The 288358-nt window shown below is 38.5% G+C and overlaps 5 protein-coding genes and 1 pseudogene across 7 annotated transcripts; 3 read left to right on the forward strand and 3 right to left on the reverse strand.

Annotated features, from left to right (window-relative positions):
- Positions 1 to 88832: 88832 nt before the first annotated feature.
- MED21 (mediator complex subunit 21) lies at positions 88833 to 96065 on the reverse strand. Its single transcript, XM_036760415.1, has 4 exons — positions 95997 to 96065; positions 91923 to 92037; positions 90131 to 90231; positions 88833 to 89374 (listed from the first exon to the last, which is right to left on the reverse strand). Exons 1-4 carry the CDS (start codon positions 96036 to 96038, stop codon positions 89198 to 89200), a joined length of 435 nt encoding a protein of 144 aa, XP_036616310.1. The 5' UTR covers positions 96039 to 96065; the 3' UTR covers positions 88833 to 89197.
- Positions 96066 to 122581: 26516 nt separating this feature from the next.
- On the forward strand, positions 122582 to 157382 carry TM7SF3 (transmembrane 7 superfamily member 3). The gene is made up of 12 exons (XM_036761103.1): positions 122582 to 122881; positions 136646 to 136800; positions 137587 to 137737; positions 138255 to 138375; positions 141248 to 141419; positions 143266 to 143443; positions 147525 to 147611; positions 149052 to 149132; positions 150267 to 150419; positions 151881 to 151978; positions 153313 to 153475; positions 155279 to 157382. Exons 1-12 carry the CDS (start codon positions 122791 to 122793, stop codon positions 155539 to 155541), a joined length of 1713 nt encoding a protein of 570 aa, XP_036616998.1. The 5' UTR covers positions 122582 to 122790; the 3' UTR covers positions 155542 to 157382.
- Positions 157383 to 159010: 1628 nt separating this feature from the next.
- FGFR1OP2 (FGFR1 oncogene partner 2) lies at positions 159011 to 197858 on the reverse strand. Of its 3 annotated transcripts, none has more exons than XM_036758961.1 (7): positions 197399 to 197795; positions 178786 to 178922; positions 174887 to 175004; positions 171090 to 171232; positions 164666 to 164779; positions 162095 to 162208; positions 159011 to 161132 (listed from the first exon to the last, which is right to left on the reverse strand). In XM_036758961.1, the coding sequence occupies exons 2-7, from the start codon at positions 178918 to 178920 to the stop codon at positions 160995 to 160997; spliced, it is 762 nt and encodes a 253-aa protein (XP_036614856.1). In that variant the 5' UTR covers positions 178921 to 178922; positions 197399 to 197795; the 3' UTR covers positions 159011 to 160994. The 3 variants fall into 3 exon arrangements, with proteins under 3 accessions (XP_036614856.1, XP_036614857.1, XP_036614858.1); XM_036758962.1 differs by lacking the exon at positions 197399 to 197795 and adding an exon at positions 194651 to 194680; XM_036758963.1 differs by lacking the exon at positions 164666 to 164779 and having other exon boundaries at positions 197399 to 197858.
- On the forward strand, positions 197791 to 229051 carry INTS13 (integrator complex subunit 13). Its single transcript, XM_036758960.1, has 17 exons — positions 197791 to 198448; positions 200032 to 200268; positions 201680 to 201754; positions 205094 to 205296; positions 205652 to 205732; positions 206516 to 206606; positions 209233 to 209361; positions 211651 to 211735; positions 216872 to 216961; positions 217160 to 217249; positions 219326 to 219504; positions 220200 to 220370; positions 221359 to 221513; positions 221770 to 222000; positions 223987 to 224126; positions 226912 to 227047; positions 228678 to 229051. The coding sequence occupies exons 2-17, from the start codon at positions 200044 to 200046 to the stop codon at positions 228715 to 228717; spliced, it is 2121 nt and encodes a 706-aa protein (XP_036614855.1). The 5' UTR covers positions 197791 to 198448; positions 200032 to 200043; the 3' UTR covers positions 228718 to 229051.
- A 45300-nt stretch (positions 229052 to 274351) lies between these two features.
- On the forward strand, positions 274352 to 274492 carry LOC118852495 (annotated as a pseudogene).
- Positions 274493 to 279260: 4768 nt separating this feature from the next.
- On the reverse strand, positions 279261 to 279690 carry LOC118851794 (thymosin beta-4-like). Its single transcript, XM_036761338.1, has one exon. It carries the CDS (start codon positions 279635 to 279637, stop codon positions 279506 to 279508), a length of 132 nt encoding a protein of 43 aa, XP_036617233.1. The 5' UTR covers positions 279638 to 279690; the 3' UTR covers positions 279261 to 279505.
- Positions 279691 to 288358: the final 8668 nt, after the last annotated feature.

The raw sequence follows: 288358 nt of genomic DNA on the forward strand, positions 1-288358 counted from the left end.
ACAACCTCTCTCAGATGTGTCTCCTTCTGTCCACTAACACAGCCACACTCCAGTTCAGGCTCTTTTCCCCTCTTGCCTGGACTATTACAACAGCCTTCTCAGTGGTCTCACTGCCTCAAGTCTTCCCATTCTAATCTCTTCCATATAGCTGTCGATGTGGTTTTCCTAAAAGATGGGTCTGGCCACGTTGCCCCTTCAGTAAACTCCAGCGGCTCTGTATTGCCTCTAGGATCAAATATAAACTCCACTGTTCAGCTTTTAAAGCACTTTACAACCTGTCCCTAACCTAGCCTTCCAGTCTTCTGTATTATTCCCCTCCACCCAGCACTCTACAAAGCAGCCAGATGGGCCTCTCTCATTTCCATATCACTGTACTGGCTTTCCCCCATGCCTCGAATTCTCTTCCTCTTCACTTCCACCTCTTAGAGCCTCTCATTTTGCCCTCATGGCTCAGCTCAAATTCCACCACCTGTAGGAGGCTTTTCCTGGTCTGCCCACCCTTACTGATTTCAGTTCTTGAGGGTAGGGACTGTATTTATCTTTCTTTGTATCTCCTCCAGCACTTAGCACAATGTCTAATACACAGTAAACCATTAATAAATGCTTATTGATTGGTCTGTGCTAGCTAAGGACTCTTTTGACTTCTTACACCTACTAAAATTTAAAACACTTAAAATAGGTATCAACACTAAGAGCCAAAATTACCTCTTATTGAAGATCTGGTAGAATAAGACCTTACCCTGTTTTTTTTTTTCAAGAACTTGCTTTTAATCATTTTAACTGAAAAACGAAAGCTTTCCAGATATGAGTTTGTATCTTCTATGAGTCACATCAGGCCAAATCTAACTACCTACCTTTACATTTAAACAACATTTAGTATATCACTTGAGCACTCTGATATTATGCCTTTTTTAAGAGTCAAATACCCCAGAAAAGAAAATGAAACCTAAAGTCAAGGTTGCTTAGGACCCATTCACTATTGTGTTCTGTCTGCCATTTAGGGGCTACCAATGCCAAAACTGGTGGTAGCATAGCACAGTAAATATAGCACAATAAAATGCTATGTAACAGTATATAATACTGTATATATTAACATAGCATAATAAAATGCTATGTCATAAAAGTCTGGCATAATAGAACTCTAGATTTCAAATGATGAAGACCTAAGTTCAAATTCTGCCTCTGACAATTATTAGCTTTTTGATCGTAGAAAAGTCTCTTCAATCTCACCAAATCTCAGTTTCATTATCTGTAAAACGGAGATAATATGAGCTACAGTTGTGACACTCAAATGAGGTAATGCATGTAAAGTACTCTGTAGACTTTAAAGTACTGTATTAATGTCAGCTATTATTTTTTGACATGAGAGAGATGGAGGCATTTTAGACTCAGCTCAGTAACTTCTTATTGAGTGCCTTGAATATCCTCAGATTTATTTTTAAGAGTAATCATTTATCTTCTAGTACAAAATTCTATGGCCATCTACGTAACCATATGGCCAGGTCTCCTTTAGCTTCCTGGAGAAATAATTTACTAAATGTTACCCTGGAAGAATTAATTTCCCTTCAATGAGAGGGCTGTTTATTCACAAGAATAGTTCATGTATCCTGATGATCTCTGAGGTTCTGACCTGATGAGTCTGCAGTGAAAATCCAGCTGACAAAGTAGCTGAGGGTGCATCTTCAGACCGGAGCACAACACGTTATTAGGTGTTAAGAGGAAAAACTGGTTTGTCAGTAAAGCAAAAAGAGAAATTCTAAGACACCAGCTAATCGATAGCTCAGTAAGCAAGTACTTTTAAAAAAAATCTTTCTTAATTAGCCACCACCCTGATGTGGACCATGAGGCTACAGCTAGGAAAAAACAGATACTATGTCAGACACAGAAAAGAATTGTAATGTATTGGTTAGAGGAAATGTAAAGATGGTCGGGAACTGATAATTCTCTTCTTTTTAGAATAGATAAGGGCAACTGATGAAAACCATGTGGAACAGGAATCCCCCCAAAAGAGCTATTACCAAAAATCTGACAGAAGGTAGACATATGCAGAATGATGTCATCCTGGCTCCTTGGATGCTATCACTTTGTTCTACGGATGTTTACCCCAGACTTCGTGAGTCAATGTCTATATTTGGACATAGGGAGACCTACCTTTTATGCTACATGCCAATTCTGTAATCTGAGGTTGGCTCCCTTGAGCAACTGAAGTTTATGAGCTCATCAAGAGCTCACTCATCATAGGTAATCTGTTTGATATTCCACAGACTAAATTCTAACAGTCGCATTTTTGCTCAATGTCATCATAATTGGGGAAAACTTCTACTACATTTAGAAGACAAAATCAATTCATTTTTCAAGTAGATCCATTCATTTCTTTAAAAAAGTATAATATTGATATTAGAAAGGGATGTTAGGAAGGTAGTCAGGACAAGATTTGGCATCTGTTCATAGTCTTCGATTTGGAAAGGATCTTAGAGGTCACCTCATTCAACCCCACAATCTTCCAGATGTGGAATCAGAGTCTGAGAGAAGTGAAGAGATTTCCCAAAGCCCACAGCTGTCACAGCTATCAGCTGGTATCATAGCATGTAAGTTTTGTGTGTAGAAATTGTTTCATTCTTTATATTTGTGTCTCAATACCCAGCACAGTGCCTGGTACATCGTAAGTGCTTAAGAAATGTCTATAGATTGATTAGAAAGACACAGCTAGTGAGCTCATTTATGTATTACAGCTGTTGAGGGCAGTGATGAGGAGAAAGTCCAATACAGTGGAAAGACTGTGAATTAAGGAGACCTCGATTCAAATCTCAGCTGTGCTACTTAGTACCAGTGTGACCTTGGGTAAGTCACTTATGGTTATCTCATCAGCAAAATGTCGCAACATATCCTATTTAAAATTTTTCCTTCTAATATTCAGTCAAGTATTTTAAGGATCTGTGATTTCATTGTCCTGGGATCTCCCTTGACCAGTGTGGATGGCAAACCCAACACACCCTCATAGATACTCTTGATGTGTGGCTGTGACCCAAAAACATCAGTTGGTATTTAACATTCTAATATTGAACTTCTCTGAACTTTCTTTTATCTGGAACTCAGGAGACAGGCTACTACTCACTGGGACTATATTGGAAGCTTTTTCAACTTGGTAGGACCTGAAAGAACTACCCCCTACTAGCACAGCCTTCAGGAACCCAGCCTGATCGAAATGTGGGGAAGACTCCATCAGTCTGTTGTTCAGTTTTCAGCCATGGCAACTCTTCCTGACCCCATGGACCATAACATACCAGTCTCTTCTCTCTTTCCTTATCTCTCAAAGTTGGTCCAAGTTCATCAGAGCCTCTTATAAATACCCGATGAATATTTCATTGTGCACTCCCCTGTGTATGAGCTATTTTTATATGGTACATGTAGAGCTGTATTGCTTTAAAGTAAATTTATACTGGTTGTTATGGAAGGTAGAATTCCAACCTGAGATATGTCATTTATATTGAAATATTATACTGAATACTGTGACCATGTGCAGATAACATATATATCTTCACTACTGATAAATGTTTAAAAATTAAGAACAGTTTTTTAAAAATGTGTGGAAATTGCTTGCCTTCTCAATGGGGTGGGGTAAAAAGAGAGGGAGAGAATTTGGAGCTCAATTTTAAAAATGGATGTTGAAGATTATTTTTACAAGTAATTGGAGAAAAATAAAATACTAAATTTTTAAAAAGTGTGACTATGCTGGACATAACTTTAAAATGTATATAGAATGTCTAAAATAATTATAAATGGTTATGATTTATGTTATTATAACCTAGATTTTCAACAAAGTCTGGAGCATTTTACATAAGACTCCTAACTGGTAGACAGAATGATTACTTCATGACTGCATGAGCAGTAGAGTTGAAGTGAGAGTTTTGCAAAGGATGGACATTGTTTTCTTTTCTTTTCTTTCTACAGTGAGACATAAATCTCTTTGGGGAGAGACCTGCGGAGAGAGAGAAAGGATTTTAGAATAGGGGAAGTAGTAGAGGGGAAGCAGGGCAGCTAGGTGGTGTAGTGGATAGAGCACTGGACCTGGAGTCAGGAAGACCTGAGTTCGAATCTAGCCTCAGATACTTACTAGCTGTGTGACCCTAGGCAAGTCATGTAACCCTGTTTGCCTCAGTTTCCTCATCTGTAAAATGAGCTGGAGAAGGAAATGGAAAACTGCTCCAGTATCTTTGCCAAGAAAACTCCAAATGGTGTCATGAAGAGTCAAACACAACCAAACAAGAACAAGGGGGAAGCCAGCATTTTCACAGATGCCTGATTTCCAGTTTCCCTCCCTAGAGATGTGCAGGAATTTCCCCTTGGGTGAGATTAGGGCCTCTCTCTGATGAATCCATATCTCATCTTGCTCCCATCTAAGAGCTCACTGACATTATAGGTTTCCTGGTACCTTCTAATCTGTAGAATTTTTCTGATCTCTCTTTTCTTTCTCCTTGGAGAAATAGGTTCACTCACTACTTACTGTTTGTGTTGGACTTTCAGAGTCAACTGGCCAAGCCAGTGTGTATAAGCTTGAAGTATCCACCTCTCCTGCCCCGGCAGCCCACCCCACCCAGGGATAGTCACTGGGGAAACTAGCAGCTTGTTTGCTTTTTGAACTGAAAAAAAAATGCCCCTAGACCAATAGTATTTAGGAGACAGATAGATATAATTATAATTTGGTTTCTCCTGTCTCAGAGGAGAACAGAACAGCCAAACATTTAGCCTTTTTCTCTTGCTCCCCTTCAGGCAGGAATCACTGTTTCCTTTGGAGAGAAGGGGGCTAAGATTCCAGAGCTATCTATTCATGCTTCCCTCAAGCCAAATGTCTATACAGCTAGGCATCTCATGTGGAGATATACATCTTACCTGGCCTGCACACATCCTACATTATTTATATCCAAATGGTTTGTTTTAGGCAACTAGGTTTTAAAGCATCATCATTAATGATAGCAGTGGAGCATTTAGTGAATCATTATTGATCTTTATAGAGTTCAGGGGGAGGGAAGGGCTAACAGGGCTTACTCAATCCCCACAATATGCTGCTGTCAGGTCTTTGAGAATTTCACCTACTATTATGGTGTTAACACTGGGTGGTTGTTGGGAAACTTGATTAGCCCAGACACAACACAAAAACTCTGAGTGATTGAAATATTCACAGATTGTTAAAACTAAAAGCGATAGGAACTAGACCTATGATCTCATTGACAGAAGAAGAATCTCTAAAGGCTAGGCTATAAACAAGGTAATGACCATTTGCCCAATAAATACCAATCAGCTCTGAGGTTCAGCATTACCCAGTTTTCAAATCCTAAGTCTTATTTGGCCACATAATGAGAAGATGGGATTCACTGGAAAAGATCCTTTATTATGTAGGTTTTCATGAAATGGAAATTTATTGTTTTATATTGAATCCTTTCTTATGTTCTTCTCTGTATATGGAAAATGTTCTTTTTTTTTTCTTTTCTCATTTTGTATTTAAGTTTAAAACGAATAAAATCATTTTTTAAAAAAAGAAAAGACCCTGATGTTGGAAAGATTGAAGGCAGAAGGAAAGAGGACAGCAGAAAATGAGATGGATACGTATGTATGTATGTGTGTGTATGTATGTATGTGTGTGTATGTATGTATGTGTAGATTGCGTCATGGAAACAATGAACATGAACTTGGACAGACTTCGAGAGATAGTGGATGATAGAAGGGCCTGGTGTACTATGGTTCATGGGGTCCAGAATGACTGAAAAACCCCAGAAGTCTCATTTGTTCTCTCATGTAAACAAAGGGGCAGAGAAATAGATCAAAGGAACAAGCTAAGTCTAGCATGCAAGGTCATTTTTTCTTCTACCAGTCCAACAACATTTCTGACTTTTCCAAACCCAAAGTTTGGAAGGAATGCTCCCTTACATTTCTACCTAATTCCTCATGGGTTCATACTTACTATATAGAGATCACAACTTGTTATTAGACTATAAACTTGACAATGAGACTAAGACTTTTTTCAAATCATATTTGTATTCCCAGCACCTCCCACAATGACTTACATTCAAAAGGCAGTTTAAAAATATTTGTTGAACCGAGTGGAAAAGAGCAAAATATATTTTTAGTCTTCTCCGAATGGTTCTCTATGTCTGGATACAATTTACTATTATTAGTTATTAAAATTAATTTTAACGTATGAAAAGTTGCTGAGACATTTCTCCTTTTGAGAATTTTAGGGCCTAACTGGAGTCCTTTGTCCCTGCCCCTGCCCCCTCACCCCTCTCGTACCCCTCCTCTCCACAGACTTCAGTAGCTCCTCAGTAAACCTCCTGACCAAAATCAAGTGCCCCTATATTTTGTCCTGATAATGTAAAATTTCAAGTAAAATCCTCAGTCCTATAACTTTGATAAAATAGAAAAGGTCTAATCAAAATTCTCCACAAGTAAAGTATAAATTTAATGAAGCCCTAACTTGACAACTGCTTTTATTGTTCTTCCTTAGAAGAACTAATCCCTGTCCCTGAGAATCTGTGTCACTCACTCCTAGGAAACAGAGTATTCTGTTCTTGAGTTTTTTCTTCAGTTACTGCCAACACATCGGTCCAAGTTTACCAGTTCTTTGGCTCCTTCCACTGCTTTGGTGCTGCTTGCAGTAAAAGGATTAGCTTATTAAGTTTGCAAATATTGTGATGTCTGAAAATCAGTTTTTGATACACAATAACATTTAAGGAAAACACTAAAACTCCTCTGAAGAAATAGCAGTGCTGAGCATATATATTTTAAACTATTAACTGTAAAGATCTGTTGGGGATATAGTAGATGAGTTTGGTTGTGCAAAGATAAACAAATTCTGCATGACCAAGATGTCATAATCAAACTTAAAAGAAAGATAATCAATCAGGAAAAATTCTGCAGCAACTATAATAGATAGGTGTAACTCTCTGTGATCCCAGGCAAATCATTTAACGTCTCTCGGACTCAGTTTCCTCATCTTTAAAATGGGGATAATGACAGCACCTACCTCATAGGGCTGCTGTAAGGTTTAAACTAGAGTGGATATATAAGGCACTTTATAAATATTATTATTATTATAACAATGGAGAATTCTGTCCTCTTCCTGTGGCATGTATATAAGACAGAGCTGAACCTTCTAAGATTTGTCCACATAGTATTGTCAAAGAAGATAAAGAATTGGACAAAAGACTGAAAACTATGGGCACAGCAGTAGGGTATTTAACATTGCTACTTCCTCTGTCCCTGCACCCTTTTTCTCCATTTTAAGGAAAAGCCCAGGCCAGCCATGTTCACTCATTCTGCTCTGGGCTCCCCTCCTGACTCTATTCTTCTTTCTCCAACGTGCTCAGGAAGCCTTGCTACCCTCTAAGATTCCCTTGGGATGATGCTCCGGACTCTCTCATCCTGGAAGATCCTTCTGCCCCTGAAGCCTTTTCCTCTATTTGGAAAGCTTCTCACAGAACCTCCATTTTCAGGAAAGCCCAGACCAGCCACATTCACTCCTTCATTCTTGGGCTTTGCTCTTAACCCTCTGGGCTCTCTCCACCCTGTCCCAACATGGATCCCTTCTCTCCCATCCCCTTCCTCCTTTTCAGTTTCCTTTTTCTGGGTCGTCTTCCCCTGTTAGAATGTAAGATCCTTGAGGGCAGGGACTGTCTTTGTATTTTTATCTATTTGTATTCCCCGAACTTAGAGTGCCTGGCACAGAGTAAGCATTTAATAAATTTTAGATGATTTGTTGACTTGCTATCCAATGAAGGCATTTATTAATTACCTCCTATTATGTGCTGCTGTGCTAAGTGTCTCACAACTATTATCTACTTTGATTCTCATAACAACCCTGGGAGGTAAGTGCTAATTATGATTATCACCACTTTACAGTTGAAGAAATTGAGGTGAACAGAAGTTAAATGACTAGTCCAGGGTCACACAGCTAGGAAGTATTTAAGGCCAGATTTGAACTTGGGTCTTCGGATTTGAACTCCAGGTCCAGTTCTCTCTCTACCGCAGGGCAACCAAAGACACCCACTCTTTTAGAGTATAAATTCATTTTCAAAACATTGTGGTAGAAAATGGTGGCAGATTGTGAGCAATAGCATCTCACAAAATAGCAAAGAGTAGAAGAAGGGAAAATAAGTTTGAATAAAGCTTGGTATGAGACACAACTAAGATAGATCACCCCAAGGATATTTATAGATTAAACTGGAAAGGAGACAACAGATACACACCAAAAAAATGTAGCAAATCTGCCAGTATTTCTATAAAAATTATTTTTATCAACGATGGTAGAAACACTATATTTGGACTCTTAACACCTCAGTCCCCAGTGTACTTATATGAGGAAAGGAAAATGAAATAAAAGAAGACGATGACAGCATAAGCAGCTGGATCAGACCAAGAATGCACAGAAAAATCTTCGCTGAAGGTGACACAGTTTTGAAAGTATTCAGGGATTGATTCACAAGATATCTGGAACAGGAGAAAACACTGAATGATTATTAATAATCATGGAAGGTATTATCATCTAAAATGGCTATTGAGGGGTCATACAAAACCATTGAACCACATGACTACTTTCTTATCACTACAAAATCAGTATAAGAAGGATCTGCACATTTACGCAAGATAACCATGAAGAAAATATGAGAAAGGAACAGGAGGGCCCAACAAAGAATCCATACAGAAGAAGTATACCCGTAGATGGTAAGGACCTAAGGTAGCTCCTTTTAGTAGACAATGTTGTGATGATGGTATCAGGCCCCAGAATACAACAGGGCCTCTTTGATGAGATCCATAACCACTCAAAAAAGGTTGGACTAATAATTCACCAAGTTAAAACAAAGTGGGTGGAGAATGCTTATTATCTAAGCTATGTTGGGATTTGCATTGAGCTTATCCATTCAGGTGCAGAAGAATGGACAATGCAATGGGGTGGTGAGGAAGGGAACAAGGAACAAAGCACCTACTATGTGATGGGTACTGTACTAAGTATTCATTGGTTATTCCCATTTTACAGCTGAGGAAATTGAGGCAGATCAAGATTGAATGACTTCCCCAGGGTCATAGAGCTGGTAAGTATCTGCGGCTAGATTCAGGTCTTCCTGTATCCAGGCTCAGTGCTCTACTCACTATGCCACCCACCTGCCTTGGTGGGCCCAGAATATCTGAATAACAAGAAGAAAGTGATCTGGGAAATTAGGAATTTTTGGGAAACTTTAAATTATATCAAGCTGGCACAGTGCTCCTTGACCTTAAAACCCATCTTTTTCAAACAAAATTTTATTGAAATCTTTTGTTTCTCCAATCACCTACATTTTCCAATATGCCCCTATTCTCTTGCTCTCCCAGAGATCCATCCTTTATAAGAAAGAATAAAAAGGTGAGGGGGAAGCTCAGCCAAACTAAGCAACGTATTGAAAAAGTCCAGCACAAGCAGTGTTCCATAATCATGGTCCCCCACCTTTGCAAAGATGCAGAGGGATTTCTTTGGGGTTTTAAAATATCTCTTCTTTGGGACATTTGGTCATTGTAGTTTCAGAATTCAGTTAAATTGTTTTGTCATTCTTTCTACTTAAGTCATTGTGTAGTTTGTTTCCCCGGTTCTGCTTACTTCACTTTGTATCAGTTTATACATCTTCCCGTGCTTCTCTGTATTAACCATTTCCACACTTTCTTAAAACACAATAATATTCCATTATATTGAGGTACTACAATTTTAAACCATTTACCAATCATTGAAAAGCTCAGCTTTTTAACACTAATTTTCTCCTGGTAATATTGCATGACTACACATCATAAAATACCACAATCTCCGAAGAGTCAAAATAGCAGGTGAACTAAGGGGCAATAGAGAGACATATGGTGGACCTAAGTAGATGTCAGGATGTTACCAACAGTGATGTGGTCACCAGAAGAGGCAAAAAAGTGGCATAATCCAGAAATATCATTAGAAAGGGAGATGGGATGTTGCATAATAAGAGCAAGGGCTGACAGACAGACAGTCTGAGTGCTATACTGGTTATCTATACAACCTCAAAAGACCTAGAAGAAAGCTTCTTATATTTTGGTAGATCCTTGTTGGGGAAGACACAGAAAAGAATCACACAAGATGAGAAAGCATAAATGCTTGTACCCTGCACCAGTGGAGGAAGTATTCACATGGATGAGACTATAAATCCATTAAAATATACAGTTGAGGAATGTATTCTATAATTAAATAAAAAATCTATTTTTTTCCCAGTGATTGAGAGTTTGAAAGGAAAATTATCCCCATACTGTGCAGCAATTGAATCCAAGAGCTCATAACAATACCACGAGAGGATAAAATTTATGGACATAGAATTGTTCAGAAAAGGGTTTTGATTCTTGGTACTACCATAATGATCAGCAATGAAGCATTTGTCACCTTATTCCTGATCTGTATGAAAGGTCATATGAACCTGAAACTGCCAGGAATCAACAAGGCATCATCATCATCTGGTTTCTTCTCACTTGCTAATAAATTTTCTTATTGATACACATCCTTTGTTCTAACCTAGTATGAAAAGCACTGATCCTAGCCCTCCTTTGCCTAGAATTTCTCTTGCCAAGTATATTCTGGCTTGCCTCACCCAACCTTTGAATTGATCAACTGAATTAATTGATGCTGTTTTTGAAAATCTGGTCTCTCTAGACCAGAAGGGAAATTCAGTTTTCTGAAAAGTAGCCCACACAGGCCTTTGTATAAAAATAAATAAATAAATTTAAGTGACAGTTTTTCTTTTCTAAACCTGAAAGATTCATATCTCATTAATCTCAATGGAGAAGATGCTGATTGCTCCTTATAAATCCACAACATAAATAATAGCTACATAATTGCAAAAAAAATAGAAATTTCTATTCTCCTGGTAGAAATCTTGAGGAAAAATAATTATTTATAGCATATTCCTTTCTTGTAAAATATAGCCAAGATTTAGATAAATCCCTATCATTTACCAATGAGAATCTCTTTAGCCTATTTTCTTAAGGCATAGAATCAAAGGAAAATTGAAATTTATTTCAAAAAATATTTTATTCATGAATTGGGTGTTTGGTCTCATGTCTGCATAGGGAAATTATTTTAAGGTTGATTCAAAACTCAGCTCAAATGCCACCTTCTGTGGGAGGCCTTTCCCAGTTTCCCCAGCTGCTAGTAGTAGCTATTTATATGTTGTTGTTGCTCAGTCATTTCAGTCTTGTCTGACTCTTCATGACCCCTTTTGGGTTTGGATTTTTTTTTTGGCAAAGATACAGGAGTGGTTTGCCACTTCCTTCTCCAGCTCATTTTACAGGTGAGGAAACTGAGGCAAACAAGATTAAGTGACTTGTCCGGGGTCACTGACCTATAAGTGTCTGAGGCCAGATTTGAACTCACAAAAATGAGTTTTCCTGACTCCAGACCTGGCACTCTACCTACTGTGCCACCTAACAGCCCCATTTACATGTTCTCTCTCCCTTTAGAAAGTAAGCTTCTTGGGGGCAGGGATGGTTTTTGCTTTTACTTTGTATCTCCAGTGCTTAGCACAGTTCTTGACACATTATAAGCATTTAATTAAATGTTAGTTGATATATTTGTTTTCTGGGAGTAACTGAATGTTTTTTTTAAATTTATAACATTATAAGTAGGAGCTAAGGGAGATGTTCTGTGAGGAAAAATAAATTTTAAAATTGATTTCCTCACAAGCTTAGCCCCAAGGAAGAGATATAAGAAGGTACCTACCCCACCTCTTTCATAGAGAGGAGGTGGTAGTTCATAGATGTGGGACATTGCATACAATGTCAGATTTTTTTCCATGTATTGATTAGTTTTGATGAATTTCTCTTTCTCTTCTTTTTCTTTTTGAAAAAAAAAATAATTTGGGAGGGAAAAAAGGAAGGATATGAGAAGAGCTCTATGTAGGTAAGAAGACACTTACCTCACTTCCTTTACAGAGATGGGGTGGTAGTTCATGGGTGTGGGACATTGCATATAATGACAGATTTTCTCCATAAATTGATTTTGTGGTTGTATTGTTTCAGTTGTTTCTGACTCTGTCACTCCATTTGGGTTTTGTTGGTTTTTTCTTTTTTTGCAAAGATACTGGAGTAGTTTGCCATTTCTTTTTCCAGATGATTTTACAGATGAGGAAACTGAGGCAAATGGATTAAGCGACTTGCCCAGGGTCACACCACTAGTGTCTGAGGCGGATTTGAACTCACACCTTTCTGAGTCCCGGACCAGTGCTCCATCCACTGGGCCACCTAGCTACCATCTATGTATTGATTAGCTTTGATGAATTTTTTTCTTTCTCTTCCTTTTCTCTTTAAAAAAAAATAATTTGAGAGAGAGAAAGAGGAAGGATATGAGAAGAGCTCTACCTAGGTGACTTATACAAACAAAAGATATCAATAAAAGCTATTCAAATTTTTTAAAAATCCATGTCCTCTCTTCTAGGGAAAAACAGTTATAAAGGGACTATATCTTAAGTCAAGGTATTCATATACTCATTTCATGTCAGTAAATTTTTCCAGGTTGCATTGTAGATAGAACTCAGTGAAATCTCCCCACATAGTAAGAGTAAAATGCCATGAATACTTTCCTCTCAATCTATATTTCCTTTTGTCAGCACATCTTGATTCTGCTCAAATGTTACCTGAGATCCTATATGAAAGCTATTTGGTGAGATACCTGAGTGAGACACTAGGGAAGTGGTGGCCACTGCTGCTGCTGTTTCCCTCACTGTCTTCCATCTTATGTTCTTCCCTGCGCAGCTAGGTGCCATAATGGAGAGACTGCCAGGCCTAGAGTCAGGGAGAATGCTCTTCCTGAGTTTAAATACAGCCTCGGACACTTAGTGGCTGTGTGATCCTGGGCAAGTCACTTAACCCTGTCTGCCTCAGTTTTCTCATCTATAAAATGAGCTGGAGAAGGAAATGGCAAACCACGGCAGTATCTTTGCCAAGAAAACCCCAAATGGGGTATGACGGTCTACTCAGGTCTTCTGGAGTTTTCTCTAAGCTCTCTCCTTTTATCTTCCTCACCATCTTGAAGCCTTATAGTCTCTTTCTGGATTGGTTGAGGAAACTTGGTCACGTCCTATGGTCACCAATAAAATAGCAGATCAGTTTGGAACCTAAGGATTTTGAGCATCTAATAACTTAGTGGTTGAAGCTTCCAGCCAAGCCTCTGAGAAGGAATTCCTTGGCGAGGGAGGAAAGTACCTTGGCCTCAGCCTCAGTCTCTTCCTTTCCTCTCTTGACAAGGGGAAGACTTTGTAAACTTCAGAAAGTTGAAGGATCCCCAGGAATGTAATGGATGGTGTCAGTGTCTAAAGCAAGAGCCAAGGACAGATTAAGCAGTCTGAGGAAGGGCAAACCGAAGGCTCTATAAAGAGCCCAGTGAAAAGCTACGTCCTATCTTGGGGAAACATCTTGAGCACTCCAGAAAAAAAGGTTTTCCAGGATCTGTGTGCCACTCCCCCTTGACTACAGGTGCTCTAAGCTTAAGCCCATTTCCCACTGAACTCTGTACATACTTGAGGGAGAGAGTAAATCACAGGCTTCATACTTTGGGGGGAATGTTTTGAACCAAGTATACCACCATAGTAATAACTCATTTCTAAAAACTACTTAGGACTGGCTGACTGGTTGATATCAACTGATAATCATGGGGAGGAAACACACCTGTGGGGACTCATGAGCCATAGTACAAAAAAGATCCTACCCTCCCAACCCCTCAGGGCTAACCCTCAGAATCCTGGGAGAATGATGTAGCAGTAGTCTTTCAGGAACCCAGTCTGCCAGTTTAACTGGATAGGTGGGAGAGTATCCCTAGAACATGTGTTACATTTATAATGTGCCAAAAGGAATTGGGGAAACTTCTCTATCATCATGCAAGGAATGATTATGGATAAATATACAAGAGGGACATTGCTTCATTATAAGATGAACTATATGAGCCAAGAAGGGCAAACATAACATATTGTGAAGATCTGGAGGCAGTAGATTATATAAGACAGAGATACTGAGAAAAACATAGATCTAAAGAGAAGCCCAGATTGAAGGCTTCTGCATCCATGTGGCCCCAAGGAGAGATAGAGACTTGATGAGAGAAAGAGACAAGAAAAATAGATTCAAAATGAAGTCAGTGTGTCAGGACACTGAGATGAGAGGCAGAGATATGAGAGAGAAAAAGAGATAAAGACAGAGTTAGAGAGACAAAGACAGTCAGAAGGACAGACAAAGATAAAGACATAGAGGGGAGAGAGACAGAGAGAGACAAAGAGACAGACAGACAGATAGACAGACAGACAGACTACTTCAGGGAGCCATATGTACCAAAGAACAGCAAAACTCAGGCCTCTAGGTAGATATAGAAACCTGTATGTCTTGTCCTTTTTCTGATACTATGAATCATATCACACAAGGAAAAGCCCCACCTTGGCAATTTTGTTGACTTTTAAGAAAATCTTTTCTATATTTAATAATTTATTGTCTTACTACTTGCAAGGTAACTGAGGGACTTTTCGAGAAGAGTAAAACCATCCAGAGACTGAAGTTTCCAGGATTTTCCTAGATGGGGGGAAAAAAACAGAAAAAAAATTTGTATAAGGCAGATACTGACATTCTTAGGGTTTTGCTGGATGGGATCATAAAGCAAAAAGATTTTGTATATGAGATTCCTGGCCCCTCCTGCCAAAAAGTCCACCATACCTGCCTGCCATTTCTCTCTATCACGGTTGCTACCAAGTTTACCTGACTCGTTGGCCAGGCTCAAAGTACCCCTAATTGAACCATGTGGAAATCCCCATTATAATTTGTCTTTTGAGTAGGTATTTTATCACTTCTCTCCTGACTGTTCTCTCCTCATTGCCTAGTCAGGCCTCTTCCCTGTCCTCCCCATATCGATTCCCTATTTTTTCTTACAATTGACAGAACCAATCCCTCCTCATATTCCTGACTTAGACTTCCCTTGTAATTTCGGTATCTACAGACATGAAGGCTTTTTTGTTGTTTCAGAAAAGAAGTCAATCCCAGTGTTTCCAGTCATATGAGGTCATATAATTTTCCTACTGACAATGGGGTGATTCACATCTCTCCTACCTTAATAGGGAAAAGTTGGTACGCATTCAGATTGCAATTAAAGTGGAATTTTCTTTTCTCCCTAAGGATAAGAAAGCAGACTATCATGTCAGATTTCCTGCTTAGAAACTCTCACTCTTACAACAATGATACTTTTGTTTTCTCCTGTTAGCCTAAAGTTTCCACTTCTAGGTTTTTCTTATTGACCTGTACAGGTAGTTATTTTAAATGGATTTAGAGTCCTTTTTCCTCCTCTGCTTTAGTTTTGCTTCCTTTGAACCAAGTGTTCACTTCAGCTGCCATCTCTCAGCTACCTTAAGTTTCCACTGTCAAGTTATGTGGTTTCTTTTTTTTTCTTTCCTTTTTTCTTTCTTTATAAAGTGCTCCTCCATCTTCCCTTTTATAGGTCAGTTTCTGCTAGTCATGAGTTCCCTCACAAGAAGTCTCAGGAATACATGCAGGTGTATATTTACCTTTTTAGGCTAATTGAGCTAATTATGGTTCCAAACTAACTTCCATGGAAAGCTCAACAAAGAGTTCCTAGGTTCCCTTATGTTATTCTTTTTTGATGCCATAGATTCTGTCCTCAGAAACATGTGTTTTTGCAGATCCTAGAGTACAGGATGTTTTCTTTCCTTCCCATTTTTCCAATTAAAATTCAGTCTACATGTTGGGAAATCCTTTAGTACATTTTCCAGGTAATTTCACTTATATAACATGGATGGCCCTTAAGAGTAAGAGTGGGCCCATGATTTTCATTGCTCTCCCTACATGGAATGTCTTTCCAAATATTTCCATTTTTCCTATGAAACAACAGGGTGGAGCCCTCCAGTATTATTCCTGACCTTTCCCTCTGCTATGAATTATAGAAACTCTAAACATTGTTTTCTGTCAGAATCCATAGAAACAGTATGGATTCTTTATTCCTTTAATCCACAGCGTACCTAACATTGCCAGAGACCAGCATAAGACATTTTCTCCTTATGGAAAAATGGGGAAATGTCTTCTTTAATTTTTCTTCATTTCATTTTTTATTCAAGTTTTCTAGAGTTTTATACCCATAGTTTTATGTCCATGTGCCTATCTCTAGTTTTCTATCACAAAGTTTTGAAGATAATGTAAGGCTTTAAAAGTTTTTATTTTTCCTATTCTCCCTTCATGGATTCATGAGGCTCCCCCAGTGCTAGCTCTCTGCTGTTCCCAGTGGACTGGGACTTTGTAGAGGCCATAGCCAGCATTCGCGCACAAAGGATCACAATTCCTGAAGCTACTGCTGTTCTCAGGGGATTGTCTTTCTGTCTCAGTTTGCATGTGCTTCCTCTAAGGCACTGCTACCAACTGTGACTGTTAGTGGGATCTCTGAGACCAAACTCATTGGTCACCTGGGCACTCCCATCTCAATATACCTAGTCAACTAAAATCGGGGGAGATTATCCATAAAAGTCACAGAGATACCATAAATTTATGGTGACTGGGTGGGACACAGGGCAGCTGCCCTTCCCCCATCTAGAACTTCAAAGCAGCCCTCCTCTCTCAAAACAGAAGAGATTGAAAGTCTGTCTACTCAATCTTTCTGTATGTTCATTCAATTCCAGCTCAGCCCCCTCCTTCAATCTCTGATGCTGATTTGGAGATTTTTCATTATCATATAGTACTAAGCCATTCAGTCACTCATGGACAAAAACTGGTTTCCGTATATTTTATCGGAACCAGGAAGAGAATATTCACACATATTTTAAGTCTTGTTCCCTCATTAAACATCCTTTCATGCAACAGAATTCCCCCTTATTATTTCTTCCACCTTTTGAAGGATTAAATTATCATTAAGACATGCCAAGAAATTGTTGGTACTCTGCTCTTGGCCAAGAAAGAGCTCCAGCAGATGTCTGGGTAGTTGAAGCTCCCCATCACTATTATATATCATGCTTCTCTGCCAGGTTTGTGATCTATTGTCAAATTTCTCATGTATTTCTTTGTTCTGTCCAGACTATAGATTTGGTAGATTGTAGGATATACTCCCATGACAAAATAGCTCCTATTTTCCCTTCCGTTTGTCTTCACCTAAATGCCCTCCACCTGGCTTCCCCTAAGCAGTTCTTAGATCTCTGGGCCTAAGTAGACATTCTTAACATTCAATGATGCCTCATATCTCCCTGTTTATATCTGTCCTGTTGATTTCAAATAAGGTGTACCTAGCCAAATTCACATTCCAATTATGAGTCTCATCCTATCAAAACTTAGTGATATCTAGGTCAAATGTGACTCCTTGCATGAGGACTTTAAGTCTATCTGCCTTGTCACTTAAACTTTGGACTTTTGCATAGACATTTGAAGTCATGGGTTTTACTATTGACTTCTCTCTTGGATTTTTATCTTCTATGAGCTTCTGAATGTCTTAACAGCAATTCTTCTTATACAAGTGCTCCTCTCTATGGTATGGGTTATTAGTCTTTTTTAATGTGATGGACCCCATTGGCAGTATGGGGAAACGTATGGGACCCCCTTCCAGTATAATTTTTAAATGCATAAAATAAAATACATAGGATTGCAAAATAAACCAATTATGTTGAAATACAGTTATCAAAATATTTTTAAAAACAAATTTATAGAAGCCAAGTTAAGAACATTCCTGCTGGATGGTTTCAGAAAAAAACCTTGGGAGAAACCTTATATGAAATGATGCAAAATGGAGTGAGCAGAATGTAATGGCAATCAACATGGGTTTGAGTGACATGTTTGTGACGTCAGAGGCTTTTAGACCACGTGGGTTTAAGTCGCATTTTTGTGAAAATTTTAGGTCAAGTGGGTGAGTCGCATGTGTGACTCACCTTTGACCCTGAACAAGATATATAAAACCAGGGGTTGGCTTTCTTTTTTTTGGAGCTCTGAGCTGCAGCAGTAGTGACGCGTGACTCTGAGCCAGCTGTTGTCGAGCTCCCGGCTGCTCAGATGTTGGTAACTATGACTTGTATTTGGTCCGTTTATAAATGTATGTTTGTAATTTGTATTTGCTCTGAAGTTCAGGGTGCTGGCTTTTTCCCCTGAACTAAGTGAATGATATTTGTATGCTGGATTAAAATGAGATTGTTAACCCTTAACATTGCTTTCCTTAGTAAAGCAAATCAAAAGGACCTGGGTTTGCAGCGTTCTGTGAGCCGGTTGTTGTTGGTTTTACACCCCCACAGCAGTTGCTAGCCGGATTGTTGAAACACAGAACCAGGAAAACATTGTACACTGTAGCAGCAATATTGTAATAATGATCAACTGTGAAAGATTTAGCTATTCTGATTGATAAAATGTTCCAAGACAATTCCAAAGGACTCATGATGAAAGAGAACTGGTGAACTCTGAGTGCAGATTTTCACTTTTTTATTTTTCTTGCTTCTTTATTTTTGCAGCACAGTCAATATGGAAATATATTTTGTATGATTTCATATGTATAATGAGTAGCATGTTGTTTCTTCTCTCAATGGGTAGGGGAGGGGGAGAATTTGGAACTCAAAATTTAAAAAAATGAATGTTAAAAATTAATTAATTTTCTAAAAAAAGTAATCCCCTGCTCTATAGCGTCTAACTTTGCTGATTTTCTTAGGCAGCTTCCTTTTCCTCTTTTTTCATTTAAAAGTTTTTTTTTTTTAATTAGCTTTTCAAGACATCAAGTAAAACATTCTTACTAGCTTTTGTTAAATGTGTTTCATCCCTAGTCAGGACTCTCTCATTCTCCTGCCCTGGTCAAATTACAACCGGAGTATTGTGTTCAGTTCTGGACTTTTTAGGAAGAACATTGATGATCTGGATAGCATATAAAGAAAATCTTCCCAATAATTATTTGTCTCTAATTAGAATGAGCTCACTTGGGAAGTACTGGTTTTTTTCTTACCAGATATCTTCATATATTATTGGAAAGGCAATTCTTGTTTAGGTGCAAGTTAGACTAGACCTGGGGTCCCTTCCAACTATGATTTTGGATAAGAAAACAGCAGAGCCTTAACTTGACTGGGGCAACCAGGGCTTTACCCAGGGCACCAAAATTTACAGGATGCCAACCACACTTACATTCTTTCAGTTTAAAAAAAATTAAGCTCATCACCTAGTTAGCAAGAATAATTAGCCCAAACAGAATATTACCATATGATATACTTCTCCCTCTCTCAAGTGAGCTCCTCTTCAGCCTGGCTTTGGCCTACTTCCCAACCCTCTACTAATACTGGCCTCCTCATTCTCCCAGGTTCCTTATCTCTCCATCTGTCCATGGGTCTTTTCCCCACATACGACCTTGTATCCTAGGGTGTTTCCCCCAGCTTGATTTGTCTTTAAAAGTTGATATGAGGGTATCAATGGTTGCCCTGGGTATGCTCTATGAAAAGGACCTCAGACATCAAAAATACTAGCAATGGCTCTGATAGACAGTATAGAAATTGAAAAAGAAGTAGAATTGCTAAAAACATGCAAACAAACAAAAAAACATTAAATTTGAATAGTAGAAAAAGATTGTCTCAATACTAAACATTTTAGTCTTTTCTCCAGCCCTTCCCCTCTCTTTGTGTTTTTTTTTTTTTTGGTTTTGGTTTTCTTAATTTAATGAGTACTTCAGATTGATAACCTTGGTCAAAGTTTATCACCAATCAGGAGCATAATTGGAGTACCTACCTTAACCAGTGCATTTCAACTAGCCTTGAGGAAAGAGGAATCCTCCCCACTGCTTCTGAATTCCTGGGGCCCCAAGACATCTGTCCTGGCCAAAAGCAAATAGGAAACCTAAGATGCCCATCCTGCCCAGGAGTAAATATTGCCCCTGCCGCGTGGCTGTTGTGTAATATTGGCCAAATTGCTTTACCCCTCTGGGTCTTAGTGGCCTCAAATATAAAATGAAAGGGTCAGACTAAAGGATCTTAATGTTGATTGTGCTATTATTTTAATGACAGAAAAATGGAATAATGCCAGTGCCGACCGACAATGGATTTATTATATGAATGACTTACAATTGTAAAGCTCTCCAAACTCCTTAAATGACAGTTGTTTCAATTCGATTTAACAACTGTATGTTTAATTCTTACTAAGTACAAGGCACAGCACTGGACAGTGAAACCACAAAGAAGAAAACTGACCTGGTCCCCATACTCAAAGTTCTTTTGTTTTGTTGGGTAGGAACTGAGAATTACATATGCATATAATACAATATAAAAATATGATAAGGACAAAGGAGATATATAGACAGTGTTCTAAGAAACTCTGAGAAGAGAGCGAACACTTTGAGCTGGCACAAGGCAAAGGAGAAAGGGAAAAGATTAGAGAAGGTTTCACGGTGAAGGTAATACCTGAGTTGAGCCTGGAAGGAAGAGGATTTTAACAGGCAGAGAGGAGAGAGTGCATCCCAGGCAATAGGAATGGCCTGTGTGAATGCCATTGAGAATGGAGAAAGCGCGTTGAGCTCAGGTAACTCAAACTAGTAATCTAGTTTGTCTGGAACGTGGGGTGTATGAAGGGGTGTGATGCAAAATAAATGCCGGTTAGAGTCAGATTATGAAGGGTCTTAAATGCCAGGCTAAGGAGTTTTCTCTTGTGTACTATCAGCAAATAGGTCATTACTGAAGGTTTCTGAGTGGGGGAAATGACATGATCATACCTGTAGTTTAGGGAGATTGTTTGGGCAGCTGTATGGAGGATGGATTGGAAAGGGAAGAGGCTAGAGGTAGGCAGGCTAGGTGGGAAATTGTTATAATAAACTAGAAGAGAGGTAATGACAGACTGAACTTGGGTCAGGAGGACCCAAAAAGCAGCCATTAAGTGGAGCTTGGGCAGGGACCTATTGTGGTCCAATCAGCTTCAGAGTGAACTGGGTTTAAGGTTTTGGGAAGGAAGGTAGGAGGGAAGGAAGAAACAAAGGAAGGAAGGAAGAAACAAAGGAAGGAAGGAAGGAATCTAGCCAGTAAACCCCAAATTAAGTGAAGACCCCTTCAAAGAAACAGGAGAATGAAAGGCAGGGTGGGGGGATGCAGAATAGAGACGGCGGGGGGGAGGAAGAGAAGGATAAAGGTAGAAGAAAGGGAAAGGAACTGGAAGAGAGGGAAAGAAGGGAAGCCTCAGCTTCTTCATCCACAAAATAAGGATAATAATAGAATTTACTTCATAGGGTTGTTCTGAGGATCCTATTACATAATGTTTGTAAAACAAGGTCTGCCAGCTTTAAAGTGCTATACAAAAATCAGCTTTTATTATTATTTCATGTGATTAATAAATGTTTCTTAAGATTAATAATGCAATCTCCCAAAGAGGGCAGGAAGGAATGAGATCAAAGTCACAATACTAAAGCCCTGGCATGGAATTTGTGTCCTTGTCCTAAAAAAAAAATTTTTTTTTTAAAAAAAGGTCTTTCACAGGGCCCTATGTATGGGTGACCCAAAGGACTCAAGCCCACAAAATAGAAACCACCAACCATTTAGAGTAGAATTCCTCCAAGTACTACACCCTTAGGGATGAAAGCATCATTTGCAAAAGTATCCAAAATAAACTTTTGTCTAAAGCAGGATGCCATGTCAATGTAGTCAGTGTCTACGATGTCAGTGTTGTGCCATATCATCCTCTTCCAGGATGACAGTTTATATTTAATCTGTCCCTGGACTGTGTTCCTTAGAAAAAACTCTTCTTTAAATAAATAATTTGATCCTTATGTGTCAACAAAACAAATTACAAAATTGTGTTTATCAGAGTACCTTATGACCATGGTGCCAAAGCATTTTGCCAAGTTTTTAGCACTAGAAATCAAGGACTTCAGTTAGAAGATTTTATTTTATCTAAAGCTGGTTAGATTATACTTGAGGATAGTGGTTGTTTTTTGTCTTTTATATCCTCAGTGCCTGGCACATAGTAGTTTAACAAATTTTTATTAATTCATTAACAGACAAATTAGAGGATCTGAGAGGAGAAGACAATCCGGATAGTTGAGATTAGGAAATGCTTCCCTTCACATACACTTACCAAACCATAATCTTACCAGAGTTTCCTGTGAAACCCTAACATAATGTGAAAATTGGCTTTACTCCCTACTTCATTTTTGCCTATATAATCAGGGAACCTTAGTCTTCTGAAGCCAAGCTCACGGAAATCCCTGTGACATGCCAGACCTCCTAGTAAGGAAGCTTTGATAATATATCAGTGAGTGGGATTAACCACACCTATAACCTCTAAGGGAATAGTTTAGTATAGTTACAGCCGAAAGAAGAAAGCTCTTCTTCTTCGTTATTTTTTAAAATCCAAATCTGAAAGGTTTTGTCACAGATAACTGTCCTCATTTTCCCTGTCTTGAAATAAGAATCAGCACAGCTAGAGTGGAGCACATACTGACTGTTTGATCCTAATGGTCAGGGTTCCCAGGCAACTTTCTAAGACAATAAATCACAGAGGCTGCTGATCTGAAATGGTCGAGTTCCCTCACCAGAAGCTCCCTCTATCAATGACATCACAAGTTGGAACCAAAACTCTTGAAATAAACAAGAATGAATGTCTTGCAATTTTACTTCATCACTTGGAAAACGGTCTTGAAGAAACAGCTTACAACCAAGGATTTACTTTCTTTTTTCTAAAAATGTAGAATATCTTTTATATTCTCTGAGGGGTCAGAGGCTTTGATATGTGGGTAGGTAGCAGTGGGAGGGGAAAAGGAATGGAGTTTGATCCTCATACAGCTAAAATGACTTCCCCAAGGAGTGACGGTCTAGGTAATAGCCCCAATTCCATTGCTAGTCTTTCTTTTGCTTCCTTTTTGGAAATGCTCAGATAAATTTAACAATAAATTAACCTGGCTAGTAAACAGAATTATAAAACCTTGTTCTCATGAAAAATTTACAGACATAGTTTCATAGGTACAGAAAGTTTGGATAATGCAATTATTTAAACTTGAACTTAGACATTTTTGCATATATAATATATATAGTTCATTTATTATATTTATTCACTACTTAGTGTGTGAGAATATATATGTACATATACACATTTTAACCTTGCATATGTCTGCACATGAAAATCGTCTTTGATAAAAGCTGTACATTAGGCATCTGGGGGCACAGTGTTTACAATGCTGGACCTAGAGTCAGGAGGTTCAAATCCAGTCTCAGACATATACTAGCAGTATGACTCTGGACAAGTTGTTTAACCTCTGACTCAGTTTCCTCAATTGTAAAGCAGGGATAATACTAATAATATCATCTACCTCCCAGGATTCCATGAGAATAACATGGGAATGCTTGTAAAGCATTGTGTGAGCCTTAAAATGCTAGCTATTATTATTTTTAATTTCGAGGTTTTATTGGGCAAAAACTGTCTCTGTTTCTAGAGAAACAGTATCAATCAATAAGTCAACAAGTATTCATTAAAAACTTTCTATGTGCCTAGCACAGTGCTGGACACTGAAGATTTTTAAATGCTACAATATCTTGGTGATCTCATCAACTTGGGAGTTCCCTCCAATGATGTTGATCACAACTTGCGCAAATTTAAATGTGATACCTATTCTATATAACGCTTATCTTCCCTAAGTTTTCCACAGGGAGTTCACCCAACGTACTAGAGACCATCTTCTCTTCCTCCTAACATTGAGAGGCTGCCAGATGACCAAATATCCCATGAAATAATGTTTCCTGTTGCTTAGGGATTAAGCCGATTCTACTAAACCCTTTTTTGACTCCCCCAAGAAGTATCTGTTACCTATCCGTCTATTTAGCTGCAAAATCTTCTTTCTTCTCATTTTGTTTATTGCAAAAATGCCAAGACTGATATAATTCACTCCTCTGGTAGTATGTCCACTCATTTGTCATTGGACAAGGATCTTACCATTCAGAGTACCAATAATCAAACCGCAGTTTATAGAGAACTGAAAAACTGTGATTCTTCACACCCTCTGCTCATTTTTTCTGCCCCTCTATCATGTCACCACGGAAGCAAAAGGAACCATGTGGGATTGAAGGTCATTTTATTTTTCAATGTTTCATGGGTTTCCATGACCAAAGAATTCATCACCAAATGTCCAAACTACTGGTAATGAGCCACCCTGGACTTAGGTGTACTGGTCCTCAGAAAGCAGTCTTCTGCAAGGCAACTCTTAAAGCCTTTATAGGCTTTGGATAAAGCCTTCCAGAACGGACATTCTTGTGGCATATAGCCTTTAATAACCCAAAGCCATCCACATACCATGTTAAGGCACGGGAGTAAAATTTTGTGGAAAAGGCACTGGGAATACAAAGAGAAAAATTAGAGAGCCTCTCCCTTCAAGGACTTTCCATTCTACTGGAGAGATAACATGTACCTATGGAAGACTATGAATATGTCAAGGAGATTTTCTTCTGAAGAAGAGGATATGTATACATAGAGGAACATGGTATATATGTTTATATACATACATGTATGTGTAGGTTTTTTACCAGCTGTGATTGCATCAAAATAAGGAACTTTCTCTACTAGCATATGTTGGCATCTTCTCTGGCATCATAGGCCCAGAGCAGATAAGTAAATGTGGCAGCCCATATTTGCAAAATAAATTCAATACAATTTTGTAGAAGAGGCTAAGTATTGTGGGAAAGTGTAGGGGAAAGAACAGGTAAGGCCTCATGTGGAAGTGAGCTTTGAATGAAACTAGGGATTTTATAAGACAGAAGTGATGAATGAGTGCATTTCAGGCATGGAGAGCAGCCTATGCAAAAGTATGGAGTTGGAATATGGATTGTCATGGATGAGGATCAGCAAGAAAGCCAGTTTGGTTTGACAGTATAGGAAGGGGAGAAGAAGAGGAGGGGAGGAAGAAGGAGAAGGAAGAGGAGAAGGAGGAGGAGAAGTAGGAGGAGGAGAAGTAGAAGAAGAAGGAGGAGGAAGAAGAGGAGGAAGGAAGAAAGAAAAAGGAGGAAGAAAGGAAAGCTAGGTGGAGCCAGATTGTGGAGGGCTTTAAGTGCCAAGCAGAGGGGTTTATATTTGTTCCTGGAAGCAATGGAGGGCTACTAGAGATTTTTTGAACAGGAGAATGACACAGTCAAACCTGGATTTAGCAATATCATTTTGGTATCTGTGTGGAAGACGGAATGGGGAGGGGAGTAACTTGAGGCAAAGAAGCCAATTAGGAAGCTATTACAATAGTTCAGGGAAGAGATGTGAGGATATGAATTAGGGTGGTGGCTATGTGAGTGGAGAGAAGAGGATGGAGAAGGAATAATAGATTGTTATGTATAAAGGGGTGCTTAATAAAGGCTGTTGTGATATTTTATCCCACAGAGTTATATTACTACAGGGAAGATGGAAACTTGATGCTCCCCATAAAAAGCCTTTTTGCTTGCTTTAGAAAAACATGGGTTTCCTAGCACTGATAGAATTAGTCATCTATGTTTACCTTCCAGACTAGGTATGGGAGAGGCTGAAAGCTTTGCTCCTTTACTATGAAGCAAAATTTCACAGGAAACAACTGGTTCTGGCTTGTTGACTTTTATTACATGAAAAAAATATATATAATATACATTAAACAAAGAAATTCATTTTCAACAAATTATTTGATAACTCAGATTTGTATGTTTAGGAGCATTTGCTCAAACTCTTCACTCCTGGTTTGTCTTTCTCAGGAAACTTCACAAAGGATCTAAGACTTCATTAATAATTAACTCTAATCTCCTATATAAAGAATGGGCTGTGCTCTAGGAACTATGAAACCTAACTGCTCTTCCCTACTTTTAGCGCTTGCTGGCTCTATCTGTCTGTCTCTCTTTCTGTCCCTCCCTCCGTCTCTCCTCTTTCTCTTCTTCTCCTCTTCTCTCCCCATTCATTCGAAACTTCTACACAAATTTGCCTTCAGTCTCTTCTCTTTGAACTTCACAATATCTTCTCTTGGCTGACCTGGGTTTGTTTTTAGGTAAATGACATCTCTTTATCTGACTGATCATATTGATCTGCCACTGCAAAGGACCTCTGGTTGTTTCTAAAATTGTTTGGTTTCCAGAGACTCTAGAAATATTCAAATAGATTCTGTCCCAGAATTCACTGATTTAGCCACACTTTTGAACTTGGCTTTGAGGTATTTAAGAAGAAGAAGAAGAGAAGAAAAGAATCATGACATGTTTGACATAAAAGAAGAGTGAATAATAGAAGAAGCCATTCCTCCTCTTAAAGTCTACTAAATAGATTGCTTAGTGGTCAATATTGTTCTTAACCTGAGATCCATGAATTTTTCTTATTTTGTATTTTATCTTATGCATTTGAAGACATTATTTTGGGGATGGGTCCATGGGGTTCACCAGACTGACAATGAAGTTAAAAGACATCTGAGTATATAAGTATATAAGCAAATGGAAAATAAGGGACAGGATCAGGAATTGGCAAGGTTTTTCCATTTTTATTTGTGTGTGAATTTTGAACATAAATGTGAGGACATAAAACATTAAGCAGTCCAGATAAATGTTTCTGCAAATGTTTCAACAATTCACCTTATGAATGTAACCCTTGGCTCAAAGGGTTAGTTATATATGACTCTCTCTTCATTGGTAGAGATTGATCACTCAATGGCCCACACCTGTGTGAGAGTGGGCTAGAGTTGGTGAGAGCTGGAGAGAAAAGAAATCCTGGTTCTTCTGGCTTCCAGTTTCATGATATCCATAAATTTAAAAGAAAGTTAAAAAAAGAGAGAGATGGCCACTCCACCCTTCCTTAAGGTCACTAAAGGAAGAGAAAGACTCTGAGAAGCCAACATGTAGAACTTTATTATGTCCCAGTTTCCAGTTTGCTATACTAGAAATCAGAGAATTTCCTCTTGGGTGAGATCTGGGACTATTTCTCTGTCTTGGTTGGACTGGGTTATCTCATTCTCCCAAAGGGAGAACTCATTTATTCTGTATTGTCTGGCATATATTCTCCTATGTATACTTTCTCTGATTCCTGTGTTTTGCTATCATCTTGGATAAATTAGTTTATTTGCTATTTGCTATGTGTGTTCATTACAGAACTGACATCTGGTAGGTAGGTTGAGCCTTGAATATAAAGCTTAGGGCCCTCCTTTCCCATCAAGGAATAATGATCAGGAGGTTAGTTTGAACCTAAAAGGTACTTCTCCTAGACTAATGATACTTAAGGATGCAGATATACATAATTCTAGCTCAGTACCTTCTTTCTGAGGTGAGCAGAGGCAGCTAGCCTCTGACCCCAACTTCCCAGTTCCCCTACTGTAAAGAATCAAAGTCTCCCTTGAGGAGATTCTAGAGCTATCTAACCTTGTCTCCCTTGGAGCCATATCTAGACAGAACCATGTGGACATGCATAACCTATATGGGCAAAAATAAAGCAGCACCACATCATCCCCCTTGGGGATGATGCTCCTGTAGGCTACAGTCTTAAATTCCAAGTCTAAAACCAACCTTCATGTTCTATACCCTGGCTTTTCAGGGCTTCCCTGCTAGATTGGCTGGATGCAACATCTCACCTGGAGTCTTGGCTCCTAGGTTGCCATGACTCAAATTCCCACTCTGGTGGAGATCACTGCTGGCTAGGACCTGAAACTGAGGACAAATGACCCAAAACAGAAACAAACATTCCCAGGATAAAAGAAACCTCAGAGCCAATGGGTAAGAGGGAGAGCTGGGGAAAGAAATCCTTCCCCACTCACAGGTTCAGCTCATGGCACCCGTGCTATGGGAGAACTATGATCTTTACCCACTGGATACAGCAGGAAAGAATTTGCAGGAAAAAAAATGATTGTCTCTGTCTGATCATTTTAAAAAATACAGCCTATTCTGATCTCTTCCAGCTCTGCAGTCAACCAAAGGAGGCTACACCCACCCATGTTGTATGGGACACAAGATGCCTCCAAGTTAGGCAATGTTCCAAAGGCTATCAATTATAATTAAAGCCAATAAATTTTCCTGGGGCAGCTAGATGGCACAGTGGACAGAGTGCCTGGACTCAATTTCCTGAGTTCAAATCTGACCCCAGACACTTACTAGTTCTATGACCCTGGGCAAGTCACTTAACCCTGTTTGCCTCAGTTTCCTTATCTATAAAGTCAGCTGGAGAAGGAAATGGCAACCCACTCCAGTATCTTTGCCAAGAAAATTCTAGATGGGGTCACAAAGAGTTCCATATAATGGAACAACAACAAAAAATTTTCCCAGCATATGGATTTTTTTAACAGGACAATTTCTTATTGACAGTAACTAAATGGTGTTTGTAGTGTTTTTGATCATACAGTTGATTTCATCCACTCATTAGACTTTTCTGAGTTGTTCTATATGCAAGAGGGAAAAAAAATCTGACATTGAGAATTACCAAATATGTCCCATTATAACAGAGTTTAAGCATGTTCTAGAGGGCTATTATTTAGCATGATACTGACACATCTGTCATAAATAGCTCATGGGTGTGAATGACACAAAATAGGTTAAGAACCCTTGTTCTGTGTCATGGCAAGAGATCAAGCATCACTTGACCTTCAGCAAGATGCCAAGATACTTGTGCTGGAAAGTGGCCCAATCATGAGGCCACCATAAAGGTTGGAGGGGCATGCTCAACTTCAGAGGAAGTACCCCCCACCCAGAGCAGATGGAATAGGGTATGGGGGGCTGCCTCCCTTGATTCCCTCCATTTCACTTCAGCTAATTCTGTTTGCCCAGTCCATCGGCAAAGCTATATAACTGCCATTTGCTAGAAATGGGTTAGGGAAGATCACAGAAACAAAGATCTTGAACTGGAAGAGACCTCAGAAAGTCACGTAAAACATCACCAAGTTCACCCCTCATTTTACAGAGAAGTGAAGAAATTAAGGCCACAGAGCTTAAATGACTTGCCACAGTCATACAGGTAGTAAGTAGAAGAACCAGGATTCAAAAACAGGTCCCATGTCTCCAAATTCAATACTATTTCCATTGTACTGGGTTACTTTCCAAACTCCTTCTTACCAGCTGAAAGTAAAGAGAAAGGTTGTAAAAATGTATCATCCAAACACATTTAGATCTTTAGTTTAATACGTGACCACTTAGTTACTGCATAGGGCCATTAATATTAGATGTTTTTATTATGAATACATCATCATCATCATCACTGAAAACATTAATTTGTATATCTAACCTCTACTTGGTTCTCATGTATGTGTGGCTGTTATGATGTAGAAAACTCATAGGAGGTACCTATAGTATCTCAAAGGGTCCATTTGCATGGATTCATTTTCTCTCAAGTTCCTAAAGAATTTAGAACTGTCCAACTCCATCCTCTTTTTTTTTTTAATTTCTTTATTTATTTTTAGTTTACCACACACGGTTCTACATAGTTTTGAGTTCCAGTTTTTCTCCCCTCCCTCCCCCCTCCCTCCCCAAGACGGCATGGAGTCTCATATAACTGTCATGTATAACTCCATCCTCTTTTAAATATGAGGGAATTAGCTTTCACAAATACTCAACACTAACTCATTCACTGTAGCGTAACTAACAAACCAAAGCAGAAGAACAAGTGCTAGCTCCGCAGCCAATGATCTTAATTACATTTGAAGGATCTAACATAGCCAAGGGCATCCAAGTACCAGGTTAGGACTACAAAGTAGAACCAGAGTCTGTTGAACATTCTGTTATTCTAATGTTCTGGTAAAACTGAGCTTGTCCATTTGGGCAAGGTCAAATACCACGAATTAAGCTATAACGACACTGGTGTAAAAAGCCACATATGATCTCCAGGCCCCGGGAGGCCTGAGAATTTCTGATTTGGATGCTTGCAGTAAGGAATACAACACTCTGTGACCTGGCAAACAAAGAAGCCAGGAGGAAGCTAAAAAAAATAAAATAAAATCTGAATCTTCCTGTCTAAGACCACCAATAACCTCCCAAATCTGCCAACTAGCCATGATGGTTACTTAGCACAGTGCCTGACACACAGTAGGTGCTTAATAAATGCTTATAGACTTGACTTGAGCCTTGGGTCACTTTAGAGTCATTATTTCAGCTGCCAACCTATTCATTCTCTAGAATAGCTAATAGTTCTTTGGGTCTTGACTCCTGATTAAAACTTGGGAGTACATTTATTCTATCTCCCTGATTTGAGATGGGGCCATATCTGGACCCTGACCTTTGAAATTCCTTGCTCAAAATGTAATCTCCTGACCACCTTTCTTACTCCCTTATAACTCCCATAGGTATTTTTTTCCTTTCATCAACACCTACAATTCTTTGATTTCCCCCTGTTGTCCCCATCAACATTGTTTTGGTTTCATTTTGTCTCCTGTGCTTAAATTTCCCAAAGCATAGATCTGGAAATGAAGGTAACAGATACCACCTTGCTTTGTGTATGACCATCCTGGAATCCTTGAAAAGGAGGAAGTATGTCTGACCCAAGTCAGAGATGGGACTTTGCACAAAAAATTAAAGCTGTTAAGCCATCTTTGATGCTGCCACACACTCCCATACTGGGAAAATGCTTCACCATCAACCCAATCTGGATGCAAATTTCTAGGCTCACAGCATCCTACTCCAATCTCCAGTTGTCTTTAAAGGATACTTTTTAAAAATTATTTTTTGGTTTATTTTTTCAATTAACAAACATACCCCATGAAAAAGAAAGGAAAAACAAAATCCTTGTAACAAATATGCATAGAGAAACAAAACAAATTCCCCACTGGCCATACCTCAACCCCAAAATGCACATTTTATCCTGCATCCATCAGCTCTCTTGTCAGGAGGTGGGTAGCACTGATACTCTGGAATCCTGGCTGGTCGTTTTCTTGATCGATGTTAAAGAATACCTTCTATCTCCTTTGCACCTATAGGTCTTGTGCATGGGGTTCCTTTTCCACTCCCTAGTACAGATGTTGTGTTACCATATAATCACTCATTTGGAGGAAGATCTAATGCTAAATGAAAGAATGGGGAGGGGAAAGAGAAACTCAACAAGTCTCCTCATTTTTTAACTCAAACTCAAGGAGCCCTCATTCCAACTGCTACATAGAGAATCCCTAACATATCCAGTCTTTGTGCTTTTCTTTAAGTTATTCCTTGTGTCTGGAAAGGGTCCCTTCCCTTCTTTGATTGTTAACATCCCTCCCTTCCTTTAGGGTCCAACTCAGGTAATCCTTCCTCTCTGATGAGTTTCTCATAAGACTATGCCTGGACCTCTCCCTTGCACATAGCATATTTCCTCTTGAATCACAATTATTGTCTTTCCCTTTCTATTAGATTGTAAACCCCTTGGGGGAGATTGGCTATCTGTCCCCAGACTTAGCTTGTTTGTTCACAATAGGTCCTAGCTAATTGATGCTTATTAAATTGAATTCATTGCCCCGGGCACTTGAGTATGTATCCTAACCAATTTTTTAAAACCTATCTAAAGAAAGAAGTCTCTCTCTCTGTCTCTCTCTCTGTCTCTCTCTCTCTGTCTCTTTCTCTCTCTCTCTCTCTCTCTCCCCCCCTCCTCTCTCCACACACACACACACACACACTTCCAGAGTTTAATCATGTTTTTTGTAAAAAAAAATTTTTTCTTATCCATCATCTAATTCCTCTCTGCTACAATGAAGTCCACATCCATTCGTTCTGGCCTCACTCCAAAGGCCAAAATGAGAGAGAGTAGAGAGAACAATTGGCAGCATACTTGGTATAATAACATACCATATACTATCATTAAAAAAATCTTTCAGCCTTCTTCCTCCAGGTTAAACTATTCAAATTCTTTTCATCTGCCCTTCCAGGTCCCCTATGCCAACCCTTTCATCATCTTTATTATACAGGAGCAGCATGACCTGAGGCAAAGAAATGGTCCTGCCCTTTATAGCTTCCTAGTCCACCATCAGGCATTTAAAGCACATTGTCTTCTACCACATCACAGTCCCTGCCTTTACAGGCTGTCAAACCCTTACTGGCTTAGATTCTTAGAAAACAATGAGCTATTTACTTAGCATTTCTTAGCTAGGAGTATTTCTGAGCCTGGGTATTTCCACTGGAGAAAAATCTATTTCTACAGGGAAAATTTACATATTTTGCCCAATTGATTGTTTTTAAAGTCTGCTGAGAACTCTCTAAATCCCCAGAGGGTAGGTTATCCCTAGTCCACTAATCAAAAAAGTAACAGCTCTTGTGGCATTTGTCCAAACTGACCAAAGGACTTCCTTTGGTGTGAGACTGAGGAAATATTTTGAAGTCATTCTGAAGCCATGGGAAAAAAAACAACACGGATCAGCTTTTTTCTTTTTTTTTTCCTGTATCATCTCAATTTAGAACTTAATATTCTGATGAGCTCAGAAAAGGCAGCCAAAGAAGGAAGATACTGGCCCATCTCATACAAATATTATGATGTCCCTGAGTGTCATGACAGCCAGGGTTTGGCATGGCAAGACAGAATGGCTCCTAGTTATACAGGACAACTCCACCAAGGTCCAGATGTAGGAGCAGGCCATGTAAGTGGAAAGAGACTGATTAGCAGACAATCCACCACAGAACCTGGGGAAAAGACAAGCAAAAGGTGTAGTTACCAAGAGTCATCTGGAGGAAACAGGCAGAATCAATTGAAGAGACTCAACCAGGATCAACAAAGGCCAGTATCAGATAACATTGTTGGAACATGGGTGCTGTCACCTGGGATTGTGTTTTTGAGGCACCATCAAGTTGGTAAGAATTACGAAAGGTCAGGGTACTTCTGAAAATATTATTAGAATGAGGCTGGAAAGGACCTAGTCAGGGGGATCTTTACCACAAGAATTTGGGCATGTAATATCTGGGCATGTAATATCTGGAACTCTTTAGCACTCTTCTAAAGTGATAGGACAGTCTCAGTAGATTCTCATGCTTGTTGATACCATAAAAAGATGTCAGTAGAGATTCAGGACTGAAGTTGAATGGCTCAAAGAGTAGTAATTAATGATTCTAATGTCAATTTGGAGGCAGTCTAATGTAATAACCTAGGGGTCACTCCTTGGCCCTGTAACATTTAATATTTTTTTATCAGCGACTTGGATTAAGGGGAAAATGACATATTTATCAAATTTAAGAGTAATACGCATGTATAACCTATATCAAATTGCTTGCCTCTCAACGAGGGGGAAGGGATAGAGGGAGGGAGGGAATTTGGAACTAAATTTTTTTTAAAAAGAATGTTAAAAATTTTTATATGTAATTGGAAAAAATAAAATGTTTTAAATAATTTTTTAAAATTGAGATTGATACCCCAGTTATAAAGGGGCTCCTTTTTGGTAGGAATATTGATAATAGCAAGAAGTGACAACAAAATGTAACATAATATAAAAAGCATGCAGAGTAACTGGAAAAAAAGCATTACTATTTAATTAAAGATAAATAATCCTGCAAACCTCAGTGATTCTGCTGATATTCTTCCTCTAATCCCAGTACAGTACAATAATAATTGATTTGCATAATTATTACCCTAAGTCAAAAAAAGGGTTAAGTATACTCTATTTAAGAGGTTGGGAAAATAAGAGATACAGTTAGAGAAAGACTTCTATCTAAAACAGTTACATTTTTCAAATTGATATTTTGCATGGTGAGCTTGAGTTATCCAGAAAATTAACATGTGAGAAACTTTATTTCTCTGAGACTGAATAAATGAAGTATATAGTGTAATTTTTAAAAATTTTAAGTCCTATACTGCATTTGTCCATTTAACAAGGATAGTCCTTTTGATGAGATATTTTAGCATTTGTTTTTGAATAGCTGTTAAATTGAATACCAATAAAATTTACTTCTTTCAAAAAAAAATTGGGATAGCTCAAGTTTAAGAGGACAATCAGGACCCAAAAACATTCCATCATGCTGGAGCATTGGGCTAACTATAACATGTTAAAATTTATAGAAAGGTTGGAAGCTGGATTGTAAGGGGTTAAGAAGAGATTGAGAGACAAGAAGATGGAGGCATTTGCTGTAGATGCCTTCTCAAGGAGTTTAGCCACAAAAAGCAGAAGAGACACAATAATGGAGATGGAAGGCTCAAGTGAGGGGTTTTTTGAGATTGGGAGAAGACAGGGGCATGATTGTAGGCAGTAGGGAAGAAGCCAGTAGACAGAAAGAGACTGAAGATAAGTGATAGAGCGGCAGTGACAGAGTGGGCAATCTATTGGAGAAGATGAGATAGAAGTGATCTCCTGTGCAGGTAGAAGAATTTATCTTGGTAAGAATTAAGGCCACCTCTCCATGTGAGATGGGTGAAGGAAGAGATAGTGGCAAAAGGCATCTGAGTGGTATGAGATGGGGAAGAGGAGAAAAGAGGGAGTTCAAGGTAAATGCTCTCAATTTTTTCTGTAAAATGTGAAGTAAGGTTCTCAGCTGAGAAGATGGGAGGAAGAGAGGCCAGAGGAGGTTTGAGGAGGGATGAAAAAGTTTGGAATATCCTCTAGGGAGAGTAGAATAGTGAATGTATAAGAGAGGTGTAGAAGTATGGCCTGGTAGCAGTAAGGAAGCAGTAAGTTGAGGTTATGTGACATAAATTTGAAATGGACCCATTCAAAATGATTTTCTCCACCTCTGTTCAGTAACACATATGTAGGAGTGAAGACAGTAGATGGTGGAAGTGATCCAAGTCTCAGACTTGGCAGGGTACAATAGGTGATATCATAAGGGGGCCAGACACTCAAGAGAAGACAACAGTAGAGAGTTGAACTAATTTACCAAGTGGTCAAGATGGGGAAAAATGGAAGGAGTAGCTAGTGCAGGGGTGATGGCCTGGGAGAGAAATGAGGGGCTGAGAAACTGAGGGTCACAGCAAGGACAAAGTAGGGTTTGTAAGGGAAGGCAGAGGGAGAGGTGGAAAGCCAAGAGACTGTTGCTGGACAAAGGGATTTCAGTCGTGTTGAACATGGAAGTGGTATATTTGTGAGCAATGGCAAGATCGGGGTGTAACTATTTTTGCATGTTGCTCAGGTGGAGTGAAGGAATAGGTCATGGGAAGTGAGTAGACTATGAAAGAGAATGGTTAGTATGTTTGGGGGAAAGTCAATATACATGTTGAAGTCCCCTAGTATGAGGGCAGGAATTGGGGAGGAAAGAAAAATTGTGATTCAGGTACTAAACTTGTTGAGGAAGGAAGTGACGCCAAGGTCTATATGCAATACCTCCCAGGATTTTGATCGGGTTGTAGATATGGATTGCATGAACCTCAAAGAAGGAGAGACTACTGAGTGGTGGAGGCAGGGGGAGAACCTGGCAGTGGCAATGGGGAACAAGGAGTTTTCTGACTCCTTTGCCTCTACCAGTGAGCTAAGGGGAATGAGTGAAGGTGTAGCCATTACTGGAAAGAGTGGCCAGGGAGGCTGTGCCATTGAGGGGAGCCAGATCTCCACGATTCTAAAAGATGGAAGGAGTGGGAAAGGAAAAAAATTTAGGATGAAGAAAAGTTTGTTGCCTTTGTCTTTCCAGAGAGCACAATGGAAGGGGTAGGGAGTACTTGGTTGAGACTTTGGGGAGAGAGTTGAAGGGAATGGGAATAAGGAATTTGGGGGTTGGGGAAGGGAAATGGGGTTTTGGATGATGACTGATTTAGGATCACTGGTATGTTTAAGGTATGACCAGGTGTGAATATGTTTATTTGCTGAGTGGACGATGACACTCCTCTTTCCAAAGGAGGATGGTGATCAGGCAGGAGAAAAGTCAGAACAAGATGGAAGCCCATTTCATTCCTCCTCTTAGCCCTAAGGTTATAGATTAGGCAGGAAACAGCAGATGGAACTCCTGCTCCCAACCCACTTTCCTCTTCTTCCCTCAGGAAACAGGCTCACCAGGAGATGGAAGGCCTGTGATCTAAGGGAAAGTCTTTCCTCTTTGCCCCAGAGATTCTTCACATCTTGGGGTAAGAAATAAGGCTGTCTGGTGCAACAGGAGTTGGAAGTGACCCAGCCTCTAGTGGTCTTCCCTCAGGTGACACACAGCAGCAGGAAGTGGAAGGCTCATGATCAAAGGAAGTCCTCACTCCACCACAGACCTCTATCACAGATCAACCAGTCCTTTCCCACCTTCCCTCAGGGGTCATGGGCAGAAGGAAATGGAAGATGAGTCTTCAGAGGAAGGTCTTCCTTCTCCAGTCCTGTGTATTTTATTTTACGTATTTCAAAAAATTACTCCATAACCTATATGGAATTGTTTGCCTTCTCAATGAGGTGGGGTGGGGAGGGAAGAAGGGAGAAAATTTGGAACTCAAAGTTTTAAAAACAAATGAACTGGGGAAAAATTGAATACTAAATAAAAAAACTTTATTCTGAAGGATCCACAGGCTTCACCAGAGTGCAAAGGGGTCCATGACACCAAAAAAGGTTAAGAGCCCCCACTCTAAGACCATAAATTGCAGAACAGTTGCCAATTTACATTGGCAGAGGATGTTTCCTCATCCAGTGTTCCCTGAACCAATAAAATCATGAGTCTAGACCAAAAATAAACTAACAAAGCCCTTAACTACTGTGTCCTTTTCGGTTGTCTATAAACATACCCAGATATCTCTCATTCTTAAAAAAACAAAACAAAACCTTTCAATTGACCGTGCTATATCCTATTTCTCTCTTTATCTCATCCTATATCTCTCTTCTTTCTCACAAACTCCTAAAAAATTTTTTTCCACTAATTGCCTCCAGTTTCTTCCCCTCCCATTCACTTTTCAATCCCTTGAAATCCAGCTTCTGTCCTACTGCTCAACAAAAACTTCTCTCTCCAAGGTTACTACCTCCAAGATCATTTCTAAATCCAATGTCTCTTTTTCCTTCCTCATCCTTCTGGACCTCTGAAGGACTTGGCCCTCCTGACAGGATTTGTCTCCTTCCTTCTAGATAATCTCTCCTCCCTGGATTTCCATGTCACTGTTCCATGACAACCACCATTCTTCTAGCTGGCATCCTCACTTCTTCATCTTCATTTTTTTTGGGGTGGGGGGAGAGACAATCAGGGTTAAGTAACTTGCTCAAGGTCACACAGCTAGTAAGCGTCTAAGGCGGCATTTGAACTCAGAGCCTCCTGACTTTAGGGCTGGTGCTCTATTCCACTAAGCCTCCTAGCTGCCCCACCTCTTCAATTTCACTCACACCCCACCCCTACCATCCAACCAGTTGTAGATTCTTGTCAATTCTACCTCCATATTTTACATTCATGGCTTCCCTCCATTCATACGACAACCAGCCTAGTTCAAGTTGTCATCACTTCTCTCTGGTACTACTGGAGTAACTTCCTATTTGGTCCCCCAGAATGAAAGTTCTCCCCCATCCAATTCATCACCAACATAGATGGCAAATCTAAAGTACAGGTAAGATCAACATACTCCTCTGCTGGAGAAGTTTTATTCACTCCACTTCAGATTAACTGCAGTATGAGCATAGTACTGATACTTGCATAGAGAAATGAAGGGCTGAATTAATATTTATTAGATAAACATCTCTGGATGGAATTGACTGGGTGACTGCTCATTATAAGCATGTGTTGAATCATTTCAGTTGTGTCCAATTCTTTGTGACCCCATTTGGGGGTTTTCTTGGCAAAGATACTGGAGTAGCTGGCCATATCCCTCTCCAGCTCATTTTACAGTTGAGGAATTGAGGCAAAGAAGGTTATGTCACTTGCCCAAGATCACAGAGCTGGTGTATGAGGACAGATCTGAACTTGTGAAGAGGAGCCTTCCTGACTCCAAGCCCAGTATTCTATCCACTGTGCCATGCTAATTACATAGATATCCAGAAAAAGTAGGTCTTGGGCAGGCAGATCCTCGTGTGCCAGTATCGGAAGCGCTGCAAATTCTTTCAAAACATCTCATACTTACGGATGTGTGGAATACTTAATTGGGAACTTGTTTGTCTTAGCAATGAAACTATATCTAGTAGAGTGTTAATGCAAATGTGACCATAGTGAAAGCCACAGCAGGCATCATGCCCTATTTTTCAATTGAAATGTAACAGAAGGGGACATTTGGTCAACTTTGATGAATAAAGAAACAAACAAGTGTCTCAAAATGGATTAAGAGTCAGCAAACCCAAGTTCACGCTTTGCCACAGTCACTGCCTAGCTGTGTGATTTTGGGAAAGTCACTTAACCTGAGTCTTCCTCCAGCACAAGTCCATAGTTTTTCCCTTTTTCTGACACCTCGAACACAAGCAATTTTCTGGTAAGCACACACTGTATTTTAAGACTTCAACAAATTCTGAGGCATTCAATTCAACAAATATTGATTCAAGTGCCCATCATGTGCCAGGCACCGTGATAGATACTAGGGATAGAAAGACAAAAGGAAACAATCCCTGCCCTCAGGCAGATTACATTCTAAAGGGAGGGACAAAGCATGTATATATGGGTCATTTTAAAAGGTCCCTTAAGGATGAAGGAAGCATTAACAACCGGTGGGATCTGGATGCTCTGTTGAGAAAGTGCCATTTAATCTGAGCCTTGAAGGAAGACAAGGTTTGTGACAGACCAAGATGAGAGAGTGCATTCCAGGTGCACATGTGTGAACGTGTCATTTCAAGGTCAGGGAAAAACTGGTCTCTAGTTTGGCTAAAATGTAGAGTATATGATGAGGAAGGTGGTAAAATAATGATAGAAATGTCATTGTGAAAGGGCTCAAAAGCTAGGCTGAGGCATTTCTATTTTATTCTAGGGGCTTTAGAGAGCTATTGAAGGTTTCTGAGCAGGAGAGTGATATGGTCAGATCTATAGCTCATTAAGATTTTTTTGGCCATGGTTAGAGTATGGATTAGAGAGGGAGAGAATTGAAAGAAGAAAGACCAGTCAGAAGGTATTACCGTAGTCCAGACAAAGGCAAGAAGGGCAAAACCAGGGTGGCCCTGTGAGGAGAGAAAAGAGGGAAGAGCAGAGAAGGGAAGGGATGCGAAAGGCAGCATATTGAATTTGAAGTGGATGTGCTATGGATATTTGTCAACCAATTGTAGGACTGGGATCTCAGGAGAGAAAAGAGGGCTAAATGTATAGTTATCCCTTCATATTGCAGGAATTAAGGGTGCAGTGCCCCAGCAATCTGGAAAATCTGAGTAAAAATTTTTGGCCCTTCCTCGTTACCAGAGAAGTCTGAATCATTATGGTATTAAAAGATAAAATATGTTGATATTATACAATATTACAGTATTTTATGCATTTCTGAGTTTCTAAATTTTTCTGTGTCATCTTCTGGCCTTCGTGTGTCATCTCCAGCTTCCACAAAACTCCCCCAAAATTCCCATTTAATTTTTTTTATAACAACCCATGATATCTCAAAACCATGATGGGGAAAGTTGAGATGTGGAAGGGATAACTGTATACTGGAAGTCATCTACATAGAAATGATCACCTGAGAGCCAATGAGATCATAAAGAGAATAGGTGTAAAGAGAGACAAAAAGAAGGCTCAGAATAGGTCCTTCAAGGGTCGTCCACACTTAGGGGGCAAATGACTCATGATGAACAAGCAAAGAATCCTGACAAGAAATAATAAGGCAGTGGGAAAAACTATGAGAACTAAAAACCCCAAGGGAGAAGAGGCTGTTCAGAAAGAGGAGGTGGACAGCTGTGTCAAAAGCTGCAGAAAGGTCAAGGAGGCTGAGGACTCAGAAATGACCATTAGGTTTATTTTTTCCTCTCAGGCAATTAGAGTTAAGTGACTTGCCCAGGGTCACACAGCTAGTAAGTGTCTGATTCTGGATTTGAATTCGGGTTCTCCTGATTCCAGGGCTGGTGCTTTATCTACTGCACCACCTAGCTGCCCGACAACCATTTGATTTAGCATAGTGTATCACAGAACAAGTGAACGATGGGTTTAGAGCTGGACAGGTTCTCAGAGACCCAAGGTTACCCAGGTAGTAAGCATCAGAAGTAGGATTTGAACCTAGATCCTTTAACTTTAGAGTAAGTGCTCTTTCCACATTGGTACTCCTGGAGAGACTAATTTCAGTCAAGTAGTAAGGCATTGTGGGCTAAGCCTAACTATGACTTAGTCCAGCAGGTCTGAGTTTTATTCTTTAAAAAAAAAGCAACAGGAATTTGTTCATAATAAAATATAACTTTAATAATTGAAGCATAAAATGTATACTTAATGAATAAAAATAATATAAAATAAAACTCCCCTTCCTCACTGAGTCAGGAATTGGAGGAAGCAACCTACAGGCAGTGGGAACTCAGGAAAAGATTTCTTACAGTCTTCTTAGTCCCTGAAGCTAATCATTTCGGTTGCCTCTACAGAATCAACTCCTGAATGAGGGTCTTTCAAAGAGAAGGAGAAAGACACTGGTCAAGACTTGAACCTGTAGTAGGCCACCAGGAGACTCACATCACAACCAGCCTAGGTCAAGTTGTCATCACTTTTCTTTAGTATTGCTAAAATATCCAGCTAGTTGATTTCCTAGCACAGAAGCAAGGTATTATGGCAAAAAATGGAACCTAATATCAGTCATACCACCCATATCAGCAATACCAGTGGTATCTACATCACAAAGGGGACAGGACCAAACAAAGCCTACGGTACCCATTCAGTAATGGCAGAGAGGATTGGTCCAAACACAAAATTCCAATCCAAAAACTGAGGCATCAAATATGAGTAAACACAAGACACCAAACACAGTAAAGAAATACAATGTTATAAAGGCAGGGGTGTCAAACAGGAAACCCCAGTCAACACTCCCCAGTGCTGAACCAGATTAAAATATAATTGGGAAATATTTAACAAAATAAATAAAAATACAATAGAATATAGATAATGTTAATATGTGGTTTTCTAAGTCAATATGAGCCCCTTATGGGGCTGAATTTGACACCATTGATATAAGAGAAGCCTGTGAAGAGAAGAGAGTAACCTTAAACTACCATAAGCAGAGCCTCAGAAGAAAAAAAATGGCCTGGCCACAAGGACTTAAATAGAATCTGGAAGAAATGAAACAAGATAAAAACTGAAAACCATGACCAAACACAAAACCTGAACCCCATAGTCTAAGAAATCTTAATTTATGAAATCTATACTTCCCAGTAGGACTGACATAAAATTAATTAAAATTGTGGTACTTCCCCCACTACTTATTATTAAATGATCTCCAATGTCCTACTCTGTTGCCTCTTTGTAGCACTGAGATGTCACTGAGTCCTCAAAAGCTATGCCACCAAAAGTCAAACTCAGACAAGTCCTACCAAACTGGAAAGTTCTGAGTTTGAGTCTGTTGACAGGGATCATTCTGTCATTCAAAGATCAGCCTAGCTAAATTCAGAGAGTTTCCATTAATAGAATAGCCACAGGGGGATGAATTTTTCAGCCACAGCAATTCTAGAAGGCCTCCTAACAGGTTAGAGAAGATCAATCTAGAGGTAGGATCTACATGGTTGAAATCACAAATTTTTAAAATATTGACATTACCAAATTTCAATTATCCAGATATATGTGTGTGTGTATATATGTATATATATGCATATATATATATATATATATACATATATGTATTAGCATAGGTCAGTTTTTTCCTACTATCAAGAAAACTTCAGGGTTCTGTTAACTAACCAAGATGATATATGCTCAGGGATTTAAAGATAATTTTTATATGATAATTTTGTCTCCTCTTCCCCCAAAAAGTAGTGTATTCTAAAAGTCAAAAATATTTCTGTATTATGAAATCCATTTCTGGGATTATTCATCCCTCTTTCAATATGAATAATACAGAAGATACTCTATTTGCGAGTATGTCATATGTAAAATCCTCAAATAAAGACATTTTCCAGTCCTTTATTTGGATGTGGAGGTGGCCTTGGGTTCTTGAAGACTTTGCTAGTAGAATGAACCTTAATAGGCCCTACTAAGCAGGAATGAGTAGTATGGAGTAATGGAAAGGGGACTGGCTAGAGTCGGAGGACCTGGATTCAAATCTCACCTCTAATTCTTACTATGTGACCTTGGACAGGTCACATAACTTCCAATTGTCCTCATCTGTAAAATGAAGAGATTGGGCTAGATGGACTCTGAGCTTCTAAACATAGGTGTTTCAGCTTCCAGCTCTAAGCTCCTATGAAGTATGAGCCTAGTAAATTTTTTTTTCAACCACAGCAATTTAGGAAATTGCTAAACTATTTTGGAGTTATAGTCTACATTAGCAGAGACATGGAAGTAGGAGTATCAACATGGACTGAAACCATAGATCTTCTGAAGCCACAGTAATATACTAAATAAACTCATGAGTGAGCTCTAAGAGCGAAGCCAGAAATATAGCATCCATTTTATATATGTATGTTGATTGGACAATTGCAGATGGGGTAGTGACTAATACAGGATATGGACAGAGGAGACCAAAAAGATAAATTATAGAGTAGGGCGTCTCCATAAAGATTAGGAATCTCTGTTCTATCTAGTTTTCCTTTGCCTTTCAAAGCTTGATTACGTAGGCATTTAAACTTTTCCACTTACTTAAAAATACCACTTCTTCTATTATCCTACTCTGATGACTCATCCTAGAATTGGAGTGACCCAGGGCTCTTGAAGGCTGTGCCCGATGGAGTGCAGACTCTGTCAGGTCCTGCCGCACTTGAAAAAACTTAAGTATAGTTCTGGTGACAGTCTGTGCAGCTGTGATCCGGGAACCAACCCTAGCTAAGCACGGATATGTTTATCACCAGAAAGGTGGTCATCAATCACTAGCGTAGGCCCCGTGGATAGGTACTGTGGGGGATGGGTTGTATAGGACACATCAAGGCAGCCAGTTTGGCTGGATCGTGGAGTACTTGGAAAGACGTGATGTGTGACAAGGCTGGAAAGGTAAACTGGGATTTGGTTGTGAAGAGCTATAAATGCCAAACAGAAGGGTTTCTGTTTGCTCCTAGAAGCGTCGGGGAGCCACTGGAGTTTATTGAGGAGGAGTGATTGTGTTCAATACTGGAATGAAACAAGACAACTTTAGTTCATTCAGCACACAAAAGGAGATTTACTTAAGCATAGCAGCAGAGGGATATTAAAAAACAATAATAATAACTAAAATCTACCTAGTGCCTACTGTGATCCAGGCACTATACTATATAATAGTATATATAATAGATATATTCTGCATAATTACATAATCATGTATATAACAAATATAAAATTATATGTAGTACGCAATGCAATTATATATAGTATATACATGTTATATATATCATATATGATATACATAACATATAATACATATAATATATGATATAATAATACAACACAATACAATATATATAATATTATCATTATTATCTCATTTGATCTTCATAACAAACCTGGGAGGTAGGTTATTATTATCCCCATTTTACAGATGAGGAAACTAAGGCAGATAGTGGTTAAATGACTTGTCCAGAGTCGCACAGCTAGTAAGTATCTGAATCTGGATTTGAACTCAGGTCTTCCTAACTCCTGGCCTGGCCCTCTATCTGCTGCACCTCTAGTTGTTGATAGTACATTAAGTACACCCGAGTTGATTCACTTGAGCAAAGTTTCTCTGCTTCAGAGGCGCCCCTCATGATCCATCAGCCAAGCTTCTGAGAGAGACCAAGTTCCTTGTGACTGTTTTATATTCAGGCAACCAGTAAGTAACATCAAAGGCCCAAATCCTTAGTCCCCTGAGACAATAAAATATCAAGGACACTTTCCATACCTTTTAAGGAAAGCTAAGCTAATTGCACGGGGTATAGAGTTGGAGGAGGACTGTGGAATATATCCCAGTAAGGTCTTTGATAGAACCTTCCAGCCTTTAAATGACTTTAGGGCTAATTCTGGTCAGCGCTAACCTTGGAGATATAGAAGCCTGACATAAGCATCTCTGAAAGAGGACAAGAAAAACTAAGAAAGAAAGATAACAACAATATAATAGCACCCTAAAGGAGAGACTGAATATAGGAAAATGAAGACCAGGAATTCCAAACTCCCTCCCAGTACACACAGATATACACCTTGGAAGGACCGAGTTCTGGACTGAAATGATTTGGTCCATGTGGTAGGTGATGCCAGATCATTGTGGTTCACTGTGGGTAGGGGTGAGATCAGGAACATCAGGACTACTCTGAAGATGATGACACTTCCTGCTTAGACACTGATCTTCATTATGAGTCATCGAGAGCCGCCCTCTACCATTGCTTCATTCAGTGTTCCCTGGTCCACTGGTCAGGTCCTCTCTAGCCTTGGGATGCCTATGACGGTGGGGGTAGGGATAATAACACATCTTTGAGAGACTACCACCATCTTTCTTCGGTGAGGGCTAGGTGGCATTTTCACTTAAGTTTGTTGCCAGAAAGCAAGTCCCCTCCCAAAAATGGCAGCCCCTGGTCCTCCCAGGGTGTGGTAGTGACAGCAATGTGGGAGGGTTCTATTAGTTCTAAATTTCAGTAAGGAAAGAGCTACAGTAAGCTTGCTTTTGCCACTGCCCATGCCCCACCCACTCTGTTGGGGCCCACAAATCTATCTTTCCAGCTGCTGCTACTGAGGCTAGTGCCACTGTCCACTTCCACTGCCACTGCCACCGTGGCCCACAGCCGCTGCTCACTCTGCCAAGGTCAACTAATAACCCCTGGTCTAGAGCCTGAGCACTGTCACGGGCAGGATAACTGCATTTCTGGGACCTGACTTTGGGCCTCTTGACCAGAGCCTAACTCAGCCTCCTTCTGTCAAGGCAGGGCATCACTACAGGCCTGTACAGCCACTACTGGGGCCTGACCATCCCCCACCCCATGCCATGGGCCTGACTCTGCTCCTCTCTACCATAAGCCTGCATTTCCACTGAGTCCCTCTGCTTAGGCAGGAGTACAAAGGGTGCTGCTGCTGCTGGGGTTTGACTCTAGAACTCCCATTGCCCCCCTGCCCTTTCCACCCAGGGCAGAGACACAAAAACAAGGCAGGGATTCCTCTGGGCCACTGTGTGTGCTATATCTGACATACATAAGCAGGAATATTTCTGTCAGTGTAGAGAAGGATGCTGGTGGGCTGAGCTCTGCAGTGGCCCTCAATGAAGAGAAGGAAGGGAGAGAAAGGAGAAAGGGAGAGGGGAAGGTAGGAGGGGGAGAGAGAGACAGAGAGACAGAGACAGAGAGAGAGACAGTGAGAGAGAGACAGACAGACACAGAGAGGGAGACAGAGAGACACAGAGAGAGACACAGAGACACACACAGACAGACAGAGACAGAGAGGGAGACAGAGAGACACAGAGAGAGAGAGAGAGAGAGAGAGAGGGAGGGAGGGAGAAAGGGAGGGATGGAGAGAAAGGGAAAGTAAGAGAAGGAGAGAGGGAGGGGAAGGGGGAGAGAAAGGGAGAGAGGGAGAGAGGGACAAGGAGTAGGAGGAGGACGAAAAAGAGTCACAGACACACATGTAGAGCTGCATTTCATAGTTCACTGTATGAGTGGAAATAGTCTTGCCTTTTAAATCTTTTAAACTGATGAGGCTTCCTCACCCCCAACAAATAAACTGAGGTACAATTGGCACATTTGTCCATATCCCAATTTCAGAAAAATCACTGGGTTCCTTTAGGGAAAATGAAGCAATTTCCTTTCAAGTACTTTTTAACAGGACAACTAGGTGGCACAGTGGATAGAGTGCTGGGCTTGAAGTCAGGAAGACATCTTTCTGAGCTCAAATCCAGCCTCAGACACTTAGTAGCTGTAGGACCCGGGGCAAATCACTTATCCTTGTCTTCCTCAGTTCTTCGTCTGTAAAATGAGCTGGAGAAGGAAATGACAAACCACTCCAGTATTTCTGCCATGAAAAGCCCAAAATGGAGTCATGAAGAGTCAGACACAACTGAACAACAATAACATTTCAACAAAGTCCACGTGACACAACTCCCAATGACCACCAAAATGTTACATAAAAAGTCTCAAGCAGTTGATTAGGTACAGTTTTTAAGACTATTCCAAAATTAAAGTCTAAGGAGATGGAGAAAATGGGGCCTGACTCAGGTCCAAGGCTACAAGGTGGTGATTCTGGAGAACACTATCAACCCCAAATACGAGAAATTATACAAAGTTAACCACCAGTGGTTGGCTGCAATTTTTTTCAAGATAGAGTTTTCAGGACACAACATATTCACATCAATCTCTCCTTAAATGGCATTCCAACAATTTACTCTCTAATGGTTCAGGGGTGGGGGATACCTCATAGTCAGTAACCATCATCTCTAAAATCACCAAAAGCACCACCAGAAGCATGGAACCCAATTTGGCTCCACCTTCCTTTGCATTGTCCATCACCTATAACAAGAAGATCATTCAATTCTAATCCTACTGACCGCAAATTGTTCTGGGAAATATTTTAACAACCAGCTCTCAAAAAAATGTATATACTTTTATGTTTAATCACTCCCTTTCCTTCTCCTCACTATGCATAATATCCCATAGTTTATGTTTAATACTGGAATGATATGAGACATATATTGGCCAGTTAACCAAAGGAGATTTACTTAACCATAGCCAGAGAAGTATGTTCCACAAATATAAGCATCAGAGAGGAAAAACTAGCCTGACATATCAGTTGGATGAGTTAAGATATTGTTCCCACCACATGGTCAAAAATGTACTTTAGGAATGAATTAATAAGCTTTGCAAACCTTAACGTGTTATATAAATGTCAGCCATTATTATTATTCATTTTTAATTAAAGTTCTTTTAGGTTTGGCCTATTTCTTCTTTTTTTAACTAGATCTGTTATGTCATCAGTATATTGAGCTACTGGTGAGGAACTTCCTCTACCAATACAAATTAGCACATCCTCTGTAATTTCCTGGGGCCTTGAAAACTTAAAAGATTACCCGCACAGTCAGTGTTTTAGACACTGGACTTGAACATATCTTCCTGGTTCTGAGCCCAGCTCTCAATGCCTGTTCCCCTACACCATGCTACTTTTGGTCTATGGCCTCAGTAGTTGATTTGAATGGCTAATGTAAGCATTGCAATGTAGTAGTTCTGTTAACGGAGAAATGGAACAGATGCAAGAGATGTTGTAGGTTTAAAATTGACAGGACTTAGCAACTGATTAGAAATGGGGAGTATGTAGTTGTGAGAATTGCTGGGGAGCTGTTGTTCAGTTGCATCCAACTCTTTGTGACCCCTTTTAGGGACTTTTCTTGGCAAAGATACTGGCTGTGAGTTGCCATTTCCTTCTCCAGCTTATTTTATAGATGAGGAAACTGAGGCAAACAGAGTTAAGTGACTGGTCCAGGGTCACACATCTAGTAAGTGTCTGAGGCTGGTTTTGAACTCAGAAAGATGAGTCTTCCTGATTCCAAGCCCAGTGCTCTTCCCTGCTGTACCACTTTGCTGCCTAGGGAGAGTGTAGAGTAGAGCACAACTCTTAGGTTGTATCCTCCACAGAGATATTTGCTGACTGACTACATAAGAAATGACAAGATTTGGCAATGGACTAGATAGGTGTCATTAATGAAAGTGAGGAGATGAGGATGAAACTAAGGGTACAAAAATGGGACTATGATATCCTTGACCATAATATGGATGTTAAGAATAAGTATGGATTCAAGGGAACATATAATGATTTCTGTTTTGAACATGTTGCAGTTGAGATACCTATGGGACATTCAGTTGGAAATTGCCAATAGCAGTTGATAATGTGGGACAGGAGAGAGGCAAAGGCTAGCTATACAGATCTAGAAATCATCTGCGTAGAGATGATAATTGAATCAGTGGGAAGTAATGAAATCACCAAGTGAGAAAAGAGAAGAGGGTCCAGGACAGAATTTTGGAAAACACCCACAATTGGTAAGCATGGATGAAGATCTGACAAAGGAGCCCGAGAGAATGGTCAGATAGATAAAAGGAGAACCAAGGGGGAGCAGTGTCACAAAAACCAAGAGAGGAGAGATGATCCAGAGGGAGCAATAGCAAATGCTGCAGAGAGATCGGGAATGATGCTTGAAAAAAGGCCATTAGATTTTATAATTAAGAAATCACTATCAATAACTTTGGAAAGAGTAGTTTTGGTTGATGATGAGGTTGGAAGCCAGACTAAAGAGGGAATATAAGCTTCTTGAGGGTTTCATATTTGTGCCCTCATGGATTAACACAGTGTTTGGCACAAAGTAAACACTAAATTTTCTTTCATTAATTCATCTAGTTCACTGACTTACAATTCAAAGAAACCACTTTCCTCCTCTTTTGGAAAACCAGAATATTTGCCTATCTCCAATTTCTATTTCCCACAATTCCTCAATCCCATTCACAAAATTTTTCAACATACTGAAATGTAATTTGTTTGGGCTGAGACTTGAATTAATTGAGGATATCTGGAGGCTCTCTTTCTATCTCCTTACTCTAATTTGCTTTCAATTTCTAATTCTTTCTGTTTTTCCTTTCCAGATCTTAGGTCATTATTCCATGGCAGATAGGGAGGCTAAAAGTCTGAAAATTCTAGAGGACCTGGGAAACTTTAAAGTACTTTGTCAGCAGTGCCCCTAGAGCAACAATGGTAGAAGATTCTGTATCTGAGAGGATGGCCTCCAACAAAAGGGCTGGCACAAACTTGTCCCATGTTACCAGGACACAAATGCCAGGAATAGTTGGACCATGCGATGCCAAGGCGAAATATGGAATTCCTAAGCATCAGTCTTGAAAAATTGTCTGAGTACGTGCAAAGAAAAGTGAATGCCCCTGCCCCCATGGGATCATCTGAGTGGTCTCTCAAAGCTAGGCATATAATACTATGATTTTAAAGAAAGGGAGTACCAAAGTGGCCTTGAGTGTTTGGATACAGCCTTGTGAAGCAGGTAGGACTTTATAGATAGGGGAATATTTGAATACTGGAGAGGATTTCAGTTGGGAAAACCGTAGGAGTCGGGAATCAATAAAGATAGTTTAGGGAATGGTGAAAAAAAATTACAGAGTAGTCTTATTAGGAAGTAAAGCTGATGGACAAAGTGGGGCCAAATGATAACCTGGTTTTGGATGCTAGGCTAAAGAGTTTTAACCTTATCCTGTAGACAATGGAGAATCATTGAAAGATTTTGAGCAGTGCAACAAAACACTGAAATCTGGATTTCAGAAAGATTAACCTGGTAACTGAATGCCGCTTGGATTTCAGAGGTAAGGGAGAAATTAGTATAAAGGAGACCTGCTTCAGTAGTTTAGCTATGTGGAGAATACTATGGAAATAGTATTTGATTTGAAGTCAGGAGACTTAAGTTATGCCATTTACTGGGTGACTTTGGAGCAAGTCATTTTGTTCCTAGAAGTCTCAGTTTTCTTGTCTAGGAAGAGAAGATAAGAACTCCCCTGCCTTTCTCACAGGGTTATTGTGAGAACCAAATGGGATAACTAAATAACAAAGCACTTTGTAGCTTATAAGACATTACACAAATATAATTTGTAGCTATTAACATAATGAAAACCTAAACTAAGATGGTGCCAGAAGGAATGGAGAAATAGGGACATATAGAAGAGATTTTTGAAGAAAGAATTAGTTTGAGAAGTAGGCATTTGCTTCCCTAAAATACTAGCCTAGCAGTTTGCCTAGGTCAGATACACTATGCTAGGTCATAAATATTCATATTTTTCTTTTTTACTTTTAAGCAGACCTAGAATTCTTGCCTTATTTGTAGGGATATATGTTAAACACTGATAGGGATTAGTATTTAAATCCATTTCTTGGAAGTCTCATCCTCATTCAAGGCTCATTTGATCTTGTTTCTATTGTGACTAACTGAGCTTATTGTCCAGTTATTAGATAGGTCTGGAATTTTAATAAAAGTGTCCTTGCACTAGCAGAGATTCATTGGGGGAAATTTCCTGTGTTCTTTGCAATAGGGACCTTGGAAATTTGCCTAAATTACAAAGGGGATTATGTATGGTACAAAGACTCAAATTGAAATTTTGGTATGCCCTGTGTAGAAAAGAACACCTAGAAAATTTTGTCCAGACCACAGTAGGGATGGTCTTATGAACTGGTAGAATTGTGAGATAGTTTTCATTCCAAATAGTCTGGTTTCTCATCAGTGGATAAGAGGATAACTTCCAAAAGATCTCAGGTCCCTAATTCCTGGTATGATTAGTTATTGGAACTAAGCTTTTCTTCTGGGACAGAAATAGTGATTTTCTTTTCCTTTTGGGGGTACTTGATGATTAAACCCCACTCTGTGGGTCCATAGAAGATGGTGGCCCTTAGTGGAAGAGGGAGACAGCAAATTTCACCACCATTCCCACTCAGATCTGGTTTGTGAGCACCAAGACATATCCATTTATCTTCTTAATTAAGGATGAGGGGGTGATTGCCAGTTAACCCCAGGTCCTAAATCCCTTTGGGGAAAGCCCCATGTGGTCTGAGAAGCTCTCGTAGGGATCAGATTTCCTTCTGAGATAGTGGATCCCCAAAACTTAGGTCTCCAACCTAAAGTATACAGTCCTGGGTGGAGAATTTCTCCAGAGGATCCCAGCAAATGTGAAGTGTTCAGTTTTTATTCTGGATACTTCCTGGCACATGCTAAGCACTTAATACTTAATAAATCTCTCTCTCTCTCTCTATCTCTCTCTCTCTCTCTCTCTCTCTCTCTCTCTCTCTCTCTCTCTCTCTCTCTCTCTCTCTCTCTCTCATCTTTCTTTCTTGTTTCTCTCTGTCTCTCTGCATCAAATTGACTGAGGCATATCTTTCTATCTCCTAAAGGAGAAAAACCACATGAATTCTTTACTGTTCCTTTATGCTGGCCCATCAAAGTCTGAAAAGGAGGGAACCCCTTTCGGGGTGTAAATATGCTGCTCAGGATTTGAACCATTCAAGGATTCACATACCCTTTACAAGCTGTGAATGAAACCACTTAAGAATCTGAAGGAAACAAGACCTTAACACTTCCTACTTTCTGTTACCTGTTTGGAAGGACCAGATTAATCAGGGATACCCTAATCAACTTCTGCTACACTAAAGGCACCCTGTTTGGCACTGCACCTCACACCACACCAATCTTTTTTTTTTTTTTAAGATTCTAGCTACTTCCTTTCAGTTCTCTGGTTAATAATGTGTGTGGTATGCAGTTTTGAACAGGACCCAGAGAAATATGAAGACCGTTTCCACCTATATAACTAAGCATTATATAAGTTATTGACCCCTTGACTTCAAGGATCTCACTACCAGGTGAAAAACAGTAAGATTAATATCAAGAGAAAATGTGTGATATCAGCTTCTCCTACTTTCTCTATTCCCTGCCACCCCTCCCTTCCCATCTACAGAGACAGTACCAAGGGCTTAGCATAACTTTGTTGTGACAAAAGAAAAATAGTTGTGTTGGTACTTCTAGTAGACAGTGTTAATTGAATGTTATTTTAGTACATTCTTTAAGTACAGAGTTAAAGGAATGGGAAGATAGGACATTCTTAAGTTCCTGGGGTGGGGGGAGGGGGAAATGATATACTGCTGCTGTGCTGTAGTCCAAAAATAGAAAAGCAATATGTCAGAAAGGACGTAAATGGTAGTGTTCTGAGATCACCCACTTAACAGTGTTGACTTAGAAGAACTAGCCAGATCATGCTGGAAAATTCCATTCCAGTATTTAAATGAGACTCAGTTGATTCTGGAACTGGCTTTTCAGACGCTGAGAAGCTAGCCAGGGAACTTCTGTGGGGAGTTACTTCAAAACTGAGCATAGCCATCTTTTTGTCAGGATGAATGTATGGGATGCTTTAAAGCAGGGGTTCTCAACCTTTTTCTGTGTCGTGGAGAAGTCTGGTGAAGCCTATGGACCCCTTCTCAGAATAATATTTTTAATGAATTAAATTAAAATACAAAGGAAACCAATTATGTTCAAACACAGGTAATAATTTAGAAAACAAAAACAAGTTCACAGACCCAAGGTTAAGAATCTCTGCTATAGGATGGTAGGGCACAAAAGTTGAGGGGATGACAAAAGTATAGAGCTCTTACTTTACCCTTTTATCCCATAAAACCTTTTGTTTAGAAATTTCCTTTCCCCCTCTCCCCCTCACCTGCCCTCTAGTGGAGACAGATGATAAGGAGACATGAAATGGTCAAAGACAAAGAGCCAAAGAAAGAAGCCAACAGACAATCTTGGAAAGTCGGTAATTGGTCTATAATTTTTTAAATTGCTTTTACTATATTACTGGGATAGATTATAAACTCTCAGGAATCTGAGATGCTAAAAGCTGTAAAATTTCATGACTGTCTGCAAGTATGGACCAATGAAAGGAACCAAGGTAGATAATTCAGCCTAACAGTGATCTCATGGCTCTGAAATCCCCAAAGACAAAGGCTGTAACATGGAAATTTGGCTGCCAGTTTATTTATGTTTGTCTTATTATTATGTTAATTAATACCTTATTCTTCAAGATGTAAACCTCAAGAAAAACATCCACCAAAATGATACCAGCCTCAAATCCAAAAGTTATTAGAACCAAATGGAATGACTAATATGGAAATGTTTAACATGATTATATACATATAACCTACATTGAATTGCTTACAGTCTTAGGGGTGGAGAAGGCAAAGAAGGAAGGGAGAAAATTTGGAACTCCAAATTTTTTTTAAAAAGTTAAAATTTGTCTCTACATGTAATTGAGAAGAATAAAATACAATTAAAAAAAAAGAACCAAATGGAAAACTGCGAGATCATAGCAATTGCAAACAATCTTTTTGCAAATTTCTAGTCATCTTGATCTATATCTTACCACTGGACACAGATAGCTCTAGGAAAGTGAGGCTGGTGACTTTGCACAGTCCTCCCTCACTTAAATCCAATTCACTTACATGTCATGGCATCACCTCCCTGATGTCATGGCCCTCTTCAAAGAAGGAAGGACAAACAACAACAGATGACTTTTGAGATGCGCTACCATTACGGAAGAAATTCCTGGGGTCATAAGTGCTTATACAGCTGCTCTATGAGGACTCCAATGAAACAACATGAAGATGAAAACACTTAGAAAACCATACTGAGGGCTAGGTTATAAATGTCCCTATACCCTATGTATTGAGTTATGGCCAGGCCAACACCTTCTTGAATAGCTTATTTTCAAAATATTGACCCTGATCAAGAGTCTTAGCAGAGGAGTAAAAAAGAAATAATTCTCCTGTAGTGCCTTTGGTACTATGCAAACTTTTTGTTTCCTAGGTAGATAGGACTATATATCATTACTGGAATGATTTGTCAGCATGTATAAGGGACACCTGATTGGCTAACGAGACCTCTAAGCCCTGTGAAACTGCATGGACATAAGGAGTACAGAAGGGAGATGTGACTTCAGTGACTTTGAGACAACCAAGCACTGAAAATCAGGGACACAGTGAGACCCTACTTCTCCACATGTTTATGGCTCCAGGGAGATACCCATTCTTCCATGCAAAAGTCCTTACTTGTCTCATTTTGCCTTTGTCAAAATCTGAAGTCACACCTCCTCAGGTACCACTCAGAAATCTCTCAGCCAATGAGTTGTCACATGCCCTTAAGAGTGTGGCAATTCAGCAAACAGTCAGAGGCTTGTCCTTCAGGGAACCACCCAATTTGAGTAGGCAGAGGTGTTACAGTAATATGTTGCTTATAATGTTTTTATCCTCAGGCAGAAACAAGAAGCTTATCCTTATCATCTCCAAAGGCTCATTGCTGCTTATGCTCTCCAGGTAAGCAGTTTCCTTTGCACAATTGAGCACAGGTCTCACACTTCTTGCATACATCTGCTGCTGTCTAAAGCCAGCAGAACCTCACCCATAGCAGATCCAAAATTTTCTCTTGGCCCAGATGTCTAATGTCATCATCGAGTACTTTTATCACCATAGAATAGAAGGCTTTAGGCTGTGCTAGCTGCATTTTTATACACTGTGTAGGATTCACTATATCCCAATGCTATGAGACAGAATTCTAACTTCTGACATTTTTTCAACAGGAGATCTAAGCCTGATTGCCTGATCATTCTACCCTTCCCCAAACACATACACTTTTTTTTTTAACATACATCATTTTATTCTATGGCTGAGTTCACTGTCAATCATCCATTGACAATCAGGGCAAAGATGTCTAAAACTCCAAAAGGAGTTTCTCAGGTTAATGTTCCCAAGTCCCTTGCTGTAGATGCAACAGATTTGTGGCAATCAGCACTTTACTGGCACAAAACTTTAGGATAGTCAATGGGTTTTCCTTGTTCATCTAAAGCTATTGCTGGTGACTATGTGAAAGAAGTAAACCAAATCCTCTTAAGACCTGCTTACATTTCCTGTCCCAACAACCTCAAAAGATGCCATCAGGCTGATTTGCCCCTTCTGGTTATGGTTCTCAAACTACAAATGAAGTCATTGAAAAGATTTGTAATGATGGCATAGTTCTTAATAAATCTCCAGTAATAGCCACAAACTCCAGAACTGTCTTCAGATCTTGATAATCCTCAAATGTGGCCAATTGACAAGTATTTCTGTTTTTCCCCTCTCCCCCATGAGGCATATAACTTTGACAGAGTGCTGCTGGACCAGTAGGAGACACTGCATCCAGTGGGGAACAGAGATAACACATTCTAAACAGACTCAGATACAGGAGAGGCAGTTTCAAGGACCTCGTTTATCAAGAGTCAAGCTGTGGAGAGGAGACCCTGCGAGCCCAGCTGAGCACCCCACCGAGCAGAGATGCTGTACACAAAAGAAGCTGTGTGAGAAGTCTACAAAGAAAGAAAGTGTATCCAGACCATGAAGGACTAGGAGTTGCAGATTGTCTTTGCAACAGGTAGCTAGGTAGAGTAGTCAATAGAGTTCTGGGTCTGGAGTTAAGAAGACCTGAGTTTAAATCTAGTCTTAGGCACTTACATGTGTGACTTTGGGCAAGTCACTTGACAGCTCTGCCTCAGTTTCCCCCAACTGTAAAATGTAAATAATAACAGCACCTCTCAAGGTTGTTGTGAAAATCAAATAAGATAGTATTTGTAAAGTTCTTAGCACAGTGCCTGGCATATAGTAGGTACTACATAAATATGCTTATTCCCTTCCCTTCTCCCAACTTTGTCCTATACGTATCCTACAGATGCACCTCATTACCACTAGAGTCTATAAATGTGATTCATTCCAATCATAGTCTACACATGTTCCTCATTACCATTAGAGTCTAAGTTTGAGCCAGTTATTCCTATGGACACTATGTATATTTGTGTACAAGGGGGCAGCCAGGTAGTACAAGGTATGATAGAGTGCCTTGCCTGGAATCAGGAAGACTCATCTTCCTGAGTTCAAGTCTGGTAGCTGGGTGACATCTAGCAAGTCACTTAACCCAGTTTGCTTCCATTTTCTCATCTATAAAATGAGCCAGAAAAGGCAATGGCAAACCATTCCAGTATCTTTGCCAAGAAAACCCTAAGTGGGGTCATGAAGAGTCAGACACAACTGAATAACAATAAAAATGCCCTAGGTTTACGGGCAGGATGTTTTATAACTAACATTATAGCTATGTTTATCTAAATAAATGCTTTTGCCAGGAGCTACTAGTGCAGGGGTGGGGAACCTTTTCATGCTGGAAGGCTATGTATTAATATTTAGCAGTAATCAAATAAAGCTGCATTCAAGAAACTTCAATTAGATATACTTAAAAACATTCATTATTTGGTAAAAATAACTATTATGTACTTAATAATTTCAAAAACATGAAAGTTATTTATTAATTTTAAAGTTAACTAACCTTTTAATGACTTTGTTGTGTCTGTTTTTTGTTGGAAAGCATTTGAATATTTGGTTGCAGCATGGAGGTCCACAGTTTCAGCTGATTCTCTAGATGGGTATCCATCAGTCATTTGTGACTTTAAGGCCATCTTGATTTGGATTAGGTAGAAGAATTTAGATTGCAGCAATAAGTGGTTGAAAAGCAAGAAAACATGTTTTCGGCATGTTGCTAAAGGTGTGGGTATTCTACTGCGTTTTTCCTTTCTTAGCCTCAAATAATGACTTTAAAATGTCATCTACTGAGAGCTTAATCAATTGCATCTGTAGTTCTTTGGGTGCCTTGGTGATATCAACCAGGTGAGGTTGAAATGCTAATTTGAGTGTGATGTCATGATTCTCAAAGTCAGTGAACCTTTTTTTGTATTCTCCAATTAATAGGTCTGTAACAGCTGTGAATTCTTCAAATGATTCACATATATCATCTTGCTCACCAATGACCTTTGCTAACTGGGGAAAATGTTCATCTGAAATTTCCTTTTGAAGAAGTGTTTTGAAAGAAAGACAGCTTTTTTTGAAATACTTGGATTTTTTGCCACATATCATATATAGACTTACTTTACTAGCAAAGAAATTTTTAAGTCTTTTTGATTTGACACGGTATCACACAGAAATGTAGCATTCTTATAGAAATCTTCTTTCAATAATTCACATTGCTGATTCTGTTCTTCATAAAATTTAACTATCTGTTCTCGCAGAGATAAAATTTTGGCTAACACCCGTCCCTACAACAGCCAACACACCTTAGAATGATACGGCAAATCCACACTGAATAGCTCATCATTCAAGTTAAGCGTGTTACAAAGTGGCAATACAATGTTGCATTTGCACAAATATAATTAACAATACCTATCACTTGCCGCAAAATGTCTCTTGAAATAGTAGCTTTAGCATAGAGATTTTGCTGATGCAAGATACAATGAAAACAAATGAGAGCATCTGGACCTGTTAATACTTTTATCTGTGGAATAAACCTTTCATGTTTCTCTGTCATGGAAGGTGTACCATCTGTACACACATTCACTAAATTTACCAATTTCACAACATTTATCTTGAAAGTTGTTGAAGACATCTATTCCCCATGTTCTGTTTGCAAGTGCTCAAAGCGAATAACTATTTGTAGCAAAGAAAATCTTCTGTTATGACCCAAATGAAGTATAAAACCTGTGCTGAGTCAGTAGTATCAGCTGATTCATCCAAAGCAACTGAATAATATATATTTTCCTTTCAAAGTATTGCATGAAGTTGTTCAGTTAAGTTGAAGGCTAATTCATGCTGTTGATTAGTTATGGTTCTCCTTGAAAGAGGCAGTTATTTGTACTTTGAAACGTTATTGGGATCTAAACATCCTACAACTTCTATAATGTATTCTTTCACAATTTCTGCAACACTGAATGGCTTATCTTTTTTCCCAAGTATATAAGCTACTTTATAAGTTGCTTCAGTGGCATTGTTTCCAAGTCTTATTACTGCTTGAAAGAACTGTCTTCGCTTTTGCTTTTCATCTTTTAATTTCTACAATATGACCTATTGTGCCTCTCCCTCTAATTTAAAATATCTGTGATCCTTATGAATGTTATAACGCTGATGAGCATTGAATTTCTTTAATGTTGACACTGCAGCATCACAAAGCAAGCAAATCATCTTATCTTCAGCAGAAACAAGAAAATACTGCAATTCCCAATCCTCATTAAAAAATTGTTTTCTTCCTTTGGAGTTTTCTTGGTGTTCTTTGACATGATGGGCTGTTAAGAAGGCAAAATTTAAAAATACTGTCAAGCTGAGCAAGTATTCACAAATTCCACTTCAAAAAGAAACACAGTGCATCATTGTCAAAAGCTGATAATGGACTAGCATACTCGACCCCCATAAACTCTCACCAACCAGCTTTGTACAGTAGTGGTGCCCATCAGGTGGGGGAGGTTACAACTAAATAATGAGTGTAGCAGCTGTCAACTTAGCCCTTATGGCTTACTAATGTTCTAATTGTGCCAGTCAGTCTGAGAGGTTCATTTCATTGAAAATTATTTTATTCTTTGGTATTTTAAAATATATTCATTAAAAAAAAACAAAATAAAAATATAAAAGATGAACAAAAATGTGTTAATTAAAAAAAAAAGGATTTGTTTTGTAAAATTTGGATTCAGTCACAAGACTGCACTTAAGGACCTAGAAGATCATATGTGGCCTCAAGGCCATAGGTTCCCCACTCTTTGTACTAGTGTCTACTGACTGACTGTTAACAGGAAGCCCACTGGTAGGAGACTTGTGAACTACAGTAATAAGAGTATTTACCAATAAAGCTACTCCTAGAACCCAAGGCAGAAACTTCATTCTGGCTAACCACCCCAGGAATACAAATTGGGGAAATATCCAGAAGAGTGCCACACAATTATCCATTGTAGAACTATTGATAAATTAGCTATTATGGAACTTAATCAATAAATACACTTTTATTACACTCTTACCATGTGCCAGGCACTATGCTAAGTACTAGTTCTTCTAGAGATAGAAGGAATCTTGGGAGACATGCCCCTGATACCACATATTCATACAGATGCTAGTCTAATAGGTTCCTGCAGACATCCAGAGAAAGAGACTATGTGGTTTCCTTGCTTATTGGTTAATAAAAATAAGACGCTGGGGTGGGGGGAGGAAATGTTGCTTTCTCACGCACAGGAAAATCTTCTTTATATCAATCCTAAATTGATCATTTGTTTCAGATCAGACCTGAGATTTCATTGGTACAGGTTACTCCCAGATAGGAAATTCCTTCTTCCAATACAGATTGGCATCTATTTTGTAATGTATAACTTTAAACAGTCATCTTTGGGTACTGGGAAATTGTATGATGTGTCCAGGGTCAAAAAGCCACTATGTGTCCAAGGCGAATCTTCTTGACTCCAAGGCCAATTTTGTAACCACTATTCCATGCTGCCTCTAGTCCATAGTTTAATCCTATTTCCTTTTGTTGTGGAACCAAGGAGAAAAAGAGCCTATGACTGATACACCAAGGTAGGTCCAAAATCTCAGCTCAATCCAGAATTTCTAGTCTTCAACCGAGTCTTCTTTAGAGAGAACTCAATTGTCAGGACTGGTGTCACCCTGAGGGATATCTATATTGAGTCCTCTCGTTCATGAATTCATAAAAATAACATTCAGGTGTTTCTAGTGCCAAAAATATTAACTTCCTAGCACTACCAACAAAAAAATAGGTTCAATTAATTCTTGCTTTGTCACAGGAAAACAATGTAATGCTAAGCCCTAGCAATTTTCCTTCTGGTCCTCCAGATCTGGGAGGGAATAAAAGTACTGGAGAATGGATGGTTGAAGAAGAAGAGAAGCTGACACATTATAGATGTTCTCCTGCTAGCAATATTAGAGGTTTTTTCATCTGAGAATAGTGCCTTGGTTTTGCTTTTTCTTCTTTTTTTGAGGCAATTGGGATTAAGAGACTTGCTCAGGGTCACACAGAAAATAAGTGTCACTTAGCCACCCCAGTTTTGCCTATTCTTGAGGTCCTTCTAGGTCAAAATATTTCCCTTCAGGCCACTTTCTAATACAGAACCATGTATCTCATTTACTCTTCTCTTGTCTAATTTTCTCAGCCAAACAGCCTAGAGTATCAGGGGCTTCTTTGGCGATGCCCTTTTAGCAGATGCTCTGTCATAGAGTCAGCGACATAATGAAGCTCTCCAGCTATCCATAGGCTACCTGGAATTCTGGCCATTTCTTTTAGCTGCTGCTTAGCATGACCTGGACTAAAATATCAGAGTCCTCGGACTAGGGAGAAGAGAAAAAGAGCAGGGGTAGGCAAATGACTGATGAACTTGCTAAAGCAATATTTGTAACTGGGAGTCTGTTTTTCTGTAGTACATGGGCAAAGTCATGTGGATGGAGGAAGTTGCCACAGTACCTGCCAACAATGTGTGTCACTGCTAAAAGCAATCTTGGCTTCTGATGAAGATATAAAGTCTACAGCAATAATAGAGGAATTAATAGGATTATGGCTTTAAAGGTACACTGCCTAACACACACACACACACACACACACACACACACACACACACTGACACAGCTGATTGCATTAGAAGCATGACTTTCCATTCCCTAATTCCCTCATTATCTATTTGCTGTCTTTTTATTTTCCTTTTTTTTCTTTCTCCCTCCTACTCACTTTCTCTAATCTTAAAACTATTCCCACACCAATAAAGCATGCATAATTCTAAATCTTCTATAATGGGAAATCGAGTTGTTTTTTGAAGACAGCTGAATAATGAAATAAAAATTAGACCAATTTATGTTCCTTGGGCCCATATTCCTTAATGAAAATCCTGCAGACAAGATGTAGCTGTGAAGGGTCTAGAGTGGGTGCCAGCTACATCACTGAGACATCCATTGAGAAGTTCTGTGGTGAATGTTACAAGTGCCCCAAAATATAATTCCTCTAACAGAAATAAAAGTTAATTAATAAGTATGGGCAGGCTGCTTTATGGCAACCAACTCATTCAATTTAATTCAACAAGCCTTTATTAAGCACCATGTGTGTGTTTATATAACATATATATCATTGCAATATTCAATTAGGCCATTGGAAGAATCCTACTCAAGTATTTCCTGCTACTTCTTTCCCTCACCATCTACCAGTCAGTCAGATGACTGACCTCCTAGGGACAAACTCCATCCAATCAAGAGGGGAGGAAGAAGCAGGGAAATATTTGAGTAGGATTCCTCCAGTGGCCAGATTGAATAGTTGAATGTTTTAACTGCTGTAGCAGCAGAATATAAATGACAAGAAATGAGTAGGTTATGTGAGGCACCTCGGTGGCAACTAAGGAACCTAGGTGGCACAATGGATAGAGTGCCTGACCTTACATCAGGAAGACTTGAGTTCAGATCCAGCCTCAGATACTAACTGTACATCCCTGGGCAAATCACTTAACCCTGTTTGCCTCATTTCCTCCTCTGTAAAATGAGCTGGAGAAGGAAATGGTGAACCAGCCTACTGTCTCTGCCAAGAAAACCTCAGTGGAGTTACGAAGAGTCAGACAGGACTGAACAACGACAACAACAGTAACAACCCTGTACAAATAGTCAGATGTGACTGAAATAACTGAACAACATCTAATATAGATGGCCATTCTTAGACAGGATGCTCCCTCTCTCTCTCTCTCTCTCTCTCTCTCTCTCTCTCTCTCTCTATATATATATATATATATATATATATATATATATATATATATATATATATATATATATACATATCTATATGCATAATATACACACATACATATGTGTGTATAAATACGCTAAACATAAATACATCACTGAATAACATCTAATATAGATGGCCATTTGTGAGTAGAGTGCTCTCTTCTCTCTTTCTATATGTATGTGTGTGTGTACAAATGTAATTGTTTTCCTCCTTACCACAGAAAACTATAAATCCTCTGCTGTACAACTCCATCAAAATATACTCTTTGCTTATCATTTCATAGAGATATAGATAAAGATACATAGCTATACAGAGATATTTTACAGCAGTACTTGCACATACGCAAACAAGGCAGAGGGAACCATGAAGTTTCCAAGGTGACTCAGGTCCTTTGAATGTCCAGAAAAAGCTTCCGACTCAAGAGTCACACTTAACCAAGAAAGACTCTCCTTCACTTTGGAAATGAGACGAAAAGAAAAATAAATAAGTTAGAAAATGGGAGAGATATATACAGAAGGAGCAGCTAAAACAGGAAGGGGAGACAATGTAGAAATGATGGGGATAGCATAGAGAAGTGAAAGGAACGATAACCAAAGGGTGTACTTTGATGGAGTCTTGCAGTAGAGGATGTATAGTTTTCTGTGGTAGGAAGTAAAACAGGCACAGAAATTAAGAGGAAGGAATAGGTCAGAGACAGTTAAACTGGTTTGAGTTGCAACAGATGCTCATTTCGATACTAAATATAGACAATAGTGGTAGGTCCAGGTTCATCCTTATGCAAAACTGTAAAGAAAATGAATTTATTTTAACCACCCTCTCTAGTATCCTCACTTTCTAAGCCATTCCCCCCCTCGTAGGACTCCTATCTCCACCTTCAGGTATCTAGTATTTTTATATCATCTTCCTTTTTCCCATCATATAAGCCAGGTCCCAAGAATGGAGAGAAACTTGCATGAATGTGTATATTATAGACAAGACATTGTTTTCTGACTCCCCAGTTCATTTGCACTTTAACAAATGACAAGCTATATGCCAAAGTAATGAATTTCTAATTGTGGAAATTCTTGCACTAGTCATCCAGTTGGAGAAATATATTGGTAGCTAAGTGGTACAGTAGATAGAGCACCAGGCCTGGAGTCAGGAAGATTTATTATCCTGAGTTCAAATCTGGCCTCAGACACTTATTAGCTGTTGACCCTGGGCAAGTCACTTAACCCTGCATGACTCAGGTTCCTCATCTATAAAATGAGCTGGAGAAGGAAATGGCAAACCACTCCAGTATCTCTGCCAAGAAAACCCCAGATGGGGTCATGAAGAGTCAGACACGACTGTTCAGACATCCTTAGGGTGATTAAGGGATAGTATCAGTTAATATTCCGTTTGGTAGTAATAATTTTCTGTCACCTCTTTGAGCCTCAGTGTCCACATCAGCAAAATGGGGTTAATAACAGCACTTACCTCTAAGGATTATAGTGAGAATCAAATGGGATACATATAAAATGATTCGCAAACCTAAAAATGCAGTACAAATTCTAGCTATGATCATTTTAAACTCTGAAATTACCCTCTCTTAGGACCATTCCCTGTACTTCCACTTCTTCTACTTGCCTTTCCTCAATTATTTCCACAACTTTGTATTGTAAGATAATGGTGGTTGCTTCCCAGGCAGCAGCAAAGTATGTGGCTGTCAGTCTTTGGTATCCCAAGCGTGCTTTGGTTTGCCGCTAAAGCCTCTATTTACAGAGCCCTGCCTGGTTTGACCTAGTCTCTTTGTCTTACAATCTTTAGTGCCTTTGTTTAAAGAGTTCAGTCTTGGTACACCAACCAGTTTGGGGTAAGTGAGGCAAGTGAAAAGCTCAGGGCTTATTACCAGCCCCCTCCCCAAACAAACAAAAAATGGCAACAAGAGAACATCAACCACCACTGACTATTTTTCCGGCAGCCCGGGAGTACGCCCTAGGTTTTGCCGTTGGCAATCTTGCAGTTTCGTCTTAGCCCACAGCTGCTCTGACTGTAGCTGAGTAGGGATGAGGGCATCATTAAAAAATGATGCCGATCTTTTGTATAATTCTATTTATAAACCTGGACTTGTGTTTTCCAACCCTGCCCAGGATCTCTGGTGGAACTCCTCCTGTCTTTGAACTTTGAACTGCGATTACTCCTAGTTTAAATGTCTGTTTCTTCCAGCAGGCTTTGAATCACACCCTGCTTTATTTCCCTAGGATTGTTGATTCTTTTATATCCTGGCTTATTAGCATACTTGGCTAATCGCCCGGCCCAGCTCTCACAGCTCAACTTTTCCCAAAAGAGATATGCAGGAGCTGCCATTGTGCAGAGGCTGCAGGGACATTTCCCAAGTCCCAGGAAGTTCCCCTTCTATTCCCTGCAACCCACCCCTCCGCCAAGTACTTCCTCCACCTAAACCTATGATGACTTGTGATCTTCAGAACTTCATCCCTTTAACCTGAATTCTTTCTAAAATGTAAATGCTCCAGTGGAGAGGTGACAACTTAGGTTGACATCCATCTTACACTTCAGTGTTAATGTATTTACAATTTTTTTTTTCCAAAAATGGGTTTTAAAAGAGAAAACCAAGAAAGTATTGAATTCCCAATGAGGGGAAGGAGAAACCACAAAGTAAAGGAGAGAGAAAGAAAGAAATGAGTGAGAGAGAGAGACAGAGAGACAGACACAGACAAGGAGACAGAGACAGAGAGAAGAAGAAGAAGAGGAAGAGAAGAAGAAGAAGAAGAAGAAGAAGAAGAAGAAGAAGAAGAAGAAGAAGAAGAAGAAGAAGAAGAAGAAGAAGAAGAAGAAGAAGAAGAAGACGAAAGTAAAAAAAAACATCAAGAAAAACTGTAGGTGTGGAATCAGCCAAAAAAAATCAACAAGCACTGATTGAGCACCTACTACGTGCTAGGCATTGTGCTAGGTATTGAGGATACAAATAAAAAAATACAATAGATCTTATGATTGAGAACCTTCCCTTATCCTGGAGGGGATACAACATGTTCAATGAAAGGGAATATAGAGAACATAGCAGCCAATGGAGGCAGCCAAGTGGCACAGTGGATAAAGCACTGGCCCTGAAGTCAGAAAGACCTGAGGTTCAAGTGTGTCCCCAGACACTTACTAGCTGTGTGACCCTGGGCAAGTCTCTGTTTGCCTTAATCCACTGGAGAAGGAAACGGCAAACCACTCCACTGTCTTTGCAAGAAAACCCTATGGTCAGTATGGTCCATGGGCTCACCAAGAGTCAGATAGGAGTGCACAACAATGCCGATAAATACAGAATAAACTGAGGTGCATCGATAACTCGAAAGGTCTCTTACAGTAGGAAACATCACTTGAGCTGCGCTTTGAGGAGAGCTGAGTGTTCTAAGAGGTATAGGAGATCCGAGAGTATTCCAGGCATGCGGAATGTTTGGTTTTTTTTTACTTTAATTAACTTTTTGCTATGTAAAATCTGTCAGCTGGAGATTGAATGTTATAAAAGAAAAAGAAACTGGTAGGCCAGGTGGACCAAAAGGGGGGGGAGGAGGAGGGGAGAAGTAATGAAATTAGTCTGAAAAGATAAATGGGAGCTATGTTGGGAAGAGTTTGCATTTAATCCTCGAAGTAATAGGGTAGTGCTAATGCTTCTTGATCAGTTTAAATTTAAATGACAGATACTTTGATACTGAGTGACTTTAATACAAAAATATGTGAAGATGATGAAAAATATGTAGGAAAATTAGATCATGAATAAGGAATGAGGTCAGAGCCACATAGACTAAACAGAAACCTCATGCTTCTATATCATGAATGCCTTAACAAAGGAATTAGAAGGTATCAAATATGGTATTGAACAGCATCACAAAAAATTAAATTGATTGCATTGTAATAGACAGGAAATGATTCATCACTGATGGAAGTCATTTCTGAATCAGCTGTCTGTGACCATCGACTTATGGCTGAAATTAAAACAAAGACAGGAGGAAGAATAAAAATGAGAAAAAGAAATGGAATGCAATTAAAACTCCAACTCACCTTATTTTTTTTAAGCCATTGATAGCCAAAAATGGAATCTAGACAGATGAATGAACTTAGACATCAATTACAATAATTTCTTATTAAAGTTTGATCTTTGTAAATTAAATATCAAAAATGAGAAAAACAAAGACTTCACTCCTGACCCTCCACAGGACTTTGTCTGTCTTGCCATAGAAACCTCTTCATCCTGGAAGTTCACATTACTCCAAGACTATTTCTTACACTGTACCCATCTGGCCTCTCTCTCTGATTCGCTGGTTTCTCCCAATACTTCATTTTAAGGAGCAGGTCCAGGCCAACCCAGAATTGCACTCCCGACTCTCCACTCACAGCTCCTCCACCCAGTTTTCAGTTCCCTTTTTTCAATGCCTTATCTTCCACCACTGGAATGTAAACCCCAAACTTGCATCCACAGACCTCAGTTTAAAAAATGCTTGCATTGAGCTATCTGGGCTAAATTTAGCCAATGCCTTTTTGATCTTGAGTGAACTTTCTTAGATTTGCTTCTGAGTAAAATCCCAGAACATAATTATTTTATTAATTTTAAAGATTGACTTGTATATGTGCTCAATTAGGAAGAAAGAAAAAACTAAAAGCTTTTTGACATTTAATAAGTACAAAGCATGAATGTTTTCAATAACTGTCATTTATTGTGGACTTACTAGTATTACTATTAACTTCAGACACAACTACACCCTACTCAAAATTATAAACAGTAGAGCTTACTTTAGGAGGTAGGATCTCTTGGGCTGTCATTTTTATGTTCTTAGTCTGGATTCAAGTAAAATTGTTTAAACAAACTTTAAGTCGGTAGTCTACCTTTCAAAGGAAAATGCCAACAGCTACTCACAGAAAGAGCTCCTTTTACATTCGCCAATGCAAAAGGCAGTCAGCCACAAGGGTGTGCTAGAGCCGATTCAAACCCAGACTCCAGAGCAGATTGTTAAATTTTCAGTGTGAGTATTTACTTGGAAACTGGCAAATGCTAAAATTCAAACCTTGAATGATTGTTTTGTTGATTGTCTAGACTTAAAAAAAACCCAAGGGGAAAGTGTTAATGTAAATAATGCAAATTAAAAGTGTGGCGTGCTCCCAATCCACCCCCTCCCCAAAGCTATTTGTTAAACATTTACTAGCACATCCTCACAAATGGATATAGATTGCTGAGAAGGCTGAGAGGATCACCTTACAAAGATGATGGCAGGGTACTCTTGATTCAGTTTCCCCATCAGTTTTCCCCATTGTGCTAATTCCTCTCTAAGCAGGAAAGTTGCCCACCTGTTAGATCAGGGACCTGGCTATGAGATCCCTTGAGTATGTGAAGTTCTGATACAAGAATTGGCCAATCCAAAAGATAGCTATGACATTTACTTGAAACTAAACAGAACTGAGGGATTTTTGTCTCACTACACCTATGATAGGTCAGTGTGTGATTTTTTTTTTTAGGCCTAGACGGACAGAGCATTATTATAACCATGTGCTTTCTCCTCTTTTCATAGAAAATTCCTCTGACCGTGACAGGAGAACCATAAATGTTTTCTGACGAATCTTACTGTTACAATCATCAGGTATCCCTGAATTCACAAAGATGGTGGGGCAGGGATCGAAAATCCTACTACTTATATTTTTTTCTGAAATTTATATATTATTTGAGGAACTCTGCTATCCATCCTGGACAACTGAGGCCCATTAGAACACCTTTGTTTAGTCAGGTGATCCTCATATCTGTCCTGAACCAGAGACACTCATGGAGGTGGTGGAGAATACTAGATAATGATGAAAAAGGTGGTGATGAACAGCAAGGAAGTCAGTGTGCATGTACAAGGAATAGGAATTAGGCCACTGTCTATGCTAGATCATAGAGAAAGCAGGGGGAAATTAAGGTATAAGAAGACTGGAAACCTAGAAAGGAGCTGGATTATGGAGGGCTTTTAATATTTAATGGAAGATTCTATATTTGATCTGAGAATCTATTACACCGAAGCATAATAGAGACCTGTAAAGGCGGGACAAGGTACTGAACCCCCTCCAGAAGACCCATTGTCCTGTATTCTGTCAAATGGATTAAGGCATGTAGAATGTAGGCATGTAGAACAGCTACTGTTTTAGGAGCCCCAAAGAAACTTTTAAGTCATGTTTTTCCTGTTTGGAGACTCCTCCTTCATCTGACAGAAGGATTCATTTTTTTACAAGGTCATGTGCTACGAGTTGCAGTGATCCTTGGGTTCTTAGCCTCCCTCCCACAATCAGATGACCCTTCAGATGCAGTGAGCTAACAGCCCTTACTGTCCAAGAGACAAGGGATTCTCTTGTTTTGGACAAAAGGGATAGAACAAAGGAAGGGGAACAAAGATAATTACTGTATCTTGGAGGAGTGAAAAACTGTGAATAAGGAACCACGGTTGGCAAGTATACTCTGACAAAAGCACAAGGATACTCATGAGGCAAACTGCTTAGAATGTAAACCCAGAAATCACAGAAAGCCACAAGAGCCTTGAATTTTCCCCCCACTGTCGCTTAACAGATTTCTTCCATTTAACTGACATCCCTATCAGAAACTTATAAAAGGGTGCAGCTGTGCATGAATGTAATGAGAACAGGACTCACAGCACTCTGGACCTGTTTTCCCTTGTTTAACCAGTATAATCTCTTTAGGCTTATGTGACCTGATCTCAGTCTGGTTCTTTGACAGTAAGGTGAACTTTATGAAGATCCCATGAAACATGGGTAACTTTGCTGCTAGGCTCCTTGTAAAGTTTCTCTCTCTCTCTCCCCTCTCTCACTCGGTCTCTTTAATTCTCAAGGAAACGATTTAATTCATCCAACCTTCTTATTAAGGAATCTTCAAGGAAACAAAAGGAACTAAAAATCCTACTCAATCAAGATTCTCATTCAAAAACTGAGACAACAAAATGTACTAGAAAAAAATGGCAGTGGAGATTTGTTGTCAAATAATATAAAAAAGATAGGCAGTTCCAGATGGTCTCCCTTTAAGTACAATATTTTGCCAAGTTAACGTCACAGCCTTTGAACTCTACTTTATGTGGATGCTTTAGCTAATCAGAAAGACTGACAGTTACAAAAAATAAATGGAGGGAGTGAACCCTAGGGAATTTAGGTAAAGTTGTAGCCTACTGAGAGACCTCAACATACATAGGCCACAAAGCTTCTTTGAGACATGAAAACTATTGAGAGGAGCTCAGCTTCCTGCTGTTGAATTATAACAGCTCAAAAACCATCCTGGGAACAGTCTTCACCAGGTAGTTTCAGAGAACCTCATCAGTTCCTGTGGTTTCTGCTCATGTTCCAAAAGGATCCAGGAAAGACTGCTTCATGACTGCACCAGGCAATGAAGGTGATAGTTTCAGGTCTACCCCTCTGGGTGAACTCTCACAGTTATTGTCTTGGGCCCAGTGGAGTTTAATCATCTGACCCAGAACCAGAGGCATGTAATTTAAGCAGAAGAGAGCAGGCACTACCAAGCTGTCTTTCAGCCCTCACACACATCTGTGATTCCTTCAGAGATATCCCACTTCTAAACATCAAACATTAATATTTATTGGGCACAGTAACCTTCCACCTGTTACCACTACTTCCTGGCTTTAGAGGACATCTAGGAAAAATAAAATCAAATACTAACAAGGGGGTGGGGTGGGAAGGAAGGGAACAAGCATTTATTAAGTACCTACTATGTGCCAGGCACTGCGTGCTAAGTGCTTTACAAATATTCATTTGAGTTTGTAGTTTCTGATTTAAAAAAATAAACTATCTCAAGACAGTCCTCTAAGGAAAATGTGGTGGCTCTATCTTCTAGTTCAATTTCTCTGCTCCTTTAGGAGGAATTAAATTGTCAGCAGCTTCAACTTGATTCAGTGAGATTTGGTGAAATTCAGGCAGATCGGTAAAGTACGGGTTGGGGGAAGAAGGTGTTAGGGGCCACAGAGGAGGTCCCATTGGCCCAGTGTGTAATAACAATAAGACAGAGGCAGTCTATTCCAAACCCATAAAATAGAACCTGAGACTATAGAACTCTGCCTCCACCGCACAGCCCAAAAGGATGTTGAACCGAAAAAGAGCTTGGAATCCAAGATGACTGGCCACTTAGGAAGAACAGTGTCATTTGCTCATGGGCTCAGAACTGGCAGCTCACTTCCAGGTGGAAGCTCCCCCCACCACTGGGACATAGTCATTTAGCACAGCCTCAAAGTCCCGCCTGAACTTCTTAGTCATTTAAGCCTGGAATTTCTTTGCCATCTGCCTCAGTGTCTTATCAACAGTGGTTTGACCTACAGCCCAGGGCAGCTAGGGTGTTGCAATAGATAAAGCCAATAGATAAAGCCCTCAGCCTGGAGCCAGGAAGACCCAACCCGACCTCACTTAGCTGTGTGACCTTGGGCAAGTTACTTAACCCCTATTTGGCTCAGTTCCTCATCTGTAAAAACGGGAAAAGGAAATGACAAACTCCTTCAGTATCTTTGCTAGGAAAACTCCATGGCCCTTGGGGTCACTTGGACTCGACTTAACCACAACAGAAGTGGTCAAAGCAAACCTGCAAGGTGCTGGTTAAGAAGTTGTCCTGACAATTCCAAAGGACCCAAGATGAAAAATGTTATTCACCTCCAGAGAGAGAACTGATAAACTCAGAGTATCAATCAAAGCATAGTTTTTTCACTTTACTTTTCTTGCCTTTTTTTTTTTGGCAACATAACTAATATGGAAATAGCTTTTGCAAGAAAGTACTTGTCTTCTCAAAAGGTGGGGGAAATGTTAAAAATGAATAATAAAAATTTTTAAAAAAGAAGTCCTGATAGATGTTCCCAAAGAAGTCACCTGGAATTTCATTGAACCGATGGTAGAAGATGGAAATGAAGTTTTAGTATCGGTTTTTAGTGTGCAGTAATCTCTGTCTGTGTCGCCCTGTCAGGGTAAGTCAGCTTGTAGTGGTATGACGAACAGCTTCCTTGGGACCTAGTCCCAGCTTTGTTCCTTATCCAAGGCAGGCTGGCTGGGTCCCTCCAGGTAGATCCAGCACTACGTGCCTCGCGGGCACCGCGGGCAGCACCTCGAGGAAGGCGAAAGACCTGTCCTTTCTCTCTGAGGCATTTGTACTGGAGAGTCCCACTTCTAACGCCTATCCTGGCGTAGGGTACAGGAAGCACTGCAGCTACTCCAGGTGAGCGCTGGCTGCCTCCTGATGCTTCTCCGGCTGTGGAGGGTCGCGCGTCCCAGAGCCCGGCGCGCCGCAGGTTCACGAAGAGAAAAGCCGGTGCTGGGCCAGTGCTGTTGGCCTCGCGGAGCACGAAGTAGAGGCTGGACGAGATCGTCTCGACACCGCGAGCCCACCTTGCAGTAGATGCAGGTGATGCCCTCGGGCACATCCAACACCACTGCCGCAAAGCCCTAAAGAGGTTCCCCCTCCAGCTGTGGAGATGCCCCGCGGACCAGCTCGGGCGAGACTGCCCTGGCCTTTCTGGTCCGGCCAGAGGACCCGCAACAGAGGCCGAGACCCCCAAGGATTCACTCCTCCCCATACAAGGAAGTGCAATCCTTATAGAATCTTAAAGCTAATTTTCCTCATAGTTTCAATTTGTCCTAATAAAGCCACTAATGACGATAAGATGCTAATAAAAATTTCCAAATCCTCTGCCTTATTAAATTCACAAGGTCCTGGGTGGGGAGGGGGAGGCGGAGAAACGAACCGAAGAACAATTATTAAGAGCAATCATTTCCTTCCCTCCTCTCTCCTCCCCAAGTTATTCCCTTTCCGGGGACAGGCTAGGATGTCTCTAACCTTTCAAATGCAGGACACTCAAATCAGCTGGAAAGCAAACTAGCTTGTTGATTTTATACAAAATCTACAAGACCCGACCACACGTTCTCTCAACTAATTCCAACTGCATCTAGCTAAAATGTCTTTGGACTGACTGATTTAGTGGAGATGTCTAAGCTTCGTTCACACCTAATTCTATCTCGCCGCCTAAAATGAGATAAATTCTCTCCTGATAAAGGTATCATATCATAGCATCTTGTTGGTTACTCGTTGCTCCTGATAAAGGTATCATATCATAGCATCTTGTTGGTTACTCGTTGTAGTGGAAATGATTGATTTATTCAGTTAAAGACCACCTTCACATAATCGAAGTCATCCTAGTGACATTTAAGGGTAAAACCGAAAGGAGAACAACAAACTGAAGAAAAATGAGAAAGATCTGTAAAGAATTTTTTTCATCATCAGAACAGTGGAGCCATCACAACTAGAATCTAACATCACAGTCCCAAATGTGCTCAGAGAAAAGGTAAAAATGGAACTAAGAACAAAAATTGGAAAGATAGATAGATTAGATAAAATATAAATAGAAGGGGTCCGTGAAGATGAAGATAATTGTGAGGACTTTGAGGGATGAATTTACAAGGTAGCCAAAACAAGATAAAGAAGAGAACATTTGCAACTACCAACCTATATGTTTACTTTCCCAAATATATAAACATTTTATGAGAATTATCTACAAATGCACTGAGAACATACTTGATGAGGGTATTAGTAGAGACCAGGCAAGCTTTTGCAAAGGCTGGTCCACAATATGCCACATCAAGGGATAGTGTACAATATGCCATATCTTCACCATCAGATAATTGACTAAAAGATGTAGAGAATACCCACTGTATTTATTGTTTACTTGTCTATTAAACTACTCAATCTTCTTTCCTAAATGCTCATTCTCTTTCCTCCCATCCCCCTTCCAACAATGTATTTATTCCCACAAATAAATATTTCAAAATATGTAAGATTCCTTGAAAGACACAGCAACAAAGACAACCTTGTATGACAACCCTCCAATCAATAATATTGAGCAAGAAATAAAACAAGAAATATGGGGAAGGGAATAAGCATTTATATAACAGTTAGTGTATACCAGACACTGTGCTGTGTGTTCTGACAAATATTATCTTATTTGACTCTTATAATAACCTGCAAGGTAGGTGCTATTATCCCCATTTTACAATTGAGGAAACTGAGGCTGAGATTACTTAAGCGACTTGCCCAGAATCAGTGTTTGAGACTGGATTTGAACTCTGGTCTCCTGACTTCAGGGCCAGCACTGTATCCACTTGCACCACCAGTTGCCTCTCATGTGCTCTTAAGTATGATGGGGGAGATCTCAAAGTCCATTGTCTATAGATGTTGAGTTCTTTCATATGCTCCTGATTATGAATGACATTGCCTTGGCTGTTTGAAGTTTCCAGAACTTTTCAGAACCTCCAAGATGAGATTTACAGGAAATTAGCCTAAGTGAATAAAGTCAAGTGAATAAAGAATGCTTATTTGCTGCTGAGTACGCTTGAGTCAGTTCAAGAGCACCTACATGCAGATGGACAGTGAGCTGGGCCCAGAGTTGAACAAAAGGAGAAAATCAGTCTGGATCACAGGTGGGAAATTCTGGAACACTATCAGTGATTCCAAGCTGTTCTTTGCCACATAGAACTGAAGACTCAATCTTATCTCATTTATGACATATAGCTGTGAATCATGTAATGTGAGAAGATCAAAATTGTACTGATAACACAATGCATTACAAAATTGTGATATGAAGAATAATGCAATCCTCGTCATTGGAAGGAGAATCCACAAAACAACAACACCACAGATCCATCCAAGAAGTTCATTAAATTCTATTCCAAGTTTTCTCAATAGGATAACAACAAAGCTTCTCTGTAGCTCTCAGAATGTATTTATGATGAATAATTCTCTTATTTCAGAACCTTGGTTACATTGTAAAATAGGCATTGTATTAGGCATTTTTGGAATGCTAAAGTTCAACAAGAGACTGTGCTCTCATATCATACTGGTCTATGCTATGACAAAGTTTTGGTGAGATGTCTCAAGTAGTGATATTTTGCTTTTAATCACAAATATATTAGTGATAGGGGTGGCTAGGTATCAAAGTGGATAAAGTGCTGGTCTGGAGTCAGGAAGACTCATCTGCCTGAGTTCAAATCTGGACTCAGATGCTTACTAGCTATCTGACCCTGGGCAAGTCACTTAACCCTGTTTGCCTCAGTTTCCTCAGCTGTAAAATGAACTAAAGAAGGAAATGGCAACCCACTCAAATATCTTAGCCAAGAAAACCCCAAATGGGGTCACCAAAGTCAGATAAGACTGAAAAAAAATGACTAAAGAATAAGAAAACATTAATGACAGACTTTGGATAGGAATATGCTCAATATCACTTTTTAAAAGTTTGCTTTGCCTTGTGTCCCCTTCTTTCCACTCACATGGTTAGATGGTCCTCTTCAATACTGAAGGACAAAACACACACACACACACACACACACACACACACACACACAGAGTATCCATCCTACTTCAGACTCTAATCACCTATTACCTGAACTCTTACAATAGCCTTATAATTGGTTTCGGTTCCTCAATCTGATCCAACCTCCAACTCAACTGCCAAAATGATCTTCGTGAAGTGCAGCTATGACCGTGTCACCACATCTCAGCCCCATTCAGTAAATTCCAAAGACTCTCAATTACTTCTAAGGTCCTCAGTTTGGTATTTAAAGCCCTTTCATCCCTATCCCTTCTTCCTATTCTTCTTATACTTTCCTCCCCTCCACACACCACAATTCAGCTACTGTCTGAATTGCAGGCCTTTACAGAGGGACACTCTATCTTCTATCTCTGTGTCTTTGCTCTGACTGTGCTCTATACCTGGAATTCTTTATCTCCTCACCTAAACCTCTTAGTTTCCCTGGCTTCCTTAGAGATTCAACACAGATCCCACTCTCGAATCTGTAGAAGGCCTTTCCCAGTCCCTGCCCCAGCTGCTAGTGCCTTCCCCTCAGGAGATTACCTTCCATCTGCTCTGTATTTAACTTGTATGCACCTAGTTATTATTTCCATGTTATTTTCCCCATTAGAATGTGAGTTCTTTGAGGTCAAGGACTAATTTTACCCATCTCTGCATCCCACTTAGCCCAGTGCCTAGCATGTGCTAAGCCTTTACTCAATAAATGCTTTAATGACTGACTAACTGGTTAAAGGGGCTCTTCTTCTTCTTTTTGGTAAATTTTTAAATTTTAAACTTAAATACAAAATGAGAAAAGAAAAAAACATTGACATGTACATAGCAGAACTTAAGAGATGATTCAATATAAAACAATATAAAACAAAATAAATTTCCATTTCTAGAAAACCCACATAATAAATACTACGTATTACTTTCAAAGCTGCCCGGCTTTGCTTCTTTGTTGGTTTTCTTTTGTTCTCTGCTGTGTACTTTTTAAAAAATAATCCCCAGTTACATGTCAAGAAAATTTTTAGCATTTATTTTTACAAGATTTTACGTTCCAAATTTTTCTCCTTCCCTATCCTCCCCTCTTCTGAAAATGGTAGGCAGTTTGATATAGTTTATACATGTGCTATCATGTAAAAATATTTCCACATCAGTCACACAGCTGTGGAAGAAAAGAACAGATCAAATGGCCAAAAAAAAAAAACCAGGAGAAAGAATAAAGTAAATGAAAGAAATATGCTTCAATCTGCATTGGATGTGGATAGAATTTTTCTTTGTGAGTTCTTTATACTCATCTTGGATCACTGTGTTGCTGAGAAGAGCTAAGTCTATCAAAGTTGATCATCACACAATGTTACTGATACTGTGTACAGTGTTTTCCTGGTTCTGTTCATTTTACTTTGCATCAGTTCTTACAAGTCTTTACAGGTTTTTCTAAATCAACCAGCTCATCATTTCCTATACCACTGCAATATTCCAACCCAATTATATCCTGTCTGAGAGATTGTCTATGAAAGTCTTTCCCCCAATTTTCTGCATTCCTTCTATTTTTGGCTACATAGGCTTTATTTATACAAGAAAATTTCTAATTTAAAATAATTGAAATTATGCTTTTTACACTTCAACAATGCTCTCACCTTCTAGTATAGTTTAAGGTCTGAGATGGCTGAATCTATTTCTTTTACATCTTTTTTCTCTGGTTTCTTTGAAGTTTCTGAACTTTTGTTCTTCCAAAGGAACTTTGCTATTATTTTTTTCGAACTCTGTAAAATTATTTTTAGTCATTTAATTAGGATGACATTGAATAAATAGATTAGTTAGGTAAAACTGCCATTTAAGAAATTATATTGGCTTTACCTACCCATGAACAATAAATAATACTTCCAATTATTTAGACCTGAATTTGTTTAAAAAGTATTTTATGTTTATCTTCATATAATTTCTGTGTCTATTTTAGCAGGTATACTGTCTAGGTATTTTAAATGGTCTAAAACAATATTGAATAATATTGCTGACACAAAGTGTCGTTTACCTATTTTTCACGTTTGATTAAATCTATTTTAGTTTTAACTTTGAGATCATAATTACTATCCCTCCTTTTATTAACACTAAATTATATTCCTGCCCTTTATTTTATCTTTGTGTGTATCTCATTTTTATAGTGTTACCTGAAAGCCACATATTGTTGAATTCAAATTTTTAATCTGCTATTTTTTTCTGTTTTATGGGTAAATTCGTCCCACTCACATTCTAAGCTACAATTACTTGTGTATTTTCCTCCTTCCTATTTTTCCTCACTATCCTTGGTTAAGGGGCTCTTAATCCAGCAGCTAGCACACTTTACCTAGACAGTTCCACATTCCAAATTAGCACCAACACTCCAAGATCTTACTACTCTTGTTTGTGGCTTGCCTTTTTCCTTTCCAGCAAACTTCACCCTCTTCTCCAGTGAACATGTACGTGGAGGTCATAGTACTATCGGCACATGTATGCTATAACAAGAATAGCCAACATTTATATAGCCCCTACTGTGTACCAGACAGTATGCTAAGAGCTTTATAATTGTTTTCCCATTTGATCCTCACAACAACCCTGGGAGGTAGATGCTATTATTATTATTATCATTATTATTATTCCTATTTTACAGATGAAGAAACTGGAGCAAACAGGGGTTAAATGACTTGCCCAGAGTCACACAGCTAATAAGTGCCTACAGCCAGATTTGAACTCATGTCTTCCAGACTCCAGGCCAAAGGCTCTATCTACTGTGCCACCTAGCTTTATATCATTTTGGTAATATAAACGCTAATATATTCCTGATAGCATAAACTGAACACTAGCCTGGTTAGGAAAAGAACTAATCAATGCTTTATAGACATTTTCTTTTTCCTTGAGAATATCTGGTGCAGGTCACAGACTAAGAGGATTAACTGTCTCTTCTCACATGCAGGGTGTTTCAAAGCCTTAGTGCAATATTAAGCTTTAATAACTTCAGAAGTATAAATGCTACTGTAGCAAAGAGGTCATGGGTGTTGTTGCTGCCCATGAGGATTCTGGATGTCCGCATGGGTCTGTCTACATAGGATTCCAGAGAGCCAAGAATAAACATCTCTTGTGTCTCCTCCTCACACCTTTCTTTAAGGGAGACTGATTCCTTCCAAGAAGGGAAGCAGGAAGTTGGGTTCAGTCTCTGATCACTCTGCCTGCCTCAGGGAGAGAAGGTACTAAGCTAGAATTATATGTCTGCTTCCTTAAATATTATTAATCTAGGGGATGTTTTCTTTAGGTTCAAACTATACCTCCTAAACACTATTTCTTTATACGAAAGGAGGGTCCTAAGCTCTACATCCAAGGACCCCCTTCGCACCAAATGCCAGTTCCATAATGAACAGTCATAGCAAATAGCTAAGAAAACCATTTATCCAAGCTGACAGAAAAACAGAAATCAGAGAAAACATATACATAATATATGTATGTATACACACATATATATACCCATGTACATACATGAGTGTATGTATGTAGAATTAGAGAGAATGCGATGCACATATACACACACACACATACCAGACCAGTGGTGTCAGTCTCAAATAGAAACAGGGGACACTAGTCAGTACATAAAGATCCTTGTAGGCCTCATAGTACCTTGGTTTTAAAATACAATGTTATCTACTTTTTATTCTATTTTTTGTTAAACTTGTATCTATTTTGTTAAATATTTCCCAATTACATTTTAATCTTTTTTAGGCTATACTTGGTAATATTGTGGGCTGCATGTGGCATATAAACTGCATGTCTGAAATCTCTATATTAGACAATACAGACTGAAGGGGCTCTCCTGTGGGGAGGGGAGAGGGAGAGACAGAGAACATCCCAGTTCTCTCCCAAGGGGAAGTTCCACCCCAAAAAAAATCTGGGGAGAGGGATGTGGTAGAGACTACCAACTCCTCTCATGTTACCTTCTTGTCAGTCTTTTTTTCCCTTCAGTGAGTGACCTAAAGGAAGGCTGGTATTGTGCATCTTCTCTCTCAAAGTTGTAAGACAGAAGAAGCCCAGGATCTCTCTCATTTCCAACTCTTGCCAAATCCTCCTGTCCCTCACACAGGAAAAGGGCATTGAGTAATCAGTCTGAGAAGAGAATCCCATACAACTGGCCCTTCAAGTCAAGGGTTACACTGAAAACTTACCAAAAAAGCAACATTTGAAAGGTTATTTTAAAACTTTAAATATTCATATATTTCTTATTAAAATTCAATAGAACCATCATCCTTGATTATATATTACTCTAGTCAATTTTTAAAAGTTATAACCAACTTTTACCTGCTGCTTAGTGACTAAAAGGGTTGCCTTTATAATTCTAGTCTTAAAATCATACAAAAGAATGAGGTTTTGATGCACACAAAACATTTTTGAGATAACCACACAGAGAAAAAATCTAATTGAAATTGATCAAGTGACTGAAACCAAGCAAGACTTCTTTCCTTACCCACTAGGCTGAGAAAGTGTCATCCAGAAATTTGAATTAAAATTTGAAACTTACTAATTATTCAAATTTCACAAAAAAGAAATAAGCATAAATTTAAATAAACTTTCAAATGGTGTTTTTTGTAAGTTTGTAACATTTATATGTCTAAAGTGATTAAAACTTAAAATTGCACTAACACTTTTGGGACACAGTGCACTTATAAGCACCAGAAGTCCATTTAGAAAAATGGGTGAGTCCACTTCCTTCTCAAATTCCTACCCTGACATATCCGAAGCTATTCGATAGCAACACGTTTACATCTACAAGGAATAAGAGAAAATCTTTTATGGAGTAATTACAAATTATGGTGTCTTGCCTACAATTTGAAAGCAGAAATAACAGACTAGGGATCTGCTCATGTTTTCAAAATACTCTGATCTATTTTAATGTTGATGAAATCATCCTCAAAGGTCTGTTCCTAGCATAAAGGTGACTTCCTTTCAAGTTATAATTTTTAAATGACTGAAATATAGTATTTAATATGTAAAGAATCTTCTAAGACCTTTTCAACTTTTTAGTAACGATAGCCACTCAGTTTCTTTTGTTTTTAGACTAATCTCTAATTTGTTTTACCTTACTGTTTACTTATCTATTTTTACTTTGCCTTGTCAATTACCTTCTTCCTTCTCCTTCCTCTTGAGTACTTTAATATGCTTATTCCCTGTGAAATAAGGAGGTATGAATATGTATATTTTCTGATTTACTATTCATAAAATTAATTTTCATTTTTCTGAACAAATCTAAAGATTTGCTTCACTTGTTCAGGTTTTCCTGACAAATCCTGAAATACTGTCTTGTGTTGACTTAATTGCCTGAAGTCTTTGATTATATTACAGGAACACTGTCCCAAAGTCATTTGGTTGATGCATTTAATGATATATTGTCAATCTGACGTTATTTTATCATTCAAATTAATTGAAAAGAATAACTTGGAAGAAAATTTTTATCATGCTTTTTACATATTTTAGATTTATATTACGAAAAAAATCAAATTATATTTGAACTCAGGAAGATGAGTCTTCTGATTCCAGGCTCAGTTCTCTATTCACTGTACCACCTAGCAGCCCCACCTTAGTCGTACCAATAAAATATTTATTTATTCCAACATTTACTGAACTCCTATTATAAGGTACAGGCCCTATACACAGCATTCAAGGCTGGTGCACTGGATAGAGTCCAGGGTCAAGAGTCAGGAAAACCTGAGTTTGGATCTGGCCTCAGACACTTACTTAGCTGTGTGACCCTGGGCAAATTACTTAACCCTGTTTGCCTCAGTTTCCTCATCTGTAAAATGAGCCGGAGAAGGAAATGGCAAGCCACTCCAGTATCATTCCCAGGAAAACCCCAAATGGGGTCAGGAAGAGTCGGACACAACTGAGAACAACTGAACAACTACAACAAAAGCATTTTAGGGATTCTGCTCTGGGCCCTTTCTTTCTAGCCTCTACAACTAGGCAGTCACTACAATTCTTCTCTCCTGTGAATTAATATTTACTACTGGAGCTAAATTTACTTTTATGCATGCTTATGCTTAAATGCCTAACAATTTTAATCAGTGAAGATGCTGACACATAGATTCCTCTTGGCGGTCTAGAGATAAAAAAGTGCATTTTTAATGAGGGTAGGGAATCAGATCATGAGTTTAGTCTGCCCCCTAGTGGTGGTTCAGATAGGTAGGGAGTGAACATGTCTTGGATTCTGCAGGTTTACTGGGCCTGCAACAGCCACGCTTGACCTTTCTTCTACTTTCCAGGTACAAGGTCAACCCAGAATCAGCAAGTCTCCTACAGATCACATTCCAAATAGCATCAATCCACAAGCATTTATTAAGAACCCATGTGCCAGGCACTGTGTATCTGGAAATTCCCTCTCACAAAAGAATTTATTGAAACCAAAGACCTAAGACAATCATTCCAATAAGATTTATTCTCATAATGTGTTGTATTAATTTGAGGAAGACTAGTAAACTACTGGACCCATAATTTTTTTAAGTCCTTTGAAAAATATAGCCAGCAAAAAAAATTTCACTGCAGAGTGTGAAAAATTATTCCAAAGGGAGGAGAGGGAGGGAAGGACAAAGCATCTTTCAACCAAACGCTAAACTGGCCAAGCATTCACTAAATGCCCTTGATGGGCACATCTTAGACCCAGCCCCTCCAGACCTGGAATCTCATTCAAGCAGGACTGTGCCTGTATACCTACTCTTGAATCCAAACCAGTCTTATTCCCCAATAGGCCAGACAGTGGTCTACCTCAGACCATTCAAAGTGTGCAGTGACACAGGGTGGAAGTTTTAGTGTTCATAAATACAGCCTAATGTCTGTCAGCATACCCAGTCCTTGGAGTGATGCTAAGTGCATCCCATTAAGTGCAAAGCACTGTGTTATTTACAGAGATGGAAAAGGAATATCCCCTCTCTGTCCTCACAGTTTTGTTGGAGGGACAAACCCCAGGAGTTTAAAAAAACGCTTAGTGATTGAGTAACTGAAATAACAATGTAAGGTCTACGATTAAGTGCGAAAATGAATAATCTAGCTCAGGACTAGAGGTCAGGGAAGGGGGACATCAAACTGAGCTGAAATGGTCTGAGAATGGTTTTGGAGATGTAGGATTTGAGCTGAACTGTGAAGAATGAAGGAAATTCAGAGAGAAGGGAGAAATGCATTCTAGCAGCATGGAACAGCATATGCAAAGGCTTGGAGCTGGGAATGAATCCTAACATGTTTGTGAAACAGTGTAGAAAAGGGTCTCTCTAGGGCAGAGGAATTAATTTCAATCCAGTAAACAATTATTATGTAGTTACTGTGTTCAAGGCACTATACCATACTGGGGATACCAAGACAAAAACCTCCATATGGTCCCTACTCTTAAGGCCTTTACAGTCAATGGGGAGAAATCAAAGTGTACTAACATATAATTAGGCACAAGGCAATTTGAGGAAGGAGAGAGCACTAACTAGGGGATCAGGAAAGGCTTCTGAGCTGCACAAAGAGAAGCTAAGGATTCTAAGAGGCATAGATGAAGGAGGGAATGCATTCCAGGCATTCCTGTGTGGAGGATCAGAGACAGATAGAATGCTGAGTTCTGATAGGCCAATTTGGCTGGAATGTTGAATGTAGTGACTTAAAGAGAAAAATATAAAATAGTATGGAAAAGAAGAATGGTACCAGATTATAGGAGGCTATAAATGCCAGCCTAAGGAATTTTTATTTTATCTTAAAATTAGTAGGGAGCCACTGAAGAATTCTGAGCAAGGCAATGACATAGTCAGACTTATGACTTAGGAAAATTATTATGAAAATTGTGTGGAAAATGAATTGCAGAGGAAGTCTGGAAACATAAATACCAATTAGGAATAATTGTAATAAATCAAATTGCAATATGATAAATTAAACCATTGTATTATATATCATGTATCATAATAATAAATTAAATTGTTTATTATCTAGAATTAAATAAATTACAATAAAACCAATAATAATAATAATCCAAGTGAAAGGGTCTTAAATTACAGTAATGGCTATGTGATCATAGAAAAAAACAAGATTTGAGAGATGTTATGGAGGTAGAATCATCTACCTGACTAGATATGGGGGTGAGGGAGAAGAGTCAAATTGAGTGAATGGATGGATCACTGTACTCTGAACAGAAACAGAGGCATTTGAAATGGGAGAAGTTGTAGAAGAGGTAAAAATAATGAGTTCCATTTTGGACATGTTGAGTATGAGACACTGATGAGACATTTAGATGGATATGTCCAAAAGGCAGCTACTGCCAATAAGCAACTGGAGTTCAGGAGAAAAATTAGGGCTACACAAATACACGTATGTATATATGCACATACATATGTATGTAAATACGTAGAGAAACAGACTTGGGAGTCATCTGTGTAGAAATGACAACCGAATTCATGGGAGTTGACAAAATCATTAAAGAACAAAGTTGTAGGGAGAGAAGGCACAGCAGCCTACAGGGACATTCATTCTTAGAGGATGTGATCCAGACAAACAAAACTATGGGGCAGTCAGATAGATAAGGAAAAGAGCCAAGAGAGAGCAGTGCCACACAATGGAAGGAGGGAAAAGCATATCCAGAAAGGATGAGTGGTTGATGCTGTAAAATACTGTCCTCATGAAAAATGAGGAATGAGGGAAAAAAAATCAGATTTAGGAAAAGAGATCTTTTGTAATCTAAGAAAAAAGTTTGACTCATGGCAGGAGTCAGGAGCAAGACTGCAAGTCGACTGAGGAATGAGAAGTGGAGACAATGAAGTTAGAACATTTTTTTCTAGCAGTTTGGCAGTGAAGTGGAGGAAAGATACTAGATAACTTGAGATGGCAGGGTGAAGGATTTATAAGGATGCCAGAAACCTAGGCAAGGAGGCAAAGAATTCAAGAATGGAGAATACTGTATAATTAAAAAGGTTATATGGCCTGATGGCGAATGGAAAAAATGAGGCCAGAGCAGGGATGACAAAGAACAGAGAGTAGAAGAAAAACTGAAAATTAAAGTGAGAATGAAGAAAAAGAGTTGGGAGTGAGGCAAAGTAAAGGTGGAAGGACAGGAAACTGATCAGAGAGGAGAATTTTAGAGTTCAAAATCAGAGAGAGAGCAATTTGTGGGCAATGGTTTCATCTAAAGTATAGCCATCTGTTATTCCTGGGGTTCGGGGGTGAAAGGGGAAAAGTGAAGATGTATTATAAGAGCTAAGCAGGGTGATGAAATGTAAACCAGAATGTTCAAAGGGCCTCAATTGTTCTAATTCTTCCCATTTCTAACTTCCACAGGAAGAGCAGAAGAGAGAAGGGCTTGAGAAGTTTGGGAGAGACTGAGAAAAAATATGGAGAACAATTTTTATGTGTAGTTTCTACTTCCAGCTTCTATGAAAGAAGGCTGAAGAAGTAAATTTGTAAGTTAAAAAAATTAGTAAAACAAATAAGAAATTAGTCTGAAAAGGGAAAATAAATAAGGTGTGACTGTCAAGTTACTAAAAGACTGAAAAGGTCTTAAAAGGTGCTTAGGAGATATAAACACCCACAAGTTGTCCAAAAAAGAAGTCTGAGAATCTAAATCAATATGGCAAGCAGGGGTAATTCTATACTAATTTATAGTAATTTGCATTGACCATACAATGATTGCACTTCAGTCTAAGCCAAGTAACATCCTTCTATGTTTCAAGTGTAGACTGGTCTAATCCACTACAGGTTGGAGAGGACAATGAAATTTTCCTAAATGAGGATACCTTTATCCTTCAATGGGAAAATAAAGAATCTGAAGTGGCATAGAGGAAACAAATCTTGTCAAAAGGTTAGAGAGAGGAAGAATGTCACTCAAAGGATGAAAAGGAAAGGCATCATTGTATATTTCTGACAATAAAATTTTAGGATCTTCCTGAAGAGAAAGATGGATGTTCTGAGGAGTAAGTCTTGGCTCATCCTCCAACTAATAATACTATTAAGCACAGAAACTATCAGGTTAAGAGGTCAGAGGAAGAAAAGACCAGTGGTGGTTAACTTCTTGACTCAGAGGTACCCATGCAGCTATTTGCCAATATAATAACAACAGAGAGGTCAGCTGTCTTTCCAGGGCATGTATTCCAGACATAACAGAACTTCCCAAGACTTATCAAAACATGTTTGACTACAATCTACTTCTGGTGGTTCATGGAGGCACAAATGACTCTGCCAAAAGAAACCTTCAAAAAAGATATAAAAAAATATTGTCTTGGACAAAAAACTGAAAGACATAGAGTCCCAGACTCTGCTTTTCTCACTGCTGACCACTGAAGGCAAGGAATGATCACTTCTTTGGTGTTACAATAGGGGCTGCTTCTCTGGTACGGGCTGGACTAGATGGCCAGTGAGGTGAAATTCTTCCAGTTCTAAAAATGTTTTTCTATGTATAACGAAGTCCCAAAGTGTAAGGATTGAGGTGAAGAGGAAGACTTTCAAACCATGCACTAAGTTAAGAAAGCGGGAAGACTGACTCAAAGGCCAATAGATTGTAGTATAGTATGCTGGCGCCGAGATTCTTAGTTCAGATGCCTCCGGGTAATGTAAAGTAACTGCGGGGATGAGACTGATTTGATGAAATAGATCCTATTTTTTTTTGTATTGATTTAATGTCTTGTAAGCCTAATCATCGTTGAAGATTTTTGTTGTGGAGCCAAGATATATCAGGTCTTTTTCAAAGTTAACCTTTTTTTTTAATCCTAAACAAGAAGGGATTTGTCATAGTGGAAAGAGCTATGGAAGCCAAACAAGCAGAACCAAAAGAATATATCAACTGGCCTATAGCTAATTTCAGCTCTTCCACGTAGTGTGGGCAAGTCATTTGGTCTCAATTTCTTCATTTATAAAATTAGCCCCTTCCACCTGTAAAATTCTGTGATTTTATAAGTCCTACATTTTGACCTTAATCTTTAGTGGAAGAAGATGTTGTGGGATAAGCTCCTTAATTAATGACAATAATTGGTAAGAAGAATTTCTTTTCCCATTCAGGCAATTCTACCCATAAGACATTTCAGGAAAAAGGTTGTAGAGTTAGAGGGTTAACTGATAGAAGGCTTTAGTGAAATGATTATATTTATACTAGACAGAAGCTGAAGTTGTTGAATAGACTGAAAAAATAGTTTTAAGGCCTACAATACTTTCCAGACTGAAATGAGAGAACAGTAGCATTAACTGGAGTAAATTTCCTCCACCAACATAGCCATGAATAGACAAAATTTGTTGAAACAACCCAGCAGAACAGAGTGGTTTTCAAAATAATTCATTGTTTCTATATAGCCATCAGGAGTTACTTTTCCATTGACCTTTCGGTTTAATTTCTCTACTAAAGGACAAAAACAGTAAGAACAAAACCCTGGTTTAATATGGATAAATCAATGAAATTCCTTGCTATTTTTCATGGAACTAAAGAAAATGTACTATTTGTGTGGTATTTGGCAAGTCACTTAATGTGCAGCATCAATTACCTCATTTATAAAATGCATGGTGAATTGAGTAGAGCACCAGTCCTGGAGTCAGGAGGACCCAAGTTCAAATTTGACTTCAGACACTTTAGCTGCGTGACCTTGGGCAGGTCACTTAACCCCAATTGCCCTGCCTTCCCCCCTCCAAAATAAATAAATATTTTAAAAAATTTTTTAAAATAAAATGAGGAGATTGGACTAAAAGGCTTCTAAGTTCCCTTCCAGCTCTAAATCTATAAACTTATGAAATGTGAGCTTTGTTAATAAGAAGTTTGAGTAAATGCAGTTATTACAAACCCACATTGTTGGTTTTCTTATCTTTGGGAGTTTTCCTGTGCATTCTACTTTTGAATATATTCTATAAATTACTGGTATAATAAGACCAAGTGAAAAACTTTGACAATACTAAGTAAGGAAATCAGTCTGTGCCAGACTGTATTTGATTCCGGAGCATGTTTTTTCATGTATTTTACTGATGCTTTTTTTTTAACCTCCTCCCCACTCATCATTAAAACCTTCATATGACAAAAAAACCAAACAAACAGCTAAGCCAAACTGACATAGCTACAGTGACTGATCAGATCATAGGACTTAGAGCTGGAAGAAACCTATGTGATCATTTAGTTAAACCACTTCATTTACAGATGAGAAAACTAAGTACACAATGCATAGCACCTAGCAAGTTCTTAATGTTTTATGTATCTAACTACCTACCAACCAATCTACCCATCTATCTATCTATGTAGGTTAAGTAACTCGCCCAAATTTGAAGAGCAAGTTAGAGACAGCACTGGGAAACCCAGTCTGCTTCTCAGTTCCTGTGCTCCTTCCAACGCACCTTGGGAAGTTTGGGAGAAACTGAGAAAAAATATGGAGAACAATTTTTATATGTAGTTTCTACTTCCAGCTTCTATGAAAGAAGGCTGAAGAAGTAAATTTGTAAGTTAAAAAAATTAGTAAAACAAATAAGAAATTAGTTCCGTGCTCCTTCCAATGCACCAGGCTGCCCCAACTGCCCACTTCCTGTTCACCATAAAAATCATCATTTCAAAACCAACCTAAAATGAACTTGTCAGTTCCTCCTCCTGAATCTCTCCCTTATGATGCCAATTTTCCCCAAGAAGCTAGAAATTTTAAAAGATATTTAACAATTCCCTCTTCAATAAATTCTTGTCAATTGACTTGACCTGCCACATCGTCACAACCAATCCTCAGATTCTTCCTTAAGAAGCTCACAACTTATCTCTTTCCATTCCCACTGACACTTTTAGGTCCTTCCTTAATACCTGTATTACTGGCAATGGCCTCCTTACAGGAAGAAGGCAAATTAAAACAATTCTGAGGTCTCACTTTATATCATGCAAATTGGCAGATGGAAAAAAATACATAACACTGCTGGAGGGAAAGAAAAACACTATTTTACTATTGTTTCAACAGCTAATTACTTTTAACTATTCTAGGTATTAATTTGGAACTGATAAAGTGACCTTGTCTGATGATCTATATAACATTCTGTCTTAGGAGTCACCTTTTTTTGTTATAAGGGAGGTATGCTTCATTATTTGCTCTCCATGACTGTTTTTTTTTCCAGTTACTCAGGGTTCAGCTTTCTGTGACCTTTTCAGGCACACTGTAGTTATCTTCTTTTGGTTCTGCTTTTTAGCTTTTCATTAGCTCACAAAAATCTTCCCACATTTCTCTGAATTCATGTTAATCATTTTTACAATATTTATTATATTCCATCACGTTCATTTATAGTTTTTCAGCTATTCTCCCTATCAACCAGATTATATTTTCAAGTACTGTTTTGATCATTGATTAGTTACCAAGCATTTATAAAGCAGCTGTTATGTACTGTGATGCTACGAATACACACCAAAAAATGGAAAAGACATTGTTCCCTCAACTGCTCCCTCAAGGAGATTAGTCTATCTCAGGATATAATACATTCACATATGTTCAAAATAGACACAAAATTACCCCCAAGAAAATTTGGGGGATGGGGGGAAGCATTAACAAGTCAAAGGGATCAAGGGTGGCCTCATGTGGAGGTTTAAGCTAAGCTTCAAAACAAACTAGATATTCTAAGAGGCAGAAGTGAGAAGGACTGTCTACCAGGGAAAGATGAGGTGTTTTGTGTGAGGAAAACCAAGAAAGTTTGGCTGGCCAGTAAATTACATGAGGGGGAATAATGTGTAATAAGTCTGGAAATACAGGTTGAAACCAGGCTGTAATTTGAGGGAAAGTTTATGTTAAGACGCTCCTAGAAGCAATAGGTAACTACTGGAGTTTATTGGGCAAAGGAATGACAAAGTCAGATACACACTTTAGAAATAGTCCTTTGGCAAGAAGTACTAGAAAGGGAAGAGATTTGAGCCAGGTAGAACAATTAGATTATTGTACTAGATGAATGGCAAGACATGATATGCAATAAAGCATTTATTAAGCACCAACTATGTACCAGATACTATACTTAGTGCTGGTGATCCAAATAAAAGCAAGCATGATAGGATGGTCCCTGCCTTCAAGAAGCATACATTCTTACTGGGGAGATCAACATATGGAAGGGTGGTAGAAAAGGGAAAGGGGTCTATGCTTGGCAATTTGGTTTGGAAATGGCCACAGAGCAATGGGGAGGCCTAGTTCCAGGCAAGATAAAGTGGAATCCAAGTGTCCAGGAAGTCTATTAGTTTATTGCAATAGGGGAGGTGAGAATTGATGAGGGTCTGAACCAGAGTGCTTGTGATTTGGAAGAAGAGAATGGGAAGGATAAGAGATGTTGTGGGAGTAGAGATGACAAGGCTTGGCAAATGATTATGAGAGGAGCGGGGGAAGAGGGTGAAAGAGAGTAAGGAGTTGAGGATGTTGCAAAAGTTAGAAAGGATGGTCCTCAATGGAAAATAAGGAAGTTTGGAAGAGGATAAGTTTTGAAGGAAAGACAAAATTCCATTTCATACATGTTAAACTTGGAAATCCTTTGGGTCATTCAGTTCAAAATGTCCACTAAGCAGCTGGTGATAATAGTGGATCATATATCACTTTCAGATGAGAAGTCTTCAAATGCCAGCAGAAGTCCAAACACTTTAGCTAGGCATTCAAGGACTGCTATAATCTGGATCCAAACTATCTTTTCCGCCTTAATTCCCATTACTTCCCTACATTAATCTTGTGCGGTGGCCAAACAATGTATCTTGTGTTTCCCTACTTTTGTTCATACTCTTTTTTACCACCCTCCCTATATGTCAAAATCCTCAAGGTCTAGCTTCTCTGTGGAGTCTTCCAAGACTGTTCCGGCTGGAACAGATGTCTCCCTTTTAAGAACTCCAAAAGCATGTTACTTGTAGTATTTATCACATAGCATGTTATAACTGGTCAATTAAGCAAGGTGATGTAGAAAAAAAAAGAAATGCTTGCAAAAAAGAGAACAGAACAGAATGTGAAATAGAAATCCCAGAGGGCACAGCAGAAAGGCAGGGCAAAGGGAAGTCTTGGGAAGACAGGTGTGGGGATAAGATGAAAGGATATGTGGGTATGAAGGGAAAAATAGAGACAGGAATGCAAAATGTTAGCCACAAATGAAAACTCAGATGAGGGAAGAAATGGTTTTGTGAGGCAGGGTAAATAACTAGAAAGCTGAGAAAGAGGATCCTATAGTTATGGAACACTACACAAGATTTTTTTCAATGTACTAAGCAATTTTACTGAATCTTTTTCTCTTCCTCTTTTTTTTCTTTTAAAAGAATTGTTATAAGGTATGACTGAGAGGAAGAAGGTAAAGGGATATGGGAAAATCTAGGCAATGTAAAGACAAAAAATATCAATAAGAACCTATTTTAGAAAAGAATTTTGGCTTTAAATTTGAGCAGAAAGTATGGAACAAATTTAATTCAACAAACACTTAAGTATGTGAAGAATACTATGTTGGTGCCCTACAAGATACAAAAGTCAGGTAGTACATGGTCCTCATGTTTTATCTAAATTAGATAATATTTATAAAGACCCCTGCACAGTGCCTGGCATGCAGTAGGCATTTAATAAATACTTATTCCTTTCCCTCCCCCTTCCCTACCCTAAGAGAATTTACAGTCTAGGAGAAACAATTAAATGAGACAGCAAATTGTTTCAACACAGGACTTTATAGCTGACTCTAGTTAACTATATTACTAAGACCTTGAAAGCAAGATCATCCTCAATAAGCAAAAGGCAATTTAACTTTATACAGATAACAATGGAAACAATGACAACAAAAGAGTTTAAAGCTGATTCAATTCACAAACTTACCACAACTCAGCATTTCATAGGGCTTATTCTATATCAAAAGTGACATGGGCAGATTGTTCAGAATTACTAAAGAGATAAGTCATCTCACAGTGCTTTATGTTTTCTGCAAATGTTGGTACAATCACATCTAAATTTGACGCAGAACTTAGGTTGTATTAAAACAGTTCAATTTTTCAGCCGCGTGCTATATGGACACCGGTGCTAGGAATCTGGGAGAGACTGACTGTGAGTACCATTTCTTGTCTTCAACTGTGACTGAGCAATGTCTGCAAGCGCACTCTGTATTTTTTCTAAAAGCCTATCTCCTCTGCAAACAACATCTTCAAGACATGTCGCAGCCTCATGGTTTTCCTCTTCCAGCTTACATAAACTTGCAGCCTTGGGGGGGAAAAAAGCAAATAAATGCTTTTAGAATGAAAAGAGGGGGAAAAAGCTTTGGTGATTAATGAAGGTTAAAAGTGAAGAACTCAGCAATAAATTGATATGCTTTTAAATATGAATGGTTTTCCATACGATTAAGTTCATAGACTTGCAGGAAAAGCAAAATTAGTCAATATTTTATACAATGAGCAAACTCTGCTATGTAGCTTTTCAAAAACTAGGAACCTCTGAAAACAAATATGGGTTATGTAATGGTGGGTCCCCTGCTCATAATTTTTAATACCATATTCATATTTCTACCCTACTCATACTTTTAATTAGGAGAAAATAACCCACATTTCCATAATGCTTTAAGGTTTTCAAAGCATTTTCCTCACAACAAGCATATGAAATAGATACTGGTAATATTATCCTCATTTTAAGACTGAGGATATTAAGAATGAGAAAGGGCAAGTGCCTTGCTGTAGTCAGGGAGCTAGCAGATGTTTTAATATTTGAAATAGTATGCAAACCCAGATCTCCTACCTGTTGAGAAAGTTAACAAAAATGAAGGTTATCTCAGAAACCAGGAAAGGGCTGTCAGACCCAGCATACTGGGATTTGCCTTCAAGTGCAGAATTCAGGTGCACTTTCATATGCTAGGGATTAAATATTACAACAAAAGATAATACTCTGTCTTATTTAGGAAATTTTCTATTGTTAAGCAATCACTTCTTAAGTTGGTCGGGGGGAGAGGGGAAAGGGGGTCCTTACCTGCAAAGCAGCTGTAGATTCTTCACTAGGTAACGAATCTATCAAAACATCTATGTCCTTTGCTGTTCGTGCAATTAATGCTGCAAAGAGCTGGGCATATTCTATAGAAAGAATTTAACTTGATTAGGAAATTACAGAATACCTAAAGCTCTCAGAAAGCAAACACATTTTAAGTTAATTAACCTGAATGCCTAAGGTTCCCAATCCTTAAAATTTAATTTTAATGTCCAAATCCTACTGAGTTTATATTGACTAAAATTTATATTTATCGCTATTAACTGCTATTAATTGACCTGGGAATTAAAGGCAAATCTAACACAAGTAGTGTCCAAAATAAGTTATCATGTACAGATCCAATTAACATTAAAATCTTCTGATACTACATATATAGAAATAATGAAAAATCACAATCTTCAGGGAAGCAAAATAAGTCACACAAAGAAAAGGTAATGGACAGCCACATATTATGGTAGACATAAACAAATTGGAGTACATTACCAAATATAAACCGCATGCAAAATGCAGGGCAAAAGAGATTTAAAAAAAAAATCTGCCTGACCAGAAAAGGAAATGGGCCAGTCACATATCAAAAATGAGAGATAATAAATGGATTATCCAAATGCCACCCAGGTACCTAAATAATATGACAAGAGCTACAAAAAGGCAGCCAGTATGTTAGATGCAGCCTCTACAGAGATCTAAGGGAAAACATGGAGAAGTCACACAGGAGAAAGCATGGAGAGACTACAATCTTCAGGACTGGAGCACTTCAGTACAATTATATTTCCCATGAAATATAATTAACAGAATCACTTGACATGTTCAGCTACTCTAGTAAGTAAACTCAACTTTTATCATACCCAGAACTAGGTCATTTCAAAAATCTCTCAGGTTTGTTTCAAGAAAACACAAAGCACTCATTAAAACAGAGAGAAAATGTCAATTGCAAAGGGTGGGGGGGCCACTGATGTGGAATATGTGTACAATGTGAGACATGGTCAATGTTGGTTACTTTTACTCACTAATTTTCCCTCTTCTTTTTAATCTTTGTTATAACAGAGGGCCTCCAGGGTAAGGATATCTTGGAAACAAATATGATATAAAAAATAAAAGATATTCAATAAAAACTTCAAATTTTTAAAAATAAAACAGACGGAAATAGTTTATGGATTGTAACACTAGATTTTACCAAATTTAAAAGTCCTTCCCTCTACCACTCCTGGCACATTTTCCCAGCCCCCACCCAGAAAAGTAGAGGTATGATTCACAAGGTTAAGCATTAAAGTATGATCTGATACCAGGTTTCTGATCCACTATGTGAATCAGAACAGGTACATTTCCCTCATCTAGATGAAATGTGAATAGCAATCATGTACCTCACAAGATAAATTCATAGCTGGTTAGCTCAACTGGTTCAAATACGGTCTCTATGCCTTTTGGCTTTACTCTTATTCACAGCGACAGGCTGCATCCTTCACCAGAGCTACTGTTAAAAAATGCATGCTTAGGCTGGACTGAGTGTGTAGAAAAGCACAAATCCATTACCATGACTGGGAACAGTGAAGAGCATCTGCTTACCTAATAGTGGATCAGCAATTTTGTAACTGTATAAAAGGATAGCTTATTTCACGAGATTGATGTATTATAACAACCCATTAAAAATAAACCTAAATAGTTTTACACATCTTAAGTGAATAAAAAGAAAATATATTTTGATCTTCTGAGCAAAAACATATAACTAAATACCTCACTAAAGAAGTTTAAGTTAAACTAAAACATATAAAGAACCTACCTTCTGTAGGATTTGCTGGTTGATCTTTGTTGATTGCTGTCTGAATATTGTTGAAAGAAGCAGGAGGACCACACTGCTGCAACACTCCAATGGCATTACAAAACTGATCTGCAAGCTTGAAACAGATCACCAAAAGATTAGGGACTCAGGGTTGTTATTTTTGGGAAGTTTAGGGATATTGGAAGCAACAATTTTTTTTTTGGTGATAGTCCCTAAACAAAGCACTATAATTATTGACAAATTTTTTAAAAAGTGATTTTGAATAAAATAAATTAAATTAATCTAATTGGCAATATTTTGCCTATGTAAAAATGTTACACAGGTGAAGAATCACACAAAATAGTTTGAAAAAATAACTTAAAAGCACACTTTCCTCTCTTCTGTATGAAAGTACTACAATCATAACTAAACTAGAATACCAACATGGTTATGAGCTATAAGGTCAAGAAAGAATACTACTACTAGCAACTCATAGTTCTATAGTTTTACAGTTCAAAGTTATCACTACCCCCATTTTAAAGATGAGGAAACTGAGAGTTAAATGACCTGCTCCAGGTTATCAAACCAGTTAAATGTGCAGAACTCAAAGACTCCCCAAGTCGAACTCTCTTCTTCTAAAACGACTCTGCTTCTCTCAACACTTACTATGCAACCCTAAGTTTAAAATCTTACTATCTTTAGGCAAACACCTATTAACCACCTCATGTGTGTTTCATCCAAGTAGCTTTTATTTCAGAGCCTAGGACAGGCACAAAAATAAAAAGGTAGAGGGAAGAAATCATCTGAGAACTCACCCAGGTACACTATGTTGTTCACAGACTATTCCTGAATCCCTAGGCTCATTTAGAACAGCATCAGGGTGACATGTTGCTCTCTGCCATCTCTAGGTTGATGACTCCTAACTTTCTTTCAGCCTTTATCTCTCAACCTAGCCTCTATTTCCAACTGCCTACTAGATGTTTCAAAGGAGGTATTTCAACATCTAATCTCAGGATACATTCAAATCATCTTCCCACATGAAAATGACTCCCATTTCTGACTTTCCTATGTCTATCTACGGTACCATTAATATCACTCTTCGGTTAGCTCTAAACCTAAGAGTCATATCATAGAATTCAAGAGTTGAAAGGGACCTGAGAACCTCAGAGATCATCTAGACCAACCTCCACAATATTAGCAAATGGTCATTTGGCTTCCACTTGAAGGCCTATCTCCTAAGGTACCTCATCTTAGTTCTAGTCTCTTCATGATCCCAGTCATCCTCAAATTTTTCAATGTCCTTCTGAAAAAGTGGAAGTGAATACAAATTTCTAGATGTGATGTAACCAGAATATAACACAAGTGTTAAGTCACTTCAGTCATTCCCAGCTCTTCATAATCCCATTTTAGGATTTTCTTGGCAAAGATACCAGTGGTTTGCCATTTCCTTCTCCAGCTCATTTTACAGATGAGGAAACTGAGGCAAACAAGGTTAAGTGACTTGCCCAGGGTCACACAGCTAATAAGCGTCAGAGTCCAGATTTGAACTCAGAAGATGAGTCTTCCTGATTCCAGCCCAAGCACTCTATCCACTGTACCACCTAGCTGCCCACAATTACCACCTCTTTTTCTAGATGCTATGCTTGTACTTACTAACTGTGAGACCTTCAGGAAATAACATTCTGTATGGTGAGATGGTTGGACTAGATGACCTCTAATGTCCCCTTCATGAGTTATTCTGTTAATTAAGTCCAAGATCATTTTAGAGTTTTTGCTTGCCCTGCCATTGTTCATTCATACTTGGACTTCTAACAGTCTCGGAGGTCTGGATCTACCTCTATGATCCTATGATTCTCCTCTTTTATTGTTAACAAGTAATATTAATTTTTTCCTTCAAAATATCTCTTATCTGTCCCTTATTTCCCATTCCCACTACTAATCATCTATTCATTTATACATTACTGCAGTAGATTCCTAAAGTCTCTAGTCTCACATTCCTTTAATCTATTTAGTATACCAGTGGAATTTAATTTTTTAAAAACTCAACTTTCATCATGCCACCACTCTGCTCAGAATCTTTTTGTAGTTTTCTATTGCCCTCAGGATAAAATTCAAATACATTAGATGAACTTTCAAAGCTCTCAATAACCTCTCCCCTACCCAATATTTCCATTACTCCCCAAAATATATCTTATGATTCATTTAGGCTCCATGAACCCTTTCTACATCTCTTGAGTAAGCAAATCTCTACTTTCTTGAACCCACAGGACTTATCTGAATAGCATTCACATTGGCTTTAAATCAATATACTGTTTTGTATTGTTAGGTTTAAAAATGTGTATGTTTTATCCCAATTAAACTCTAAGTTCTTTGAGGGAAAGAACTGTATCTTGCAGACCTTAGTAGGGCGATACAGACAGTATACACTCATTATCTGTCAAATGAATAAACTTCCACTTTCACCTCAATTTCCGTAAGTTCCCTTCTGAAGACAATGGCTAAGATTAATCAATACTCCCTGTATTTTTATATATCAAATTATCTTAAAATAAGGTCAACTTTGCTGTGCCATCTCAAACGTCATCCTGGTTGAACAATCACATTGTAATGATCAAGAGCTTAAGGTTCTTCATGCTGCTGCCACGCTGGTGGGCAAGCCCAATTTAACCGGCAGTCAGGTAGTTAGCTGACAAGAGAGCTAGACTTGGACTTAGGATTACGGGGCCAGGCACTGTGCTAAGATCTTTTTTTTTTACAAATATTATCTCATTTTAACCTCACAATGCTGTGAGATAGGTGTTACTATGGTTCCCAAGAAGGTGAGGCGAACAGAGCAAACTGGGCAAATGACTTGCCCAGAGTCACAAAGTCTGTCAGAGAGGCCCTGAGCTTTTCTGGTTTCAGGCTCAGCCTCTAACCACCATCACTAGCTGCCTCTAACAATAACTACCTCGACAGCTTCTGTGAAAAACAACCACGAAGACACACATAAGGTTTCTTCCCATATAAGGGTTATTTAACCGTGGATCACCAATACTCCGGCCCTCTTGGGCCAACAGAGATGAGACAACATGGAAAGCACACTGGTAGCCTTAAATAAAGCTAACTGCTTCTTATAGTCAAAAAGACCCGAGTTAGGATTTGTTTCAGATACTTCCAAGTTCTATGTGTGGAGGCGGGTCGCTTAACCTGTCTGCCTCGGTTTCCTTAACTGCAAAACAGGGATCCTCCTAGCACTTATCTCCCGGGACTGTTGTGGGGATTAAAGGCACTTTGCACAATGCCTGGCACATAGTAGTCTCTTAATAAATGTTTATTATTAGCAAGGTGCCAGACCCATAGAAGGTGCTTAATAAATGCCTATTGATCATTGATTAGCATCTGTAGATGCTCAGCACAGTGCCCGGCAACATAACAGGTGCTTAATGTTTACTGATTAATATCGGTAAAGCGCTTAGCAGATACTAGGCGCTTAATGTTCATTTTGATTCGGTAGGCGCTTCACAGTGGGTGGAAAACAGTCGGCGCTTAATAGATGTTGGTTATTGATTCACATCTGTAATGCGGTCTGCACAGTGCCTGGCCCGTAAGGGGCTTGTTCCTCTTTAGGAGCCGAGGGTACAAAACAAAACCCTCCTCGCGACAAGTCCTTGCCTGAGCCCATCTTGGGGGAGGAGCAGGCGCCGGCCGAGAGCCAGCAGCGCTCGCCTCCCTCACCAGGAGCGCGGACCGCCAGGGAGGCGCCTGGGATTCTCCCCAGCTACGCGAGCCTGCGTAGCCTCCCCTCCCCTCAGTGTAACCCGGGCTGCTCCGGGTCAGACCAGCCGCGCAGGGGGAGGAGGGAAGGGGAGGAGAGCCGACGAGGGCCCCCGGAGATGACGTCTCCGGTTGGTCGCTCGCGCCGTTGACGCCACGGCCCCTCCCCTCGGCCCCGCAGCGGGGGTCGGTCCGCCAGAGCCCGGCTCCCGGGCAGCTGTCTCACCGCGTCACCTCAGCCCCAGCCGCTGCGGGAGGAGAAAGAAAACACCAAACCCCTGGCGCTCCATTACCCGCCCTGGAATAGATGAGGCGGCGACCCCAACGCCATTTCCTCACCGAGTTGACAGCGTCCTGAAGCTGAGTGAGACGATCCGCCATGTTGCCAGCGCAGACGCCAATGCCGCAGCCCTTCCTATAGCCCGCTCCCGCCTGATTGGACGGCGCGGGTGACCAATCGCGCGACTGCTCTACGGAAAGGGGGCGGGGCCATCGACCTGCGGGGAGCGAGGCGTGCAGCTCGTGTGTCGTCGTTTAGTCATTTCGGTCAGGTCCTACTCTTCTTGACCCAGTTTGGGATTCTCTTGGCTAAGTCACTGGAGTGGTTTGCCATTTCCCTCTCCAGCTCATTTTACAGTTGAGGAAACGGAAGCAAAGTGGGTTAAGTGACTTGCCCAGGGTTTGCACAGCTAGTGACTAAGGTCAGATTTGAACTCAAAGGGATGAGCCTTCGTGGACCCCGCGCCACCTAGCTAGTTAAACTGTCAATTATGCTTCCTTTTTAGAATGTAAGCTGCTTGAGGGCAGGGACTGCCTTTGCACCGCGCTAAGCACTTACAAAGCGCATACATTATCTAGCATTATTTCAGACATGGGATCCCAAGTGTAGAGTGGAAAAAGGTCTTTGGGTTATCTAGTTATGCACCGTCGTCCCCCCCACAAGGTTAGATGATTTGTCCAAGTTCACACAGGTGGTTAACCATCAAAGTCGGCATTGAAACCGAGTTCTTCCAGCTTGAAATGCGGCTGTGCTGACCTTTTCTACCGCACATGGCCACCTTTTTATTGCAAACTGTGCCCGGCCACCGGGTAGCTGCGACGGTGTCATCGGTGATTTTAGTGTTGCTTCTCCTGAAATCCTGGCGTGTATGTGTCTGTTGGGGGCTGTTTTCTGTTGAATAATTTTAAATGCATAGACACACATGTATACAGAATTTAGTAATTGAAAATGAGTGCGTTGACCTTTTCTTTGTAAAGGTGAGGAGTTCATTAACACTGAGCTTAAGGGGGCAGCTAAGGTGGTGCAGTGAGTGGAGCACTGGCCCTGGAGTCAGGCAGGACCTGAGTTCAAATGCAGCCTCAGACACTTGACACACTTACTTAGCTGTGTGTGACCTTGGGTACCTTAACTCCAGTTGCCCTGCCCTTCCCCCTCCAAAAGGAGCCCACACATCAATGGGGAGAAGGAACAACATGCAGAATAACCATGTAAACACAAAAACATGAAATGAATATATTGGTGTTGCAGATTTTTTTTTCATTCCTTATTTCAAGGAATGGCCCCCTTTGGAGGGTAAAGGTTTTTAGACAAAAATGTTAAATGCTCAATGACAAAAAACAAGAAATGAACCACCTAAATAGACCAGTCTCAGAAGGAGACTTCCAAAAATCCTTTAATGAGGACCAGATTCACAAATGAATTCTTCCAACCTTTCAAAGAATAAGCAATCCCTGTTACATAGACTTTTCACAAATACAGAGGTAGTATGTTACTCAGTTCCTTCTATGAGGCAAATGTGATTTTGATGCCTAAACCTGATAAAAGAAAATTGTAGCCTAATACTGTCAGGGCCTTAATTAACACCAGTGGAAAAATATTAAGTAAAATACTGCAAATAGTATCCAACAATTTACCAAAATAATTAGGAAAACAATCATAATGAACCACAAGAGATTGTTTCTCCAAAAATAGGAGTAATGGTATCTTTACAGAATCACAGAACCATAGAACTGGAAGGAATCTCAGCAACCATCAATCCGATCCTTATACAAAAGGAATCTCCACTATAAGATAGTGGACGGCCCACATATGCTTGAAGACTTCACTGGAGAGGTAACCCATCTTCTCTTGAAGCAACACATTCAAATTTTGGACAATTCTGGTCATTAGGAAGTTTTTCTTGACGTCAGGCTTAAATTTGCAAAATCTCCCCTTTATTCCTGCTTTTGCCTTCTAGGGCCAAACAGAACTAGTCTTTTCCCTGCTCCACAAAATAGCTGAACACAGCTATCAGGTTACCCCTGAATCTTCTCTTCTCCAGACTAACCATGCCCAGTTCCATATGACGTGCATCCAAGGCCTTTAACCATTCAGGTTGTCCTCCTTGGGCCACTATCCACAGCATCTCTCAAAGACATACTTCACTCACTCAGCCACTAAGCTGGTTCAAACTCTCGCCTGAACTATCAAAATAGACTCAGTTGGTCTCCCTGTTGAGGGTGAGATGAAATCCAGGAACCCCAAAACTGGAGTTCCCAAACACGGTAGTTGGGAGGGTACCCCTCAAGGCCCTGAGTACTGGAGAAGGTCAGGGCCATCTAGAATGAATTCACAATCTCAAGCATTCTTTAAGTCAAGGTGGCAAATATTTATTATGCTTTTCAGTGGGCAAGAGTTCTTAGGAACTCTGCAAACTTACAGAGGTACAGGTAAAGTTTATATAGGTTAAGCTTTGGTAAAACATGTGCCAAATATGTTAATTAGGCTATTCAGGGTGGGATTAGGGAGTGGTTAAGTAGTGGTCAATTCTTAAAGGAACATGCACTTTTTGTATCTACTGTGCAGGTATCTAACCCAGAGTTCACTGGGAAATAGCCCAATGGGGAGCTACATGGAGGTTTGGTTTTAGGCCTGAAACATCACTAAGTGATCTAATGGTCAGAGCTGACTGGGAAATACCCAGGCTGCTCCCATCAATGTCTTGTTAGACAAGATAAATGTAAGGGAGTATACATATGTTAAATATCATTATGACCCAGTACACAGCCAGGTCAGCACATACACAGCTGGTCAAACTAATAAATTCTATAGGTACAATTGGCCACTGTATCAGGAAGAGAGACAAATGTTTTGTTAAGGTATGTTGTCCTGTTTTGCTAGAGAGAAACTGCGAGGGACAGTGTTTTGAGGCTAGGGAGAGACGTGATTTTTGAACTGGATGTGATTTTGGAACTGGGGTCCAAGCACAGGTACCCAAGCACCCCATCATCCCCACACAGCTGCCAAAGTGATTTCCCTAAAGCACAGATCTGGCCATGTAACCTTTCTACCTAATAAACACCAGTTGTTCCCTATTGCTTCCAGTATTGAATATAAACTGTTCAGAATTTTAAACTCTTCACAACATAGACCCATCTTACCTTTCTAGCCTTCTTACAAACTGCCCTCCACACACACTACAATCCAGCCATACTGGCTTGATCTTGCAGTCCCTCTTGCTATTCACACATAACACTCCTATCTCCCATCTCTGTGCTTTTGCACCAGCTGTGCCCCCCATGCCTGGAATGCTCTCCCTCTTCAGCTCCAACTCTTGGAACCCATGGTTCCCTTCAAAATGCAACTGGAGTACCACCTTCTTGTATAAGGTCTCTCCTAGTTCCCTAAGGGGCTAATGCCTTCTCCAAGGTTACTCTGTATCTGTTTTTATATACCCATGTGTTCAGATTGACTGCCCAGTTAGAAGATAAGCTCATTGAGGGTAGAGGTTTTTGTCTTTGTATCCCTAATTCCTACTTCATAGTAGGTACTATTAAATATTTGTTGGTTGGTTGATACAAGCCCTGGGAAGACAACAGGCCTCTCTATTGTCTTTATTAGGTCTATAAACAGGCACCTTAATCTTGTTCAGGGAATCACCAATGACTAGTACTCTTCATTTCCTCCTTTCATTGTAATGAGTGGAAGAAACACCGACTGCAAAAAGTCAGGGAAACCAAGAATCTAACCCCAGTGCTGTTATTTACTATCTGACCTTGGGCAACACCCTTAAGCTCTGAGACTGTGCCCTCATTTTAAGACTAGGGGTGATACTATCTTCTCTACCTAATATAGTTGTAATGAGGATGAAATGATCGTGTATTTGAAAGAATTTTGTAAACCGTAAAGCCTATGTCTATTTCATGGACCCTTTGGTAATCTGGTGAAACCTAGGGGTTCTCCTCAGGATAACATTTGTAAATACATAAAATATATAGGATTACAAAGGAAACCAATTATATTGAAATTCAGTAATCAACATTAAAAAAACAAGTTCATGGACCGCAGGTTAAGAATCCCTACACTGCACAAGTGTTATTAGGGCCTTATTACTTCATTTAACTTTCCTATTATGGTTACCCAGACATCCTTTCTAGCTCCCTCGGTGGCCCTTACTGCTTTCCCTATTGTATTCCTTGTTGCTACCCTGTTTTACCCAGAGAGATTATGAGATGGGGGGAGGGGAAGAGAAGGAAATTGTTTGCACTTGTTAAACCTGAAAATTTGGTTGAAGGAAACAACAGAGCTAGGTGATAGAAAAATCCATGTTGTTTATTATTTTCCCTTAAAGCATAGCGGAGCTAGCTTACTTGTACGTACAAGGAGTCAGAGTACAAACTCTGGCTGCCTGAACAAAGCAATGAGAAAACTTATATACATTATTTTAGCAGAGCTAGCAAGCCTGTATGACCTCATTTTTATGACCCCCATGTATGTTTAACCATGATACAAGAAGAGGATTTTCCTTAATAGAATAGATTGTAAATACAACAAATTAGATGGTTGACAGAGTGTCAATTGGAATTACTACCTCAGGATCTCTGTGTTTAATTGGCCATTAACATTCCACAACATAGTATATGCCCATAAAATATTAAGATAAGGAAAAGTCACATAATTCAAGATAGTGTCTGGGGTCAAGGTTTTCACCCTTAATGGCCATGGACAGAGCAAGGAATACTCCATCTGGATTTGTTGATACAAGATAGAGATGTCTCTGAGCTTACTCAGAGAACAAAGAGACTGTTAGGATCAGGCTTTTCTTCTGGTTAAGTAGTTCAGGCCCTGAGTCTTATTGAAATTACAAAAATGATATAAAATAGTATAATATTTTCCACATTTCCTCCTTTTGGTCAAAGGTAAGCTGAAAGCTTCACCTGAAGACCAATTAAGGTATGGAAAAACCTCTATCTTCCTCAGGGGTAAAGTTGTAAAAAAAAATCCTTATCTAGGTGGATTCAGGTTTTTTTTTTCTCTTTCTGTGTTTGGACATCCCCAGAGATGCACAGTAATTATAAACTACTTGTAAACAAGCAGGGGGAGCAAGTTGAAAGGGGTATCAGTAGGCAGCATAATGGGGAAACTAGAACACCTAAGTAAAATAAGCTAAAGACACCAAAGGTACAAGTAAACAGTCTTGGGAATGCAACGGACTCAGAAAGGGAAAGAGCAGTTCTTCGTTCAGGTTCTGGTCCAGGCTCTTGGGAAGGTTGCCTGCGTCTGATGCTGTCCCCTTCAGGCTCTTTGAAACCGGAGGGCAAGGTGTCCTATGGGCTCAGATGTCCACTCAGGAGCACAGGCAATCATCAGATGTGATAGAAGGATCAAGGAGTCCATATCCACAAGTTGGCAGCTGTAGAAGTAGTCAGATCTGACAGGAGCTCCCAGAACACATGTAATTTGATAATTGAGAGAAAAACAGCACACCATAGGTCCCAGCCACTCAGGGCTAAGTTCAAACAGTACAAATACAAAGTAGCTTTAAATCCCAGTTACATATTTCCAATGTCCATTTAAGGCAAAAAAAAAAATTTTTTTTTCAGATGCCTAATTGTGGTTATCTGGTTCCTAGATAGTAAAAGAGAGTTCTGCTTCTCTGGTTCAGATCTAGAAATCCTCAGACAATTCTAACTTAATATAACTTAATCACTTAAATTTGGCTCTCCTTCTTTTAACTTCAGAGTATTGCAGTTCATATATCATCTACTGTTTCTAACCTTACCTAAATTTTGTACCTGGTATAAGAGTCCTTTAAAATATAAAGGTCCAACCATAAATTGAATTCATCTTCCTTTTAAAATCATCAGACAGATACCTTAATAAAGGAGATATAATTTCACTTGTACTATCTCATACAATTTTCTTGTACAAAAATCCACATTTAAGATCTTACTACCAAAACACACTAATTAACTTGAATTTCCATGACTGATAAATTTTGGAGCCAATCATACACATCTGTATATAATTCTTAGAGGAATCAATTTGGTCCTATTGCCTTTTCCTCTCAAAATTTGCTATCCTATTTAATTAGACATTTATCACATTACATCTTTGCCTTATTACTCTGTCTAATCATTTCCTCCTTTTGGAGGATGTTATCTCTATATCATTCTGATCTTTATTTGGTCATGAACATAGGTTAAAATTGTAAGCTATTCATTCCTGTATCCTATTATAATAACTCAGAGATATTCCAATATCCATCTATTATCTAATAGATTTAGCATTGTGCTTACAAAACTTTCTTGATAATATAAATTTGCTATGAAAGAAAAGAGGGACAGTGTCACACAGAAAGAAAGAACTTCCTTAGCTCTGTTTGATTCCAGGCATGAGTCATATCTGATAGCCAATCATATAGCCATTAGATGCTGAAAGCAGGGCTTAGGAGTAATCAGGTGGGGATTTTCCTTTTCAGAAAGGAAATAGCAGAATTGGGAAATAGAGTCAGGAAGATCCTACCTAGGTTGTGTCCAAGGTCGTCTTCAAGACTTTTTTCCAGGCATAGACATCCACCTTTAAGAATTCTCAGTCTGTAATGCCTGCCATTCCACTACTGGCTTCATGTGACCTATACCTGTAATCAGAGCTTAAAACAATATTAAATTGTAGTCCCATAAAATCTTAAATAGCAAATAAATATCCTTCAGATAGGACTGTCCCAAATTTCATTGAGCTAACAATTAACAAATCAAGCTACATAACTGTTCCATCTTCTAAAATACTTTTTCACACTCTCAACTTAACTTAAACCATCTGAAACTATCATTCTCAGGACAGGGGAGGCTTAGCTAACTTCCATTTGTCCCCTAACTTTCTCATCTGCCTTTCGTATCCCCTCAAGCTTTTATTTACCTTTCCAATCTATTACTCAGTGTCCCTTTATGTTTCAACCATAACACAAAACAACTCATAAGTTAGTACCTTTTACTGACATAACTGTGTATACTGGAATCCCATTCCAGTTTGCTTAAACAAACAAAAGAGGTTAATGACTGACCTCACAAGTCAATGGATTTGTCCCTGTTAACTCATTCTGGAGGGAAAAAAAGAACACTTCAGGAATTGAGTCTTATACACATTGTTAAGCAATAACTCTCGCTTAAAATCACAAAAACATTTTCCAAAATACTTCTAGAATTGTTTACCTAAACTGAAGATGTCTCTGATTTAGTCGCAGTAATTAATTACACTATTTGTGTCAATACCCAATTGCTCTTATATCACTTCACAACATCTAAGAACTCTATTTCACATAAGTACAGTATAACTTTAAAATCCCAATCTTAGTCCACGGGATAATGATTCAACCCTACATCATAAAACTTCTCTTCCCTTTCTAATTATTCTCATTAACACTTTAGAAACCATATTATCTTTCATTTTACTATACAAGAGTACCAATATAACCAGTCATTTGATTAAAACAACAATATTTTACATATTTGCATTTATCCAATTTCCCATTTTTTCAAAAAAACAACTTTTTTCACAATGGTAACAGATTCTGGCAGATAACTTCCCTTTTGTTACTACCTGCTTATTTCTGATTAAAGAGATCTGCCACATCATCTCCCCCTGAGGGTGGGTTCTTTCCCATCAGATGGCAAGCTTCACTAATAAGAACTGTATCCTTAAGACCCACATCCTCCTCGAAACCCAGTCTTATCCTAAAAACGCATCACTTTTGCTGAGTTTAAAAAGCCAGGTTTTTTTTTTTTTTAGGCTTCTGACCCCTACTGTTCTTTCTTTCAGTAAAAACTCAAATCCCAGTAATTGTTGCCCCTCCCCTTTCCTTCCCTTCTGACAGGTGGGCTAAGGTGAATCTTCTTATCTAAACTAAGGGCAGGGAGGAGTAAAGAATTCAGACTGTCGTTTCCAACCTCCTTACTCAAAAAAGAACCTTGAATAAGACATTGAATGGGCACTTCTATAGATAAGCATTAATTCTAATAATTCTAATTAGGTTCTCACCCAGAAACTCAGAGAACTCACAATAGGTTTGAACTGCAACCAATTGACTTACAGGTGGAAATTCAGCGGGCCTTCTAAAATTATACAAAAAGATTTTACAGAACATTTTCCAAAAGTATGTTCCTTAAAGCAAATTAATCCTTAAATGCTGGAATTCATTAACTGAGTTGGTACCAAATGTCCTCATTCTCAAATATTGCCCAGAATTCCTGGATATTACAAATTCCTTAGTCAAAAAGTGTTATAATGTGGAGGACACTTAGTTTGTAAAAATTACATACCCAATTAATTAGCCTTATCACAATAATAAAGTTTACCAGGACTTTAAAAAGCTTTTTCCAGAGTAATTCCTCTACACTGAAAACCACACAAGATTGATAAGAATTCATGACTAGATGGTTTCAAAAGTTCTCGTTTCAGTTAAAAATCTCAATTTCTTAATTAACTACGATTCTTAATCTAACAACATCCAGACTATAAGAGAAATTATTCTCTAACAGCACAGGTAATGCGATGTTAACCAATTTGTATATAATAATTAACTTAGAAATAAGTATACCACAAGCAATTATCATGTATCTAAGACTTGAAACAGATTCCAATTAATTACCAATCTAGTGATCATAACTGAGTTGGATAAGCAAATCAAATCTGATTCCTAACCACTGGTGGTAACATTTTAATTTCTAAGGCCCAATACTCTTAGCATTGTAAAAGATTACCACATTTTTTCAATATTGCTGATACATCTGTTTGTCAAATTACACAATTTAGAAATGTAACAGCGCCCTAAACATAATTATGCATTTTAAAACTTGAAACAACCCATTTATCAGTTAGGTGAACATATTCCTAAATCTCCTTGCACAGAGAATCTTTCATCTCATCATTTGAAACTATAACTTTAAATCACCAGATATATTCTCATAATAGAAAACTTTTTCACGCAGAAAGTCTGTTCTCACAGTTAAATATCAGTATTATTAATTATTTACTTGTTATAACCACATATAACGGTTCCAAATTTTATCACATCCCTTTGAAAACCCAATTCACATATATCAAAATCAGATTAAAATTGCTATAATATCATTTCTTACCACACAATGGTCTTCTCAAATTCCACAATCTAAGAGAATTTTGGGAACACAATGCAAGTTTAGAAACACAGAAACAATAATTTTCAGATGACGTCTATTGCATTTCCAGATTACCACATATAGAAATTATTCAGCTTATTACTTTTGGTATTTTAAAAACCACTTCAAAAGTTAACAATTACATTAAATCAGAGAGAGATAATAATAATGTTGTGTCTAACATATACCAGACTTTATGTTACGCATTTTACAATCATTATCATTTTGATCCCGTAACAACCATCATTATTACTTTCCCTTTAAAACTCAGGAAACAGGTCAAACAGATTAAAATACAGTTTTGCAATTGGAACAAGAAGTGTGAAGTTACCTAGAGAAGTTACCTAGTATCCCAGCGGTGACAATTCTGGGAAGCAGAAAGTCCAAATCCATCTACCTTACCCTTCCCCCACAACTGCAAAAGTTACTGAGCCTAGGGCGGTTTGCAGCTGCTGGGGACAGAGTGGGCAGAATGCATAGGACCTGGGTGACAATTCCAAACTTTGCCAACAAGGATGGGCTACAAAGGTACCCAGGGGCACAGGACTGTCAGAATACTGTCAGTCTGTGAATTTCTGTCCTTCTCCTCCTTTTGCCAGGTGGGGAAAGGTGATTTAAGTTTTCCCTACAGTTCTCCTGCATTATCTTCTCCTAATCTGATCTGGGAGGAGAGAGGAGTTTGTTTTAGCTGCTCTAACTTTTACTGCAGCTCTGGCTTGGTCAGAGACAAGACAATGGTGAAAGATCTCAATGATTGTAACTCTAGTAAACTTCATCTAAGTGATCAGCAAGAGTGAGCTCCTGGAGGGATTTTACAGTCTCAGGAGTTCTGTCCCAAAATCCAACTAACCAATTTCCAAACTTTTAATGAATAATCAATCCCAGAATATGCTAAAATGTTTCAGCTCTATTTTTTTCTTCAAGTTCGGCTGGCCAGGCCAAACATTGAAAAAGGAAATAGAGTCTCTGTTTCCCTAACTGCAGCCTTAGAATTCTCTGGCTACCTGCGTTTCAGATTTTACACGGTATAGACATTTCACAGCACACGCTCTCACACAGACAGTTAACAGACAATTAACAAAACAAATACAGAACAAATACAGACTGAGCTCAGAGTTCAAACAACAGAGAATTAGAAGCTTTCATGAGTTAGCTATTAGCACCCCTATGGTCTTTGGGGAAGCCTTGGCGTTCCTGATTTTTCTGACTCTCCATATCCTATCCTTTAGGAAGGGGGAAAGGGGAGATGGAGGAGGACTAGGACAGGTAAAGGAAGGCGAGGAGTAAGGATAAAATGCATTTATCCTCCCCATAATCAGAGCCTTCAAGGGAAGGAAGCAGGAATAGGGCAGAAGGCAAAAACAGAGCCCTTAAGGGAAAGAGGGAAAGGGGCGTGGGGGGGAGGAAAGAGAAGGCAACGGTAGCAGAACAGAGTTACCTCTCTCAGGATCAGAGCCCTTCCTGGGAGGCAGAAGGGGAGGGAAAAAGCAAAGTGCAGTTTTTCTCCCCAGGACCAGAGCCTCCAAGCGAAGGAAGAGAGGGAGTGGAGGAACAGTTGGACTTCTAATTCTAGTTTTTGACTGATCCATAGTTAATTTTCTAGATCAATCAGTGTTTCCAGGGGATCTATGTGCGTTTGACCGCAGATCTGTGTTTTACCACAGATTTGATCCCTGCCCCCAGAGCTAGCTTAAAGGGAATTTCCAGACTTCAACCAATTTTGTGGGAGTTCTTTTTGGAAGCTGGGAAGAGAGACAACTTACCCCACCTTGTCAAGGCCAAAATTCCAGGAAAAATTAATCCTATGGCGCCCAAAAGCGTTGGCAAGGTTGGGCTGCGTTGTCCCGTTTCCATCATTTCCATCCGAAAGTCACGGCACCATAACTGTTAAACCTGAAAATTTGGTTGAAGGAAACAACAGAGCTAGGTGATAGAAAAATCCATGTTGTTTATTATTTTCCCTTAAAGCATAGCGGAGCTAGCTTACTTGTACGTACAAGGAGTCAGAGTATAACTCTGGCTGCCTGAACAAAGCAATGAGAAAACTTATATACGTTATTTTAGCAGAGCTAGCAAGCCTGTATGACCTCATTTTTATGACCCCCATGCATATTTAACCATGATACAAGAAGAGGATTTTCCTTAATGAAATAGATTGTAAATACAACAAATTAGATAGTTGTCAAAGTGTCAATTGGATTTGTAGCCCCAGGATCTCTGTGTTTAATTGGCCATTAACATTCCACCACATAGTATATGCCCATAAAATATTAAGATAAGGAAAAGTCACATAATTCAAGATAGTGTCTGGGCTCAAGGTTTTCACCCTTAATGACCATGGACAGAGCAAGAAATGCTCCATCTGGATTTGTTGATACAAGAGAACAAAGAGACTGTTAGGATCAGGCTTTTCTTCTGGTTAAGTAGTTCAGGCCCTGAGTCTTATTGAAATTACAAAAATGATATAAAATAGTATAATATTTTCCACACACTTGTGCATGCATTTATTTCATGCTCCCATCAGTTGGGCCTATGATTCACCAAGTTTCTTTTAGAAAGATGTCGCCTTGAAGAAGGAGACCAATGGAGACAGAAAGAAAAGAAACCAACAACAGTCCATCTTCAGAAGAGGTTGTCTCTCCAATCTAGTCACATTGTTCTGAGCCCATCTCTCCGGGCCTTGAACTGCTTCCTTTCCTCACCAACAATGTTTACTTCAGGTTTCCATCTATTCCTGTGGGCACCCCCATAAAACAGCTGGAATGAAAGAAGTATTACCTAAGGGACACACCAGATATTTAGCAGTCCAGAAACTTGGCAATTGATGAGAATCGAAACCATGGTAATACATAAATCCTGAAAAGGATAAACAAGGAGCTAAGGCATCATCTTCACCCAAGAATCAATTCCCAGGTTTGAAACCTAAACACATTCAGCCCAGTAAGATCCTTTTGCAAGCAACATGAATCTTACAAAGCTACCACTTAGCAGGAACACTAACTCACAATTTATATGGGCTTTGAGGTTTCCGGAACACTACATTTGGTCTTTACCACACCCCCACGTTATTCCCATTTTACAGACGAGGAGATCCCGGCTCAGAAAAGTTAAATGATTTGCCCAGGGTCACCCAGCTAAGTATCTGAGACAAAATTTGACCCAGCTCTTTCTGACTCCAAGTCTAGTGTTTGATCCACCTACCAAGTTGAAGCATTTACTATCTGTGTGACCTTGGGGAAGATCTGGGCCTCAGTTACCTAATATGGAAAATTAGGTAGTTGAACCTCTGAGGTCCCCTGGGGCTCTAGAGCTTTCAAGAAGACTGTTTAATTTTTCTCAAGCCCTCACCTGGTGTCCAGTAATGAGGGAGGGTACTTGGTTCTCATGTTTTCACTGTACCAGAAACAGCTTCCAGTAATTTGAGTTAACTCTATCCAAATTGACCTCAGAGTTGCTCTCAGAAGCTTGAGAGATTAAGGGAAGCGAGTGGGGGAAGGTAGGAAATTGGGATGTTTTGTTAAATTCCTTGAACTCTAGGAGGAGTTAACATGGGCCATAAAATAGACCAGGTAGGAAACACATGAAAGAATAATTCGGACTGTGAATTCACTCTTTCTTTATCCAATGTCAGTAATAAACTCCTGTACTAAGGTGAAAGGGGTGGGATCATGTTTGTGAATTCCTGGGCAAACTTTAGTAAGTCTAGAGGTCTATGGAGGCTTTAGAAGGAGGCTTTAGAAGCACCTTGGGGTGGTAATTCATTTGAGCTGATAGCAGGAAGAATCCAAACCTCAGGACATTAATTTCCCTCTGCATTGTGCAGACAAACCTGAAAGAGTCTCTTCCTCTGGAGAGAGAGAGAGAAAAAAAAAAAGACCACTGATGCCACAGGGAGCTAGGAGTTCCCACAGCTGCAGATGGGGCACGGGGGAGGAGGTGGGGGTGGGGTGTGACAATATAGAACACCTGCTGGGAACTGGGGAGAACAGCCCAGAATGCCAGGAGGCTGGCTCATGGTCCCACCAATCCCAGGGACTGTGTTTAAAAGCTTTCTTACCCTTAGAATCTATTGCCCTGAAGCACACTGCCCTGATTTGCAAGCTGAACCTATTCTTCCCTGTTCTTCAGGCCTCCCTTTAACACTGAACACCCAGGTGAGGGCCTCTATTAATATCAAGGATCCTGGCTACCCTCTACTCTTCCTTGCTCCATCGTTGATCCTAGGAGGAGGCCGTAGTTATTGTGCCCTGCTTCCCTGGACTACTGAATAAAAGCAACAATGCTTCTGCACTTGGTAACTATCGGGTGTCTAGACACCAAGGCACCATACCCTGCCATCTTGGGATGCGAAGAAACTGTACCTTACTCTGTGTTTGCTCAGGCCCCTGAGGTCACAATTATCCAGAAGTTACCACAAAAGCTTAACTTCTCTCCTTTCTTCCTTGGTGTTTGGGGGGGGGGGACCAAACCTTGACTCCACTCTACTGCTAGACCCTTGAGCATGAGAGAACCATTCATTTGGTATTTCTTTGTCTTTGCAAACTCCTCTCTTCTCTTCCCCAATTGCAATAGATTCAAAATTAATGTCCACCAAGGGGAAAATCCTCTTTCCCAACTGCTCCTCCCCCGTCCTGCATCCCTATTCACCTTTGCCCTGTTCTTCCCAAATCCTTATGCTTTTCTGTCCTCCCTTCCCATTGTATTCTCTGTAACTCCCACACTGTCCTTAATAAACTTCTCTTCATCTTAGACTACTTTGTCTCTCACACACTTGTCACCTTCTTGGACTCTCAGCAACTTGTCTCTCTAAGAGGCACTGCATCTTCTGCCTATACTCTTCAGTCCTAAATATGCTTTCTCTCATATTACCTAATATGCAAGGAGAAGAAGAGGTGGTCTATTCCCTGCTCTTCCTGACACTTCTAGAATCTCCCTCTGTTCCAATCATTGGCAAACTCTCTCTTTCTGTCTCTGTCTCTCTCTGTACCTCTCTCTCTCTCTCTCTCTCTCTCTCTCTCTCTCTCTCTCCTTCTCTCTCCCTCTCTCTCCCTCTCTCTGTATATATCACCCTATCCAAATCCTTGTAGTTATTTATCTGATCCCAGGTGAGCCTTCCTCTTCAAGAAGGTTGCAACCTGGCTCAAAGTCTTCCTCCCTACTCCAACCCCTGACGTTGAACTTCCAGACTTCAATATGCATATTGATATCATCAAATATATTGGTGTTACAATTCATCAGCCTCCTAGCAGTGACCTATACCTTCATTCCATCTCAGCCACATGTAGAAATGGTCATACCTTGGATCTCACTATTGCTCTTAACTATGCTAGCTATATGAGCTTCAACACAGAAATTCTTCTCTCTTATAAATTCCTAGTCTTCCATCTCTCCCTCTGTCTCCCTTCTAAACCAATTCTTCATCCTTACTATGACATCCAGATACTCTTTTCCTCCTTGTTATCTCAGTACATTACCTCTGCTCTGGCCTCACTTTTCTCCCTTAAATCTTAATTTTATGGGTAACAAATTCAAATATACCATGCCTGCTACTTTAGAATCCTTTGCCTTGGTACTCTCCTGTACTCTGTTCAGGGGATGTACCCATTTATTCAGAATGAATAAATGTAAAAAAAAAAAAAAAGAATCCTTTGCCCTTTTTTTTGTTTGCTGTTTTTATCTTTTCAATCCTGATCTGGGTTACCCAGCATCGAATATCTCTCCTGCTCCTTTACATGCTGTTACAAATGATAGAGGAAGCCACATACCTGTCTCCTGATTGCTCCCGATAGTAGCTATTCCAAACCTTCTCTTCTCCCTTAAACCCTCAGGACTACCCTTTCTACCTTCCCTCTTACCAGAAGACCTTTCCTCCTACCTTACTAAGAAAACTGAGGCTATCTTTTGTGATCTCCCCTTTTCCCCTCCTGCTTCACACTTCAAAAATCCCTCTATATTTTCATTTCTTCTTCGTCTTCTTTTTCTCCTCCTTTTTCTCTTCTTCTTCTCCTTCTCCTTCTCCTCCTCCTCCTTCTTTTTCCTCTTCTTCTTTTTCTCCCAAGCATGGAAGTCAATTTGTATAGAAGCATGAAGATGGGACATAAGAGACCAAAGAGGGAAAAGACAAATGTGGCTGGAATGTAGGTTGTGTAAAGGGGAATAACTTGAAATAAGTGGAGAAAAATAGACTGGAGCTAGATTGTGAGGGACTTTAAATGCCAAGGTGAGGAGTTTATATTTTATCTTGGAGACATTGAGATGTCTAGACATAGTTTAGCAGGAGAGTGACATGGTCAGACCTGTTTTTTAGGAAGTTTATTTTGACATCAGTGGGGAGAATGGATTGGAGATTGGAGAGGGAAGACACTAGAAACTGGAAAGCCAATTGGGAGACTATTATAGGCCAAAGGTCATAAGGGCCTGAACTAGGAGGGTGCCATGTGAATGGAAAGAAAGAGGATGGAATTTGAGAAATGTTGTGGAGATAGAATCAATGAGACTTATCAACTAATTGAATATGAAAAATAAGGGAGAGGGAAGAGTCAATGATATTTCTGAGGTGATTGGAAGAGTGGCATTACCCTCTATAAAAAGAGAAAACTTTGGAAGAAAATCAAATTTAGAAGGGAAGTTAATAATAATAGTTTGAGATATTTGTAAGTATGGTGGATTTTAGCATGTGTAAAGTGGATTTTTGTTATTATTTCTTAGAGTTCAGTTTCCCAGGATCCATAGCCACAACAATCTCTCGTTCCCAGCTATTAGATACGAGTTCTCATAATTATGGTTCAAAATATCTCCACCATGCTTGCGCACCATTATATAATGATAAATAACATCAACATTTGTGCTTAAATTGTAAATATCCATTGCGACTGCGCAGTGAGATACAGGAATGAGGTAACATAAAATTGGAGGCTATTGCTGGCAATATGGCTTCTTTGTCTGCTGCCCTATAAAGCAAGTGGGCACTGATCAGTGAGTGGGGGAACCCTCAGGGTTGAATGCACAAGCTGGAATGTTGTATGTTCCTTGATCTGCCTCCATCAAGGCTTGGGGGGAATCTGTGTTTGCCTCAACTGGTCCCATTGTGGCTTGGGGGGATTTAGGGGAATGCACAAGTTGTGCCTGTCTCGATCGACCCCATCAAGATGTAAGGGTAGTTGTTCCCCCACTTCTTGCCAGCCCCTGCTAGAAGGGTGATTAGGGAATGCTGTGGGAGTTGATGCTCCCATTATCAGCAACAACCCTTGTGAGAAGACTAGACTAGAATAAAGTAAGATTATTAACCCCTTCTAAGCTGTCTTCATGTCTGACCAGATCAAGAGTGAACCTGTGCCAGCAGCCCTCCTGTGTGCTAGTGTTATCTGTCTTATAGATATCCATGAGATATTTCACTGAAGATATCTGGCAGGAAGTTTGTGGTGAAGGTCAGGAGCAAAATCAGGATATTCAGGAAGTTATGATAATCAAGCCTGTGGAAGCTAATGAGACCACCAAGGAATTCTGGAAAGTAGAGGTGAGGAGGAAGTGCATGCCAGACATGTGGATTGGCTAGTGCAAAGGCACACAAGAAGTGAGGTAGAATATTGTATTTTAGGAATAGAGAAAAGGCCAGTTTGGTTGGATCATTGTGTCTAGGAGGAGGAGTCTAAAGGGACTGGACAGATAAGTTGGGAGTCCATTGTGAAGCACTTTAAAAGTAAGCAGATATCCCTGAGTTAATTGAAAAGGGGAACAGCCTACTTAAGGAAAATTGATTGGCAGCTGCATGGAGATTGAACTGTAGTGAGGTAAAACTTGAGGCAAGAAGACAAATGAGGGGCCTACTGTAATAATTTAAATAGGAGGTGATGAGTCTGAATTCAAATAATTGAGGCAGCAGAGGAAAGGATAAGATGGGAGAGAAGGTGTGGAGGTAGAGACAGAAAGATTTGATGACTGCTTGGATATGTGAGGTGGGGGGGCAGTGAGGAGTCAAGGAGAATGCTGTGGTTATGAAATTGTAATATTAGAGGATGGTGGTGGTGCCTTTGCTAGAAATAGAGGAGTTAGAAAAGAGGAGAAGGAAAATGAGTTGGAAATATCTGTGGGACATACAGTTTAAAGCGTCCATTAAGCAATTGATTATTTGGAATTGAAGCTCAGGGGTAGGACTGGGAATATACATACATTCACACACATAGACATGTGCATATTGTCAACTGGACTGAACAAGCCTCTAACCTATGGGTGACTGGAGCCAAACAGAGTAGGCTAGAGACAGGAGAGTTAGGAATCAAACAGAAATTTAATTTCAAAGTGAGGGAAACAGCTTGCAAGCAAGGAGGGGATCTAGACACATGTGCCCAGGCCCTGCACCTAGTCTGTCAAAGCAATACAATAATTCTGTGATTTTGCCAACAGGAGAGATCATCCAGAGGTAAGTGCAAAGGATTTTTGTTATGCCAAGCTCAGGGCACAGCTTGCTTGCCCTGAAAATGGGGTGTCTCCTAATATATTGATAATATACATACAGGTATGTATTTATACAGGCATGTATAAATATGCATATATGTGATATATGTGTGTCTATTTGAAAGGTATGTATATGTGTATATTATTATTGTTGGGTCCTTTCAGTCATGTCCGACTCTTTGTGATGCCATTTGGGTTTTCTTGACAAAGATACTGGAGTGTTTTGCCTTTTCCTTCTCCAGCTCGTTTTACAGATGAGGTAACTGAGGCAAACAGGGTTAAATGACTTGCCCAGGGTCAGACAGCTAGTTAAGTGTCTGAGGCTAGATTTGAACTCATGAATCTTCCTGACTCCTGGCCCAGCACTCTATCCACTGAGCTACCTAATTGCATATAGATATGCATGTATACATACAGACATGAGAGTGACAGAGAGACAGTCTAGGACAGAACCTTGGAGACTATCCACATTTAGGAATTGTGATATAGATTTTGAGCCAGCAAAGGAGACTAAGAGCAAGTGGTCAGACAAGCAGAAGGAAAACCAGGAAAGAGAAGTGTCATAAAAACCCAGAAAAGAGAGAATATCCAGGAGGAAAGGGTGGTCAATAGTATCAAATATGTCATTAAAAAAAAAGGTGAGACTAAGAAAATGTTATCAGATTTGGCAAAAAGGGATCATTGATAACTCTAAAGAGAGTAGTTTCAGTTGAGGTGAGAAGTGAGACTGCAATGTTTTGTTGTTGAGCACAAAGTAGGTACAATAATAAATGCTTTTGATTATATATAAATTATATATAGACTTTGCATAGCACTTTCTAAATCAAAGGTATAAAACACCCACTATAAAACTCCTGTAGTGTGGCCAGAGCTAGATTAAAATGTAATTGAGAAATGTTTAATGAAACAAATAAAATACAATACAACATAGATAATGTTAATTTGTGGTTTTCTAAGGCAATTATGCAGGGGAGTGTTTCTATTTAAATCAGATTTCATTTAAAATAAATTAGCTCTCTGCCTCTATTCCCTAGATCCCTGCTCCCTTCAAGAACTCTAAGAGGTCCTAACATTTATATTGTAAAATCCGGACTATGTTTTTGACATATTTTGCCAGATAGTCCACAGCTGTCAGCTACATACCTCACTGAGACAGCATGGCATGTATGGAAGAGTATTGCATTGAAGACTGAAAGAAACCCGGGTTTGAATCCAGTGCCAACACATACCCATTTTGTGTGTTCTTTGGCAAGCCTCTCATCTTTTTCAGGCCTCAGTTTTCTCTTAGGTAGCATGGGACTAATAATACTTCTCAGGGTTGTTGTGAGGACTGAAAGAGATAATATATGTAAAGTACTTTGCAAACCTTAAAGAATTATGTACCAGGATCATAGATACAGAGGTAGAAGGGAAGGAATTCTGAGGCCATCTAGTCCAGCCCCCTCGTTTTACACCCAAGGAAACTGAGGCCCAGGAGGGTTAAGTGATCTGCCTAAGGCCACATGTCAAAGATAAAGTTTGAGCCCAGGTTCATCGGATAGAACACTGGTCCTGGAGTCAGGAAGACTCATCTTCCCAAGTTCAAATCTAGCCAGAGATAATTACTATCTCTGTAACCCTGGGCAAATCAGCCCTGTTTGCCTCAGCTAAAATGAGCTTGAGAAGGAAATGGCAAACCACTCTAGCATCTTTGCTAAGAAAACCCCAAAACAAGGTCACCAAAAGTAAGAGTCTACTGAAAATGACTGAACAGCTTCTGACTCCAGGGCCCGTGATCTTCCCACTAATCTTCATGTGAAGGAGACACAATTTTCTCTCTAATAAGCCGTCTCCTCTCTAAGCATTTATTTCCAGTTATCTTTAGTTCTCTAGTAGGATCCTATCCTTTGGCAACAGCAGGGCCCTGCCCTGAGCCAGTGGCTATGGGGAAGATTATCATTCCTTCCCAGCAGCTGGGAGCTTTTGGAGTCTAAACAATGAGGGCTCCTTTTGATAGTTCACACTTCACACACTAACATTTGCCCTTCCCAGTGACACCCAGCCTCTTATATCTTTTAGGACCTTTTCGTAAACATTTTGGGTGACTTTGGGTAATCATTTATTCAAGTTTGTGAAAATTTAAAATAAAAATATTACTAACCTACCACATCCTGAGACCAGGCTTCTTCCCTGGGTCAACAAAGTGATCATTAGAAGCAAAAAGATTTTTTTTTTCTCTTTCCTTTTTAAAAACCACCTAATTTCTTTTTGCCTGGAACCAGTTTCTTTCAAGCCCCAGCTCTTTGGGATCTTGACAATCAAAATTACCAGGGAGATGGAAATAACCTTTACAGAAACTATTGCCAAAGCAAGTAAATAGACTTCTACTGCAGGAGACAGTTAATAATGAGACACTTGGCATAGTGGGTTGAGCACTGGAACTGTAGTCTGGAGTATGTGAATTCAGGTGCTACCTCAGATACTTACCAGGTGTGAGGAGGGGCAAATCACAATTTCTCAGCTTCAGGTTCCTCTTCTATAAAAAAGAGAGAATAACAATGTCCACCACCAAGGGTTGTTTTAAGAATCAAATGGTATAACTTGCGCTTGCTTTGTAAACCTTAAAGTGTATATAAATATTAGCTATTATTATTATTGATAAGAATTGAAGAGTCTCTTTGTGGGAGACTCAGTCTTTTGTCCCAGTAATTTAGTTTTGAATACCTTCTAGAGGTCTTGCAGAGTTGTTATCTTCAAAGAGTTTTTTCTCACTGGGACTTTCCCTTTCCATATGACCTAACTTGGTTCTTCCTTTCCAGTCCTGTCCCTGCTATCCTGGTGAATTTCCCCTCTCTGGGGCTCAGTTTCCCCATCTGTTAAATGAATTGGTGGGACTTGTTGACCTTTATGCTCCCTTTTGAACCTCATTCTACAATCCTATTCAAAACTGGTTAGAAGGCTGAACTCACAAAGTAGTTTAATGGTTCATTGTTAACATGACAGATCTCCAGTGTAGCATTCCAGGGATCTGTACTTGGTCCTGTTGCATTTAATTAATTAATTATTTAAAAATATTTTTTTTATTCATTTTAACCTTGAATACAAAAAGACAAAAAAAATTTCCATGTACACAGCACAACACAAAAGGAGGATTCAACATGAAACTATGAATCTCTGTTTCACACTGGGTTTACTTTAAAAACCCAAACAACTATGTAATAAATACTACACATCATTTTCAAAGCTACCCTGCCCATCTGCTTCCTTCTCAGTGTTCTTTACTGTGCACAGTTCTGTGGTATTTAACATTTTATAAATGACTTGCTATAGATGGCATGCTTATCAAAAGCATATGGAAGACACAGAATTGTTAGAAATAGTTAACATGCTACATGAAATGTCATATATGGGTATTTGTTCCTTTAAATTTTGTGAATCTCTCTGAATTTTTTCTTATGATTTCAAATTGTTTTCTGGAATTATTGGATCAATTTTCAGATCCATTAATAGTGAAGATCTTAGCTAAAAATAATTGAGCTGAATCTAATAAGACGAAATTTGATTAGAATATATGTAATTCTTGTACTTGACTTAAACCTACTTCGCCAATATAGAATGGGAAATCCATGGCTAGACAACAAGTTGTCTGCAAGGGGCTAAGGGGAAAGCATTGGGTATAGACAATTTATTTAAGAAATTTGGCAATAAATGGTCAGCTGTCAATAAATAGTCAACAAACACTTATTACGTGCCTACTATGTTCCAGGCTAAGCACTTGGGATACAGATATAAAAAAGGAAGTCCTTGCCCTCAAGGAGCTTACAGTCTAATGGGGGGAAGAAAACACAAAAGAAAGCTGAAAACTGCGGGGTTAGGAGAAGGGAAGGTATAGATTTTCTTTTGATAAATAGGCTTATGGAAAATAATTCTTTTTTTAAAATTTTTTTTTATAGGTGCTTGTTGGGATTTAGGAATACATTCCAGAAAGGCTGAACTAAATTCAATGCCAAAAATCACCTTTTCACCAGCAGTTTCATGACTAATGCCTTTTCACGCTTCTCTTGATTCTTGTGTTTGAAAGTCAAATTTTCTATTCAGCTCTGGTCTTTTCACTGAGAAAGCTTGAAAGTCCTCTATTTTATTGAAAATCCATATTTTGCCTTGGAGCATGATACTCAGTTTTGCTGGGTAGGTGATTCTTGGTTTTAATCCTAACTCCATTGACCTCCTGAATATCATATTCCGAGCCCTTTGATCCCTTAATATAGAAGCTGCTAGATCTTGTATTATTCTGATTGTGTTTCCACAATACTCAAATTGTTTCTTTCTGGCTGCTTGCAGTATTTTCTCCTTGATCTGGGAGCTCTGGAATTTGGCAACAATATTCCTAGGAGATTTCTTTTTGGGATCTTTTTCAGGAAGCGATTGGTGGATTCTTTCAATTTCTATTTTACCCTCTGGCTCTAGAATATCAGGGCAGTTCTCCTTGATAATTTCTTGAAAGATGATATCTAGGCTCTTTTTTTGATCATGGCTTTCAGGTAGTCCAATAATTTTTAAATTCTCTCTCCTGGATCTATTTTCCAGGTCAGTGGTTTTTCCAATGAGATATTTCATATTGTCTTCCACTTTTTCATTCCTTTGGTTCTGTTTTATAACATCTTGATTTTCTCATAAAGTCACTAGCTTCCACTTGCTCCAGTCTAAGTTTTAAGGTAGTATTTTCTTTAGTGATCTTTTGGAGCTCCTTTTCCATTTGGCTAATTCTGCCTTTCAAGGCATTCTTCTCCTCATTGGCTTTTTGGAGCTCTTTTGCCTTTTGAGTTAGTCTATTTTAAGGTGTTGTTTTCTTCAGTATTTTTGGGGTCTCCTTTAGCAAGTCATTGACTTATTTTTCATGGTTTTCTTGCATCATTCTCATTTCTCTTCCCAATTTTTCCTCTACTTCTCTAACTTGCTTTTCCAAATCCTTTTTGAGCTCTTCCCTGGCCTGAGACCAGTTCATGTTTTTCTTGGAGGCTTTTGATGTAGGCTCTTTGACTTTGTTGACTTCTGGCTGTATGTTTTGTTCTCCTTTGTTACCAAAGAAGGATTCTAAAGTCTGAGTCTGAATCCGAGTCCATTTTCACTGTCCGCCCATGTTCCCAGCCAACTACTTGATCCTTGAGTTTTTTGGGGGGGTATGACTGCTTGTAGAGTAGAGAGTACGTTGTTCCAAGCTTGAGGGGATGTGCTGTTGTTTTCAGAGCTATTTCTATACAGCAAGCTGTGCCACACCAGCACTCCTCCTCTCCCAAGAACTGCCAACCTGGACAGGACTCAGATCTTAAGCAAGCTCTGCACTCCCACTCTGATCCGCCACTTAATTCCTCCCACCAGGTGGGCCTGGGGCCAGAAGCAACTGCAGCTGTAGTTCTGTAGCTGCACCACCCCCCGCTGTCCCTGGGGTGGTGGTCAAACCTCGAACTCTGTCCCCGCGGTTTTTTCCCACTAACCTTCTCTGTTGTCTTTGGTGTTTGTGGTTTGAGAAGTCTGGTAACTGCCACAGCTCACTGATTCAGGGTGCTAGGGCCTGTTCTGCTCGGCTCTCAGTCTGGTTGGTCTGGGCACAGCTCACGCTGGTCTCTGCTCTCAGCTCCATGTGCGATAGACCTTACCCAGCAACCATCCAGGCTGTTCTGGGCTAGAACCCTGCATCCCTCTGCTATTTCGTGGGTTCTGCAGTTCTAGAATTTGTTCAGAGACATTTTTTATGGGTGTTTGGAGGGACCTGCATGGGAGCTCATACAAGTCCCTGCTTTCCAGCTGCCATCTTGGCTCCCACCCGGAAAATAATTCTTAATGGGGTTCTGAGTAGTACTCAGCTGATATCTATCCTCTCACTCAGATTTCTGGTCAGAAGTTCTTCTATGTCTGTTTCAGATGATTTGGGGGCAGCTATCTGGGCCAGGAAAGAGAATGTTTTTTTTTTAAAAAAAATAAACATAAAGAATTTGGGTTGAGGTAAGGTAAGGTCCAGGGGGAGAATGTATGAAAAGCAACTGAGGTCAGCTTGGTATAAGAAAAAGCACCACTAGGAATAAGTGCTAATTTATTTTATTTTTTTCTATTAATTAATTTATTATTAGTTTTCAACATTCGCTTCCAAAGATTTTGGAGTTCTAAATTTTCTCCCCATCTTTCCCTCCCCTTACCTCAAGACTGTGTGCATTCTGATTACTCCTTCCCCCAATCTGCCTTCCCTTCTATTACCCTCCCCCCGTTCTCTTATCTCCTTCCCATTCTATTTTCCTATTGGGCAAGATAGATTTCTATACCCCATTGCCTGTATATATTATTTCCCAGTTGCCTGTAAAAACAATTTTTAACATTCATTTTTAAAACTTGAAGTTCCACATTCTCTTTCTTCCTCCCTCCAAATTTTGAGGTCAGAGTTGAGAGAGCCGGTTCAGATGTAAAAGAATTCACTTAGATCTTCTCTTTTAGCCAATGGGAGCTTTTTATTTTACATGAAAAAGCATCACAAGCCTCCTTAGCAAGAAAGCCAAATGAGACTCCAGTATTTGGGGGAGTTATGCTTATTCAGAGATGTTCAGGAAGATGATGTAATTTTTAGGGTTTCTTATAGGGGGTTGGAGATTTAGGGACAGGGTGAGTACAAACAAGGTGAGGAAGGTGGTGGCTTGCAAGATAAGGAAAGATGATAAGGAAGATGAATGACAGGATAGGAGACACAAGATAAGGGAGATGAGGAAATTTTATGACCCAGGGGGGATAAGGAATTTTATGGTCCAGGATAAGGGGGACGTTTCAAGATAAGGGGAAGAGACTTTAGGATGCCTTCAGGTTAGAGAATAAACCAGGGGCTTCACAAAGTACTGGAAAAGCAACCCTTAATATTATTTCTAATCCTCAGGGATCCTCATCACCATAAGTGCATGAAGGAATGGAAGGAGTGCCCCACCTGGAGTCTGGGAGATGTCTATTGGAATTCTGTCTAATACTTCTTAGCTTTGTAAGAAGTCTCTAAACCTCCATTTTTTCATGTGTCCAGTAAGGATAACACTATCCCTCTGATACTGGCCTTACAAGGTGGTTGTGAGGCTCAAATGAGCTAATGTATGTCTTATCAGGAATCCTAAAGTGCTGTGTAAGTTTCAGCTTATAGAAGCTGAAAGAGATAGGGACCATACCTGGGATTGCCCCGGCATAGGGAACAAGTGAAGAAATACACCTTCTCCGAAAAAAAAGAGTCACAGAGTTCCCTAGTTGTTGTTCAGTCATCTTTTCCAGTTGTGTCTGACTCCTTATGACCCCATTTGGGGTTTTCTTGGCAAAGATACTGGAGTAGTTTGCCATTTCCTTCTCCGGCTCATTTTACAGATGAGGAGACGGAGGTAGACAGGGTTAAGTGACTTTTCCAAGGTCACACGGCCAGGAAGTGTCTGAGGTCAGATTTGGACTCAGGAAGATGGGTCTTCCTAATGCCAGGCCTGGTGCTCTATCCACTGGACCACCTAGACACCCCCAGAATTGCCTACAGTACTGAGGAGAAAGGAATATAACCAAAAAACAAAACAAAAAAACAATTTTAACTTCAAATATGTGTGGATTAAACTCAAAAAAATAAATGAATGTCAGAATGGCCAAAATAAAATTACTCTTAACTCTTTTACCTAATGTATAAACATACACTGAGAGACTAGGGTAGTGTTCATTTATTTCTAGAGAATAGACCACCTTTGGTGGGATGGTGGATAGTCAAGAGTTTGATTGTCAATTTAACACCAAGGGCCTGCGGGGGTAAGGGAATGGGGCCATCAGGAGGTGAACAAAAGGGGAACTCGAATTGGAAGGGGCCTTAGAGGCCCTAGTCCAACCGCTTTCTTTTTATAGATAAGGAAGTTGAGGCCTGGAGGTTATGACTAGCTAGAGGCAAAAGAAGGGTTGGTAGGTTGCCTAAGAAAACCGATAACATTGCAGTTTTGCCCAGGAGCCATTATGATATAAGCTTCCTGCCCTGGGGTCCCATTTTGGTGAAGCCTTTAGCAAAGCCTGTATCCAAAATTTCTGTCCAGTTTCATACAGAGCATTCTATAGGTGGAGTTGTTCCCTGGATTTTGGCAGAACTTTAATTTACATTGTTCATAAATAAGATTACCAAAGAGTGTTCCGTTATAGCATATGAGAAATCAGTGAGTTGGTCCAGCCACTCTATCAATCCACAAGTCTAAGCCTAGGCTAGGTGGTATACCCGAGGAACCAGTATAGACCTGAGTTCAAATGCTACCTCACAACTTTACTAGCAGTGTGACCCTAGGTAACTAATCACTCTCAGACTGTTTCTTTACTTATAAAGTGTGGGGGAGAATTGGATGTGGGGACTTTTAAGGTCTTTTCCAGTTATAAATCTATGATACTGCCGCGCTAGACCTTGGGGTTACTAGTACTAAGAGTTTACATGCTAGGCGCCAAGATGAAATAATCCCTATTTTGCGAAGCAGTTACATTTCCCTACCCAGGGAGGGAAGCCGCTTCGACTGCCAGATTTTTCATTTTGACAAACTGACTCCCTTAGAGAACTAGGAAATCTACCACAAAATGAAACCGATCTTAAAACGATGCTAGAAAGCACTATGCCCAGGCCGGCCCATTTCTTTTCCTTTACAAAGCCTCAGCACGGACGAGGCTGGGCCAGAGAGCATCATATCCCTAGAAGAGAGCTAAATGCTCTCAGGTGCACGGGTCTACACGCGTTCAGATGGAAACCCCGGGGCTTTGTTACACGTCTTAGACTTTCTAAGAAGGACCGCAAAACCCTGGGGAAGCATTCAGTTAAATCGGTCGGCAACCTGCAAATCCTAGATCAACCCCGCCTACCTACCCTCCTCGCCCACGCCAGGGTCCTGCTGCCACCTTGGTCACCTTCCCCCTAACAGGTGGGCATGCATTTATTAAGCGCCTACTATGCAAAGTGCTGCAAGGCGGACTGCGCCCGGGGTTGGCGAGCGCACGGACCCATCGGGAACTAGGGGGAGGAGCCGCCGTCTCCTTGGAAAACGCCCCTCCGCGCCATTCGGTGCCCCTCGCCCCCCGCGGGAGGCGGAGCCGCGGGGTGCCCGGACCCGGGGAAGCGCCGGAAGAGGAAGCCCAGAACTTGGCCTTGGGAAGTAGCGGGGGGCGCGTGGGGCGGACAGGTGCGCCGCACCGGGCGGCGATGCGGGGGCGCCGGGGAGCCCCGGGCTAGCGAGGCTAGTGAGCCACCATGGGGCTGCTCGGGCCCCTGCACCTGGCTCTTTTGGGGCTGGGCTTGGGGCTGGCTGGTGCAGCCGAGACCCCGGTGAACTCCAGCGTAGGTAAGGAGCGAGCTGGGGCCCAGGAGGAGGATAGGGGCTGCCCGTTGCAACCTGGACTTTAATATATGTGTGTGTGTATTTATGTATTGCGCCGTGCTATTGCATTATTTCTTGCAACAGAACATATTTTATTTTAAAACAAAATGCTGCATTTAAAAGTGCTCACGAATGAGCGCCTTAGGGAGGAGCGGGGACCGAGGCCTTAGATTCCACCCTGGGAAGAAAGATCAATTACTTCCAGATGCCCTGGCCTCCGGGAAGCTTCTGCTGAGCCCCCTCCCCGCTGCCGGTACGCGAAAACCGGGGCAGAAGCTTGAGAACCCCTGTCGTCTCGCTTCTTTTCCCGGGGACATTGTAATCCAGGGTCTGGAGCAGCCGTGTTTCTGGCTTTCCCATGCCGTTTCTCCAACCTGGGGCCCGGACCTTAGGTAGATTAGTGCAGGTGCAGAAATAACGGGGTTAGGGCCCCTCTTAACCCCAAACGTGGAGCCTCCAAGTTGCATCTTAGAGCAGTCATTTCAAGGAATTTGCTATGTGTGGTTAAGAAAAGTCATGCAGAGAATTGGTCTTTATAAAATGTGTATCATGTGCTTGGTGCATGGGGTCTGGCAACAATCCCTGGTTTGTTCCTTTTTTCCTCCCCTTCGTACTACTTGGGAGAGATCATCAGACTCCTTTAAACGCCATTAACTTGCTTGCGCTATTTGGGGCCTGAAGGAGTATCTTTAATGCAAGCAAATGAAACAAAGCTGAATAATTTGAATTTCAGAAATGCCCAGCTTTTGCAAAACTGAATTTGTGTCACTGGGAATGCTAACTTTTTTGTGCATTGCTTCGTCTCAAGAAGATGAGGTTATGTTTCTAATACAAAGCAGTTTATAAAAATATCACAGGACCTTTGGTGTAGTGCTTTAAAGCTTTAGAAGTATCCTCGCATTAAATCTTTGATGCCCCTGTGGGATTGGCAGAGCACGTGTTATTTTCTCCTGATCTTGTATGTTAAAGACTAGCTTGTTCAAGGTTACTCATCTGTCAAGTGATGTAGGCAGGGCCAGAACTCAGGCCTTCTGGCTCCTAACTCAGTGTTTTTTCTATTATGTCAGAAACAAGATATTATACAACACCCTGTCAGAGATTGAAAAACAAACAACCTATCAGAGGCATTTGGCCTTTTTTTTTGTAGAAACTTGGCATTATTTTTTAACTTGGAAGAGTTTGGTCAAGAACTGAGTCAAAAAGCTATTAATTATGCAAGAAATTTCCTGACCAAGGTTTAAGTCTCCTTTCTGACACATAACTTGCCTTTGATCATAATTGGTCCCTTACTTTTTGCTGTTCTCGGCACCTTGCTAACTAAAACCAAATTGCAGAGTGATTTCATGTAGCTGATCTACGTGGTAGAGGAAATTTCTCACATCATTGAAGTCACAGGCCATGATTCCCCCACCCCCTCCCCATCCAACCCAGTGACATTTGATCATTGCTGAATCTTTCTCATGTTTTCCTTCTTATCCTTCATCTCAATTCCCTGTGGCATTTTTTCTGTTGGGCCCTTTTTGCATTTCCTTAAGAGAGAACTTAACTCTTCCCACTGAGTAACCAGACTTGTTTTGACGTGTGTATGTGAGCTAAAGATGAATAAAGATAGTTAAGAAAGACTTTAATTTAGCACAAGCCTTATCAAGATTTTTATGCAACTCTTAAACCAGAGTTTGAGGTGGAAATGCCAAGTCCATGACACTTGGCACTTAGAATGCCTTCCCAACAATGTTATTGCTGCCTAAAGAGAGGTAGGTGTGAGAAATGGACTATGCGTCTGTAATGGCAACCACACTGTCATACCCAGGATGGCTGCTTTACTTAGGAGAGATAGTTGTTTCAGGGGTCAACAGTCTTTCTTTTTTTAATCACGTAAAATACAAACACAAGAGAAATAAAGACCAACAGACAGGGCTCTACTGCCTGAATCAAAGCTTTACATCCACCACTGAATCTAGAGAGCCTTTACCTCTGAGGAGTCGTGGAGCTCTGAACTTACAGCCACTCGGTCTCGACCAGGAAATCACAACATCGAGCCCTCAAAGCAAAAGCTCACCTCTCACAATGTATACTCTTTAGGCTCAGTGTCTAATTAGAAATTAACAAAAGGCGGGTAAGCCTTTCTATAAGCTAGCAAGCTTCCCTTTATGGGCTCCACAAGAGGCCTATTAATGGGTGGGGAAGATCTTACACCCCCCATTAACATCACAGTATCATAGAGTGGTGGGGTTGATCATAAAACTGGGGGCTGGATTCTTTAGGTTAGGTAGCCTGATACCTGGTGTTTGAATAGTGCTGTAACACTGGCAAAGTGCTTCACAGGTATTTATTTCATTAGCACCTCAGACATCTTTATTCCAAGTCTTTATTAGTCCTGCTTTGTAGATGAGGAAATCCATGGAAGGCACCTAAGTAACTTGCCAAAGTCACACAGTGTCTGAACTGAAGTTTTCATGACTTAAAGTCCAGTAGTCCATCCACTAGGACAGGGTAGCTTGTACTTTATAGGCCCTTGGCTGGTTGGTGAGTCACTGACTTCTCATTAATTAAGTGCTTACTATGTGCCAGGCCCTGCGTTAAGCTCCGGAAATGGAAAGAACGGCAAAAAAAAGTCAGTCAGTAAACATTTATTAAGAGTTTACTAGGTGCCAAGTCCTGTGCTTAGCACCGGGAATCCAAAAAGGAAAAGACAGAGATAGTTCCTACCTTCAAGGAGCTACAGTCCAATTGAGGAAGACAATACATAAAAGCAGGCTTTGAGAGGTGCCACGGGGAGGAAGTACAGGACTAGGAGTAAGGTGTGGAAGTCCCTCGAAGGAGTGCAACCAGGTGAGAAATGAGATGTCTGACTTGGAGGTTGGATGGAGTTCATGGCCCCACTGTCCAATCAGTGAGACAAGAGGGTGGTAATTCAGTAGGGAACCGAGGATGATGAGGTTAGCCCAGTAAAGAGCTTCCTGGGACGTGGTGGACAAGTCCAAGCTTTCAGGCGGCTCACGATCTAATGAGGGAGACAACATGCAGGCAGCTGTATGTACAAACAAAGTATATACAGCATAAATTGGGGCAATATCACAGGGAAGGAACGGGTAGGTGGGTAGAGTTCAGGGCCTGGAGTCAGGAAGGCTCATCTTCCTGAGTTCAGATCTGGCCTCAGACATGTACCAACTGTGTGACCCTGGGCAAGTCACTTACTCCTGTTTGCCTCAGTTTCCTTATCTGTAAGATGAACTGGAGAAGGACATGGCAATCCACTCCAATATCCTTGCCAAGAAAACCCCAAATGGTTTTTTTTTTCCCAGACAAGACTGAAAAAAGACTGAACAACACCAGAGGGAAGGCACTAAGATTAAGGGGAACCAGGAAAGGCGTCTTGCAGAAGGTGGTCAAATTATATGTTTATGCAGGAGTTTGTAGCTAATTAAAAATCCACAGATTTTCCCAAAATGTCATCATTCTGATATTCTACCTTCTCCAGGGTTTTTTTTTTTTAAATTGAGTTTTGTAATAATTCCTTCTATTAACCCTATTTTCTTTCTCTTGTATGATGCTAATAGTTCCCATTCACCTAGCATTTTGATATAGATGCCAATTAGCAATGAAATATGCCAGAAGCACTTTTTCTGTTATAAAGGGCCCATGCTTCCTTTCTTTAGTCCGTTTATAGTTAAATTTTTATAACTCTAGTTTTGAATCTCCAAACTTCCAGTTTTCAAACTGAACATCTAAATGTTGTATGAAGAATTTTTCTGGATCAGCTAGGTGGCACAGTGAGTAGAGCACCGGCCCTGGAGTTATTAGGAGGACCTGAATCCAGCCTCAGACATTTGACATACTTACTAGCTATGTGACCTTGGGCAAGTCACTTAACCCCAATTGCCCTGCCTTCCCCCCTCCAAAAAAAAAAAAGAATTTTTCTGTTGAGGTTTTTATTTTGCATAAATATTCCAGTATTTGTGCCTTTTAAATTCTGAGAGTGTGACAATATAAAAATTGATATCGTGAAACACTGCATCAGCAGAAAGAACAGTGGGTTTGGAATCAACGGACCCACATTCAACTCTTGGTAAGGTCACTTACCAACTCTGTGACCCTGGACAAGGGCCTCAGTGTTCTCATCTGTAAAATGGAGTTGGAATAGTTGGTCTCTAAGCTTCAAATCTGGCTCCAAATCTGATCCTTTGATGCTGTAAGTAGAGAGGTAAGATGTGGATGTTCTCTCTCTGCAATAGTAGAGATTCTAATGGTTAGAATCCTTTTATTAACAAATCCTGTTCTGTGAAGGTTGGATTCAGTCAAAGGGCTGCACTTGAGGACCTAGAGGGACACATGTGGCCTTAAGGCCACAGGTTCTCCAGCCCTTGTAACCTATCCACATGCTTTTTCATTCTGTGTAACTCTTGGCCACATGGTCCAGTAAAAGTCTTCATAGAGGGTCAGTCCAATGTGATTTATGTTAGGACATTGGCAAGAGTCCCACAGTCTGTATTGATGGAGTGAATTATGCTCACATCTGTGATCTCACTAAAATGTCTTCCCACTGAGGGTTGCGCCCAGGCCCTAACCTATATCCATGATTTCTGGCCACAGTTGAAAAATTGGATCTTTCCCTTGGCAGGGTCCAGGACCCCCTCCCAGCTCCTATTGGGCAATAAGATAAGAAGCTCAGGAGAGGTTAGGGTTGCTTCCTGTTTCATTTTTGTACCTACAGCATCCAAACATGGTACCTTGCACATTTTAAATATTTTACTAGACTTGTGATTGCTTTGGCATAGAGATCTCCCAATCAAAGCACATTTATTCTATCTCTGTCTCTTATACGCTTAAAGAATTACTTAGGAGAATGAGAGGTTCTTCCTGGTTATGAAGCCAACTCTGTCTACTACCCATGCTGACTCTTGCCTCGAATTTGTCTCATTGAATTGGTTCAAGTGCCTCTGTTTCCCTAGGGTAGCCATGGCCTTCTTCCTTACCTGTGGACCTGCTGTTGACAGAAGAGGTCCTGGGAAAATACCTGATGCCAAAGATATACAAAGTGTCCGAAAAGTCTTAGTGAAGTTTTAAGTTAGTAAAGCTTAGAACTGCACTAAGACTTTTTTGCACACCCTGAGGGCAGTTTTTTAAGTTTTTAGTTGCTTAGGTTTTCATTAAGACTTTTGGGACACCTATATTAGCATCCAAAGGCATTTGACCTCCAAAGAAGGCAAAATACATAGCCTTTCCTTTGTAGAGGGGGATGACTTTGGGTGGGGAACATGGCATTGTTATCAGAATCAGTTGTTGCATTAAGTTGGTTTTGCTCAGCTTTTTTGGAGGGGGGAGGTGGTTTAAAAAGTATTTTATTTTTTTTCCAATACAGGTAAGGATAGTTTTCAGTATTCATTTTTTATAAGATTTTGAGTTTCAAATTTTTTCCTCCACCTCCTCATCCGCCCTCTTCAAGCTGGCTCGTAATCTGATATAGGTTATACATGTGCAGTCATGTAAACATATTTCTACATTAGTCATGTTGTGAAAGAAGAAACAGAACAAAAGGAAAAAGCCACAAAAAACAACAAAAAAACGAAAATAATATGTTTCGATCTTCATTCAGACTCCATAGTTCTCTCTCTGGTTGTGCATGGCCATTTTCATCACGAGTCTTTTAGACTTGTCTTGGATCATTGTATTTCTGAGAAAAGATAAGTCTATCATAGTTGAGCATCACACAGTGTTTCTGTTACTTGTGTACAATGTCCTCCTGGTTCTGCTCCCTTCACTCAGCATCAGTTCATGTAAGTCTTTCTAGTTTTTTCTGAAATCTGCCTGCTCATCATTTGTTATGGAATGATAGTATTCTGTTACATTCATATACCACAACTTGTTCAGCCATTCCCCAGTTAATGGGCATTTCCTCAGTTTCCAATTCTTGGCCACCACAAAAAGAGCTGCTATAAATATTTTTGTATACGTAGGTCTTTTTGCCTTTTTTGTGATCTCTTTGGGACATAGACATAGAAGTGGTATTGCTGGATCAAAGGGTACGCACAGTTTTATAGCCCTTTGAGTATAGTTCCAAATTGTTCTCCACAATGGTTGGATCAGTCCACAACTTCACCAACTATGTATTAGTGTCCCAGTTTTCCCACATCTTCTCCAACATTTACCATTTTCCTTTTCTGTCATATTAGCCAATCTGATAGGTGTGATGTGGTACCTTTTAATTTGCATTTCAGTGAGCTTTTTTTTTTTTAACTTATTTGTGACAAGAGATGGCTCTGGCTCTCTGGGTAGAGGATGTGTTCTCCCTACCTACTCTTCCCCCAGTTTTTGAAAATGGAGGTGATGTAAAAACAACTATCAATAAAAATTAAAAAGAAAAAATGTCAAAGAAAGGGAAGCTTTGTTGATGTCTAGGACGTGGGTCAGAATTATGGCTTTGTGATGCTTATTTTAAAAAAAAACATTTAATATTTTATTCCCCCCATTACATGTAAAAACAGTTTTTAACATTTAAAAATTTTTTTGAGTTCCAAATTCTTTCCCCACATCCCGGTCCCTCTACCTGTCACTGAGAAGGCAAGCAATTTGATATAGGTTATATATCCTGCGACATTTGTTACTATAATTATGGACAAGTTACTTAAACTCTTTGGGTTTCAGTTTCCTTATCTGTAAATTGAGGTTTGACTAAATATCCCTAGTGTCGCCCATGCGGTGGCCAGATGTGGACCACAATACTCCTGAGCGCGCCTCAAAATAGATTAAATTATAGTTCCTCTCTGATTTTGTTGTGTTGCTGTTCGATAAAAAAAAATAAACACTGGTGGTTTTCTAGATCTATATGTGGCCTGAAGGGATCCTCATATATGTGATTTTGTGGCCCCTGTTTCTCCCTGAGCTTGACCCCACTGGTCTAGACAACATCAAAGGTTCTTCCCAGCTCTGGATTTGTGATAGAATGATCTCCTCAGCCTGTCCCTGCCCATGAATGTTCTCTATTTAATTAGGCACCTGTCAGTAATTCATCCAGAATATGGTACACAGTACATTCCTAAGGCAAGGACTATACGGTTCTTTTAAAGTGTCTAAAAGGAAGAAAAGAAAGAAAAAAAATGTTGTTTTGTAATTGGATAAGCAGTTTATGAACTAATTAAGATTGGGGCCAGAGGGGAAACAAGCTTGGCTGCCTAAGGTATGATGTAGAAGGGAAGCAAGTATTGGGTTTTTTTTTCTTGTTGATTTTTTTTTAAGCTGAAGCAGGAAAATTCTACTCTTCTTGGCACACAGGTATTGATTTTGTGAGAAGCTGACGCTGTATCTATTACAATAAAGGCTCATAGCTTCTAGTGGACAGTAGAGAGAGATTCAGTTCTTAAAAGGGAATCGGAGAAGTAAGGCATAATTTTAAAACCATGATTAACTTGTACAAATGCCTGAGCCTGGTTTTTATGTCTTGGGAAGGGGGAGGGAGAGTGAGAGAAGGCGGAATATACATTCATATGGTGAAATTTGCCACAAAACATTTTTATTCATTTCCATATGAACAGCCTGCGGTGGCAGAGATAACCCTCTACCCTTCCTGTCTCGGATACGTGTCAAGAGAGTTCCAGGGAGGTGGAAATTAGGGCCTGGAGCCGAGGGGGCATTCAGCTTCCTTTCTTCTCTTTCTTTTTTTAAAAATTAAATTTTTGGGGGCAGCTACGTGGCATAGTGAGTGGAGCACCGGCCCTGGAGTCAGGACGACCTGAGTTCAAACCCGGCCTCAGACACTTGACACGTTTACTAGCTGTGTGACCTTGGGCAAGTCACTTAACCCCAATCGCCCTGCCAAAAAGCAAAAAAAAAAAATTAAATTTTTTGGGGTTTCATTTTAAGTTCTGGACTGTCTCCCTCCCTCCCTTCCGACTTCTCACTAGAGAAGGCCACCACTTGACACAGATATGTGTATGTATGTAGGTATACACACAAATATACATAGATAAACACGGATGTACATGTGTGTGTCTAAACCCATACTATGTACACTTCTGTTTATCACTTCTCTCTCTGAAGGTGGATAGCGTCTTCCTTCATGCGTCCTTTGTAGTTAATTTGATACTCAGAATAGCTTATTCATTCGCAGTTATTCTCTGAGCAATATTGCCGTTACCGAATACAACGTTCTTTTGTTCTGCTTATTTCATTCTTCATCTTCATCTTTTTCTAAAGTCAGCCTGCTCATCGTTTCTTATAGCACAGTAGTACCCCGTGGTTAGCTATCTTTCTAGGCGTTGTGTCTCCTCAGGTTTCTGTCTTCCCTTAGCTTCAAGGGCATTACTAGGAAGACCTGGTTCTAAATCCTGTCTCAGATACCTAAGTATAGGAGCCCGAGTAAGTCACAACCTCTCTGTGCCTCAGTTTCCTCATGTAAAAAATCAGGGCGTTGGATTTGATGTCCTCTCAGTTTCCTTCCAGGGCAGGTAGGTGGTACGGTGGATAGACTGACTTGGAGTCAAGAAGATCCGAGTTCAAATGTGGCATTCACTGCACCTGTCAATCACCAGTTGGCTCCTGATTATCAAATCTGATTGGCCTTTTTCCATTTCTCATCCCCTTCGCCCCTCCTCCCCGTTTTTGGAGGTAGTGAGGTTAAGCGATTTGTGCAGGGTCACATAGCTAGTAAGTGTCAAGTGTCTGAGACAGGATTTGAACTCAGGTCCTCCTGAATCCAGGGCCTGTGCTCTATCTGCTGTCCCTGATCTCTCTTTAGCATTGGATCATCTCTTCTTTCCTCAAACCCTTTACTACCTTGGCTTCCAAAAAACCCCTCCAGTCTTGCTTTAATTGAACATGCTTTTGCTCAAGTATCCCATTTAAAATACAAAAACTTACTTCAAAATGCCTTGAAACTGAGGGGTGGGAGGTAGAAGGGCTCACCAGAGCAGGCTCCACACAAGAAAACTTCAGAAATTGAGTTGTTAGTTCTCAATAGGCTGGAGCCTACTGTAATGCCTCTTGTCCAAGTTACTGTTGACGGTGCTTCAGTTTACTCTGACTTTTTTTTTTTTTTTGGCAAGGAGTCTGGTAACTTTATATTTGAGTGTTAGCTATAGTGTAAATAGGCAGAACAAAAAAAAATGTCATATTTGGTCCCTCTGCTAGTTAAGGCATGGGATTCTGCAGAAAGTAACTGATAATTGTGACAAAGATATTCTAAAAACAGCTCTTATATTGAGTTCTCAACTAATGTAAGTGCTTTCTGTGGGCAGTAATCAACACAGCTTCCAAGGGCCAGCAAGCAACTTTGGAAAAGGAGTGTATCCAAGGCAGTGACCCTATTCTGGTGGTGTTTTTAAGGGAGACTCATTTCAGGGGAGGAAGGAGAGGGAATAGTAATAATAGAGAGCATTTACCTTTTTTTCATAAATTCTTTGTCTTAATTTGCAGTCTTTGTTAATTGTTTGATATTAATTTTTTCTTGTTGTTTTTCCTTAGAATTGTGATTTCGTTGGTGTAAAGAAGCTCTGGGAGCTTCTTTTATCAGTGCAGACAGATCGGCAACTGTTTTGCAGTTTATAAATGGAATTTCCTGAGGACTGAGATGTGACTTGCCCAGGGTGTTTGCTCACATTCTCTCTCTCTCTCTCTCTCTCTCTCTCTCTCTCTCTCACATGCACTGTATGTTTCAGAGGCTGGATTTGAACTCCCAGCTGTTCTTGATTTGGAGGCTGTATCCCTCCTCCACCATACCATGTTCTAGAGAACATCTGGATAACTATCAGGTGGGAGAGAATTTTTTTCAAAAAATCAAGAAAAATGAAGTAGAAATGGAGGGAATAAGTAAATACTAAATAATGAGCTGGGTTTAGAAATGTCTTAGGGTCTAATTAGGGTCTGATGGGGTTTTCATCGTTTATTTGTGGACTGGAGTTAAGAAAAATTCGCCATGGGTGATGGTTAAAAGTTGAGCTTAAATGTTGAAATGAAAAGTAGCCTCTTGCTACTGAATCAGATTCCTGTGAAGACTTGCTAGAAAAAATTTTGTAAGAGTTATTGCTTGATCACAGGCAAGATTTGCACTGTGTCTGTTCTCAGGACTCAGTCTCAAGACAATTGCTCGGTAAATACCACTTGAACTGCATTCTGCCTCTTTCCCTCCCTCCTACTCCCAAAGTCATAAGACCTAATTAAATCTCATGAAATCTTTTTCATGTATGCTTCTTCACATGTGATCAGAGGAGCAAGGATTAGTCCCGTTTCTGCATGCTCTGTGTTGTCTTTAGGGCAGAGGTCTGCCTTTGCTAAGTCTCTATCCATGGGTGGAAATTAATAGCAGAGTATTATTTCACAGGGACTAGTTTTTTAAATGCTTCCAACTTTTTTTGTATTTCCAATATTTCGTAATTTCCAATTTGTAATTCCAGTTTTTTATTAAGCAACTACTCTGTTCAAAAGCCCTGTGCTAAACATTGGAAATAATACTATGAACTCATTCTAATGGGGGAGACGACATATGGGAGATTTCAGCTGCCAGTCAGATGGATAGGTCCTGTGATCCTTAGGGTGAAGCAACAAAACAGATGGCAGTGCCTCTTTTTTTTTTTTAGTGCCTCTTTTTAAATGTCATTTCATCTGATAAAATTGTATCAGTTTCTGATCTTGAACTGCTTGAGAGTGCCAGGACTTTGGTAGCGAGTTTTCTGGGTCTTCCTGTATGTATGACACACCATCAAAAGCACAGACAGTTTGATGGTTGTGAAATATGCAATCATTTGTGAAATATACAAGACTCAGCTGCTTTGTCTCAAGAATCCAGCAGGAATTGCTGATGGGTTGTAACTTGCTAGGGTCATTTCTATGAAAAGCAAAGGGAGAGAAGTCAAGGATTATAGGTAAAGAAAAGTAAAATTCATTGAGTGGCTTTTCTTCTCGATACATCTTTATTCCTTGGAATGTAGCTTCCCAAAGTGTGGTCATTTTGTGGGGTGCCTTTTGCTTGGTTCTTGCCGCTCCAGGCACGTGAGGCTCCCCTGCCTCTTTTTTGGTCCATCTTCAGGAAATCGGTAAATAGAAGAAGGAAGTGGTATATAGATCCCAACTGTCAGATGGACATGCTTCCTGAGAAGAAGTCAGCTGTTTCTTCTTAAAGCACTTTTGTCTGTTCAGCTCATTACCTCGTATTTTGATGAGCTCAAACAATTTGACAGAACATATGCCTTGTTTTCAGTTTAACTATTCAGGGACAGAATCATAAGTGACGAGGCATTTCCTCAAACGAGTCCTCTCAACACATGTGCAAAAGTCAGTCTTGGTCTGGAGAGAACCAGTTCTACTTCCTAGGAACTTTGTTAATATTTTCAATTTATGCTTACTACTTTTTATTTGACTTTTTATTCTTATTGACCATTCCATTTTCTGTGAACTCTGCTACTGTGAGCATATTTTTGATTTAAAATATTAAAAAAATTTTCATGATTTTAATTCAAACATGGCACCAGTCAAACAACGTTGTTTCCCATCTCTATGCCATTGCAAGGCAGGAATGCACTCCCTTGTCATCTCTTTCTCTAAGAAGTCCTAGTTTCCCTCAAAACCAAAGCCATCCCATCCTGCAGCAGGCCTGCACTAATTCTCACCTACCTTACCTACTTATGCCTCCCCTTAAAAATGACTTTGCATGGGATTTGTTTATTTATGAAATACCCACTTCAGTAGTCTCTTCAATAGACTTAAATTTGTGTGTGTGTTGTCTTGCCTGGTGTAAGTTCTTTGAAGGATCCTAGATCCTGAGCTGGCAGGGACCTCTGAGGCCATTGAATCCAACCTGTTCCTTTTACAGTTAAGGAAACTGCTATCTATATGGAAGTTAAGGCACTTCTCCCAGGTCACAAGGGTAGCCTTCTTTTTGTCTCATTATATAAAGTGACTGGCACATAGCAGGCACTTAAAATGTGCTTGTTAATTGATCTCATTATTAGTATTATAAAAATTGAATTTGTAATCTCCCACAAACTTGCTTTTACTCCAAACTTTGGTATTTCTGTTGCTGATTGCCTTTTCTTCCCAATCACCCTTGGCTTTATCTTCTTCCTTTGTCCACACAGCCTACCCCAGTTGAGGGCCCTCATTACCCTTAGCCTGGACAAGTGCGTAATAGCTTCCTCACATTGGTCCCTCTTGTCTCCTTCAGTCCATTTCCATTTTCCTAAGGCACGAGTCCTCGCTTGCCCCAAGGATTAATTAACAACTCACCCTGGCATTCATGGCATTCTACAGTCTGACTGCAGTCTGCCTTTATAGCCTTATTTCATGTTTTACCTCTCCTGGCTGTCGCCCAACAGTGGTACCACGTATTGTTCACCCTCCATCTTGGTGGTCTCACTCAAGGCCTATGGTGCAAGTAGTTCCCTTTGTAGATCACCTTCTTCTGCCTTTCACTCATATGCATATACCCTCTTTCCATGCAGAGAAACTTGCCTGGGCTTTCTCATCTTACCCAAACTGGTATTGCTCTAAGGGGCTCACTGGGACCCAGAACACAGCCCAGCCCCACCATCCAATCACACACTTTCATTCACACCCTCTTCCTGATTACCTGCTGAGGCTACTCACCCCAGCCTTAATTCTTACTAAATCATTAATACTTAACTCACCCAACCCAGCTCATTTGCATATTCCTCTCCACTCCCCTTGTCCACCTAACTCGATATTTATTGATCCTTTGCAGTTCTAATTATGCCTATCACCTTCTCACTTATTTATGTCAGGCATTAGGGAATAGGAAAGAAGTGAGTCAGGAAGGATCCCTGGGGTGTATCTTGGACCTAGTTCCTAAAGGGTCAGGTATAGTTTCAGAAGAATCGCTGCTTACTCAAAAAGAATAAAGACTTACCCTGTTATTTCTCACTCTTCCTTCCTTGTAACTTGGTTTTTTAATATTATTAATCATAACCATTCATTATAGTCTTAGAATGGATAATAAAGGCATTATCTTTTTTGGTTAAAGCTATTTTCACTTATTTTAATCAAATCTGAATTTGCAGTAATTATAGGTCTTTTCACCCTTGTAGATTTCAACTTCCTTGAGGAAATCGAAATATGCATAGTACTTTGAAGTGTATATTTTGTAGATCTCAAGTGATTTAGGATTAGAAAATGTACGTAATTGTGCTTTATATATTTAGAGAGGTTAAGGCCTTGAGAAAGGCAGGAAAACATTTTTCCTTCTTACCTTTTACCTTAAAAAAAACAAACTTTTTTCCTCTTTTGAATGTTCATTTCTCTTGAGGGTAGAGGACAAGAAGTGAATTTTAAAAACTAATGTTTAATGAATAGAGAGGTTAAAGTTTTACTGAAGAAATATGATATACTCTAAGTCTATGTTTTGTCCAGTTAAGATGGGAAGGGGGGGAGTGGAAGATAGATGATAGAAGGAAAAAGGGGAATAGAAATTGAGGTGAGGGAGACATGGAAGTTCTGTAAGTCCAAAATTATGTATGGTAGGTATGCTTATTTGACCAGGTTTCAGGGTCCAGTGACTTCAAAACAGAGGAATGATGTTAGAGGGCATTATCTAGAGGTAAAAGACTTAACTTCCATCTTGTTTGCTCCAGGATCTCTTCTCTTGTGGAGGGACTAAGATACTATAGTTTGTTTCCTTTGTGGGAGGTGAATGTGTAGTGATATGCCTATAATGATGCTTTTACCACCTGGTATTATAAGTGCAAATGTAATGATAATTTTCTAAAAATCTTCCCATTTCAGATCTTCTTGAATTTTCTTTGGGGAAATTTAGATACTTCAAGCTCAAGCAGCTCTTTCCAGAAGAAGCTGTATTGCGTCATATTGCAAGCAACGTCACATTTATAATCTTCCAAGTGCATTCTCAGTACAAGAACATAACAGTGTCTTTCTCCAAGGTCTGTATGAGGAGTTCCCCAGTTTCAATCCATTTCTGTCTTTGGATCTGTTAGAAAGCATTTTGTGTATGCTGATAGAACCAAATCTCTCTTCTAAATGATGGACTTGTAAAATTTTGGATGATTATTGTTTTTAAAATAAGGATTTGAGTGAGCAGTGTTGATAGATTAATTAGATCATCCATTAGATAATCAGATCATCCATTAGGCAGTCAGTTAGATCATCCGTTAGGCAATCAACTAGGTCATCCACTAGGCAATCAACTAGATCATCCTCTAGGCAGTCAGCTAGATCATCCATTAGGTAATCAACTAGATCATCCATTAGGTAATCAATTAGATTATCATTATCTAATTATCATTATCATTATCATAATCTAATCATTAGATTATCAATAGATTGTAAGCTCCTTAAGGGCAGGGACTTTGCCTCCTTCTGTATCACCAGTGTTTAGCATAGCACCTGGCACATAGTAATCACTTAATACATATTGATTGACATTAATGGAAGCAGGTTTTGCCTTGGAGAATATTTGTTAGGGGAATTTATTGTATAAAAAATGAATGCCTTTCATAATTTAGCTTTCTTTTTGACCCAGCCCTTGCCTCATACTTCTGATAATGGTCTTTGCTGACATGCATTTCATCAGGTCTCCAGTTGTTATCCAACCACTAACTTGTAGTGTCACCATTGTGGGGAATGTCCAATAAGAGTGTATTGTATTTGTAGTTAACTTTGCCTAATTCAGTATGTCTGTGGTGATTTTTTTTTCCCTTCGTTTCCAGAGTTTTCCTCCAGATGCTTCAGGAACGGGTGTGGACAAAGGCCTAGTTTCTGTTCTTAGACCAGAACAGAGAGTTTGCACTTGGTACTTAGAGACTTCAGATGCTGATAATGTCTGGAGTGTGGCTGTTCCACTTTCTTATTCAGAAAAAGGTAACTCTTGATTTGAGCTACACAGTCTCCTCTAGCAAGCCAGTTACTGCCTTTAATCTGAAGATGACTCCCTTAGTTCACCTGTCTATAGCTTCCTGTGGGTGATATTCATTGGAGAAAGACTATCTGTTTCATTATTAGCCTTGTTATATTTAATGAATGACCCCAATTTTAATCCAGGTTTTAACTAACCACCAGTAGCCCTTGGTGAGCGTTCAACTCTACATTTTTGTTCTTGTCTTGAAAATTGTAAATTAAGGGACATCTTGTCCATCATAGAGTTGTTTTTCTACCTTGAAGTTTCTCAGTCTTCCCTCTTTTTCTCCGTGCCCCTTTCTTTTATAAGTTCCTCTCAATGGCTGATATAACGTACCTGAGATCTGAAGGACATTGACCTTCAGAGGGGGGGAATGTTGGGGTGTAAAAAGTTGTATGCTTTGCTTGTCTGCACTTGTACATGGTTGGAGGATTTGAGGGGCATGATCTCTTGTAACTTAACTCTTTATTTTACTTCTAGATCCTATCCCTGGAGGCTGTAATCTGGAGTTTGATTTAGATGTGGATCCTAACATTTACTTGGAGTATAATTTATATGAAACAGTTATCAAATTTGCCCCAGCAAATCTGGGACATGCCAGGTGTGTGTAGCTCTCCAAGTTGCTTTTAGATTAAAACTTGCTATATGGTAAAGCTGTGTGTGAAGGTGGCTCAGTGGTTAAAGTGCAGGAGTTGGAGTTAGGAAGATCTGAGTTCCAGTCCTTCTTCAGACACTTAGCCTTGTGACCTGGGGCAAGTCACTTAACTCTCTGTGCCTCAGTTTCCTGATTTGGAAAATGGAAGTGATCATACCACCTGCCTCAAAGAATTATTTGTTATTTGTTGTTTCATCATTTCAGTCTTGTTCGACTCTTCATGACCCCATTTGGGGTTTTCTTGGCAAAGATACTGGAGTAGCCTGCCATTTCCTTTTCCAGCTCATTTTACAGTTGAGGAAACTGAGGCAGACGGGGTTAATTGACTTGCCCAGGGTCACACAGCTCGTCAGCATCTAAGGCCAGATTTGAACAAGATTAAATGAGTTAACCTTGGCGAAGCGCATTGCCAATCTTAAAATGCTCTGTAAATGACAACTATTATCGTTACCTTAGTTAAGACATAAAGAAAGGGGGTATTCTCAGGCTCTATTTGAACTTTATACATTTAGTTAACAAGCATTTATTAATTACCTGCTATATGTTTCAGGGAATCTGCTAATTGCTGAATTCTAAAGATAAAATATATTGGGCAGTTAGGTGATGCAGTATAGAGAGTGATAGGCCCGAAGTCGGGAAGACCTGAATTCAAATCCAGCCTCAGACACTACTATGAGTCATTTAACCCTGATTGCTTTAGTTTCCTTCATGAGTAAAATGAGCTGGAAAAGGAAATGGCAAACCACTCCAATATCTTTGTGAAGAAAACCCCAAATGGGGCCATGAAGAATTGGGTGTGACTGAAAAAACTGAACGACAAAAAACAAAAAAGACCAAAAAAAATATGAAATGTATCCTTCCCTCAAGAAGCATCCATTCTATCAGAGGAGACAAAAATATACATGTATACTTAGGTATATATAAAATAGTTTTAGTGGTGGTACAAATGGTAGCCTCAGGCACTGTTCTAAGCCTTTTATAAATGGGATCTCATTGGAAATAGTTTTGGAAAGTAGGGTTCCAGCGTATCAGGGGTTAGGAAGAAACTTCAGCGGGCAGCGAGGCGGCACAGTGGATAGGATGGTAGGCTTGGAGTCAGGAAGACTCGTCATCTTCCTGAGTTCAAATCTGGCCTCAGACACTAGCTGCGCGACCCCGGGCGAGTTGCCTAACAATGTTTGCCTCAGTTTCCTCATCTGTAAAATAAGCTGGAGAAGGAAATGGCAAACTACTACAGTGCCAAGAAAATCCCAAATGGGGTCACTGGCCTCAGACGATTACTAGCCAAGTGACCCTGGGCAAGTCACTTAACCTCTCTTTGCCTTAATCCACTGGACACTTGTGCCTGGTAAATGTCCCTAAGCAAAACTAGATGTACCACAAGACCGTCCAATATGATTTAAGACCCTCCACTATGATTAGTAAGATCAATAAGAGAAAGGAAGGAGGGTCTGACATATATTAAAATGGATATCTCGTTAAAAAATCACTGAAAGAAAGGCAGAAAGATACTGACATGACATAGCTAAATCAGCAGATTCTTTGAGGAACTGAGTGGCGTGGATAAAAAACCTAAATGCAAAGGTAAAGGTATAAACACTGTAACGAGAGAAGGAAATTAAGGGACCAAGAATTGGGAAACAAGAGACATCTTCATTTGTGAATAGCATCATAGTGTATTTAGAAAACATGGGAGAATCAACACAAATTAAGAAAATAGAGCTTCAGCCAAGTAGCAGGATAGAAAATAAATCCACAGATAATAATCAGCATTTTTATCCAGTGAGTCCCAAAAGTCTTGGTGCAGTTTTAAATTTGAATAGCTTATATAAATAATTTCTAATAGTCCTTCTAACCACTAAAATGTAGAGAAGGGTGAATTTCAATTAAAATAACAAAATGCATTAAATATCTGATTATTCACCGTACTTAGCAAGACAGATAAAAGGCTTAAATACAACTACCAGGAAGTTTTTACAGAAATAAAACAAGATCTACACGTAACAGAAGTATTTAGTGTTCCTGGCTATAATGTACTAATATAATATAGTTAGTATTACAAAACTCCTTAACAAGCACCATACCAATGAAAATAGCAAGAAAATGCTGTATAGAATTAGACAAAATAATAAAATTCTCTGGTGAACAGAACAAAAGGTCAAGAATATAAAGGGAAACTGGCCAAAAAAAAGCAGTTAAGAAGTAATGGTATTACCAGCTTTCAAATTCTTTTATGAAATAGTAATTATCCAAAGTCCACTAGTTTTTTTTTAAAAAGAAATGTATATAAGTGGAATAGATTAGATAAGCATGGCTTAAAAAGCAAACTTGGACAATAATTCACTGCTGGTGAAGCTGTTAATTGGTGTGACCATTTTGAAAAGCCATATGGAAAGATACAAAAAAATTAGAAAATTATCACATTCCTTGATGCAGTGATTTAACTTCTAGGTTAATACCCCAAAGGAAGTTATCGATAGAAAGAAAAGCCCCATATGTACAAAATATTCCTGGTTTTCATTTTGTCTCTGCATCCTCTGCCCAGCACGATGCTTTCCTGCACATAATAGATGTTTAATAAATGATTATTAGGTTGGATTGAATGGATCATGAAACAGAGAAATGGAGTTTACCATTTCTCAGTGTACAAAGTGGGGCTGTGAATTTTCTGTAATTTAAGTGTAATTTTAAGCTTTTTCTTATAAGTCTATAAAATTGTTTCAAGTGCTAGTTTTCTTTCTTTTTTATTTTGCTTATATTTGAGATTTAAGTTGTAAGGGAAGAGTGTTTTTGTTTCTACATAGTTGTTTTATTTCAGAGGCACAGATTCTCCACCCTGTGATCTGGGGACTGGCCAGGACTCCAGGTGGAGGCTGCAGTATGATGTCTATCAGTATTTTTTGCCTGAGAACAACCTCACTGAAGACGTGTTACTAAGACACATGCAGAAGATGTCTATGGTGTCTCAGGTAGAAGCCAGTGGTTTCAAAGTAAGTGTGGAATTTGGTGCTGTGCCCTAAAAGTCACTAAACTGTATATTCCCTTTGATCCATTATTTCTACTTCTAGACCCTTGATACCCCAAAGAGATCAAGCAAGGAAGAGAAAGACCCATATATAGGAAAGTATTAATAGCGGAAAACTGAAGACTTAAGGGGGTTTCATCAATTGGGGAATGGCTGAACAGATTTTGATATATGAATATAATGGATTGTTAGGGAGCTGTAATAATTGATGAAAGGGATGCTTTTAGAGAAAACAGGGGAGACTTGTATGGACTGATACAGAACCAAGAAAAGAACTTCTACTCTTCAGTGAAAACAAGTATAGAAAGGAATGTTTGATCTTCCTCTTTGGAATCAGGTGCCCATTCTGTGGCATGGTATGAAGGAGGCAAAGTTAAGTTTAAAAAAAAAAGAAGAAAAAGCAGCTTCCCAGATGCCACTGAGATAAGCTAGACCATTTAGGGTTATGAATTCATTCTATTTGGTTTCTATTCTTGTCAAATTACTCTATGAAAGGCTTGCTCTCATACCTCGTGCCATAGAGGTCACAGTAGGTTCCAGAAGGTCATACTGGCAGAAGACAGGCTTGGGTACGTTGTACCAAATTGGAAAGGCATTGAGTATGTGCCCAGCAAAGCACTGTTGGTCTCTTGTCTGAAGTCCAGCCTAATCTCTGAGAAGTTCATTCCACGTCAACAAAACCTCAGCTCCTTGAAATGTTGAACTATCATTTTGGGAGTCTTAACTAATGCCATCCCAAGATAGTTTTCATATTGTGAATTGGCCTGTTTAAAATGCATAGGTATTGGTTGAGAACAGGCATGACCTGATGGAGTGATACAGAGAAGATGAAAGTGAACATTATTTATCTACTATCATAATAGTCCCACAAACACCCTTTGATTGAGTTTGAGGAATATAGTGTGCTCAAGATAAGCCAAGCATCATAAATGTGAAACTTTTATTTCTGCCTGGGCGGCAAATAGGGGACTGATGTTTGAGCCTGAATAATCTCAGTTTTGCAGGCAAGATAAATTCCTAAGTTTTATTGAGCTGCAGAAGCTTTCATTGATAAAATCCTAACCCTCAGAGTGACTGTACTCTTGTATAGACACAGTGCCTGGCGCATAGTAGGTGCTTAATAAATGTGCATCAGTGGACTGACTGATAGGTGTGTGTCCCTGCTTAGTGTCTAAATCGGGAGGGCTTTGAAACTTTGAAATCATCTAGAAGGCAAATGATTAAACTTCAGAATATTTTAACATCTCTGTATTAGTGGTATCATATAAGGCCACCCTAGAGATAGGTTGTGAAGTGTGAGAGAAAAGGTAATTCATGGTCAGCATTTCAAAACAGATATTATCTGAATTTAGAACGAGTGCATTGCGCATTGTTGTGTCATGTTGAACCATGTTATTTAGGGGTGAACAATGTTGTTTAGCACCTGTGATAAAGGAAAAATAGAAACTCGGAGATGAGGAGGTAAATTGCTTAATTGCAAAATGGAAGCCCGGGTGATCTAGAAAACAGTTGACTTTGTCTTCAAATGTCCTTTGTGGATTTTGTTTCTGTCATTTACACAGCCTAGGTTATGAAAGTTTAAAAACCATGGAAGATCTTTGTGAAGTTGCCATGTTAAATCTTATCCCTAATTGGGGGGGGCGGGGTGTGTGCAAAAGCTCTACCCTCTGAAGCATTTGGGGTCTGCTCTGTAGAAAACGCTTTCAATGAATTATTATTTAAATCTTATTATGTTGAGCCTGTGATATGTTGAGTGGAGTTTTTGTTTAATTTTGGACACAAAGTAATCAAGCTGTCATTTTTTATTTCAGGTTGCTACCCTGAAATCTAGTGAAAAGACCATTGTTTACTTCTCATCTATCCCAGGACAGGGTGTAATTTATAATATCATTGTACGAGACCCAGTTTTAAATACATCAGCTGCTTACGTTCCTGCTCACACATACGCCTGTCACTTCAATACGACCCTAGATAATTGTTCTTCTCTTGGTGAGTGCATTAATCCATTCATCTAAATCAAGAAAGAACCCTTCGACTCCAAAGACTGGTCTTGGCAAAAAAGGAATTTGAATATGGTTATCAGTGTTCCTGCTGTCATTTTACATTTCTAGCCAAAATGAGCTAAAATCTGTCATCTTTTTCATTTTTGTCATCTTTACCCATCGGTATACTCTAAATCTTTGATACTTTCCTTTAGTTATATCCAGTATGACCTGCCTCCTTCCCCCCTGCCCCCAGAGTATTCTACCCTGACTACATATCGTTTCTCTTCCATATTTTTTGCTAGCATCCTGAGATGCTCTAGAGAACACCTGGACCTTAGAGAAAAAAGAAATTTCTCATTAAAAAAAATTTCCACAATGTTGTTTATCTTTTGTTTTTTAAATCACCTTCATTTCCAAATTTATCTCTTCTCCTCTTTATTTAAAAAATATGTACATTTATTTATAAATTTTATATGTGTGTACATGGTTCTAAGCTAATTTTAATATTTGGTTTTAGTAGCTAATATTAGCTAAAAAAGATAACTCAATGAGATATGTATCTGCAAATGAAAGAGGTGCATTGTTGATTGCATTTGCTTAATCATTATATTCTTTCTTTTTTAAAATTAAATTTTTATTTTTTGCAATGAAAAAAAATCTACTTTTTCTTCCTCCTGCTTCTCCCCCTGGCCCTTGGAAAGGAAAGAAAACAAAACCCTTGAAATAAATATGTATAGTCAAGCAATGCAAATTCTTGAATTTTTCATGTCTAAAAAAAATATTTTATCTTGCACCCTGAGTCTATCACCTCTGTGTCAAGATGTGGATAGCATTTTTCATCCTGAATTTTCTGGAACCATGTTTGGTCATTTCCTTCATGAGATCTCTTAAGTCTTTCAAAGCTGTGTGTCTTTACAATGTTATCGCTATGGTGTAAATTGTCTGCCTACATCTGCTGTTCTCTTTGCTTTATTTCTCTTTGTATAAGTCTTCTCTGATGTCTTTGAGACCACACCCTCCTTCTTCATTTCTTACAGCACAATAGTATTCCATCACATTGATATACTCTGGCTTGCTGAGCCATTCTCCAGCTAGTGACCCCCCCATCCCCAGTTTCCACTTTTTCTAAATCACAGCAAAAAGAGTTCCTATAAATGTTTTTCTCTATATGGGCCATTTTTTTCTTTTTCTTTGATTTCTTTGGGGGTATAGACCTATTAGTGGCATCACTGGATCAGAGGGTAAACAGAATTTTATAAAATTTGAGGCATAGCTCCAAATTGCTTTCCAGAATGGCAAGACCAATTCCCAGCTTCACCAGCATTGTGTGAATGTTCCTCTTTTCCATTTTCTTTTCCTATTCAATGAGCCATCTCCCTGTAACAAAGAATAAAAAAGCAAAAGAGAAATTAAACAGAACTAACCAACACATCAACAGTCTGATAGTATGTGCAAGAAGAGGGAGATGTCTGATGTTCTTGCTCCGGTTAGGACAGAACCCCTTTCCATTTTAAGGTCTTGAGTTTCTCAGATAAAGTACCTCAATTAATCTCGAAACATTTGAAATTTTCTGAGTACTTTATCAATGTCAGACACATTAGTAAATGGTTAGGAAGTATATCTTTGATAAAGAGATTGAAATTGAGAATGAAAACCAGCAGCAGAGGTAGTGGAAGGAACCGTCTCATAGAAGGGTGGAACTCTTCATGTCATGTCACCCTGATGGGTGGCTTTGGGAAACTCTCATGATTCCTTTGAGTGATTTTCCCATCTGCTAAATAAGGAGGTTGGACTGGATTATCCTTAAAGGGTCTGTAGTTTTGAATCATGGGTAAAAAAGGTCCTGCAACAAATGGAAAGCTTCTACACCCTCATTGACTTCTTGGTAAGTGTGATGGCTGAGCAGGTAACCTCATAACGCCCCCCTCCCTCACCACACTGGTAGGTTGATAACCACCATCATGACAAAACAGGAAAGCTTCTAAACCAGGGATGGTGAACTTGCAGCCTTGAGGCTATGTGTGACCCTCTAGGTCCTTGACTGAATCCGAACTTCACACAATAAATCCCCCTTAATAAAAGGATTTGTTCATAAAACTTGGACTCATTCAAAAGGCCACACTCAAGGACCTAGAAGGCCACATGTGGCCTTGAGACTGCAGGTTCCCTACCCCTGTTCTAAACAGTCAGGCTGGTACTTCCGAACAAATGGATCTCTGGGAGAAAAGTATTTTGATTTTGTTTTGTGAAAGGGTGAGGAATTTTAATATGACACTTGAAGAATATAGGTGACCTTGTTTTAAAAATATATGAGGGTGTCATTCTCTTTTCACATGACTCTGAGAGCCACAAGAGCCACAAGCATGTCAATGGCAAATTTAGGGAGCAGTTTTATCTCTTTTTTAATGAATAATATTTATTTTTCCCAATTAACATGTAAAAACAATTTTTAACATTCATTATTTAAAATTTTTTGAGTTCCAAATTCTCTACATCCCTCTCTTCTCCCCTCCCTGAGACAGTAAACAATTTGATATTGGTTATACGTGTGCAGCCTTGCAAAACATGTTTCCATATTGTGCATGTTGTGAAAAAAAAACATGGACCAAAAAAACCCCATGAAAAAATAAAGTGAAAAAAGTATGCTTTGATGGAGCAGTTTTATCTCTGAGAAGCTGAGTTAGATTGTAAATTTGAGAGTGTCAGGTTTTCATTGACACCAGGAAACATTTAATTACTGTACTTCATTATTAATTATGTTAAGACATAAGAAAAAAATTTCTTCACCATAAGTTGGGCAGTTAGCAAAATGAATTTTAATTTTTAGCACTGTGACTTCCAGTGTATTAATAGATGCTTTCGGGATTCATGCTTTGAAGCAGTGATTTCATCAAGTCCAAAAATACAATTAAGTGCTTATTTTGTGGGCCTGTAGGATGGCATAAAAGCTATCATATTGGTCCCGATCAAATAAGATGAACTTTAATAAGGATCCATTTAAAATTCTTTGCTTATGAAGTTGATTTTTTTTAACTCAGGGATAAGATGGTCAGAGCATGGTCTGGCAACAGTTCATCTGAGAAAGGTTTAGAATTATAGTGGACTGTAAGCTCTGTGTGACACTGTGGGTTGTGGCCAAAAACCCTAATACAAACTTAGGCTGCATTTAAAGATGTGGTGTCCAGAACGTGGAAAACCATGAGTTCTTGCATTGTCTTCTCCCTGGTCAGACTTCATCTGTTGTATTGTGTTCAGTCCTGACTATTACATTTTAGAAAGGGTATGGACAAGTTGGAAAGTGGGGCACTTCTGACTTGGTGGCACCATATTCTGCTTTACTGACCAGACGTGTTTCTGGGTGGAGATGAGAGAAGCTGAAGACCAGGGTATTCTTGTTAAATATCTTTGCTGTGTTTGGGCAAATGCAACTTCTTTTAATGAACTGTTCACTGACTTTCAAGTGGCTCATTTCATTCTGAACTAACAGGGTGTGGGCTCACTTTCTCAGTTCTCACAAGGGATTAAGCATGCTCTGCTTTGACCCAGTGGGCAGAATTAGGAGCAGTGGGGGAGGTGGGGCATGGAGAGAGGCTTGAAAGGGTTGGTGACAATTAGAGCCGTGTTCAAGTGGAATGTACTGCCTCAGGATGTGGTAGAAGTCTTCAGACAAAGGCTGACTGACCACTTGAGAATGCTATAGACTGTATGGGGGATTCTAGTTCATATGTGGGTTGGACCTGCCCTCCAAAGTATTTTCTAGCTCTGGGATCTTGTGCTGAAAGTGGATATCACAGCTATTTAATACGATCAATTCATTTTCTTTTCTTTTGACCTTTTGGTCTATGAACACTAGAAGGACCAGAGTTTAAGAAGACCTGAAAGCAACAAGCTTTGTTAGTTTATATAAGGCATTTTTAAAAAATCCCTATAGGAAAGAAAATGGGATAGTAAGATGAAGATTTTTATCGACAAGCAAAATTTTTGTGTCAATTGATGCTCCTGGCCCTTCTAGTTGTTACTTAAGCCTGGGTGGCAATTCAGATGATCACCCAATGTGACTCTTATTTTATTTTAATTATTTCTAGGAAGGCTTTCAACCAAAGTGTTTTTCACCATTTTTGCAATTCTTGGTCTCTTCATTTGTCTCTTTGGACACAGATTCTGGAAAACAGGTATTTGCTACCTTTTTAATATATTTCTTTGCTCTTTTAAATGTTACTAGTGTTCTGTGGCCTAAACAAATAATATCTCCCATGTGTTTAACCAAATGTGGGAGGTCTAGGAATTGCTTTGCATTTTGCCTTTCCTTGATACTTAGAATTCAATTTTTCCCCCTGAGAAGTGAAGGGTGGATTGGGTACCATGTATTTGTATGGCCTTACAGAATTCTTTTGGTGGAATTTTTTAGTTTTTAAAATCTCTAGGTTAACGTGAATTTTTTTAGGGGGGAATAATTATTGCATTTTATGTTGTGTAAATGAGACACCCATTGCACTATCCAAAGAGTGTTTTGTCATGGCCTGTGCCTGTAAAAATTCAGGCCACTAATGGATTTATATAGAGCAAGTTAGAACTCCAAAGTCCATGGTAACAAATGGGGTGATAGGAGTAAGCAATGAACTCATTCTGAATCTTGATGAAATTGACTGGGACTTACATCCCTAAGGCGATGAGGACTTTGAAAAAAAAATCACTATTATATTTTCAACCAGAGAATGAGAATGAACTGATGGAACTCAACATGTATTAGCATTTTCTTAATTGCCAACTCATTCATAGTCATATCATATTCCTGTCATGTGTAACTGGGAAAGAGGAACAATATGATGAATTTATGATGTGACAAATTGACTTTTTCCTGTATGCAGGTAGTTATTACTAAGCCCTTGACTTTCCCAGACATTATAGATTTTATATTAAAGTTACACAGTTTTTTTGGTTATTCACATTCAAAGAGAGAATGGTATAGTAGATCGATCATTGAGTGTCACCTTTGGGTTTGGACTGCTTTAGGGCCCGAAAGGTGCAAGTTTACTTCCTTTTTTTTAAATGTTAATTTTTTTTAGTGGTATCTTTTGTTTTATATCACCTCGTTGCCAAATGTAGACTGTAAACTCACATTATACTTCCCTTATAACAAAATATTAAAAAAAGGAAAAAAAAAGCAGTTAAGCAAAATTAACCAACATGTCAACTGATTTACTTCTCTAATTCATTTTGCATAGGTTAATGCTAGAATTTAATGTGTAATCCTTGACTGGAGTCAAAGTCGGGAGTGGTCTGTGTGTGTGTGCGCACGCTGGGTGGCAAGCTGAGTACCAGGCTTAGATAATGACAAATCTGCCTCATTCACACAGTGGATAATTGAAAGATGATATATAAATATTAGACTTGTGCCCTGATGTCATTACTGTGGGCATTTTTCAAGATTAATCGCATTGAATGGCTGATAATTCCACTCAGTTCTGTTCTGCCACATAATACTTTCTTGTTCCTAGGAACTGGGCACCCAAGGGCATGTTGTTAACGAGAAGAAAATATTACCTTAAAAATTCGCCTATGTACTTAGATACATATTGAACTGTGGTTTCCTCTTTGTGGTTTATTTTTAGAACTGTTCTTCATAGGCTTTATCTTCGTGGGATTCTTTTTTTATATATTGATTACAAGATTAACTTTTCTTCAGTATGATGGTAAGTAAAAATAAACTCTTTGCTGAGTTGAGAAGGGAAATGTTAAGTTAGTTCCCCAGCCTTCTCTTGGCTCCTTGATAACTGGTACTGAATGCTTGGCATAGTGATGGAGAGCCAGGGTGACCAGGTTTGAGTCCAGCATTTGACACATACTGCTTGTATACCTGTGGACAAGTCACTGAGCACTTTGAAGTTTCAAATTGCAGGTAGTTGCTGATCTGCATTGATAGAGGGAGTTCACTATACCAGTGAAATCACAGGTCCAGACTGTCTGTTGCACGTTATGTATCCTTGTGTAGATGAAAATGGAGTACGATGACCACCATCATGTTTTAATCCTTCAAGAATAATGCCAGGGATGAGAGGACAGCTTGGAAAGCTATAGGTTGTATTTAAAAGAGAAAAGCTGTATAGGGTGTTGCATTTTCATGTATGCTCCTCTTTTTCTGTTCTACTTACATACGTGAAAATATCTTGTTTTATTTGGTGTTAAATTCAGAATAAAAATTAAATAGAAAACATCACTACTACTGATAGTGTCAGAGAATGCTGATTAGGCCGCTGCCTACAAGCTACTACTTACACAGGGTTTTTAAAAATTTTCCCCCCAATTATACGTAAAGATAATTTATAACATTCATTTTTTAAAGATTTTGAGTTCCAAATTTCCTCCCTCCCTCCCTCACCTCCCCCTCCCTGTGGTATGGTAAGCAATTTGATACAAGTTATACATGGGCTATCATACAAAATTATTTCCATATTAGCCTGTTGTCAATACGTTTATTTTTTAGAGGTGACTTGGCCTCATTTATAATGGAACTGCATTTGTTTGCCTTTGGTTCTAGAGTTTTTCTGGAAATTAAAAAAAAATAATGGATTTTTATGACTCTGACCTACTTAGTGCTAAACTTGTCAAAAGATTTTGTAAACCCAAGCTCCAGTCAGGGCCCTGATTTTGGAGAGTTCTTTCATGAACTGGGTCGACGTGTTTTTGTTGGCTGTTGAAGACCCCTGTGATTTTAAATCCCACTTTGTCATAGAAGTTAAGACTGAGTTTGTTTGCTTCAAGTCCTGACTGCTGATAGAGAATGGAAATGTGAGTAAAATGGTTTCCTTTCCCTCCTCTTGGCATAGATCGCCTGATTTTGACTGCAGTTGCTGGAGGCATTGGTGGAATTCTCTTGGTGATGGTTTGGTGGAGATTTGGGTTGGTCCTGATTTGCATGCTCTGCGTTGGACTAGTACTGGGATTCCTCATCTCATCGGTGGCTTTCTTTACTCCACTAGGTAGGAGATTGTATGACTGTATGTTTAGGCTGTATGTTGTTCAAAGAATCAAATCAAAAAAATTAAATTCAATAAAATTGTATTTAAAAATTGGAAAACTATCCTTAACTTGTACAAAAACAGGGGAGGACTTCTGTTGTATAACTTTTTTTTAAGAGAAAGAATTTATAACCAGTTTCCCAAGTCTCTACACCACAAACTCCAAAGCCTTGCCTACCTTTCCTCACCAGTCATGAGCATGCACGAACTGATCCAATCAAGCAGATCTGTCTTTACTCCACCTCCTTCCAACATATCGTAGCATGCTTGTTCCTGCCTTCGTGTCTGTGTTTCTAACATTCCTCTACCTTCAAAAGACTTTTCTACATTTGATTCATCTTTTAATCCTCATTCACAGCTCTTCCTGTCTTCTAAACTGCTATGGCATCTATGATGGTGCCTTGATGCTCAATTCTTAATTCTATTATTGCCTTGTTCACTGTTATTTCGTGGGCATTAATACTATTTCTTTACTATATATATATATGTGTGTATATATATATGTACATATATATATTTGTGTGTGTGTGTGTATGTATATATGTACATGTTTTCTCCCTCAAGCTCCTGTGAAGGGCAGGAATGCTTTTTTTTTTGTCTGTTTCCCCAAATGCCCGGCATACATAGATGTGTAATGAATGCTTGGTGATAGTTTTATGTTGTTGGGTTTTTTAAGTTTTTTTTTTTACTTATTTCGTTAAATTTTTTCCCAATTACATGTAAAAAAATTTTTAACAATCATTTTTAAAAATTTTGAGTTCCAAATTCTCTCACTCCCTCCTGGCCCTCCCCCATCTTTGAGAAGGCAAGCAATTTGATTTTGATTATACATGTGAGGTCATACAATACGTATTTCCATATGAACCATGTTTCAAAAGAAAACACGAATAAAACATTAAAAATACGGAAAGTAAGAAAAGTTTGCTTCAATCAACATTCAGAATCCATCACTTCTAAAAAATAAAAAAACTCATCAGTTCTCTCTCTAGAGATGGATAGCATTTTACATCGTGGGTCCTTTGGAATTGTCTTGGATCATTGTCTTGATCCAAGCAGCTATGTCTTTCAGGGACCCCCTTTATGAGAGTTGATAGTTAAATGTAATACCAGTTAATAGCATCATTTAGTGCTGTATGTGTGTGTATATATGCACACACACATATACACACATATGTATGTATATAATACACATATACACACAATATATATGTGTGTGTGTATAATCATGTACATGGTAGACCTTACTAGATAAATAATTTTTCACTTTTTCAACTTTTTATACCTTTCCAAACCCCATAAATCTGAGGTCCATAACTTTTAGTTGCAACAACGTATAAGGAGCCAGGTATATTTGTTTCCTTTATTTTGAGAAGATTACATTTCATATGAACTATTTGTGACTAATGATTTTTTCTTTTTCAGGAGACTTGAAGATTTTTCATGATGATGCTGTATTCTGGGTGGCTTTTTCTTGTATGGCCATTTCGATTCCGGTAGTTTTCATAGGTTGCTTAAGAATCGTAAGTATGTCATGATGATTTTTGCTCGTTGTGGTGTTCTAGACTTTGATGTTTTGTGTACTAAAGTAATAAATACTTGTTTAAAAAAGTAAGGGGGGGTCTTTATTAAATTATTTGTGATTAAATTTTTAATTAAATGTATTGTGATTAAATTCACAATAAAAAAAATAAAATTTAAAAAAGCAAGGGGGATATTTTGAAGATACAAAAAGAACTGATTCTCACGAGGAAGAAAAGAAGAAGGAGGTACCAGAAGATGTGTGGTGTGGTGTGGTGTGGTGTGTGTGTGTGTGTGTGTGTGTGTGAGAGAGAGAGAGAGAGAGAGAGAGAGAGAGAGAGAGAGAGATCCACATTGGAAGGGCTGCCTTGGGTCGTTGTAGGTTTTCCTTCACTATAGGTCTTTATATGGGTTTGATAGCCACTTTTCAAGTACTTTTTGTAGAGGTAATTTTTGGGGTAACTAAATGGCACACTAGACAGAAGGCTGGGCCTGGAGTCAGGAAGAGTCATCTTCCTGAGTTCTAATCTGGCCTCAGACACTTACTAGCAGTGTGACCCTGGGCAAGTCACTTACCCCTGTTTGCCTTAGTTTCCTCATCCGTAAAATGAGCTGGAGAAGGAAATGGTGAACCACTCAGTGTCTTTGGCAAGAAAATCTCCAGTGGGGTCGTGAAGAGTCAGACATGACTGAACAACAATTTTTGGGGAAATATAGGTTAAAATTGATGGCCTTTGAAGACCTTGCAATTCTGTGATTTTCTGTGGCTTAGTAACATAATGAAAAGTTGGGCCTTTTTCAGTTTGATGTTTTGGAGGAGAAGGCGCCGGGAATATGATTGTAGCCAAATCATTTTGACCCGTCTCTGTTTCCTCATCTATGAAATGGATATATACTTTATGACCTACCTCACAGCATTGCTGGAAGGAGGCGGTAGTACTACGTAACTTAATAAGTAATTGGTTAAAAGGGGTAAAGAGTCAACATACTTCATAGGAATTGCTGGGAAATTGCAGTCCTCCATCAAGGTTAATATCATCTTAGAATAAGACTTACTCAGAATAAATATTTATTAAATGAATTGATGCCTGAATATGCCTAAGCAAGGATGGATTTCATATGAGCATGCAGGCAGTTCGTAAAGTGGATTAAACATTTTAGCTCAGTCCATGATGGTGACAATAAATCCCTTACTGAAATCTCAAGACCTTCCTACAGGCAACCCCTGATGGGTCAGACAAGACTCTTTCTTTAACTTGCAGTAACACTTGATTGAGATCAGTGTTCTTTTGGAGATCGGAGTCTAAGACTGTGTTTTTCACATCATCTCTTGCAGCTGAACATACTGGCTTGTGGGATTACCGGCTCCTACTGCGTGGTCTTAGCCATTAACAGCTATCTTTATACCAGCCTTTCATACATCACTTTGAATGTACTTAAGAGAGCAGTTGACACCAATTTCAACAAAGCTTACACCAGCATGCCTTTTCAAACTAATGGTAAGCATCTACACCAAGGGACTGATATTGTGGCCAGTTGGGAGTGCTGATGCACCTTTAATACAGGTTGTCTCCAAAGTCTAAATGTAGTTTATGTTTCCAGCTAGCTCAAAACTAACTACAGGAAAGCAGTTAGGTGAAACTCCTTCACCTTCGAACACAACTTGTTTATAACAACAGTGCACATTAAGGTTTGCAAAACACTTGACGTTACAGCTTGTTGTTAATAGTAACTTTTGGCATTGGGGAGAAAAGGGTTTAAATTCATGTGGTAGGTTCCAGTTTGAGTGAAATTTCATAGTAATGTGTGGGTTTTTACACCCCATACCTGCCATCCCCTAGAATTAAGATCTAATCAACTCTAGGAAGAGGAAGTAAGAGATAAAAGCAGCCCCATATAGAGCTCTGAGGTTAGATGCTTAGTACATTTTTGTTGAATCAACCATTTATGGTCTTTCTGAGCATAGGAAGTGCCTGACTTATTTTTCTGTGGACTCCCTTGCTTTTCTCCTGGTATTACATGTTAGACCACAGGAATAGATAGATGGTATACTGGCTGGTATGTATTAGGGGCTGCTACATAGTGCATTAGATAGAGAACTGGGCCTGGAATTAGAAGATTCTTCCTCATGAATTCAAATCTGGGCTCAGACACTTACTAGCTGTGTGACCCTGGGCAAGTCACTTAACCCTGTTTGTCTGAGTTTCCTAATCTGTAAAAATGAACTGGAGAGGGGAATGGCAAACCACTCTAGTATCTTTCCCAAAACGGAGTCATGAAGAGTTGGACACAACTGAAATGAGTGCACAACAAGAAAATACCGGCTAGGGTTCTGGAGTTAGAATCAAGAAGACCTGAATTCAAATCTTGTCTCAGTTACTAACTATTTGTGTGACCCTGGGCAAGTCACTTAAAATCTGTTTGTCTCAGTTTGCTCATCTGTAAAAATGGGATAATAATAGTGCCTACCTCTCAGAGTTGTTGTAAAGTTTAAATGAGATAATATTTGTCAAGTGCTGTATAAATACTATTTTATTTCTTCTGATTGGCTCCTCTGTGCTACAGAGAATAGGCACAATTAGGATCTATCTGATTTTTTAGGACACCCCCAGTTATTTCCTTGTCTCACCCCTCCTCTTCCCTGGCTTGCCTTTGGAAGGACCTGAGAACGTGAGAACTGGAATGGGGAGATTTAAAAATGAAAGAGAATTGAACGGAGACTTTTAATAGGTGTTCCATAAACCATTTTTGAAGCAGTATCCACATTGTAAACCTTTTCTTCCCCCTTCGCCCCATTCTAGCCACACGTCCTTGTAATCCATTCATTTCAAATTACAAGAAATTATAACAAACAACAAATGTTAAAGTGAATCAGTTAAATTCTGTTTCTTTTTACCTGCTCAAAAGGGGCGAGAAAGGCCTATTGCTGTCAGTGACGGGGACCTTACTCCCCTCTAGTTAGGTAGCAATAAAGATGGTCGAGAAAGGGGTGGTACCTAACATTTGCCTTCAGTGTGTGCAAAATGTCCTTTAAGAATGTCCTTGTGACTGATCATCATAGTAGCCATGTATCGAAAGATTAATAGAGTAATGCATTATGTAATAATGATAATAAGTAACATTTATGTAGTGTGTACCATGTGCTAGGTAGGCACTGTGCTAAGGGTTTTAGAATTATCTTATTTCATTCAGTTGAACCTGGGAGGTAAATGCTATTATCTCATTTTACAGATGAGAAAACTGAATTTGTCTGATGGATTTTAAAATAGGAATTTTAATTGTATATCTCTCTTATTTTGTAGACTTTGTTATCCTGGCTATCTGGGGAATGTTGGCAGTGAGTGGAATCACATTCCAGATCCGGAGAGAGAGGGGACAACCATTTTTCCCTCCCCACCCGTATAAAATGTGGAAGCGAGAAAGGGAGCGCAGAGTCACCAACATTCTGGATCCCAGCTACCATGTTCGTCCACTAAGAGAGAGACTCTATAGCAAGTTAACGCAGTTAAAGCAGCTATTTCAAGGGGAGGAGGCATCTGGAGAAAGAACGCCTCTGCTGCTGTGATGGAGGAGATGCCCTGTCTTTGCTTTCCTTTTATCCAAACGACCAAATCAGCATGAACGTTTGAAGCAGTGCTTGTCGACCATGGTGCTATGCCTTGATTGCTTACGAAATCCAGAGTGTCTGGAGGTCAGACAGCATGTGCTGTCTGGGATAACGTGCTAGGCTGTGTTAGTTTTCATGTGCTTGTTAAGGTTTGATGGGCCTTCAGGACATTCTCATGATAAAGCAGTGTTCAGAGGCAGTTAAGATTTTGTCTAGACATTGTTGAGGTGTCTGTGGAGGCAGGAGTGGTGTGGAATGAGTGAGATAGCAAGAAATGTCTGTTGATGGTAAGGAAGCATTTTCCCATTTTAAATTATCTGATAAGAGAGCTTTTGAGTTTAATGTTCAACTTAATCCATTAAATAAAGATAATAAGGAAGGAAAAGTACATGGGCTGGTGGGGATATGGAGTGGAGAAATGTGTGCTAGGGCCCATTGTCATTTCATTCTTGAAATTCTTTAATATTTTTCCCAACCCTTTAAAATGTTTCTCTTTTAATTTGTCTAATTATGGTGGTGGTTTATGCAAATCTTAGACTTAATCTTTATTTGTGGTCGCTGGAGGTCTAGGGACTGGACAGTATACCCACTGTCAGTATACCTAAAGTATACTGAATGTACTTTGAATTTTAGAGTATAGAGGGATGAGGAGTGACTCATTTAATTATCAGAAGCTGACTAGTAATGAGGAGTAATCTTCACTATTCTCATTAGACCTCTGTATACTTTCTCATTAAACTATTTTATGGAAAAGGCAACCTTTATTTTTTGGCTTAAATTAGAACAATCATATCTGATGTTTCAACTGACTGAAAAGAGGTAAAAAATCATAGATAATGAAGCTTGGTGACTTAGTTTTCAAAATCCAAATAAATGGCCAATCTTGCCTTTTTATGGGCATTTCCAACCTAACACTAAAAACTTCTAACAAACGTTGTTTCAAAGTATGTGGGTGGTGTTTTTCTTTTAGAAAAGTATTTACACTCATTAGCTTTCATGCCCTTTTTTTTACAAAATCGAAGTCAAGTGTTTTTTATCTTGTAACTCCTATTAGCTGGTGTTGGCAAGAATATAAAAAAACCTGCCTGACAGTCTCTTCCTCAAGGCTCTTGTTACTTGGGTGGTTGAAAGTGAATTTAGTAGACGGTAGGATAAAATTCGAGGATATCCTAAAGAGGTGGCTGATTTTTAATGCAGGTGATTAGCATTGGGACACAACCAACTTTGTTTTATTCCTTTGTAGTCTGAGAACCATTTTTCCCCCACCAGAAGAGGGTGCTGTGCCCTCCAACTCTAACTCCAGCAGGCCTCTTGTCCCAGTTCTGCTGTAATAATGGACCGGAGACTGGCTCACCAGAATGAATTTCAAGTTAGTTGAAATTTCTTGACAAGATTATGTATGGGTTAACCACTAATGCTTGAAGCAGTGTAGCTTTCAGCAGTTTTCTTGGTATCATCCTTGTGATAGTTGGAATTTATTATTGGATAGTTTTTGTTTAATTTTTGCCTTTAAAAAGTCTTGGGAAATTAAAAAAAAAAACATGTTTTTTTGTACTGATTACCTCTACTGATCGTCACCGCATTCCCATGGCCTGGGGCCTATGCCTACTGGATGCATTTCCACTTCTTATATTTATTTGTAAAGTCAAGGTTTGTTGTTAGCTAAGAATTGTAAGGGTAGGGCACTCAAGGAAGAAAACACATTTTGTTTAACTTTGAAATTGGCATATTATTTTGTGGGTAATCAAAAGCAGAAATTTGTGTATCTTTTTATAATAAACATGTTTCTGAAAACTTTTCTCCAGGCTATTTACCTTATCTGTTTCCAATTTTGGAAAAAAAAATTAGAATGAAGCGTGTTCCTTATTTAACTGTGAAATTTGATATCTGAATTCTTGCCCCCTTCAGGGAAAGTGCGAATTAGAGAATGTAAATTTTAAGTACACATAGTACTATACATAGTAACTCAGTATGCTCTAATAGAGGTTTTCAGTGTTCTTTATTCCAATTTGTGCAAACAGCACTTAGAGGTTTTTCTAAGTAAATTGGTAAAGACTTTTTTGCCTGTTTTCATCTATAGTGTAAAAAGTGACTTCTGTCTCACAATATATGAATTTAGGTTTTTTGATAAATAGGAACTCTTTGATGTTGAGGGCAACGGAAAAAATATATAGGCCAAGTACATTTTTTTACAATATATTTCTTTAGGTGGCATGACTTGACTTTCAAAATAGTGTCAAGTTTGGAATTATTTTAAAATAGAGTCTGTTTTGTCTGTCAGACACTATTAATGCAATTCAGTTTGAGGACAACAGATTGAAATGTACTTTAGTGTGAGGGTGCTACAGACAATTGGTAAAAACTCATTAAACCCCTGTTTTCAGAAGGTTCAGTAATATGTACCTAGCTACTTAACCTGGGGCTATCTTTGTTGCACAGTTGGAACATGATTCTGGTTTGGGGCTGAAAGAGGTCTACTGTGGAATCCAGGTAACCAGAGATAGGGGTTTTTTGTTTCTTTTTAGCAGGAAGGCTTTCCTGCTGTTTCACACTGTGACTGCTTGTAAGCATGGTTTTGCTTTATAAAGTGTTAGTAAACCTGCTTTATTGGTAACTTTTAGGATATGTATGAGAATGGGCAGTCTCTCTCTCCAACATGCCTTATTTCTGCTTGGAATATATTCTAGGCTACGGGCTGGTTCATTGGGAAGCAGTCACAGAAACTGGTGGAAAGACTCCAGTGCTCTATCCGTTGTAGAAATGAAATTCCTCTTTAGTTTTTCAGTTTATACAGCTTTGCCCCAGCTGATCTTTCTAGCCTTTCTGGACATCACTTCCCCTGCTGCACTCTATGATCTGGCCTCTCTGTTCCTAACAAGATCTCTGTGCCATTGTTCTGGCCAGATCTTATGTCTGGAATGCCCTCCCCAGAATCCCGCTCTTCTTTATGATGCAGCTTGGGCACCACTTTCCTACAGGAAGCCTTTCCTGATCTCGCTGGATGCTAGCGCTCTCCAACCCAACCTGTCTTGTATTCTTGGTTTTTATTTCCATCCATTATGCTACCTATGTACTTCTTGTCTCCACCTTGAGAATGTAAGCTTATTGTAAGTTAGGACTGTTTTCTTTGTTTGTACTTGTATCCCTAGCACAATGACTGGCATGTAATGGGTGTTTAATACTTGTTTGTTGATTGACAGAGCAATGGATTGGGAGTCAGTAGCCCAGAGTAAGTTACACATCTGTGATACTTTAACTATGAGGTGTGTAGCTGTCAGCACCTAACCTGAGGATCATCTCCACTTACCAAATTTGAGGGAAGCCTTTATAAACTGTAGGACTATACACACATATATGACTGACAAATCTTTAAAACAAGAGAACAAGAAAAACTATGCATTTCTTTTCAAGTTATTGGAAAATAATACTAATTTTATCAATCATCTTTATTGATAAAATTAATACAGTACACATCTCAAATACACATTTCAAGCTTCTGGATTACAAAAATAATGCGTATATGATGAAAACTTATTACACAAAATGAAACTCTGCAAAACCCTAAAATTAAATCTCAAAAAACACAATACATCTATGACGGGCAAGAAGAGATAAATTAAATCATAACTTTATTTACAAAAATACTCATCAAGCAATATAGCTGCCTCAAGATTGCCACATACTAAATCTTAACAGTGCAGCTTGTTTTATTTTCTTAAATTAAATGGGATAAAATCAAAATTATTTGGAGAAATCTTCCACCAAGTCAAGTACTGCTTCTTAATCAAAATAGAAGACAGTTACCAAACAATTTTAAGAAAAAATATCTTTTTTATTGATAATCTTCACTAAGGCCTCTGGAATAAGGTTTTATTTTAAATAAAAAAGAAACACCCAATGTTTGGGAAGGTAAGTTTGAGTAAGTAGTTGTTGCTTTTACTCTTATCAATATGTGAGTCTTCACACACTAACAGATTCTGTTATAAGAGTAGTATTTCTTCCAACAGATGATCTAAATGAAATTTGCAATCTGTGCTAATTTGAGAAAGCTTGGTTTCTACTTTATTGTCTATTTAAATAATAACCGAAACTTCTATTACTTCTTTACTTGGTTTTCTGTTTTGAAATTCATAACTTGCAGTTTATATAAAATCCAAGAAAATGAACTATTCCCAAATATCTGTTTCAGTATGATGGCCATAAAAAATATGAAACTTATTAGGAACAGATCAGTTCAAGGGCAGATTCAGAGAGACCTACAATTACAGTTTCTTTGCTCCTGTTGGCATCTAATAAGAAAAACGAGTCTTTATAAGGAATAAAGGTTTCTTTTATAAACCAGGTGAAAGTTGATGTTTACTATTATACAAGGCTAAAATAAATGAATTGATTTTTTTTTTTTTGGCCCACTTGAAATCTTATTCCTGGCTTGCTATATCAGGCCTTCCAACTGGGACAAATGGGTAATGGATAGGTTAATATTCCTAAAATCAACCAGAAAACAAACCTGATAAAATTAATATTTATTCAGGAATCCAAACCTAACCTTCCCCCCCTTCTAAAGTAGTAGTTCAACCTACTGAATAATCTTTGTCTTCTACATGGTTTTCTTTCTCAGAAAGGAGTATAGCTTTCTTTTTCATTACTGAAAAGATAGTTTCTACATTTCTTCACCTTCAGTAAGTTATGGACAGTTATTACCCAAAATGTCATGATCAACTATGGTATGTTGCTGGCTTAAACAAAAGCACCTCTTAGGATCTAGGCTTGAAGACCAAACATATAACCAATTTATGGCCTATGCCACAAAATCAAAACATCAATCTTTTAAAAGTTTTTTTTTAATAATCTTGACACCTTTGAAAGGCATTTCTTAAGAAATGTAAAGGCAGGCCCAGTACATGTAAAATATAATACCATTTGCTAGCCTTCATATCAAATAGAGATCAAATTTAGGAATGGACACATTTCCTTTTTAAAGTCCAAGCTAAGACAATGTGGATTTTTAAAAAATGGTATAACTGCATAAATTCTATGTAGAGCTTTATATATTTAATATCTGGATAAAAAAGTTAGGAAAAATAACAGCGTGGCAGGGGCCTAGTATGATCAGTAGTTTCTATATATTAGAACTTTTATTTGTTTACCTAATAACAATGGCTTAAAGTTTCCACTTTCCTATTAATTTTTATAGGAATAATAAAGTCAATGACAACCAAATATTGATCTTCTGCTAATATCTTTTTAAAATGTCATCTGCCAGTGTACTATACATAATATAAAAAGAATGAAATGAAAGGCTGATTTAAGATTGTGATTTTCTAGTGCTCAATTCATTAACAACTTTTTAAGTAAACCCTGGTTCCTTATTAGGAGCTGTGCAATAGAAGCTCAGCAATTTTCCACGTTCTTCAGCTCTTCCTCAGGCTCAAATCACTGCTGGTTACCAGTGCTGACAAAGATGTACTCTCTGATGCATCATCTTTCTTAAGGCTCAGGAATGATTCTCGAGTTATTTGAAGGATTTCTCTCAAGCCTTTGTTTTCTTGCTATAAGAATATAAATAACAAAATCAAATACCACACATACATCAAGGTGCATATTAAAAAGAGTAAGCTTTCTGGGGGAAAAAAGGAAAACATGATGTAGAAGTAACCAACCAAAAACATTTCACAGCTGCAAAAATATTATATATGTATTTTTTGGTCTAGAATTGTGATTTCATCAGTAGAGGTATACTATCATGTCAACTTCCTCCACCAATGCAGGTTACTAACATGCCTATAACTTACAGTTTTAAAGAGCAGCCTCCAGCCCTGAGATGTTAAGTGACTTACCCATCCATGGCCATGTAGCCAGAGTATGTCAATAAACATTTTTAGGATTTAGTTTCCTCAAATGTGGGATGACAGGACAAGACTAGATGCCTTCAAAGGTCCCTTCCATCTCCCTGTGTGAATAAAGCCCATTCTTCTGATTCCAAGGCCAGACCCTCGATCCATTATGCCAAAGTATCCCACATAAAAAGAATATACTAAAGAATAAATGTAGCTATCAGCCTACACTAGAAGAATATATTTTTCTGGGGTAGGAGAATGTTTACTGCTTGGCATAATTTCTACTTCCTTTTCCATGGCGTTGTATTCCTTAAATGATGTTAGTTACCAGCCCAAACCAGGAATAGGAGGACTTTATAAACTTTTTATATAGTGAAAAGGATCTATGTTTAAAGGTATTTAATGTATATCACCACTGTCATCCATATGAAAATTTATGAGCATTTCATACTTGACTACAAAAACACATTTCCAAACAGCTGGCAGAAAAACACTCTTAGGTTGTTCAGATTTAAAAAGAGTTATTCACCCCAAGTACCAATTGGGTTTCATTACTAGCTGAAACATGGCTGCCATTTTCAAAACCCAAACAAAGAGGTAGTACCTGCTCCCTCTGACAAAATTTTTTACTTAGCACTGGCTATTTCAAGTTATAGTCAGAATTTAAAACTTACTTCAAGTTGAAAAATTCGTTCCTGCTCCTTGCAACCCTGCTGCTCATCAATTTCAATAGCTTTCCTCATTACTGCTGCCATTTCAGTAATCTGGTCCACATGTACTTGTAATTCCTTAAAAATAAGAGGGGGAACAGGGAGAAATTCTATCAGGTCAGAATATTATTTCTTTAGTTAATCTAAAATATTTCCAGAGCTTCCCCCTACTTTGTGTTGCCATATTAAATTTATATTCTAAACGGTGCCAAACATATTTGTTTATGGGACTGTCAGGTTAAAATGCATATACTTTAATGAAAGACAAAAAGCAAAACTCATTTAACTCCTACTCAATTGGTTGGAGAAAAAAGTGGTTAAAGAATAGCATTTTCATTCTGTTTATACTCTTTACACCGTTATTTCCATAAGAGAAGATCAAATCTGTTTTTTCTTTCTTTCTAATACCATAACGGACTAATTTCATTGAAAAAGTAAGAAATACTTGAAATAGATTCTACCTCCTGCTGTTACCTTTATTTCCCTAAGTAAGATTTTCTCTGCAATTTTTTTATTATTCAAATTTTTTTATTATTCAAATTTTATTATTCAAAGCTTTTAGGTTTGTGCTGTCATAATCACATTTCATCTTAAAAATGAAAGCCATCATTTCAGATATAATTCATTTTCCTTATGAATAACTGATGTACTAAAATCTCTGATTGGCAATTAAAGAATATTTTACTAAAAATGTTAACCAAAATAAAATTGTAATTTATCTTTGAAGCTAAGGTCCCAACGATCCATATGTCTACTACAAAAGCCAATGTGGTATAGTAGAAAGAATACTAGCCTTGGAATAATAAGTTCTAGTTTAAGTCTCAGCTGTCACACTTATAACTGGGGGGGGAGGATCAAGTCATTTAACTCTCTGCTTTAAATCCTAATTTATAAAATGAGGATATTACCTAAAGTAGCTGAGTTTTTAGGAGACTCAAATGAATATCTACATACATATACTTTATGTATATATAATGTACACAAAGTGCTTTGTAAACCTTATATAGCTACATCAGCTATTAATTATTAAAAACCTGAAATTCAATTTTTTCACTTCTATAAAATGGGAATATTTTTGTTACCATCTCCCAAAGCTGTGAAGCTCAAATGAAATGATTTAATAAATAAATGTTATAACCATAAAGTACCATATAAACGTTGGCCACTGTAGTAACTGATAGGGAAAATTTGTACATCTGTAGTACTCTCAACCATATAACTTTTTTGGCCAACTAGAAATGTAGGCTAAGTTTATCCATTAGTTTGGTGGGAAAAGCTATACATTAAAAAAAAAAGCGTACCGATGGTTTTGATTATGACTTCATGACAAACTTGTTCAAGGATGCAATATTTTTACATAGACAACTCGATGTACTTCTTCTTTGATAAAAATGAAATAACATTCGCAAGTAAGTAGAAGCAGAAAAGCAACAGCAGCAGTCAAACTAACATTTACGTACCTCTTAGGTTTGTTTATCAAACGTACCTACTCTGAATTTAAAGGTGAGCCCATATGAGGGAAGTATGTTAGCTTCCAAATGGAAGCATGAAAGATAATACTCTACATTCCAAATTCTGCCACAGCAAATTCCATTACAAGGAAAATTTGACTGGTGTTTGGAAATGTACAACTGCCCCACTTCTAAAAACAACTGAATGCTAATATAACTCAAGCAATGAATTGTCATAGAAAGGTTTTTCATTCCAAACTTAAAATTACAGGAGTTAAGAACAACTTTAGAGGCTAGCAACCAGAGAAATTAAAGATGGCAATAAAAACTTATTTTCTATAAATAAATACTTAAATCTTTAAAGAAAATGCCACAGACCTTTTAATAGGCATGAAAGGCATGATTTTAAAAATAAGGGGAAAAGTTATAACAGTCCCTACAACATAATGAATCCCTCAATCCCTTATATCAATCCATTATAATCTTTATGATGTAGGACTTCTACTTCATGTTAAATGACACACCTAACCTTGAAGCAACAGAGTTAAGACTCAAAGGAAGAAACACTTTATCTAATTATGACCTTATGAAATGTGGAAGCAAGCTAAGAATCCTGAAACAATGACTTTAACTTCTCATTAATTATCCATCCCTCAACACACATTATTTGATAAATCAACTTAAATTATTGTCAAGAAAAGATTCCTTTGATGTCCCAGAAGTACAAAAATGATTAACAGTTCTTAAAAAACAAAAAACTCTAGAATTTTATGCAGCAACAATCAACAAAAGTAAAGAAATGGAAAGCTTATTCCACCTTATGATACATAACCTTAAAAAAATCTAATATGTCATGTGTTCTGCAATACATAGTACATATTACATCATGAGGATGAATGAGAGTGGAGGGCTGTACTCTGCACTTTCATGCTTTTGTTTGGCAGTTGCAGGCACATTTTATTAATTAATTTTTAGTAAGTTTGCAATTTCATTATTTTAAAATCCAATGTTAAAAGTTAAAATATCAAACATTGGCAACCCCCCTCCAACCAATCCCCCGAAGTCAATTGTTTTATTAGTGTACATTCAGATTTGCTTCCAAGTGCCTTCTTTCCAGTCCATGTTGAGTTGCTTCAAGGATTCGTCGAGGTGCACCAAGGAAGATTCCTTCAGGGCTGTGACGGTGTACCATGTCAATCTGTAGTACAGAGTCATTATAATGTTAATACGGATATGATCCGTAATTTAAAAATTGAATGAGTTAGTTCATGCGTGTTAGCCAATTGCTTTATTACTTGAAAAAATTTTTTTTTAAAAGTTCCAAAAAGACATCAGTTAAAAAAAGGATTAAAAATTAGTCATTATTTGGGATAAAAATCAGCCCTTCCCAACTTCCCACTTAAATCAAAATTTGTGCTCAAACACTTGATTTCGGGCACATGTATTTATAGCAGAGTGTAGCCCCAAGAGAGGGATTGCTTCTTCCAAAATGCTGCCATTATATTTTTTAAAAGTGCTCTTTTTGGGTAAAAATCAAAATCACCAAAAACGTCAATATGTATTAGTCGGAATTAAAAACAAGAAAGGAAAGTCATTAATTATGGAAGACTGATACCAGGACTTTGGACGAGTAGCTCTGCATTGTGAAAGGAGGGTTTAAGAGTACTAAAAAATAATGTCTAATTGTTCAAAAAGAGATCAGGGTAAGTGGTACAATCACAATTTAACCTAAGTCTTTTATAGCCACTACTGGATGAGATTAGAAAGTCCAGCATCTCAGATTTCAGCAGAGTCTTTGCTAGGATTGGTTTGGTTTTTTCCCCTCAGGTAAAAATTTTATTGTCCTGGGGTAGAAATATTTCAAAAGATATGTCATCTCTAAAATGTAAGGTATTTTGGGACTTCATAGGAATTACATTTTTCTTATCAATAATTTCATATCAACTCACCCTTAACCTTTTCTAATGTAAACATTATATGCTTTTAGCATTACCTTATTCTGCAGTCCAGTGAGAATATTACTTTAATTTCCAAGGATTACATTTAGATAAAATTCCAGATTTTGTAAATTTATTCAATTTATTGTTTTATTGAATTAAGTAACGGTTGTTGATTAATTATTACTGTTATACAAATTATCTAAAGAACTATATATATATGGGGTTTTAAATCGATTAAGACTAAGCACCCCATGGCTTTTAGGTTTTGCATTCTTCCAATTCTCAGGTTCATAAATGCAAAAAAACTGTAACTTCATCTCTCTGAGTACTCCCTCCAGTGACACAGAAAACTTTCACAGACTTTTTCTAAGAACTATTGTGGCCAAAAAAACTACCCCATGGCCAACCATTCAGTAATAAGCGATTCTTATTCTAAGTACACAAAGTTATTTTCAAATAACGAAGAAATACTTTAATGCCTTTAATGATATAGTTTAGTAATTCAGATAGTTAAAAAGACATTCCAATAATCATTACTTATATTTTAAATACTATGAAAAGTATAAAAGACAACTTTATTCAGTCAATTGTTGCATAGATAGCAACCCAGTTAGGATCAATTTCTTCATTAATATTTTAACTGAATAATTATGGCTCCATCCTGTGGAAAACAAGAAATACCAATTTACAGTAAGTTGCATATAGGAAGGGATTTCTTATTTTTTTAAAAATATTTTTAATTGATATCTTTTGTTTTTGTTACCATTTCCTATTGCCCCTCCCCCCAAGAATGACCTCTTATTTAAAAAAAAAGTTAAGCAAAACTAACCAAATATTGAAAAAGTTTGAGGGGACTGTCCCTCATTTCTGAAGAAAAGTGGGGATGATATGTCTCATCTCCTTTGGGCCAAGATTGACCATTATAATTTCACAGCTTTTAATTTTCAACTGATGTGTTGTTGTCCCTGTGTATAGTTTTCCTGGTTCTGCTTGCTTACTTAATTTTACTTCACTGTATTTCCATGCTTTTCTGTATTAATCATCTTTATTGTTTCTTACAGCACAGTAATATTCCATTATAACCAGGCATCACAATTTGTTCAGTCATTCTCTGATGGCTATTTCCAGGTCATTGCCAACACAAAAAGTGTTACTATAAATATTTTGTGGAATGCAGGGCCTTTCTTTTTGCCACTGGCCTTCTTCCAATATATCCCTAACCGTGGAATCTCTGAGGCAAAGGAAATGAATATTTATTCATTTTCTTTGCACAATTTCATCTTGCTTTCTAGACTGGCTGGATCCATTGACAGTGCTACCAATAATGCATGAGTGTTCTAGTCTTTCCACTACTCCCATCTGTTATCTTTGGCAATTTGTAGGTGTGAGATGAAACCTCAGAGATTTTTTTGATTTGTACTTCTCTTAATATTAGTGATCTGGCAGATTCTTTCATATGGTTGTAAGTTTGCAATTTTTTTTTTGTATTCAAAATATATAATAGGGCATGTAGATTAGGGTAGAAACAGGTTAAGCATGAAGGGCAGTGTGTTAGCACTGGGTTGTTACAGGTATAATTATAGTTGTAATAGGACAGAGGCTTCAGATGGCACAATGGAGATTTAAGGAAGAGTGGGATGGAGGGTAGGTGGTTCCATGGGCATGGTTCACAGGGTTGGTATCTTTCACCAGGTTTCAGCAAGTTCCACAAGAGCACAGTCTCCCACATTCAGTTGCACATTTCTATATCTGACTTTCAAACAGATAGTGAAGGGTCTCAGAGTCAGCCATTGTAACTTTTTATGGCTGTCCTCATTAAGCACATTCTTCACAATGAGCAGCATGATGTCGTCGAAAAAGAGCTGAACTTTGAGTAAGAGGCTCTAGTTTTAAAGCCTGGTTCTGCCACATGCTACCTATGTGATCACTTCTCTACTGTGTGACTCAGTTTCCTCACACAGCCTGGCAGTTTGGTAGCCTGAGCTGGCAGGAGCAGAAATATCCATGCATGCAGCCAGTCCAAGCGGGCCCTGAAAATGTTGCAATTCTTCTAATAACTATTTGTTCATATCTTTTGACAACTTATCTATTAGGGAATAGCTTTTGGTTTTATATATTGTTAGATGTCTACATATCTATCAAGCTCTTATTACAAATATTTGATGCAAAGAGTCATCCTGTCCCCCGAGTCAAATGTCTCCCTTATGATTAGGCTGAATTAATTCTGTACATGTAACCCAAATTATTTATTTTATTTTTTGTTATTGTCTCAATTCACCCTTTCAATAAGAAGTTAGATACTACCTATGCTTATGAAAAGTATTTAACCTGCTTCACTAATTTTCATTTTTTTATGGTATAAACTTTAGTATTTAGGTCAGGTATCCACTTGAACTTGTAGATTATGGCATAAAATACTGGTCTAAACCTAATTTCTGCCAGACTGTCTTTCAGTTTTCTCAAAAATTCTTGTTAAACCTCTTTCCTAAATAATTTATTTTTTCAGATTTTATTGAATACTGAGTTATTAAGTTTCATTATTTCTCATTCTTCCTTGTCTAGTCTATTCTATTGATGTACTTTTTAAATTTTTCCAACCAGTTCCAAATGGTTTTGATGGCTGTTTTATAATACAGTTTGGAGTTGGTAAGTACTATTCTCTTTTCATTCCTGCCCTTTTGCCTTATTTTCCTTGATATTTTCAATCTTTTATTCCTCCTTAATTTTGTTATTTTCTGTCCAGCTTTGTAAAGTGCCCCTTTGGTAGTCTGACTGGCACAGTACTAAATCTATGATTTTACTTTAGTATTACTGCCATTTTGGTTATATTGGCAAGAGGGACCAAGAACACTGAATAATTCTGCAGTTACTTAACCTGCTCTTTATTTCTTGAAGTACTGTTTCATAGTTGCGACAATATAGGTATTGAATGTACTTTGGTAAACTGATTACCAGGTTATCTTATACATTCTGTAGTTTTTGTGAATGGGACAACCCTATTGTTTCCTCCTGGCTTTTGTTATTACTAAATAGAATTGCTATTGTCAGTTTATTTTGTAGCCTATAACTTCACTGATGCTATTGTTTCTATTGGTTTCTTTGCTGACTTTCTAAGATTTTCTCAGTAAACCTTCTTGTCCTCTGCCAACAGGACAAAAATAGTTTGGTGTTCTTTTTGTCTATTGTTTCTTTCTTGTCTTAGTGCTATTGCAAGCATTTTCAGAACTATGTCAAACAACAGAGGGAAAAGGAGGTGTCCTTACTTTTGGTTTTAGATTCTTTTGTCCTTATACATTGTAGGGTTTTTTTTTTCCCCAATATCATAAGTGAGTTGTTTTTTTCAAAGGCTTTTTATGCCTCTATTAAAATTATTATGTGGCTTGGGATTTTAAAAATGAATGTTAATTTTCCTAATGTTGACCACCAGAGCCTTTATGTTAAAAATCTAATTTGATCATGGTGAACACGATTTTTCAAATAAATTGCAATAATTCTTTGGCCAGGATTTAACTTACATTTTAAAATAAATATTCATTAGAGATATTGGTCTATAGCTCTCTTTGCTTTATGCTTTCCCAGTTTAGTCAGTCAACAAACACTTCTTAATAGTTGCTGTGTGCCAAGCACTATGTTAAGTGCTGGGGATACAAAGGATATAAAAACAAGCCTCCGTCTTTCATGGGACTTTGTCTTTCACAATCTAATGGAAATTATTAAGTTTAGGTATTAGGACTATATTTTTCTCCAAAAAAGGAGTTTGGTAAAATGCTTTCTCAATTCCTGAGAACAGCATAGGTTCATTTTAATCTAATTTAACTATATGTACATCCATCTGGACCGGGGTTCCTTAACAGCTGCTAATAGCTCCTTTTCTGAAATTATATTAAAATCACTCACTACTCAGTGATCTGTTATTAGTTATTTTATAGTTTTGTTGATAATCCTCTATTACACAGGATTCCAAGTTTGCTGACATCTAACTGTATACAATAAGTTCTGGTAATTGTTTTTATTTCTTCTACATTGTGATTTTACCTGTTCATTTTTGTTAATTTGACTGACCTTTCTTCTTTTTAATTAAGTTAAAGGTTTATCTAGTTTGTTTATTTTTCCCCAAGAGCCATATTTTAGCTGAATAGCTATGAGTTTTTAATTGGATTCATCAGTTCCATAGTCTTTTTGGTTTCCAATTTATTACTTCTCTAATTTTCAAGATTTTCTTTTATTTGCTTGTATTAAATTTGCTTGTTAGTTTTCTAACTTTTAAAATTGTATATTCGGTTTATTAGCCATACCTTGTAAAATTTTCTTAATGTATGCTTTTAGGGATACAATTTTTCTTCTAAGAATAGATTTATCTCAGAAATCTTGCTAAGTTGTTTCATCACTATCATTGTCTTTCATGTAGTTATTGTTTCTATGATTTGTTCTTTGAACCACTCATTGTTTAGGATATTAAATTTCTATAGGTTGTAGCTTTTGCTTGTGCTCTATGGATTACTATTTTTATTTCATTATGGTCCACAATGGACCTTTAATACTACTCTACTTTTACATTTATTTGCAATTTGTTCCCCAATACATGATCTATTTTTATAAAAATGCTATGTGGTGCTCGAAATATGTATATTCTTTAGTGGTCTCATTCAGAAGGCACTGTAAGTATTTTGCTTCTATATTTTTAAATAGTTTGTTCAGTTCTAGATCTTCCCTTTTGCTTATCTTGCTGTTTATTTGTTCAGCTGTGAGAAAGGAATATTAATTATAATTATTCTTCATGACAGTCTCCTAAGAATGTAGGTTAGCATTAGTCAGTCTATCTTCCCAATCTTTTCTTAGACAACAGAACCATGAATATCAAAAGAAGCGAATTGCTAAAAGCACTGCTTCTTCATCTCACAGAAATTAAGGTAAATTGATAATTGTACTTTCTTGGTGATCTAGATGAAGGCTATTGTTAAAGAAATTCTGGACCAAAAGCCTTTTTATTCTTCTTCTGAATTTTCAACTGCTAAATTCTGAGAGCAGGTAAATTAAGTTCCTCCAGGATAAGTAATAAGCTGTCTCAATACTTAAAGATAATATCTCATATTAAGTCTCAAGGGTTTAAAATTCATCTGAAAAAGTCACCATTCTGTTGTTTGCCGTTTTCTTTTTTCCCTAGAGTTTTCAATATTTTCATTTTCTGTAAGTCATTTTGAAATACACCAAGGCAGGAGATCAAAATATTCTTTAAATACTCAAATCTTAGAAAAACAGAATTTTGAATAAAGACTTATCTGTACTTCCCTAACTAGACTCTATGTTTTAATACACCATATAAAAGATAAAAGTAAACATCAGAATTTAAGGTAGGAGATCAAATGTGAGAAACGCTTTGCAAATTTGGAGATAAAGAATACAAATGGAAGAAATTACAGTTGAAAAGACAATATGTGTATTGTTTAAATGAGGCTGCTGTTATTCATGAGTGTTTTTTTTTTAATTCAAACAAAACAAAACAAATAAAGTTACCCCATAGGTCCCTTTTTAATTTTTAAACGTTTAGACAAAAAAGAAAAAAAATACCTTGGAATGTTGCTCCTTTAGCTTCATTATAATACCTGGGTCATCCTTTTTGCTGGCCATTAACAACCTAAACATCTGCTCTCGGTACTTGCTCATTATGAGTTCTAAAGCAGACTGGTGTTCTTCAAGAGATGTGCGTAATTCTATCAAAAATCGAAATACATTTTATTCAAATTTTGGAATGAAAAGGCAAAGTTAATTCTTTTGGTACAAAAAAACCCAAATAATTTTCTAAAAATCAAGATGTCTTTTGTTAAAACGATGAAAATGCAAACAGAAAAAGAGATTACTCATCAACTGATTATTTTACTCTGGAAAAAGAAGGTGGAGCAGGCTAAAAGAGCTGGCTGGGCAGTATCCTCTCCCTGCAGGGAAAAAGTACTAAGCAAAGTAACTTGAATGTATGGTATTAAGAGACCTTAAAGATGGGTAGCATAAATTTGACTGTCAGCAGAGAGCAGTGTAACATCACTAGAAGATACCAACAGTGCTACATAAGAGGCACTTGTTGTGTGCCATGGACACAAATACTACCACTGTGTATAACCTATGCATGATCCCTATGTAAATCCACACTTCTCACTAAAGGGTATATCTATATATATAAATACACACACACACACGTGTGTGTGTGTGTGTGTGTGTGTGTTTATATATGGGAGAAATGATGATCCGTCAGGGCCAATAAATAGTTGACCCTATTACTTCCTACTAATGTATAATTTTCTCGGCTTGAAATTCAAGTTTTGGGTTTGTGAAACCACCTATACAGTCTGATCCTTCATTTCCTCCCCAACTGGACTACCTACAATCTCCATAATGATTTAACTTAGAGATGAGAAGGCTTAGATAAATACAACCTGTCTTTAAATATTTAAAGGATTATCATATACTAGTATACTAGTAATCATATATTAGTAGTTTTATTTATTTTTTCCTTAGCATGAATGGATAGAGCTAGTGCCAATAGGCAAAAGCTGAAAGAAGATCTGGTTCAATATAAAGGAAGATCTTAACAACTAGAGCCATTAAAAAATTGCATGGGCTGACTTGATATATCCCTTACACTGGAAGTCTTCAAGTTGAGTTTGGATATCACTTACTAGAAATCCTGCAAATGAGACTTATTTAATTCAATTAAAACAGACATTAAGTATACGCAAATGACTATATACAAGTTAAAATGTGAACAGTAGGGGGAAAAAAGGTTAAACAGAGAGGACTGAGATACTGGGGATAGAGGAATTACTTCTAACTGGAAGAAATTGGGGAGGATACACAGAGAGGACAGCAACTAAGCTGAATCTAGAAGGAAGAGAAGCATTCCAAAATACTAAGATAGGGAAGCAATCCATTAAGCATGATTTAGGTAAGGAATTAGACCAATTACCTCTAATAAGTTCTTTGAACTCAGATTCTATAAAATTAACACATGCTACTTGTTTGTCTCCATGCCTTTACTTTGATCATTTTCTACACCTGGAATGCACAACCCTATGGTTCTCAGGTGCAATCCTCCTTATCCTTTAAAGCATAGCTCAAGTACCAATTATATTCCTCCTCTAAGTCAGTAATGGTCTTTTCCTTCCTTGGACCACACAGAACACTTTCTCTGCACCTTTTTTGCACTTTCCATGCATTATGGTACTTTGTTCATGTGCAATATCCCCTACCTACTAGAATAAACGTTTCACTGAAGGCAGCAATCATATTTTTGTATCTCCCTCAGAACCTAGCACACTACCCTGCATATAGCAGACACTTAATAAAATGCTTACTGAATGAATGAATGACATGAGTGGCTGCAAGTAAGATGGTCAATGTCACTGGGCATGATGTGGTGGGATGTAACAACAGAGGTTCTGGGTCGTAAGCAGGAGCTGTATAAAATCCAAAGCAAAGAGCCTACCATTATTTGTACTGTTTTTTTGGGAGATGGGGATAAAGGGCTACCAATGATGCTGATCACTAATAGGCTGTGGTAAAGGTGATGTGCAGACAGAAAGGAAAAGGAAAAGGGTACTGGGGAGAACGGTTGCTTCTTTGCTGCCTCTGCTAATTTGTAGAAAATGAGGTAGCACTCTGGGCATGAAGCCTATTATATTTTGAGGATAAACCTGCAGGCATAAGTAGAGGTTCAGTACAGTATTAGAAATAGGAGAAAAAGTACAATTTTGTGTCTGTCCTCACCACTTTACTAAAAGAGCTTTCTCCGTCATTAATGACCTTTGCCAGCAAATTCCATGGCTTTGACAAAAATGCAAATTTCACTGATGTCATTTCTCTTTACATTATAGTCATTTCAAGTCTTTGTGACAAAGACAAACAAAAACATCCAACTGAATCTGACAATGTATGCAATATTCTGCTCTGTAAGTTCTCTGCCTCTCAGTCTTTAAGGGAAAAGAATGCTTATCTGTTCTCCAGGAACTTCACTGTTTTTTTCAATTACTTAGGCTTCAACTCCCTTTTCAAGCAATCCTATTCTCTTAGGTCCTCCTGCTCTTCCTCCTTGTCTTTGCTTCTTGCCACTTCTCCCAACCCCCAGGCCATCCCAGAGCCCCTTCAGGATAACTTGACACTGAAGACCATTCCCCCTCACCCATCACTTCCCTTCCCTCTCCCTCCTACCACATTTACATGCTGCCTTCCTGACCTGAGATGCCCAGGCCCCGTGAGCTGCTGCCTGCTCACAAAGCTTGGAAGAAACGGTAGTGGCTGACTCTTCCACCACCACACCTTACCTCATAAAGTCCTCCAGGACTTACCATCTGCCCTACCAACCCCCAGCACTGTCATCTAGTCTGCTGCTGACCCTTAATACTGCCAGGCCTTTCAATCTGCCCTGGAGCTGAACTGTCTTTTATATACTGCTTACTCTAATTAAAAGTACGTGTTCTTTGAGAGGAGGGACTATCGAGCTTGTTCTGTTTGTATCCTCAGCGTTTACCACAGTGGGTAGCAGCATATAGTAAGCATTTAATAAATGTTAACTTCGGAGAGAACAGTTTCAGCTGAACGATGGAGTCAGAAGTCAAACTGCAAGGGACTGAAAAGTGAATGATGATGACGGGGTGGTTTCAGAAAAACCTGGGAAGACCTATACGAACTATATAGAAACAACAAGATTGTAAAGATAATAAATGAACCACCACAATTTCAAAGAACTCTTGATGAAAAATGCTATCTACTCCAGATAGAGAAATTAGGATCTCAGTGGAAATCGAAGCATATTTTTTCTTTTTGCCTTTTTTCTTTCAGAACATGAAAAATGTGGAAATACATTTTGTATGACTTCATATATACAAAATGGGTATTTTAATTCTTGCTTTCTCAAGGGGAGGAGTGAGAAGAAAATAAATGAGTGAGAGAAGAGGTATGCAGTAGATGAGATTCTTATTCAGACATGGGCTGGACTATATATGGCCAGTGAATTGCCTTCTAACTCTAAAATTCTCTGATACTGTAAAATAATGCAAAGCAATTAAAGCAGAACCAGAAAATCAGAATATGCTGTATTGCATAACTATGAGGGGGAAACGAATGGTAAGAAATGGACAAAGAATCCTGATGTAGACTTAAATTGACAAAAATATCAAGATATTTAATGTACTGAAATTAATTTCTTTAAAAGGAAATAATTGCAAAGCAAGTTCAATTATCTATATCGGTATTTGCTTATAATAAAAATCACTACAAAAATTTACTGATATATTTTAAACTCAGAAAATTCAGTCTCACAGCCACTGAAGAGGTTTCACTCTTAATTTCTCATAAGTAGAAGCACTTTAACTTACCTTTATTTTCTTGCTGCAATTCTCTGATTTGTCTGTTTTCCTGCTGAATTCCCATAACTAATGTAGATCGTGGTCGGTGTCTTGCAACCTCATTGAGTTCTTGAATTTCTTCTTGATACTACTTGTAAAGATCGAAGACGAAAAAATAATTTCATAAAAGAAATATTCAGTTTACTAAGAAAAAAACTGGAACATAATTTTTTGATGTCAGTTATTATTTCTTACAACTCAATAAGCAATTTACTCTCTGAATGGCCCTTTTTTTGGGGGAGTGAGATCAGTAAATGAGGAGTTCAAGAGCTGTGATTTTACTGGCATAGGGGAACTCTTGGTGGAATTTCCCTTCTTTCCATGAATATAATTTAGCAATTCATCTACAACTTGTAGAAAGCTACCTGGTGCACTGAAAAGTTGATTCCTTTGCCCATGGTTACAAAACTAACATATACTGAAGGCAAGACTAGATAGAATCCAGGTCTTTCAGAGGTTAATGCTAGCCTTGTATCCATTATGGCACAGTGCCTCTTTGTGAAAATTCCTATAATATATATGCAAATGAGACAAAATATTCTCAGTTCTCTTTTTATATAATTTTTATTATTAATTTGAAAAATTATTCATTTTGACATTCAGTTCATTGAACTGTTTACAGTACAGAACTTACATCACTAACAGGTAGGGAGATGCATTAACTGTTTTAGATAATTACAGTAACAAAATGTAAATGTTAGTCTGTTCTACTAATTCATTTGATAGAAGCTATATACTACATGACTCTTTATGTATTCTTGAAAAGCTTGCTATATAGTAAATTTCTGAAAAGTTATATTTTATTACTGACTTACATTAAGAAATCAGAGTGGCATTCCTTAAGCAAATAGTCCCCACAGCACTGAAATGAAAACTTTTGACCTATCCCCAAAGTATACTGGAAATTATAGTTTACTACCTGTGTATTTTGCAGCAATTTTCCAACTATGACATCAAGCTATTACTGCTGTGATTTCCCTTGATTACTGGAGACAAAGGAAAAATTTCCCAAAATCTCTAGAAACTGCTCCTAGAACTTTGATTTGGGAATTTGCTGTTAGTGGAACTGGGCTGCAGAATTATACTTTAACAGTATATAATCTGACCTAACATGATATTAAAATCTGAAACTCTCAATTGAGATTTCCTCCTTTTAAAATTCTATAACCAGAGAACTTAGTCAGATTTATAAAAATAAAAACCATTCCCTAAATGATAGTCAAAGGATACAAACAAGCAGCTTTCAGAGAAAACATCAAAGCTATTAATAGTCACATGAAAAAATGCTCTAAGTCACAAATAATCAAAGAAATGCAAATCAGAACTATAAGATACCACCTCACACCCATCAAATTGGCTGAGACAGAAAAGGAAAGTGACAAATGCTGGAGGAGAGATGGAAAAAAAGTACACTAATACACTGTTGGTGTAACTGATCCAACCATTCTGGAGAACAATTTGGAACTACGCCCAAAAGGGTATAAAACTATGCATATCCTTTGATCCAGCAATACTGCTGCTAGGCCTATACCATAAAGAGAGCAAACAAAAAAGGAAAAGGACCCACACGTACAAAAATGTTAAAGCTGTTCTTTTTGTGATGGCAAAGACTAGGAAACTGAGAGGATGTGCATCAACTGGTGAATGGCTGAACAAATTACGGTATGTGGATGTGATGGAATATTATTGTGTTGTAAAAAAAGGAGATAGTTTCACAAATACCTGGGAAGACTTATATGAACTAATGCAGAGTGAACTGAGTAGAACCAGGAGAAAAATTTACACAGAAACAGCAAGATTGTAAAGATAATCAACTACGAAAGACTTAGCAACTCTGATCAATGCAATGATCCATGACAATTCCAGAGGAGACTGACAGATTCAGAGTGTACACTGAAGCATATTTTTTTCTGTTTTTAAATTTTTTCTTGTTTTAATTCCAACTCCCTCCCCATCTCCAAACATGGCTAATGTATGGAAATGTTTTGAATGACTTCGTAGGTTTAACTGGTATTGTGAGGGCAGCTAAATGGGGCAGTGGAGAGAGTGCTGGGCCTGAAGTCAGGAAAACCTGAGTTTGAATCTGCCCTCAGACACTTGCTAGCTGTGTAATCCTGGGCACTTAACCCTATTTGCCTCAGTTTACTCATCTATAAAATGAGCTAGAGAACGAAATGGCAAACCACTCCAGTATCTTTGCCAAGAAAACCCCCAAAAGGAGTCATCAAGAGCCAGAGATGGCTGAACAACAACAAAAACATCTTCTTGCCTTCTCAATGGGTAGGGGAGGGGTAGAGAAAGGGAGAAAGTTTAGAACTGAAAATAAAAAAAAATTTTAAAAAGAAAAAATTCTATAACTTTAGAATTCTGTGAATTTAATTTGCTTAAAATTAAGAATACTCAAAATGCATTAAACAACATCCAAGGACCCTCAGAAGAAGAGATAAGAAGGTACTGCCCTATATTTTGGAGTTCAGAGTTGAGGAGCTGGATAAGCTAGGAATCTCCTACCAAGGTAAACCACTCCACTATCAACCAAATCTGAAGTCTTAGTGGGGCTCCTTCCCCTCTCACACTGCCAAGCACAAGAGCAGGGCAGAGTGCATGTTAACATGGGGATGATAGGTCTCTGGCATTTGAGCCTGGAACTCCATAGGCTTTTTCCCAGTTATACATGGTATTCAGGTTCTATAGTACTAAGGATTGTAGGTACTATAGATTTTAAGCAAATTTTTATGGATTGGCCTGGGAATTTAACTAAAATGTTTCAATGTGAAAATACATTCCTTACAATTTACAAATGAACCTGCTGTAAGAGGACTGTTTCTTATCTATATGGAAACAGAGAAGGTGAAGAACTTCTACCAGGACAAAAGAATAACTATCAGGAAGTGTGTTAGTACACTGGCACCTGGGGTATGTACTCAGAGTACTTGAATAACTTTCCAGCACTAGAAATACTATGCCTCTGGCATGTTACTAAGCTGTAAAATCCTATTTAAAAGATGAGAAAATGTGAACGCATCCTGCTTTAATGCCAATAGTTCTAGAAAACCCATGTCCTAGGAAGGATTGCCACAATGAAAAATTACAACAGTACTTCTTCTAACAGTGCATTTTTTATTGATTACAGAAATGCATTACTACACAAAACTATAATTAAAAAGAATTATTTAGTCACTCAGTCATAAGCAATATCAATTTCTTGTACTTCATACAAGTATGTCAGCAGGGACAAAATGTATTACTTCTCCAAATTATAAAAAGCATACAGGCATTTAATAGAAGCCTTGGTAGAAAGCCTCTAGAGGCAGAAGATTTCAGTTCACATGCTGCATCTGAAGCTGACTACCTGTGTAAACTCAGGGAAAGCAAGTCACTTAAAATCCCTACATTTCAGTTTCCTCCTCTGTAAAATGAGGGGGTTTGGATTAGATAGCTTTGAAGGTGACTCACCAAACTTTATTTGGAAGAAAAAGTACATGAAACCCAACTATAAGAAAAAAGTGGGTGAGACTATCTGTACCCAAATATGTTAAAACTGAATATAAACATTAAATGCAATAAGCTGCATATACCAATGTTTAAAGTTAAGATCTCAATTTAAAATGGCAAATTACTTTTAAGTTTTAGGGCTGCTAAAAATTATTTTTACATTTTTAAATAAAGTTTTATTGCGTTTAAAAGTATAAAAGCCATTCTTAGCTCACAGGCCCTGATACGGCTCTCTAGCAGTAGTTTGTCCTCTCCTACAGCTAGAGAATTACAGATGCAAAAAGGTACTAACTAAACACCAATGCAGTTCAAGACACATCTAAAACAAATGAATGTTTGCTTTTATAACGAAATAAAAAAATAGATATACAAACCTGTTTCATTGCTTCAACTCGCTTGTTGAGAGCTGTAGTTTGTTCAATCAGAGATTCTGCTGCATTGTCATGGTCTCTTAATCGTTCAACAAGCGCTTTAGCATCTGCAAGAGCCTTTTCAATTGTGCAGCTCATTTCTATAGGATTGGGAATAACAGTAAATAACAGTTCTATGGTTCCTATACCACCTTACATGTAGTAACACCAAGTTTGTTTCCTTTTTTTGTTGGCATTTAGTGATAAGCCCTAAAACAACACTGTATCCACACGGTTCATTCTCTAGAAAAGAGGCATCTCCGTGTGATACATGGTATCTTGGTTATTCTATTTTAACCATGCCTTTAGGTTTCTTCTACAGAAATATAAAAATCACCACCCACAGTTTAAAAAATGAAGAACTAACAAAAATGTGTGCAGTAACATGTGAAGAACCAAAATATAACCACTGAATCATACTAAAACAACATACAGTAATTCTAACTGTGGGTTATTTCTAGCATCCACCTTCTCTGCTGATAACTTACCTATACAAAAGAAACCTCCTGAAAAAAGCCATGAAATTCTGCCAACTGGGACTGATATGAATATACTTTATCTAATTTCAATGAAGCCTTCACAGCTACACTGTCATCCTTTTATTCTGTGCTGATTTTACTATCACATTCTCTGCAGTAAGTACTTCCAGCCTTCTCTTCTCAAAACTACCACACTGCCTTTTCTCCACTTTCCCTCAGCAAAGGACCAGAAGCAATCACTTGTCAGCTTCCCTATTCTCCTCTTTTCTTAACTTAAAACTCCCCTGCACCACCAACTGTTCCTTCCTCCTTGGTTTCTGTCTCTGTACAGGCCTACCCCACCCTAATATTCTTCAATATGGCTTGGCAGAGAGTCACAGTACGGTCAAAGTGGAGTTGGGGGGAGGCAGAGCCAAGATGACAGAGTAGCAGGAAGAATGACACAGCAAGCTTTCTCTCAAAAAACTCCTTCTAAGAGATCTAAAAAACACATCAAATTGAATCCTGATCATGAAACCTATTCAAGTGAGAAAAGAATTATAGGGGGTTACTTTTCCATCCCACAACAGAATAAGGAGACAAAGAAGTCTGTGGGCAGTGGTGACAGGAGCTAACCTTGAACATTCTAGCATAGGGAGAAGCTGTGTTCCAGGGTAAGAAAAGGCCCCAGATGCAGTAGAGAAGGGCCTAAACTTGAGTAGGATGCAAGAACTGGTGCCAACTGACAACACTGCTGATCACTACCCAGTTCCTGGTCACAGACTGGAGGTGGACTGAGGCAACCTATTGCATTCCAGGGTGAGGAGCTTTTCCTGGCTTGGTTGTATACCGACCAAGTTACAAATTCGAAAGTAAGCTGTTATCTGTGTGGCTCAGGCACTAGGGGTGAAGTGGGATCTCAGTTCTAACTTCTAACCTAGTCAGAGGAATAACCAGGGCAGGAATATAAGATAAAAGGGAAGCTGCCAATTATTTCACTGAACCAGCAGAGCTTTCCAGCTAATGAACAGTGGCTGAGCGGGACAGTAATCTATTAAAACAATAAAATGGGCATGCCCACAGGCTTGTTGCTTGGACTTGGGGGGGCAGCAATCAGACTTTTCCCTGGGAGCACTGAATGCTTGTTGGTTACCAGTTTAAACTGTGCCCCTTAGATCCCGGAATAACACAACACATAATATAACTAATAATATTCAAAGAAAGGAGCAGCAGGACGAGTTCAGGTATTTTCTCCAAAAGTGTTCAGAGTCTACTCCTAACATTAAATCTAGACAGGAAGAGGGCTGGAAGAATAAGCAAATTAAAAAAAAATCCCACTATAAAAGCTATTATTGTGATAGGGATACTCAAGACACAAACCCAGAAGAAGACCAAATAGCTACAAGCAAAATCTCAAAGAAAAACATAGGCTGGGCACTAATTCAATCAGAATTCCAAGAAGAAAGGAAGCATGAGAGTGGAGGGGTGGAGCCAAGATGGCTGCATGAAAACAGCATCTTACAGGAGATCTCACACAAATTCTGTCAGATACCTCTAAAAAAGTGAATCTGAGCAGATTTGAGAGAGTTAGAAGCCATTAGTAGACTGAGTGTGGCAAATTTACAGCCAGGAGAGTTCTCAGGGTCGACAGGACAGATCTGTAGGCTGGGAGAGGGCCAAGCATGCGGAGCTGCACCAGACCACACCAAAGCTGAAGCAGCTGTGGAATTCAGCCAGCGATTCAGGCTGGTAGAACTCTGGGAGCAACAAACTGGAGGTGATTCCCATGCTTCCCAGCACAGGACGGGAGTCTGCTGGAGCTACAGGAAGAAGCAGTGCCTGCAGCCAGGAGAACAACTACTCCAGAGGCTTGCAACCAGCAGCCTAAAGGTTTGAAACATGCCTTTCTGAACTTCCGGGAGCCATAATGGACAGTTAAAAAGGCTCTCATCTCTCCCTCCCTTCCTAACCCAGATAATACATACTCCTTCAGGAGAAACTTTGAAATAGAAGAGCCAGAAGTGGGGCAGTAGCCTTTTAGTTTGAGAAGTTGGGGGGAGGGCCCTTATTGGAGTGGTGGAAGGAGACTAGTGCAGGAAGAGAGGTGTCCCAGCAGGCTCCACCTCAGCAGAACAGTGGGAGTTCCTGAGCCTCAGCATAGTGGAGCCAGCAATATCAACACCAGGACCCCAGAAGAGCCTTCCCATAGCCAGAGGAACTGGCAGATATCAGACATCAGCACAGAAAAAGGCTGTACCACAGCACTAAGGGAAGAGGAGACTTCCAGCAGACAAACCACCCCTCCCCCACACCTCAGGAAACAGAAGGCCATAATACACAAAGTCAATAACTATACCCACAATTCCCAAAACAAGAAGCCTGGGACAGAGCCCCCTAAAACCCAGAAGGAGAAATCCACTTTAAAGCCAGGAAAACATTAACTAACATGAAGAAGAACTTTAGGAAGCTGAGGACTATTGATTCTTTTTATGGAGAAAAAGAAGATCAAAATAGCAATTCAGGAGAGGACAGCATGGACACTATGCCCACATCTGAAACCTCAAAAGGGAATGTGAACTGGTCTCAAGCCCAAAAAGCATTCCTGGAAGAGCTCAAGGAGGATTTTAAAAATCAAATTAGAAAGGTAAAAGAAAAAAAATGGAAAAAAATATTCACTGATGAAAACAAAACTTTAAAGAGTAATATTGGCGAAATGGCTAAGGAGATTCAGAATCTAGTTAGAGAAAATGATGCCCTGAAAAGTAAAATAAACCAAATGGAAAAGGAGGCCCAGAAGCAAAATGAAGACAACATTTCATTAAAAATTAGAATTGAGCAAGCAGAAGCTAATGACTCTAAGAGGCATCAAGAGTCAGTCAAACAAAGTCTAAAGAATGAAAAAATAGAAGAAAACATGAAATATCTAATTGGAAAAACAAATGACCTGGAAAATGGATCCAGGAGAGACAATCTAAGAATTACTGGTCTACTGGAATGCCATGATGGTAAAAAGATCCTGGACAGTATCTTCCAAGAAATCATTAAAGACAACTGCCCTAGAACCAGAGGGCCAAACAGTCATTACTGAAAACTTCAAGAAATGTTATAGCCAAATTCCAGAATTATTGGGTCAAGGAGAAAATACTGCAGGAAGCCAGAAAGAAACAATTCAAATACTGCGGAACTACAGTCAGGATCACGCAGGATCTTTCAGCTTCTACATTAAATGACAGGAGAAATTGGAATATGATATTCTGAAAGGCAAAGGAGCTTGGACTATAACCAAGGATCAACTACCAAGCTAAACTGAGCATAATTTTTCAGGCAAGGAGATGGACAGTTAATGAAAAAATAGAATTCCAGATCTTTCTGATGAAAAGGCCAGAGCTCAATGGAAAATTTGATCTTCAAATACAAAATTCAAGAGAGACATAAAAAGGTAAACGAGGGGGGGGGGGGAAACCCTTGTTAATCAATAAGAGCAAACTGTTTATATCCATATATAGGATTATATTGTTTTATATGTGTTTTATATATATGTGTGTCAATCTTGAGAACAGTACAGTTATTATGACAATTGAAAGGGATATACATAGACTGTGGATATCAGTATATAACAACTGATATGATGATAAAAAACAAAATTAAGGGATGTAAAGGGATGGATCTGGGAGAAGAGGTAAGGAGGCAGGAGAAAAGAGTAAATTACATCACCTGAAGAGGCACAAAAACAGTGTAGTAGAGAGAAAGAAGGGAGGGAGAAGAGCTATATCTGAGCTTTACTTTCATCAGATTTGGTTCAAGAAGAGAATAACATACTCTGAGAAGTACAGAAATCAAACTTGTCCTACAAGCAGTAGGAAGGGTAAGGGGAAAGAAGGAGGATGGGTCAGAAAGGAGGGAAGAAGTAGCAAGGGGAAAAGGGTAAGATAAGGGAAGGGAATCAAGAGGGAGGGTAAACTGAGGAAGGCGGTGGTCAAAAGCAAAACTCTTGTGAGGAGTGGAAGGCAGAGGGGAGAAACAAAAGCATGAATGGGGGGAAATAAGATGGAGAAAAAGACACAAATAGTAATCATAACTGTGAATGTGAATGGGATGAACTCTCCCATAAAACAGAGACAGATAGATGAATGGATTAAAAACCATTATCCTACAATATGCTGTTTACAAGAAACACATTTGAAACGGGGATACACATAGGGTAAAGGTAAAGGCTGGAGTAGAATATATTGTGCTTCAGCTAAAGTAAAAAAAGCAGGGGTTGCAATCCTAATCTCAGACAAAGCAAAAGCAAAGATATATCTAATTAAAAGAGATAAGGAAGGACACTATATCCTGCTAAAAGGCAGCATAGACAATGAAGCAACATCATTACTTAACATATGTGTACCAAGTGGTATAGCGTGCAAATACTCAGAGAAGTTAAGGGAATTTCAGGAAGAAATAGACAGCAAAACAATACCTGTGGGGAACCATAACCTCCCCCTCTCTGAACCTGATAAATCTAATCTCAAAATAAATAAGAAAGAAGTTAAGGAAGAGAATAGAATTTTAGAAAGGGCAGAAATGATACACCTCTGGAGCAAACTGAATGGGTATAAAAAGGAATATATTTTTTTCTCAGCAGTACATGGCACATGCTCAAAAATTGACCATGTACTAGGGCATTAAAAACCTCAAAATCCAGTGCAGAAAGGCAGAAATAGTCAATGCATCCTTCTCAGATCATAATGCAATAAAAATTATTTGTAATAAAGGACCATGGAAAGATAAACTAAAAATTAATTGGAGACTAAATAATCTAATTCTAAAGAATGAGTGGGCCAAAGAACAAATCATAGAAACAATAGATAACTTTATTCAAGAGAATGACAATAATGAGACAACATACCAAAATTCATGGGATGCAGCAAAAGCTGTTCTTAGGGGAAGTTTTATATCTCTAAATTTTTACATGACTAAAATAGATAAAAAAGAGATCAATGAATTGGGCATGCAATTGAAAAAAACAGAAAAAGAACAAATTGAAAATCCCCAATTAAATACCAAATTAGAAATACTGAAAACCAAAGAAGAGCTTAATGAAATTGAAATGAAGAAAACTATTGAACTAATAAATAAAACTAAGAGCTGGTTTTATGGAAAAACCAATAAATTTGATAAACCTTTGGTCAATTTCATTAAAAAAAAGGAAAGGAAAAAACCAAATTACCAGCATCAAAAATGAAAAGGGTGAATTCACCTCCAATGAAGAGGAAACTAAAACAATAATTAGGAATTATTTTGCCCAATTGCATGTCCATAAATTTGACAACCTTAGCGAAATGGATGAATATTTACAAAAATATAAATTGCCCAGGTTAACAGAAGAGGAAGTAAAATACCTAAAAAAAACCAACCCATCTCAGAAAAAGAAATTGAACAAGCCATCAATGAACTCCCTAGGAAAAAATCTCCAGGGCCTGATGGTTTTACATGTGAATTCTACCAAATATTTAAAGCACAATTAATTCCCATACTTTACAGACTATTTGGGAAAAGAGGTGGAATCCTACCAAATTCTTTTTAAGACACAAATATGGTATTAATACTCAAACCAGGAAGAGTCAAAACAGAGAAGGAAAACTATAGACCAACTGCTCTAATGAATACTGATGCAAAATTTTTAAATAAAATATTAGCAGAAAGATTGCAGCAATTTATCACGAGAATAATACACTATGACCAGGTAGGTTTTATTCCAGGAATGCAAGAGGTCGGTTCAGTATTAGGAAGACTATCAGCATAATTAATCATATCAACAACAAAACTAGCAGAAACCATATGATTATCTCAATAGATGCAGAAAAAACTTTTGACAAAATACAACATCCACTCCTATTAAAAACACTAGAAAGCATAGGAATGAATGGAGTCTTCCTTAAAATTATAAGCAGCATCTACCTAAAACCATCAGCAAGCATTATATGTAATGGGGATAAGTTAGATCCATTCCCAATATGATCAGGGGTGAAACAAAGATCTCCATTATCATCCCTATTATTCAATTTGATATTAGAAATGTTAGCTCTAGCAATAAGAAAAGAAAAAGAAATTGAAGGAATTAGAATAGGCAAAGAAGAAACTAAGTTGTCACTCTTTGCAGATGATATGATGATTTACTTAGAGAATCCTAGAGAATCAAGTAAAAAACTACTTGAAGTAATAAAAAACTATAGCAAAGTTGCAGGGTATAAAATAAACCCATATAAATCCTCGGCATTCCTATCTATTACTAACAAAGCCCAACATCAAGAAATAGAAGGGAAATTCCATTTAAAGTTATCATAGACACTATGAAAAACTTGGGAGTCTACCTTCCAAGACAAACCCAGGGCCTATATGAATACAATTACGAAACACTTTTCACACAAATAAAGTCAGATCTAAACAAATGGAAAAACATCAGTTGCTTGTGGTTAGGCCAAACTAATAGAATAAAAATGACAATCTTACCTAAATTAATCTACTTATTCACTGCCATATCAATGGAACTACCAAAAATTATTTTACAGAGCTGGTTAAAATAATAACAAAATTCATCTGGAAGAATAAAAGGTCCAGAATATCAAGGGAATTAATGAAAAGAAATGCTAGGGAAGGTTGCCTAGCCATACCAGATATTAAACTGTACTATAATGCAGCAGTCCTTAAAACTACCTGGTACTGGCTAAGAAACAGTGGTGGATCAGTGGAATAGATTAGGTGCACAAGTTGCAGTAGTTAACGACTATGGCAATCTAATCTTTGATAAACCCAAAAAATCCAGCTTCCAGGATAAGAACTCACTATTTCACAAAAACCACTGGGAAAATTGGAAAATGGTATGGCAGAAACTGGGCATAGTATCTTACACCGTATACCAAAATAAAGTCAAAATGAGTACGTGATTTAGCAATAAAGGCTGATACTATAAGCAATTTGGGACAGCAAGGAATAATTTACCTGTCAGATTTATGGAAAAGGGAAGAATTCATGACCCAACAAGAGATAGAGAGCATTATGAAATGCAAAATGGATAATTTTGATTATGTTAAATTTAAAAGTTTTTGTATAAACAAAGCCAATGCAACAATGATTAAGTGGCAAGAAGAAAATTGGGAGAAAATCTTTACAACTAGTGTCTCTGATAAAGGCCTCATATCTAAAATATACAGGGAACTGAGCCAAATTTATAGGAATACAAGTCATTACCCAATCGAGAAATGGTCAAAGGATATGAACAGGCAGTTTTTAGAGGAAGAAACTAAAGATATCTATAGGCATATGAAAAAATGCTCTAAATCACTATTGATCAGAGAATGCAAATCAAAACAACTCTTAGGTACCATATCTCCCCTGTCAGATTGACTAAAATGATAAAACAGGAAAATGATAAAAGCTGGAGAGGATGTGAGAAAACTGGAACATTGTTATATTGGTGGTGGAGTTGTGAACAGATCCAGCTATTCTAGAGAGCAATTTGGAACTATGCTCAAAGTGCTATAAAAATGTGCATAGCCTTTGGCCCAGCAATACCACTTCTAGGGCTGTATCCTAAAGAGATCACACAAGGGGGAAAGGGATCCATATGTACAAAAATATTCATAGCAGTTCTTTTTGTGGTAGCAAAGAATTGGAAATCCATGGGATGCCCATCAATTGGGGAATGGCTGAACAAGTCATGGTATATGAATGTAATGGAATATTATTGTGGTATAAGAAATGGGGAAGATACGGACTTCATAAGAACCTGGAAAGAACTACATGATATGATGCTGAGTGAGAGGAGCAGAACCAGAAGAACATTGTATACAACCACAGACACATTGATTCCATGATGAGTAACTTTGATAGACTTGGCTCTTCTCAGCAACACAAGGTTCAAGAGCTATCTACATCCAGATAAAGAACTATGGAGTACGAACGAGGATCTCTCTTTTTTTTTTCCTATATATATATTTTTTGGTTTTTTTCTTCTTTCTCATGATTCACTCCATTGATCACGGTTCTTCTTTATGACCTGACTATTGTGTAAATATGTTTAATGCAAAGGTATATGTAGAACATATATCAGATTCCATGACGTCTTGGGGAGGAGAGGGAAGGGAAGAAAATTTGGAACTCAAAAACCTGTGGAACTGAGTGTTGTAAACTAAAAATAAAAAAGTTAAATTAAAAAAAAAGAAATGAAGCATGAGTTAAAAAAATAATTTGAAAATGCTTTGTAAATAATTTGAGAACATTAGAGGAAAAAGTTAGAAAAGAAATCAAAAGACATTTTTTTTCTTTCTATGGAAGAAAAGATTGGAAGGGGAATAAATAGTTTGACAAAAAAATAATAAAAACTTTACCCAAGCAACATACTCCCTGAAAATAGAATGGACAAAATAGAAGCTAATGACTCCATGAGACAAAAATGCAAAGTCAAGAGACTGAAAACAAATCAAGGAGAACTAATTTAAGAATCACTGGACTTCCTGAAAGTCATATTAATTAGAACCAGGGGGCAAAGTAGAAACGAACTTACACAAACATTTTAGTAAAAATCCAGAGCTTCCAGGTCAGTGGAAAAATGCTGTAAGCAGCTAGAAAGAACGAATTCAAGTGCTGAAGAGTCACATACATTTTGCCAGCCACCACTTTATATACTTTGCCTTCTAGAATATCATATTCTAAGCTCTCCAGTCCATTATAGTGGATAATGTTCAAAGCTGCAAAGAAACCAAGAATGAGATCTGTGAAAATGCCACTGAATTAACAGTTGAAGGCAGCTAGATGGGACAATATCCTGGATAAAAGTGCTGGGCTGGGAGTCAGAAAAATCTGAGTTCAAATTTGGCCTCAAACACTTACTAGCTAGATTAGATCCTATTCTGTTTCAGTTTCACATGAATGAAGTTCAGTTTAACTGTGCACTACATGTGTGTATGCATATATATATACACACACATGTTTATATATACACATGTGTATGTATACACACACTGTACTACACAACTGAATATATATACACATATATGTATACATATACATGTAGAAACTCTGAAGAGTAAGCAGAGGAGTCAAGAAAAACAAAAAACTAAAAATGAATGATCAAAAAAGTCTGAACAAGATAAATGGATTCCATTTTAATATGTGGAGATATGTATGTCCCTTATGAACTGTCATCATTAGGGGGTCATAAAGACAGAAGGCTCATGAGTGGTTCTATTATATCTTGATGATCTTATAAGAAGAAGAGAAAGAGAAAGGAAGGCAGAGGAAGTACAGGGAAAATTATCTCACATGATTGGGGTGCCTAAGTAGACGTCTATACAAACAAGATGGAAGTGTTGAATGAAGGAGGCAGCTGACACCTGAACTTCACTCATCTGAAAAGATCACAGGAGATACACATATGCACAGGTGGGTACAGAAGTAGATGTCCCTCAACAGAGAAAACAGGAAGGTAAAGGGAGACAGGGGAATTAGAGAGATAATAGATTAAGGGATGGATTAGTTTCTAAGCAAAACAAAATTTTAACTAAGGATGCACAGACATATGTAGAGCTTCCCCCCTCCCTTTTTTTTTTGAGATGGTGAAGAACTGGAAACTGTGGGAGTGCCTATAAACTGATGCATGGCTAAACAAATTATGTTATAGAAATATGACAGAATTTTTCATTTCTGTCATATTAGAATACTATTGTTCTATGAGAAATGATGAAGAGGATGGTTTAAGAGAAACCTGGGAACTCTTGTATAACCTGATGTAAAGTGAGCAGAACTAGGAGAACAATTTGTACAAAGACCCTGATATCATAAAGACAAACAACTCTGACAGACTGAACTCAGAACAAAGCAATGATGAAATACACTACCCACCTCCTGATGGAGAGGTGAAGGCTTTACAGTACAGAATGAGGTAATTTTTTTGGACATGGACAATGTAGAAATTTATTTTGATTGAATATATATGTTTGTCAAAGGAGTTTTGTTTTTTCTTTCTTTCTCACTAGGAGGTAGGTGGGGACAAATCAATTGCCCTCAGGGCCGTCCACAGAGACCTACTCCAGTTCCTGTAATCCAAGAGTAGGATTCTCAATTCTTCCTTTCAGAACCAAATACCTAGAAAGGCTGCTTCTATTTCCTCACTTCCCACTACCCATTTCTTAAAACCATCAATGTGATTTCTAATGACACTAATTTACTGAAACTACTCTTTCCAAGAGGCAAAGGGAAGAGAACAAGCATTTTATTAAGTGGCTAGCGTGTAATATGCACTATACTAAATGTTTTATAAATACTATCTCATTTGATCCTCACGACAACCCCATAAGGTGCTATTATTATCCTCACTTTTTACTTGTGTAAACTGAGGAAGACAGATGTTAAATATTTGCCCAGGTCAGACAGCTAGCAAGTATCTAAGGTTGGATTTGAACTCCAGTCTTTCTGATTCCAAGCCCAGACTTGTCTCCCTAGTTGCTTCCAAGGTTGCCAGTAACTTCAACAGCTAAATCCAATGACATTTTCTCAGACCTCATTCTTCTTGGCTTCTTTGAAGCTTTGGACATTATTCTTCCTGCTTTGTTTTAGTTCATCTCCATATCTTACTCATTTCCTTCTCGATGTCCTTTGCTGAATCAATAAATACGGGCATCCATAAGGCTGTATCGTAAGCACTTCTCTGTAAACATTCTCTATTATCTTGTTATCTCCGGTGAGTTCAATTATCTAAATGCTGATGACTCTCAAATTTATATATCCAGGCCTAAACACTATTTTGAACTTGAGTTGCACATTACTAACTGCAGAACTGCTCTCCCTGCATGTTCCATAAGCATCTCAAATTCAACATATCCAAAATGGAAGATCTGATTTTCCTCCAAACTTTGCTATTTCTGTTGAGGCCACCATCAGCCTCAGCCACCCACCTTCTCCATGCCCCAGATTCATTCTGCCTCCACAAGGTCTCTCCCCACTCGTTCTCTTCTATCTGTTCAGAGGTACCCACTACCCTGAATCAGACTCTTACAATTCCTTGTCTGGGCTACTGCAGTAGCTTCCTAATTGATCCTCCCTTCTTCCACTTTTTCTTCAGTCTAATATGTCCTATGTATAGCTATGAAAACAATCTTCCTAAGGCACAGGTCTACCCATACCTTTCTGATTAAATTTTCAGTGATTCCCTTACCCTTTCAGAAGAAACTACAAACTCCTCAAATTATTATTTAAAGTTCTTGACAATCTTGAGGTACAAATCTTGGCATACCTTTTTATTAAATATATTTCTTATCACACCCTTTCATTCCAAAAACCCTGGTCTTCTGGCTGTTTTCTCAACATAGCATTCCATATCTCATCTCTGTCTTTACACAATCTCTCAAGAATGAGATGTACTCTACTAACCTGTGCCTTTTAGAATTTTTAGTTTACTTCCATTCTCATCAAGTGCTACTTCCTTCTTGAAGTATTTCTAGAATTCATCTCCCTCCCTCCAATTATTTGTGCTCTTTTTCCCACTCAAATTACCTTTTATTTACTTAACTGTGTAAATGTTGTAATCTCATCCCGTGGTCCCCATCCCCACCTCCCACTTAAGCCTCAGAAGACAGAGAGGGTTTTTTGGGTATTCCCTGAAGCACAATGCCTTGCATATAAAGTACTCAATAAATATTTGAGAAAAACTAGTTGTACAGATAAATCTAAGGAAAGACAACATAAATGCTAAAAATTGTATTATAAATGCTGACAAGGGCCGAAGACTAGAGAAATACAATAATGAGGCTAGCTAGAATAGTCAGGAAGTCTTCACTGATAGCTCCAAAGTCAGGAAGACCTGCCTTGGACACAAACAAAGCCTGGCACAACATGTGCAAATCACGTAACATCTCAGTCTTCCAAGCAGCTCCCTAAATTGCAGAACAGTTGTTGATCTGCATTAGTAGAGGAATTTTCTTAATGAGCATTCCCTATAACAATATATTGATAGGTCTGGTTAAAAGTATACTGTTGTGGACTGGGCTCAACTACTCAGGCACTCTGGTAGTTTAGGTATTATATTACTTTAGGTATTTATATATTAGTTTAGGTATTATATATTACAAGAAATGAGACACTACTAGCTCATATAACACTAACAAAAAAAGATTTATTTACCTATAGCAGGGGAAGGATATTCAACAAAGGAATGGAGATCCCCTTGCTTCTGAGGTGCCCATAGTGATCTACCAACCAAACATCAGAGAGAGGTTGGAATTCCTACAGCTTTTTGTACTCAGGTGACTAGGGAGTGACTCCACTGGCCAGTCTTTAGTTCTCTGAGGCAATTAAGTCTTGAGGATGGTTTTAATAATTTTTAACGAAAAGAGGTAGACCAGCCCACATGGTAGGGGCCTCTGGTAGATGCTGCTCCTACCACATATGTAAAGCACTTTGCAAACTTGAAAGCACTTCATGCATATTATTATTTTTATGAAGGGCAGGTATATTATGAAAGAAAAATCAACAATATAAAAAATACTAGGAGTAATACAGTTCCGCTATATTGTAAAGAATGACAAATGAAGTGATATAAAATTGTGTTTTAATTGGACACTTACTTGCAAATTCAAATGTGATCTGACTGCTGCAAATGTTCTCCCCCTAAATAGGATCTTTGCATTTATTTCATTGGTCAGGTGGACACTATTTTTACCTCTCTTATTATATCTTCCCTATATTACAATTGTGTTATTTTCCAATCTAGACTCTAAACTCAAGGACTGGGAATATGGTTTATTTACTCTGGTAGTCCATAAGGAACCTAGCAGTACTGTGCACATAGTAGCAATTCAATAGATATTTCTTCAATGAATGGATTTTGGATAGAAAGATTTACTGTTAGCTCACATTAATGAACCAATAGTCATCATTAACACACTTCTGTGGCCAATATTATGCCGAGTGGTGCGTGTAATAAAATGTATTTGATAAAAAATAATATGCAAACACTGAAAGGAACTGTGGATTATAAGGAATATAACAATAATTCTTAAAAATCACAATACACTATGATTTCTAAAAATGACTTGAGATGGGCAGTTTTAGAAAATTAAAGGAAAATATTTCAAGTCAAATGCTTAACTACTTGGAGACCTCTGAGAACAACCTATTTGTCTAACTTTAATAGGGTCCTCAGTACACCCTGTCAAAATTCAAACCCCAAGAATAAAACTAGTGAATTTCAGTCATGTCTGACTCTTTATGAAGCCATTTGGGGTTTTCTTGGCAAAGATACTGGAATGGTTTGCCATTTTCTTCACAGCTCATATAAGGAAACTGAGGCAAACAGGGTTAAATTACCCAACCAGGGTCACACAGCTATTATTATCTTGGGGCCAGATTTGAACTCAGGGAGATGAGTCTTCTTGACTCCAAGGCTAGGTACTCTATCCACTCTGCTACCTACCTGCCTGTATTTTCTAAATAGGGGTTTACTAATTCAGTCCTTTAACCACCACCTTAGATTGGGCTAGCTCTGCCCAGGAGAAAGGAAAAGCAAAGTAAAATTTTCAAGACCTTTCCCTAAGATATTTGCCCAAAGTTGTTGTTGTTTTTTTTTTTTTTTAGTAAAGATCAAAAACAAAACTCCATACTAATATCTAACCTGTATACAGTAGCTTTAAGGTTGGCAAAGAGTTTTATGAACATTATCTCATTTGATGAGCCATATTTTTAAGGCAGCCAAAGAAAACAAGAGATATAGTAGGGAGTTGAACAAAAGGAAAACGGGATGTTAAATTTAATATTGTCCTAAAATAAATTATATAACAGAAGTTCATAGTTTTGTATATGATTTTTTAAATTTATTTCTATACTGAAATGTTTGCTGATTGAATAAAAGAGAATTTCAATAAAAAAGGAAAACTCAGTAGTTTTTCAAGCTAATATCTATATGTCTAATAAGAATATAATCCACTTAAATTTGTTGGCAATTATTTTAAATATCATTCTCTTGCCAGTCTCATGAGTTCCCCCTTCAAAGTCTGTAACTAAAATGTCACAATCAAAACCCTGAAAAAAATTTTGGCCAACTGCTCTTCTTTGAAGTTTATATAATAAGTGCTAACACAGAAATGAGGGAATTTATCGTACCATACTACATGATAATAAAATTTTCAAACCCATCTATTTAGGGAAGAGAACTAGAGTAACTAATAACTTTATTTGAGCGATTTAATGCTCCAAAAAAAAAATGGTTAGAGAGATACAAAAACCAATACCACTTGTATATTCATTTCCTGTAAACGAAACCACAAAACAAGTACGGTATGTATGTTGTTTTTTATTGGACCAGACATATTATTTCATTAATATAAGTTACTTCTTCCACCAAGCAAATCAGCAACTAGCCTTAAATGTATAATCTTACAGAGTTGCCTGGGCACTGAGAAGTTAAGTGACTTAAAAGAAGTCATAGTAACTAGTATGTATCAGAAGCAGGGCTTGAACCCAAACCTCTTAGACTCCAAGACTGGTGCCTCGTTTCACCTTCATACTGCTTCTTTTTAAAAAATAAAATAAATTTTCCTTGTTTAGAACTAAACAATAAAATACTATTTCATAACAAACCATGGTGGGGGGGAAGGGGGAAATTCTGAAGGGCTCAAGCCTTTACTTGTCCCCCAATTTAGAATAGTTTGTAAGATAATTATCTCAATTTATCTTAAACAGCTAATTAGTTGTGATCCAGCTTTAGACCTCTCCCTCATGAGTATGAACTACAAATTTTTTAAAAAGAGAAAGTTGTTTTTGCCTTAGCCACATTGCCTCTCATCTACCTTATAGCCTAATGCTATAACACGCACAATGACACTTTTGGCAGAGGCTTCAGTACATTCTGTTTCTGATAAAAGAGAACATAACACCCACCCTCAATAGTAGTTGCCAGCTGCTTAGTTTTCTTATTTGATTACGAAAAATTTAAAGAGAAATCCAGTCACTTTTTTCTTTATTCAATCCACTGTCCATCAGAGTGAATATTGTGAATATTGATGAATATTGATGAATATTGATCTAAGTTTAGAAGTAACATATTATTGACTACTTAGTCTGATTTAAAACTTCAGTATGGTTATTAAAAAGTTCTCTAGAAACATTAGAAATCATAAATTTCTTGAGAATGGTGCCCTTCTTATTTATCTTTTCATCTCCCTCAAAATCTAGAACGGTGACTGGCAAATGGCAGGCACTTAATAAATGTTTGTTCAATGAACTTAAACACTGAACTTCCCCTGTGCACAAAGGCCCAGGAAAGAGAAAGCTAATGGATGCTTTTGCACTGTATGCTTGCTGGGGAAGGGAGGAGAAATGTCAGAATAATTTACCATCATCATCTGATTATCTGCAGGAGGAATATAGTTCTGTGTCTACGATGTGTGAACTGATCCTATGATCTTTCTGGGACTTCCTCATCTGTAAAATTAAAGGTTTGTATTACAACATCTCTAGGGTTCTTTCTTGTCCTAGATCCTATTTAACTCTAAGAGGTCCCTGTCCCCAACCCTCTTTCATCTATATGTGATTCTTGTTCCTCTCTCTTAAAGATTCTGATGGAAAATGCCACACACATTACAGTAAAATGCCCTATAGCTTAATACTAGGACTTTATGTGGTGGTATAGTGGAAAAGGGTTGGAGCCTAAAGTCAAAAGACCTATGATTCAAATTCTAGCTACTTACTGGCTGTGTGATTGTGCAAGGGACTTAACTGCTCAGATACTGTTTTCTCATTTAAAAATGAGAAAACACTTCACAAGGTTGTTGCAACTAAAGTGATTAAACTGCTACATAAATGTGAATAGTTACCACATAGGATCTTAGAAACCATATAGTCTAGCCTCTCATTTTACATATGAGGAAACTAGGTCTGGAGAGGTTAAGTTACCTGCTCAAAGTCATACAGATAGTAAGGGACAAAGTATGAGTTTGAATTTGGCTTTTAAAGCTCTCCATAGCTTGGCTTCTTCCAATCTTTCCAGTATAAAACTTACTCCCCCCAGGTACTGTCTGATCCAATGATATCAGCCTTTATGATGCTCCTAACACAGGAAACTCCCTCTCTCCCACTCTTGAGTATGGCTGTTCCCAGTGCTAAGTATGCTCTCCCTCCTCATCTCAACTGCCTAGCTTCTTTCAAGTCTCAGCTAAAATCCCTCCTTCCGCAAAAAAGCCTTACCTAGTCCTCTTTAGTTGCTGTGCCTTCCCTCTGAGATTAGCACCAATTTATTCTGTATATATTGTTTGTACACTGTCTTTCCCACTAGACTCTAGCTCAGGAGTAGGGGGAACCTGTGGCTGTCTAGGTACTCGGGTGCTGCCTTTTGATTGAGTCTAACTTATTCTGTGAAGTTTGGAATCAGTCAAAAGGCTGCACTTGAGGACTTAGAGGGTGACCTCGAGGCTGTAGGTTCCCCACTCCTGCTCTAGCTCCTTGAAAGTAGGGGCTGTTTTTTGCCCTTCTTTGTACTACAAGCACTCCAAACTGGAGGCACTTAATAACTGCTTGACTTGACTGACCCTAGATCTTCAGACTCTCAATCCAGTCTTCTTTACAATTAAATTAAATTAAATTCAACAAATACTTATTATGTGCTTATCTCAAGTCTCTCCCCACTCCAATTCATCCTCCATTCAGTCATTAAAGTGGTTTTCCTAAAACATAGATCTGGTCAAGTCACTGTCTTACTCAATAAACACCAGTGCTTCCTATTGCCCCCAGGCAAATACAAAATGCTCTTTGATATTCACATACCTTTAAATCTAACTCCTTCCTACCTTTCCAGTCTTCTTCAAGACTTCTACAAGACACTCCAATCTCTAGACTCCTGGCATTCTCACTGGCTGTCAGTCATTCTTGGAATGGTTTTCTTCCTTTGATCCAACTACTGATTTCCCTGGCTTCCTTTAAGTGTCAATTAAAATCCCACCCTGTACGAGAAGCCTTCTTTAACCCCTTTTAATTCCAAATTCTAAATCCCTAATTGTTCCACCTCCTTTTTTAGGGAGGAGGGAATTTTTCTTCTAATAATTTTTCTTCTAATAACTTCCTATTTATCATGTATATGGATTGCTTTGTATATATGTGCTTGCATGCTATCTCTCCCATTAGATTGTAAGCTCCTTGAGGGCTGTCTTTAGACCCTTTTTGTATCCCCAGCGCTTAACACATACGATAAATGTTTACTGACTTGCTGTGTGCCAGGCGCTGCGCTGATTCACAGAGAAAAGCAAAGTCAACCAGTGACAATATTTATCTTGTATCAAAAGTTGATGAGTTAGCAAGCCATTTATAAAGTGTCTACTATGTGCCAGGCACAGTGCTACTGATTCACAGGGAAGAAAAGCTGACCAGCAACATCTCTTGAATCAAAGTGGACCAGTGAGCAATCCACTTATGAAGCACCCTACTATGTGCTAGGTATTGAAGAAAACGGAAGTTGACCAGAGACAGTATTTATCTTGCATCAGTCAAGTCAGCATGCCATTTATGAAGCTCCTCTGATGGGCTAGGTACTGTGCTAGTGATGCACTGGAAAGAAAGTGGACCAGGGACAATATTTATCTTGCATCAGTCACCAAGCCACTTACGACGCGCCTACTACGAGCCAGGCAAGGCACAGTGCTGAGGGCTGGATCACGCTTACTTTGGGGCATTCTGGCGTCAAATACCTTAATTTTGTGTGTGCTTACTTTAATAATGACCGGGTAGCTCGGCCAACGTTGATTACACCTTTTTCTTTTTTTTCCGTATCTTTCATCAGCTGCGCACATGCCTCTCCCGCGGGTGGCCTGGGGAAGAGTGGCAACCGCTGACCCGCGGAGGGCTTGGACTGAGAGCGCGAGGGAGGACACCCGGGCCTCTCTTCTCCCCTGCCTTCCCCTGGGCCCATGAGCGGCTTGCAGCTGGCCCCGGCCCCGGAGAAGAGAGAAGGGAAGGCCCGGGAGGAGCAATGAGGCGCCGACTAGTCTTCCCCCCACCCCAAGCAGGCGAAGGGCCGCCCCCGCCCGCCCGGAAACAGCCAGGTTTCTGACTCGCTGTCTTCCCCCTCTCCCTTCCCCGGGGCCGGTACTTACTCTCGTCTCCTCCTCTGCCGCAGCCGCCGCCGCCGCCGCCTCCGCCTCCCGGTCGGGATGTGGGCGGGCTCTGCCGGCGGGGCGCCGGCTGCCCCCGGAGGGCCGGGCTCCACTTCTCCCTGCGGGGCCGCAGCGCCGGGCTAGGTCTCCTCAGCAGGTGACGGCAAGGCCGGGCACAGACAGCAGCTAGGGGAGGCGGCCGGATCCAACCCCCATCCCGGAGTGGGGGGCGGGCTACTCACTTTACCTCCCTAGCAAGAGGAGCAGGGGAGCGGGGCGGGATTAGAGGTGCGAGAGCACCTCGAGCCTCGCGAGACTTCTTTACCCGTGCCCCTTTTCCCCTTTTGGGTCGCGGCGCGGAGATTTGACCGGTGACACTCTTGGACTACTCCCGCGAGAGGCACAGAACGTCTCCCCCCTCCTCTCTCTTCTCTCCACTTCCTCCCTCCCTCCCTCTCTCTCTCTTCTCGGGCTCTCGGTGAGTCTCGCGAGCGTTGCCAGTGGAACCAAAGCAGGGAGGAGAGAGAACAGGCGAGGGGGGGCCCCTCTGCGCTCTGGGGGCTGGATGCGTTTTAGCCGGTGCTGCGGTTCGTGCTGCAAGGCTAGCAAGGGTGCCCCGACGGCCCAGACCGTCCACTCCAAGGGGTGACTAGGGGTCTCAATCGGGGAGAAAGCCCTTAGAGGCCGAGACTTTTTTTTTCCTCCCTGTCTCCGCCCCCTTTCGGTGTTTCGTGGCCTGGGCTTCCTGACCACTGAGGGGGAGGGGAACTCGACGGGAGCCGGAGGGGCGGGGCTAAAGGGAGCCTAACGTGGGGGGCGGTAATTAGGCGAGCTGCGCACGCGCACCGCGCGAATGTGTTTGTGTTTTTGCGTGCGTGTCTATGTCTGTATGAAACTGGAAAGGGACCGGGGTGCAAGAAGATGAATACGATGCTCTCCTCTCGGTGGTAGCAGACAGTCTTGGCCGTCTGCTGACCCTCAGCAGCCTATTCCAGAGAGGCTGTGGCTCCTAGCCTTTGGCTCGTTTCCACAGCAGGACCAGGCATAAAAGTAAGCGAATCTCTCCCCTGAAGTTTGTATCCTATCCACCCACTTCGCGGTTTCCCCCGCTTCTGCTTTTCCTGGAGATTTTAGATCTGGTTCATTCCGTAAAAGAGCCTCCTTGCAGATATGTTCTATATGAAACCAAAATATTTGAAAGCAGGAAATGAAAATAGCTTCTGGAAACAAATTCTATCAAGTAAAAAGGTTCTTTTTGAAGAACACTTAATTTTCTTTGCCATATGCTTTTCTAATGTAGTCTTTAATCAGTTTTTTTTTTAGTGAGGAAAAATTGCCCACGATCAGAAAGTCAAAACAAAGCAGGTGGCCTATTTTTATAGTAGTCCCCAGCAAGTAGGTTTTTAAAGATTAGATTATATCTGTGTAGATTTGGCTTTGGAAAGTCACTAGATAGTTGACTTATAGTTTTTAGAAGTTGATTAATGTACTTTGGTCTCTTCAAGACCTTATATTGTCACCTCACACCTACTTTTTGTTCATTTTGTTGGTCATCAGAAGTTGCAAAGAAAAAAAGGTCAAACTAGCTTAATTTATACATTTATTCAAAGCTTGAATGATTTATTAGGAATAAAGCCTGAAAGTATCTACTTTAAATTAATTTTTTTATTATTATATATAGATAGTATCAGTACAGTGCTTTAAATTTATAAAACATTTTTCTCATGACAACCCTGAAAGGTATGGACTTCAATTCACATCCTTCCTGGACCCCAGACAAGTAACTTCCCTTTTCTGAGTTTTAGATTCTCCAACTGGAAAATGGAGATAATTAAACTTGTACTGACTATCTCTAACTCCACTGAATAGAAAGTCTCAAAGTCAGAAAAATCTCCATTCAAGTCCCATCACTGAATCATTTGGCTATGTGACCCTGAGCAGGCCACTTCTCAGTACCCCAGGCAAATCTGGAAGACTTTAATTTTCTGAGCAAGGGCTAATCATCATTGGTAGGAGTTCTTCATTCAATGATTCTTAAACTAATGAAATAACAGGTAAGGTAGAAGAAGAAGAACTCCTTCAGAATTATTGTAAAAAAAAAAATTGTAAACCCAGTGCTAGAGAAATGCACGAGGTAGTATAAGCATTATGCCCATTTTACAGAAAAGAAATTGGGGTCCAAAGAGGCTAAGTGTTTTGCACAGGGTCACAGAGCCAGAACTTTTGACTATTAAACTATTGCATTTTCCACTGCAAACCGTGGAAGAGTTGAATATGGAGAGCTGACTATAGAAAATTGTTAACATTGAATATATTTTGAGGACACAATGACATAGTGATTAAAATTGCACCAACATGTTATGTCCAGTGACAAATTCAGCCAAGAAGCTAGTATTATAAAGATTAATTTTTCCAACCATAATAGAGTGAAAGTCCAAAATAATGTGGCTTATACCAAAAATTGAGAGACATTTTGATTATAGGTGAGACCTTGTCAAACTATACTTCCAATTCATAGAGTAAATATTATTCATGTCCTTTACCAATTCTTCATTAAGGAGAAATTAGATATTAATCAAGATTTGTTTACATTTTTACAAGGCTTTTCATCTAATATGTGTATTTCCTTGTAGGTAAAAAAAAAAATGAAGATTTTTGCTGAGTCTCATAAAACGGTATTCGTTGTGGATCATTGTCCCTACATGGCAGAATCATGCCGACAACATGTAGAGTTTGACATGTTGGTGAAAAATAGGACCCAAGGAATTATACCACTGGCACCCATATCTAAATCATTGTGGACTTGCTCAGTAGAATCCTCCATGGAATACTGCAGGATAATGTATGATATATTTCCTTTCAAAAAGCTGGTGAGTATTCTATGTCTTAAATGTGCTGGAAATCATGAATTTGAGATATACTTTATTTGCATATACTTATTTTAATTATACTGGTATTGCTTTAGACTGAAAAGGTCATAGTATGTCTTGTATTCCATTTAATATGAATTATCTCTTTGAGATTAATATGTGATGATTGCACTATTAAGCCAGGAGAATGTGTCAGCATTGGGAAAATTGTATTCGAAAGAGTTTCAAGTGGTTACTCTTTTGTACTTCCATGAGTTAATGATCTTGTCAGATCAGGTATTTAAGTATTGATTGCATACTCCACCCTTGGACACTAGGGATTCAAAGAAAAAAATGAAACCATGTTTGCACTGAAGAAGCTTATATTCTATTGGGGAGAAATGACATATACACATAGATGTACACACAAAACATATAGAAAATAAATGCAAAGTAATTTTAGAAGTATAGAGCCCTGACCACTGGAGGATTCAGAAAGGATCATCTGCAGGAGGTAACAACTGAGCTGTACTTGGAAAAACCTAAGTCTTCCAGTATTTGGTTTTTGAGGAAGGAGATTATTCCAGGCCCAAGAGATACCCTGTGCAAAGGCCTGGTCAAGAGTGATTCCATGGTCTGTAGGGGACACAGTAAGTAGACTAGTTTGTTTTCCCTTGACAATGTAAGTCACGATATTTAGTAGAAATTTTTTGTGACTTTGCTGTGTTAGAAAAAAATTCATCATCTGATGAATAGCCTTCTAGTGATGAGCTTCTCTGTGCTTAGTTAAGCTGTTCCTTTGTGAACAGATATGCAGTCTCTTGCTGGGCCTCAACTTGAAGTCTTTCCAGCTTGTGGGGAATGGCTAGAACTTACACAGTGCAGTGAAAATCTCAGGATTATCTTTACACCACTAAGGGGCATCATAGTAGGCCTTTAGTGAAAATACTTTTTAAAATTAGGATAATCTGTTGAAAGGCATATGGAAGATTGATAGTTTTTTTCTGTTAAAATTTTCTTCATGATTCAGGATGACATCTTCAAGAATTTTAGCTTGATTTATGCAAAAAAAAAGTTTAGAAATTCAGAAATGCATAAAATAAATGTATAGGATTGTATAATATCAACCCAGATTTTATAATAATGTAGTGTAAACACCCCATAAAAGAAAAAGAAAAAAAATCAGATTTCTTCTCTGGTGTGAAGGGAGGGCCAAAAATGTTTACGCAGATTTTCCAGATCGAGGGGGTACTGCCCCATGATGTAGAAAGGATAATTGTAAATATATGTCTTTCTTTTATATTTAGATTGAAGGAAACTCTTCATGTAACTACCATGTAACTGTTTGGTAACTTTGTGTCAAACTAGTCCTTGAACAGATTTTTTTTGTAATTTGAGTGTAATGGTTAAATACAACTTTGTAACCTTTCAGGTGAATTTCATTGTTAGTGACTCTGGACCTCATGTTTTAAATTCTTGGACCCAAGAAGACCAGAATTTGCAGGAGGTATGTTTAGTTTCTGAAATGTGATAATTCGAAAACAGAACAAAACAATATTCAGGTAATAATCTTTTAAACAAAAAAACTAGAATCCTGAAATCTTATAGACCTTTCAGGTTGAGTTGTATTTCTCAAATATTTAATCTTTGCTTAGTTTGGGAAAACACCAGTTTTTAACATTTTGCATCCTGTTTTATTTTCACTAAGAATACTTTTTGCAACTGAGGCAGATAAGAGTCAGATACTTGCAACACAAAATTGAAGTACTTCATGTTGAAGTTTTGCCAGTAATGGAAACTTCACAAAAGAAAATTATTCCATACCCCTTTTTTAAAAAAATACAGAGAGCAGTAATCAAGGAATATGTATGGTGATAATTGTCATTTTTGAAACATTGTTTAATATCATAGTTACAAGTAATAGGACTCCAATATTAGTCACTTAGGCCAATGATCATAAACATGTAAGCCATAACAGACAGCTTGTACTTTTCCACTGCTCTGACTCATTCTGATACTATGGATAACTTAGACTCTTGATTGGATGAGGCTTCTAGCCTGCTGCACCCCTATGTCTACCCCTACGTCCATCCCATCCCAATTTCTAGTGTATACTTCCACTGAGATATTGCTGCCACACGCACACATCCCACACTTGAGTGATTCTGGTGCTGTGTGGCCAAGTCTCTGTATTGCCTTATTGTATGTGTGTGTGTTGCTTTCATTTTTTTTTTTTGCCTGCTTGCTATAATGCATGCTAATAAAATTCATGTTTGCTCTAACTTCCAGGGTACCCATTTTCTGTAAACCATGAACCCAGATCCCAGCTCTAATGGAAGCCATGAGGCCAATTAGAACATGTATATCATAGAGTCATGGTATTTAGAGCTGTAAGGCATTTTAAAGATAATAATAGTTAATATATGCAAACTAAGCTTTTATAAAGTACTTTCCTTATAATAAGCCCCTGAGTTAAAAAGTATTGGTATTATCTCTGCTTTACAGGTGAGGTAACTGAGAATCAGAGACCTTGAAACTTAAACCCTCTTAACTCCACATCTTTCCATTGTATCATTTCCTCTGGATCTCAAGATAATTAAGATGTTTATGAGAAATCTCCCCCCCCCCCCAAAGCAAAACAAAACACCACAGATGTATCTGATACCTCTTTTGGATGCAATTGTCTTTGAAAGTATACTAAGGCTGTGCTCTGCGAATGAATTCATTATACACATGCATTCAGACTTTGTTGCGTGTAGAAAATACTTAACTTTGTAAATTTACTGTTCATGGAATACTTAAAATTATAAATTCACTGACTGTGGAGTGGTATTCTATTTTAGGTTTGCTTCTTTCTGAGGGAAATAAGAACGAAGCTTATGCTTCTTTATTGTATGAATTTACCAGGGAACGTGTGTGTGTGTGTGTGTGTGTGTGTGTGTGTGTGTATGTATGTGTATGTATGTATGTATATGTGTATGTGTACATGTGAGAAAGAGAGAGAGAGAAAGACGTACCAGCTTCTGACCTTATCACTTAGTCAGCTTAAACCGTTTTCTCACAGCTTTCCACCGGTCTCTTTAATTACGAAATCTGACTTTTTCAGTACTTACCCTTCTTGACCACTCTGGAGCATTTGGCACTGTTGATTATTTCCTTCTCCTGGACATTCTTCTCTTGTTTTTGGGACACTGCTGTCTTCTGTTCAGTCTCTTTTCTTAGATTGTTATCTAAGGTCTTCCACTACTAATAGGTCACTCTCAGAGATCTTTCCTGAGCCCTTTCTTTATACCTTCTCAGTGATTTCATCACCTCCTGTAGTCCAGTTGTGCCTGGCTTTCTACAGGGCATCTCCAGCTGTGTGTTCCCTAGACGTCCTAGACTCATGTCCAACACAACATGCATGTATTAATATCTCCCCCTGAAACCTACTTTTTTTAGTGTCCTTTCTTTTGAGGATTTCACCATCCTTTCATTTATCTAGGTTTACAGCTACAGAGTTGTCATCTTTAATTTCTCATTTTTATTCATCATATTTAATGACTTGATAAATCTTGTTAATCTTCTACAATCTCTCATTTTCATCCCTCTTTTCCATTCATATGGCCCCATGTTAGTTCTCCCTCATGATCTGGGTGCACATGAGCTGCTGACTATAAAATGACTCCTGTGTCAGTAACTGGTTACTTTCTGTCTATTTAGATACAGTTAGTTTCTTTATTTACAAAGTCAGGTGTTTGCCAAGTCTAGTAACTTTCTTGACCTTCCTAGCAAATATATATGTGATTCTTCTGGTGTGAGGCTTCTGGATCACAGGATCACAGATTGAGAGTTGGAAAAGATAATAGAGGCTATTTAGTCTTAACTATTCATTTTGTAGCTGAGGAAACTTGTGACTAGCCTATAAATGGAAAGTGTCATTTGAACCCAGGACCTAAATGATTCTAGATTCAGTGTTCTTTGCGCTCTATAATGCTGTCGAAAGATCTTGAACCTTAATTTTTACTGTTCATCCTTTTGCCCCATTTTCTGTGAAATCACCAAGTGTCAAGGTATATGCCAATTTGGTTTGAAGTATTCAATTTAGTTCAACAAATTTGGGAGGCAGCATGGTACATTGGGCAGAGCACTAGATTCGGAGTCCGAGATTTGGATTCTGGCTTTGTGGTTTACTGTGTCTGATCTTGGGCAAATCACTTAAAGTCACATCTGAGGCTTTTTTTGTTCAATCTAGTAATTTGTGATGAATGACAGTATATTTGTGTTAAAAAGATGATTCAGAACTCTGTTTTTCTGGTTTAGCCAAAACAATTTTTTATTAGTTGTATGAAAGAAGAACTGGATCGTGGACATTGAAACATGTCATAACTGTGTTCCCCATTGCAGTTCACTGTAGCTAAACAATTTATAAACTTTGAAAAAAAATCAAATGAAGTTGGTATAAAATTAGCTGGGAAAGGGTATGTAGTTCTTTGTATGTGTGTGTATACACATATATATGTGTGTGTATATATATATATATATATATATATATATATATATATATATATATATATATATGATAATTTGATAAGGTTATATAATTCTGGGAAAGGGTCAGTGGCCAAGTGAGAGATACGGAATATTCTGAGGAAGGTAAAATATTAATGGATAATTTTATAGTATATTCAGTGAGTAGCTTCCATTGTATTGCCTAGAGACAGCCAGATTTCCCACAATTGGAATTTTTAGCCTTCTCATAACTTCTTGTGTAATGTCAAGTTCTCTAGAAGCAAAACCAGATAAGATAGGCCTAAAGTCCTCATTCCAGAGTTGTCACCAATTTTTTTTCCCTTTCTCTTAATAGTTAATGGCTGCACTAGCTGCTGTTGGACCACCTAATCCTCGTGCAGATCCAGAATGCTGCAGTATCTTGCATGGTCTGGTTGCAGCAGTGGAAACCCTCTGCAAAATTACTGAGTATCAACATGAAGCTCGAACTATGCTGATGGAGAATGCAGAACGTGTTGGAAACAGAGGACGAATAATCTGCATTACTAACGCAAAAAGGTGTGAAATTTCCAAAAGAAATATAATAATTTGCTTTTTTGCATTTTTGTTAAAATGCCGCAGAAATAATTTAAAAATTAAGTTGAAAATGGTCCTTTTGTTACAGGGGTTACATCTTCTGTGCCAAAATAGTGATTGATTTTTAAAATACAAATATTGTTCAGTCTATTTCTTTGGAATTGGATGCGTTTTCTAGCATTAGGCTGTTTATAGTTGTATTTTGTTGAAATATTCTAAGACCTATTTTTAAAAATTTTGTGTCTCATAAAATATGTACAATGGATTAGATTTTTCTAAAAATTAAATTCCTTAAAGTATGATCTCTTATGATTATCTTTGTCTTTTTAATCCATAGTGATAGTCATGTACGAATGCTTGAGGACTGTGTTCAAGAAACCATTCATGAGCATAACAAACTTGCTGCTAATTCAGATCAGTGAGTATAAATCACAAAGAGCATGGGTGTATATTTAACAAAACCCTGGGGAATAATAATTATGTAATTTAAAGACGACAGTTAAAAACAACAAAGTCCTCAGCTAACTGAACATATTACTCCTATAACTTTTTTGCCCTCTCCCTTTCATTTTCATAACCATCAGTACTTGTTTTGTAGCTGCTCCCTTCTTAAAGAGGGAAGGGAAGCTAAAAGGTAAAATCTACAAATATCTTCTTTTTTATAAGTAGTTTTCTTGGCCTCAGAGTACTATTTCTTACAAATTCTAAGAAACCAGCAAATTGCCATCAATCTACTGAGTCCCAATGTCTGTATTCTTAGGAATTACTATGGGGGTAAAGCAAGAGAAGTCTTGTCTGGTTCTGGCCAGTGAATCATTAGGAAAAGGTTTGTTAATGAAAACGTTTTCTGTCTTTTACCATAGTAATACCTTTATTTTTTCTGTAGAAGCGTTAGTCAACATTTAGGAAATTATCTTACACATTTATCCTCCAACATGCCTTCTAACACACAACAAATCAGTCCTAAGTTGTACAGTGCTAAATTATTATTAATTCACCATAATTATTGAACTTATATGGACATGCAAATTTCTTAAATATTTAGCCTTTACAATAACCATGATACCTACTCTGGTATTTTTTTATACTTTGCAAGTCTCGTGGAAATATACATACGGATTGTGAGAAATTTAGCTTTTTTTCACATGAAGCAAATTAATTTTGTATTCTGAAATTCTAAGTAAAAAATTTATCTCTTAAGTCTCATGCAGATCCAAAAGTGTGAATTAGTTTTGATCCATACCTACCCAGTTGGTGAAGACAGTCTTGTGTCAGATCGTCCTAAAAAGGAGGTAAGGTCTTAAGTAAGTTACCAAAGGAAAGGTTATGAATTGTAAATAATACACAATGAGTGTGAAGTTTGCATTAAATGTTTGCTGTGTTTCTGAAACCATTTACAATGAAAAGCTGATTCCTCAGAAATCCTACCGAAAGGAAAAACTATTTTTCAACCTGTTTCCTGTTACGCTTTTTGTTTGTTTACATTATTCCATATTCTCACATCATACTATTTTGGCTTAATTGTACTTGAAATGGTAGAAGTAGAATTCTTTTGAAGAAAGCAGATCACAAATAATTTTTAAAACAGACCGCATCTTTTTAGTCATAGGATTGGCTGAAAAGTTCAGAGAATGTAAAATTCCACTGTGCCACCTCAAAGACTGTCTACTAGTCAAGTCTTTCCGTTGAATACTGTAGAGATTCTAAAAGATTCTTTAAGTGATGTGACAGTAAAGTTAACTTTGACCCTCTGTTGATATTAAGCAAGGCATAAAACATATTTTTGCCAAAACTGTTTGCCGCTGTCATCAAAGAAATATATGAGCAGAAAAGATAGGTAAACTAATGAATTGGGTACTTCCTGGTGTCAAGAGAAATTGTGGAAGCCCCAATGGACCCTCTGAGACACACTTAATGGGGGCACGTGGACTGGAGATGTGCAGGATGGGCAGACACGTATGAGTGGAGATCTGAATTGTTGGAGCGAATACACACATTGATGAGATCACAGATCTACTTGAGTGAATCTGTGATCTAATATGTGAAGGCTCTACAACTAGTATTATAATGATAGTGAAGAAAAGGAAGACTGTAGATTTAAATGATACCTACTCAGCATCTTGTTTTTAAAGGGAATTATTTTGATACATATTACTGTCTTCAACTGAAAGAAATACAGTGAGTAATAATTATAGTAGCTAGTATTTATGTAATGTTTTAAGGTTTAAAAGCACTTTATGTCATCTCATTTTATCCTCACAACAATCCTGTGAAGTAGGTGTTATAATTATCCCCTTTTTACAGATGAGGAAACTGAGCCTCACAGAGGTGAACTGATTTGCCCAGGGTCACAAAGGTAGTAAGTATCTGAGGCAGGATTCAAATTCAGGTCTTCCTAGTCTAGCTCTCTATCCACTGTATCATCTTGCTAATTCTTGTAGTCTTCAGAATTATTTCTCACAAGGAAAGTTAAACAAAGCTAATAATTCAAACCAGTGTGGTATCTTCTCTTTACATTTATTAAGTAAATGGTTTTTGTTCTTGGTTTCTCTTTCTAATTGGTAGGTGCATTAATTTTGTGAGAAACTGGTTGTAAGTTTCAGCAGTGTGGTTCTTTATGCCCTTGGTGCAGATTGTAGCCCTCTGTACCTCAGTGGACAGTTTTAATAAGTTGTTGTGGACAACACATTTTGTTTATTTTGTGTTTTCAAATGTCTTATTGATGATTTTTTGTTTTTGCATCACAGTAATTTCCAGGTAAAGCAATTTCCCTCTCCTCAAATAGCGTTAGTTCATCTCTTGTAACAAAGAAAAACATTTAAGCAAAAATAACAGGTACTCTGACCATATTTGACACTGACGGTAGCCCTCTGCACCTTTAATCCCTGACTTCTGCTCTCCTGAAGCAGGAAAGTGTGATTGTATGTACTTATTATTTAACTTCTTCTCAGTGTTCTTTTCATTTATGTTATTGCTTAGTAACATTATATATGTAATTCTGGTTCTGCCTAACACTTTACCATGCATCAGTGCATATTTTTTATTTATTGCACAATATTTAAGCTCTTTGAGAGTAGGGACTGGTTTTTTATTTTTTTAATCTTTTTTATATTTGCATCCTTTGCACAGAGTATAGTGCTTGGCACAGAGACATTTAAAAAATTCTTGTTGATGTCTATAACCCTGTTTTCCATTATGGATCAGCTCTTTTGTTTCCAGTTCTTTGTTACTACAAAAATGTTGCTATAAACATTTTGGTGTTTATACTACTTTCTTTCTATATTTGATCTTTTAAATGTATACTTACTAGTATGGACTCCAGATCAAATAGTATGAAGAGTCTCCAGAGGTGGGGAACCTGCGGTCTCGAGGCCACAGGTTCTTCAGCTCTGGAGTAACTTCTCTGGAATGATTCTAGATTTGTTTTGCACAAAAGGTGGTTGCATTACTTCTGAAGTCTGCTAACCAGTATTTTAGTGTATCCGCCTTTTCACAATCCTTCTAACAGTTTTTGTTTAACTTTTTTTTGACAGTTTGGTAGCTATAAGGTTGAAATCCCAGAATTGTTTTAAGTTATTTTCCTTTTATTAGTGATTTGGAATATTTATTTTAAATTATCAGACCATTCCCAGTAGAAGAATATGAACAATGAACCCTTCATTCTGTAGGAAAAAAAAAATCTTCCTAAAAGACCATTTTGTCATATCTACATTGCTTTCCATTTATATCTTTCTCTTGAATTCCATTTGCACTTGAAACCAAGAAAACTTAGAAACAAAATAAGTGATAATATTAATTAGATGGGTCTTAATTTTATAAGTTCTATAAAACAGCATTTAGAAAATAGTGTTTAAAAAAATGAAGTATTTAGTGACAGATTCTAATTCATTAATACTCTATGCTATTTATTATTTGTAGTTGTCTCCAGTTTTAACCAGTGAAGTACATAGTGTTCGAGCAGGACGGCATCTTGCTACCAAATTGAATATATTAGTACAACAACACTTTGATTTGGCCTCTACCACTATTACCAATATACCAATGAAGGTAAGATGAAAATTTTTCTCATCTTGGAGGGACTGTATTCCTATTTTTAAAAATTATTTTGAATTTTACTGTTTATTTTAATTGGATCTTTGCATTTTTTTCTCTCCATATCATATTTTCTTTTTTTGCTAGCCCACATTCACTGTATGTGACCAGGTCAGTAACTATTGATATATGCCTTGAAGGATCACAGAACAAAATGCCGTAATGTTATTTTGCCAATTAAGATTAGGCTGTGTAAATTTTTTCCTATTCATATTATTTTGTACAAAATCTAATTGTTCATCTCATATTATTGCTGTGTCTGTGATTCTTTTCCTGATAGCTGTGTTACTAGATTCTCCTGATTTTGTGCCTTCTAGTGGAGCTTTTCTTTCCTTTGTAATTTTCGTAACCATTTAACATAAAGATGTTAATAACTAATAGATGCTGATCACAAAATAATAGGCCATGATTTTCAGTTGGCTTATTGCTTTCTAATGTTAGGAAGAATTGAATTTTTGTACATTTATTACTCAGTTCAACAAATATTTTACTAAGTGAGATGCTAGGAGTACTAAGACAAAAGTAAAATAATCTCTGCCCCCGGTACTACCCCCATGAGGACTGGAGGTGGATTTTCTTAGGACTCTTGAGGCTCTTTGTATCCATTACATTACATACCAATGCCAATTATTCCATCATTAAGTTCTGATTTAATTATCTACTTAGTTTTTTTTTTGCTATCACACTTTGAACAGTAGTGTGAGAAAGTGACAGGAATCTTTTTAGCTCTTTTTATTTAAATAATACTGAGAAGCAATACTAGGTGGAGTGATTGGAAATAAATGAATACTCTCTTAATTACATTGGCCAGACTACCTCAATGGAAAATGTGTGCTTCCGCAGTAGAATCTTCTGTACATAGCAGTTAGCAAATACAGTGGAACTGATTTGCTTTAATATCTTAATTATAATTTCAGTGTACATTATAAGAAAAAAATAATTTTAGGATGGCAGATAGTTTGCTTGTATCTTATTGATAGGATTTGTGTGCTGTTGATGTGACACTTTTTTCTACTTTGGACCTTTTAGAATACAGTGTGCTGGAATCTGTGTTCACTGTTTTTAGGAACACAAGTTCCTAAGATGATGGTGATTCTGTATTTGCTAATTGATGTATTATGGTGCTTGCTCATCTGTTGCAGCTATTTAAAGATGCTATCTTTAGCCAAAAGTTTTATTTTCAGTTTTGAGTAAATGGTCAGTTCACTTGTTTCAGTCATCTCTGACTCTTCTTGACCCCATTCGGGGTTTTGTTGGCAAAATGGTCAGTATCATAGGATATTTGAGAATTTGAAAAACTTGGGCTAGGAATCAGAATTAGGTCAAAATTCTAAGGCCGCGTCTTACTCGTTATGTGATTTAAGAGACTTTATTTATCTGAGCCACGTATTTACACTTGGTCTGCCTAGTTCAGAGGGTTGTCATGAGTACCAAATTAGATAATATTTTTAGAAGTATTTTGTAAACTGTAGAAATATAAGGTGTTATGATGATGGTAAAACTTACTTGTTTTGTATACAACCTTTTAGCATTAAACAGTGCCCAAGAAGCAATACTAATTAGAGTGATTGGAAACAAAAGCAATTCTCTTAGCCAGTGGTGTGAAACTCAAATAGAAAAGGGGGCCATTAAATCCTATATAAGGATCCCTGCAGGTGAATATTGACTTAGAAAACCACATAGTAACATTACTGTTTTATTTTCTCTTTATTTATTTTGTTAATGATTTCCCAATTACATTTTTAAAAATTTTTTTTTGAGGCGGGGAAGGCAGGGCAATTGGGGTTAAGTGACAAGCTAGTAAGTGTGTCGAGTGAGTGTCTGAGGCCGGATTTGAACTTAAGTCCTCCTGATGCCAAGGCCAGTGCTCTACGCGCTGCTCCACCTAGCTGCCTCTGCAATTATATTTTAATTTAGTTCTGCTACACTGGGACTATTGTAGGCCAGATATGGCCTTGACCCCTTTGCTTCAGTACTTTGAGAGGCAAGAGCTTCTTTTAGTTCTGATATGACAACCGTGAAATTATTTTTCCTAATAACCTTGAGAATTACTTTTCTTGATTAGATTCCGTATTGGGGGAAAAATTCTTGCATCTTTAAATAAGTCACTGAGCAAACTACTGCAAAGTTAGAACTTACCCCTTTCTAATGTATTTGACCATTTTATTACCTTCAAGTAAAAGCCAAAATTATTAATTATTTAATAATGTGAGGAAACTGATTTTTAAATGTCTCCAATTAAAGGAAGAACAACATGCAAACACATCTGCCAATTATGATGTGGAATTACTTCATCATAAAGAAGCCCATGTTGATTTCTTAAAAAGTGGTAAGTAAATCATATTGAATTTTTTTCGATCGACTATAATAATGGTAACATTTAAAATTGTAACTTTTGTTACAACCGGTTGTACATTTCTTAGTCTAGGGAGCAAATCTATAAAATTATTCATTCAGCAAACTCTTAAGGACCTATAACGGGAAAACTACTATTGGTTCCCATTAATTTCCAGTTTTCTTAAAACCTTAAAGTGTACTGTTGTTTTTTTTTAATGGAATTTTAAAATTTCTGTGTGACTTTCCCGTTGTCATTTGATTTCCAGGTCCATTAATAAAAGTCTTGTGCGGCCTAATTCTTTGGGTAACTTAGGCTATTTCACTTCAGAGTAACAATGCGTAGTTTGGTTATAATTAATGATAGACGACATTCATATAGCACTTTAAAGTTAACAAAGTTATTAAATGTATTACTTCATATGAAACTCACAATAGCCCTATGAGACAAATACTGTATTATTATTATCACCTTTCTTCCTTCTTTCCTTCCTTGTTTCCTTCCTCCCTCCCTCCCTCCTTTCCTCTCTCCTTTCCTCCCTTCTTCTTTCCCTTTCTTTCTTTCACACCAATGAGGTAATAGGCTTAGAGAATTTAAGTTACTTGTCTGCAGTTGTACAGTTAGGTCAATAATAGTGACAGTTGGAATATTTGAATGAATTCTTACATATTCAAATGTCTAGAATCAAAATGCATTTTTTAATTGAGCAGTTGCTCAAAGTCCTTAATTTTAGAGATGAGCAAACTGTGATAGAAGTGAATTTGGAATATAAAAAAAAAATCTGATTTAAGTTTTTTATCCACTTTTTATCTTTTTATCCACTCAGCTTCCTAATGTAAGTTGCAGGAATTCTCTTCTCCATAGAAAACACTTGTCTTACAAGGGCACTAAGAAGGCTGATATCTGGGGCTAGAATAGCTATTCATACTGCTTAGACTCCAGTTTCTTTGTAAACCACCAGGAAGTGCTCTGAACCAGAGTGGCTCTAGCTTCCCTGTAGCACATGCACAGATTTGAATAGTTTGCTAGGAACCACCTCTAGTCACAGCAGATTGCATCCCAAGGCTCTTGTCTGTTCTACTCTGCTGACAGATAAGTAGTGGTGCTATATAAATGCTAGCTATCACCATCACTGTTATTATTAGTATTTCTTAGTACACAGTGATATTCATTGGTTTTTTCAGCCATTGCCCAGATGAAAACATGATTTCTAATTCTGTGCTACGGTATTGGACCTTCGTTTCTGTCTTTGACTTTGTTAGGGATTGGGGCATAGAACCAAGTCTCGGTTTCTTTATGTCAGTTCATTCTATAATTTGGATATCAGATCTTTATCACTAATTTATTTTGCAAATATTTTTCCTACTCTGTAGTTACTCTTCTAATTTTATCTTCATTGATTTTGTCTATGCTAATACAGCTTGAGAAATGGTAATGCTCTGTGCCCGTCTTTTGTGTTCTCATATCCCTTTAGGATCTAGATCTTTTGACTTTCAAAACGTTATTATTTTTGTCTAGCTATGTAAAGTAATCCCTTAGCACAAAGTCTGAAAATAAATTTAGATGGTATTGTCTTTTTAAAATTGTATTGGCACCCAACTATGAGCTGCGTATAGCCACTTAATTTAGACTTTTCATCTCTAAAGAATGTTTTGAAGTTTCATTTGCATAGCTTGTGGCTATCTTTGTAAGTTAACTCCTTTGTATGTTATGTATTTTGAAAGGAAATTCTCTTCAGATCTTCTTGGGTTTTGTTAATACTGTATATAAGTGTTGATTTTTATGGACTTACTTTTTAATCCACTTTGCTGATTATCTCAATTTTTTCACTAACTATTTGGGATTTTCTAAGTGGATCATCATGTCATCTGCAAATAGAGATAATTTTATCTGTCAGTATTTATGCCTTTTGATTTTGTTCTCTTATTTTGTTACCATTTGCTCTATTATTCCTACAACTATCGAATATTGGAGAGAGATATGTCAAAAAAGTCTTTTTGTTGTGTTTAGGGTTCACACCTGTTAGAAGAATGCCTTCAATACTATTTCAGGCAATGGTAGAGAGTATGCTTTCCTGACAGAGAATCCCCTGTACCTTCCAAAAAACTGGACTATGGCATAAAAACCTCTAGGACACCCACCACCACCACCACCTCTTTGGGGTCACTTCACGATGCCTCCTCAGCATTCTCTTTCTGCATAATGTACCCATCTCCTCTCTCTATGTTCTCTCCTCCCCATATTGTTTCTATCTTAGTCTATCTTGACCCCAGAGGCAGGGAGAGAAATTATACTTATCCCCCTGTCCTCTCAAGTCCTCACCACACGTTACCTGAGCCTTCCTTTTCCATTCCCTCCTCTCCTTTTCATAGGGGTATTCCTACCAAGGTGGCATATTATCCATGTAAGTGTAGCACATCTGTACTACAGCCCATCCTGATGTAGGTCTGTGGAGTACAAAGGGCTTGGAAAGCCCCCCCTCAATTTCTATACTAGACCCATGACCCATGTAACTCATATGTACCTATGTGTTGAATAATATGGTGGACCTGTAGTGGTCAAAAACCCCAGGGGATTAACTACAGAATCTTTAACATTTTACCTTGCTAAGTTTCCTTTCCAGCCTGGCACAGGTAATAAGTATTTCCATCTACCTGTCATTGAAGTCTCTAGTACACACTTCCAGCTCAGTATTGGTCTTCATGAAATGAAGTCTTTCCTGGGAGGAGGAGGCAGAGTTAGAAAGAAAGTGTGATTGGCTGAGCAAGTCTCAGTTTGGTTGTTAATAATCGCGTCAGTGAGGCTCACGTGAATCCAAAGAACTAAGTTCATCAAGTATGATGCTGGTTTAGCTTACCGACTGCAAATGATTTTTGTAGACTTGTGATTTTGTCTGTGCCACTTCAAGATATTGTCAGGCTTCTTCATCTGCCTTCGCTGCTGGCAGTTCTTTACCCCAAATGGTATTATTGTTTCTGTTCTGTAGAGTTTCCCTTAGTAATGGGTACAGGGTCATAACAAGCTGGTTTGTAGTTCTCTCCGACATGGTGGAGAAGAGTAGTGGACTTGGAATTAGGAGAGACTTGGGTGCTACCCATTCATCAAGTATTTATTAAAAACCTACTATGTGTCAGGCAGTGTGCTAGGTTCTGGGGATTCAAAGACAAAAAATAGTCTTTGACCCCAGGGAAATTAGTAATAGCTAATAATAATAGCTAACATTTATATAGTGCCTACTATGTGCCAGGCACTGTGCTAAGCGCTTTACAGTTCTTATTTCATTTGATCCTCATAACAACCGTGCAAGGTGGGTGCTGCTATTATCCCCATTTTACAGTTGAGGAAACAGGCAAACCTTAAGTGACTTACTGAGGGTCATGTGGTTAAGTGAGGCTGGATTTGAACTCAGGTCTGCCTTAATCCAGGCCTGGTGCTCTCACTGTGCCTAACTTACATTCTGTCGGGGGAGAATAACAGGTACACAGGGAAGAAAATACAAAGTAATTCAGAAAGGGGGAGGAGGAAAATAGAAACTAGTAAGGGTAGCGGGGGCAGTCTGGTTTTCTTAGAGTCATATCAGTTGTTTTCCTCCAGTGGCATGTAATCTTGAGGACAAAGGTCTTTATTTTTGTCTTTCCGTTTCTAGGGCCTAGAACAGTATATGACAGAATAGGTGCTCAATAAATGCTTGTTGAATTGAGTATACACATACACACACGTATAAAAAGAGAGAGAGACAGAGAGAGGCGGGGAGGGGGGGGCGGGGGAGGGGGGGGAGAGAGAGAGAGAGAGAGAGAGAGAGAGAGAGTGTGTGCGTGCGTGTGTATGTATGTGTATGAGTGAGTGAATGAAGAGTGAGTTTGGACCCATGATTGTATTAGCTGTTGGGAGTTCCTGATGAGGAGGTTCCTTTTAGCAGTGCAGATCTGCAAACTTTCTGTGATTTATAATTTACTTAGTTGCCTGGGGACTCCAAGAGGTTAAGTCATTTGTCCAGGGTCACATAGTGTGTGTCAGAGGTAGGACTTGAACCCAGGTCATCCTGATTTTGAGGTTTGGCTTGGTATCAATTCCATCATGCCACTGATGGTTTATATCCTAGACCTGGAAGGTATCCTGGGCTAAAGTACAGAGGTGGGGTAAAATGTCATGTAAGGACATTAGAGGTTGGAGTTTACTAGGGGAGGGAGGATCAAGAGTCCTAGACTGCCTTTGGGGAAACATCTGGCTACTTGGATGCCTTCTGTCTTTAATGTGTCTGTGAGTAGGATAATCCAGGTCAAGAGCTCAGCGAGGATCCTCTGCTAGTGCTCCAGAAATTGCCCAGGCCCTCATTGCCTCCTGCATAGACTTGCAACAGCATCTAAAGCCTCTCTGCTCTCTGATCCATGGATTTTTAGCTTGAAGTCTGATCCCCAAAGGGTCTGTGGATAGATTTCAAGGGGTCTGCAAACTTAATTTTGGTAACTGTATTTCAGAATAATTGGTTTCATTTGTAATCTATAGATTTTATGCAGGTAAAAACATTCTGAGAAGAGGTCACTAGACTTCTTGGGTTGTCCCTGCAAGGCTCCATGACCCAACAGAAGTGAGAAGTCCCCTGCTCTCATCCAGCTTCCATCCATCAGCCTTTCTGCTTCCCTGCTCAAGAAGGCTGTGTGATTCCTTTGCCTCTCAGTCAAAATATACTCCTTTGTTTGCTGTGGCTTCGCACTCCAGCTTGTACTTCTCTTTAGACTGATACTCTCTGCCCATTTTCATCAGACTGGGTCACTCGCTCTTCCCTCTACATGATAGTCCATCTTCTGCCTCTGTGCTTTTGCCCTCATGCCTGGTATAAATGCTCTCCTTCCCCACTTCTGGCTTTGGTAAGCCATAGCTTGTTTCAAGGCTCAGCTTCAGTGCTGCCTCCTTACAAGAGTCTTTCCCTGATTCCCCAGTTGGTAGCGTTCCCAACCCCCTGAAATGACTTGGTATCTCTTTTTGTATCTCTTGTGTGGACTCGGGTGCATTGAACACAGTAGCCCCTTAGTAAATATTTGTCGAATTGAATTAAATCTGGTATCTTACATAGAAAAACTGAAATGTTATACTGTATTTCATCTACATTTTTTTTTTGATATATTAAAGGTGATCTCCACTTGGGTGGCAGTAGTAGAGAAGGCTCATTTAAAGAAACAGTAACACTTAAATGGTGCACACCAAGGACGAATAACGTTGGTAAGTACTTAAAATAATTGAGCAAAATAAGGTATTAAGAATAAATCATAAGGTATTTAGGAAATTTTAAAAGATGATAAATAGGTTTTTTCATCTTTAGTCATCATTGTAAAGATCATGGGGGAGGTAACTTCTCCCTCCTATAATGGAAGTGATTCATTTAGGCTTATTTACATTAGTGTTTACTTTGTGTTTCAGAATTACACTATTGCACAGGAGCATATAGAATTTCACCTGTAGATGTGAACAGCAGACCTTCTTCCTGCCTTACTAACTTTCTTCTGAATGGTAACTTTTTCCTTTGTTTCCATTGGTACAATTATATGTGTAATTTTATAATTGAGAATACTTTGAAATAGGTGTGCTATTTCACTGCAGTTAATTGCTAACAGATTCTAAAATTTGATCTAGGTCTGGAAAATTGTTTCCCTCTCTATCCTTTTAACCTTTTTTGCACTAATTTCTTTGAAGTTAAAAATTAAAGAACTCATGCAAGTAATTTTTCAGAGATTTCAGAAAATGGCTTGTGTTTCTGATCTTCCTCAAGAGTATTATGTTTTATTAATGAACATTATGACTAAAATATTTTCTTCTTTTTAATTGCCCCTCAGATTTCAAATTAATATTTTGAAGAGGCAGATAACTTAGAGTTACTTCTTTGATTCAAAATAGTTTTTTCTTAAACTATAAAATTGTTATGAACTTAGTCCTTTATATCACAAAACCTTTTTTTTTTCTTTTTTTGATCCTGACCTGTAATTTGATCAGGGTAGGGAATTCTTGACCTAGAAACTCATTCTACAAATGCGTGTTTGTAATTTTTAGTCTTATGAGTAGCCTGGGGACACTGAGATGTTAAATCACTTGCCAGTAATCTCACAATTGGTTTATATTAGAAAAAGAACATGAACCTAAATCTTGATGACTCCAAGGCTGTACTTCTGTCCACTATGTTACACCCTCTTGAATTTAATTTGTAGCATTGTATCAAATAACTTTTATAAGTAACTAAGAGTGACAATGTACCCTTGTAGTAAATTTAATTTCATTTTTATATTATACACTTAGAGGATAGAATAGCTACACAAAATTCAGATTTTAATAAAGATAATAGAATTAAATATTGAATATTTCTAGGATGGCAGCTGCTCAGAGCTATATTCTGTTGCAGAAATCTCCAAAAGCATCTCCATTTAGAAATGATGGTGATACTTGTAATAACAATGCTGCTTATAGCTTTTGTGGCTGTACAAGGCCAATAACACCAGCACACAGAAGGGCTGCTAGCATAGGTTCTTTGATCTGCTTTTCTAAGAAAAACAACTTTAAGGGGTTAACAATCTCACTTTAATTAAACATACATATATCATTCACTTAATTCAGGGGAAAAAGTTGGCACCTTGAACTTCTGAGCAAATATAAACAGAAACTGGGAGCAGAAATTATATAAACAGAGCAAATAACACAAGCAGACAGGGCTTCTAGCTGTCTGACTATGACAATACATACAGTTACCAGAGAGAAACACCAACATCTGGGTTTTCAAAGCTGGGGCTGGTGGGGCGGGGCTGGAAAGGCTACCCAGAGTCTTGTCCGGCCAAATCACCGACATTCTTCCAGTGAGTGTGCCCCCAAAGCAAAGCCTCTCTTCTCACAGTTCTGAGAGTCCTAGCTTCATGGCTGCCCTCAGAGAGAGAGAGAGAGAGAGAGAGAGAGAGAGAGAGAGTGTGTGTGTGTGTGTGTGTGTGTGTGTGTGTGTGTACGTGTATACACACATACCCTTTTTCAGAGTCTAAGAGCTTCATACCTCTCAGCAAAAGGATGTGGGCCTTCCTACAAACAAAGGCAAGACTCAATCAAAGGCATTTGATTTCCTTAGTCCTGAGAAGCACTCCAAAAGGAAAAGCAGTAAAAAATCCCACTTTGCTTGTCTTTACAGTACTTTGAACAGGATGGAAGTATAAACTTCATTCAGAAAAGCCTTAACAGCTGCAGGAACTCAAAACTGTTAAGTACTTGTGGTGACAATGAAGCATTATGAAACAAAAGTGGGACTTCCCTTTTTACTGCTGCTTTTCTAGAGACTGGCCAGAAGTGCTCTCACTTTCCTTTGTGGTGTCCAAGTGACTTGTGACACCAATATGTACAGATATTTTACCAGACACTAAACTTGGATAGCTTCCTTCATATAAATCTGAAAAATTAGAATAAAACAGTTCACTGAAGCTAGGATACAAACCTGGAAGGGAAAAGACCTGCTAGATAAAATCTGTGGTTGGGTGAGTGAAATGAATCATTGGGAAATATGTTTAAAGAGGAAAAAATTACCAAATTGAATTAATTTGCTTATCTTGGTCTTGACAGGTCGTTCTGTTCTACTGGAACAACCGCGAAAATCAGGTTCCAAAGTCATTAGTCATATGCTTAGTAGCCATGGAGGAGAGATTTTTTTGCACGTCTTGAGCAGTTCTCGATCCATTCTAGAAGATCCTCCTTCAATTAGTGAAGGATGTGGTGGAAGAGTTACAGATTACCGGATTACAGTAAGGCTCTAATGTCTATGAGTACTGCTTCAATGTTTTGCATTTACCAGGCTGTTAAAGGGACTTTTCTGCATAAGGTGGTTTGATTTTGTTGTTTGATTCTGTTTCTGCTTAGTTAATTTTGTGAAGTAAATAGTTTTGCCAACAAGATTGGTTTAAATACTTAATGATAACTATTCATCATATGATTACTTTAACTTTGGTGGGAGACAAAAAATTCTTACAGTAGTCTTAGCTTAGTATTTTATATTGTTTAATTTTCCGTCATTTAAAGGAATTGAACTTCTCAGAAGTTTTAGCCTTCGAAACATGTAAATGCAGCCCTGTTTTTTCCATGTTTTAAAGATTTTCTTAATCCAGACATAGCAACATAGCTTTATTTAGGCTCAGATCTCTCTTTATACGTTTAGGCATGTGTGTGTGTATTTATGCATATATCTGTATATGTGCATATAAACCCACATATAAGCACATATGTATGTGTGCATATACACACCTATTTTTCAGGATATCTATCTACATTTATCAGAAATGTTTCTGGACACACACCACACAAAAGGAACAAAAGATAGTGTCTGGTGTTTCTTCATTGCATGTCATAGAACATAAATTTTAAGAGAGGTTATTACATTTAATCCATACTGTGTAAATTAGAAAATATAGTTTCTAATTTTATCTTGTTTGGTTATCATTAGGATTTTGGTGAATTTATGAGGGAAAACAGATTAACTCCTTTTCTAGACCCCAGATATAAAATCGATGGAAGTGTTGAGGTCCCTTTGGAACGAGCAAAAGATCAGTTAGAAAAACATACTCGTTATTGGCCTATGATTATTTCACAAACCACCATCTTCAACATGCAAGCAGTAAGTAATTTTAAATTGTTATGCAGTTTTAATTTTCTTTTTTGGCTACATGCTTTTGCCAGGCATAATAAATATTTACCGTATTATGTGACAATTATATAACTTGTTCTGATCAATATATATATAGGATGCCAGCTGCGAAATTTATACAGTAGAAGCTAAGCCTATTGTAGTAGAAAGAACACCAGCATGGGAGTCAGGAAGCTTGGGTTCTGGTCCTGGCTTATCATGCATTGATTGTAGGACTTCAGGCAAGTCATCTCTAGGCCTCAGTTTCCTTGTATACAAAATAAAAGGATTAGATTAGACCAGCAGTTCTGTAATCTCCCCCTTCAGGGAATCTATCAGGTCACAACTGTTTTCATAATTTCATAATAATTTTATAATTCATAAACCATAAACTGTTTCATGACATTCTCATTTCTGACACAGTCAATATTGATAGATAAAACCTGCATAAATAAAACCTCCTTGGAGGGTCCTCAATTTTTAGGACTATAAAGGACTTCTGAAACCAAAAAGTTTGAGAACCACTAGATTAGAAAATCTCTAACTTTCTGTTTCTATCACATAAGTAATCCTACAATTTTTTGTGTAGAATTATAGGATTAAGAGTTAGGAAGGACCTTAGCCAGTAGCATTCCCACTTATGTTGCAACTGAGGAAACTGATTCCCAGAGAATTTGTGATTTACCCAACTGTGTATAGATAATTGATAGCAAATCTGGAGTGTAATTCAAGTCTTCTGATCCTGCAGTCCATTGTTTGTATTCAAGAATCTCATTTAAAAGATGTTTTAGTCTAGGGAACACAGCTGTATTCTCCCTTCTTTGAATAGGCAATATAACTTTTTAATGAACTGTTTGTAGCTTTGCTTGAAGGTTGGATTTGACTCTTGAAATATTTAAAATCATATGAAATGTGACTTTGACTTTAGGTGTTTTTGTTGCTCAAGACATTTGAGTGTGTTTTTTTTTTTAAATAATAGGTAGTTCCTTTAGCCAGCGTTATTGTCAAAGAATCCTTAACAGATGAAGATGTATTAAACTGTCAGAAAACAATATACAACTTAGTTGATATGGAGAGAAAAAATGATCCCCTGCCTATTTCCACGGTTGGTACAAGAGGAAAAGGCCCTAAAAGGTAGTTGTTGTTTTTTTTTTTAACCCTTTTCAAAAAATTTAAATTTAAGAGATTAACATTTATACTACAGTAATTTTTTCTGGTTATCAAGTAATGTAATTGAATGCACAATAAGTGCCACATAGAAGAAGACGAATACCATGCTTATCACTTCCTTCTTTTCCCTCAGTGTTGGTTAACTTTATTTTTTGGTGTTTTAGCTCTAGCGTGTTCTATTTTATATGAAAAAAAATTGTTTTGTTTTTCTTTACTGCAGAGATGAACAGTATCGTATTATGTGGAATGAATTGGAAACCCTTGTCAGAGCTCATATTAACAACTCTGAGAAACATCAACGAGTCTTAGAATGTTTGATGGCATGTCGGAGCAAACCCCCAGAAGAAGAAGAGCGGAAGAAACGGGGAAGGAAGAGAGAAGATAAAGAAGACAAATCAGAGAAGGCAGCGAAAGATTATGAGCAAGAGAAGTCCTGGCAGGATTCAGAGAGGTAACTTTCAAAAGTTAATAAATGAACCATAGAGGATATTGGCATGTGACACGTTCTACCTACCACACATTTGAATATTCAAACATTTATTTATTAGTAGTTTTTTTTTATTTATTAGTAGTTTATTTCATCTAGTTTCATCATCAATATAGCATTCTCTCAGCCATGCTGTCTTTAAATGTCATAATCAGAGTTAGAGCTCGAAGAGACCTTAGAGGCATCTTATCCAAGCCCCTTATTTTACAAATGAGTTACAGAATTCAGTGGCTTTCACAAAGTCACACTGGCAGGAAGTGGAGGCGCAGAGCTGGGATTCAGTTGATTGAAGCTCATATCCTCTAACTCTAAATATAGTACCTTCCCTCCCCACCCCTACCCCCCAGTATCACAGTAACTTGCTCAATGTCATACATGTCCTTTCCCTAATTATAGAGAAATAGGTTGCTTTACTAGTTAGGCTTATTATCACTTTAAATTGAGGGAAAAGTACAGATAACTGTTCAGAATTTATATTTTTCGAAAGTTGAAGTTATTCAAGATAGCATTATTTTTGCTATTAATTGCATAGTCCCCGTAAGAATATACTCAGTTCTTGCACTGTTTAGTGAAATAAAGATTGTTTTGATAAATTGAGCAAAAAAGTAATCCATAATTATCAATATATTAACTGCTCAATTGGCTATTTGTTTGCATGTGCATCATTTTCCTACCCCACCAGAGATGAGGCTCTGAGTCATGTGGAAGTAATAACAGCATAGTTAGGGGCTTTTAATTTAGGGTTGTTTTTTTTTTTAATTTAAGGGGCTCCTTTCTTCCTACTCAAGGGCACTGAGATCAGTAGCATGTAAAAATAGGTCCACCTTGTCAACAAAGAAAATTTCTTCTCTTCATATCCTTTATGTCCTAGAAATTCTCTTGTATGTGTCCCAAAAGTACTTTTCTCTCCTAACTCTGCTTCAGGGGAAGAGGAGTCTTGGTTGCTAACCTTTGGAACCCAACATACTATGTGTTATAGAGGGAAAAGTCTGAATAATAGTTTTGTCTATTTTCCTAAATTGGTAGAATTAATTTTTTATCAGCAATTTTAAAGTTATTCTTAAGAGTGAGTTAATTTCTGTCTGTAAATTTACCTTTTTAGATTTTCCTTAAGTTTTTCAAGTCTTTTAAAGCTAAATTCATTTTTGATTTAGTGATATTTTGGTTTTTTTTTTCAATTATGAACTTTAAAACAAAAATGAAACAAACATTTCAACATGCAAAGGATAAAAATTATTTTGTATATCGATATGATATGTATTGTATGTATCATGTATCATATGATATGATATATATTGTATATGATCACATATGAATTGGTTACATGGTTTGCTTTTTTTTAAAGGGTATATTAAATTTCACAAAGTAGTAACAGAACTGTCCTATTTTGTCTTCCCTTCTGAGCTCTTTTTGTTTGCTTCTGTCATTTTAAAATTGTTTTGCTAATACTCTTTTCCTTTTTTTCTACATCAGCATTACTACTCAGTAACCTCCCTTCCCCCATCTCTAAACTCTCTCTTATCACAAATAACTGTAGTTAAACCAAACAAATCAGCACTTAGGTCAGGTCTCCTGTGCCATCATCTCTCTGCTAAGGGGTAGAAAGCACACTTTCTTATCTGTCACTGTGGTGATCCCAGTTCTGAAGTCTTTCAAAATTTTTTTCTTTATGTTGCTCTTCTCTGTGTAAGTTGTCTTTTGAAAGTTTCATAACATTTAATCCTACTCATTTAATTATTTTGCCTGAATTGAAATTGAGGGTACTTCCTATCACTTTATGCATTTTCTAGGTGTGTGTATGGTTAGAGGTACAAAGATTTTGGGGAGGGTGGTGTTTTTTTTTGTTTCAAAATTATCCTATGTAGAGAAATGTTAATTTCCAAAGACTGGCTGATTTAAGAATCAGGTTAAAAAATATAGCTTAAAATTCACTGTTTGAATTTCCTAAAGATTAAAAGGAATTTTAGAACGTGGAAAAGAAGAATTAGCTGAAGCAGAGGTTATTAAAGATTCTCCTGATTCTCCAGAACCTCCAAACAAGAAGCCTCTTGTTGAAATGGATGAAGCTCCACCCGTGGAAAAGTCCAAAGGTGAGAGAAGCTAGGACACCCTGTTTTTAGAGGCTCTTAGAATCTAGTCATCTCAGACAGCATCATCTAAATGGATATTTGTTGTCTGAGGCAACAGAAAACCTCCCTGCTACACCTTTGAATTTGAAGTCTCTATTCATTGCCTGGAAAAATGTTGGAGTGAGAATTATAGCTATAGCACCATTAATTTCTTTTGAGAACAAAATATTGTAATGAAGTCCAATTTAAAGTAAAAACAAAATCAAATCTTTACGAATTATGCAAGGTAGAACAGTATGTATTTTCAGCCATATATGATGAAAATGCCTTGTACCCATTCTCTTTTTGTTGAAGATCAACAAGACTGGCTACCGAATCAAGACATTTTTTTTGGTTTTCTTTTTTCCCATTTCTCTTATTCTACATTTTTTTCCTCCCCAAGTGTCAGTCCTTCTGTTTACTTCAATCACTCTTCTTACATGTTGACCACCTCATAACCCCTTTTTAAAAAAACAATATTTGTATTGATTGTTTTAGTGTGAATGAGTTTTAAGCAATTTTTCCTTTACTCGTTGCATTTTAAAATCTTTACTTGCATTTTAAACCTTTTAACTCTTAAGTTATGGAATAAGCTGTCTGTCCCTGTTAAAGGAATTATAGGCATCAGCAAGCAGGTGAGAAGGTAAGTTTTTGAGACATACTACCTCTACCCTGAAAGTAACTGGTGTTTTGTTTTTCTCTTTGTTTTGTTTTTGGTGGGGCTTGTTATAAAGGAGAGGGGCAAGAAAATGAATTAAGGATTTGTCTAGTCCCTATAGTTCTAAATCTGTGGTGCCATGACTCTCTATAATCAGAAGGGCTGCCATTTCTATAGCACTTTGAGATCTGCAACGGATTTTCACTACTATCACCTCATTGGAGCCTTATCACAGCTCTATTTTTAAAAATCTTTTTACAAAGAAAGAGAGGAACTGTGGGGTCGTTGCCAGTTGGCACATAACTAGTAACTTTCAGAAGGGAATTCAGCCTACAATCTTCCTAGCCCCCTGCTGAGCCAGGATGCTTCTTACCAGAGCCTAGCCTTGGATTTAGGAGTAGAAGCAAGGAGGCCTACTGACGACACTGTCATTGCCAGGGCTCTTGTTTTTTTTCTTTTTTCTTAATTTTGGGAGTTAGGCAAAGCCAGTGTTGCTTCCTCTCAGATTCTGGAACCTTGAGTTTGCCCTGCCTTAAAAGAGGCCCATGGCCATGCACCCTGAACATTTTTGATGCTTATTAGTTTTGTAGTCTTGAGCTAAGCACCTGAACTTCCTGGCCACAGCTTTCTCATCTGTATAATGAGGCTTGTACGTAAGAGTCCCCAGGAGTCTCTTCAGTCTTTGATCTATGGTGTTTCCAGGTTCATACTTTGTTTTCTATCACAATTAACACTAAAATGCAATTTAAAACAAATATAAATATAGTATGGACCTTGTGCGACAAACTGAAAACTTCCCTGTACTTGCTGTCAGTCAACAAACATTTAGTGCTACCAATAAAAAGGAAGGCAGAAACAGAGAAACAGTCCCTTCACCTATTATATTTATCTCTCTTGGTGAAGTTTCTGACCAAGTATGACATTTAATATAGATCTTAATTAATTGTGATATTTTCTGGCATATGGATTTATAAATATATATTATAAATTGTAACATCTCAGGTCAGTTATTGGGAGGAAAATGAAATTATGTTTTGAATTGACTAAGGTCAGAGTGTATTTGACATCATTTAGTGGCTCTTTTGTAGATTATTTGACAATATCAACATGTTTAGCCTTTTCTAGTTTTGTGCCACTATTTCTTAAGTGCCCAAAGTACCACCTTTGAGAAAGAAGAGGACTCTAGATAGGGTGAATACATTATACCCTGGAAGTAGAGATAAGGAAAGCTTCCCATATGTCAAAATGGTGCTTTAGAATAGGGGAGAAAATTATTCATGATGCACTAGATGTCTACTTGCTGTCAGTGTGGCAACTTTCCTTTCTCCTTAGGCTCTTAGCAGAATACTCTGAGAGTATTTCTGTGGGTAATAAAACTTTTAGATTGAGCTTAAGTTCTTATAATAATAATAACTCACCTTTATATTGACTTTTAGGATAACAAAAGTTTCCTCACGATATCTCTGTCAAGAATAGTTTTTGCAGATGAGGAAATTGTGTTTGAAAGAAGTCAAGTGAAGTTAGGTAGCTACAAAATTGAAACAAATCTGATTCCAAATCCACTGGTCATCCTGGACACTCCTTGACTGTATTTTTTTTTCTTTATGTGTTACTTCAATGTGCTCTTGAATCTGTATGGTTGATACTAGTTGCATTTTTCAGTTACTTTATTTTTCTCTTCACTCAAATTGTGAGGATATTTTATCAGGAGAAACAAAGATACACTTTTACATTATCAAGCTTCAATCCTGCATAGAGAGTGTTGATTTAAGAAATTGCTTGGAAATAGTGGAAATACTTTTTCCTAACTATTTTTATTAAATTTGACATCTTAGAAGAGATAAATTATTTTGCATGAGGGGACGATAACTTGGGTAGGAAATAGCTTATATGTTTCTTTTCCTTTTTTTTTTCCCCAGAAAAACCATCTTACTTAATCAGTTGTCATAAAGCATTCTTTACTAAATGGCTATAGTAGGAGATTAATCTTTTCTTAGAATTCTGTGAAATAGGATGACATTGCTACAAACTTGATAGGTCTAAAATTGAGCTGATTATTGAAATAATTTCCATACCTGTTTTTCTCCTCTCTTTTCAAACATATATCAGGGCCAATGTCTTTGCTGTCTTTATGGAGTAATAGGATTAATACTGCCAACTCCAGGAAACACCAGGAATTTGTTGGTCGTTTGAATTCTGTCAACAATAGAGCTGAATTATATCAACATCTTAAAGAGGAAAATGGGTTTGTATTATTGAATATGGTGCCTTGCAGAATAACCCCTTTCACAAAAGTTTCTTTTCCCTTCAGAAATCCAGCTTAGCAAACATTTTCAATGCCAGAGTGGTCTGTGTTTTTGTCATTGAGGCAGTGGGGAGCCACTGAAACTTCTTAACAGGACTGTGAAAGGGTCAGCCCTGCTCTTTAGGAATATCAGGGTGTCAGCTTATATGGAAGTTGGAATAGAAAGTGGGGAGGCTTGACATAAGGAGACCAGTTAGGAACCTGTTTCAGTAGTAGTCCTGGCAAGAGGTGGAGAGAAGCTGAAATAGGTTGGTCGTGTTAGTAGAGAGAAGAGCAGAGATGTGAAAGATGGTTGGGGGCGGGGTGAGGGGGCAGTGCAAAACTGACAAGAGTTGGCAGCTGATTAGTGAGAGTAGTGTCCAAGATTACTCGTAGGTTAGAGAGCTGAGGGACTGAAAGTAGGATAGAGCACTTGTCAGAAACAATGAAGTTAGAAAGAGAGTAAGCTATAGGGGAAAGGTGATGGGCTGTGTTTGGATTATTCTGAATTTGAGATGCCATTGGGATATCAAAAGTGGAAATATCTTAGCAGGCAGTTGGAGATGTAAGACTGGTGCTCAGGGGAGAAGAGAGCTGGATAAGTAGATTTGGAAGTAACTGGCAAAGAAGTGATAGTTGAATCCATGGGAGCTGATGAGGTCAGCAGAGATGATGTTGAAAGCAGGGGAGAGAAACCAGTTTGCTATCCCTACATGTGTGAGATAAGACATGAAGGTACTGAACCAGGGAGGAGAAATTAGTAGTGTGCAATACTGCTGAGAGGTCAGTGATGATTAATACATTTAGTCTTTTGTTAATATGTTAAGATTATTAAAGCTAGCAAATGTAGAAGTTCTTAACATTTGCTATCAGAGGATGGCTTTTAAAAATGCTCAGAAGAATTTGTGAAATTATGGAAGAGGAGCAGTGTATATATATATATAGAGAATATAAAGAAACTTTAAGTGAAATGCTATTCTTTTTAACACAGTAGCTCTTACTGAAAGGTTTAAATTCAGATAAGATTCAGACTTTTTGTTTCTCAGCTATTCTTGAGGATAAGTTTCCAAGCCTTCCATAATATGGCTCCTACTGACGTTTCCAGTCCCATTTCTCTTCATGCACTCTGTTCTAATAAGACTACCTGTACCATACATTCGATCTTGCTCGGGTGCTACCTCCTACTCCTGGCCTTTCCTCATTCTCCCCCTCACTTCACTGCGCTCATTAGTGCCCTCTTTGTTTTTGAAATTTCTTTGTATTTATCTATGTACATGTTGTGTTCTAGTATAATATTTGTTCCTTGATGGCAGAACGTTGTATCCTTGGTGCCTTCCACTAGCAGACATTTAGTAAAGTTGTTGTTGTTTTTAAATTGCAGTTGAAAGTTTACTGATAAGAAAGAAGGGAAAAACCCTTGAATAAAGTAGTAGGATTTTGCTTGGTCATTTGAATGTGTTGAATTTTTAATTTAGTCATTTCAATTTTGGAGCTCTTTTGAAAGATCAAGATCTTTTGAAGAGTAGTGGAGTAAGACCATCTGTTAGATGTTTCCTTCTTCCAATATCTTTGTTCCTCTTCTCTTTCTCAGGATGGAGACAACAGAAAATGGAAAAGCAAGCCGGCAATGAGCAATGACCTGAAGAACTAAACCTTAGTATATGGCATACACTGTTTTATGCTAGATTTGATACTAGTACTTTTTCAGCAAGATTATATAGTTACATTGCCTGGACTGGTTTTTACAATTTTATAAATTTCATCTAATTTGATCTTTTTTGTACAAAATGTAGAATCGGCACAGGATAAGCGGAGGATTCACAGATGGGATTTGTCCTACAAATCATAAATGCATTTTAAAGTAAAGAGCATTCCTTCTGGAAATGTTAAAGATGGTCTTGTATCTCTTTGCCAAATAAAATTGTTAAAATATCTTTAAAATAAAATATTGGAGAAGTTTTAAAATTTAAAAATATTGCTATACTTATTTAGCCAGAGCTGGTTTTAGAATTTTTTAGAAATGTTTTGAAACAGTCTAAGATTATAAAAGTTAATAGATAACCATGATTTTAATCTGGCTTGTTAAGTATTGAGCATTCAAGGAACTACTATGCAAACACTAAGTACTATGCAAGGTAATGTGCTATCTATCATCAATTATGTTTTATTTCTTTTGCCAACATGACATTTTTTGTTTTATGTTTGGTGTTTACAGGGAATCAATTTTAAAACAAAGCTTTTATCATTTGCTCTTATTTTAAAAATTGTTCTGGAAAATAGTGTATACTAATGTTGGCTAATTTTTTGAAGTCAGTACTGAGAATACCACTGTATCTCTTGTCATGGATTAGAAGATGTCTTTTTTTTTTTTTAAGGCTGTGATATATGCATTCTAAGCTGGAATCTGAGCAGATCTCAGAGCTCTCACAAGTGCTATGAATATCTTGTCTGTGCAGTTAGGAAGTTCCCCACTGCTCTAGGTTTTCTTGGGCTTCTTGTTTTCTTAAAGATTATTCATCTGCAAGATGAATATTGACAAATAGTTGGCAAGGACTGCCAATGAAAAGATGCAGTTTCTCTAAGTCCAGATTACTGATCCAGTTTTAAGATTTCCATGTCTTTAAAGAAAAAGGAAACCAGTCTTCACTTGAAATTCACCCATGCTTTGAAACTTGCCTTTTCTCTGCCTTTCAGTACAAAGGCAATCCATGCATAGAGCCATAGGCTTTGGTGTTTCCATGAAAATATGGTCGATATAGATAACTTTCTAAATTAGAAAACAGCTAGGTTTCATTTTCTGTCACCATGCCAGAGTAGCTTCTGAGTATGTACTTCTGCTTTACTCTATGACTGTACTAACTAGAAGTCCCTGTGTAAGACTCTTAATTGAGATGAGATATAAATGTTCATTTATCTCAATATTATCACATAAAAGTTGAACTGATATACGTATGTGTACATCAGAAATACGACAGTGTACTTCAGAAATAGCTAGGGCATGTGAACGTAAGTCTTAAAAATCTCCAAAACATAGCCAGTATTCCAATATCCTGTTCTAAAAGAAAGAAAACTGTTGCTGGAAAACTCATTAATTGAATAAGTAAGTATGGATTTTTAAAAACTTGACATCTGCCTTCAGTAATTATGCTAAATACCACAGAGATATTTTAAAAATAGGCTTAGAAATGACTTGAACCTGGGGCAGCTAGGTGGCACAGTGAGTAGAGCACCGGCCCTGGAGTCAGAAGGACCTGAGTTCAAATCCAGCCTCAGACACATGACACATTTACTAGCTGTGTGACCTTGGGCAAGTCACTTACCCCTAATTGCCCTGCCTTCCCCCCTCCAAAAAAAAAAAAAAAGAAATGACTTGAACCCTTGAAGACAGCACTGCATTTGTTCTTCTGATTATTGCTATCACCTCCCAGTTCAGTGATGTGCATCACCTTCATTTTCCCTCAAGTATGCTTTGTAAGGCACCACTGAATTGTGTCAGTGCTATTTCTAGCACATTTGGAGTTAAAGTAATAAGTAAAATTAGAGAACAAAAGCTTTTCACAAAAAACTTGTGGATAGATCCTGTTAAATGAGAACAAATCTGACAGTTTGCCTGATGTGAGGCAACTCGATGAAGGGGATAAGGATAAAGCCCTGGACTTGGAAGTCAGAAAGACTTGAATTTAAACGTGGCCTCAGACACTTACTAGCTGTATGACCCTGGGCAAGTCACTTAACCTTGTTTGTCTCTGTTTCTTCATCTGTAAAGTGGAGATGATAATAGTACCAATCTCAGGGTTGTTGTGAGAATCAAATGGGATAATATTTGTAAAGTGCTTGGTACAGGTCCTAGCACATAGACATTTAATAAATGCTTATTATAGTACTTGTTGCTACATGTTTATAAAGACTGTAAAGATGGTACAGAAAATCCCATGGGTGTGAGTAACTGACAATATTAGCATCAGAGAAAAGACTACTCTTTCCTCAAGTAAAGTGGATAGAAAAAAAGGATATGCTTCCTTCTACAACCTAGGAGGTTAAGATTAATTGTAAAATAGGCAGTTGTCTAAATGAAATAAAGATTATTTTAGGGGAAAATGTACTCTCCCATTGTCTGGATAAAAGTGTAAATATATATCTCATCGGGACTTGATCTTCACCCCCTGAACTTTATGGCATGTGTCTTGGCTACCCAGAAGTCTCTTTGGCTACCCAGAAGTCCTTTTGACTTCCTGATTCTTTGCCATATCCTAGATAAGTGACTCACATAAGGGAATATTGCTTAGTTAGTCTGGCCCTAGATACCATGAAGAGAAATAAGGATTCAAACCATTTCTGACTATTAAATTTATGACAAGACAAAGCTTTGTTAGTACGTGTGTGTGCACATAAGATACAGGAACACATGTATGTGCTCAGAAGTTTCGTTGGCCACCTGAAGCCTGAGTTTTCCATTCTGACCCCTTGAGGTAGAGAAGCACCAAGAAGCCAGGCCTTCCCAGAGCTGGTGGCTGGTTCTGAGTGGCCACATAGGTTAGGACTAGTACTCTTTTACCCTTGAGAGGAAAGCAAGTGCAACCTCTTTAGGAAGGCACCCATCAAAAGCATACCAAGAATCCCCTTCCTCCTGATGTTCCTTCTGGCCAGAAATCCACACACTCCAAGGAAGGACTGTCTGCCCCTTCAGCTTCCTCTGATGGCTCCTCCCTCCTCTAAGGAGGACAGCCCAGCCTCATCATTTCTTGTTCCACCATGCTCCCTCCCCAGGTTCAGATTCTTTTGTCTTCTCTCCCTCTCCAGGACCCTGCTTTTCAGCTTCCTTTTCTTGTAGGTGGGGTAGCATGTAGAATGTTGGGTCTGGAGTCTGGAAGACGGGTTTCAAATGCAGCCTTTGATAGTTACTAGCTGTGTAACTGCACAAGTCACTTAACTGTTTGCCTCAGTTCCCTCATTTGTAAAATGAGCTGGAGAAAGAAATGGCAAACCACAACAGTATCTTTGTCAAGAAGATGCCAAATGGAGTCATGAAGAGTTGAACAGTCTGAAAAGGCCTGACTACAACAACAATGCTTCTATAAAGTCTGGGCAAATGTTTCCAATGGCCCTCCTTAGTTTAAACCACTTCCTGAATTTTGTTCTTAGGACACCACTTCAGTGAATCTATGCCGACTAAATACAATGCTTGATTGTACTAAGAAATTACAGTGGATCCAAATCTCAAGGTAGTTGGTGCGACGTGCTCAGTCAATAAGCTTACAAAAAAACAAGCTAATATTCTCTCTCAAAATAGCTAGGTGGTGCAGTGGATAGATAGATCGAGGGCCCTGGAGTCAAAGACCTGAGTTCAAATTCAGATTCAGACACTTTCTAGTTGTGTGACCCTTCACCCCTGTTTGCCTGTTTCCTCATGTGTAAAATCAGGACAATAATATACCTACCTCCCAGGGTCGTTGTAAGGATCGAATGAGATAATTGTAAAACACTTAACACGGTGTCTAGCACATAGCAGAAAATATATAAATGTTAGCCATTACTACTATTGGGCAGCTAGGTGGTACAGGGAATAGAGTGCCAAGCCTGGAGTCAGGAAGGCCCATTTCCCCGAATTCAAATGTGGCCTCAGACACTTAGTAGCTCTGTGATCCTGGGCAAGTCACTTAACCCTGTTTGCTTCAGTTCCTCATATGTAAAATGTGCTGGAGAAGGAAATGGCAAACCACTCCTGTATCCTTGCCAAGAAATTCGCAAATGAGGTCACCAAGAGTGGGATACAACTGAAAAATGACTCAAAAAAATATGTTCTGTAAATGTTACTATTACTAATAATAGAAGAGTAGTAACTTTTTTATGTTTGTTGTCCTAGGATTCAGGTACTTTAGAAACATTGTTTCCCTCAACCCTTTTGTGGATCTGTTTTGCCTGAGGGTTGCACATTGATTCTCAGTCTAGCCTGGATTGTAATTGTCCGTCTCAGCCCTGGGAACCATTCCCACAATTGTTCAGATTTGAGACCTCACCCCGTGTCACGGTGTTTATGAGGTGTACACAAGCAGGTTTCTGGCCCCCATTTTCTCTGCAACTGATGACATTGTCCCCATTCACTATAGGTGGCCAAATAGGGAAATTAAAAAGCCTTCCCTTGTATACGTGCATTTAATAGGCAGGCAATAACTGGCAATCCTATTGCTTCCATGCGCTAGCTCTGTCAATTTCAAGTCTCCAGCCTTCCATCAGTAATCGTAGGAGGGGACTGTGAAGGACAAGAACTCAACTACAGCTAATGAACATGAATGATCAGATGGATTGGGAATGCCAACTTTATGGCTGCTGGCTAAAATCCTAGTATGTTTTTCAAGAAGTTGAGGCACATTAAGGTTGGATGCTTGCTTAAATCACGATGGGGCACAGTTCATGAAATAATTTACATTTACTGGTAAATTTCAAATTTGATCCCATGCCTTATACCCTCCCTTCTCATGGGAAACAATACAATTCATTTACTCCGAATAGATTTATCCTAAGTGTTGGTAAGGAAGCACGTTGAGGTGACTGTAGTGAGATCAGGGAGCTGATATACAAGGCAAGGGAGGCAAGTGGTTTCCAATAATTTGGGTAGCAGAGGGAATAAGAAATATATGAAAAGGAGAGGGCAGTTAGGTGGCACAGTGGATCACTGGTGACCTTCAAGAATAAATTCAGTAAAGTGCTGCTGGAAGAAATTCAGGAGCAAGAGGTTGAAGAGAGAATGGGTAGTGAAATGCATGGGATGGAGGCATCCTGTATTGTTTAATTGTTTTCATTCGTGTCCAACTCTGTTTTCCCCTTTTGGGGCTTTCTTGGCAAAGATACTAGAGTGGTTTGCCATTTCTTTTTCCAGCTCATTATACAGATGAGGAAACTGAGGCAAACAGGGTTAAGCTGCCCTCTTCGATTATCTCTAAAGTCCCCTCCAGGTAGTAATAATAATAAATTGCTTTTGTGTAGTATCTACTATGTATTAGACTATGTATGCTAAATACTTTACAAATACTCTCTCATTTGATCTTCACAACGATTCTGAGAGGTAGGTAGGTGCTATTATCATCCCCATGTTACAGTTGAAGAAACTGAAGCAAACAGAATGTCAATGACTTGCCCAAAGTTAGTGTCTAAGGTCACATTTGAATTCAAGTCTTCTTGACTCCAAACCTGACACTCTATCCATTGTACCCCTTGCTGCTCTAGTTTTATGATCCTGTATGGTAGTTTATACTCCACTGTCAACACATTAATTAGGACACTGAAAAATGTGGCAAAGTAGGGGAAAGAAATCCCACAACTTTATCTTGGGTCAGTGTTAATGTCAGAAGCATAACTCAGTCTCATCCTCAGTTGGGTTTCCCAGGGACTGAGGCATAAGCCTCTGTGTTAAGTGCCCTGTGAGTCTGGAAAAATTGTCCTTATTCTCAAAAATTCATTGATTGATCAATATCCTGTGCCTGAGAGTAAATCACAAAGACCATACGCTTTAGTCTACAAGCCCTTTCTTTCATGTAGCTAAATGCCTTTGTGAATTTGGATAGCTCTGGAAGGGGCCATCCGGGCAGATGTACTACTTAAATAAATAGTGAGCTCTCCTTGAGAGGGGACGCTTGTCAGAATGGTACCACACCGTGAGTTTGCCTCCAAGAGGTGAAAGCGGACCTAGCGTCTTCCCGGACCTGGAAAGTGCTGAGTCAGGTTTTCTGCCTAATATAAGAGTGGTTTCCAGGTTTATAAAATGAGCTAAAACAAACTGTTGCATCTCTAGAGGACTTCAGGAAGCTCCCAATATATAATCATGCTCATGAATGTGTCGGGACTTTGATGGTTATTGCTTGGCCGTAGAAGGAACATTAACAACATCTCTTGTATGTGTCCACACCGAGATAGCCATTGCCCTGGTGCAAGTTCTCCTCACCTCATGCCTTGTCTGTTGGTCTGGATGGTCTCCCTACTAGTCTCTTTCCACTAGTCCCTCCTCTATTCTGTTGACAAAATGATTTTCCTGAAGTTCCTGTCTGACCATGTCACACCCCTTACTCAGTAAACTCCAATGGATCCCTATTGCCTTCATGAATAAACATAAAGATCCCCTTTTTCTTGGCTTTTAAAGCCTATCCCAATCTTGCCCCTTCCTATATTTTTAGTCTGCATTTTACTCTTTCATACATATTCTGCAATCCAGCAACACACTATTCATCGCTCAAGATACTCAGGGAACTTCAAGATTCAACTCAAATCCTACCTTCTTCAGGAGGCTTCTCCCAGTCCTCACTTCCCCTACCTCCTGCCCTTCTTCCAAAATTTTTGTTATTATTATTGTTCAGTAGTTTCCAAAGACTCTTTGTGACCTCATATGGGGTTTTCTTGGCAAAGATACTGGAGCGATCTATTTCCTTCTCCAGTGGATTAAGGTGAACAGAGGTTAAGTGACTTGCTTAGGGTCACACAGCTAGTAAGTGTCTGAGGTTGGTTTTGAAATCAGGTCTTCCTGACTCCAGGCCCAAGGCTCTATCCACTGTGCCATCTAGCTGCCTCTAGACTTCTACTATTACCTTTCATCTATTCTGTATATATATTGTATGTACGTAGTTGTTGGCATGTTGTCTTTCCCATTAGAATGTCAGCTTCTAGAAGTCAAGAACAGTATCTTTTGACTTTCTTTGTATCATCAGCACAGTACCTGACACACAGTGAGTATATAATAAATGCTTGTAGACTGACTGACTCAATAGATGTCAATCAACTCAGCACAGTTCTTTCCTAATTCAAAGGACCTTCTGAGTTAGTATTACGAGTATTGTTAGTGTCAAACCTGGAGATTGATTGAGAAAGACTGGAAAGATAAATAAATAAAAGGTTCAGCTTACCCATCCATCTCCTCCACTTCTTCCTAGGCTGCACTAGAGAGCAGAAGACCTGACAGTGGATAGATCACCAATGTTTGGCTTATCAGTCCCCAGATCTGGATGGTGAAAGCTAACTTATTTAGGCATGTTGGTGGATCTCCGAATTCACCAACAGATAGTCCTGTGTGATTACCCTTTGCCCCTTTTCCACTACTCTGCCACTGGTCACCATCACTGCAGAAGGGGGCTACATAAAGACGTTTTCTGGTTTCGTCCATTTTGTAAGGCTGCTGTATATAAAAAAAATCATCCCCTTTACCAACCTTCTGACAGTGGGCTTCTCTGTACTAAGGTAGGCTTTTTGTTGGATATTAGAAATATGACCTGCCTATTAGGGAGATACTCAGTCTTCTGAGCTTAGTAGGACCTTCTGAAGCGTTTATTCTCTTGAAATAGCCTTCAAGGACCCAGTGACACCTCCATACTATGTTTTATTATAAATATATGTTTTATTAGAACATTGTATTATAGTATGATTATAATAATATTATAATAATTATAATATGTTATAAAAGACCACATTAATTATAAGCTATTACCTTTTCTTAATATGCAGATTGACTCATTAAAAATAGTTCCTATTTATATAAAATTACAAATAATTCAAGCAGCTAGGTGGTGAAGTGGATAGAGTGTCAAGCCTGGAGTCAGGAAGACTCATCTTTCTGAGCCTCAGATACTTACTAGCTGTGTGACCCTGGGCAAGTCACTTAACCCTGTTTACCTCAGTTTCTTCATCTGTAAAATAAGCAGGGGAAGGAAATGGCAGACCACTCCAGTATCTTTACCAAGAAAACCCCAAATGGGTTCATGAAGAGTCAAACATGACTGAAAAATTGAACAAATGAGTAATTCATCGTGAACATGTTATTAAGAGACACAAGGGATAATTTGGAGGTACATCCCTAATTTTTGAAGGTAGTATCATGAAAGACATTGCATCCTCCTACAAAAGGTTATCACTGTCAGAGACAGAATAGACTTCATCATTGTAGGTCTTGTTCAAATATCATTTATATTAATTTGCCTCAATACTACATGTAAGGTAATGAATGGGTTTCAAACAAAATGCATATTGTTTGTTTTCTTGTTTATTTTAAATATTTTTATTTTGTTTTTTAATTATATTTTTGAAAGTTTTAATATTCATTTAAAAATTTTTTTGACTATCCCCAAAAGACTGTAAAAATGTGCATACACTTGGACCCAGCAATACCACTTCTAGGGCTGTATCCCAAAGAGATCATACAAATGGAAAAGGACCCATATGTACAACAATATTTATAGCAGCTCTTTTTGTGGTGGCCAAGAACTGGAAATTGAGGGGATGCCCATCTATTGGGGAATGACTGAACCAGTTGTGGTATATAAATGTAATGGCATACTATTGTGCTATAAGAAATGATGAACAGGTGGGCTTCAGAAAAACCTGGAAAGACATACATGAACTGATGCTGAGTGAAGGGAGCAGAACCAAGAGAACATAGCACACAGTAACAGCCATGGTGTGCAATGTCTGACTTTTATAGATTTAGCTCTTCTCAGCAATGCAAGGACCTCAGACAGTTCCAAAAGACTCATGATGGAAAATGCCATCCACATCCAGAAAAAGAAATATAAAGTGTGAATGCAGATCGAAACAGACTGTTTTCTTTTTTTGTTTTGTTTTGTTTTATATTTTTCTTTCTCATGGTTACTCGCATTCCTTCTGATTCTTCTATACAACATGACTAATGTAAAAATATGTTTAATAGGAATGTATCCGTAGAGCCTGTATTGGATTGCATGATGTCTTGGGGAAGGGGAGGAAGGGAGGGAGAGAAAATTTAAAACTTATGGAAGAATGTTGTAAACTAATATTTAAAAAAATAGTTATTATTAAAAATATTTAAAAATTTCAAGTTCCAAATTCTCTCCCTCCTTCCTACCCCTCTCATACCCCTTGAGAAGGCAAGCAATATGATATCAATTATACATGCAACATCATGCAAAACATATTTCATATTAGCCATATTGCAAAACATACACAAAAACCCAAGAAATATAGAGTGAAAAAAGTTTGCTTCAATCTACACTCAGAGCTCATCAGTTCTCTTATATGCCATCCTAGAAACTAAATACAACTTTTTGATATGTATTTGGTTTCATATGAGATTACCTAATGCAAAACTAGAGGCTTACTGATGGAAGGTTAACTGTAACCAAATTTGATTTACTAAGGCAGCTTACTGCATTTCAGCAATGATATGTGTCCTTGTGGATAAATTTCCATTTTCCCTGTAGCTGTTATGCAAAACATAATCTGAGTTGATTTGTCATGGTAGGCAGCAAGTTCAAGCATATGTGTTATACTATTCTGGGGGGGGGGGATTTGGAAACATCGCAGACCATAAATAAAGCACAGTTAAATTCAGAGTATGCCCCTATCTTTTCAGCTTTCATTGTATAATGCTATTTGTTTCAGTTAAAAAAAAAAGAAATAAAAACAACTTGATTGGGTTGTTTCGGAGTTTTGATTTCTGTTTTTCTTATTCTCGCACAACCATCTTGCTTGCTAGGTAAAAAAAAAAAAAACAATTAATTATGCTTTTTCTTTTCCAGGATCTTGTTCATATGTTGATATAATGCTTCTGTGGCTAGGCTTGCCATAGGCAAAATTGTGTAACAGGCAAGGTTTGATGAGAGACCATGGAGGATAGTGGAGAAGATACTGGACTTGGTGTTAGGGTTTGAAGCCCAGCTGTGACCCCAAATAAGTTATATCACCCTGTACAACCTCTCTCCAATACTTAAAGAATCCTAGTTGGAAGGGACCTCAGTTCAATGCACACCTGAACAAAAATCCCTTTTATAAGATGCTCACCTAGTGGTCCTCCAGCCATCACTTACAGATTATTAGTGAGGGGAAAACTACTTTCTCCTTAGGAAATTTATTTTACTTTGGGATTGCTCTAATTTTTGGGAAGGTTTTTCCTTCTAAATAAACATAATCAGTTCATTCAACTGAGCTTGAGGCCCTTCATCAACTTGGCCAACCTTTTATGGATATTCTCTGGTTTAGCAATGTTCTTAAAACTGAACTGAACTGAACACAATACACTGGATGTGGTCTGCCCTGGGGAAAATTCTATGGGATTATCACCTCCCTAGTGCTGGACACAATGACTCTCAATATAGCCCAAAATAGCATTAGCTTTTAAACTGTCATATTGTACTGCTGACTCATATTGAATTTCTGGTAACAAAAGTCATCAGATCTTTTTCAGACTAACTGCTATCTAGTCATATCTGCCCTGTTTTGTATTTGTGAAGTTGATTTTTTTGAAACTAAGTGTAAGGTATTACCTTTATCACAGTTAAATTTCAGCTTGGCAAGATTGGTCCAACACCCTGGCTTACTAAGACCTTTTTGGATCCTAAATTTATCATCTAACATATAAGCAGTCCTTCCAGCTTTGCATCATCTACAAATTTGATAAGTATGCTTCCTCTGCTTTTATCTAGGTCACTAGATAACAGCACAGGCCCCAGCACAGATTCCTGGTAAGCACTTTTGGCAAGAATATGTCTCCATGTTTTATGCCTCAGTTCATATAATCGGAAAGTCATTGAGTAAAATTATTTCGTCATTATCTAGCAAATAATTTTGCATGATTTTGATGTATGCATGGGAGAGGCTGTGTTGGAAGAGAGCTTTTAAAATGCATTTTGCACTACCAGATCAAATTTTTTTTTAAAAAAATAATCTACAAGCAGTAAGCATAGTGGAACCTTGTGGTATATCTTTTAGTCAATTATGTTATAGTAAAGATATAGTCCATTTTGCAGGCCTTTCTTTTCTCTTCTACTACACTTATCAAGGATGCTCTTAACGTATGTGTTAATTATACCCGTAAAATTTTATGTGGATGGGAAAGTAGGCCTATAGGTCAGTGGTTACTTTTTATTCTCCTGATCACCTTTTTTTCAGATAATAAAATCCAACAGCTTTTCCATGACTAAAGTATCTTCCCTGCCTTGAAATACCTTACAATCAATGTCTCAATGTCCTCAAAATTGTTTTACCTCCAGCACAGACCTCCTCTGTGTATACTTAGACTAGTCAAATTGCTTCCCCATCTTTGTTTTCTTCAGTAGCATTTCCACTTTCTTTATGAGTGCTTCTGAATGGTGATGTTAAACTTCACTAGTGACCTTGATGGTGAAAAGAACTGTTATTAAAAAAATTTACAGATCTTTTCCATCTTTTGTCTACTGTCCTTACAGTTTCATTCTTAAATGCCCTTAAGATTACTTTGCTTAGTTAACTGCGTTACCAGGGTTTCCTTAAACTATTTTTCCCCCTTCATTAATTGTCGCTATTTATGAGGCAATGTTATTCATAATTTTTCACCATCCTTTTCTCTAAGATTTTATTAAGAAACTTATCTAAACTGTTGTTGCCTATGGCTGCCATAGCTCTTTCTTTGACACTTGTCAAGTTTTTGATAAATAAGATGGTTTTAAGGTTCCATTTGATCTTATTAATTCCGTTAGTTAAACTTCTATTTGAAACTGATATGATTAGTTTTAATGCTCTTCCCTCCATCAAGTGCCTATTTTTTTCTTAGCACCAAGAGTTTATTTAAACACCTCAGGTTGGAGTTTTTTTAATTGAATGCCATATTTTTTTCTCATATAAAAACAAGAATACAATCTTTCTTGCTTGTATTTATTTTGATTTTGTTCTAACAAGCAGGCTGATTTATACATGGAAATAACTCCCAGATTGGAAACAATTCATTTTGAATCCATTCTAATAAAATCATTTTTATTTTTTGTGACCTCATTCAGTATTTCCCATGTCCAACAGCTATTGAATTTTTTAAAGAAAATATTCATGATATATGGATTTGAGGTTTTTGTGTAGGCTACAAATCCTTGGTCTCACTCATTTCTTACTCTTGAATCATATTTCTCAACATATATAGTTCATTCTTGTTTATGCTTCCTTTTGCTTTGAAATTACTGGGTAACAAGGTATATATTGACATGGAGTATCATCAGCTTGCTCACAGAATTTCCCTACTCCTCAACATTTACAACTGATGTTATACATAAACTACAATATTTTTAATAGCGATCTTTTTATTATTTATTTTTAAAATAGTTTAAAATTTTTTATCATCATTATCATTCCTCAATGACACATTTCCTCATCTTTTCTACCCAGAATAGAACCTTTCTTGTTACCAATATGCAGCCAAACAAAACCAATGAACTAACTGACCACTTTTGGAAATATACATCTCCTTCTGCATCTATAGTCCACTATCTATCTGCCTATATCTCTAGGTTCCATATTAATCTTCTGAAGTCATGACTTGTCACTGCATTATTCAGTTCAGCATTCTGAAATATTTCAATGTTATTTTTCCTTTACATTATTGTGATTATCATGTAATTGGTCACCATTGATCTCTTGGTTCTGCTTATTTCACTTTCTATAAGTTCATGAAAATCTTCCTGAATACTTCACATTTGTAATTTCTTACTGACAGTAGACCTCCGGTATATTCATTACACTACACAGTATGTTCAGTCGTTTGCCTAATTGACTGATGCATACATGGGCAAGTCACTTAACCTCTGTCAGTCTCAGTTTCTTCATCTGTTAAATGGGGGTAACAATATCACCTACCTTATAGGGTTGTTGGGAGGCTCATGTGAGATAGCATATGTAAAGCATTTTACAAACCTTAAAGTGCTGTATAAATGCAGCTGTAGAATATCTCCCCTAAATCTCCACTGGGGGAGAGAGTTTCCTCGCTTCAGAGCTTCATACACTGATGAGACCGCAGGTCTGGACTAACACTTAAGTCATTCCTTAATTTTTTTCTTCCCCAGGGTAACCAACCCAAACGCTTTCTACTTTAATTGATGAGAAATACTTTCCAATTCTTCAAACCACTTTTGCTGTTTCTCTCCGGACCTTATGATTCTAGAAATGCTTTCAAATATTGAAGCTAGAATGGGATACTAAGGAAGGATCTGATGAAGGGGCATAGGGAGCAGGGTATTTGACTAATATGGTATGTGACTAAAATTTAATACTTAACCCCAGAGGAAGTAACATTAGAGTGTTCTCTTCTTATTTCTTGGGGGAAATAAAACAAGGCTAAATCTTTGAATGGGGCAGCTAGGTGGTACAATGGATAGAGCCCTTGGCCTGGAGTCAAAAAGACTTCTCTTCCTGAGTTCAAATCTGGCCTCAGACATGCATTAGCTGTGTGCCCCTGGGCAAATCACTTAACTTTTTTGGTCTCAGTTTCCTCATCAATAAAATAGCTGGAGAAGGAAACGCCAAACCACCCCAGAATCTTTGCCAAGAAAACCTCAAATGAAGTCGTGAAGAATTGAACATGGCTGAAAATGGCTGACCAGAAACAACCAAAATCTTTGAAATTACCTTTCAGGAACTTATTCCAGATTGCATCAGAATGATTGACAATATGACAAACATCCTACTTCAATGGAAGCCCAGTGTTTGACCAAACTCTGAACTGAACAATAGACCTTTGTGTCCTATGAAGGAGGTAGAACTAACATATGTCTCTGGAAGTGAGAGAAGACCTGCACAAACTGTCAGTTGCCCCACATTTAGAGCAAAAAGAAATATAGGGCTCAGTGAAAATAGAAGCCCTCCTCAGTTCAAACTCATGTATCATTGTTGTTCTGAAGCCACTCTGAGTTATAATCAATATAGCAAGATATCCTAAAGGTTCTTTCTAGGCATTGTGTGATCCATTACATGATCCAATGAACAGAGCGATCTTAGAGCGATCTTAGATTGGATCAATTTATTTATAACCGTCATAGCAATGGAAACGACACTGTTTACTCTCTGCGTTTGGATGACTCTTAAAGAGCTTTGGCAGTGAAAGGGAGAAGTAACAGAGGAAGGTGGCTTGATGGGCTAGCAAGGTTAAGTGAAGGTTTTTGATGTATGTCAGAAATCTGGGCATGTTTAGGCAGAAACTGGAAGAAAGAGAGAGAGAGAAAGACAGACAGAAAAAGAGAGAGAGAGAAAAATTCAGAGAGTCAGAGAGAGAATGGGTAAGGGGGTTTGTAGTGATTGAGGTAGGGAAGATGTAAGAAACTATGATGGATGGCCTCAATTTTCTTGGTAAAATAGGACATCTGCTGTGGTAAGGAAGTGAGAGTGAAATTGGGACCTTAAAAAGAAAAGCTAAAGTTTTCTACACTGCTGCAGGAAATATGATCAAATATCAATGGAGAATTTAAAAAAAATGTATTGCAGTGAAATCTTGGAATCAGATAACAAGAATTTAAGGTGGACTCAGTTGACATATTTTTGTGACTTCCTCTAAGTGCATTCAATAGCCTAAGAGTAGGAATAAGGAAAGTAGATGGTGGGAATGGCTTTATATTGAGAATTAGCAAGGTATGACATTTAAATTGGCTTAATATATACACATTGGAATGCATGCTCAAATGTTTTTAGGGATGCACAATCAAAATAAGTTTGGAGATGCCTTCTCTAGAAACAGATTGTAATCCTGGACTGGCTGAACATAGGAATCTCAATTGAGGGCCATTCAAGATACCACCTGCCTAGACATGACAGGACTCACTTTTCAATCCTACATGAGTGGTGTCCTTGTTGTATTTATATATTTTCCTTTTTATTTTTTTGTTCTGAACTTTATAAACACTAAGTAAATTGGGCATTTCCACATACATGGAACGACAGAAAAATAAGATTATACATGCAACTGTGTATCTGCATTATATAGAGCAGGGCTGTCCAAAATGCAGTTGGGCTGCATGTGGCTGGGCTGCCTGCAGCCCGATGTATGATTTATGTTGCTGCCTACAAACATAGAAATTTACATAAATGCTTTAGTAAACAAAGCCGAGCTACTGCAGAGCTCTCATTAAAATGGCAAATCAAAATATTTTGTCTATTGTTTCAATAAAAACCTAAGGTTGGACAGCCTTGATATAGAGTTTGCTTTTCTTTTAAAATATGTAAGTTCAACATGTAACTTTCAAAGTTGTCCTGCTTGACTGTGGTTCTTTTATGGCCTTCTTTCCATTCTCTTGTGAATTAAAAAAAAAATTGTTTCAATGATCCTTCTTTCTTTCCTCCCTCCCTCCCTTCTTCTTTCCTTCCATGGAGGGAAAGCAAGCTATATATAGGTGTGGAGGGATTCTGATTTTTATAATAATCAATATGATATGTGTAACAAATAAACTAATAGATTAGATTTTGTAGAATTGCCTTTTCCAGATTGTGACTCACAATGCAGCTTGAACTGATCAATCAAACCTTGACAAGGCTCACACAATCACTGGCATCCTTTTGCCTGCATACCTGAAGTGAAGTGAATCAAAGACTTCCCGTCACAGAACTCTAGTCCTGTGACCCACCAAATAACGACCCCTAAGGACTTGAGTAGTGTGGCTCCCACAGGACTCCAGAATTGTTGTATTGTCTTCCATTTGTGGGTTTCTTGAGGGAAACCACTCTGGCCCTGGGAATGATTGTAATCCACCTTCCACTTCCCACTTGTGATTTATGTATATAATCTCTGTCTTCACTTCAGTAAGGCAGAATTCTGATCAAAATTCCCGATTTCCAAATCTGTTCTTCATAATGAAACTAATTAATTAAATGGCTACTTGATTACTGGCACTTTGTCTCTGGCCTGCTGTTTTGTCATTCTAAGGTTAGAGACTGGCTCAGTAAAATCCTGGTAACCCTTCCTTCCTTCCCTTCTTCCCTCCCTCCCTCCTTCCTTCCTTCCTTCCTTCCTTCTTTCCTTCCTTCCTTCCTATGGCACCTTTAAGAATAATGTAATTTCTCTACTTATTTCTTTTTTATTGTGTCTATTTTTATTTTTGCCTTATCTGAAATTATGATCACTACTTCTACTTTTATAAGTCCATTTGAAATATGATGAATTTTGTTCTAGACGCTTATTTGTGTAAAACATTATGTTTCAAATGTATTTCTAGTAAGCAACTTATTATTAAACTCCATTAATTCATTCTGCTACCCTGTTCCATTTTATGGGAGAGTTTATCCCATTCATATTGGTGTTTATAATAATTGATTGTGTATTCCTACCCCCACTTAACCTGTCCTTTTGTACTTTTTCTTCTCTTTGCCCCTAATCCCTTTTTTTTAAAGAGAAGATAATGAAAGACAGTTTGCTTGGTATTAATGATCTATAATTGATGTGTTCTGTTTTCTCCTCTCTTTTCCCTTTGCCCTGTCCCTGGTCACAAGTTTTTACTCTCTATTAATTAATTTTTTTATTAATCCTCTCTTCATGTAACATGTTTTAATGATGGAGTTTACTTTGTTCATGACTGCTCCTTCACCTATCCTGCTTTCCCTAGCAAACTCCCCGCTCCCCCTCCCTGTTTCTTTCTACTTCCTTGTTGAGATGAATGTGTGATTGCTAGGTGCTAAGCTGCCTCTTGCTGTTCTTCTGGTGGGCCTACCTGGATACTGAGCTGCCTGGTTCTTGCTGTACTACCTGAGTGCTGGTCTGACCCTATCTCTTATTCTGGGTCCACACTTTGCCTCTGCCTCTCCAGGCTTGGGGATTGTCTTTGATTAGAACTTTCACGGGATTCTGAAAGTCCATTTTATACTGGGCTAGATAGAGGAGGACATAGCTTTTTCTTTTTTATTTGCTTCATCATTTTTAGGGCCTTCCTGGGGTATTTGTGGGGGATCTGGGCTTTTTTTTAGGTACTAATACATACTTCTATCTTTCCACAGTTCCCTCTGATATAGTTTTTCAAGATCAGAAGAAATGCTTTGAAAGTTTTGAAATTTAGTTCATTCTTAATTTTTCTTATTTCAGTAAAAAGTGATCAAGAAAATATTAATTGACTCAGACTGAGCCATATACCTAATTTCACACTACTTTTCTATTTAATTGTTTTCAGTTGTGTCTGACTCTTCATGACCCCTTTTGGGGTTTTCTTGGCAGAGATACTGGAGTGGTTTGCCATTTCTTTCTCCAGCTCATTTTACATAGGAGGAAATTGAGGCAAACAGACTTGTCCAGGGTCACACACAGTAAGTGTCTGAGGCTAGATTTGAACCTAGGAAGAGGAGTCTTTCCGACTCTAGGCCAGGCACTGTACCACCTCTTTATAGGAATAACAAACTCATTAAGAGGATCCTTGAAGGAAGCTTGAGAAGGTAATAGCTAGGCTTTCACAATACTAGAGCAGACCACTATATAGTCACATGAAGACTGAAAGGTGGAGAAGATACAACATCCTACCATGTTTGTTGCTTGTTGACCAAAAAATCATTTATTTAGTTGAGTGCAACTCTACATTATGTAGGTTCTTGTCCTGCAAAATTTCTCCCAAGTATGTCACAATTAAATGAGATTCCTTGAAAGATGTAAGAATAAAGATCACTTTCTTTATTTTCCTTCTGATTACTCATATTGAGACAGAAATGGGGGAGACCTATGCTCACAAAGAAGGCCCAGCATAGTATCTAAATAAAAGGGATTCTCTGAAGGTGACGAAGTTATTCAGATTCATGGATGACTTATTGTATCACACCATACAGTAGTACAGATTGAGATCTATATGAGATATGAGATCCATAATCACTCAGAGTTCAGTCTAACTCTCCACGCCAGAAAAAATAAAATGAATATCAGAATTTAAAAAAAATAAAAGAGTTAAACTGAAACAATCTTTCCCCAGAATCCTGTTCTCAACTACTAGATTGGTTTGGAGGCTTTGGGTTCCCCCTGATAGTTAGGGATGGTCCTCTAATGTCTCTAGGTCAGGAGTCCTAGGCCTCAGATGATTCTAAGCAGAGAGGATTATGGTCTCCTTCAACTGGACAAGACATTGGACAAGTCCCTTAATCTATTTGGGTTTCAGTTTCCTTCTTTGTAAATGAGGAGGTTGAGCACAATGTTCTCTAAGGTCTCTTCCAGCCCCTAAATATTTGATTCTGTCACATGCCAACTCGGGGCAGATTCTATATCATTTAATGGAAAACTTCTTGAGAACAGTCTTCCACTTCCTTTGTCATTCCCAAATGCTTTACATACAGTGGTTACTTAGGAAAAGTTGGTAGTGACTATTTTGTCCACCTCCTCTCCAACGTAGTGCTGGCACTAAAGAAGGCAGGAAAACACAGAATCCTGAACTCAGGTCTAACTAGTCTTCTTGGAACAATTTCCTAATAAATACAAGATGAGCCCCCAAAACAAAATAACCCAACCAGCTCTTCCAAATTTCATAGACATTTTGTCAACCACAACATTTCCCCATCCCAAAAGACCAACGATAAGAATCTTGAATCTTGAACCCACAGTCAACAATAATAGGCGTTTTACAATGGACAGATTAAATGAGACTTCAGCTCTAACTCATCTCTCTAGAACCCTCATAAATCACCGTCACCTAGGATCTTCTAACTCTTGAGATTTCCTTGTAGGACAGATCTCTATCACTGAATTTGCAAACATGTTTTAAAATAGTCTTGGATGAAGTATGGTAACCCCTGGTAACCCAGTGTTAGTAAATGAGGCATGGTGATTTCAATCTGAGATCCTGTTTCTCTGGCAGTTATTTGGTAGGAAAGGGAGCACTCCCACTGTTACAGCTGAGCAGGTGTGCAGTGTTAACACAGAGGAGGCAATATATGACTTGTCCTTTTTCTGGGCAGCGCCCAGTTGCTCTAAAGCTAGAGATAGGCATTGATTTTCTGAAATTTATTTGTTGAAACTTCAACATATGATCTATGATTTCATTAATCTGGGTACTATTCTCTCCACACACAGATTCCATCCTTAATAAGTCAGTATTCATGAGTTACTGTAGCAGAAAAATTCATTGCTTTGTGTCCAACCTCCTGTGAGTTTCTCTGTATTTTACTAGTCTGATCCTTGGATAATAACCACACAATGCATTGCCAGGCCCATACTTGAGGACTCTCCAGCTTATTAGGTCCTGCCAGAACTTGCATTTTGTTGGCATAGGCTTCAAGGACCCAGGGCACCTCGAGCTATAATGAGTCATCAGGGAGGTCTTGCGTGGAATGTTCTGAGAAACTTTCTAAAATAAATTTACTTTGGGAATTATCACTAAACTGTTCTCTTTGCTCTCTGGTTCTAAAATATATGGGTAGTTTTCTTTTATAATTTCTTGAAATATGATGTGTAGGTTCTTTTTTATTGTTGTTCATGGCTTTCAGGTAGTCTAGTTATTGTTAAATAATTTCTCCTCAACCTACTTTCCAGGTCAGTTGATTTTTCTCTATGAGATATTTCATATTTTCTTCTACTTTTTCAGTCTTTTGATTTTGTTTTATTATTTCTTGTCGTCTTGTGGAGCCATTAGTTTCCATTTGGCCAATTCTGATTTTCAAGGAGTTACTTTCTTTAGTAAGGTTTTGAACCTCTTTTTACTAAGTTGTTAGTTCTCTTTTCATGTTTATTTTGCACAGCTCTCATAATTCTCTTACAATTTTTTCATTCATTGCTCTTATTTGTTTTTTAAAATCAGTTTTTTGCTCTTTTAAAAATCTCTTTAATTCTTCTAAGACTTCTTGTCGGGCTTATGTTCAATCTGTATTTTCTTTGTATCTTTACTTTGCAGATGTTTTCAAGTCAGTGCCTTCTTCTGTGTTTGTGTTTTGAGCTTTTCTATCACCTTGGTAGCTCTTTATGGTCAGGTTCTTTTTTTTTTGTTTGCTCATTCCTCCAGCCTATCCTTGACTTTGGACTTTATGTTAGTGTTGGGCTCTGCTCACTTCTAGTGGGGATGTCTGGCCAGAGCTTCTGTCCTCTTATGTCCTTCTGCTTCTTTCACAGCTCCACCTGGAAGTCTGTAAGTTTTCAGTGCTTTCAAATTGGTATGATCAGAGGTAAGGCCTGTTCACTGTCCCCCTGGTTTGAGTCCTGCATATTCCTAATCCAGGTTTCAGTCTGTTGCCTAGTGAATGGTTGAGTTGCAGCAGACTGCTACTGGACTCAGTCACTGTTAGCCTGCTGAGAGGTTCTGTAGGTTAAGAACAACCAAACTGCTGGTGATCCTCTGGTCGGCGACATTCTGGCCCTGGTTATTTCTCTTCTGGTTTATGTGCTGGACTTAAGGCTAGAACTGTATTACTGCTTTGCTCCTGGGCTCATAGCCATACTGCTACATTTCTGGAACTTGTTCCTTGTTCAATACTCTTCTAGGGCCATGCTTGCTCACGACTGCTCCTCTCCACTCTGGATCTGTGACCTGTAACCGGGTAATGGGCAACACAGTTACCAGATGACACCTGTTCCTATACCAAGCACTAGTTCAGGGATCCCCTGGAATCTCTTTCTCCCCTGGTGCTTCTTGCCCTAGTGCTCTGTCTTGGTTCCTTTTCTTTGGTGCTGTGATGCTCTCCATCACCACTGGGTGCTCCTGTCCAGCCCTCACCCCAGTGTTACAAGACCCCTCTGTTTGTTTCCCTAAACTGTCCTGGTCTGGAAAAAATGATTCATTGCGACTTTTTCTTGGTTTTCCTGATCAGAATTCAATTTGGTGCTTTTTCTAAGTTGTGGAGGAGGTGTGATGAGCCAACTAGGAAAAAATTCTTCCCCTCACTCTGCCATCTTGACTCTACCCCACACTAAACTGTTCTCAACTTAGACCCCTATCCTTGATCACCAGGCAGTATCAGAGACTTGCCATATACTCTGTTCCCCCTGCCCCTCCATCTGCTGCACAGGGAATGATAAACAAGCCTCACTACAATTGCTATTGGGATAGGTGGCAATCTACTGTTCTATGGTTCCACTTAGAATCTCTGTGATTCAGAGACACAGGTCAACTAGGATGAGATTCCTTTCACTTGCTTCAATGCTCTCTTTCCTTATACCAATCCACATCTGTCCTAATCTGCCTGCATTGGCATCCCATTCTACTGTCCCTTTTGTTGTGTCCTATGGAATACCTATTTACTTGTTATAAACTGTCCTTCCTATTGCACTCCTTCCTCTCATGTTTTTCCTCCATCTTCTTGAAATCAGAAACCAGATTCCCCCAGAAGACAGTGCATCCCTTGTCATCCTCTCCAGTACTGGATGTACTTTCAGTCATTCTCCTTTCAGCTTCAGATGCTTACTTATGTGATTGAGGGCAAAACCTCTGTTTGCCTCAGTTTCCTGAAGTGTAACATGAGGATAACAAATGCATCTAATTTACATAGTTGTTATGAGAATCAAATGAGCTATACTATAAGGACCTCAGCTCAGTTCAGAACACTGTACTATATAAATATTTATTCCTTCTCCCTCCCCTTTCCTATATGTACTTAACTTATATTCTTTGGTTCCTAGTAGTAATAGTTTATTCCTTCAGCTGGAATGAGAACATTTTCCCTAGAGTTGTAACAACAGTGTTGCTAACAGAGGCAGCTAGGTGGTGCAGTGATTAGAGCACCAGTCCTGGAGTCAGGAGAACCTGAGTTCAAATCTGGCCTCAGACACTTGACACACTTACTAGCTGTGTGACCTTGGGCAAGTCACTTAACCTCAATTGCCCTGCCTCCCCCCCTCAAAAAAAAGAAAGAAAACAACAAAAAAAAACCCAATGTTGCTAGTAGCTGCTGTGGGGACACCAGACCAACAACACCAGCACACAGAAGAGCTGCCAGCATGGTTTCTTTGATCTGCTTTTCTAAGGAAAGCAACCTTAAAGAGTGAACAATCTCACTTTAACCAAGCATACATATATCATTCACTTAGTTCAGAGGAAAAAACCAGCACCCTGAACTTCAGAGCAGATACAAACAGAAATTACAAACAGAGACAATATAAACAGACCAAATCACAATACGTAGTTGCCGGAGAAGTACCAACATCTGGGTTTTTTGAAAGATGGGGGGGTCCAGCGGCTACCCAGAGTCTCCTCTGGTCAAATCATACAACACTCTTCCAGCGAGAGAGAGTCCCAAACAAAATGCTAACCTCTGAGTTTATACACCCTTCTTAGGGCCCAAAGGCTACATCTAATCAGCAAAAGGGTATGGGCCGGGGCTTTACACCTAGTAAGACTTAATCAAAGGCACTTGATTATTTTAGCATTCTCAAAGAGAAAACAGTAAAAAAAATCCCACTGTGCTTAACATTACAAGAGGAACCAAACAAAAACATAATGGAGTGAACATAAACGGACTTATTGTAATCTGGTTGTATATAAGCATACAAAAATATATAAATATACATGTACACACAGGCACACACATATATATGTATACATACACGCATACATATTCTCATATTGGTAAGTACCAGAGGAAATATTTGATTCCCTAGCCTAGAGTTAAAACACTTATGCTATTTTGAGCAATCCAACACAAACTAGAGTCTTTTTAAAAAAATTTTAGGGTAGATTTGTTGCTAGATAGATGAATATTTGTTATATGGACTTTGATTTCCATGTTACTTGTGGTAATCCTTGACTCCTTCAGCTAGAGTTCCAAAATTCTAGCCGTTTTGTAGCAAGCTAACACAAACTGGATTTCCCGAGGTAGACTTCTTGGAAAACTTTTGTATCTATAGTTTCCACTTAGATTTCTAGGGCCCCAGGGGCAATATTTCAATCATTCAATTAGATTAAAGCAGTCTATCCATTTAGAGCAATGCCACACAATTGAGAGTTTCCAGGTTGGACTTGTTGCTATGAAGTTTTGTGTTTTTTTTTTTACTGGATTTGTATTTAGAAGTCTTATAGCATATAGGCAAATGAACAACCTATGGAACTTGTTCATCTATATCTATATCTATGTGATATATATCTATATATTTCTGCTTATTCTTGTGTTTTTCTGTTTCTCTACCACACCTCCCCCTTATATTTGGAATAAACTTCCCCTTTGCTTCTGCCTTCTTAACCTTTATTTACCTTTAAGGACTAACCTAGGTACCACCTCCTCTTTGAAGCCCTCCCTGATTACCCCAGTTAGTATTCTTTCTTTTCATATGACTTCATATTATTCTTAATGGTGCACATGTCACTTTCCTTCAAGAAGAATATAAGCACCCCGAGGGCAGCTATTTTGCTTTTGCTTTTGTGTTCCTGGTATTTAGCACCAGGTGCTTAATAGACGTTGGTTGAATTTGAATGCAATTGAATTCATGTTTGTTCTGTTGCCAGGAAATTGCAGAATGTGGAATAGCTTCAAGTAAAATTTCACATAGTTAACTGTTCCTTACCTGAGATTGAGCTCCCCCTTCACCCCCCTCTCTTGAGTAATTGGTAACTGTGCTTACTAACGTACATTTTTCATGTCAAGCAGACAATGGTTTCTAAGACAAGAAAGGGTGAGGCTGAAAGGGAATGAGAGGAAGCCAAGTTGATGCATGAAGAGGCAACACAGAGTAGGAAAATATTGAAATTTCTTGCGCAATCCATCACTAAAACTACATCAGCATGTAGTAGGCTGTTTGTAACCGGGCCTACTACGGCAATAAGTAATTTCAGGAAGGAAGGCTGTATTACTGGGAAGCAGTATGGTCTGGTAGAATGGATACTGGACGTGGGGGAGAAGATCAGGCTTCAAGTTACTATTGTGCCACTTACCAGCCCCGACTGTGACTGTGGGCAAGTTATTCACTAGGTGCTGAGCCTCACCTTCTTCATCTGGAAAATGAGAGATAGTGATATTTACACTACTTATCTCACAAGGCAGTTGTTCTAAAGAACAGTGTCATTACTATTACTATCAATCTTGGTATGCAGTTCATAGATCAGGAGCTGAAAGGGCCCTTGGGAATCATCTAGTAAAAAATACTTTCTAAAAAATTCCACCAATTAACCCATTTATTGTTGGACTATGGGCTGCAGATATTTGATAGGAAGATTTTACTGGTCTTCAATTCCTTCAGTCTTCTGATGGCAGATTTGACTGTGACCATAGAGGTGGTATTGTAAATCCATGCACCACCAGTTACTGTTTTCATACAGGATCCACAATGCCAGATACCGACAGCCCATCTCTTCATTTTGGTCTTGCCACAGAAGGAGCAGGTATACTTGGCATGCTGGCTAATTTCAATTTTCTTCACCATTTTTCTGAGGGTTTCACCATAACATGTTCCATATTTACCAACAATTCTGACCTTCTTGGTGTATTTAGCCATGTTGCCAATTGCTGGGCTGGAGCTCGGAGAAGCTTTTTTTTTTAACAGATAAAGAAATCATGTCCTCAAGAGGTTTCCAAATATTTTTTCTAAAAAACATTCTGAGAAGCGAGGGCTTAAAGTTAACAAAAAGTAGTCATTTCATAATCAGATGGAAATGCTAGAGGCTCAGAGAATATTGCCTTGTTCTGTGTTCAGCACAGATTTTTTTTAAGCCATATTCTATTTAGTCATCTGAAGTAAAGGATTGGACTTTTAGGAAAAAGAAAACTATGAATTTTATCATAGAGATGGAATGAGATCATCTTGGTTTAGTTAGACTTCCCAGAAACAAAATAGACTCTTGAAGGAAGGAAACAAACTTTATTAAGCACCTACTATGTGCCAGGCACCATGCTAAGTGCTTTACAAATATATCATTTGATCCTCACAAAAACCCTGGGAGGGAGGTACTATGATTATACCCATTTTCCAGTTGAAGAAATTGAGTCAGGCAGAGGTTAAATGACTCCCTTTGGATCACATAGTAAAGTATCTGAAGCTAGATTTAAACTCATACCTTCCTAAGTGCAGGCCCAGAGCTCTATCTCCTATGCCATCCAGCTGGTTTGTATACTGTGCTTTGCGTATAGTGGAAGGTTCCAACAGGTTTATTTCATGCCTCAAAGATTCAAGGCATAAAGATGTATATAAACAGAAGAACATGAAAAACATATTCTCACCATCCATTGTGTAGAATTCCAGATGAAGAAAACCCTTATATATGATGTAGAAAGAAACTTTAAGTAAAATATATTTAAAAAGAAATTGAGGGATTTATAGGCAAGGTGTCTGTAAGATGGTGATAAAAATAGCACCTATCTTCCTGGTTTTTGTGAGGATAAAATTAGATAATATTTGCAAAGCATTTGTGAATCTCAAAGTGCTATATAAATGGCAGCTATCACTATTAATTGCCCATTTTCCCTGGAAGATAGAGTACAACAAAGGAGACTGGAAAAGTAAGTTGGAGCCAGATTGTGATGAGCCTTGAATACTAAAATAAAGAATTTGTATTTCATCCCATTGGGATCAGGAACCATTGCAAATATTTTAACAAGAAAGTGACATAATTGGACCTGTGCCCTGGGAAAATTGTTTTGGTAATAGTGCAATGGTTGGATTGAAGTGGAGAGGGCCTAGACATGGAAATGTGTTAGGAAGCTATTATGAAATTCCAGGTAAAAGGTAATGAGAGTCTGAGTTAGGGTGGTATCAGTGGTAGTAAAAAGGAGGGGAGAGATGCAAGAGCCACCATTAAGGTAGAATCTGTAGGACTTTGGCACCTGATTGGCTGTGGAGGGTAAGGGAGAGGGCAGACTAAAAGGTGATGTTAAGGTTTGGAGCCTTAAGAGGAGAGGAGCTGTTAGGAAGTGAGGCAGACTGAATCAGGAGGATGATGAGTTTAATTTTTAAAATGTTGAACTGGAGGTGCTGGCAGGGCAACCGTGTGGCAGTTGGAAATTTGGGACTGGACCTCAGGGGAAGAGGTTGGGATGGAGCTATAAATTTAGATGTCATCTGCACAGATACAATCCTAGAAGTGATGGGTGGATGAGATTATGGAGGGAGAGAGTTTACAAAGAGAGAAGGGAACAGGAATAAAGACAGAAATGTACATGAATGAGGCAGGAGAGGGAAGAGAAACTAACAAGGAGAGCTGGAGAGGAGTTATAAGAAAGGGAACCAAGGCTAAAGCAGAGTCATAGAAACCAAAGAAGAGGATTTTTGAAAAAGGAATCTAAAATACTGCAGACAGTTCAAAGAAGATGAAGACAGAAAAAAGCCAATTGATTAGGTAATTAAAGGCTCGTATCCAACCTTGTAAAGAAAAGAGATGGAACCCAGATTACCAGAGGCTGAGAGATGTGAGTGATGAAGTGAAAAGAGTGATCCTAAAGTATTCTTTTTATAAATTTGTCAGGAAAGCTGAGGAGACATTTGGGAGTGTGGCTCAAGGATGCAGATGGGAAAGTTTTTCAGAATATTGAAATGAGTTTGTAGGCAGAGGAGTAGAAATAAGTAGCAAACAAGAGAATTAAGATGTAAGATAGGAGACAATCAAGTAAATGGAGCAAGGTCATGAAGAAGCCAGGAGGGGGTGGCAGCAAAGATATAGAATTCAGCCAGATTCAGCTAGAAGGGCACCTCCCCCCACCCCACTATCTTAGATGAGAGTGAAGGAGGAGATGATGAATGAGTGATTTGAAGGAGAGGAAAAAGCTCAGGATGACCCAAATTAAAGTAGGTGATTAGGGTGAAAACTGCGTAATGGCAATCCAGAGAGGGAGATTGTTTCTAGTCTTAGGTCCATACATGGAACATCAAAATAGTCATCTCATGATTATCCATAAGTGACTTTGTGGATTATTTCTGACTTCATCTGCTATGCTTCCTAGTAAGATTAGGAAAGGCTACCAAAAATGGGGCCATGATAGGAATATGAGTCTGTATCTTAATATGTATGTGTTCCATATATCTGAGTAAAGCTATATGTACATATTGCCACAACAACCACAACAAAGCTTTTTCCCCCTACAAAATTACCAGCAACTAATTAACTAATTCTCTCTCTCTCTCTCTCTCTCTCTCTCACTCTCTCTCTCTTTCTTTTTTCACACACACACACACACACACACACACACACACATACACACACACACACACGATCAGGGGTGGGGAGACTGCAGCCTTGGGGCCACATGTGGTCCTCTAGGTACTCAAATGTGGCCCTTTGACTGAGTCTAAAATTCACAGAACAAATCCCCTTAATAAAATGATTTGTTCTGTAAAACTTGGACTCAGTCAAAAGGCAGCACCCAAGGACCTAGAAGGCCACATGTGGCCTCAAGGCCTCAGGTTCCCCATCCCTGATATAGATCTAGGCTAAACATATTGTAAATTAAAGTGCTTGCATTCCTAAATCAAACAAAATAATTGGATTTATGTATTATCATGGATTATCTGTTGTCTTCCCTCCATTATCATAGGGAATTGAAAATCGATGATCATTGAAACAATTGGTTATATCTGGAGTCCCTGTAGAGAAATATTAGAGATACTATTCTATTTTTTGGAGGGGGGAAGGCAGGGCAATTGGGGTTAAGTGACTTGCCCAAGGTCACACAGCTTGTAAGTGTATCAAGTATCTGAGGCCAGGTTGGAACTCAGGTCTTCCTGACTCCAGGGCCTGTGCTCTACTCACTGTGCCACCTAGCAGACACTATTCTAGAGTCCCTGCACTAGGTATGTCACTGTTGGCATCCCACTGTCTCAGAAAGGCTTCATGAAAATAGAATAATATGCATAATATTTTTAGTATAAATAATAGGCAAACCTTTGGCACTAGATGGAAACTAAACTGTTATGCTAGCGTGCCCAGCAGCTGAACAGCTGTCTGTGAGAATGAATAGAAAAAGTCTGTTTCCATGACTGACAGATCTATGATGGAATAGTTTCCTGTTTGTCCTGCACTGAGTGATTGAACCTTACGATACTCTACAGCAAACTTTCAGCCCTGATAACATTTCCAGATGGATTCTGAAGAAAGGAAGTGATTTCGTTTAAGTGACAATGAGCAGCATTCCTACTGATTATTTTTTCCCTAATTGTTTTTGTCATTGGTTGTCAGTTGCTACTAGTTGCAGAATCACAACACGAAGTCTAACAATTCCAAGGTCAGAGGGTGCATTCATGTTATTTATACCGTATGTTTTTCTTAACATCTTGATTTTATATCATTTTCTTAATGTCTCAATTTTATCTACAAGTCTTTGTTATGAAGCACAGCTTATAGCGCTGGGCATGGAGTCAGGAAGACGAGTTCAGAGCTGGCCTCAGACATTTACCATTTGTGTGACCCAGAGCAAGTCACTTAATCTCTGTTTTCCTCAGTTTCTTCAAATGTAAAATGAGGATGATAATAGCATCTACCTTCTAAGATTATTGAGAGGATCGAATGATATGAAACATTTAGCACAGAGTCTGGCAAATAATAAGCACTATATAAATGATGGTGATGATGATGAAGTGTTGGCATTTCTAACTTCCTAACATGTCTCATATACGACCCCTTCCATCCTCTGACACTGCCACCACCCTAGTGGAGAAACTCATCACCTTGTGCCTGGATTATTGCAATGGCCAGCTGGTAGGTCTGCCTGCCACAAGTCTCTCCCCACTCCAGTCCATCCTCCACTCAGCTGTCAGTGATCTTCCTAAAACATAGGTATAACTGTATCACCCCACTACTCAATGAAGTCTAGTGGTTTTCTACTTCCTTCAGGATCAAATTTAAAGTCCTCTGTAATTTAAAGCCGTTCACAACCCAGCACCTTCCTACCTTTCCAATCTTCTTACACTTTTCTCCCTCTGCTTACTTTATGAGCCAGAGACCTTTTTAATGTTCCTTGCATGTGATATGCACTCTCCTGACTTCGAATAGTCTCCTGGAACTCTCTTCTCATCTCTACCTCCTGTTTTCTTCGAGTTTCAGGTAAAATTCCACCTTTCACAAAAAGTCTTTCCTAGGCTTCCTTAGTTTTCATGCCTTCCCTCTGAGACCTCTGGGCCCCACTCCACTGGCCCCATTATCCTGTCTTTATCTCATTTGTCCATAGCTTTTGAGTGTATACACTGTCTCCCCCATTTGCCTATGAGCTTTTTGAGAACCAGAGCATTGGGCCTGAAATCAGGAAGATTCATCTCTCTAAGTTCAAATCTGGTTGACCCTGGGAAAGTCATCTGACTCTGTTTACATCAGTTTCTTCATCTGTAAAATAAGGTAGAGAAGGAAATGGCAAACCACTCCAGTATCTTTGTCACAAAAGCTCCAAGTAGGGTCACAGAGTCAGATATGACTGAAAGTACTAAACAATCTTTGAGAGCCAGGACTGTTTTTTGCCTTTCTTTGTATCCTCTGTGCTTAGTACAGTGCCTGACACATAATAGACACTTAATAAATGGTAGTTGGTTGATAGACTGAAAATAGGATCACAGAAAAAAAATTCTCATTGCTAGGCAGAAAGTTTTTTTCTTTTAAATAGTATTTTATACTTTCTAGTTACACATAAAGATGATTTTTAACATTCATTTTTTTATAAAATTTTGAGTTCCAAATTTTCCTCTTTCCTCTCCCTTCCTAAGACGGTAAACAATTTGATGTATGTTATAGATGTGCAATCATGTAAAACATATTTCCATATTAGTCAAGTTGTGAAAGAAGAATCAGAACAAAAGGGAAAAATTGTGAAAATAATATGCTTTGATCCACTCCATATCTCTTTCTCTGGATATGGATAGCATTTTCCATCATGCATCCTTTGGAACTGTCTTGAATCATTGTATTACTGAGAAAAGCTAAGTCTATCATAGCTGTTCATCACACAATGTTGCTGTTACTGTGTATAATGTCCCCCTGGTTCTGCTCACTTCACTTTGTATCAGTTCATGTAAGTCTTTCCAGATTTTTCAGCAATCTTCCTTTTCATCATTTCTTATTGTACAATAGTACATTCCATTCACATACCACAACTTGTTCAGCCATTCCCCAACTGATGGGCATTCTTTGAATTTCCAGTTCTTTGCCACCACAAAAAGAGCTGCTGTAAACATTTTTGTGTCTGTGGGTCTTTTTCAATTTTTTAGGATCTCTTTGTGATACAGACCTAGTAGTGGTATTGCTGGATCAAACGGTACGCATGGTTTTATAGCCCTTTGGGCAGCAAAGTTTTAATGAGACACAAAGCAAATGTTGGTTTTTGTCCAGGTTGTCAGTGTACTAACTTAGACAGGTTTGTCTCTAATTTTTCCTGTGGTTGAACTGAATCTGAATTAGGAATATATCATCTTTACATAATTAGATGAGTGGTAATGGCCCCACATTCTAGAGGCAAAATTTCTGGTTTTTAGATATGTGGGTTGGGGTTTCTGATTTATGAAATTCCTGAAGGGTTCAAAGGATCAAAGAGTTAGAGCAGAAAGGAACCTCATCAAGTCCAACCCCCTCATCTTACAGATGAGGAGACTGAGGCATAGAGTGGTTAAGTGACTTGCCTAGAATCACACAGCTAGCAAGTCTCTGAGGTGGGATTTGTACCCAGGTTTTTAGGACACTAAGTCCAGTCCCCTATCCACTACATTATATAACACAACAGAGAAATCTTGAAACAAAGGGAAGAACAAAAAAGTTTGCGATGATAATGAACAATGGCAAAAACTATTTTTAGAAAGTAAACTCCTTGGATAAGAGCCTTGGTGTCACTATTCCCAGGATTAATTGCTGAATAATTTCCACTGAGTCAACAGACAGAAGCTATGAGAAGTCAAGGGAAATAAAATGAAGGTCACTAGAAAATGAGGAAGGTATGTAGATTAAAAAAATAATAAGAATTTATGGCCTCTGGTTCAGCTCTTTTAATCTCCTGTTGATGAGGTCTCTGTAGTTTTTAGTAGAAAAATGATTATTTGAGGCAAACTTAAGTTCCCTGGTATCACTTCTTATCTTCATCTTTCACGTGCTTATCACATTCTGACTTACAGTTAATCCATTGTAGTTAAGTTAGGTGGTTCCATGCCTCACTTCCTCTACCAGATTGTAAAGACTTCAGTTACTAGGTCAATTTCCTCATTTGCAAAAGGGATAATGCTGCCTGTGGCAATTATTTCACAAGGTTGTTATAAGGATTGGAAACCCCAAAGTGCTATAACAGGGTCCCCAAAGTCTCAGTGCTGTTTCACGCTATTAAGGACAAATATAACGCTACTTCAGATATAAAGCTTAAAACTTCACTGAGAGAAGGGAAGAGAGGGATTGAAGAGTACACATTTTTCTCTTTGTCCCAGATGGGTGTATAGGAGGTAGGAATGGGGGATGATATCGAGGAGATCTGATGTTTTGGACTGGGGAAAAGAGGGAGCTCCCAGTGGGTGGCTTCTAGGTAAAGTACAAAAGTGGATCCTTTACTGAAAACAAGGAAAGGGTGGCAGTGAAAATGGCTAGACGAGTCAGTCAAAAATCATTTACTAAGTACTTACTGTGTGCCAGGTATTGTGCTAAGCCATCCAAGGAAGGCAAAAATATGGTTCTTACTCTCAAGGAGTTCACATTCTAGTGGGTTAAAAAAGATGTGAGTATCTCTGTGTGCCTGTGTGTATGTGTATGTATGTGCATGCACACACACACACACACACACACACATATATATATACATATATATATATATATATATATATATATATATAAACTCTAGCTCAGTCTCTCTCTCTCTCTCTCTCTCTCTCTCTCTCTCTCTCTCTCTCTCTCTCTTTCTATCTCCATATAGTATAAATGGGTGATTTCCAAAGGAAGGCACTAGCAGTGGCTGAGGTGGAGGGTGGTGGTTGGGATGGGAAGGACCAGGAAGGGCCTTCTGCAAAAGGTAGTATTGGAGTTGAAGGTTGCCAAGGAAGCCAAGGGGCAATGGTGAGGAGGCAGAGCATTCTAGGCATGGAGGACACCCCAAGACAAGACATAGAATTTGGAATTGGAGCAGGAAGGGCAGTGTTGCTAATTAGTGGCATATGTGGATTGTAATAAAGTATATGAAGAATGGAAAAGTAGGAAAGGATGAGATTGTGATGTTATGTTTGACCCTTGAGGTAATAGGGAGCCACCACAATTTATTGAGTAGGGGGATGACATGGTCAGACCTATGCTTTAAAGAGATCACTGGCAGCTGAGAGGAGGCTGGATTAGAGTGGGGAGAAATCTGAGACTGGCACAAGGGTAGGATTGGAGAAATCAGTTGGTAGGGGTTAGATTCTGGGATATCTGGGGCTGGGGTTTGGAAAGGGGTGATGATATGTGGTAGGACAAGGAGACTAGAGGGGAATGGGAAGTTGAACTCATTAATCATAATATCCAGATTTTGAAGCAAGGGTGATAGACTAGGAAATCAGGGAAGGGTAGAGTGCCTGGAGACTGGGGTGAAAATGAAAAATAGGTTTAGGAGAGAGGGGAGAAAGGAAGGGAATAAGCATTTATGTAGACAGCACCTACTATGTGCCAGGCACTGTGCTAAGTGCTGTTTATAAATATTATCTTGTTTGATCCTCACAAGAACCCTGCCAGATAGGTGTTATTATCATCCCCATTTTACAGTTGAGGAAACTGAGGCAAACTGAGGTTAAGTGACTTACCCAGAGTCATATAGCTAGTAAGTGTTTGAGGCTGGATTTGAACTCAGATCTTCCTGATTCTAGACCCAGTGCTCTATTTGTTACTCCATGGGAGGTTATGATCAAATAGAGAAATTCCATAGTTCTGTACAGTGGAGGTGGACCATTGGGTCCTAAACCTTCTTTAGACTATAATCTCCTTGAGGGAAGAAAGTGCATCATTTTTCATCTTTTCATCCTGAACATCTACCTCCCATATAACACGTCTATGTAAAGTGTATGAAGAATGGAAAAGTAGGAAAGGACGACATTGTGATGTTACGTTTGACCCTTGAGGTCAAACTTAACTTAATAAATGTATGTTGAATCAATTGAATAAAGAATTTTCTAATGCGGCTGACTTTGTGCAGCTCTGCCTCACTGAAATCTAATTCATGTTCAAATCAAGACATCACCCTGTGATATCATTGGTACTCTTTGAAAATGAAGGACGAATAACAATAACCACAGTCATCGCATCAGCATGTACAGATGCACAGTCAGTTAACAAAGGCCAGGTACTTGGCTCTTCAAGCCCTGAGTGCACCTCTTGAATCTCATCTGGTCTGCGTCCTGGGTCTTTAAAGGCTGGGAGCCATATGTGGACACCTTCCCTAGATGTTTTAGCAGTCGGTGCTATATACATAGTGTAAATACTGAGGAAAATGAGAAGTCAGCTCCAGACCATGGTAGTAAAGCCTCTGCAGCCTTCTTTGAGCCTGACTTAACCATTCTTTTCCACACAATGCACTGTCTCAGAAAAGATGGAGCAATTTAACAATTGTACACATGATCTAAATGCAACGAGAACCTAGGTCAATTACCTTCTTTTCCATGAACCAGGTTCCAAGAACCAGGTCCCAGGGTTCTACCCTGGTGTATAGCGCTAACCGTGTTCCTTTGTACCCTCTGTACCCCCTATTCACCTCCTTTTTGAAACATAGCAAGATTTCTCCACAGTGGAGTTCTTCTGGTCTCTCTCTGTTTCTCTGTGTCAATCCTGAGAAGAGCACAGAGAGTGGAGCCAATAAATAAAAGTTCATGGTCGGTGGTAAGAATTGGTAGGTAAAATGGTAAATGAGGCAAGTCTAAGATGAGACTCCACCTTTGATGTGGACACCATGATTATTAGCAAATCATTTGTATTTTCCATCCTCATTTCATGTATAAATACTGTTAAAATATTTGTCTATATTTTAAAACTTCTTTAGCTATTAAATGCTACAAAAATATGTAGCATTTTTAGTAAATGAATAGGTAAAAGATAAAGATCTTGTGTACAAAGAGGATAAGGGAGATTATCTTGGGGAGATTGAGAGTGCTTAATGTTTCTTAATTTATTTCTCATAAAAGGATTGAGTAATTAAAAGCTAAGGGTTCAGTCCTTTTAATGATCTGTCACACCCTTTGTTCCTCTGATAGATCTTAGAGCATGAGCTATGCTAAAACAAAACAAAACTGATGAATGAGGAATTTCTTGTTCATCTGGTTTATCTTGGATAATGAGATGGCATGGAATAATTTTAATTTCTAAGGTTAATGGCAATAGCACAGAAAATCCAGCAGGGAAAAAAATAAAAAGCTTCGTTGCAGTGTTTCAATCTATATGATTTTCCTCTTCTGATTAGATGAAAATACAGTAGTCTAACTCTGGGATTTTCTGGGGACAGAGGACTCATGAATTCCCCAAAGTGAGGTCATCCCCTATCAATTCCTCATACATCTCAAAGAACAGAGATTACAACCTCCAAAAGTGGACAAATCACACATCCTTCACTTGGAGGACGGCGTAAAAAAACATATGGTACAAAATAAGGGTGGGGGCATGAGAATGTTCATAAACTTGAAGAGAGATGAAATATGATTATCTTCTTCTAAAAAGATTTACAAGAAAACAACTACTAATAAGTAATAACAAAGTTTAATTTTTTTATTGAGATGTGTGCCATTATTCATTTTCTCTCTTTCCTTCCTCACTTTTTCCACCTCTGTTCCTCTTGTTTGCCATTCCCCCCTTCAAAGATATACTGACGCCAGTGAGATTTAGTGTCAAAAATTGAGGGAGATAAAAATTTCAATTTCTAAAGCTATACAGAAAAGTTGTTCACTGACATGATTGACATCCTGTGGTTAGATCAGGATTAGGAAAATATTGTTACCAAAGCACATGATTAAATTTTAATTCTTTGACATCAAACCTCCATTGTATGTAGAGACATGATAATTGAGGGTGCAGGAGATGAAGTATAGAATTTTTTAACCTCATCTTTTATATAATTTGAGTCCAAGTTCATAGGTAGTAAACTGAAAGTTGCTGATACATCATGTATAGTCATATTTTAAACAAATGTTTGTAGGTTTGATGAATAATACAGTTCTCTGCTTCACTTGCGTAGGTAAAATTGTCAGTGACACAACAAACCAGAACCAGAACGAAAACAAAATCCAATACCAAACTCTTTACCATAAATTTAGGAATCAATGAGGGTTTATCGAGTTTGCTGGCAAGGAAGCCCCACCTGTCCCCAAAGGAACAAAAGGACAAAGCTTATATTGTTGTTCAGTTGTGTCTGACTCTTTGTGACCCCACTTGGGATTTTCTTGGCAAAGATACTGTAATACTTTGCCATTTCCTTCTCCAGCTTATTTTATGGATGAGGAAACTGAGGCACAGTTAAGTGGCTTGTAGCTAGTCATGTAGCTAGTAAGTGTCTGAGGCCAGATTTTTCAGGCCTAGCTGCAGTTTAGGCAGGAGGTGAACTGGGTATGGGGGACTTTTTGGATTGGAAAGGACTGAAGTGGTTTGCAGGGCAGGAATAGGGAATGTTGTGTTCTGTGGTTAGATAAGCCTGTTGCTGGGCTAATAACAGGAAAGGATCTTCTTCAGGTTAGGTATCTCTAATAAATAGGAATATCTTTGTTGTTTCAGCAGTAAGGAAGACCCAACAGGGTGGGGGTTGCAGTACAAACAGGGTCAGGGGCAAGATAGAAGAAATGCAGACAAAATGGAGTTGGTTTAGCTTTCTCTGCTACCCATACTTGGTACTGAAAGCCCCTTATAATCTGGCTCCAATCTATCTTTCCATTGTTTTTACTGCAGCTCTCCTGGGTCATTCTCACGATTTGTATTTGTACTTGTAGGCTGGGTGGCACTCTTTAGGTGGCTGCTATCTTGAAGTTGTAGGAGTACCTTATGGATGACTACTCCTATTATTGGAGTTCATGAGCCCCCACCAGTGTGTTTTACATTAATAGTCAACCAGTAGATAAAATTAGCTCTTAGCAAAGGCATTTGCTAAGATGGCATAGTAAAAACAGTAGCTATAAAACATTTACTTCTTTAATCTAAGCCACATTCTTCCACAGCATTCTTGGAAAGAGTGGACTCAAAATTAGAATACAATGGTGGCAAGATACACATTTAGGATATGTGTGCAGTTGTTACCACCTGCCGGCAGAGTTAGAGCCGAGCCCTGCCCTCCTCCGACTGCTGAGATAAACTCAGGGCTCTGAGATATGGGTGGAGCCAGGAGGAAGGGTCTCGCCTTTGTTGCCTCTGTAGCAATTCCAGGTCTTTGCCCGGACTTGCTTGACCACATGACACTTCCAGCTCTCTGTCTGGGCTTGCCAGAGGACATGGAACTTCCAGTTCTTTGCCTGGACTGCCTGACCGCAGGGAGCTTCGGGTTAGCTCAGGAAGAGAAGGTGAGGAGAGTAGGCGGAACCAGGGCGGCCCTAATGCCTACATAAACAAAGATATAAAAATGCTGTTTGCTGAAACAATAAACGGAGTCACTCAACACCTTTGGCTCCCACCCCATTCATTGTCTGCGAGATCAGGCCCTTTGCTAGGCAAAGGCCTGGGTCTTGGGGGGGATAACAGACCCCCCCAATTTGGTTGTTGAGGTGGAGGACCTCAACATGCAGCAAATGTAACTTACAATTTCTGACATGTCAGGTTGGGAAATTCTTTCTCTCTTGTAGTCCTCATGCAGCTCCTCTTGAATATAGCATCTGAACTGGGTGGGTTGCTCAGCTGGGTTGCCAGGGTCTTCTCTTCTTCATAGCTTTACTTTCAAAGGGCAGGCCTTGCTCTCTCTTGATTCTATATCTATCCGTCTTCTTTGCTGCCAGGGCTCTATTCCTGGAAGTTGCTTCTTCTCTCACTTTCTTTATTCACATTGGTCTAGAGTGGGTCTCCACTCCTTCAATTGTGTCTCAAATTCTCTTGACCTTAGGAATCTTCTGATTGCTGAATGGAGTGTTTCCCTTAAGGCTAGTCACTACTAGAAACCATTGCCAATGGGGAGAGGAGAGAAAAATCTCCTCCTGTCTCCCCTAGCCCCCACTTTCCACAAATTGCTCCTGAGTCTGCACTCTTTCTGACCCTCTAGGACTTACCAATTAAAGTGCCCAGGGATATGGCTAATTTTTTTGCTCAGCAATCATTCCCTTCTAATTCACAGAGGTGTTCTTACTTTGTAAAAGAATCACTGGTCTTGACCACAATTGACCATAAACACCATGCTATCACATTAAAACCTCATCATCTGTGACTAAAATCTGTGAGTGCATCCCATTCATTCGGAAGGGGAGGGAATCACAGACTCCCTCACTTACATTATCTACATTATTCATTTTCACATAGTCCAGTTCTGCCTCTATCACCCGGCTCTGGGACTTTGCATAAGCCATACTCCTTTCTCATTGCTTCTTCTTAGAATCAAAGTTCAACTCATATAGCACCTCCAACATGAGGTGTACAATAGTATAACAGATGGACAGTAGTACATGAGCCTCCCCTGATTCCCTCAGCTATCAGTGCCTCCCCATCAAAATTATCTTGAATTTTTTTTTGTATTTGTTTTTTATGTACTTTTATGTGCACTTATGCCCCCCCCAATAGAATGTAAGCTTATTGAGGGCAGAGGTTATTTCATTTATGTCTTTGTGTATCTCAACAAGAATCTCTAAACTAGGACCATCTTGAAGGCCGTAACTTCTAGGAGGCCAAGTGCTCTCTTTTATTTTGCTCTCACCCTGTTGTAAAATTCAATGACATCTCTAAAACAAAGTTTAAATATAGCTCATGCCTAGGCTCTCCCCCAAAATAGGGGTATTAGGGTTTCCTCTAGAAAGGATACTTCTTGTATGATGTAGGGATCAGGTGTAGGATAACTTATTTCCTTCACTATTAAAAGAAAGCATAAGATACAAAGGATATAAAAACATACATGAACAAATACAGAAAATATAAAACACTCCAAAGACCCCTTGTATTCATTATACTCCCCCAGAAGGTAAAGATCCTTTGTGGGACTGACGAGCAGATATTTCACATTCACCTCAGACCTGTGCTGTCCAAGCATTTCACAAAGTTCATATGAGTGGGTCAGCACCTAACAGAGGAACTCTTAAACTTGCGAGGTAATTGCCAAGCTGAGAATGTCCTTTCCTCAGTATTGCTAGTTGCTGACCTGTATTCATAAAAAGAAATAGAAAAGCAAGAGATGCCAATGAAAGACACAATCTCACTTGGGCAAGTGCGTCCTCTTTTCATGCAAGCTGACATTGCTACTGAGTGGTGGGGAGGTGTAAGGGAGATGGGAGAGAAAATCAGGTAAAGAGCAAAGAAATGAGGAGAGAAAAAAGTAGATAATGTAATGGAAAATACAATTCAAATGCCCAGAAGACCTGGATTAAAAATATTGGCTCTGCCCTTTACCAGCTGAATCCCCTTGAGGGAGACACTTTACCTCTCTAAGACTCAGTTTTCTTATCTGTAAAATGAGATTCTTGTATTATCTACCTCATGGGGTGGTTATGACAGCCAGTTTTTTTTCTTATGTACAGTGCTTTACAAATATGAATTGATTTTATATTGCCTTCCTTAGAGTTACCAAGAACTGTTTAGGAAATATTTATTCATTCCTCCTAGCTTTCAGCAGAGAGGTCACAGACAATTGATGTGGAATGAGGCAAACATTTTGGGGGTAGCGAATGTGTTTGGTTTTTTTGTTTGTTTGACTGTACTTATGTATTACAAGGGAAGGATCTGTTGGATGGAGAAGTCATTGGGAAGTGATAGTGTTGTAAAAAAAAAATTACAGCATCAGTGAGCCTTTTAAAAAAGGATGCTTATTCATCGAAATGGAATCCAAAGTTGAAGGGGAATACAGATTATATAATCCAACCTTTACCTGAGCAGAATTGCTTGTACTTAAGCAATATGACCTGCTCCTTGCCTCCCCACCCCCACAATGAACAGGTGGTCATTCAGTCTCTGTTTGAAGATCTCCTGTGACAGAAGCTCACTTCCTCCCGGGGTGGCATATTCCACTTTTAGAAGGCTCTAACATTTTTATTGCACATTAAAGAAATTGTCGATCTTAAACACGAACAGAAGAAAAAAAGTACACAAAAAGAAAAAAAGTAAAAAAAAAAAGTACAAACATCTCTCAGCATAGTACCATCACTAGACTTTCACTATTGTAGAATGAAGAAATTAGCAAGTTAGTTCAATATCTTTAACCTGAAACTCTGGAATTATTAAAGCAATACAACAAGAACAACAAAATGACATTTTTACATAAAGTGCACATCACTCAAGGTGTAGGGTGTTTTCAGGGAAGACTATTTCTTCTGGTGTGAAGGCTGCTGAGCCCTTTTTGGGTCTGCTTTCTACCTTTGGTGTCTACTTTATTCACTGAACTCTCATCCATGGCTCCAAGAAATTGTAGCATGCACAGCAGCCACAACCTAGTAAACCATTTTGGCAGATGAGCTAAACCAGCTTGAGGGTAACCAAGAGGTCTCAAACCCTTTGGTGAGTTGGGGGGTGTTTACCCCAGGCATGTGAAGACTTCTCCCGGAGGAATGAGAGGATGAGAACAAATTGTTTTATGCTGATATTAACAATCAAAAGTGCTTTTATGATGCCCTGAAGGCTATTTATGGGCCAAAGACCTTTGGTACATCACAACTACTTAGCATTGATGGAGCCACATTGATTGGTGATAAGAACACGATTCTGGAGAGATAGATTGAACACTTCCATAGTGTTCTCAACAGCCTATCATCAATCAATGCTGAAGCCACTGACCGTTTATCTCAGATTGAAATCAGTCCCTCTCTAGCTGTATTTCCAACTGAAGAAGAGATTTTTAATGCCATTAGGCTCTTCTTGTGGGGCAAAGCACCTGGTGTTGATTCTATTCCAGCTGAGATTTACAAGACAGGGGTTCCACTGCTCATACTAGAGCAGACCAAAATTTTCAGGGTCATATGGCAAAAGGAGGTTATCTTCCAGTTCAAGGATGCCTGCATTATCCACCTCTATAAAGGTAAAGGAAATAGATTGTCCTGTGGCAATCACAGGGGCGTCTCTCTCTTTAGTCATTACCAGCAAGATTTTTGCCTGAGTCCTCCTTAATATTCTGATCCTTCACCTGAAAGATGGTCATCTACCTGAGAGCCAGCGTGGCTTCAGAAAGGGCCAAAGAATGGTCAACATGGTGTTTGCGGCCCAACAACTCCAGGAGAAATGCCAGGAGTAGAACAGAGGTCTGTATACAATGCTCGTCAATCTGACCAAGGCCTTTATTACTATCAGTCATGAGGGCTTTTGGAAAATTATGTCAAAATTTGTTTGCCTGGAGAAGCTCATCAGTATTGTGTTTGCACGGGTTCTGGATAATGAACAATGCTCTCACACTTTTCCGGTTACCAATGGAATGAAGTAAGGCTATGTGCTTACTCCCAGTCTTTTAAGCATAATGTTTTCAGCAATGTTATCCGATGCCTTCAGCAAGGACGAGAACAGCATTAAGGTCAGCTACCACACTGATTATAAATTATCGAACTTGAAAAGACTAGCTACAAACCCAGACTAAGGTGGAGAGTTGGTGCTTAATCTTTTGTTTGCAGGTGATTGTGCACTCAATGTAGCCTCTGAGGTTGAGATGCAACAAAGTATGGATTGATTCTCTGCTACTTGTGCTAATTTTGGCCCAACAATCAACACCAAGAAAATACAGCCATCACCACACCATTTATCCTTGGAGCCATCAGTTACAGCAAATGGAGAAATTTTGCATGCTGTGAATAAGTTCACTTACCCTGGCAGTATGTACTTTCCAGGGATGTCCACATAGATGATGAAATTGATACATGCCTTGCTAGAACTAGCTCAATGTTTGGGAGGCTCTAAAGGAAAATGTGGGAGAGAAGAGGTATTAACCTGCCTACCAAACTGAAGACATTGCACTGACCTCATTGTTGTATGCCTATAAAACCTGGACAGTACACCGGTGCCATGCCAGTAAATTGAATCACTTCCATTTGAATTGTGTTAGGAAGATTCTGAAGATCACCTGGCAAGACAAGGTCCTGGACACTGTGATCCCTTCTTGAGCTGAACTGACAAGCACTCAACCTCTACTACAGAGAGGACAACTCTAAAGGGCTGGCCACATAGCCCAGATGCCCAAACATGTGTTTGCCTGAAAAACTATTTTGTGGAGGACTCACACATGGCAAGAGCTCACATGGAGCTCCTCCTCCTCCTCTACCACCACCTCCTCCTCCTCCTCCTCCTCCTCCTCCTCCTTCTTCTTCTTCTTCTTCTTCTCTCTCTCTCTGTCTCTCTCTCTCTCTCTCTCTGTCTCTCTCTGTCTCTCTCTCTGTCTCTCTCTCTTTGTCTCTCTCTCTGTCTCTGTCTCTCTCTCTCTCTCTCTGTCTCTGTCTCTCTCTCTCTCCCCTCTCCTTTCCTCTCCCCTCCTCTCCCCCTTTCTCTCATCATAAGATGTTTATTATGAAAATCTTGGCAGATTTTTTCTATATTTCTTCTGTTTGTTGCCCTTCCAATTTCATCCTTAAGTGCCCTTAGGATGACTCTCAAGGTCTCTCTGAAGAACTTTGGAATCGATTTGTGATATGGGAGATACTGGCAAAGGACTGCCCAGCATGGCATGTCTGCATCAAGGAAGGCACTGTGCTCTATCAGTAAAGCAGAATTGCAGTAGCTTAAAAGAAACATGAGAGGTGCAAATTTAGAGACATTTTCACTCCAAATGTTCATGTGGGCTATTTGTGCCTGACCTGTGGTAGAGCATTTTAATCTCACATTGGTCTTATCAGCCACAGTCGGACACACCGTACCTTGACTCCAACATAATGGTGTCATTTTGGTGCTCTTCATGAGTAAAGGACAACCACTGCCATACATTACTCAAAGAAATAACAATATGGATATATTTCTATTTAGGATAAATGATGGAAAAAGTTTTATATCTTAGTACCTGTAAGTATAATATACACATATATGGGTAGAATTCTTTATTGTTTATAGGTCTTACTACGTTCCATGTCACATGACCAATATGTGGATACATTATTGGAGGAACCAAAGAGTATAAACCTTGATATTTTCACTCTAAATGAGATCAAAAGAAGGAAATTGCAGCTAAATGGAAGAATGACCTACAGGTTCTCCTCGGAAGATCAAATTTTAAAAGTTGAGAGAGTTGTTTATATCGTATGTAAAAAGCAACAAGAAACATAATTTTATGAGACGTTTGGTCATTTTATATTGCAGTGTTTATTTTAAGTATTTGCTAAAAGACTGCCATGAAAATACTTATTTATTTACCAAACATTTGTTATGGAGGATGATGGAGAGAATCTACAAGGAATTCAATAAGACACTCCAGATTAAATCAATGTATCCTTTGGTATTCAGCAATTTTATTGTAAAGGTAGGATGGTAAAAATATGTTGAAAAATATGAAATAATAATAGCCAACATTTAAATAGTACTTTAAAGTTTGCAAAGAGCTTTACAAATAACATATCATTTTATCCTCAACAACTACCTTGGGAGGTACTTGCCATTATTATCATCTCCATTTTATAGACGAGAAAACTGAGGCAGGAAGAAATTAAGTGACTTGCCCAAGATTGCAGAGTTACTGAGTGTCTGAGACAAGATGTGAACTTAGGTCTTCCTGATTCCAGGTTCATCACGCTATCCACTGTAGCACCTTGCCTGTCTATAAAATATGGCACAAGAATAAGGAACAAGACTTAACAAACACTTGTAGATAACACGGAAGCCTCATGCGTATGTATCACAAATACTCTCTTCAAGAAGAGAATCTGAAGAAGCTGACTGTGCTGAGCGCTAAAGAATATCACAAAAAATTGAAAGATTATGTTTTAATAGACAGGAAATTACTTGTTACCAATGGGAGAGTCATTCCTAAATCAACTAAGACCACAGATTTAGAATAAAGGTAAAAAAGTATAAAACTTAAAAATGAGAAAAAGATGAAATGAAAACAACATGATTCTCATTTATGGATGATGAAAAATTGGATATGGACAGAAGAAAGGGCAGAGACAAGGACAGTAATAATTTTTAAACAGAAGTCATCTGTTTAATTGATGTTTCACAAAATCAATGTTTTATGAAAAGGAGACATAAGAACCTAAAAAGGGCTCTAGTCTGCCATCACTTGCTTTATTTGCCATCAGAGAGATATGGTGGCCAAGTGCAACCCAGATTTAGAATATAAACTTGCTCTTAAAATATTACAGAGAATAATGATGGAAGATTAGGAGCATTATTGCCTCACTCCACCGAGAAAAACAATGGAGGGCAAAGCCAGTTTAAGGAAAATTGGATCAGAGATGCAACTAAACCAAGTCATCCCAAGGGCACTTAAGGATGAAATTGGAAGGACAACGAAGAGAAGAAATATAGAAAAAATCTGCAAAGATTTTCATAATAAACATCTTATGATGAGAGAGAGGGGGAGAGGAGAGGAGAGGAAAGGAGAGGGGACAGAGAGAGAGAGAGAGAGAGAGAGAGACAGAGAGAGACAGAGAGAGGAAGAAGAAGAAGGAGGAGGAGGAGGAGGAGGAAGAAGAAGAAGAAGAAGAAGAAGAAGAAGAAGAAGAAGATATAGCAATATTATTAGAGAAAGAAAAATCTGTAAAAGCAGCTAGAGTAGACTAAATGTGTGTGACCTACACCCTGCAGTTTCCTTATCCATTCAGAAAGAAAGCTGTCACTGGGTTAATTATCTAGGCAAGAGTTTGACTTAGCTTTGAGTTAGACCTCAGCTAATGTCTTACTTGAGCTATCAGTCAGGGTCTCTTTAATCTCTAAAGGCATACTCACTTGGTATAGACACTTTTGAATATAGCCTGAAGTATTTCCACTGGCCACCAGAGGGTATTCAAGTCTGAAAATACCTGGGGTGCTCCCCCAACCTTAGTAAAATAAATCTAAACTTGATGGGAAAGTGACTTTATTATTTTCTTTTTTTAATAACTCCTGTCTGACCAAGTTTAATCTAGTCCAAGAGATGAAATAAAATATTAAAATTTAAAATATACAATTTATAACTTGGTTCATACCCTGACTCCTTTGGGTATATTTCATGTTCTCAGGTTGCTTCCCTCAGCACTCATAGCACACAGTAAGCTATCACAGAGTTTTGGCATTAAACTCTCCATCACATTAGTTTTTGTCGAGGACAGGAAATTCCAATTGGGTCGATTCCTCCCAGCAAACTTCTGGGAGAATATGCAGAAGTCACATAGGCTATTCAGGCAAGAATGAATTGTAATCTGTATTATTGGAGGGAATATCCACTTTAGTGAGATTATAAATCTATTTGAGTATATGAATATATACACAGGAGCATTTCCTAACAGATGGAGTTCTGTTACCAAAAAACTTGTAAGGTGAATACATATATTTATCTTTCCCCCACTACACTTCATAGTCTTTTATTTTTTCCATGTAAAAGATCATGTAAAGATAGTTTTCAATATCCATACATTTATTTTTATAAGATATTGATTTTTCAAATTTTTCTTCTTTCCTCCCCTCTCCTCTTCTTTCCTCTCCTCAAGACAGCAAACAATCTGATATAGGTTATACATGTACAATCTTGTTAAACATATTTCCACATTAGTCATGTTGTGAAAGAAGAATCAGAACAAAAGGGAAAAACCAAGAGAAAGAAAAAAAAAACAAAAAAAGTGAAAATAGTATGCTTCGATGTGCAATCACACTCCATAGCTCTTTATCTGCTTGTGGATAGCATTTTCCATCACGAGTCTTTTGGCATTGTCTTGGAACATCGTATGGCTGAGAAGAGCTAAGTCAGTTATAACTGATCATTTCATAAAGTTGCTGTTACTGTGTACAGTGTTCTCCTCATTCTGCTCACTTCACTCAGCATCAGTTCATGTAAGTTTTACAGGTTTTTCTGAAATCTGCCCACTCATCATTTCTTATAGCACAATAACATTCCATTCCATTCATATACCACCACATGTTCAACCATTCCCCAATTGATGGCATCCCCTCAGTATCCAATTTTTTGCCATCACAAAAAGAGCTGCTATACATATTTTTGCACATGTGAGTCGTTTCCCTTTTTTTATGATTTCTTTGGAATATAGACCTAGTAGTGGTATTGCTGGATCAAAGAGTATGCATAGTTTCATAGCCCTTTGGGCATAGTTCCAAATTGTTCTCCAGAATGGTTGGATCAGTTCACAACTCTACCAACAATGTGTTAGTGTCCCAATTTTCCCACATCTTCTCCAACATTTATCATTTTCCTTTTCTGTCATATTGGCCAATTGGATGGGTGTGAGTTGATACCGCAGAGCTGTTTTAATTTGCATTTCCCTAATCAATAGTGATTTAGAGCATTTTTATATGACCATAGATAGTTTTAATTTCTTCATCTGAAAACTGCCCGTTCATATCCTTTAACCATTTATCAATTGAGGAATGACGTATAGGCTTATAAATTTGACTCAATTCTCTATATATTTTAGAAATGAGGCCTTTATCAGAAACACTGGTGATAAATATTTATGGTTTCCCTTAAAATACAATACTTACCTGGCAGGGGTGATCACAAAGGTGGTTTCCTCAGGGCAGGGCTCATCCATTGAACTCCTGTTGGACCAACAAACGTAGAGAACTTGACTGAATAGTTTGTGGTAGTTTGGGACTGTGTTTGTGCTCTCTCCTGAAAAAAAAATATCTAAATAGTTTTTAGGTCTTACTAAAACATGTTGATATTTTAGTAACAGTAAGAACATTTACATTTCTAAAAGAACATTTATGCCATGTCTTCCTGTGCCTCAGAGCAACAAAAAAGAGAATTAGAAAACAGCTATATATATAATTTTGTTCCTTGTGACAAGCAGTGCCACTAGATTCCATCTTTTAAAAAAATGTCATGTAGATGACAACACAATTATGTTTTATTGTGCCTGGTCAGGCACATGTTGACCTGGTCATAGTTGAAGAAAATACAATAAGACTCAGACTGGAAAATGTGAAAACTGATATACATCAGGTCGGCCTTGGGTGGGAGTTGTGAATGAATCTAAAGGAACACTTATTTTGGTCCCTGTCTTCTGACAGAACTCCCACGGAGGCAATGACTTCTTAGCCACTGAAGACTTTTGTAGCACCTTAACAAAGTATTATTCCCCCCACCCCTCCATAACCTCATTGCCTTGAGTCATTTGTACATTTCCATAGGAATTCTGGTGAAGTCTGACTCTTATGTAGCCTACAAGGAAGTGAGAAAAAGTATTCAAAACGTGGTTTTGTGTAACCCTATTTTATATACAAACTCTGTGGGCAGGAAGTGAACTCTGCAGCAGGTGTCTATCCTTTTGGAGAAATGAAGGCCTGTGAAAAACAGCTGTTAAGGACAAATCATTGAAAAATAGTATGGGTTCATGCAAGAGTGGGCAAAACACTGGATTAAAGTCTTCGAATACTTTTCTTCCAGGCTCCTGTGGGGTAGTAGATAGAGAGCAGGTTTTGGAACCATGAGGATTTGGGTTCAACCACTTTTCACATGGGCTGATTGTGTGACCCGGGGGAGGTAACTTAACCTCTTTGTCCTTTAGACAGCTCTAGTCTAAGGCAATAAGTTGCAGAGAAGGTGCCAACATGCTTTGGTAGATGGAGTTCCCTTACCTGGGAATTTCTTGTGTTAATGAAATCATAGGCCAGTTCCTATTCCCTATAGCTCTTTTATATTTCAAAAACTTATTTTACTATTATGAATGTTAATAATAACACTTCTAGAGCATTTGGATATTCACAAAACACTTTCCTAACAACAACCCTATGAGGTAGGCAATATTTAAGGTGCTTCTCTATCATCTGGTCTCTTAGAATTGATTTTTTTCCTTTTTATTTTATTTTTCAATTACCAGTTATTTATTTTTCTCTTCTTCCTGCCCCATTATTAATTTTGAAAAAAAAAAGAAAAACAAAACCCTTATAAAATAATATTCAATTGATTACAAAATCAATTCAATCATAGTGAAGCAAAACTAGTTCCCACTTTGTCCATGCTCCAAACTATATGTGTTGTTCTGGGTCTTGAATTCACCACCTCTCTGACAGAAGGTAAGTAGGGCTCTAGAATCATTCTTTGGTAATTGAATTGATCAGAATTCTTAAATCTTTCAAGGTTGTTCATCTTTACAATATTGATGTTGTATAAATTGTTCTCCTGGTTCTGCTCACTTCATTCTACATCAGTTCATACAAGTCTTCCTAGGTTTCCCGGAATCCATCCCTTTTGTCATATCTCATGCCATTATTCCATTACACTCATATATTCTAATTTGTTAAGCCGTTACTCACTTGATGAGCACATCCTTAGTTTTAGCTCTTTTCCACTATGAAAAGAGCTGCTAAAAATCTTTTTGTGTGTATAGACCTTTTAATTCTTTCTTTGGTGCCTCTGGGTCATAGACCTAGTAAAAGTCTAGTAGAGGTCTATTGTAGGGTCATAGACCTAGTAGAGGTGTATTGCTGGGTCAAAGGTATGCACAGTGTAGTGAGTTTGGGAACGTGGTACCAGATTGCTTTATGGAATATCTAGAACAGGGGTGGGGAGCCTGTGGCCTTGAGGCCACATGTGGCCTTGGGTATAGCTTTTTGACTCAGTCCAAGTTTTATAGAGCAAATCCTTTTATTGAGGGGATTTGTTCTGTGAAGTTTGGATTCAGTCAAAGGGCTGCACTTAAGGACCTAGAGGGTCACATGGGGCCTCAAGGCTGTAGGTTCCCCACCTCAGATCTATAATAATTCACAGCTCTACCATCAATCAATTAATGTGCCTATTTTACACAGTGTTTCCAACATGTGTCATTTTTGTCAATTTTTCCAAACTGTTGTGCATGAGATGGAACCTTGGAGTTGTTTTCATTTTAATTTATCTAGCTATTGGTGATTTGGAGCATTTTTTTCATATAGTTGTTGATAGCTTGGATCTCCTCTATTGAAACCTACCTATTCATATCATTTGGCCATTTATCACTTTGGGGAATGGAGCCTTCAGAATTGAAAGCTTGATTTCATGCCTCTTAAGTAAACCATTATAACTGAGACTTTAGTGTGTCATAATGGGCTAAAATGACCTTGTCCTCACTTTCAACCTCCCTACTTGCCTTCATTAGGTAAGCCAATAGCTCTTCATATAAATGCAGAAGTTCTGGAATTTGAAACCTGGAACTTTCAGAGATGTTCACACAACTCTTCTTCGGGAGTCCTCGAGACCAGGACAAAGGAAAACTGAGCAAATTTTGTTGTGCTGATGTTAGGCCTTTTTATTTAGGTTTGGCTTAAGGGGAGTTTAAGGACTTTTCTCTTCATTGTCCTCACCTCTATCATCCAAGTGATTTTTTATCAAAGTGTCTAATGGTATTATCTCTCTTCTTGATAAACTCCAGTCTCCTTATCATCTCTAAGATCAAATGTAAAATCCTATGTTTGGTATTCAAAACCCTTTCCTACCTTTCCAATCTTCCTATACCTTATTTACTCTCACATACTCTGCAATCAAGTAATACTGGATTCTTTGCTGTTCCTTGCACAAGAAAATTCATCTCCTGACTCTGGGCATTTTCATTAACTGTCCCCCATGCCTGGAATGTTCTCCCTCCTCATCTCCTCCTCTTGCCTTTCCTGGCTTTCTTTCAAGCTAAAATCCCATTCTCCACAAGAAGCTCTTCCTGATCCCCCTTAATGCCAGTGCCTTCCTTCTGTTGATCTTCTGTGGTTTATCCTTTACATATCTTGTTCGTACATAGTTATTTTTATGATGTCTTCTCTATTAGACTGTGAGGTCCTTGAAAGGAGAGACTGCCATTTGCCTTTCTTTGTATCTCTAGTGCTTATAGGCACAGTTCCTGGCATGTGGTAGCTACTTAATAAATGTTGGTTGATTGACTGCAATGGAACAAATACTGGCTTTGGAGTCAAAAGATCTTAGTTTGAATCCCACTAAGCCATGAGTTATCTATGTGAAATTGGGCAATTCACTTACCCAATCTGGGCCTCAATTTTCTCTTCTGTAAATGGAACAGGAAACGTTTAAGGCCTCTCCTAGCTCTAAATTGCTGACCCTAAATTGTTTAGCCTCTCTGGGCCTCAGTCTCGCAATCTGTGGAATGAGGTAGTTGCACTTAATGATCTCTAAAGTCCCTTCTTGCGGCAGATCTCATTCTAGATCTATGATCTTATAGCCAGCATTTTGGTCTCATATATATCATGGTTTATTCAATAGGGTACAGACTAAAATTTGGTAAAAACTTTGTAATGGCTTAACATGGACAAACTTTTGCCTACCCTAAGGCCTAAGACTAAGGTACAAACTATGCCTTGAGTTTGGTTGTGAAGTTGTCTTGGAATGTACAAGCATGGTACAAAAAACTTTGCAGACCCGAGTCTCTGATAAGGTTGTCAAGGGGGAAAAAGAACAGCAACAACATTCTAATCTTTGATTTGCTTTTATCAGGGTAGGCATATCCTGATCTTATAGGGTTATTGAGGCGTTTAAAAATTAGGTCCTCTGTAAAGAGCCAATGTCAGACAATAATAATACCAAATACTTTAATAATACCAAAAAATACCAAAATACTTTAAACCTGGAAGTATCCTGTATATGGTTTTCATTTTTCCAGAGCAAAGTGAACATTTTCTTTGAAGGAGAGGCCTAGTATAAACTTTGGAATCAAGGGAGTGCTTATCAAGTTTTCTCAACAGCTGGTTCTGACTTTTCCAACTTTTATGGCTTTGGAGTTTTATTCTCATAACCTAACATTAAGGATATGGGTTTTTGTTACTATTTTGAAAAGCAAGAGATCCTCCTGTCTTTATATTTTCTAGGCCTTTCTCTCCAGAGACATCTGCCACCTCCCACCATTCTTTTCCCCATCCACAAAAATTCCAAACAAAACATTCTAAAATCTTGGTTTATGCAATGAAGGAATTGTTTCTCTCCTCTATTATCTCTACTTTTCCCCTATAAGTGTGAAAGCAAATTATTAGGATAATCTTCAAAACTTACTATTTACAATATGAATCCCTAAAGAGAGAAATAAGTGTGATATAATGAATAATGAACCATCCTCAGAGACAAGACCTGGGTTCAAGACCTAACTCTGACATATGTGTGTGTGATACTGGGCCTGTTACCTACTTTCTTAGACTCCAAATACTCTTAAGTGTTTGAGAATGTGTCAGTTTGTATTAAAAGGAGTTCCCTTATACAGTATATTTTTTTCAGGTTTTAAAACTTTTTATTTGCATATTAAAAAAATTGTGCATTCCAATAATTAAAGTCATTTGAACAAAAAAAATGCACTCTGATTAACTGCATTTTACAGCTTGCCAGGACCTTGGTACAGCTTTGCATTTTATTATTACCTAGATTTCCACCTGGGTTCTTCTCTTCACCAAAATGCAAGCTCTTTTAAAAAAAATTTTTTTTTAATTCCACCAGGACCCAAACTAGCCAGGACAGGCAGATGGAAAGAGGCAGCTGGCTCGGCCTTCATTCAATTCAATGTCAGTAGTTCTTTATTCTTTTGATGTTGAAAGGGGCAGCAGAGTCATTTAAACTTTATCCAACCTCTTTATATCTTACAAAGTTAAACAGCTAAAAGAAGTAAAATTAAGAAGGCAATGCTTGTGGAATGTACAGTGCATATTGTCAGGGCAGATTTCATTATGATTCACCCCCTTGCTTCTCCTGTTCAATTGTTTTTTTTGAAGGCAGGGGGTTTTTCTCTTGTGTTTCTGTCTTCAATATAGACTTATCAAATTTCTGAATCTCAGCCACATCTGGTTTGTCAGACATTTTTGCAGATTAAGCAGTGATGGGCGGGGCGCACCAGTAAGTCAGATCTCCCAGGCGGCAGCTCTGAATTGTAGTGTAAGGAGAGCTGCACAGCACCTATATACTCCTTCCTATGCAAAAATAATAAATAAATAAATAAATCTCTTATACAGTATATTAATGAAATTACCTAAATATACCTAAATAATATCATCTAATTTATAGTCACTATAAACCACATGTAAATATTTTAGAAGATATGATTCAATGATACTGAAAAAATATTTTGTCATGTCATGTGTCCTGTTATTTTGGTTAAGAAAATATGGATACTGTATATATCTTAGTCAGTCTCCTACATAACTTATGACAGGACTTGGCATAGTATATGGCACAGAGTAGGTACAATAAATGTTTATTTTCTGACTGACTAAGGGAATTAGATTTGTCTGCTAGGCCTCAGCAGAGGGAACTAGGACCAGTGGATACAAGTTACAGGGATGCACATATGACTAGATATACTGAAGAATTTGTTAACAACTAGAGTTGTCCAATAATGGAACAAATTTTATTAGGAGGGAGTTGTGTAGAACCTTTGCTCTATTACTGAAGCTTTGAGCTCACTAGGATTGTGTTCAGTCTTGAGAGCTTTTCTCTTATCAACTAAATCTTTAGCTTTTGCTCCCAGCCAGGATTTCCCCTAGGAATACCAGAAGTTAGCTTGTGTCTGGATCTCCCCCTGCCAAAAAAGGAAAAAGACCCTTAGCTTCCATGTACACACAATGAATATGACTGGTTTTATTGAAGCTGGCAAGTGTCTATAACAGAGACCTAACACTATGCTCCTGTATTATGTAGCACTATCCTGGGTGAGCTTCACTTGTGAGAGGAAAGAACTCAGATTGCGAAGCAGTCAAGCAACCAACCATGCTGACTCACTTTCATCTCCCAAAGACCTCTACTCTCATTCTGACTTGTCCTGCTACTTTTGGTGTGGAAAAACACTTGGATTGCTAGGGAGATGAGTAATCCACTTCTATAGTGTTCTCCTCCTTACTCAGGGGCCTATGTCACTGCTCTAGGCTTATTGTACCACCTCGGGCTAAGCCTTTGCCCACATCAGGCAAAGAACCCAGGTTTGCCAGAGAGTCAACTCCCCTTCTTACTCCTGCACCATCCCCATAATTCATTGTGACTGTACAGACCTCCATCCAAGGAATGGGATTCATTTGTGTGGCCCCACTCTCCTCTATGTCCAACCTCCTTCTTCTGTGTCCCACTTCTATCTTACCAGATCTCCAGTCTTTAGAGTCTGTGATGTACTCGCTTTTAAAGGCGAAGTCCAATAGTGAAGCTCAGGCATATGAACTATGTGAACTCAATCATCAATGTGGTGTTGGTGAGACAACAATGAACTAGAACAAGGTAAAAATTAATGTCTTATCAAATAGTTGACTTTTCCCTGGGAATTTCACACCTTGCTCAGGAGAAAGTAGAGGACAAAGGGCTCCTCTTGGAGTATATTTGGGTACACTTACTACTTCTCCCTCAGTTAAAAAATTTGCAGTGCCTACAAATTACACCAGTGTACCTTTGGGCACCCTGGCCTGTTACCTTCCTTCTGGATCTCCCTCTGAAGAGACTGGATAGTATCAGGCAGCTCACTCAGTGCAGCATTGTCTTGCTTCCTGAATGTGTTCCTCAATATATTACTGTGACCAGCAGGTATTGCTATCTGGCAAGGTTATAAGGAAACAGAGAATAAGAGATACTCTTAGGGATCCCTAACTTTGGAATTTGGGGGCATAGTCATTCTTCCTCAACTATGCTTTCTTCCTCCCATAGGGCTGAGCTATACAGTCACAGTCGTATCATTCTACTGGACAAACTCTAAAAGAAAACAGTGGGGGTGAGGGGAGAGAGAAGACAACATGGGGCACACATTCTTCATCTCCCTTACCAGACCACCCTGGATACTTGGCTTATGGGTTTACCCTGAAGGGCAGAAGACTCGATTCCAATTTAAAATCTGCTCTTGGAAAATATGTAAGAAGTTGTTAATAAAAGAAAAATCAAAACCATCATATTCTCTCATTAGTTACAGCTCAGAGTCCACAAACTACAATAATAACAAAACCAAAACTGGCTATTTCAGACAGAGGCTTAGACCTCTGTCTTCCTTCCTCTGTAATAAATCCCAGCCATTTACTGGTTCCCTCTGTTGCAGTCCTTTGTTTGCAATTAAAAAAGATCACAGATCACATGATCTTTATGGTTGGTTGTAATTTTATATAAAAAACAGAGAATTAGAAATAGCTTTATGAAAAAAAAACCCAGTGTGTGGAAAATGCTTGCTGACAGTAGCTGAGGAGGAAGAGTAAGTTAAGAATTCATCTTCCTTTTTGCTGAGTTCAGCTACAGTCCAATCCATCTATAACCCTTCTCTTGGGAATTTGAAGAGATAGATCAGCAAGCAGAGAGGGAGAGAGCTCAAACTATCTTACTACCTTGGAAGGAGCTCCCATTCAAAGTGCCTCTTAGTAGTGTCCCTCTCTCCTGAATGTCCCACAGAAAGCCATCATGCTGTATTACAGCAACTGCTCGTCTTGGAACAACTACCATCAAGCTTTTCGGATCAAAGACCATTTTTCATTTCCCTGAGTCATCATTGCATTCCTAGAGGTTCAGTGCAATCTGTGAAATGTCAGCTCCCATAATGTATTTCTCTGTATCCCTTAGGCACTCATGTTAGATTTTGGTTGTCTAGAGAGTCGACAGCAGTGGACTCTCAGTGGCACTCTTGTCATAGTCTGTAGGAACTCCTCTCAAATAAAATCTTTTGATAGGATCCATACTTATCAATGAGTCTTTAATAACTCAGAACTAATGGTGGCCGCTCACCCGCAAAATACAATTGTATAATGTCCTTCTAGGTCCATGCTTTCCTTGATCGCAAAGGTCAGTTTAAAGTTAATTACTGCTGGTATAGAAAGCTTAGGTCCCAAATAAAGTCAATGATCCCAGAAAGTGCCCACAATATAACCAATACCAAAGTTTTAAATTCACATACACTGGGTTAAATCTTGGAGACTTCTCATTGTAAGGTGAGACTTCTTTCTAGCCACCCATATTTCTTTTCCTGCTTCTGGGTACAGCTCAATTCTAGGGTATCACTATAAAATTGGAAGACTGTAAAACCCAGGCAGAGTCCCACAAGAGAAGGAAGAGGAATTATTTTTGACAATTTATGGACTCAAATATGGGTTAAATATATCCTGTCTTATATTCATTGTTTTGTTAATCCTATTCCTTGCGTGGGAGCTAAAACTAAAGTCTATCTCTGTCAGGAGGTGGGTAGTATTTTTCATCATTGCTCCTCCAGAATCTTTGTTGATCACTGTACTGACCAGAGTTTGTGTCTTTCAAATGTGTTCCTTTTTACAACGTTATTATAGTATGAATTGCTTTCCTGGTCCTGCTCACTTCAATCTACATCAGTTCATACAAGTCTTCACAGGTTTCTCTGAAAACTTCTCCTTTATTATTTCTTATGGCATGAATTTATTCCACTATATTCATATACCATAATTTGTTCATCTGTTCCCCAATTAATGGGCACCCCCCCTTAATTTCCAGTGTCTTTTTTGCCACCATAAAAAGAAACAGCCCTTATTCTCATCTGCCACATAAAGAGCATAAATAGTAAGATAATTATAGTACTCACTGTAACAACAGCAAAACAAAGGTGTTTATGGAATACACAATGTATGCTCTTTACTGTACTGGGCATTATTAAAAATGAAATGAATTATAAGACACAGAGCCTACTCTTTGACAGCTTAGCCTAATTGGGAGGCAAGACATGCATATGAGACAACTAGAGAACAAAATAGAATCTGTGATAATGGAATTCAAATGAAATTCATAAGAAAGAAGGAACCAAATTAAGGGAACTATGGTGAGGTATTTCAGGAATAACTTCTGGACTTCATTAGGTTTTGTTGGCAGATTACTTTCTGGGGACTTAGAGAAGGGAGAATGGTGTTGGGTCAGTCAAGGATGTGTTCAAGCTGGCTCTGAGGGCCAATTATTGAATTTTCAGTGGGAACATTTACACCTCAGAAATCAGCAAATGCTATAAATTAGGGTTTGACTCATTGTTTTCTTGATTGGATAGACCCAAGAAAGTGTTAGTAGTGTAAATTAAACTTTAAAATTTGTTGTGGGAATTTTTCCTCCCCCAAAGAGCTGGTTGTTAAACACTTATCAGCATAGTACTGGATTCTAAGGCTACTGAATTGATAATTTTTAAAGGGTCTATATTTAATCACACAATTGAAACCCAATGATTATCTAGACCTAATAGAGTCTAGAGGCAGCACTTTGTTGAGCAGCTCAACTAATTTTTTTCTCTTTAGTCAGTTAGTAGTACTCTGCTAATCTCAGCAGTGTCTCTTTCTTCCCAACCTGCTTGATCACAGGCTCCTCTGTTACACTGCTAATTAACAGAAAGAAGAATAAAATGTATGAGACTATATTGTAGTGACATATGTATGTATTTTGTATTGTATTATGTATTCAAATGATCTGTGGTCTTATTAATTCAGTAGTTTCCTCTAGTAATGCAAATCCTAACCCTTCCATGCCTTCCTATTCTTCTTATCCCACTCTTGTCCATCTTCCAAAAATTCATCGCAGGCAGTCCACCCACTGTGCTGGAGGCCTTCTCTGCTTTCTTTCCCCATCATGAGGCTACCAGTGTGGTACTCTGGCCATCTACTTGTCATGACCAGCCACAAGAGATAATTGTATGAATTTGTTATTCAATCATTTTCAGTTGTGTCCAACTCTTTATGACCTCATTTGGGGTTTACTTAGCAAAGACAATGGAGTGGTTTCCTATTTCCCTCTCCAGCTCATTTTACAGATGAGGAAACTGAGGCAATCAGGGTTAAGTGACTTACCCAGGGTCACACAACTAGTAAGTGTCTGAGGCTGGATTTTCCTGACTCCAGGCCTGACACTCTATCCACTGTGCCACATAGCTGTCCCTAAGTGTATGAATAAATATTCTTAAATAATTAAGAACCACCCATGATTTATGCAGTGAGTGTGGACTAGCCTATTAGGGATAATCCTTGAAGCATGCACAGATATTTTCTGCCTACTTATAGTTCGATAAGGTAGAAACTTTGAGGAGCTGGTTTTCTAGCATGAATGACTTGGAGATGCTAAAAACATTCCGAAAAAACAGATGATACAGAATAGCTGAGTTGAAATATGAGCGTGTATACAAAAGGGATAGGCTATCTATCCCTCAGATTTCTTTCCTTGATGCTTTGACTGCCTGAGAGGAAAGGGTAGCTGGCCATGTGCCCTGAGCACATGCTACCTCTGTTTATTTTTTTTTTTCCTGATCTTAGGCAAATTAGTGTTTCGAGATGGGAGTGCCTAGTGAGCTTGCTAAATCCAGAGGTCCCATAAGGGTCCCACCAACAATTTGAGACAGTTAGCAGTGCAGCCCCCTGGATTAATAATGGTTGATGACATAGGAAATTCCAGTATATAAATGTGGAGAGACAGTCATCTAAGGCCTATGACAGCTTCAGGGGGTAACAGTTCTTGTGGCAGAAGGAAACGGTGGCTGTGGAGTCATCACTGGCACTGTCTCTTGGAACCCAATTTGACTGATGGCCCAATGGGGAGCAATACCTATTGGGAATTTCACAAGGACTCTACAAAGGGAGAAAAGGACTTCCAGGGCCAGGAGTCAGAAGTACCCTTTTTGCAAATGTGTTTGCTGTATTCCTCATGACCATTGTACTGTACTTTAAGGTTGAACCTACTCTCCCCAGAGACAAGGGGGAAGTGTGCCCCTACTTTGGGGGGATGATATTTAGTACCAATTGCTTATATTCTACATTTTCAGTAAATCTTTTTTCTAAAAGCTAATTGACATATACTGGCTAGCTGTTAATGAGGACTTGCAGGCCACATTACTAGAAACCCCATCTCCTCAGAATTATTCTTGAAACCACAAGAAAAATCAGAGTCAGCTTCCTTCTGGGGTCTCAACCTGCCAAAGCGAGTGGGAGTTGGGAGGGGGAGTAAACTACCCTAGAGAGGGTGTTACGCTAAAAAAAAAAATTTAAAAAATCACATAAACACTATCAAAGGTAGAGGTATATTTTGTAAGTCGGCATCTGGTAGAATGTAAGCCAGGCATCTCTATCACCCCTCCACAGTATGGCTTAATGCTTAAATAACTGATCGTTTGTTTCAGAAAGTGTAGGAAAAGAGACAAAGGGCCTATAATTTATTAAGTAGCTAGTTGTGAGAGGGGAGCTAGGTGATGTAGCAGATAGAGCGCCAGGCCTGATGTCAGGAAGACCTGAGTTCAAATCCAGCCTCAGACATTTACTAGCTGTGTGCTCCTGGACAAGTCACTTAACCTTGTTTGCCTCAGTTTCCTCATCTGTAAAATGAGCTGGAGAAGGAAATGGCAAATCACTCCAATATCTTTGCCAAGAAAGCCCCAAATGGAGCCATAGAGAGTTGGACATGACTGAACAATGATAATCACAAGAATCAGCTTGTAGGCAGTCAGCTTTTTCCCTCCTAAACTCAACTTTTTTTTTTCTAAACGGAAAAGAAATCATCTATCAGTTTAGTGGAGATGCAAGCATTGAGCCAATACTTATTTAATAAGCAAGTGAGAAGGAACGTGGCTCCCTTTATATACTCGGTATTCTAGCCAAACTTGAACATAGACCTCCCATTACAGAACCCCAGAATCATAGTATTTTAGAACTGGAAGGTATTGTACTTCAGTGGCTATCTAGTTCAATTTGTGGGGAAAAAATACCCACTATGAAATATCCAACAAGGGGAAGTCTAGTTTCTGCTTGAAGAATCCCTCAGTGAAGAGAACTCATTGCGTTCCAACACTGCTCCTTCTGCTTTCTGGAGAGCTCTGTCAGAAAGATTTTTGTAACATCAAGTATAAAGTTGCCTCCTTCCCAACTTCCACCACTGCTAGTTGTGCTCCCTAGGGTCAAACAGAACAAATCTAATCCTCCTTCCACAAGATAGCCCCTCATATACTTGAACACATTTATCATGTTCCCACTGAATCTTTTCTGCTGTAGGTTAACCATTCACTGATCCTTCTACCAACTCTCATATTGGCATGGATTCATGACTCTTCTAGATTCGTATTTGGCTATTTTGTTGATTAGAGCGCAAAAAAGTCTTTCTTTTGTTTCTCTCCACGTTGTATAAATTGTCCTCCTTGTTCTGCTCCCTTTAGTGTGAATCATTTCATACAAGCCTTCTCTGAATTCTCTGACTCAGATCCCAATAGAAAGTAAGCTCCATAAGGGCAGGAATTGTTTCGGTTTTGTGTTTGTAAGATGGCTTACGGTATGGTAGGTGCTCAATAGACATTAATTGATTGAACTGAATTGAATTTGTACTTCTCTATCCCCTTCTTCTTTGTCTTACAGTTATTTGGATATATAACTTCTCCTGTCTACTAAATTGTGAGCTCCCTGAAGACAGCCTCTTATTTCATCTTCATATTCCAGGACCTGGCACATTTCCTTGCAGACAGTTATGTATGAAATGAATTGAAACAGGGCTAATTTACCTTCCCATTTTTCATGACAAATGACTTGAATATTGCTAAATTTAAGCTAAATTTTCCAGAAATTAATCGATTTACCTCTTAATTTTGTATCAACACATTCTGCTTTTCTGGAAGTGCTTATATGAGAGTGGGTTGGTAGGTAAAAATCTATCAAGATACATTATTGAAGCTAAGTTTTCAATATTAGGGAGGCCCATATAGCCAAAATTCCTGGGTTGAATGTTGGATTAAAGGAAAGTAGGAGAGCTGTACACATGCTTGCATTTTCATCCTGTTTTTGGCCCAGGCCTTTTTGACAATTTATTCTATTGGCTAAGTCAAATCCACAGTCATCTATAAAGCACTTACTATATGCCAGACACTGTGCTAATTGCTGGAAATACAAATACAAGTAGAAAGACAATCCTGTCTCTCACTGAGCTTACATTCTAATGGGGAAGATGACGCATAAAAGGAAGCTGAAAAGGGGTGGGGTGGGCAAAGGTACTTGGCTGGGAGGAGGGAAGGGCAAGAATGGTAGAGGAAGTCTAAAGTACAGGCTAGAGAGGAATGAGACTGAGTTGTCCTGGGCACCATCTTTAAATGGAGGAGCCATCCAATCAGAGGGGAAGGACAATGATAATAAGAAAAATAAGAACAGCTAATATATGACTAACACTTACTATATGCCAGACACCATGCTAAAAGCTTCAAAGTTATCAGTTCACTTGAGCCTTACAACAATTTTTCTAGGTAGGATTTTCAAAGGAAATGAGAGGTTACAGCCTTGATGCCTCGATGTTAGGAATAGGGTAGGGAGCAGGGTCATGCACTGATGGGCTGCCTTAAGGAATTTCAGAAGCAGAGGGCTGGAGAGGGGAGGCCGCCAGTGTTAATGAAAAGCAGGCAATATAAACTATCTTTACGAACTTAAAGAAACAAATGACAAAGAAGCCAATAAAAGTCTTTGTGCGTTGAGGAAACCTTAGAAAAACATGGTGTTATGACTAGAACAATGGAGACAGGGTTTCAGGGCAAGTGTCCTGGTGACTGCATTCTTCCTGGTAAAAGGAGAGAAGTCAATCAGTAGGCATTTACTAAGTATCTGCTTTTTC

The sequence above is a fragment of the Trichosurus vulpecula genome, chromosome 5 (assembly GCF_011100635.1).
Source record: "Trichosurus vulpecula isolate mTriVul1 chromosome 5, mTriVul1.pri, whole genome shotgun sequence".
Classification (NCBI taxonomy): Eukaryota; Metazoa; Chordata; class Mammalia; order Diprotodontia; family Phalangeridae; genus Trichosurus; species Trichosurus vulpecula.

What these genes read in the sequence shown, in the direction of transcription:
- MED21 (XM_036760415.1), bottom strand. Translation starts at nt 96,038, where the DNA reads ATGGCGGATCGTCTCACTCAGCTTCAGGACGCTGTCAACTCG. An exon ending in ACCAGCAAATCCTACAGAAG is followed by an intron (nt 90,232 to 91,922) that starts GTAGGTTCTTTA and finishes TTCTTTCTATAG; the next exon opens with AATATGCCCAGCTCTTTGCA. An exon ending in AATCTACAGCTGCTTTGCAG is followed by an intron (nt 89,375 to 90,130) that starts GTAAGGACCCCC and finishes TTCCCCCCCAAG; the next exon opens with GCTGCAAGTTTATGTAAGCT.
- TM7SF3 (XM_036761103.1), top strand. Translation starts at nt 122,791, where the DNA reads ATGGGGCTGCTCGGGCCCCTGCACCTGGCTCTTTTGGGGCTGGGCTTG. An exon ending in GGCTTTCTTTACTCCACTAG is followed by an intron (nt 150,420 to 151,880) that starts GTAGGAGATTGT and finishes TTTCTTTTTCAG; the next exon opens with GAGACTTGAAGATTTTTCAT. An exon ending in TCATAGGTTGCTTAAGAATC is followed by an intron (nt 151,979 to 153,312) that starts GTAAGTATGTCA and finishes CATCTCTTGCAG; the next exon opens with CTGAACATACTGGCTTGTGG.
- FGFR1OP2 (XM_036758961.1), bottom strand. Translation starts at nt 178,920, where the DNA reads ATGAGCTGCACAATTGAAAAGGCTCTTGCAGATGCTAAAGCGCTTGTT. An exon ending in TAAAGGAGCAACATTCCAAG is followed by an intron (nt 164,780 to 171,089) that starts GTATTTTTTTTC and finishes TCTGTACTACAG; the next exon opens with ATTGACATGGTACACCGTCA. An exon ending in AACGAATTTTTCAACTTGAA is followed by an intron (nt 161,133 to 162,094) that starts GTAAGTTTTAAA and finishes ATATTCTTATAG; the next exon opens with CAAGAAAACAAAGGCTTGAG.
- INTS13 (XM_036758960.1), top strand. Translation starts at nt 200,044, where the DNA reads ATGAAGATTTTTGCTGAGTCTCATAAAACGGTATTCGTTGTGGATCAT. An exon ending in TATTTCCTTTCAAAAAGCTG is followed by an intron (nt 200,269 to 201,679) that starts GTGAGTATTCTA and finishes GTAACCTTTCAG; the next exon opens with GTGAATTTCATTGTTAGTGA. An exon ending in CATCTTAAAGAGGAAAATGG is followed by an intron (nt 227,048 to 228,677) that starts GTTTGTATTATT and finishes TCTCTTTCTCAG; the next exon opens with GATGGAGACAACAGAAAATG.
- LOC118851794 (XM_036761338.1), bottom strand. Translation starts at nt 279,637, where the DNA reads ATGTCTGACAAACCAGATGTGGCTGAGATTCAGAAATTTGATAAGTCT.